Raw genomic sequence first — 288,358 nt, forward strand, 5'->3', positions numbered from 1 at the left:
CTTCCAATGGAAAATTCCATGGGTAACACACCTAACAATTTACTACCCACAAAAAGATTTTACTGAGTCCCCTTCCCAGTAGAATCCAGTCACATGATGTTCAACCAACTTCTGCTTCATGCTGTCATGAATTGTACCCCACATGTTGCCCAATGCTACCACCTGCTGATCAACTTTATGATGACTTGTGCTCAATATCACATGGCATTGATTCCAGTCAAACACATACACACACACACCCATGCATACACAAACACATATACATATACACACACATACCCACACACATACACACACATGTGCATACACAAACACACACACAATGTTTAATGCAATATATTTCTTTATTTGCCCTCAATTTTCTGCTCTTCTCTCCTGATTGCCTTATGTTGGAGTACAGCCCAATAGGTTCAATCTGATACTTCACTATCCATTCTTCTAGTGTAAGTCAACACTGCGAGGGCTGGATTTTCATTTAGAAAACTGCCCATTATAAAGACGATTATGAAGCAGTAAAAAGAGATAAATGTGTTGGTGTGGTTTCGTCCCCAAAAATGGTCACCAAAATTTTGGTTAAGAAAACCTGCTAGCTGCCATTACCATCTGATGTGAGTCCATGCCGCCATGTGGAAATAGGAGTGGGTGAGAATGCTTTCCCTGCAATTTACCTAGTGCCCCTATCCTGACCACTATACAAGTGGCAGCATGAGCAGCACAATGGTATCCCTGTGTCAGATATTACATAGAGGAGGCCATCTCTATTCAAATTACTGCAGATTTTCTAAACTTTCCCAATACAGAGGTTTTTGTTTTTTGCAGAGCTGGAGCTTCACAAAACTGTCATTTAAAGTGAATGTTGGATGAATTTAAATTTCGGACTGGGGAAATTGATTTTCTAATGGGAATCCCTCTCTTCCTGTGTTATGAAAGCAAGGAGAATAAGGAAATGGAAGAGGCTAGATTGGAGGAACTTGGAGTTGAAGCGTCAGAGAAGACATTTGTTTCCAACATGTTGATACCTACACAACATTTATAGAGCTGGAAGGACTTATATTTCTTATATTTTTACTTATAGTTCTCTGCCCATCAAAAGGCTATGCTTCCCCACAGATGCTGATGGGGAATATTGCCAGCTGTTGGCTGAAGACCTGCAGCCCATTTTTACAAGGAGCACAGCATTATCTATAACAGTGAAAGTGACCGCTGCCATTGTTTTGTTTTGCCGCTGGATCTTTCCAGGCAGCTTTGGATGACCTTTGTCAAGTTAGTCAGGCTGTAGCTCACTACTGTATAAAGAAGGTCACTGATGCTCCTTTCAAGTGGGCCTTGCAGTTCATTACCTTTTCAATGAAAACAAAAATACCGAGTAGTCCAATTCTATACACTGGCAGGGTTCCCACAGATGCAAGGAGTAATCAGCGGAATACTTGTGGCCTTGAAAGCCACATATGAAAACTCTCTCCCCCTCAATTTCATTAATAGGAAAGGGTTTGATTCTATCAGAGTGTGTGATGCCAATCACCTTATCCTGCATATTAATGCCTCTTACCATGAAATCTGTCATCAAGCTTTTATCATGTGTCAACCCACCATACCAGTCCTGATGACACAAAACCACGTATCATAAAACCTGCGACCTCTACCACCTAGAAGAACAAGGGCAGCAGGCACATGGGAACAACACCACCTGCACTTTCCCCTCCAAGTCACACACCATCCCGACTTGGAAATATATCGCCGTTCCTTCATCGTCGCTGAGTCAAAATCCTGGAACTCCCTTCCTAACAGCACTGTGGGAGAATCTTCACCACACGGACTGCAGCGGTTCAAGAAGGTGGCTCACCACCTTCTCAAGGGCAATTAGGGATGGGCAATAAATGCTGGCCTTGCCAGCGACACCCACATCCCATGAACGAATAAAAAAAAAATCAGGATGGTTGATTAGCGATGAGGGATATCCCCTGTTGATGACTCCAGTACTGCAACTGCGGACAGAAAGGGAGAACAATAAAATGACGCCCATGGGATTACAAGAGGCATGATAAGGCAGACCATTAGCAGTCTGAAGTCTTGTAACCGAACAAATCTGAAGGAGCCCTGCAGCACAGGCCAGCAAGAGTGTCCAGACAATTGCAGCTTGCTGCATAATGTTGCTATGCAGAAAGGATTACCCCTTCCTGAAACTGGAGAATTATGATACTAGGAGGGAGATGGCCTCCATCTCGACATCTAGGAGGAGGTTGCACAGAAGATGGAGAAAGAGATCAATCAGAAGGCAACCAGAGAAAGGATCCAACAGTTTATTGCCTTCAAGAAAAATAGAAGTTGTGAAGTCAAATACAAATTCATCCTTCATGGCTGTCCACCCCACCCACCACATTAAGATCAGCATTCCCCATGGCATCTGTACAGTATCTCAGCAATAAAAATCTCACATTCCACATTTCATTAACTCAGTCCATTAAGTTGTTTAAATCAGAAAAATGATCTCAGGGTGGGGAGGAGGGGGAATTCTAACCTAACGCACCTGGTGGGAAACTAACGGGATCAGATTGGCCTCCCATTTTATACCCACACGAGATTACTTTCCAAGTGATTCCAGTAATTTCACCTTATCACTGTGTCTATCCACCATGCCAGCCAACTTACATACCCTAGCTCCTATTTTCCTACTTCCACAAGGTGTTCCCTGAGTGATGTGAAGTTGAGAGGTGGGTGGCTGGGACGGTACCCCTGGAACCTTCAAGGACTAAGCTAACTCTCATCTCAGTGAAGCTGCTGTTCCTGAGGGATTCACTACCAGTTGCTATTCTCTTGCATTCTCAAGTAGCATCAAGCCCAGGTCTGAAGCTCCCTCATGTGCTAGCATTGGAGGGATCCTAAAGGATGTAGGCTGTTTGTTGCTCTCATGAGAGACAGCAACATCTGTTACTACTCTTTGCAGCCTGCTGATGCTGTCCACAGGCTAAGAGATACTACTGTTCAATGTGAGCACATATCGAATAGTACCAGGTAAGTGTGAAACTGTGAAACTGTCGTGTTAAGGCTGACCTTTAAGTTATCTATGGAAGCATTGGTAGCTGCCAGTCTGGAACCCAACAATGTCCTTAGTGCCTCCTCCTGGCATATTGTTACCACACATATCTCCTGGACTACCATACTCTGCAGGATGTTCTGCATGGCATGACAAATTTCATGCATTGATATGGGTAAGAAGCCATAGAGGATATGGTGCTGGACTAGCAACCAGAGGTGAGTTCAAATCCCACTATGGTAAGTTGTGAAATTTAAATTCAATAAAGCTGATAATTTGAGGTCTAACACCAGAAAATGATCATGAAAGATGCTTACTTGTTGCTGGTTTACGAATGTTCTTCAGGGAATGAAACCTGCCTCTCCTTACCTGGTCTAGCCTACATTTGACTCCAGTCCCACATTAGGTGGTCATATCTTGGCACTGTGAGGAATCAACAGAAGAAAAGACAAAAATAAAGTAGATAGAAGGCATTAATTGTGATTTTGAATTGGACACGTCTTCACACTGAGGACACTGTACATCGTGTTGTGTAGCACTACCAAGGTGCTAAATGGGATAGATTCAGAACAGATCTACCAGCTCAAAAATGGGCATCCATGAGGCACTGTGGGCCATCAGCAGCAGCAGAATTGTATTCCACCACAATCTGTAACCTCATGGCCTGGCATATCCCTCACTCTACCATTACCAACAAGCCAGGGGATCAACCCTGGTTCAATGAGGAGTGTAGAAGAGCATGCCAGGAGCAGCACCACCTAAACGTGAGGTGCCAACCTGGTGAAGCTACAACACAGGAATATATGCATGCTAAACAATGGAAGCAGCATGCTAAAGACAGAGCTAAGTGATTCCACAACCAACGGATCAGATCAAAGTCTGCAGTCCTGCCACATCTAGTCATGAATGGTGGTGAACAATTAAACAACTAACGGGAGGAGGAGGCTCCATGAACATCCCCATCCTCAATGATGGCAGAGTCCAGCACGTGAGAGCAAAAGACAAGGCTGAAGCGTTTGCAACCATCTTCAGCCAGAAATGCCAAGTGGATCATCCATTCGGGCTCCTCCCGAGATCCCCACCATCAGAGAAGCCAGTCTTCAGCCAATTTGATTCACTCCACGTGATATCAAGAAACGGTTGAGTGCACTGGATACAGCAAAGGCTATGGGCCCCGACAACATCCCGGCTGTAGTACTGAAGACTTGTGCTCCAGAACTAGCCGTGCCTCTAGCCAAGCTGTTCCAGTATAGCTACAACACTGGCATCTACCCAACAAAGTGGAAAATTGCCCAGGTATGTCCTGTCCACAAAAAGCAGGATAAATCCAATCCAGCCAATTACCACCCCATCAGTCTACTCTCAAACATCAACAAAGTGATGGAAGGTTTCGTCGACAGTGCTATCAAGCGGCACTTACTCACAAATAACCTGCTCACCGATGCTCAGTTTGGGTTCCGGCCAGGACCACTCGGCTCCAGACCTTATTACAGCCTTGGTCCAAACATGGACAAAAGAGCTGAATTCCAGAGGTGAGGTGAGAGTGACTGCCCTTGACATCAAGGCAGCATTTGACCGAGTGTAGCATCAAGGAGCTCCAATAAAATTGAAGTCAATGGGAATCAGGGGGAAAACTCTCCAGTGGCTGCAATCATGCCGAGCACAAAGGAAGATGGTAGTGGTTGTTGCTGCAGGAGTTCCTCAGGACAGTGCCCTAGGCCCAACCATCTTCAGCTGCTTCATTAATGACCTTCCCTCCATCACGAGGTCAGAAATGGGGATGTTCGCTGATGATTGCACAGTGTTCAGTTCCATTCGCAACCCCTCAGATAATGAAGCAGTCCCTGTCCCCGTGCAGCAAGACCTGGACAACATCCAGGCTTGGACTGATAAGTGGCAAGTAACATTCGTGTCAGACAAGTGCCAGGCAATGACCATCTCTAACGAGAGAGTCTAACCACCTCCCCTTGACGTTCAACGGCATTACCATCGCTGAATCCCCCACCATCAACATCCTGGGGGTCACCATTGACCAGAAACTTAACTGGACCAGCCACATATATACTGTGGCTACAAGAGCAGGTCAGAGGCTGGGTATTCTGCGGCGAGTGACTCTCCTCCTGACTCCCCAAAGCCTTTCCACCATCCAGGCACAAGTCAGGAGTGTGAGGGAATACTCTCCACTTGTCTGGATGAGTGGAGCTCATCTAGGACAAAGCAGCCCACTTGATTGGCACCCCAACAACCACATTAAACATTCACTCCCTCCACCTTTGGTGCACCGTGGCTGCAGTGTGTACCATCTACAAGATGCACTGCAGCAACTCGCCAAGGCTTCTTCAACAGCACCTCCCAAACCCGTGACCTCTACCACCTAGAAGGACAAGGGCAGCAGGTGCATGGGAACATCACCATCTGCACGTTCCCCTCCAAGTCACACACCATCCCGACTTGGAAATATATTGCTGTTCCTTCATTGTCACTGAGTCAAAATCGTGGAACTCCCTACGTAACAGCATTGTTGGAGTACCTTCACCACACAGACTGCAGCGGTTCAAGAATGTGGCTCACCACCACCTTATCAAGGGCAATTAGGGATGGGCAATAAATGCTGGCCTTGTCAGCGACGCCCACATCCCATGAATGAATTAGAAAAAACACTGGGGCTGTGGTAACTATTACATCGTCAAAAGTATATGATGAAACGTTTCAGAAAATTGCCCTATAAAAAAAAGTGTTTTGCTGAAAAGTTATTCTGGACGCCCATTGCCAGTCCTTGGGTAAACATCCAAGTAAGATATGAAAACCAGACAAAACAATTGTTTGCAATTGTAGTTAAGAGCAAGGGCCCTCATTGATCAGCCAAGATTGGTTTTGTAGCCTGAAGTTAAATTGTACTAGTATTAAGAAGATCACCACTCAAAGACCCATGGACATACTCTTGGAAGAGTATAAGTCTTTATTCAGTTTCAAATTCGGTAAAGGTTATCCAGGTACACTTAATGTGTGAGCCAAGCCAAAATTTTTTAAGCCCACATTTTTTAAACCTTATGCTCTAAAGGAAAGGATATCAGTGAATTAGATTGCATGGAGTGTGAGGGCATAATTGAGAAAATTGACTACAGCGACTGGGCAAGCCCGATCACCCTTTTGTAAAACCGGAACAGAATTCTTCGGAAATCATAACAAAACCATTACACTCAACTATTTACAAGTCCAAACCATGTGGAGGTTTCCTTGACCTTTGAGGGTATCTTTGAGTAGGATTGACAATGGATAGACTGGGACTAACAACAGGAACAGTAGATGGGAATTTCTCAGGATCGATTTCAACACTGTCAGGGTTCACAACTTTCTGTGGAGACTGTCGGTGAGTGTTCACACCAGGATCAGAAGCATGAACAACGTCCTGGGAACGAAAGTGAAAGCACTGAGATCAGTATAAAAGAAAGTTTTGATGATAGTGTTGTATGTGGCTTCAAAGAAGAGTAGTGGAAATTGCTCAATCCTGAGGGCAAAAAGCAATATGACTGGGAATTTCTCCTTGGTTTCCAGTTCATACTAGCCAGTATCCAGAAACCAGATGGTTTGCCAGCAATCAACGATGTTTTTCTTGACAAGATTAACCAGACTAAACTAATGACAAGACCTTCGGAACCTTAACCAATGCTGTCCAGGAGCCCAGACTTCACATCATCCTGTGCAGGTTTTGAAAGGCAGTCACAAAGTGAACGAGGAGTTCCTGATTATCTTGAAATATAAAAAACAGGAACTATTCCGAAGACTGAGAAGCATCCTGAATAAGCTCATATCACAGATATTTCAACAGTTAATCAAGCAGATTCAGGAGCTGTCAATTGATACTAAGGAAGTAGCTGTTACCACTTCTCAGAAGCTTCAGATGTTTTGCCTATTCCCATGTGTAATGAACCAACCACCTCCCAGGATGTTGTTCATGCTTCTGATTCTGGTGTGAACACTTACACACAGTCTCCGCAGAAAGTTGTGAATCCTGACAGTGTTGAAACCGAACCTGAGAAATTCCCATCTCATGCTCCTGTTGTTAGTCCCAGTTTATCCATTGTCAATCCTACTCAAGGATACCCTCAAAGGTCAAGGGAACCTCCAAATTGTTTGGGTTTGTAAATAGTTGAGTGTAATGGTTTTGTTATGGTTCTAGTGTTGGCATACCCCATCTTTCATGCCTACTGCCAGCAGGGTGCTACGATTCCTTTTTTTTAATCACGTTATATTAGTTGCTGAATTTCTTTATTTAATGTTTTTTAGTGGTTAAACAGGCTCAAACTTGCAGATCATTATTTTCACTTTGTAATTCTGAGGGGGGAAAAGTGCTATGTATGGTACTTGCATGTTGTTAATTAAACACTAATGGGAGTAAGCACATTGTATCAATTACACTGCTTTTGTATTTCTTTCATTATTTTTTGACTGAAAATTGTAGAGGGTCTTGGAAATAAAAAGCAGTTAGTTATTACACCAAAGGGAGTGTTTGTTTGGACATAGCAGGTGTTACGGGTATGAAGGGATATTTGAGACGTTAGGGTTAGAATATGTAATTCTCTGCCAGAAACAGAAACAGAAACAGAGGGCATAAATTTTTAAAAAGAGAATTTAGCTAATTGCTTGAAAAAGGGGAGTATTAAAGGGCATGGGGAATAACCAGAAGAGCCTGATTGGATGACATGGAGACAAAAGTGGTGAGATTGGTCTTGGGTAGTCGTGTAAAATGGACAATAACAAATCAGCAGCCCATTTTATACCCAGTAGAAAAGAAAATCGGGTGGGGGTGTAAAACAGGCTGCTGATTTGCTATAGTCTCGCTATTTTCTGTGGTCCCGCCCAAGATCAATTTCACCCTCAAACACAGGTGCAGACATGATGGGCCAAATGGCCTGTTTCTGTGCTGCAACATTCTATGATCTTCTTGAAGTGTCTGATGTAGTAACAGCACCACCTCTAATAACACTATTAAGTCCCAGAAGGATGTTACAGTTCTGCAGGCCTCACTTTTAGTCTCCTTTCCTGTGAATTCCCCTTGTCAATCTCCAGGCTTTTAAAACCAAATCTTGGTCTCATCTAATCACTACTTCTTGATTTATTTTGTCTTGTCTCCTACTGGTTTCGATCTTACTGGCGCCCATGGCTCTTCACCTACATTAGTCAATAACAAAAGTCCAATTTATACAATTATTTGCAACTTATAGTTGGCAACAACTCCCCCAGAGATATCCACAGGGTCCAGGTTAGACGCGGCCAGTGGGGGCGGTCGCTCCAACTGTCTGCCTCTCTTCCGCGGCATTCTCCGCGCCCGGGTGGCCCCGGAGAGGGAGCACGCGGGTGTCTGCCGGTACGCTTGAGGCTTTCCGCGACCGGTGGGCACCGCGGGGACTGGAGTGCATCCTGGATCGATATAATAAAACTATTATTTGACACTTTATTTTGGTTTTTATTAATTTGCTGCACATAAAACACACCTTCTTATAAAAGGGGGGGGGGGGCTAAAAAAAAGAAGAGGAAAAAAAAATCGGATGTCTTTAGGGCACTCCAGAGGGCAGTCAAGAGTCAACCTGGAAGAAGAGAAAAGATAAAAAAAAGAAGAACCCACCTCCCCACGTCAGACATGTTCCTTTAAGACGGTTTTCGAAGCAGGGCACGTACGGCGTTGTCGCTCAGCGGGGCGTGACGTCATGACGCGGAGGCACGCTGCGGCGGGCGGGCGGGCGGGCGGCGGTGTTGGTGGTGAAGACATGTTGGAAGTCCGTCAACGTCACGATGCTGTGGTTAAATCGAGCCAGGAAAGAAGCGAGGCGGCCGGAGATGCAGCCCGCGTTGGCGCTCGTGCTGGGGACGGGGAGATGTCGACCGAGTCGCTGACTGTTTTCCTGAAGTTGTTCGCGGCGGTTTTTTATGGAGTCAGTTCGTTTTTTATTGTGGTGGTGAACAAGAGCGTCCTGACGAGCTACAGGTGAAAGGGGAACGGCGACGGTGGGAGCGAGCGAACAAACGAGCTCCGGGGACGGTGACCCCCGGGGAGCGCGCCGTTAGTCTGTTTGCAGAAAAGCAGCAGCTCGCTCCCCCCCAGATAGACAGCGCTGCTTGCAAGAGAGAGAGAAAAAATTGCATCTGGTTCATTCGTCGTATTCTCTGTACTTAAAAATAAATTAAAGCTGCAACCGTTGCATATTTTCCTTATGATTTGGATTGCTAATTTGTTTCGTGAAAATTACATTTGAGATAATTTGCTTCAGACGATATTTGCCTTTCACCGTTTAGAAATTCTTGACCAGCAGATCATTTCGCAAAACGTTACTGTTAATCGTTTTTGATACAAATATTTATCTTGTGGGACGTTAGGTGTTTTATTTTCTTGTAAACGATTTAAGGTTTTACAGATTATTATTTTGGGGAAAACGCAGTTATTCAGTTTTTAAAATGTTCTTTTGTGTAAGTTATTTTTTAAATTGCTGTTTGATTAGAACCGTAGGGCAAAGTTGTTGTGGGGAGTGCTTCTCATAAAATGTTACAAGAGAAACCGTTATGGGTCCGAGGCGATCCGGTCGGTGTTTACATTTTCTGATTAACTTGCTCGTTTTGCAAATTTTGTGAAAGAGGAAAAAGTTGAACGATGGCTTTTTTTTTCTCTCTCACAACACTTGGTCAGACAGTTTCCAGTCCCGACTCGTATACCGTGTAAACATGTTAGAGATTGTAATTTGTAACCACTCCTTGATATCTTTCTAATTACATCTGCAGATTTCCTTCAATTATATTTGTGGGCCTTGGTCAGGTACAGTTACTTTCACATTTGAATTCTGCGTGTCAAAGCCTACTTGTAGTAACTTTTTAAATTTTTTTTTAAGTAAACGTATAAAAAGCAACATGTGGCCACTTTCTGAAACCGTTTCTTTCACTTGCAGATGTTGGCAACGGTGTCGCTGCTGTGGGTGGGTAAGGCATGCAGGGTGGTAAAGTTTCCCGTCCTAGACTACAGTATGCCTCGAAAGGCAAGTCCTATGTGTTCTTTGTTTGTTTTAATTGTATTAACTAGTCCCTTTTGCAGTGGAAATAACTTTAATCCTATGAGGTATTTATTTGTATGTTTTAAACAGGTGCTGACTTCAACAGTTATGTATTTTTGACAATTTGCATTGTGTTTGTAAACATAAAAAAGTATTTTGCAATTTTTTTGAAGACCTTTTTAATTCTTAGTCCTTGTCCATCAGGCATTACAAACTGAAGATTTTTTTCCATGTTATGGATTTTCAGAAGTTGCTTCATAACTAACTGCTGCTTTGATCCTGAATTGAATAATCAAAAGTATTTTATATATGGATTACAGCATTAATGCATTGTAGTCATTTCCTGGTTTTTCATATTAGTTGACAGATTTTGAGTTTTGTTTGACCAATCTATATTACAATTGTTCTTGAATGAGAATGTTGACTGTGTTGCCTTTTTATAAAGAAAAAATAAAATCCAGCCAAGATGTTAACAGATCCACGAGAGTGAACTTTCTGTACTTTTTGTGAGCTGGGTGAAAGTAGCCTCATCACTCTTGTTGCATCCCACCCCTTACTGAGAGGGTGGGGTGGGGGGGCACGGAATAGAGCAGACATCCAGTTGGCGGCTCTTTTATGGCAGACTTAAGAACGTGAATTCTCACATATCAAATCTATATCATGCCACCATACCACTGCATTAATTCAGCTGTTAATAATTATTGTAAAACTGGTTCTTGTCATGCTGACACTTTTTTTTTAAAAAAAACCTAATTTTTCATATAAATGGGCAGTGTAAAGGCTCCCTTGATTCATTGGGTGGTGCACTTGCTGAATGGTATATTACTGAACCATGTAAATCAGGAAGATCCTAGTTTTGATCCCTGGTTTGTGATCTCAGCAAGTGGTGACAATGGTGCTACAAATGACCTGAGGCTGGGCTAGGGATGGAGGAAAAAAATAGTCTAAGGTTTCTACTCATCTCTAACCAGTGATCTCCTTCAAAAGAATATTGGATGAGGTCAGGATCTGTTTTGACTGCAATACCTCTACAAGGAGTTGGAAAGGTTTGTCACCAGTGTGAGCTCATGTACCTTTTCCTGTGTGGCATTGCTGGATGCTTGTGAACAGCATGCTCATGTTGCCCATTTAGTTGTGTTTGGTGTGTGTGGGGGAGAAAGGATCCCTACTTCGTCAAGTATTAAAATCATAGGCTAGAAATTGCTCCCAAAATAATGGAGGAGTTCAACAGTGCTCTCCATTTTTAATGGCGAATTGAAGAAGCAAATTCTCGCATTTGCGCGTGTGCACGAAATCGTGAACTTGCTCCTGTTGGCTCGCCGGTGATTTGACCGCTTCCAATTAAAGGGCCATCGCTCGCTACAATCAGAGAAATCATTGATAAGTTATCTGCCCAGCTGGAAAGTAACTAATTACGCTACCAAACAGGTACATTTAAAAATATCAGGTCTCAACTAAGTTTTAAAAGCGAGGTTAGCTTTAATAACTGCCAAACAACTAAAAATTAAATTTTAAAAATGTGGAGTCTCACATTACTCATTTTAATAGTTTTTGGTCATTAAAAATAATTAAAAATTAAAGCTTTTTAAATTTTTCCCTTCTGTCTCTTTAATTCAATTGTTTCTTTGGCTTTTCATAAAAAAAATTTTATTTACAATGACATCCAGAGTACTAACTTTAGATGGATGAAGTCTGCTTACCTGCTTGAGCAATGCAGCCTGAATCTGTGGGCGTGACTCCCCTTCCTGGCAGATTTTGTGGGCGTGTCTTCTTACCTCTCAAACTGTTCCACATGTGTCAACTCAGACTGCTCAGAGGCTGGGTTGATGGCGCTAATTTTTTTTCAAAAAGTTCAAAATCATGCAATTGGACGCCACAGAACCTGCAGTATTTTTGTTACTTTAACTCGCAGGAGCTGAGGTGAGTGTTGTCACGCCGCTCCGCGCGATTTCTGGCCCAAAGATTGCAGTCAGATCAGTTGGTGAAAAAGTGCTGGTCCACATGTACATATCAATAATTTTTTTTGAGAACGATCTAATTAAAAATCTTGTCAGCATGCATCCATTTCATCTCACATTTGAAAGGTGTCATATCTGAAAGTGTGGCTTCAGAGGTGTTGCGCCTGAAAAGTGTCTCGCCCCCTAAGCACCTCCAAATCCATAGAGAAAAGATGATTTTTTTTAATGAAAAGCTAGGATGCTTTTGGGAAGGAGTACGGTAGAATAAACAAAGGACCTGCATCTTCAAAATACTGCAATTCTATACTATGGGTGATAGAGCAAATAAATATTTTATAATGAGAATAATAGATTTTGGCAGGGATGAACAGTTACTAGTATCTTAAGCAAATTTTGTAAAGTAGTAGAAAAATAGTATTGTAGATATGTATGCACAGCCTGTATCTCAGCATTAGTTAAAGATGTGTAGTACTTTTACCTTGACGCCATCATGATATATTGCTTCATTAAATTTCAGCATATCACCTATTACAGCAGTTTTACATAGAATTTATATTAAGGCCATAAAAAAGGCAAATCAAGCACTAGGGTTCATTTCTAGAGGAATAGAATTGAAAAGCAAAGAAGTTATTTTTTTTAGTTTTCAGCACACACCATGGGCCTCTGTGACCAGTGCACTACAGGCAGTAAACCAATTCATATAATTCCATGAGCAATGCCATGGGAGATTCTTCACTATATTAATTCTAATAATGCATAGGAAGGCTCCTTTATATTGGGATATAGTACAGCAGGGGTCCATTTTCATCAGTCACTTGCTGGTTTCTTGCTAACCAGGGTAATGGTGTGCTACATTAATATTCATTGTGAATCCTATATCATTTTCCAATGGTACCATAGTGGAGTATATTCATGGCTTTCTTTGGGGTAGGAAGTGTGTGTGTGTGTGTGTGTGTGTGTGTGTGAGAGACACTCCCTGGAATAATTGAACTTCCTGATGAATCCTGTCCAAATATTTTTTTTAAAAAGACATATTTGTTACTCAAAGGAAGTCAATACTATCATTGCAGGAATATGTTCTATTAGTATGCCACAACAGAAGTAATGTGCTATTTACTCAACAACTGCAGAAAAATACAGAAATTTGACCACTGAAAGGTCCCTGGGTTGAAAACCTGTTATATGTAGCAGGGAAAAGGAAGACAGATTTTTCACTTAATTGTGTGCTTGCCACAGGATAGTTCCCTCACAGGTCCTTCACTTACAGAAGTTGTTGATTTGGAAGAGGTGCTGGTATGCAGCGTTTATAAAACTCAGTCAAAGCTTAATATTATGAATTACACATTTACATTGGCTGCACGTCTATATGTCGGCCAGCTGCAGATTAAAGTGAACCTGTGGAACTGTTCTTTGATACGAATGAAAAGTTTTCAGTGGTAATCTAGAAAACTGAATTTGCTTGTTGCACATAGTTACCTATACGATTTGCTCATGTGTACCTGGTTTTAGTTCCTGATCTAAATTGGACCTGTGCAGCAAATATTTGAGAATATTTATTCTTTGGCTATCTTAGTCTTCTAGGAAATATTGACAAAACGGCTGCCAATTTTCTTTGAATTTCAGAAGTAAAATGGCTGCTTCTGTGATGAGTTTAAGAAGCCAAATTCAAAGTGTTGGGACTATACCGTGTCATCTTATGCTGAGCTAGTGTTGTTAACCCTTAATAAACCAGATAGGAATTGATGACCAGGTTTTTGATCAAATATCGTGTTTGGGGGGGGAAACTTTCAGTAGTTAACTTTCATTGTTTTGTTGCAGTTTTTACAAGGAGAGTGATGTTGGACAGTATTGTTACTATGTGCCTCAAATAAACTAGTGAGATGCTGTACGCTTAGTTACAAATGGTGGCTGTCAGCAAACATTTCCAAGAGCTGTGAGTGATTATCTTACTAGAATGTGATAATGCAAGTGAAATGTCACAGAGCTGATCTAGAGCACTGTGTGGAAGTTGTAGCCAAAGGGTACACATACGTATTTCAGTGGGTAGGTTACACAATGCAAATCCTAAAATGCCCTCATTTTTATGTTGGTGTAATATAAAATTTACCACCAATTTATTTATCTTTATAATTCAGGTAAAAACTTCATACAATGGAGGTTATTATGTTTAAAATCATTTTACTTAAAATGCATGTATGATTTTATAGTACTTAGACCATAAGAGAGAGGAGCAGGAGTAGGCCATTTAGCCCCTCGAGCCTGCTCTGCCATTCATTGAGATCATGGCTGATCTGATTTTTACCTCAACTCCACTTTCCTGCCTTTTCCCCATATCCTTTGACTCCCTTGCTGATCAAAAATTTGTCTAACTCAGCCTTGAATGTATTCAATTACTCAGCCTCCACAGCTTTTTGGGGTGAAGAATTCCAAAGATTCATGACCCTCTGGGAGAAGAAATTCCTCCTCATTTCCATCTTAAACGGGCGACCCCTTATTCTGAGACTATGCCCCCCTAGTTTTAGATTCCCCCATGAGGGATAACATCCTCTCAACATCTACCCTATCAAGTCTCCTCAGAATCTTGTATGTTTCAATAAGATCTCCTCTCATTCTTCTAAACTCCCATGAGTATAGACCCAACCTGTTCAATCTTTCCTCATAAAACAACCCTTCCATACCCGGAATCAACCTTGTGAACCTTCTCTGAACTGCCTCCAATGCAAGTATGTCCTTCCTTCAATGAGGGCACCAGAACTGTACGTAGTACTCTAGGTGTGGTCTAACCAGCACCCTGTACAGTTGTAGAATGACTTATTTAGATACAGCTGGACTGTTCCAGACCAAAAACCACGCTCTGTTTTTGCCAAGCCCACTTTTCTTGCCATTGAATTGGTTACTGGCTCCAGTACCCATATTGGCATGGGATCTCCAGTCAGATCTGGACACTTCACCATTTTGTTCTGACCCTGGAACCCATACTACCATTTCCTAAGCCTCCAGCTATAGCACTTGCGTCCATTGTATCGACTGTTTAACCTAAAGCTGGTTTTGCTGTAACTATTCATGCACCTGTTGCCTGCTTCTCCAGACCGAAGCTTCCTTTCCCTGTTGATTTTGCTTCTTGACTCTCGTTGTGGTTTTCCTTTACCTCTGCCTCTCTCACCCATACTCTAACCTCTGTTTTGCCTTGCCAGCTGCGATATGCTCTTCAGTCCCTTACTCCACTCACTGCTAGTCCCCTGCTGACCACCTCTTCTGTTGCCACTATAGGCTTGAGTTCATCGTGGATATGCCCATAGCTCTCTCCTGCACTACCCTAGACATTCCACATCCCGTGCACAACTATCATCACCCTTTAATGCCCTGGTCTGCAGCAAACCTTTACACTCTCCCATCCTGATCACTTCCCCTGGTATGGCTCCCTCAAGTCCAGTGGGTGCAGACATGAGCGTACCTGGCATGCAACTGGTTTTAGCCATCCATCACCAGATCAAGAGCATTAAGCCTCACTCTCCTCTGCCAAAATGCTCACTAGTCCAGGATCATCCTGGAGAGCAAAAAGAACCCTGGCACCTTTGCTCCACTACTAACTGTCTCCTTAAATCTCTTTTGCCTGCCCCCTCCACCATCGCCACCAACAAATGCAGAGCTCATGGACTTCTTTGTCACTAAGATTGAGACCATCTGTTCTGCTTCTTCCTCCCTCTCCTTGTCTGTTAGCTTCAGGCTTCCTCCTTCCCTTACTCTAAACTAACGACTTTGTCTAGTTTTACTCCTATCTCCCCGTATGTCCTCACTGAACTTGTCCATGAGACCCACTGCTGCTCCCTTGATCCCATTCCCACTAAACTGCTGACCATCCAACATCCCTTCCAGGTCCCCATGGTAGCTGACATTCTGAATGGTTCCCTCTCAGGTATTTGCTCCCTCACTTTGAAAGCCATCGTCAACACCCACTCTCGACCTCTGTCCTTGCAATCTACTGCCCTATCTCCAACCTCCCTTTCCTTTCCAAAGTCATTGAATATGTTGTGGCCTCCCATATCCATGCCCATCTTTCCTGAAACTCCATTGCTGAATGTCTCCAATCATGTTTCTATCCCTTCATGGCCTCACCCCTCTTTATCTCTGTAACCTCCTCCAGCTGTACAACCCCACTGCCCTGACTCTGGCCTTTTGTGTATCCTTTCCCTTCCTTCAACCCACTGGTGGCAGTGCCTTCAGCTGTCAAGGCCCCACGCTCTAAAATTTCCTTTCTAAACCCCTGCATCCCCCTACCTTAGTTTCCTCCTTTTAAGACCCTCCTTAAAACAAAGAAGTGGTTTTAAGCTTTTGGTCGCACCTCCTAATATCATCATCATGTCTGTTTGGTCTGTTACGCCTCTGAAGTGCCTTGGGATGTTTTTCTACATTAAATGTTCCATATAAATGCAAGTTGTTAAATGTTTAAGTGCATTGGTGTGTATAATTGATAGATGTTTTGTTTCTGTTGCAAGAGTGTGTCACAGTTGTACCTGATTTGTTGCTGTTTTGTGAATAATATTTGAGCCAACTATAACTGAACAATCTTAACTTCCTCAGCAATAGCAGTTAGCCTCTGATTGACAGGATGCTTATTTGGAGCACTTCCTCACAGGAAGTACATTTCGTACCTTAAAGTGACAGGACATCTTAAATGCAGCTCGATTTTGGCAGTAGAGAGCTTTCCTCAAGGCACTCCCTTTATATTGATCAGGAAAGCACTATTGCTAGACATACTTAGTTTTATGCATTACTGCTGCACCGTCTTTCGGATGAGATGTTAAACCAAGGCCTTGTTCACCCTCTCAAAGAAGAGGAGCAAGGGGTTCTCCCCGGTGTCCTGGCCAACATTTATCCCTCAACCAACATCACTAAAAACAGATTATCTGGTCATTATCACATTGCCATATGTGGGATCTTGCTGTGTGCAAATTGGCACTCTCGTTACCTACATTACAACAGTGATGACACTTAAAGTACTTCATTGGCTGCAAAGTGCTTTGAATGTCCTGAGGTCATAATAGGCGCTATAGAAATGCAAGTTCTTTTTCCTGTCATATCCTTCAACTTTTTGGGATCAATGTATTGGGAGATCCTAATTTAAGTGAAAGTGTGTATAAGATCAGTAGCTAGATCCAGTTTTATACATATTTATTTATAAATCAAGTGTCTGTCCCCAACTGTTTAGCTTGTTGCATTCAGTAGTAACTGTAGTAAATATTTTTCATGTCCTGAATCATTAGTAATTTTAAATGTGTTTTCAGGTAGGTTGCACTATTGCGTTATGAAGGTCTTGCAAGCATGTGAGGCTGCAATAATCTGTGCCTTCTCTAGGTCTCTTTACATCTGGAATGACTCCTGTAACATTTAAAATTATTTAACTCTTTTAGGTGTTTCCGCTACCTCTCTTGTACCTGGGGAATCAACTTACAGGACTGCTTGGCACTAAGAAACTGAAGTATGTTTGAATCCATTCTTTTGGGGAAAAAATGTTTGAACAATTTGGCTTTCTTTTTCTAAATTGATTTAATGTCCTTTTTTCAGTCTCCCAATGTTTACAGTCCTACGGAGGTTTTCCATTCTGTTTACAATGATAGCGGAAGGTATATTGCTCAAGTAAGTAACATCATAGTCTTAATTGCTTGTTCATTTAATATTTATTTCTGTTTGTTTCAAAACAATGTTTGTTCTCTACATTTAGCTGTCTCTCTTTTAAATGGGGGGGAAAAAGTGACTGAGGGTTGCTGTGACATCCATAAAGTAAATTATAATTACAATTTGTCATGGGAAACTTTGTGAAATCACTGAGCAGTTGCATCTTAAGATATGTTTCCCAAAAGTCAAGTCCAGCCAGGGCTGTGTGCCACTTCTATATTCCAGCCAGTCACATTTTGCAAACCAGCTTAGTTAATTGATGAGAGCAAGTAGCCAGTTTAACTCTACCGCATTGGGCAACGAAAAACTTTATCAAAAGAATATGTCTCCTACTTCAGTACTGGCTCCCACTGCAATCTCTTACATGATTTTCAAAAATCACATTATGAAAAAAATTACACTTGTCACAGTAAGTGTAAAACATTATGGAATGTTGTCATGGCAGATCATTAACCTTATTTATAACTTCCTGGATTAAAAACAGCTGCATTGTTGAGAGAATTCTGTCTGTCTGTCTCCCTCTCTCCCTCCCTCTGGGCAAGTAGCTATTATTTTCAGAACTCAGTTCCACCATAAATATAAACTGCAAATGCTGGAAATATGTATGGCTTCAGGTCTCCTCCTTCATCAGAAACCAGACAAATACCTTTTTCATCTGCGGTATGAATTGATTGTGTCGTGTTGTCTTTCTACAGTGCTTGCATGTTAGTCTTGTCCCTGATAAATATGTACTGCATATGCAGGAACCAAATTCTGTCAATGTTAAACGTAATTGTAGCCAAAAAGCAAATCTGTTTCTATATAAAGTGATTAAAATTACTGTAGTAGTCATAGTTCTATATCCATTTCAAAGTGCTTGTGTCCGAGTTATGGTTCATAGTATAGTTCTAGCCCGTGAGCTTCTGTTATCCATTTGTTGAACCTCTGGTCCACCATTTCCTATGTGCATTTATGTGCTTTCTTGTAGCATGTAACATTGAGAACTTGCTAAGGATGGCCAATGGTTTATTACTCTTTTCACGTTCCTTTAAATCGATTAGTCTGGAAGTTGTAACAGTTCATTCTGACCACTGTGTAGATTTCGCATCCACTCAGTTGACCCCTCTCTGAATATTGCTAAGGTCTGCCATCTACAGTAGGCCCACAAACAATGCAGTATTGTAAATAAACTAGGGTGGATTCTGCCCCTGTTGCTCACAGCTGTAACATTGATGGATTAGTCCTTGCCATGTGGAGGTACTTCTGCTGGAGCAGTAGATGCCTTTCTTCCATTCGTGACCATAGATGTTGAGCAGATAATGCATGAAGGGCATTATTGAGGCTACAAAACATTCAGAATGCAGCAATCTGTGGTTGACTCACACTGCACCAGACTAAATGGCCACATTCCAAAACTGGCAGATGTAGGCTTTGTACCATCTAAGGAAAGTTCTGTGGGCTGACTCCGTGCTTCTTTCCATAGAGGCTGAGCCTGCCTGATGTCCTGGTGACGATGTCATTGATGTGCTGTATCCAAGCATATTCCTCTGAAAAGTTATGCCCAGGAATTTCTGCTGGTCTTGATTTTGGTTTTGACAGCATCTCCAACGTCACATCCTGTTCCTTGTGCTTGCTTCCTTTTGAGAATAGCACACATTGATTTTCTGGGGTTCAGTACAATTTGGCATTGGTATGCCCATACCTCCATATCATTCAGGCATCTCTAGAGCTTCCCTGATGCTATTTATAAGCTCATAGAAGACACCCAATGACTGTCATCGTCAAACTTTGCAATGCCTAAACAAAAGACTGGGGCTTGCTCAAAGACATTAACTTAAAGAATGAATAGGAGTGGGCTGAGAACCAAGCCCTGGGGAACTCGTGTCAATGGGTAAAACCTGGTAGAAATTGCCATCCCCAATCTTAACATCAATTTTGCGCTTTGCCAAGAAATTCGATATCCATCAAATCGGCTTACTTGGGCTGGGGGTGGTATATCGTAACCCGTTGTGTCACACCTTGTCAAAAGCTTTTTCCATATCCATGCATACCACTAGTACTTGTTAAAGCCTTGTAGAATATGTTCTGACAGTCATAGCAAGTTGTCACTGGCGCTTCTTCCTCATAACATCTGCTTGCTTGAGTTGAAGAAATCAGTGCTCTTGAGGTGATGACTATCTTCACCTGCTTTTCCAGGCAGCTCAATAGGCTGACGGGCTGATAATTTCCCGAAGTCACTAGATTCTGCCTGGTTTGTGGACCATTGTGACCGCAGCTGATTTTCAGCATCTCTGGACGTAGCCCAGTACCAATGATTTGTGTCACTGCAATATTTTTGTCAGGTGCCTTTGGTGATGTTGTCTCTCCTGGGGCTTTGCATGCTCTTTTGCTGCAACCAGAATTCAGTGGCAATAATTGGCTGGACCAAGGTAGTCACATTTCTCTGTGGTGCATTATCTTCACCATTACTTGTAGGGGCTGTAGTCAGGGTTTGGTAGATGTAATAGTCAGCTTCCTTTTCCCAGCTACAGTTGAATTCCTGGTGATTTTGACTTGGTGATCTTTAAAGAACTTAGATTTCTTTTGAGTTTGTCTCTGTGCTGCAGCCCAAGATATGCATCCGTGGTATAATTTTGCCCAGGCTTTGCCCTGAGGATGTGATGCCAGAATCACTTGGGATCTTGCTTTCATTTAACCATTTCTGCAGAAAATATTCCACTCCTTCTTGTCTGCTTTAAGGAGTTGTCGGATGGCTGGCTGATGTTTTTGTTTCCCTGATCTGTGTTTTAATATAGTCCCTCCCGAGTGTCTTTTTTTAAGCAAATCATCCTGGTGATGTGTTTGGGTATCATAGCAGTCCTCTCACTAGGATTTTCTATTAATATGGCTGCTTCCTTTAGAGCATCAGTCAACTGCTTGGTGGCCAGCCCTAGATAATCAGATGGATGATGTTTTTTGTTATATGTAGCCTGAATATGGCCCAGTCAGCTCATTTGTAGTCCCAGCCTAGTACTCTGGGTGGCCTGAATCAGGGAGAGAGATTCAGTGTGAACAGGACTGGTAGCCCCTGCCCACATCTTCCCTGACCCTTAGTGGCACTCCTCGTTCCTGATGTACTTTGACTGCTGCAGACTCCAGTCCACAGGTAGCTCCAGAGATGTCAGTTTTGCTGTAGACCAGACTGTAATGTATGAGGAGGGCTATTCCGCCTCCTTTCCTATCTTATCTGTCTTGTCTGATCTAACAACATTGCAGTTCAGTAGGCTGAATTGGTCTTTGCTGGAGAGATGGGTCTCATGTACTGAGGCTATGTGGCCTTTGTTTTTCTGTAGAGTTCGGAGTCCCTGGATGATTCTCATGTTTACATGTAGTATGCTTATTCTCTTCACGGGACACTCGAGGTACTTTGTGTTTTTTGTGCTGTTGATTACAGACTTTTGAATTTTGCAGGCCGACAGAATTGGATAAGAATATTCCCTCCTTGGATTTAGGTCCTTTTTCGCCCAATAAGGGAGCAGCATTTACCAATCCTCTAAGTCCGAAAAACTTAAAAAGCTTAAACCAACACCATCACTGATTTCAGCTTCAGAAAGTGGACAGTAGTGGGGTGCGATGGCAATAAACAGAGTGGGCGGCAGTGGAGTGAAAATCCCTTGAGTTTAGAAAATTGGGTGATTTTAATTGAGGTGTTTAAAATTATTGAACGATTCAGTAGGGAAGATATAGAGAAACTATTTCCTCTGGTGGAAGAATCCAGAACAAGGGGGTACAATTTTAAAATTAGAGCTAGGCCATTCAGGAGTGAAGTCAGGAAGCATTTTTTTTAAACACAAAGGGTAGTGGAAACCTGGAAAACTCTTCCTCCAAAAGGCTGTGGATGCTGGGTCAATTGAAATTCTCAAGACTGAGAGCAACAGATTTTTATTAGGGATGGGCAATAAATGCTAGCCTTGCCAGCGAAGCCCGCATCCCATGAACGAATAAAAAAAAAAAAATCACCAGAAGTTTACTAGATATCAAGGCTAGTGAAGATAATTCTCTTGCATGGGGATTTGGAGCTCACCCATGGGAGTGATCGAAGATATGGGAGTAGAACAGTCAAGAATAAGGAGGGTAGAAAAGACTTCTTAAAAAAAAAAAGTACCTGGATCTTATTTTTTGAGTGCATTGATGATGAACAGCGCACAGATTTCGCAATTTTTGGAAATTGTTTTTTTGGGATGTATTTTTAAAAATGTTTGTGGCCTGCGTGGAGATTTAAAAAAAATGTTTTCTACAGGTGTAGGTTTCTTGTGAATCTTTTTTTTAATAGATTTCTGTGAATGATAAGTGTTGCAACGCTAAGTCAAGATAAGTGAACATGGCTAGGATCAGCTAGTTCAGTGGAGTGGTGATGGCCTTTTGGGGCAGCCCTTTGTAGCTTTAAAAGTGGAATCTTATCAATACGTAACCAAAAAAACTATAGCAGCATACTGTAAAGATTTACAGACGGGGATCCTGCTTTAGTGTTGGGCAATACTGTTGTACCCTTGTTTATAGACTGAATGGAGGTAAAACTATTGCCAAGACTGTGTTCCAGTTCATTGAAACTACTCTTTCAAAATGGTCTTTTAAGATCATTCTCTTCAACCATGCCTTTTCTCCCTCCTTGCACCCTCTTTCCTTTCTCCGTCCCATTCACTCATTCCGTCCTCCCATGAAGTGGTCGGAGTTGTCTGGTATTTTGGCTACATATACATAACCAAGTTATTGCCATTTAAATCTTGGATTATAGTTTTAATATGCTAAACTAATTTTATTTGAGAGAATCGCGTGCGTTTTAACTGTCATTTTGCAGCAATGGATTTCTGAAGAGTAGAAATGTTTCTGCCATTGCAGATCAGTGCATTATTGGTGACCAGCTTAAAAAGATTAATTATGGTTTATTGTTCCGTATCTGTTTTCCTTGCACCTATGCACCTATTTGTAAAGTGCCTTGGGCTGTTTTCTTGCTTTAAAGGTACTATGTAAATGCAAATAGCCATTCTTTTTTCCTCTCCTGATTGCAGAAAGATCTTCTCTCGATCTGTTCAGATGACTGTATTTGCAATGATCCTTGGTGCATTTATTGCTGCCAGGTAAGATTATGACTTATAGTATCATAGAATGTTACAGCATAGAAATAGGCTATTTTGGCCCATCAAGATTGAGTCAGTGTTTTACTCTGCATACGCTATTGAGTCTAATCCCACTTTCCTCACTTTCATACTTTAATATTCAATTTCAAATAACTATCAAATTCCCTTTTAAAAGAATTTATGGAATCTATTTAAACAATGATTTGTGGAAGAAAATTTGACATTAGAACCACGGCTCTAAAGAATTGTTTATTTTCGAAAGCTCCTGTTAATTCTTTTTAGGTCCTTAAATTTGGGTTTTCTTGTTACCATCTAATGGAAACAATCTCTCACTATCTACCTTATCATAAACCTTCATTATCTCAGGCCTCTGTCAGGTCACCCTTAATCATCTTGGCTCAGGTAAAAACAGCTCTAACTTCTAAAGTCTTCATAACCATAACCCTCCCATCAGATTGCCAAGTCTACAACAGAGGGTTGACTTGGTCCCAAACTTCCATTGAGAAATGTGACCTAATGGAGCCAGCTTGATCACAGAGAATTCCCCCCACACCTGCCGTGTGGAAGACAGGCGAAAGTTGATAGAAAACTGACACGTGCCTATTCCACGTGCATTCTGCTTTATCGTGAATTCTGCCCAATCTATTTAATCTCCTGTGTACAGGTTTTTGTTTCTCCTGTCCTTTTAACGAAAATAGAGCAAGACTCAAGATACCTATCTAACTTTGTATCTTACATTAGATTATTGACCAATTGTCTTCCTTGACATAATATTTCCATGATCTTAGCAACTAAGAAATAGATGCATTCCACACAGTTTGTGGCTTAACTACCTATTTCTATTAATCCTCAATTCTGTTCCTAGTCAGCTATCTGTCCAGCTTTACCTGTTTTAAAATAAGTGTCAGCAAACTGCTTTATCTGAGCAAGTGTGGAAAGAAAAGTTCTTTTCTGCTGAAATTTGAGGCTGCGGTGATAGTTGTAAGAAGTAGTTGCTTCAGTATGTTTTTGATTTTATATTTTTACTGAAATATGTAGATTTGAAAATTTAATTTAAACTTGCCACAAAATTGATAGATTTGTCAACTTGAGTTAGTGAAATCTCAATCTTTGATAGTGTCTCAAGATTCAGTTCTGCACACCTTTTTAGCTGCGGTATAAAGTGACTCATGAAACCAGGTTTCCATCAAAACATAAATCACGTTTGATTATATCATTCATCTGATAACTCGCATAAAATTCCTTAAACCTATTCTGGAATTTAGTCTGTCTCCTGCTTGCCCTGGATTTTCTTTGGTCTCCCAAATTCTTGTACCATTATTAAAAGCCAGTGCTCCTACTTTGGAATGGGTTTGTAACCATTAATGGATTTTAAAGAAAAAATTATCTTAAAATTTGTTCAATTAATAAAATATTTAGGTTATACAGTTTGTCTAATTTTCTTTAAAATAAACTGTATAACCACTGTGGGGAAATGAATAATGGTGAATTTTCTTGCCATCTCAAAAAAAAATTCCAAGAAAATGAAGTATTCCAGGTGTGTGCCCCATCCCAAAGCAGTGAAAATGATCAGCTGTGTAACTAATCAAAGTGCAGGTTTACACAATGGTTGGTAATAACTTCTATTATCTACAGTCCACTTTCAATTACTGCATAGGGCAGCCCCCCCCCCCCCCCCCCCCCCCAAAACAAAGAAAACACTCCAGGCAGTGCACCAACAGGAATCCCATTGTAATTCAATAAAGGAGTTTAAGTTCCAACAATAACTGCAGTAGTAGTTGAATAACAAATACCATTTGTGCAATTATTTAAGAAATAAAACTGGATGTGGTAGATAATTTCATTGGGGGTGTTAATTGGATTCATTGATTTTGTATTTGTTGCAACTGCTTTGATTTAAATACCTCTGCCAATTCATTTTATAGAGGGGGGGAAAAAGTACCATATGGTTTGTGTGACTCAAATGACTTAAAAAATTGAATTACTATGCATCTCACATACAGCTCCTAAATGGCTGGCTATGCTTGTAAGTAGCTTATTTACAGTCAGTGGCTAGTAATTACATGCAAGCACATTGTTTCAGGAAAATGAAGAAGCTAGTTCAGGAATATGGTTTACTTGAGGCAATTTGTGAATTAGATAAAATGCTATCATAAATAATGAATTTAACATAAAACTGGACAAGGACATGCTTGCTGATTTTTTTTTCCCCCCAATCCTCCCAACGCCCAGGGACCCCCGATGCTGAGTCTCCACCTCCTTTACATAGGTCTGGAATTTCTGGTACTTGCTGTAATGGAGGAAGGTGAGCAATGGAGTGCCTGCACCTGTAGTAGGAGTAGGCACCACATTTCCATATGAAAGAGGCGGGATGGGGTGTTGCACCATTTTATGAAGAATCAGCCTTTTATGGTCTTGGCTGTAGCCTCTCTACGATCAAAGGATTGGAGTGGAGCAGGCAACAGTCCTGCTCTTAAGTTCCTTCTCTTCCTTTTGGGGACATTAGGCCAGGATCAGCGTGTCCTTCTGTCTGTTGTTTTTAGACAACAGCCAGAAGGCCCTAACCGTGGCAGCCATTGCAGTCACTGTAGCACTCCAGCGGTCAACTTGCCTCCCCCACTTTCAGGCACTAGACCCTACTCTGGAACAGATGTATGTCCTGGGTACAATCAAGGCATGTAAATGACCCAGCTCTCCAAATTTGGGTGTATTGAGGCCAGCACAGACTCAGTACACTTTGATTGCGCTACACCTGTTCAGTGCATGAACAGAGGGGACCAGTAAAATTGGCCACAAAATTGCCAATATGTGTTTTTAAAATCAGTCACAAAGTGTTGACTTCGCTGTGAGTGCATGTATTTTTATTTAAGGTTAAAATTCCCTCTGATCTATTCTGGCTACATAGATGCTGAGAGGGTGGATGATGAACTTTTGATCCCTACCAAAAAAAAAATGCTATAGTTGAGTCAGCTGTGAGGAGGCACATTGGGGAGGAAACATTTTGTCCCCCTTCTTCCCCTGTAGGGACATAGATCAGAGGAATCGCACCTACATCTTTACCATTGTGGACCTCACATAACTCCTATTTAATTTTTAAAAAAATTAGCCCCATCCATTTTCTGTTGTTAAGAGGAACCTGAGGATTAGAATACTTATTAAAGGGTACCGAATGATGTAGAAAAATAGGTTGTGATCCAAGGTACTTTGAATTCAGGTTTCATATCATGAAACAAGCAGGCTTAATTTTGGGTTATAGTGAAGTTTGAGACGTTCCCTTTGAAGTAATAAAACTGTGAGTGCACTTGCATGCATACTTAAACTTTGTCCTGAGATGAATATTCTAAACACAGTAATAGTGGTTTGAGTGTATCCCTGTTTTAATATGCAAGCTGAAATGCATTTTCTTTCAGTTCTGACATGGCATTTGACTCATTTGGGTACGGATACATTCTTACAAATGATGTACTAACAGCTGCCAATGGAGCTTATGTAAAGCAGAAATTGGAGTCAAAAGTGAGTAGTCATGTTTTTAATTTATTTCAAAACCTAGTGTTGAAGACTTTTATCCTGGAATATTTAAAATCTTTAATATTCACTCCTATTCCCATGAAACTTCCACTTACAGAATTCTATAGTTCTGGGGTCTACACTGAAAGTACTTGTCCTGAGGTAGCTGTAATTAGATATGTTTTCCTTCTTGAATTTTGCTCTCCGTGCAGAGTTTAAAAGAACACAGACGACATGAATAAAATTCTACTGTTGATTGTGGGCAATAAGTGAAGTTTTTTCTTCCAGTTTTCTCTCCGGCCTCTTTTTAAGGATGCTGACTTCTGCTGGAGTGCAGTCACAGAAGTTGCAGCTTCCGTACAATGCTTCACCCATGTGACCATTCACGTGAGCCTAGATGGTGTGTTGGCAGGCTATTCGGGGGAGTGTTGGAAGTGAACCTGTTTGCCATGTTCACACATGCATATTTTCCAGTAAGAATTCCTGGCTAGGGTTGAAAATTAGGAAGCCCTGCTGATTTCCTCCCCTCCCCCCCCCCCCCCCCACTTCTCCAACCTGTGGGTAGTAAGGTTGAGTATCACATTGTCCTTGTTGGTATGCATCCCATATTTGTGTGTGTGTGTATATGGAACATGCTAGTTCTATAAATCTTACCACCGGTGTGCTGCTATCTGCCACGTGTGTCACCAGTTGATGGTGTGGATACATTTCTGATTTCCTTTCCTTTTGCTGATGTTATCAACCTTGCAGTAGTTATGCATTTCTCTATAGAGAGGAAAAAATAAGAGCTTCCCCTGACATTCTAGTTCACCTCCTTTGCTGGTATCAAAGGGCAGGTCAGTCATAATGGAATCAGGGGTAGGGTTGGAAAAGGTGAAGAGGAAAATTGAGAGAGTCTTAGTGTCAGGATCCATAGGCAGCAATTTCGGTCTTCATGTGGGCGGGCTGAGAGCTGTGCCTTCCCGGAGAGGTCAGCACGTGACCATCCCAGTTTTCAGATTGTTCCTCGTTAGCCAGATTGAGGCCTATAGAGGAGCTTGTGACATCGTGTGCTGCTGCAGGTTCTTGAAGGCTTGCAACAGCTTAAAAAGGACCTGGTTTTTTGTGGGCAAAAGAGAGAAGCAACACAGTGGAGCTGCAAGCATCTCGGGTTCCTGCAGATCCCTCAGGTTTTCAGATGCAGCTGTGGAAATGCTGGTAGAGCAAGTGAACATCAGAGAGGAGCTTCTATTCTCTCTTTCCCCCCCCCCCCCCCCCCACCCTGATGACCAGCACAGGAGAAGGTCCTGCCACTATGTAAACACTGACACTGATGGAAGAGATGACATAGCTTGAGGCCTGGCACAGCAGGGTGTGTTGGCATTTTCCCTTCCTTTTCTCTTTCTACTTAACCCTTTGTCACAGTCACACACTGAGCATGACAATCTGATCTGCTAGTGCTTACTCTCATGACTAGATCCTAAGCCTTGTCCCACTCTCCTTTTTCTAAGTCCATTAGACAACTCAGTAGCTGCAGTCAGACAGACTAATGAGGATAACCTTGAAGATAAAGCAGAGTCACTCGCTCTTACCCTGCCAAGCACCAGCACAGAAATTGGCATCTCGCATGAATTAATGAGTTAGAAGGGACTGCATTGTGGGGATTCACCGAACACGTGTGCAGCTGGCGAGGATGGCCCAGGAGAAAGCTAACTGGGGAGTCAGCTCATGTCCTTGCTCTGTGGAAGAGGACAGAGATGCAAACTTTCGGTGCTTCAGCCTGTTAAAGAATCTGTGTACTACCAATTGTTGAATGCTTTGGCCTGCCTGGCAAGCAGCTTCCAGTGCACCTTGGATGGTATGGTGGAGTCCACTACCAACTTGTGTGGGGTTCGTGTGCATGGCATGGATACTCTAGGCAACTATGGAGCATGTGGTCACTTCGATGGCTCCTGTGGCTGAGCTCCCCCTGCAGGAGTCTGTCACACCAGTAATAGCATCTCTCAGAAATGCTCATATTGGGCCAAGCAGGCTCTGGGTTCATCCATCTCTTCTGCCTTGGACAATCTGGGAGATCAAATGGATTGTGGCTTCAATTTAATCATAGATCTTCTACAGTTTGCTCTTCTGCAGGGCAGTAGTTGTGGAGACCTGGAGACCACTAGCAGGGGCAATCCTGCAATGGCAATGGTGACAACATATCTGGACCCTTGCTACCCCCTGAATCATTGCCCTCCCTGGTGCCAGAAAGCTAGCTAGGCCAGACTATCCTGCCCCTGAATTGCTGTCATCTGTGCTTGGGTCCTCTGGTCTAGCTCTTAGAGGTCACGGATCACGAGCATTTCATAGGCCCTTGAATGAGCCACAGCAGCCTTCACCTCCCACATTGCAGCCACTGGGGGCGCACCTCATAGATGCGCAAATTAGCACTTGAGAGGCACCAAGGGCTCATCATGGTAACACATAACGTGTGGGCATTGTGTAAGCCAGCAAGCTGATCCTTTTTGAAATCTTTGTGTGTGGAGAATGTTCCTGTAGTTCTGCTAATCTTGCAGTGTTAATTCATATGACTGTCAATTTTGGTCTTTGGACTGATGCTGTTTTTTTTTAAAAAAGAGTAGAACGACTGGGTGATATGTTGGACATGACTGTCAATGCAGGGATTGTTCAGCTAAAGTTCCCTTCAGTGAGCTGTTGCTGAACAGCTCTGGCTGTAGGCAACTATTGGACCCCTTTCGCTACCTTGCCATCTTCTATTTCATCACTGCCCACTCCTTCATAATGCTGAAGGTCCTCATCCATTGGTGACTCCATATATTGTCCCAGTTGCAGAGCAAAGTTATGAGCATGCAGAAAACCACTAACATACAGAATACTGTGGGCTGTATTGCAAGATGCCACCAATCCTGTTAAGGGATCAGAATAGCTACTTGTGGCCTCCAATGGTCTGCTCAATGACTTCTCTAGTTGATCCATGGATCTGATTGTAGCAGAGTTCAGCAGCTGAACGTGGGTTCCTAATAGCCAAATGTGCAGGGGCTAGCCTTTAATTTGATGTGCAGGGCAAAGAGTGGGGGAATGGACGATTGACACAATAGAAAAATATCATGGCAGCTGCTAGGAAAACAGGCACAGATGTGCATGCTGCACTGCTGGTCATCACACACAAGTTTTACATTAATAGAGTGGAAGCCTTTGTGATTGATGTCATGTGAAGGAGTCCACAGGGCAACTTAGGTGCAGTCAATGGACTCGGGGGAAGCCTGCAGAGTATCATTCAGTGTGAACACCAGAGCCCTATCCTGCTGCTTCCAGATGTCCATGGGGAAAGTGATGAATGTGGTTGCTATAACAATCAAAGCGTCTGTAGCCTCTTTAATGCAAGTCTGGACTGCAGACTGACATAATTGCTGATAACCCATGTGGCAGCCTGGTAGGAGCTGGAGGCACAGAAATTCAGTACTGCAGCAGACAATGCTGTACTAGCTGTAGCAGTTGGTAGCAGGCCTTCTTGCAGGAAGCAACACAACTCTGACAGCCTACCTAGAGAATCAAAGCCTCCTTGTGCACTGCTCCTTGTACACTGCTGCTCAAGACTGCAGATATGTTGTTCTGGGCCTATAAACTCTGGGAGGGTAAGCATTCCTCTGAGCATGCATCCTTTTACTTGCACACTCTCCAGCTGTTGCTGTTTTCTCCCTCCTCCTACCAGAGTGGGATTCATAGAAGGATCCCCATCAAAAAACGAGTGCCAGAAGCCCCCTGACAGTTCAGAACCTACAGTAGCAAGTACAAGCACTTTCAAATACTTTAACATCGAAAAACACACCAGGTACACAGCTTTATCTGTGAGTGCCATAGAATTTGAAATGGCCGCCTTAGGCTCTTGGGCGAGAGCAGGAAGTGGCATTAGTCAGGCGATGAGGATAGAAAATGTCATTGTAATGACATCATTTGAATTTATTCACGAGGGTGCTGCCTGTTCGAGGTTGAAACTCTGGCTGCCAGGATTAATGTCCCCCAGAAAATCTGACCAGTCTTAAAAGCAATGTTAAGTGGGTGGGACACACTGTTTTATTTTTTGTCTGCTACTTCCCTGTTTTTGAGTGATAGAGACTAAAATCACCCCATAGTGTTCAACTTTAAGACTCCTATCTATGAAATGAAACCCACTGAATGGAAGCTCTATGTTTGAAATGAAATACACTGGATTGAAGTTCTGTTGGCTGGGAGATGGTGACCTATATTGAAATCTCTTGCTTTATGAGGTATATAATAGGGGAAACTTGAAACGTGGGCTTTGTTCCTATAAATTGGGTAAAATGTTACAATAATTTTCAATTGTTGCAGTTTTTGGTATTTGTGAGATACTGAAGGCACATTTTATATATTAATAAAAACTTTTCCGTACCCTTGAGCAGTTTTTTTGTTTCTCCCAGGATACTTTTATCTTGGAACTAAGATCTTTGAGTTGTTTCAAAAAAGGTTTTGTACAGTGTGGTGGTTGTAGCAGCCCCTCCTTCATGTTCTTTGTGAAGGCCAGTGGATGAATCCTATCGAAATTGAATAAGACTTAAAATCAAGCTTGAAATTCTTTTTGAATAAATGTGCTGAACAGTGATTGAGGCTGTACAGATATCTTTCTGTAGAGGATAACTCTAATATAAATTCTAAATTATCTATTTAAAAACAAGGAGTTAATGTTGACCTTGTATAAGATCTTAATTAGGCAGCAGCAGGAGTACTGTTTCCAGTTGTGGGCACCCTCCCTTTCTCGCGCTCTCGTGACGTTGTGGACTTGGTCAGCAACCTCCTATTTAGTTTAATTTTACTGGAGGGTGGTCCTCAGCCCCAAATAGGGCTACCCTCCTTTGGCACCCCTGCAGCTGGACCAACAACTCTTAAGGGGAGTGTTGCAAACACTGTCTCCAATTGTAGCATTGTGATTTGTTATAGTTTCCTGTCCCCATCATAACTTAAATTTTTGGCTGGCTATATTGCCTTTAGTTGCTTCCTGGCTGGATTTTGTGGTTCTCTGCTGAGTGTACTGCTGGCCAAGCTCTCCGTGCCTGTTGCTTGTGTAAATTAAGGGAGAGGGGCTTCCATTGGGAAATTGGGGCCAGGCCAGCCAACTGTGCTGCAGGCGAGCCTGTGAATTGGGCTAGCACAACCCAATTGCCACAACTGGGTCTCGTGTGTAGTATTTCAGGATAAGTATTGTTTTTCACTTATGAGATGTTTAGCTATTCTTGATCAAAATTGTGTATGCGGAATATAGAATTCGAGTCCTTTTGGTCGTGTATGTTTTGCATTTTAAAAAAAAATTGATTGTAACCCAGTTCTAAAATGGTTTCCAGTGCTGAATTGAAAAACTGAAAAGGCTGCTCGGAGAGGGTTTGTCTGTATCAAAGGCCCCCAGAAAGAATTGAACATGTAGCCAAATTAAAGGTAGTCATTAAAGGAGAAGGTGATTTTTAAATGCTGATTTTTGTTATCAGCATCCCATATAGGGATGTTGTTTGCAACTGGTGTGCCAATGTTAGTATTTCAACATCTGAATTAATTGCTTGAAGGATGTAGCCCTCTTCCCCTGTAAATTTGTGGTTTATGGTTGATGTCATTATCACGAGCATAGTACCATTGTTGCTTTAATACTTGATATGATAAGTTTAATGGGAGACACCATCTTCAAAGAACATCCTTATTATTTAAGAACTTCATTTTAGTGCTGTTTGGTTTTCTGCTCTGTGTGCCATTAAGTCATACAGTGACACTTGCGTCCATACCAACAGAAACTGTCTTTCCAGGAGTTTGCTGAGAAGTTGGAACAACAACTAATCTTTTGAAACAGTTCATAAAATCATAGAAGTTTATTGTAAAGAAGGTGGCCATTTGGCCCATTGTGTCTGCCATTTAAAATTAATCACATTGCTCTACTTTGTCCCCATAGCCCTGCATCTTCCTCTGCTTCAAATGTTTGTTCTTCCTTTGATTGATGCAAGGGTCTCTGTCTGAACTACTCCCTGTGGCAAAACATTCCATGCTGTAACAACTTTACAGAAATTTTTCCTAATCTTTCTCCTCACTTTGTGATGATTTTAAATGGATGACCTCTTGCCATTAACTCCCTAAGCAGAGGAAATACGCTTTCCCAGTCACCCTATCAAAACCCTTCATAACTTTAAAACATTTGTTAAATCTCTTCTGCTCCACTGGAAATGGTCCCGTTACCTCAAATCTCTCTTCCTAACTATATAGTTCCTCATCTTTGGTATCTTCCTGGTGAAATGGGCATATACTCTTTGGAGTTTAGAAGAATGAGAGGTGTTCTCATTGAAATATAAGTTTCTGAGAGGGCTTGACAGGGTAGATGCTGAGAGGCTGATTCCCCTGGCTGGAGAGTCTAGACATAGGGCGAATAGTCTCAGGATAAGGGCCGGCCATTTAGGACTGAGCTGAGGAGAAATGTCTCAGCGGGTTGTGAGTCTTTGGCATTCTCTACTCCAGAGGGCTGTGGATGCTCAGTCATTGAGTATATTCAAGACTGAGATCGATAGATTTTTGGACTAAGGGGATCAAGGGATATGGGTATCGGGTGGGAAAGTGGAGTTGAGGTCGAAGATCAGCCATGATCTTATTGAATGGTGGTGCAGGCTTAAGGGGCCTTATTGCCTATTCCTCCTATTTCTTATGTTCTCATAGCATTAATATCCTTTTTGTAATGGGATACCCAATCTCCCACTCTCAACTGAGGCCTAACCTTCTGTCTTGGAGAAATTTATCATAACCTCTTCGCACTCTATGCACCTATTTATAAAACCCAACATCAGATTGGCATTTTTATGGCTTTATCTACCTGTACTTGCACTTTCATGCAGTTACTTATTTGCACCTCCTAGGTGTCTCCACATCTTTCCGTTGAGTTTGTGCTCCAATTCCTTGTTTTTCCAAAATGCATCACTCCGATTTCTATGTATTAACTTGCATCTGCCACCTGTTCGCTATATCCTCCTAAAGTCTCTTATAGTCCTCCTTGCTGTTTCTGAAATCCCCTGATTTTGTCATCAGCAGATTCTAATCTAGTGCGCCTATGCTCAAGTCCAAATCATCTTTATATATCCAGAATAAAAGTGCATCCGGCCCTGATTCTGGAATACATCACTTCCCATCCTTCTCCAATCGAGCAATACCCAATTACCTAACCCTTTTATTTCCCTTGTCCATCAACCAGCTTTCTACACATAAAAGGCCGGATTTTGCTGTGAGCGACGAATGAACGCAGCTTGCTGTTCGGTAGACTGGCCCTTACCCATAGACTTTTCATGGGTTTTTTTCACGGCAAGTTCCTCATCGGACGCTCAATCCAATGCAGCACCCTCTACAGGGCATCTGGGACCTGTGTAAACGGGCAAACTGTTATGTATCTCATTAACCAATCCGATTTAAGCATTGTTTATGAGCAGTGCAGTGTTAGAACCTCGAAGTGTAAGTTAGAGTAGAGAATTCAATGTCAAATCAGGTACAGAAAGTGAAATAGAGAGGGTAAGAAATAATGAATTAATAGACTGGGTAAAAGACAACGTTTTTTAAAAATGTTACTTTAAAAGTCCAACAACAATTAAAATCTGAAGGAATGAAACTCCACACTTTTAAAAGTTAATTTTCAGTGCCAGAGAGGTTGTTTGGCAGTAATTAAGACTTACCACGCTGTTAAAAGGGTGCTTAGACTGGAAACGACTTAACGTACCTTTTTTTGGCAAGATTAGTTTGTATCCATCAGGCCAGTGCAGGAACTTTGCCGTTCCATTCATTTGATGGGGAGCCTGCTGGCAAGATGTCGTTTTCGCGGAGCTTACAAAGGAGCGGCGCATCTGGTACAGCAACTTCCGGATTTGATTGCGCATTTGTAGTCGCCGGAAGCCACTGTCCAATTTGTACAGCAAAATCCGGCCTGTTATCGTTCCTCTTGTACACATACCTGAATTTTTATAACGTGCCTCCTTGGAGACATCGTATTGAATCCCCTCTGAAAATCCATATGCACTACAACGTCCTTATCTGAGGAAGGACGTCCTTGCCATGGAGGGAATGCAATGAATGTTTACCAGACTGATTCCTGGGATGGCAGGACGTATGAGGAGAGATTGGGTCGACTAGGCCTATATTCATTAGAGTTTAGAAGAATGAGAGGTGATCTCATCGAAACATATAAAATTCTAACAGGACTAGACAGACTAGATGCAGGGAGGATGTTCCCGATGGCTGGGGAGTCCAGAACCAGGGGTCACAGTCTCAGGATACGGGGTATGCCATTTAGAACCGAGCTGAGGAGAAATTTCTTCACTAAGGGTGGTGAACCTGTGGAATTCTCTACCACAGAAGGTAGTGGAGGCCAAGTCATTAGATGTATTCAAGAAGGCGATAGATATATTTCTTAATGCTGAAGGGATCAAGGGATATGGGGAAAAAGCGGGAACAGGGTACTGAGTTAGACGATCAGCCATGATCATTTTGAATGGTGGAGCAGTCCCAAAGGGCCAAATGGCCTACTCTTGCTCCTATTTTCTATGTTTCTATTCCCTTTACCTATACAGTCAGTCACTTTTAAAAAAAAAAAATCTCTTCAAATTTGTCAAATGTGACTTGCCTTTAATAAATCTATGCCGGCTGTCTTTGCATCTCTAATACTCTCTAATTTGATCTTGAGGTATGGATCTTGAGATTTCCCACAGCTGATGTTAGACTAACTGGTCTATAGTTACTCTGTTTATCTTTCTCTCCCTTCTACAGAGGTGTTACGTTAGCCAACCTCTGGTTCCTCGCCACAAGTTGCATGTCTGAAGATTGAAATACCTCCTCTCTGACTTCCTTCAACAGCCTAGGTGCTTACATCAGGGCCTGCTGACGTATCCACTCTGCATTTTAATTTTTAAGAGCCAATTCCTTTTCTACAGTTGTAGAAGCAGTTTTTCTATAATCACAACAATTATAGAATCACAACATTCTATAATTGTGAATATAGAATATGTCTATATTCACAATTTTGCAGTTTACAGATGATGGTGACACTAAATATTAAACTAAATGTTTAATATTGCCACCATACCTTCACATCTAGATTCTCTGCTTCTCTGTGGTCACACTCTGTTTACCTATTCTTTTATCTTTTTATATACATATAAAACCCCTAATTATTTCCTTTTTATATTATCTGCTCACCTTTTTCATATTCCCATTTTTAAAAATTCGTTTACGGGATGTGGGCGTCGCTGGCGAGGCCAGCATTTATTGCCCATCCCTAATTGCCCTCGAGAAGGTGGTGGTGAGGTTTTCTAATGTCTCGTCTCCCCACTACATTTTCTATATTCCTCGTGATTTTCTTATTAGCCGTAGTTTTATTGTGTCTCCATTTACATTTTGTTTTTGTCTCAATCTCAATCGCTCTATCTCTTCGCACATCTTCTTCATCTTTTGATAACACCTTTTTATCTTATAGGAATATATATATTCACTTTGTTTAATGATTCCCCACTGTTGACCCGTAGTCTTTTTTGCTAACTCTTCTGCCTAGATAATTTGGGCCACATCCCTTCACTGAACTTTGCCTTTTTACAGTGCAGCATCCTTTTATTCATCTCTCCATTACCCTTTTTCGATTTTTCACACTGAATCTAACTGGTTGCTATTTCAAAAGAAAAATACTGCGGATGCTGGAAATCTGAAATAAAAACAGAAAATGCTGGAAACACTCGGGTCAGGCAGCATCTGTGGGGAGAGAAACAGTTAACGTTTCAGGTCAGTGACCTTTCATCAAGGGTAGCTATTGCCCTTGGAATGTTTTGGCATAGGGAGCAGTTGAGATGGAGATCATTGCATCTTTTAAGAGGAATGTGGATAAATATATGAAGCAGAGGAAAATACTAGCTATAGGAAGAATACAAGGGAGTGGATTTAGTTTTGTAGTGCAATTGGGGTTAATTGTTAAACCTGTGCTACACTAACTCTGCACAGCAGGGAACAAAGATGCAGGTTTCAGTCTGTAGGATACTTTATCTGTTTCTGGAAACTAACTTATTTTTATACATAAAGAAAGAGGTGTTGGAGAGTCCCTGAATTGTAATATCAAGCATAATAAGGTTGACCAAAACCTTTTGAGTAACGGGTCACGAGTGAGTTGTCTTGCTCATGGAAATTAATCTTGTGACATTAACTATATTGCTTCATATTGCTAATCTTGCTGCCATGCGTCTACAGAGCAGCCTTGTAGTTCATTGAGAAGAGAGGGGCAATTTGCTCAAAATTATTTTTTATAAAAATATGTTGCACATTTACCCCTCAGACCCAGGTTTGAATTCAATCTAGACTCCTTTTCTCATGTCTGGACTGGAATCAGTTTTGACCAGTTTCAGCCTTACTGGTTGGGGTCCACAGCATTAGTTGATGGTTCTCACTTGCAAGTAATAAGGTTAACTGATGTGAGGAATTGTACTGGAAGTGTGTTTTTCTGAGGCTGGGCTCAAGATTTATTTGTGTACTCTCAGGTTTACACCAATGCAGCTTTGAAATACTGAAGCTCCTGGAAATACTCTTCTTGACTTTTTGTGGGACAGTACCTGACCTCTGCTCGACACTCCACCATGGCAGCATGACTGCAATCAAGAACTCCATGGGTGGGGATTCTGAGTGCAACAAGCTCTTCTGCTACTTCGAGCATAGTGTGTTGGTGCTTTTGTGTTCAAGTTGAAAGATGTTTGTGCTGAGCAATGGAACACTTTCTATTTTGAGCACCCACTGTCAGGTATAGAGCAGTTGGATGCAGAATAAAGGTCACACTCTTCTCTACCAACCGTGTGCTTTAGTGTGCCTTCTACTGCACATATGACATTTTTCAATTTTCCATATCAACCACACGAGTGAGATTGCCAAATGGTGCTGAATTAGAGTTTTTATGCTGCGGGTCCATACTTGAAAGGAATGAGACTGTTAAAACTCACTTAACGTAGGACAGAGAGTTTGAACCCAGTTCCTGGTGGTTGACGAGAAACCCTCGTCCCATACAATTCAAACTCGGGTCCCAGAAATGAAAGGCAATTGTGTAATCCACTGCACCATCCAGACCCCCAAAACCTGTGTTACATAATTATACTGATTACTCTGATTTCTTTGTAGGAGCTGGGTAAATATGGACTACTTTATTACAATGCCCTCTTTATGATTTTCCCTACTTTGGCTATTGCATATTTCACAGGAGAGTTGCAAAAGGTAAGCACTTGTCTTTTTAAAACCAAAAATTTGATGGAACATTGTTTTAACTTTCATGTTTTTTTAAAAGTAAAATTGTTAAACTCTTCTCAAACTGTGGGTTCCATCCTTTCTCTTTCTGCTACCACAGGTTACAAGCACTCTGGGATCCCCATTAATCTGCTACCTGATGCATTCTACCTTAACACCCCCCACCCCGGTCCATTCCTCGATGTATCCACTACCTGTCTACTTGTCATGGCTGCACCCTTGATGGTCCAGGCTCCTGTTTAAAGTTGCGTTGCCCTGGATGCAGACTCTCTTCCTTGCACTGTGGGCAGAAATTCTTGATCTTGTGATAATTTTTTGCCACGTCAGGAATTACTATCCACAGTGTGGCAGTGAGTCTGCTCCCAGAGCAGAACGGTGGCAGCAGATATTTCTCTAGTGCTGAGCGCAAGGGATCATTCCTAGAAGAGAGCCTTTGTTCCATACAAACTGAAATGTGATCTTGTAGGCATAATATCTGGTAATGTAGCATTGCCCAGGTTGAACAGAAAGCTCCTTGTTCTGTTAGTTTGCTTAAAATGGGAATGACACGTGCCTTTTTGGGTTCTTCTATTCAGTTAACCAAAGACTAGGCTCTGGCTTAGGCTATAAATCTACAAATCAAGTTTATTAAAAGTAAAAATTAGACATTATCAAAAGATCCACACACATTTTACTAGATGCAACATTTAAATTGCAACTCTTATGTTCACAAAATACTAAGACACAACATTTCAATAACACTCAATGCCGATTCTGAACCATTGTTTATAATGCAAAACGAATGAGATTTTGAGTCCACCCCATGGAACTGTCATATGCTCATCTCTACACAGGCCGCAGTACAGTAGAAGGGGAAGAACTGTTCATCTGGCCAAATGCTGCCAAAAATATCTCTGGGCATTGGGCTGTCATTCAATGCCATCAAAAGATCCCTCCCATTCCCCCCCCCAAATCCAGAATAGGTTGGCAGTTAGCTCTGTCTCAGCTTATAGCCTCTGTAAACTGCTTTCAAGCAATGATCACTTCCGGGCTTAAGTAAACATAAAAGGTTTTTGATGCTTGTATATTTTAGCAGCCATATGGTTGGGACTAGCTAGCTTTCAAAACAAATGACTTGAGACATCTAAAACTGCTTTTGAACTGCAGTCAGATAAGAGTGTGGATTCTTTACCAGTACAGAGAAACAGAGGTTCTGTCCTTTCAGGGAGTAGAAAAGGGGCTTCAGATCGAAACTAGTCAGGATCAGCAGCGAAGCAATGGGGAAAGGAGAGAGACACAACTGTGAACTGAGGGGAGTGGAAGGGAAGTGTGGCTTGAGGCAGGTGTTCCTCTGAATTGAATGGGTGAGGGAGGGCAAGTGTATTTCTGAACTTGGGGGGGGTGTGGGGGTCATGAGAGGAAGGTAAGAATGCCAACGTGAGTGGAATGGAGGAAAAGAGAGAGGTCGGGGGGAGGAAATGTTGTCTGTGTGAACTGAAGGGAGAAAAGAGTGAGTGCCTTTGTATACTGAAAGAGGGAGGGAGGAAGGAAAGGAAATAATACCTCAAATGAACAGAAAGGGCAAGATTGCCTCTGCACTGGAGGAAGAGAGAAAGCAAAGAATGCCTCTGAACAGAGGGTAGTGAGGGTGAAGGAAGAAAAAGCAAAGTGTGCATGTGTAGGGCAGAGAAGGAAGAGACATTCCTCTGAACAATGGGACAGAAGAAAGAGGTGCCTACTTGTGTGTGGGGAGAAGGAGAAAGGAAGTGCCTTAATGTAAGGTAGGGAAAGTAGAGTGCTCTGTGTGAACGGAGGGGGAAGAAGCAAGAAAAGAGTGCGTCTGTGTCAACTGGGGGCGGTGGCACGAGAAAAGAGAGAGTGCCTGTCTCTGAACTGGTGGGACGGGAGGGGGGAAACAAAAGGGTGCTTTTGTAAACTGGAGGAGGAGGTCAGCAGTGCCTCTGAACAGTGGATGATGAGAAAGATGTGGAGATGCCGGTGATGGACTGGGGTTGACAATTGTAAACAATTTTACAACACCAAGTTATAGTCCAGCAATTTTATTTGAAATTTTCCACAACATTCACCTGAGGAAGGAGGAAGCCTCCGAAAGCTTGTGAATTTCAAATAAAATTGCTGGACTATAACTTGGTGTTGTAAAATTGTTTACAATGATGAGAAAGAGAGAGAGTGTGCCTCTGAACTGGAGGGAGGAAAGAAAAGGATGCCTTTATGAACAGGAGTTGGGGTGGATGGTGATGGGTAGGGTGGGGTGGGGGGGGGGTGGTGAGGGAGTGAGGGATGCAAAATTGATGTAAATTCCAGATATTGTTTTCAGGTGGATTTTTTGACACCACACTTTCCTGTTTTTTGAATGAGTAAGGTGACTTTACCCAGCAAATGGCAATGCTGGCCTGTAATTTGCAACTGTAAGGAACTTGGGAGGATCCTAGTGTGACTGTTGCTTTTCCCCCTTCTTGTCCCAGTGGGAAAAGTAGCTGCACTGATCTATTTGTATAGAATTCCCACATCTCTGGTGTAGTTTCTGATCTCAACTATGTTAGTCTTAGTTGAGATAGTGATGGGGGCATTACAGTTGGCCCCAACTTCTGTGGACAAGTGACTGGTGAGGAGGTTGGAGAAGAATCATCCAGGGTGTCTGATCCTGATTGGTATCCAGCAGTTTCTAGTAAAAGTTACACTTGTAGATGTTCATGGTGAAAGAAGTGGGCTTGGCTGTGACCACCCAATTGGTCTCATGGTGTAGGGGAAAGAACTGCCATTTAGATGAAATACCAAAAGGCTGCAGCCACCTGTGAAGCTGCACTCTACTACGGGTCACAGGATACATAGGTCAGAACATTTGGGGGAGGGGGGAAATTTGTATCAAATTTTTGAGAACTAACTCTCATGCTGAACACTGTCTTGGAGTGGTAGGATGTAGGTTCGCATCTGCGAATTGTTGACCTCTTCTGAGTTGCTTGTTGGGCATTGGTGAGCGGAGCTAATGCACCCCCACCCCCCACCCCCCAGCCTTGTGAAAATTGAAGGAGACCTCCAAATGGTTTCAGAGCAGTATTAATGGAAGTGTAGAAGCAGATCGCCTTCCCATCCATGGCTGGGAATGGTGCAAGATGATCTAAGAATAGAAAATGCTTCAGTCTTGTACATAACAACAAAAATCTTAATTTTAAGAAATATTTAGAGGTAAAGAACATCTCTTAATTTTTGATTAGCACCATTAACAGTGGTATAGAATATTTTAAGGAAATATGACTGCCCTCAAAGGGTTAACAACTTCCAAAACTTTGACTCTAATTTCATTACTCAAACAGTGCAGCATCTTTGAAGAAAATGACTCAGTCGATTCATGACCTAATAGTATAACAGTCCACCGAGGATCTGGGGCACAATATAATTTGGCAATTGAGTGTCAGTACAAGTTTTAAAATCCAGGATCCGTTACATGTTTAAGGCTTTCTGAACACATTTGCCCTCAGTATTTAGTGTTGTCAGAGTTTCCCAGTCACGTTCTTTGCTTGCCAGCACTTCAGTTCAAATAAATGGGCATATTTCAAAGTGCTCTCTCCATTTGTGAGACCATGATAGAGAAAACTAGATGGTCTGACAGTGAAATACCCTCCGCTACATTCATGGACACTGACTAAAATTAACTTTTCTGTGAGAGGAGTGAAGTACATAATGGACTACAAAACGAGCCAATTACTGTAGCAGCTGGTAACTTCCTTCATAATCAGGTGGATGAAGAGAAACCGAACAACGGCACTTTAAAACATGCTCCTGTTAATATTAAAGTCCCAGGTACTGGAGAAACTGATGGGGAAGAGAGCATTTGGAATAATTACAATACAGGAGAGCAGCCATTTATTGTTTCCAGTGCCTTTGTTAGCACTCCAGTAGAACACTGGTCTTTATAAATTTTGTTTAGCAATGTGAATTGTAGCAAAATTGGATATTTGTGTATGTTGTGTTGATGAATTCATGTCCAGAGTTTGATACTTAATGTTGGTGATGTGAAAATATTTGGTTTCTTGTATCCTCGAGATTTATTGTACACAGCATAGAGCTTCTAGGATTTTTTTTAAACTGAATTTTTTTCCACAGTGCTTCAATGCCTTTTTAGTGAAGGGTTATTTCAAGGATTTTATGAGCTGCAAGGAGACTTAGGAAAAGGGAAGGCAAGAAAAGTATAGAGGGATTTTCACTCAAATAAATATTTCCCCCCTTCTCCCTAGGAATTCGAGGGAGAAGAGGAGGAGAGCGCCTGAAATTAGCTCAGTGTGATTTTGTGATTTTGTTTCCTCTGGATGAAATATAGTTGCAGGGTTATCTTTAAAAAAAATATTTAACTTGGATAGTACTTTAATTGTATCACTCTATCTTTAAAAAAAACTGTCAGAATATGGATGGGGTAATGTTTAGTATGTGAACACTGGGTCTTTTGTGAGAGGCCCCCTGCTTGTGGCTGTTCTAACAGTAGAGAGTTGTTGGAGTAATTACTCAGACCTGATGTCTGCCCAGTTGGAATTTCTTCAACACATGCATACCCTGTGGAAAAAAAAGAGGCCAGGGAGCTCGGAGTAGAATAGAACTTCTGTCTTAATATCTCAAGGGGTGGTTTAATTGAGCCTGCTCTTGGCAGGTACTCTAGCAAATCCTAGGGAAAGAGGGAGGAACAGGAGGGAGAAAATATTTTTGCAAATTTGTACTTTCAAAGGCCATGCTTTCAGAAGGACTTTTTTGTTATAGCATGGCATTGCTAACTGAAGTTCCTTTACCTTTTAGAAATTTACAACTGTTTCTAACATTAAATCTGCTCACTGATGAGATGTATTCAAAAACCCTCAAGATTTACCAGTGACTCGCCCATGGAAAGTTTAGTTGCATGATAGCCTGTTCCATGAAAATAATTCACTTATCCCAGTGTAGGACAACAAAAAGAAAAGTACCACCCTTTTTTGTTTTTGGTCATCACAAGACATCAGGTAGCTGCTTTACCTGTGTAGAAGAAAGTGCCTTTGTGTCTCCAATATTATCGATCTAGCACAAGCTGTCCAGTGAATTAGTCTGATGTCCAGCATGCCAAAAAAGAGTGGAAGTTTACTATATTTTATCATGATTCAACACATCATGCATTCCTGACCTCTCATCGTTCCAGGTGGTAGTGTGGAGGGTTTACATTCCATGTAGTGAGAAATGAAATTAACAAATGAGCTGCTCTGGAGCTGTCCGTTTTGCAGCTTCTGAAATTGACAGATTTGACAGGTGCTTGGGGGCGTGTTGCATGTCATCTTTCCCCACTAAAGCATGAGGAAAGGGTAATCTGGATAAAGGAAAATACAGGAGGTATTGAGGATAAGGGAATCAAATTGTATATGTGGCTTGAGGATAAGGGAATCAAATTGTATATGTGGCTTTCAGGGAGGGTGTAGATTTGTATTTGTCTGTTTCTTTAACCCCTTTTACGTTCTCCCTGGGGTAAGCCCATAACCTAAATGCAGGTTTTAAAGTTTCTTTCATACCATACAGAGATCCAATTCAAATCAATTAACCTCGAGATGTGGACAAAAAATAGATCCGTGTGTGTACACCAGTATTCTGTTCAATGTAATCAGCTCTGTAAAGTAACCTTTTATTTGTTGTAATTCAAGGACTAATAACCTAACACATGGTTCCTTCACCACCCTACCAAAAAAAAAAGCTGCTTTACTGTAGAATGAGTTTCACAATGTTCACTCAAAATATTTTCTTTTAAGAGTTACAAAGAGACCTAACTCTTTTTACTGCTAATTTTGTATCATAGGAGAGGAAAGATGCAGTCTTTGAACTTTTTAAAGAGGATATATATTTGAGTAACCTGCTTCTTGACGGAAGAATGGGGATCGTTGGTCTTCCTTTGATATCTCGCTGTCTGTGCGGCAACTTACTTGTACTGCTTAAATTTGAATACATTCAAGAAATTTTCTTCTCCACTTCATGACTATTAATAATATACCTATTATTTTGTTCTTTTTCTCTTTTTTCTGACTGTTTTCCTTTCTTCTCTCTCAAAACCATTAGCTACTTCTTGCTGGGGTGTGGTTGCCCTCCAGTACCTTACCCAAGTAGTCAGTATTTTCTGTGTGTTTTGCTAGTAAATGCCAGACTATTTAACTGCAGGTGACATTACTGCTGAGTCTGAACCTGTTTATATCCAATGTCCATTTGCACACTTTCATATTGGGGGTTGCAGGATAACTAACAGGAATAGTGGCCAGTTTTCCTTTTCCTAAACCAAGCGTCACTGTGGCTCATTCCTGCCTTCACCCTGGCTGACATCAGTTAGCTTACTGAATCACTAAAATATAAATTTTAATTTAGTCAAGCTATGAAATGGGCTGGAGCATTTAGAAAAATGTGACTGAGATATGTTGAACATACATACTTCACCTTTCACATTTTAAGAAAAGAGATTGTCAATTTGAACAAGTTTTTCTTTTCCAGGCAGTTGATTTTGAAGGCTGGTCAAATACAATGTTTGTGATGCAGTACCTGCTGTCCTGTGTAATGGGGTAAGTGCATCTTGTGTTTAAACTAATTGACAGTCCTAGTGTTGTATTGGGGGGGGGGGGGGGGGAGAAACATTCAGGGTTTATACTTCTGATGGCTGCAGAGTAACCCCTACTGGAAAAAGTATATTTGTGAACCTTGGGTGAGGACAAGATCAAGCTGTGCTGGGATGCCACCCATCATCAAATACAATGCTGAAGCTCATTATTTAGTCTTGCATGTGAACCATGACCATTTGGGTAATGTACAGGAGAGCAGCTGGCATTTGTAGAACTGTAACTGAGCACAAATAGTGTATTTGGACTTTTAAAAGCATTTGGACATCCTTCGTCACTCTCCTTGGTATTCTGTGGCACCCATTGCTCTCCCAGAACAGAACCCCAACTGTCTCGCCTTCCATTCCCGGCAAACATCTTGCACCTTGAGAATCAACTTCACTAATCTCACCCCATCCCGTTCGCCACTCCCACTACCCTGATCCCACTGGCAAATCGTAAATCCAGAAAGTTAGCTGCCTTGCAAATAAGGCCCTCACCATCCATAACTTACTGTAGATGAACGGTCAGCGTGTCCATTGACACCACTGTGTCTGCCAATGAGTTGGACGCGGGGTGGGACTTGTGGCCAAACAGTGTATTTTGCAACAAGCAAAGCAAACAAGGTCTATTTACAGTCTATTTAAAAAGAATCTCTACAAACTGCAACCAACAGAACTTGTGCGTAAAATCAGTTCCAGTCACTTACAGCAGTGTGGTCTCCAGGTGTGCTTGACGGGGGAATTACCCAATCACCTCCATTCTGGCAGGGAATAATGGTGTCACTATATGCAGCCATGAATGATTGACTTATTGGAATCATAGAGTTTTAGAAGTTTACATCAGATAAGGATGCCATTCAGCCCATCATTTCTGTGTTATCTCTTTGCTAGAGCAATCCAAAACTAATCTCACTGCTCCACACACTTCTTGCATCCCATGCTTCAAACCTCTATCCAATTTTTGCTGAAAAGATGCAATGGTCTCTGCCTCACTCACCCTCTGTGTAAAAACATTCCATGCTCCAACAACCCTCTGCCCAAAGAAATTTCACCTCACCTTGCTTCTTACCTTCAGTGACATTTAAATTGATGACACCTCGTCACTGACTCTCCAACTGGAGAAAATAAATATTTTCCTCTTTATTCCATAAAAACCTGAATTAAATCTCTCGTCCTTCTCTTCTCATGGAACAAGTCCCAGTGTTTCTGTTCTTGCCTCATAATTATGGTTTCCCATCCTTGGCATCATTCTGGCAAATGTATGCTTTTTGTGGTTTTAACATCCTTTGTCTAATGAGGCATCCTAAACATACCTATAGCCTAACCAATGTTTTGTACAAATTTGTCATTACTTCTTTACTCTTGTGCTCTATGTCTGTATTTATAAAAACTAAAATGCTGTTGGCCTTTTTATGGCTTTATCCACCTGCACTTTCAGGGAATTATACTTGAACACCTAGATCTAGCTGTTTTTCCTCCCAAAACATGGGAACAGGAGTAGGCCATTCAGCCCCTTGAGCCTGCTCCACCATTCAGTTAGATCATGGCTGATCTGCTCCTCAACTCCATTCACTTGCTGTAGCTCCTTATTCCTTGATAGCCTTACCTAGCAAAAATCTATCGATATTAGTCTTGAAAGCTCCAATTGTCCCAGCATCCACAGCCTTTTGGGGGAAAGAATTCCAGATTTCTACTACCCTTTGTGTGAAAAAGTGCTGCTTGATTTCCCTCCTAAATGGCCTGTCTCTCATTTTAAGGTTATGTCCCCTCGTTCCCCCACTAGAGGAAATAGTTTCACTGTGTCCTTTTGAACCCTTTGAACATTTTAGACACCTCGACCAGATCACCCCATAATCTTCTATACCCAAAGGAATGCAAGCTAAGTTTATGCAACCTGATATAATTTAACCCTCTAAGCCCTGGTTTCATTTCAGTGAATCTGCACTGCACCCCCTCTAAGGCCAATATATCCGTCCTGAGGTGCAGTGCCCAAAACTGAATGTAGTACTCCAGTCAGGGTCTGACCAAGGCTCTATACAACTGAAGTATATCCTCCTCCCCTTTGTAATCCAGCTCCCTTGAGATAAAGGCCAACATTCCATTAGCCTTTTTGATTGCTTCTTGTACCTGTTTACTAGCTTTAACATTATTACACTTCTCCATGTTAAATTTCATCTGCCCATTCCACTAATCTGTTTTTCTCCCTGAAATCTTTTATGGTCCTCACTATTTGCCACATCCCCCTGTGTATGTGTGTGTGTCATTTTCTATAAAAATGCAAACTGTTAATAGTCTCACTCAAAAGACTTATTACAGAAATGTGCAGAATATTAAAAAGTAAAGTGGTAGTGTTGATAAAGGATGGCTGCAGATTAGACAGCAGTAGGGGTAAATGGATCATTCTCTGATTGGCAAGATATTGCTAGTGGTGTGCCCAACTTCTAATGTCTGTGGGACCTGCCTTGACTCTGTACATAAATGAACTGGACATGGACAAAGAGAGAATAATATGCAACATTACTAAAAAGAAAGAACTTACATTTATATAGTGCCCTTCGCTACCGTAGGATGTCCCAAAGCACTTCGCAGCCAATTAAGTACTTTTGAAGTTTAGTCACTGTTGTAATGTAGCAAAACGTGGAAGCCAATTTGCACACAGTAAGCTCCCACAATCAGCAATAAGATAATGATCAGATAATCTGTTTCAGTGGTGTTGGCTGAGGGATTAATATTGGCCAGGACTCCCCTGCTCTTTGAATAATGCCATGGAATCTTTTACGTCTACCTGAGACGGCAAATGGGGTCTCTTAATGTCTCTTCTGAAAGGCGGCACCTCTGACAGTGCAGCACTCCCTTAAGGAAATCTGTGCTTTAATCTTGCCATCTTTTGGAGGTGATGTTAAACCTAGACCCTGTCTGACCCCTCGTGAATGTAAAAGATCCCATGGCACAATTCAAAGGTGAGCAAGCGAGTTCTTCCTGGTGTCCTGGCCAATATTTGTCCTTCATTCAGCATCACTAAAAAAACAGATTATCTGATCATTATCTCATTGTCATTTGCAGAACTTTGCTATATGTAAATTGTTTATCCTGTTTGCCTACATAACAGCAATGACTACACTATAAAAGTATGTCATTGGCTATGAAATGCTATGGGATGTCCTGAGGAGGTGAAAGGCACTGTATAAATAAAGTTTTTTCTTCTTTCTTTCTCCCTCCATGTTTGAGCATGTCATTCCAAGACCTCAAATTGCTTCTCCTTCCTGCTGCCACCAACAACAAACGTTTAATCACACAATCCCTCATCCTTATGTTATACAGCTCAAAATACTCTGTCCAGACAGAAACCAAATCTACAATTACACTATTGGATGTTTTTCACATAGAATGAAAATTTCACATGTCCACCAGTATACTTCAGTGAAATTCTAGTGACAGCATTAACTAGGGTTTTGGCTGTTAATTGAAGTAGTGCCATATGTATATTAAAAATTGGTGAAAGTGCCCAATTTTGTCCCCGACTCCTTCTGGGGTACAGTTCCATAAACACCAGTAGCCATCTTGCACCGTGCCTAAATGTTCATTCTTTGTGTTTGAGCCGAGGTAGCGGGGGCCAACAGTTTGCCCATAGGCTACCGTAGCCAGGTCTGCTCTTCTCATTAGACATGCACATTCAAACACCAGTCTTTGGATAACAATCAGGATTTGGGATGCTGACTTTCCAGCCAAACTCAGGGTACTGATGCCAGTTGCAGAGTTTTCCGCTGGTGAACTGGCTGACGTCTACAAATGGATCCTGGGACCTTTCTGATTTGTTTGGCACAGCTGCAAATCAGAGGATTAGAAAATTGGTGTCAAGTGATGCCATTTGAACTCAGAACACCATGCATTGGTTATCTGCCACTAAACATCTAGCTGTCTCACTTGGCTAGGTGAAAAGTCAGGTGATACAGGTAGCTGAGTGTCAGCTATTACTGTAAACAGATAAGCACCATATTCGGAAGCAGAAGTACAGTAAATGCTTTAAAATATTTTTAAATGCTCAGTTTTTCTGAATAAAACCATTAGTTTAGCACAGTTTTATGCAATATTTTAAATGTATATATCCCCAAACTTTGTACAGACTTGCTACAGAATCTATATTCTTAAGCCACGAGTTTAGGTGGGTTTACCAGAGAGTGGAGCAGCAGAATTCGAGGGGATCTGATTTAAAAATGGAGGAGGGTACACAGCCTAAGTTTTTTAAATAAAGCTTGGTTTGTAATGGGAAGGACTTACAAAATATGCGCTAATGCATGGTACCAGACAGTGCAGTTCCACCTGTAAACCCCAACCTTAGCTGTGCTACGGGGGGTTTACAGGTGGAACTGCACTGTCTGGTACCATGCATTAGCGCATATTTATATAGTGCCCTTCGCTACCGTAGGATGTCCCAAAGCACTTCGCAGCCAATTAAGTACTTTTGAAAGGGAAAATAGTTAATGGGCTGGTCTTGCTTAAATCATAATGATCAAGTCAGAAGCAGAAACAAATCAGCTGCAGACGGTGTGTGAAGGGAGGCAATAATTGGAGAGTTTCTACCCTCCGAGAAATTGTACTTGCCTAAATAAGCATGTCATCTCTAGTGTTTGTGTGAATAATTCAGCTGCCAACCCCCTTTCACTTCAGTGCTAGAGATACCTCACCTTAAAGGTGAGAAGTGTAGTTTCTAATGCAAAACTCCTCAATGCCTGGCAGGGATTGTTTGTTCTTCCTGAATTTAAAAACTGCTTTTCAGTATGGAGCAAATAATTTTTATCTAACTGTATTGAATGTGTAAAACCATCATACCTGTGAGTGCTAGTTGGAACATTTTCTAAGGAGTTTTTATTTGACCATTTCACTTTCTTTTTAATAGGTTTATTCTCATGTACTCTACAGTTCTGTGCACTCACTATAATTCTGCTCTTACTACCACAATCGTTGGCTGTATTAAGGTAAGATGGACAAACCCTTTTATTAAAGGAGCATTTTTTCTGCAGGGTTTGGCATGCCTTTTCAATCCCCCTTCTGAAGGCGGTGTCTCCGGTTAGGTAGGTTCCATAGCTGTTGGCTATCCTCCAGTAGCAAGTGGTCAATAATCATGTGTAAGCCTAAAGTGAGTGTTTTTGGTTCCTTGACATGGTGGGGGTAAGGTGTCCACAGCTGAGTCTATCCCTACCTACATGCTCAATTGGCACCAGAGGTCGCTTGATAGCGATCATGATTGCAAACTCAGGCTTATTATCTCTCTCTTCCTCCCAAGCCTTGAGGGCACTGAGGCCAATTATGTGGCATACCTTTTTATTGTATCACACGTTTTATCTAACGTTGTGTTTGCTAAACATGCTTCATGGAGGATGGGGAAGCACATTGTAGAAAATGCAGAAGTAGTGCAGAGAAAATTCTCCCATTTATACTTGAGCTACCTGAAATTTGTCTTATTCAGTTCCAGGTATTAACATTACTAATAAATATAATGAAAGATACAATAGGCTACTGGGTATGGTACTGGACTAGCAACCGTGAGTTTACATCTCACCATGGAATGTTGTGAAATTGAATTCACCAGAAAAATAACCATGAAAGGATTGTCTTTAAAAGCTCACTGATTCACTGATACCCTTTTAGGAGGGGGACCTGCCACCTCTACCCAGTCTGGCTGACATGTAACTTTGGTCCCACACTATATTAATACCATTGAAGTGATTGAGCAAGCCACCCAGTTGTAAGCAATTACTATGAAGTTCAGTAATAAGAAAATTAAGTGGACCTATGTAATGACCCAGGCATCGAATCAGGAAAAGACTGACTATCTCAGCCCAGTCGATCCTGCAAAGTCCTGATCACTAACATAAAATACAAGTGGGAGAACTGTTCCATAGGATAGAATAATCAAGTCAGAATCCTATCAGCCAATGTCTTCATTGTCCACCACCAAGAGTGGCACCGTGGTACCACCACTGACCGAGTTGGCCTGGTCCTGAAGGACATAGCTGGCAGGGTGGACCTGCATCAGGTTGTGAGGGAACCAGCACCAGGAAGTAACCTATTTAACCATGTCCTCACCAGCCAACCTGTCACAGACACTCATGTCCACAATAGCATTGGTAGAATTGACCACCACACAGTCTTTGTCTCCACTGAGGACGTCCTCTAAGTGTGACAGACTAAGGACAGATCTAGCGGCCCAAAACAGGGCAATGATGAGGCATTGAATTGTATACCACCGCAATCTGTAACCTCACGGCTGACACATCTCACTCGATCGCCATTGAGTCCGGAGACCAATCCTGGTTCAATGCAGAATTTGGGTGGGGTGGGGGGAGTGGCGGGAAGAGAGAGAGGGAGAGGTGCCAGAATAGCATCAGGCATAACTTAGATTGAGGTCTGAAGCTACTACATGTACTAAACACCAAAAGTAGCAAGTTATAGACAGCTACGTGGGCTGACAACCAATGGATCAGAGCAAAACTCAGTATTCCTACCACATCCAGCTGAGAATGGTAGTGGACAACCAGGCAGCTAATGGGAGGAGGAGACGGCTCCATGAACATCCCCATCCTGAACCATGGTGGACCCTCGCGCGTGAGTGCAAGACACAGCTGATGTTTGCCTGTCTTTAGCCAAAAGTGCTGAGTGGATGGTCCTATTTGGTCTCTTCTCGAGGTCCCCACCATCATAGATGCACACCTGAGAACAAACAAAACAAAAAATAAAGTGTTGGGTGGGGAGAGAAGAGAATGGGATTCAAATTTTTCAAGTGAAAGGAAACTGAATATAGAAGTGTTCATTGTGCAAAGAAGGGCAGGAGAGTATGAAGATACAATTTTTATCTCAAACACCAAACTTGAACAATATCTTTACACTTGGAAGCCATTAAAATATATGGGTTATACTTGTAAATTCTGATTCCACCGTAGCATTTAAGAAGGAATTTGATCCATTCTTGATTCCAAGTGTAAAGAGAGATCGGCTTGGAATAGGGCAAAATTAGAATAATTCGGGTGTGCAGGCGTCTGCAAAATGTGTAGTTTGCTGGTGGGTCAGTACGGAAATGTTCTGTCCAATGTGGCACTGAAATGTACAGACCAGGTTCCATCCTGTCCTCTGCACTAAATTAACTGATCTCAGTGAGGGAAATGATGAGGGCTCTACAATTGGCCTTTGTGTCCTCAAGTGAAAGAGGGCAAAAATCGACCTGGATTTTCGCCCTAATTTCTAACCATTGACTTTTGCTGGAAAGTGCACGTGTGTGGACAGGATGGAGCTATGATGTCCTTCTGTGCTAAAATGAATTTGAGGTGAGGTGCTGGAGGGCTGCTAGCACCTTTTTTGGTTTTGTACCCCAGCAGAAGTCACTTGCTTCAGGAGAGGAGAAAAATTAGAGGCTTATGTAGTACATCTTGCACTTAATAGCAAAAGTTTCAAAATATTGAATTGCTCTGGAACTTCCTTTTAGGTCTTAAAATTGTAGTAACTGGAGGACTTAAGACTTGTGTAATTTCTTGTAAAAATGCACTCCAGTGTACATGATTAAAGCCATTCTTTTCTAGCTACGCCTTAAATATAAATGTTTATTCAAAGCTAAGAACAGTGTGCGTTGTTTAATTCATTTTAATAGTAACACTTTTGTCCAAGTTTTTACTTTGGATACACAAGCTGTACTTTGAAAAATCTCCAGATTTAAAACATACAGGATGCGAGGGAAATGCTCATTGCATCTGTAGTGTATAGGAAAATTAGAAACATTGGTTTTAACGTTACTGTGGTTTATATAACAGTCTTTTCGAAAGTAAAAAGAGAGGAAATTGGTTAGAATTGTGAACGGTTTGTCATTTTGCAATATCACTTCATGTTGATTTTAAGTTTAGCAAAAAAAAACTGACTCTCCTTATGGCTGTTTGCTTACATTAAAAATGTAACCAGAACTCCACTTGCCTAAACGGAGTATGATGTGGAGCCGGCAGTATAGTGTCTTTTGAAATCCAGACTTTAACTGCATTGTAAATCTTCCTCTGACTGCATCAATTTAAATAGAATGCTGGACACTAAATATAATCCAAATTGTTTGTTATGGCTGGTCAACTACCCCTCTTGCTCCATTCTCTGCAAAAATTAACTGATGCAGCCTATTCCATCCCACATTTCTTTTTAAATATGTATTTATAGATGGAAATAAAATCTTTTCACCTCCCCTCAGAATATTTTGGTGACTTACATTGGAATGTTTCTTGGTGGAGATTATATATTTACGTGGACCAACTTCATCGGATTAAATATTAGGTGAGTGATTAGCTTCCTTATCGAGTTGAAAATGGGAAATATGAACAGCATTTTGCATGAGGCTTTTTCTCTATCATGCTGTTTTATAGTTCTGAATAACTAAATCTGTGACTGCATTGTAAGAAGGAACTAGCATTATTTATAGAGCCTTACCTCATCTTTCAAGCACTTTGTATGGTGAATTGCTCTATTTTTGATGTGAAGTCACTATTGCTACATGGGTGAATGCAGCAGCCATTTTGTACCCAATAAGGTACCACAAGTGGCAATGAGATTAATTACCAGTTAATCTATTTTAGCTGATGATGGTTGAGGAAGTAATTTGGCCAGGAACTCTTGGTTTAACATCTCTTCCATGAGTATTGTACTGAAGAATCAGTCTAGATTAAATGCTTAAGTCTTGGAGTGGGACTTGAATCCACAACCTTCTGATTCAGATGATGAGAATGCTAGCAGACTGACAATGGAGAGTATGTAGGGTGTATTGGCTATTGATCACTACTGGATACCATTTTCAGCCTGTCAAAAAGGTTGAGATTGCTATGCAATTTTTGCCCCATGAGGACATTAGAGGTTATTATGAAACCTGAACGAATGCAAGTCGAGCACTTGTTGACTTATCTTCATCCTAGATTGATAATCCACATCCTTGTATTTTTGCCTGATGCAGTTCTCGAGGTTGGGGTTATGAGAAGAGGATTTGAAGTATGTCATAGGCGGACTTGGTGTAAAGAAACTGGAATAATACCAAAAGAGCAACTCCAAATGCAAGGCTTCATCTGCAGTTTAAAATGAGTGCATCTTTGGGGTTCTGTTCTTTTCTTCCTCAGTTTGATCTACTTCTGGAATTCCTCTTCGTAATGTCTACCTCACTCTTGAATACTGCCATTTGTTTATGTTTAACTTGGCTTTGTTCCTTTTTCAGAGTCTATAAAAGGGTAAACAGGGCTGTCATGATTTTTAAAATGCGTTTTGTTTTGACAGCATTGCCGGAAGTTTGGTGTATTCCTATATCACGTTCACAGAGGAGCAGTCGACCAAGACATCAGGAAACAGCAACAGTGCGGACATCAAGGGGAAAATCTCCGTATGAGCAGGAAGGGACTTCAGGGAGTTTTAATTGATCAACTTGTTTTTTATGTGCTTTATTCATTTTAATTTCTTTAAAAAAGATTTGGAGTTGTAAATCCATAACTATATATCACCGAAATTGTAGGTGATATTTCAGCTTTGGTATCTTGATTTTTTTGGAAGACCAAAAACAAATGATTACAAAAGGGTCCTCTTTTACTAAAGCCACAGTGTAGCTGAAGGCACTGCATATCCCCTATGGTTACCCTTCGCTTCAGTCTCATTGCTTCAAAAAGCAATCCCAATCTGTTTCCCTACTCATTGGTATTTTAATCATTGTGTTTCAAAGTGTCTGTGTTTTGCCTCTTCCCACCCCTTTAACAGCGAAGGAACTGGTACAGTAACCAGGTGGTCTTACAGTTGGGTTACATGCTCGGCTTAAAATTAGAATGAATTTAAGTGCTAATGTGCGTAGCATATACCAATTGTAAGACTACTTAATTACTGTGCCATCTAGTAACTTCCTTCATTGTTGGTGAGCAGAGAAAGTCAGAGCGCCAACAGTTTAAAACATTCTTCTGATTAAAATTTGTGCTCTCGAGTTGAGAAACAGGGATGTCACTTGGAGCATCGGGTGCGAGGTCAGCTGTTTTGTGCACTGGCACTACCAAAATTTGACCTACTAATGGATCTCTTCAGTAGAATGGAGTTGTATTGTATTTGTAGGTAAATTGAATATTGATGGTCTGATACAGAAGGCCAGTATTTAAGAAACCTGTAGAAAGGGTGTGTGGGTTACTTTTTATGAAATTATGGCATTGAGCAGGAAGACCTTCTCTTCGACAGTTTCTAGCTTTCTAATTTATAGAAAATGAGTTTGGGGAGAAGGCAAAATGCTATATTCGGAGCAAGACTATAGTTAATGATGAAAATCTGCCATTTTGGCACAGCTTTTGCACACCTATTCAAGGAGTGCTTAGAAAGATCTTTACCTATGCAAAGAGCTCAATCCTACCACTACAGGTATCCCACTAATCATGAAGTTATAGATGGATTTTTCATGAGAATTGTTAAATGGATAGCCGCAATTCTTTTCAAAATCAATTTAATGGAATATTGAACTGCCTCTATAGAATTATTTCTGAAATGCAGTTAGTTCTGGCTTTGTTAAAGTTAATGCAATCAACTTAATGAAAGTTGCCTGACTGATGAGATGAGTGTTAAAACTTTGTGTCAGGGTATAAATTTGAATCAGTAACATGTTCAGTTTTCCAACTGTAACATTAACGTGTGGAGCATTAAACAAAGCCATTTTTAAAAGTGTTTATCAAGCTGTCTGAAGAATCCACTAAATTATTTGTAAAATTTGATGGTTACAAAACCCTAGATTTGATTTAAAAATTCTGGTAGTGCGGGTGAAAATCATTCAGTATCTTGATCCTTTCCAATCTCTTAACTTTTCAGGAAATATTTAGTATATTAAATGAAGACTTTCAAATTTAGAACTCCTTGGTCTGAATCTAGGTGTACCAGAATGTGCGATGATTGGTAATTGTTCTGTACTCCAACAGCTTGCTCGAAGATCTACAACAATGTGTTGTGATTATGATCACTCCGTTACTTTTTATAGTGTGTGTGTGTGTGTGTGTGTGTGTGTGTGTGTGTGTGTAATACACGCAGAAAGGAAAGCTAATATGTTTGAATTTGAGGACACTAGTAGACTTAGTGTGAGCACGCAATGCTTTAATGAGATTAAGTCTCTAAAATTTCAAGTTTCTGAAATACATTTTTTGGCAGAATAACAGAATTGTTCATCAAATGACATTTGCTGATGACTTTGTGAACATAATTAAGTGAATTAAATTGATAATAATGCACATTTACAGGTTAAGTAGGTCCTATGGACTTAAGAATCTGCACTGCCCAGACCTTTCGATGACTCTAGTTACAACGTGGCGGCATTTTGCTTTCGTGCAGCACTGAGTATGTTTAGGTAACAATGCAATAAAGCTCCGTGTATAACTTGCTGTAGTGCGTCAAGAAGCTATTTGTGTAGTCGCTGGTTTCAGAAATGCTGCTTTTAGTACTGGAAAAATTCAAATACTGGTGTTGGTGATCTGTAATCATGTTGTATAGTTCAATGTGTGTAATCACTGAAGTGCCTAGATATCAAATTAGAGCTGACTTATGAACCTTTTTTATGAATATTTGTGTATTTAACCCCTCAATCTAGATGCAAGTTTGGTTCTGATTTTGTAAAATCTAGATTTTTTTTTCTTGATGGACAAAAAGAAGCTCCCAAATGGTGCTCTTTTTTGCTATTTCCTGTTCTTAATGTGTATTAAGTAGTCTACTTTTTCTGCTTTCTAATGGTCCATTTTACACATTCTTTTCATTGTGATTGCAATTTGGTTGTCAGATATATTTTGTAACAAATACAGCTTTTTATGGTTCTGATTTACTAACTGCTTTAGTCTTTTGAGTACTTGAATATTCTGCATCCTGTAGCCTCTACAAGGAATATTATAAATACGGATGGAGTACAGAAATTCTGAATCCCACAATTTAAAATACAATATTTTGTAAATTTACATTGAAAATTTATTATTGTAATCCTCAAAAGGTTAATCTGAAAATTTGTGGTGGCAATAGATTTCTTTTTCATACATACATTTTGTGGGATGGGGGTCCATTTCATGTTCCCAAATGTGAAGATTTGGACAAAAAAGCTGCTGCCCTTGGGGAGAAGGGGAATGTGTATATCTCTTAAATGACAACATGCATCATAATGTAGCAATTAATTTTAAATCTGACTTGAGCAGTGACTGACTATAATTTTACTCTTATTAAGACAGTTATCTCAATCCAGTGGTGGTCATGAATTGTGGCTTTTTATAATAGGAAATAATACACTCAAAATGTGTGCAGGGATTGTAGTTTATCCTAAAATTGAATTGGTCTACACTTCAATAAAACTGTGAACCTTTCAGTTCAGTTCTGAGATGTAAGCTTCTGGTTCACCCAGAGAAATTATTTCATAGTTGTCATTTATACTATGTGAACTCTAGGATTGCAGTTAAAAACAAAAACCATATTATTTATATCATTGCTATTATTTATATATAGAACAAGCATCATTGCTCCTGCTGTCAACAGCCAAATGTGTATGAAAGGGAGCTGTAGGTCTGGATAAAGAATGTCTTTTTGGCCCATTTCACTTTTGAATAATACATACTCTTCCATTTTCCCCGTTGTAGCACATGATGTTTTAAACACAAGGTCACAAAATAGGTTTGGAAAATGAAAATTAAAGATGTCACTGTTACCAAATGGGTATTTGTGGAAATGAACAAATCTAGGGCATGAGAGGTTTAGGGTAAATCCCCAAGCTTGGTATATCTGGGAGTTTTCATTTTAACTTGCTGTAGACTCCTTAGGACCAGAAAATGTTGGAGGGAATTGCTTCAGTTTATTTTTCTTGATGCAGCTTTTAATATATTTGCAACATGTACTACTGATAACGTGCTGCCACCAGTTGTAAATAAATGCAAGTACAAAGTGTGCAATATAACTTCTTTATTCAGATTGACTGAAGGCTCTGAAATTAGCCAAGCACCCGACAATATTCATCCAAATTTTAATAATTTTATCTTGATTTTACACAGCAGACGATGGTTTACTTTTAGTATTCGCTTCCATATCCACAAGTTCTGTCTTTTTTAAAATCCTGCTTTTAATGCACTCCATTATCAAAATTCATCTTTCAGGATCCAGATCTTTAATAAGGGATTTCAGTCACTCTGTACTTTCAAGGTTTAAGTGAGCCAAGTAATGTAATCATGAATTTCCTGGAACGCTCCAGATACTGCTTGCTGTTTCAGGATTCTTCAATAATTAGTGGATCTATGTCAAAACAATCTACCCCATTAGTTTACGCAAGGTGTACAAGTTTTTAAAGGGACCCTGTGCACTAACACAGTAAGAACTCGTTGAAAATTACCTTGAATGTACAGCATAAAATGTTTATTTTAGGTCAATGTATTTTGTAACGCTAGCATTTAATTAAGGTATGCAGAGAGACTTTATAAAATGTTTCAGAATGTCATTCTTTTCTAATATGCTAAATGGTACAGAAACATAACTTTGTACAGTTTATCTAAAATGAGATTAAAGTGAATGTGAACGGCAGTGTTATGTGACAATGCAGCATTTCAAAAAATAATTTGTGCAGCATTTTGAAAAATAGTTTTGTGCAATCTTCACTTGAGGAATAACCAGTTGATGGATTTTGTAAAAAAATATGTATCTTTACCAAAATAAATTTCTTACAGCAAGTCTGACTACTGTCATGATTGCCTGAAAACAATTATGTTTATTCATTGCTAACTCATTTGGTAATTATGCATGCCAGTGTAAAATTAAGTCATACTAATCTCAATGAAGTTACAGGTGTTCATGGTGGTGTTGAGTTAACTGGTCTCAGCTGTGGTGGTAGATGGGGAGAGGGGTTAAAATTGCCCTTTGTGCCCTGGGTTAAGGTAGGAAAAATCATGCAGTGTTTCTGCCCTTGATCGTTGTCTGAAAATCTGCTGGCGGTCATGGCCTAGGCTTGGATATGAAGAACGGCCATCTGGATGAGGTTCAGGAGGGCTTTTAATGACTGTCAAACTGCACCCAGTCTGAATTCCTGCCTTTGGTGTAGATAAGGGAATGTATTAGTGCACCAGTTTTATGAAGGGGGAAATTAGGAGAAGGTGGCATTTACAGTTGACCTGCCTAGAGAAAGCCATGTGTTGGAAAAATGTTGCTTTTAGTGTCCAGTGATTTGTATTTAAAATAACTGATTTGTTAACATGTATAAAACCTAATCTTGCTGGAGTAAGTATAATTTCAAGTGTGTTTGGGCAGGATAGTGAACTCCAGAAGAACAATTTGATGGCTCATCACCACCACCACCACCACCTTGATATGGGCAGTAAATGTGGCCTTACCAGTGTCATCCACATCCTAAGAAATAAATTCCTCAGTGTTGCATCATGAAGGCAATTTTTGATCTTCATATAGAATGGGGACCAAAAATGGGAATAAATGTGCACTAAGCTCCATGTTTATTACGAATTGCAAATACCAATGATTCAGATGATTATACGCTACAGAAGTAGTTTTGATTTCTGAAATCTTTAAGATTACTGTGCTGTAATCACAGGTATCTTCTTATGCCATCGGTTCTCGAGCTGCAGTGTAAGAAAGCTGCAACTCCCAGTCTGTCACCATTTCCAACCTTTCTAGTCTGTTACTGCCTACGTAAGACTAGATTATTGCTTCCCTTAGCAACTCTTCTCTTTCGCACCAGGTTGGTTGAGCAATTCTGCAGTAGGAAATTAAAGTTCATTGGGATAGTAGGTGTCCACATAGTAGGCTCCCTTTCTTTATAAAACAATTTAAATTCTAAGAGCCATGAGGTTTAAAGTTAGTTTTTAAATGTGTGTATAGGCAGAAAGCAAGTGGGTCCAATCTGTATATAAAGATTGTTTCTTTCAGAGAAACAGGTTTTTTTTATTCCTTCATGGGATGTGGGCATCGCTGGCGAGGCCAGCATTTGTTGCCCATTCCTAATTGCCCTTGAGAAGGTGGTGGTGAGCCGCCGCCTTGAACTGCTGCAGTACGTGTGGTCACGGTTCTCCCACAGTGCTGTTAGGAAGGGAGTTCCAGGATTTTGACCCAGCGACGATGAAGGAACGGCGATATATTTCCAAGTCGGGATGGTGTGCGACTTGGAGGGGAACGTGCAGGTGGTGGTGTTCCCATGTGCCTGCTGCTCTTGTCCTTCTAGATGGTAGAGGTTGCGGGTTTGGGAGGTGCTGTCGAAGAAGCCTTGGCGAGTTGCTGCAGTGCAGCCTTTGGATGGTACACACTGAAGCTACTGTGCGCCGGTGGTGAAGGGAGTGAATATTTAGGGTGGTGGATGGGGTGCCAATCAAGCGGGCTGCTTTATCTTGGATGGTGTCGAGCTTCTTGAGTGTTGTTGGAGCTGCACTCATCCAAGCAAGTGGAGAGAGTATTCCATCACACTCCTGACTTGTGCCCTGTAGATGGTGGAAAGGCTTTGGGGAGTCAGGAGGTGAGTCACTCGCCACTGTAATGGGTAGCATTCCCTTTTTCTTGTGACCTTTTAATGAGTATTCTTCCAGAGCAGTGCTGCTTAAGGTTTAGGTATTATAATTTTTTAAAAAACTCTCAATAATGTGTTGAATAACCATGTGCATTTCAGGAAAATGAGTCGCTACCAGCTGTAACTTAATCATGGAATCATTCAGCACAGAGGCCATTCAGCCTAATGTGCTTGTGCCAGCTCTTTGAAAGTGTTATCTAATTAGTCCCATTCATCAGCTCTTTCCCCATAGCCCTGCATATTTTTCCTTTAAGTATATTTTAAGCGCCTTTGCTGATTCTAAGATTGTGTTCCTATGTAATCCAAGTGGTGACTGTTACAGGAAATACAGTGGGGAGAGCTAAAAATAGAAGAGCAAGAGGAGGGAAAGGGGAGAGAAAAAACTGGAGGGAGAATTTAAGCTTTTCAGACAGTTACTAATAACAGTATTTACAGCTGCTTGTGTGGAAGAAGCTGACTTTTTCAGGGTATAGCCCTGAGAGTTTCATACAGTAGTCTTTATTACTGAGAGGACCTACTCTGGTCTGGCAAAGCTGAAACTTTTGATTAATTCTTATCATCTGAATCACTCTGGAAAGCTACTTCCTTTTTAAATTTGGACAGTTTTTAGAGTAACCCGAGAGCTTCTCCCTCCCCCAGCCATCTAACGTAACAAGATCCCATACAAAGAAGGTGGCTATCTTTTGGCAAAGTTGCATTTTAAAATACAGCTCACCTGCAGTAAATCCCACTGTAATAGAAATACTCAATTTCAAGTCTTTCTAGAAATATAATGGCAGAATATTTCTTACTGATGTAAATTTTATAGCAGTACTATAGACCAAGGTAATGTTACAGGAAATACCGGGAAAGAACTTGCATTGCAAAGTGAGGTTTATTGAAGAATTAGTCTTTGGCAGTATAAGTGGTATGTTTTTCTTTTTATCGATCAGCTTTCTTAAAAAAAAATGAAGCTGCTTATACCAGCATCAGGCAGCCCTACACTTCAAAACCCCATCTGTGAAAGGCGAAGCTGCAGCCTGCAGGGCCGTATGACTCGTTCAATATTCCAGCCTGATTCCAATACAGGTAACCTCAGTCATACCCAAACAAAGCTTAGTCTCCAAAGTATGTGCTGTTTACTTATTTCTGAGAGCTGATCAGTCAATTATTTCTCTGGGCTAGGTGGCGCTGTTTTGCATTCAGTTTCTAGTTGTAAAAATCCAGACTCTCCAATACTTGCCATTCCTGTTTCTCACGCTTGCCCCCCAATTGTTGCTGCCCCCTGCCCAATTAACACTTCATGACCTGAAGTCCAACCCCAGTGAATAAAGTTTCATGCCATTATCGAGCAGATTTAAATTTCCTTCAGGGCTTCGAGTGCTTTTTAAAGGTTACAAGGTTTAGTTTGCATGCACAGAATCATAGAAATTTACAGCACAGGAGGAGGCCATTCAGCCCATGTCTGTGCCAGCCAAAAAGCCATCCAGCCTAAACCCACTTTCCAGCTCTTAGTCCGTAGCCTTGTAGGTTACGGCACTTCAAGTGCATATCCAAGTACCCTTTAAATGCAATAAGGGTTTCTGCCTCTATCACCCTTTCAGGTAGTGGCTGTGGCCTAACTAGTGTGTTGTACAGTTGTAGCATAACCTCTCTGCTCTTATATTCTATGCCTCAGCTTAATAAAGGAAAGTATCCTGTATGCCGCCTTAACCATCTTATCTATCTGTCCTGCTATCTGATGGAAATTGAGTCTGAAAATATCATTACACTAACAATACTCTTAATAAAAATGCAATGTGACTTATTCAAAAGGCATTAATCAGTAGCCTTGATAATATGCATTTAAGAACCTTTAAAGTCAGTTTTCATTGCCAATTTTAAAAATTCACTTTTTTCCCAGTGTTTTTCAGTTTTTACTTTTAATATCAAATAACATGAGAAAATCAGGGGAAAAATTAGAACCATGAAATCCCAGGTAAATTTGGAGAAAATCAGTTGTTTTGAACACCATCAAACATCAAAACAAGCAAAAAAAAAAAATTAAGATGGCTCAGTTAAGCCATTTTATCAGAGCATTACTGAGGTAGTGAGCTCCCTTGTTGCTTTAGTAGAAATATTAGGAATCATTTGGTGTTTCTTTTTGTTACCTATTTTCTGTGAACTTTTAAGCTGTAAATGGAAGATGGTTTCTCATAAAGCAGAAGGTAATTAGGAACTATATCTGATCTAGGTTAATCCAAGGAATCTTACAACACCAGGTTATAGTCCAACAGTTTTATTTGAAAATCACAAGCTTTCGGAGCTTTCCTCCTGACGAAGGAGAAAGCCTCCGAAAGCTTGTGATTTTCAAATAAAGCTGCTGGACTATAACCTGGTGTTGTAAGATTCCTTACATTTGTCCACGCCAGTTCATCACCGGCATCTCCACATCATAGGTTAATCCAGAGAGAGAACATTGCCTAAATAGTAGAGATCTCTTTCTAGACTGTAACGGGAGAGGGCAGAGGTTAGAACTTGTGTGGGCCACACCTACCAACAGGCAGAGAAATTGTATGATCAAAAAAAAGTGTTGGTGACATATTTTGCATGTGTGAGGTGGGAGTTAAGCCAGGTGAAGTTGAGTCACTTGGCATTACTGTTACCACTTCCTCTCTCCAGAAGCAGTGGTCCAATAATATGAGCTTTATTGATCTACAATCTGCCAATTGGATTTTAAAAAGGTTAATTGTTGAAATTCTATAACAATCATTGTTAAATTCTAAGCATATCAGTATTCAAAAATGATCATTTTTACAAACAAAATAATGCACCAGTTGTGGTAAAGCTCCTTGTATGTGAATATCAACTAAAATTAAGCAGTTGCTAACATGTGAAACTTTACCTGAAACATTCATTTGTTCATTCATCGGGTTCTTTTAAACATTATTTGAAAACTCATTCTGTTACACCAAGTACCCTTCCACTTGCACTGAGTTTCCTGCTCATGCATGTTCAGAAATTGTGTACATTGCACAGACTCAGACTGCAGTATCTCTCTTCAGCTGCTATAATAATCATGAGAAAATAACAAGTCTAAACTGGGGCTTTTGAGAAAACCTGAGGCCTTCAAATACAAACATTGCTGCTGAAAGACAATGTTCTAATTAAGTTTAACTGTGGACATACACAATATGCTTTCATATGTATTGGAAACAGAAAAAAATAAGTTCATTGAAAGCCTGAAGGGGAAATTCAAATATTGAAAGTATTGGTGCATTGCTCTGCCAGCCATACCTCCTCCCCGTCTGTCACCTTCCTACTATCATCAGTTCCCACTGATAGATTGCCATCTCCGTATACTGATACATTAGCTGTCAGACTCCGAGGAATGGGACTGGGGGCAGAGGGTGCCCAAGTGCATTGAGTGTTATGAGCAAATGCTAAGGCTGACCAGGCTCCTAAACTAATGACTCAGCATACTACACTATGATGATCCAAGTTCATTATTTGGTGAGAGAAGTGGGGTTGGAAATAGTGACCAAAGCATAGTTAGGTTTAATGTCAGAATTGAAAAAGATAATGAGTCAAAGACAAGGGTGCAGAACTGGGAAAAGATAAAGTTCAGCAAGATAAAAGATCTGTCTCAAGTTAACTAGGTAGAAAAGTTAGCAAATAGGTCCACTGATCAGAAATATTCAAATAGAAGATGGATAAAGTACAAATAAATATATTCTTATACAGTGAAAAGGGGGTGCATTAAAGAAGAGTTTTGTGAATAACGAGATTAAAACTAAACAAACTTAAAATGGAGGTATATGATAAAGTTAAGGTTAAATCATGAGGAATATAAAGTGTACTGGGGGGGGGGGGGGCAAAAAGGATGATTAGAAGGGCTAAAATAGAATATGAATGAGATAATATAAAAGGAGACAGTAAGCATTTTTGTAAGCATATAATGGTAAAAGAATAGTTAAAGAGGGTAAGACCACTTGGGTGAAGGCGTAAGCCTAATGGTGGAAGATGAAGGTTATGATGGAGATGTTAAATAAATATTTTGCATTTTTTTTTTACAAATGATGTGGAAGATGGATATGGAACACTTTTAAGAAATAATTGTAGAAAAGGTATAGTTTCTAAAAAAAAAGGCAGGATGCAAGGTGAATAAGCCTTAATGGTGAGCACCCTAGGCTCTTGAAATAAATCAGAGTGGAGATAGAAGAGAATCTGGATACACATTTTCAATCCTCAAATATGCAAATTATGCCATGGTGACAATATGAAGACATACAAACTCAGAGGTTCAGCAAAAATGAAGGTATTCCTTGATTATTGGAAAGTCTACAATGCACCATTACTGGTGGCCCACAATGTAAAGGTAAGGCCTTTTTCAGGGCAGTCATATGCTATTCAGGACATTCACAACAGGATGGGTGACTGAATGAAAGGTGAGAGCAAGGGAACTATCATTGCCTTACATGTTAGATCAGATGCTGTTCTCTACGGGCTGTTCCCTGGGATGCACACCAAGACACATATCAACTGCTGCTGGAAGACCATCAACTCGGTGAAGGAGGCCCTTTGGTCTGCCTGAAACCTGTTGGTCTTCCAGCTGAAGGAGCTGTCCATGACAGAGTGTTGCCAAGTGGCACACTCCAAGGTCCAGTAGTATGTGCTCCAGAATGCACTGAAGTGTGGTGTGGCCTATGCAAAGGCTCTATGTAAGGCCACCCCACTTCGTATTGTACAAAATGTATTAGATATGTACTGTATTTTGAATTGTAATAATGGGATCATGGTGGGTATGATCTGCATTGTATTGGTCTGAACTGCAATGCTTGAAATTGTGTCTTTTTACATTGAACTGTGTGTATCTTTAAATTTTATGAAAAAGTATATTTTGAAATTTAAAAAAAAAGTTGCACCAACATTATTATGGACAGTGGAAAACTATCAACTCTGGATCAAAGAATTTAAGAGTAAAAGTGCTAAAGTAGTGATCTTTGGCCTTTTATCTGTTAGTGTCATTGGAGAGGAGCAGGAGAATCATTGTGCACAGCTCCTCCAACCTTTCATTTAAGCCAAAGAAGCTCATCCACATGGACAACTGGGTGCAGGTAAGCTTTTCAGGGTGGATAGGACTCATTTGAATGGGTTGGGAGCAGAGAGGTTGGCCCAGAATGTCAAGGAGGCAATTGAGAGGTATTAACCTAATTGAAACTCAGATGTTTTAGTTGACTCTTGAGGACAAGAAGCTGGAGCAAAGCTGTTACCAATTATAAGATCTCAATGGATAAAACCATAGGAATCTGGATTATATACATGAAGGGATTTACAAGAAGTGAGTGCTATTTTTGTCTGGGTCAATAGAGTAGCCTTAGGCATAAGCTTAATGCTACTAGAATAAATATAACTACAAGTGCCCTTTCTTCAGGACAAATGATCCAATCAAATAAAAAATGCATGCATAGTGTTACATTTAGATTTGGTGAGGCAGACCGTGCCCTGCAGTGTCCACTGGTCGCAGAAGGTTTCGAGTGAACTGATAAAGACACCACGTGATCGCGTTCCAAGATCACCCGGACACGCACTAGACTTTGGAACGTAAGCAGCAAACAAACAATCCCTCAAAATGCTTTTATGTCAAAGCTAGGAGCATTAGAAATGAAATGTTAGGATTAAAGTCATATACAGCTATGGAAGAATTAGACATGGGGATTCATTTTCACCTTAACTACCTGGGCGGTTATTTGGCGGGGCAGATCGACCGTGGCCCAGCCGGCTCATTGTCAACCTGCCTGATTTTCATCCCATTGTTTTCAATCTTTCTCCTCTGCCAGGGCATCACACTGACTTTCCTGATCATCTGGCTGAATAGGTTAGCCTCTCTAAATTGCAAAATTATGGAGGAGACAATAGGTATAAAACATTTTCAAGACTTTCTCAGGGCTGTAGAGAACACCATTTGATTTGTCTTGATAACAGAATCTCTGTTTCAGTATACTTACTGCATGTTCCACCAGAATTTGGGTGAAGGCATGAACCTCATTTATACTATCTGTTGGCCACTGTTTGGTGGTTCCTCAATGGTGGTACTAACCAAGGCTCCATTGGGTAGCCGTTATACCGCAGCAGCCATCCATTCAATCTGCCTGCTCCATGAAATAGAGCTGGCTTAGTGGATATAGCACAAAGTGGAGGCACCGTGGCTGTTACCAGTGTTGCACAGTCATCTGTATTTCCCTGCATCACTACACTTCAAAAGTACTTTATAGCCAATGAAGCGCTTTGGGACATCCCGAGGTCGTGAAAGGTACTATATAATTGCAAGTCTGTTTTTATTTCCACCTTGGTGCATCTTAAATTGAGGTGCAAGTGAAAGGTCAAGCCTCAATGCAAAAAGTTTAATTGTTGAAATAAATGTAAAATATTAGTAAAGAATAAACTTATAACCAATAGGAATCTTGAGAAGGATAAACAAAATTCAAAGATTCATTTTTTTTATTGAAAAATATCACAGCTCAGTTTTTGCACAATTTCATTTTGTAACATGCATCTTCGACATGTTGTAGGCAAGTCTTATCAAAAATATCAAGAAAATGCAGCATATAATCAGGACTGTGACTCAGCAATACTGAGGGACAAAGTTTTATATTCAAGCTGAAATTTTTGCAGCAGTAATAGAATAGCATACAAAAAGCTTCATCAATCAATTACAGTCTTGTAAAAACTGTGACCCCGATAAACCTCATCACAGCTCCAGACAGTGTAAAACCACTACCTCTTAAATATTTTAAACATTCCATCATTTTAATAATTTAAAAAAAGTTGTACCAAAATGGAATGAGTCAGACATAATTAGATTCTTGGTATATTTATTATTTCTCTCCCCCTCCACGATAAAGCTTAGCAACTGTACAAATCAGGGAACTGTACAAGTTTTACAGAAAGAGGACTGCAAGGAAACTTGAGTACTTATTCAAAAAATTCCTTCCAAATTCTATGTAGAAATCTGGCAAAAATACAGAATGTATTCTGAGCCCAGACAGTCAGAAGAATTTTTACATATATATATTAATATATATATTTATATATATTAATATATAGATATATATATTTATATATAGATATATATTTAAAAAAGACATCACTGATGTCAATGACCAAATTTATACAAACCAACCCAATTATTAATCAGGTTTTTAAAAAAAAATGCCATAAGACCAAAACTGGGTTATTACAAGTTTGTTAGTTTTGCTGAGGATCCAATTCAACAGGCATTTGGTGTTGATGAGTCAGTCAGAACAGCTAAGTTCTCAGAGTCATCAGATTTCAGGTGCAGACTTACTTCTGAAATGCCTACACTGTTCTTTTCATTTCCAGAGTCACTATCGGTTTTTAATCTCTTAGCTGGTCTTTCACAACTTGATTCAGACTCGTCATTTTCATTCTGTGCATTTATCAGTTTGATGTCGCACAAACCATCATCTTTCTCACAGCCATTTGTGCTCATTTTTGCATGTCCAGAAACTGCAGAGTTATTGACAGGTCCATTGTAGTTCAATCCCTTGATTTCACCATAATCGTGCCACTGATCTGATGTTTCAGCTGGACCATTAGTATTTGTCCCTGCATCAGATACAACAAAAAGATTTCAATTGGCTCTTCATTCTATTACCTGCAAATATTTTTCAAAGAAAAACAAAAATTGTTTTAACATTAAACCTTATTCAAAATGTGTAATTTTTTTTAACAGAATAAACATGAAAGATTTAAAAGGGAAAAGCTGTGCCATGTATCCAACTAGTAGCATGAATATTTTGGCGGGCGGGCGGAGACCTGACACAGCACAGTCTTCCTACTTATAAAAAATATTCATAGGTATGCCAAATGTCCATGTTAGACATGAACAGTTCATGTTTGTCAGCCAAATCATTGCCCCATCTCCAAGCACCACTGCCAGTTCTTATCTCCTTGCATCCCTGCTACAATTGATGGTACTGTATACTGAGCAGGAATTCTCACTCAATGCACAGTGATATCAATCGCTGAAGAAGTAGGAGTGCAGAGCGGCAACTAAGGAAAAGAAGCAGTGGCAGTTGGGGACGGAGAGGTAAACTAGTAGCACTTGGACTGGGGACAGAGGCAAGCCAGTAGTACTTATTTTTGGGTGGGGTAGGTTAATAAAAAGTAGCCAGCAGCGCTTGGGTGGGGAAGAGAAGCCAACAGTATGTGGAAGGAGGGGGGAGAAGAGGAAATGGGGCGATGCCAACCGCAGTACAGGTGAAGGGAGAGAGAAGCTAGCAGCACTACTGGGGGTGAAAAAGGGAGAAGAAAAGCTCAGTGCAATGCTTTGGGGAATCTGGATCTAACTGAGTTGAAAACCTAAATGCCTTGAATCTTTAATCTTAAAAAAAAGGAAAAATCATCAAATGTAAAATGCAAATGTTGAAAATGAATGCATAATTTGTTAATATAAAAATTCAAGTCCCAGGCCCCTCTGAAAACATACTACCAATGTGGGGAGGGGGCAGTATGTGGAGGATTTCTGCCATTCTAAATGTGCTACAGGTTCAGATCAGTATGAATCTGCCCATATTTATTAGTTATTTCTGTTGTTACTGGGAGAAAGGAGTTTTAAACTATGAAAGAAAAATAATTAATTTCCCAAAATGGCAGAGTGTAGTTTTCAATAAAATTTCTTTCTAAAATGAAAACAAATACAATGTTCATTTTACATTCCCAAATATTAGAAAAAAGCACCACAATGTCAGAAATCAAACATTCCTGGGGAGAAAGCATGCTTGCTGACCCCCCCCACCACTCAAGAAAATAAATCTTGTGCATTCAATTACTGTATCCTCTAAAGCAATGTTGGCTTTAGATCCACAAATTAAGTTACAACCCCTTGTCCCATTGCATTTTAAGTGTAACCACCTGTTTTTACATGTCATCTAATTATACTCAGTTGTTTTTTTTTCATTTGTTAACTTTTGCTAGTTTTCTAGGTAGGCATGGATGAATTTTTGTTACCTTTATTAAAAACTTTAGACAATTGGGAGTTCGTTGAACAGAAAATGGTGTTGCTAGGCTTTTCTTCCCCCTTAAGTCTGCTTTTAATATTTCACGGGATTTTACTTATTTGACTTTAAGCAACATTGCTCTAGAATGCCAGAGGGAAATACTGTAAAATCCAATTTTTACAGTAAGTGAATTTTATTTGTAAATAATGTACTGGCCAGTAAACGTGCATTTAATATAATCGGTTTTTACTCAAACTAGTTGTGAGAAATTCCATGACACAGTCACTGTATAAAAGGTAAACAGAGACAGATCGAGCTTTATGTATAAATGAATTTATTACGTTGAATAAATGGAAATGTGAGGCTGGAGAAGGTCTAATATGGTCACCTAGCTCTGGTGTACCAGGCTTCAAAAGAATATGGTAACTAAGGCAGGGAGCCTGAAAACTCATCGGATGTGGATCATTAAACTTGGAAATGAGACTATCGGAGGAACAATGATGTGTTCAAATCTGTAAAATCAGTATGCATTATTTTGTCTCTACATGGAAGGTGATATGCATTCCAGGCATGAGACATTTTAGTCTGTTTTGGTGGGGGGAGGGGGCAGGGGGAAAAGAGAAAGAAAAGAAAGGGTGGGGGGGGGGGGGGGGGGGAGGGGAGGGAAAGAGAATGAGAGGGAGTGCTCGAGTATGTTCCAGACTTGGTAAAGGGACTGACTACATTCACTGGTGTGAGGAATAGACTACACTTTTAAAGTATCGGGCCCTTTAATGCTATCATTGTACATAATCTTACGCTGTTATACAACCTACTTGTTTCATTTCTAAATATGAATCTGGTTAATTAATTCATAATCTAAGCCTATCTTGGGCATGGTCTGTTGCTGAAACTGTCTTCTGGAGTGGGTTAGAGAACACAAAAGTGCAGTAGGCACTAGTGTTCTAGGATTGTGAGAGTCCTAAAGGGTAGACATTTTTGCAGGAGCAGAAAACCGCAGGGGTGCAGGTTCTGATCATAGGGGACACGAGGTTCACTTATGAGAAGTGTGGTAAGATGACTGTGAGAGGAAATGGCTCATTAAAGTAGCCTAAATTACATCACACTGATGAGACACCTGTCCCATCATACTAGTGGAAACCCAATAGACTATTCACCAAAAAAGTAGTCAGTTTTTTTTTTAAGTAACACTATCCACCATGTACCATAAGTTAGAGGATGCTGATCCTTAAGATTACACTGCAAAATACCACTAGGTGACCTTTCCCACACCATATGCTATAATGTCTGCCCCTCCACCAACTGATTGAAACCAAATTAGTGTTTTGCTAACTCAAAATAAAGAGTCATGATGTGGAGATGCCGGTGATGGACTGGGGTTGACAATTGTAAACAATTTTACAACACCAAGTTATAGTCCAGCAATTTTATTTTAAATTCACAAGCTTTCGGAGGCTTCCTCCTTCGTCAGGTGACATCGTTCACCTGACGAAGGAGGAAGCCTCCGAAAGCTTGTGAATTTAAAATAAAATTGCTGGACTATAACTTGGTGTTGTAAAATTGTTCAAAATAAAGAGAACATTGTTTGCCATTCAACGATATCTTACAATATTTTTTATAATTCAAATTTCACTTTATTTTGTTTACAGAACTTTAGGTTACTCACCTGATAAAAAACAAAGCCCCCAGGATTTACATCAAAAGAAAGCTCTACATACTTCCCTTAACCCTTAGAGATCCAGAGCAAAACAGCAAGAACCTTGGTATGCAGGAGCAGCAGCACATTCAGGCAAAGAAGGGCAGCACATTCACCGAATAAGCCATCTTTTATCTTCCTTTGTTCATTTACACACAATGGTAATTTTTTTTTAAAGCACTGCACTTTGAGGAAGAGTCAACTTGCAGGAGAGGCCTAAAAATGCTGTCAAATTGAATATAGGTGACACCAACGGCATGTAAAGAGCATTATTTAATGAAAGTTACAAGGTTCTGTTGAATTTTGAAGCAACAGCTTCTAATTACCAACTGATTATTACTTATGTTATGCATCAAGTTAGAACAGCCTCTAGTTATCACAGGAAAATAGGAACTGGCGTAGGCCATTAGCCCCTCGAGCCTGTTCCGCCATTCAATGAGATCATGGCTGATCTGTGACCTGCATATACCCGCCATAACCCCATATCCCTTAATACCTTTGGTTAACAAAAATCTATCAATCTCAGATTTAAAATTTTCAATTGAGCTAGCATCAACTGCTGTTTGTGGAAGAGAGTTCCAAACTTCTACCACCCTTTGTGTGTAGAAGTGTTTCCTAACTTTACTCCTGAAAGTTCCGCCTCTAATTTTTGGCTATGTCCCCTAGTCCTAGACTTCCCAACCAGCAGAAAGCGTTTCTCTCTATCTACCCTATCAGTTCCCCTTAACATCCTGAAAACTTCGATCAAATCACCCCGTAATCTTCTAAATTCCAGGAAACATAGCCCTAGTTTGTGTAATCTCTCCTTGTAATTTAACCCTCGGAGTCCAGGTATCATTCTAGTAAATCTACGCTGCATTCCCTCCAAGGCCGATATATCCTTCCTAAGGAACGGTGCTCAGAACTGAACACAGTGTAGTCTAACCAAAGCTTTATATAGCTGTAGCATAACTTCTACCCGCTTGTATTGTAGTCCTCTGAATATAAAGACCAGCATTCCATTAGTCTTTTTGATTATTTTCTGTACCTGTCCATGACATTTTAATGATTTATGTACATGAACCTCTAAGTCTCTTTGGACCGCCACTGTTTCGAGCTTTTCACCATTTAGAAAGTACTCTGATCTATCCTTTTTAGGTCCAAAGTGGATGACCTCACACTTGCCTACATTGAAATCCATTTGCCACAGTTTTGCCCATTCACTTAATCTATTAATATCTCTCTGTAATTTTATGTTTCCATCTACACTGCTTACAATGCTGCCTATCATTGTGTCATCGGCAAACTTGGATATGTAGGTCTCTATTTTTTTTTAAAAATTGTTCATGGGTGTGGGCATCGCTGGCGAGGCCAGCATTTATTGCCCATCCCTAATTGCCCTTCAGAAAGTGGTGGTGAGCTGCCTTCTTGAACCGCTGCAGTCAGTGTGGTGAAGGTTCTCCCACAGTGCTGTTAGGATGGGAGTTGACCCAGCGACGATGAAGGAACGGCGATATATTTCCAAGTCGGGATGGTGTGTGACTTGGAGGGGAACGTGCAGGTGGTGTTGTTCCCATCATCTATCCTGTCATCTAAGTTGTTAATAAATACAGTGAATAGTTGAGGCCCCAACACAGATTCCTATGGGATACCACTAGTCACATCCTGCCAATTTGAGTACCGGCCTATTATCCTTACTCTCCGCCTCCTTCCGCTCAGCCAATTTCCTAACCAGGTCAATAATTTGCCCTCAATTCCACGAGCTTCAACTTCAGCTAACAGTCTCATATGAGGGATTTTATTAAATGCCTTCTGGAAGTCCATATAAACAACATCCATAGACATTCCCCTGTCTACTACATTAGTCACCTCTTCAAAAAATTCATTCAGGTTCATCAGGCATGACCTACCCTTTACAAATCCATGCTGGCTCTCTCTGATAAGCTGAAAATGTTCAAGATGTTCAGTCCTCTATCCTTAATTATAGACTCTAGTAATTTCCCAACAACATGTTACCCTAACTGGTCTATAATTCCCTGGTTTCCCTCGCTCACCTTTCTTAAATTGCATCCATGTTGTTGACAGTTGGAAAATATAAACATTCTAATTACCAACAGCTGTCAAGCAGAGACATATGCACTGATTTTCCTTATTTTAATTTGAGTTCACCCACCCCAGCCCCCGAAAAAGAGATGAATTTTAAAACTCTTAATTTTCACATGTTTGTTTTGTTGATAATAATGAGAATGTTTACATTTTGTTATAACTATGAAGCAGGGAGGGACAGCGAGCGAGTGCATATGTGTGTGTCCAGGAATCCAATCAAAAAATACCAAAATCGATGTTTACACAGATCCCTTAGGAAGTCACAAATCAATGCTGCCAGGCACAGGACCCCCTTATCCAGTGCTGTCAGGCCTAAGCCTTCCACCTCACTTTACTACTGACAAACATCAGGAATCCATCAGTGAGCCAAAGCTCAAGTTTCTCACTCCACAGTGATGCTGCAGCCTCACAAGAGCTGAGAAGATAGAGCGCAATCTGAAAGATGTTTTCAAGATTATGAAGGGTTATGGAGATAAACAGTGAGAGATTGTTTCCACTGGCCAGCAAGATGGTAACGAGAGAGACACAAGAACATTAGAAATAGTAGCAGGAGTAAGCCATATGGCTCCTTGAGCCTGCTGCGCCATTCAATAAGATCATAGCTGATCTTCTACCTCAACTCCACATTCCTGCCCAATCCCCACATCCCTTGATTTTCAGCGTCCAAAAATCTAGCGATCTCAGTCTTGAATATACTCAACAACTGAGCATCCACAGCACTCTGGCGTAGAGAATTCCAAAGATTCACAACCCTGAGTGAAGAAATTTTTCCTCATCTCACTCCTAAATGGCCGACCCCTTATCTTGAGAATATGACCCCTAGTTCTAGACCCTCCAGCCAGGTGAAACAGCTTCTCAGCATCTATTCTGTCAAGCCCTCTCAGAATCTTATACGTTTCAATGAGATCACTCTCATTCCTCTAATCTCCGGAGAATATAGGCCCATTCTACTCAATCTCTCCTCAAAGGGCAACCCTCGCATCCCAGGAATCAATCTAATGAACCTTTGTTGCACCCCCTCTAAGGCAAGTATATCCTTCCTTAGGTAAGGAGACTAAACTGTACACAGTACTCCAGGTGTGGTTCACCAGAGCCCTATGTAATTGCAGCAAGACTTCCCTACTCTTGTACTCCAATTCCTTTAAAGGGTAGCATACTATTTGCTTTCCTAATTGCTTGCTGTACCTGCATGTTAACTTTCTGTGATCAGTGTACGAGGACATCCAAATCCCTCTGAATACCAACATTTCTTAGTCTCTTAACTTTTAACAAATATTCTGCTTTTCTATTCTTTCCACAAAGTGGATAATTTCACATTTCCCCACATCATACTCCATCTGCCACCTTCTCACCCACTCACTTAACCTGTCGATAACCCTTTGCAGCCTCTTTGCGTCCACCTCACCAATTGTGCGTTTCACATTATGATACCAATGTAGTGGAAACAATGTGATACACAATAATGAAGTTAACATTAGAATTATATTCGATATATTCAGGTAATTGGGCATCAGACTTGTGGTGGCTTGCTATAATACCAATATTATTCCTTGACTGATCATGTGATTGTAATAGGTGGGAACAATGTTGTTTTAAGTCTTAATAACAGTAAGAATATCTTGGTGCCACCAAGGCAATATACCTCCTGAAGATTACACCTTAGATCAAGGCACTAAGTACCATGAGCTGGGTATTTAATTTCTTTTGTTTACATCTGATATTTGGTGGAAGAGATCCTTAATATACGTACTCTCACAACAAACATCCAACAACTACCAAGAACATCAGTGTACTAGAGTTAAATCCCTGAAATCAAAAAAAGCTTTGTACTCAATTATGCATGCAGGCTGTTTGTTACGTTTAATTATTTCCAAAAGACTTCTGCCACATTCAACCAACTTCACACTGTAATCCTCCAAATCTTCAGACATTTCACTGTTTCTGGTCAAGTTATCAGGCATGATCTCGGGCATGAAAACAAACACAGATACATTCTAAGGTTGTTAGCAACTTATCCAAATTAGTAAGAGCACAATTAAAAGGAAGCTATAACCAAAGATAATGCTTCATTTATTAATTCTCCAGCATTGAGATAGACACACAAATGGAGTCCAGAAAGTGATCAAAGTAGCTAGAGACAAACAAAGCTGATATTAAGATGCAAGCTCAATAAAGGACAGCATTAGATATTGTCTCCTACTTAGCTACTATAGTATACTTGCTGAGGTTGTACTGTTGAAGAAGTATGGGTAACTAAAATAAGGTGAACTGACAAAATATTAATCCCTTTAAAAAGCCATGACTTTAAAACAGTGAAGGGAATAGACATATCCGATAGTTGTTTCAGATTGCAAAATGTTTTAAGATGACAGAAAATTAAGTTAGTAAAAGCAATTCATGGCAATTTCAAATCCTAATACACAAGCAGAAAGGGTTCAGCCTTAAACCAAGACAAGACAAAAAGTTAATGCACAACTCACCATTCATATTACTTCCTATTGCAGCAGTATCTTCCCTCTCTGTCTGGCTACTGCTGCTGGTAGAGGTGGTTGGAGGAGGTGAAGGTGCACAACTGGAAGCTGTGCTCTCAGTTTCATCCAGGAGACGGTCCATATAATCCCTAAAACCAATTTCAAAATTCTGTTATACAAAAGCTTGACTCATTCCACACCGGTTTCAACTTCAGACTGTATCCAGTAGAAATGTACATTTAAAAGAAACACATTTTTTCTGTGCCTGTTTTGCTTTTTCTGCCCCTTACAAAAAAAATTACATTTGCTCTCTGCAATATCTTTTCTTTATAATTAAATCAAAACTGAATTAGGATGATGCACTTGTTGGACTCAATGCTCCTCTAGGATTAAGTTCTGATCATGTACAAAATCTATCCTAATGGCTTTTAGTCTCCTCATACAATATCTTACCATGGGTATGCAATCAGAAATTATGAGAGTAACAACCAACTTTGATGGTTTTGAAAAATGTTCAGTTTAAAAAGTTACATTAGTGTTTATTATCACAGGTTGCTACCAATAATTTCACCTGCCATGTATCTGCCCATTTCACCAGTCTGTCTACGCCCTGCTGAAACCTGTTACTATCCTCCTCATTATTTACTATATTTCTAAGTTTCATGTCATCTGCAGACTTTGAAATTTTGTCCTGTAAACCCAAGTCCAGGTCATTAATATATATAAAAAAAAAACATAACTGGGCTTACTCTCCTGGAATTTTACTTTCCTATGCAAGCCTGTCCTTTACCACTCTGACTCCTTGTCAGTGTGAGAAAGGGAGTCGGAACAGTTTGGTTGCAGTACCACACCCCACTGGTGGATTATCCACTAAAGAGAGAGGAACTCTGAGGTTGATATTTCTTACACTGCTAGCCTCCACATTCAAACAAGGATATACAAAGTAAAAAGTGCTAAATGCCCTGACTCCTAGGCTTGCACTGATCAGGAGTCAGAGAGGAGAGCGAAACAGCAGACCAGTGCTAGACAATAATGTGGGAGGCTACCACACCATTTGTCCTGGGAAAATCAGGTCAATTTTAACAGCGCAGGTGCATCTGCAGAAGGAGCTTAGGAAACCAGGAGCAGGTGAGCAGAACTGAGTTGAGTAACAACATTCTGGCGACTAACTGGATTGCTCTTACAAAGAACAGTCATAGGCTCAATGAGGCAAATGGCCTCCTTCTGTGCTGTGACCATTCTATGAATAGTCAATATACTAAGATTCCACTTTGATACATCAAAGTAAAATTAAATACAATTGTTATGGGAACCAGGATCAGACCAAAACTTTGCTGTATTGAAGTTTGATACATCAAGCTTCCATTCTATGTAACCATAATCCACTGGTCCAATTTATTTATCAAAGCTTTATGCGCATGACTAGACCATGGGAGGGAAAAGGGATAATGGAGTTTAATATTGCACAATAGGATATATTGATACAATGGGAAAAGCCAGCAACACAGAACACATTCGCTAATACAATGTTAGAAAATAATACGACTATTTACTGCTAGTTCAAAAACACTTACGTAACACCTGGATGAAGATTGTATTTCTTTTTTCCGAATCTAGTCTGCTGTGCAAAAAAATCATAACGCTCAGACTTCTTCCACATGTAATAAAATGCTACACAATCCCCTACTGACCGTGTTCTCACCTGAAACGTGCACATTAATAGGAAACAAATATATCAGTGATAAAATATTTTAAAGACATTTTAACCACCTTAAAAATTTAAGTATATACATAATCAGAATTAACAAAGTTACTTCCTGTAGGACAATCTAAATGTTAATTTGCTCTGCTGATTGTTTTCGTCTTTTGCCACCAAAATGTTTTGTCATTGGGCCATTCCAATGATTAGCACATATAAATATCTTAAATCTATCTGTATCTTAAGCATCTTGCACATGTGTACTTTGTCCATAAGCTTTATTTCCTGTTGCCAACATTTAACATTGAAACTGCCTATATAAAAAATTATATTTAAACTTCCTATTTAAATAGCTTGGCTGCCATTTTTTCCCTCAGTATCTGAAATTTCTAATGTCCAAAACCAGGTTTTAAACAAAATAAAAACTTTGGAAAATTACCAATTTCACAATAACATGATTAAAATTACCTAATGAATTGTCTATGTATCTTCTAATGCAATTCTTGAATTTTTTGGTTCAAGGCCTCAGCCTGCCTCAAAAGCCTAGGCTTGAATTGGAAATATACACAAGGAAAAAGTTGCACGTAGTTTCTAACCACATTTACATATTCTGAGAATGTGCAGTTTTCAGGGTTTCCCAGATTTGAAGCAGCAGGGTGCATCCCCTCATCCATGAGAACTTGAGTTTCTTTGCTTTTTCCAAAATGGCGTTCAAACTATAGACTGAACTTATTTATTTCAGGCAGGTCTCATTTAAAATATTTTTTATTACAAAGAGCTCAGTTAGACAAACCCTCTTATTTCCTTTCCGTTAACAAAGATTGCTAAAATCTCTTTCACCAATGATTTTTGGGGGCAAAGGGATTTTCAAAATTTAAAAACTGGGAACTGTAAACAATGAACTTTTGAGCACTGAGATAATTTTTGTTTATGGAAATTTGTTTATATTATATAGGCTAAGTCGACAAAGTTATCAATAGTGCACTAATTTTTTAAACATTCGTTCATGGGATGGTGGGCGTCACTGGCAAGGCCAGCATTTATTGCCCATCCCTAATTGCCCTCGAGAAGGTGGTGGTGAGCTGCCTTCTTAAACCGCTGCAGTCCATGTGGTGAAGGTACTCCCACAGTGCTGTTAGGAAGGGAGTTACAGGATTTTGACCCAGTGACAATAAAGGAACGGCGATATATTTCCAAGTCGGGATGGTGCGTGACTTGGAGGGGAACGTGCAAGTGGTGTTGTTCCCATGTGCCTGCTGCCCTTGTCCTTCTAGGTGGTAGAGGTCGCGGGTTTGGGTGGTGCTGTCGAAGATGCCGTGGCGAGTTGCTGCAGTGCATCCTGTGGTTGGTACACACTGCAGTCACAGCGCGCCAGTGGTGAAGGGAGTGAATGTTTAGGGTGCCAATCAAGAGGGCTACAAGGCAGAACGCAAGATAAAAACCAATTGATAGAGAAAGTGGTGGTGGGTTGCTTGAGGGGCTGCCGGTGGATTCGGGAAGGGTTTGGGATATGATAGCCCAAAAGGGGTCGAGTGCAATTTGAGTCCCATTCTTCTGGCCCCTCTACTTCATAAGGCTGCTACAGCCTGCACCACCAATACTGCCAGATATCAGCAACCTCCAATTCTATCAGCCTCTGCCCTCCAAAACCCCATAGCCCCTTTCCCAGTCCAACCGGACTCCAGGATCCTCTGCCCTGGTACTCCCCTCCCACTCCTAGGACACCCGCTCAGTGCTCACAAACCCTTGGACCGCTTCCTGATCCCTGAGCTGTCTCACTTTCCCAAGATCGTTAAATTCCCCAATGCTCCCAGGACCAGCCTCAGTGTTCCTGGAACCTCCCTCTCTTGTGTTCCCAGAAATCTGGAACCTCCTTCCAGTGCCCAAGATGCTGAACCTCACCCCCCTTCTCAAAATACTAGTAGACACCGAGATCCCAGCCCAGTGCTGCTAGACCCCAGGCTCCATTCTCAATGCTCCCAGATGTCAGGACCAACCCCAATGCTGATAAGTGAGTGTGCCTTGTAGTATTACTTGGCATAAAACCCTTGTTCTTATTAAAAACTCTTGATTCACCATGAACAATGCCACATGAGATCTGCTATTACTTAACTAAAAACTCATTTTATAAATAACCAGCTATTGATAGATCAGTGAAGTGGGAGGCAAGGTCACAACTTTATTATACTGCATGAAAACAACTTATTTTCCGGTGCAAATAATTATGTAAAAATACTTTTTTAGTTATACATTTGGATGGGGGACTATTGCTGTTTACAGAGTACCCACAAAATTCCATCACAAAAACCTCTAATGGTCACTCTAGTTCTGCTGGCAATACCAGGAAATTTATATTCACCAATAAATTATATAACTATAGAGGGTCTGAAATTCATACCCATTTCATTTGCAGAACTACTCCAGTGGAATGACCAGTAGCAATATTGTAACTGCATATGCATAAGATTTGTGTACAGTTACTCTAAAATCACATTGGCAACCTTGTTTCTAACTGCGACTTTTTTTTATTCGTTCATGGGATGTGGGCGTCGCTGGCGAGGCCAGCATTTATTGCCCATCCCTAATTATCCTTGAGAAGGTGGTGGTGAGTCGCCTTCTTGAACCGCTGCAGTCCATATGGTGAAGATTCTCCCACAGTGCTGTTAGGGAGTTCCAGGATTTTGACCCAGCAATGACGAAGGAACGGAGATATATTTCCAAATCGGGATGGTGTGTGACTTGGAGGGGATCATGCAGGTGGTGCTGTTCCCATGTGCCTGCTGCCCTTGTCCTTCTAGGTGGTAGAGGTCGCAGGTTTGGGAGGTGCTGTCGAAGAAGCCTTGGCGAGTTGCTGCAGTGCATCCTGTGGATGGTACACACTGCAGCCATGGTGCACCGGTGGTGAATGTTTAGGGTGGTGGATGGGGTGCCAATCAAACGGGCTGCTTTGTCCTGGATGGTGTCGAGCTTCTCGAGTGTTGTTGGAGCTGCACTCATCCAGGCAAGTGGAGAGTATTCCATCACACTCCTGATTTGTGCCTTGTAGATGGTGGAAAGGCTTTAGGGAGTCAGGAGGTGAGTCACTCGCCACAGAATAGCCAGCCTCTGACCTGCTCTTGTAGCCACAGTATTTATATGGCTGGTCCAGTTAAGCTTCTGGTCAATGGTGACCCCCAGGTTGTTGATGGTGGGGGATTCGGTGATGGTAATGCCATTGAATGTCAAGGGGAGGTGGTTAGACTCTCTCTTGCTGGAGATGGTCATTGTCTGGCACGAATGTTACTTGCCACTTATCAGCCCAAGCCTGGATGTTGTCCAGGTCTTGCTGCATGCGGGCACGGACTGCTTCATTATCTGAGGGGTTGCGAATGGAACTGAACACTGTGCAATCATCAGCGAACATCCCCATTTCTGACCTTATGATGGAGGGAAGTTCATTGATGAAGCAGCTGAAGATGGTTGGGCCTAGGACACCACCCTGAGGAACTCCTGCAGCAATGTCCTGGGGCTGAGATGATTGGCCTCCAACAACCACTACCATCTTCCTTTGTGCTAGGTATGACTCCAGCCACTGGAGAGTTTTCCCCCTGATTCCCATTGACTTCAATTTTACTAGGGCTCCTTGGTGCCACACTTTTCCCCAATGCCACTTTGCTTCTAGAGGAAAACAGTGAAACCACCTTTCAAAGTGATCTTTGGTACCTACAGAACATGTTAGCTGCCTTATTATAGTATGAACTGGGGAATGAAAATTCACTTTGTTTTGCTAGTTTGCATTCCAAACACTAGCAACATTTTGCTAATTAAAATTTTCTAATGCATTCTGGTGAGTTCAGTTCAGGATTACAAGCATGGATTTATGATTTCATACCTTGTTAGCCTGGATCAGATGGAAATCTTTCCCATATGCCTTAAGTCCTTGTTCAAAATTCCTACATTCTTCTTCACTCCAAATTGAGAGTTCTTCTACAACAAATGAAAAACACATTAGCAAAATGATGCAGACTGCAACACAATTCATAAGCACAAAGCACATTTGTGCTGTTGCAAAGAATACAACTTGTGCTGGGTAATATTTGCAGCAATGCTGATTCAGCACTTGGCTGATTGACAACAAAAAACCCCATAAAGTTCTCAGCCAAAGGCATGGCTTTTTATTGACAGGCATTCCATCTAAGTTTTTTTTTTAAAAGTTATGAATTATGAGAACAAACTCCCTAGGTTATAGCAACTGGGGACCAGTGACCCATTTCCAGGCCTCCATAGCTTTTAGGTGACTGCAGGTGGCTCTCCCTCTGATTTTCTCTTTTGCCATTGGGGAACTTTCTTGGCTCTAAATAACAGCAAAGTACCCAATATCTGGAACTCGGTGATGTTTGACATTGTGGGTGAAGGCAGGGGAGAGGAATTCAAATCTGTAACTCGCTATTCTTGGTACTACTCCAATGCCTCGTCCCACTGTGCTGCCCACCTGTCCTGGTAAACAACATGCTGGCTAAAAATGGGTGGCTACTATTGAAGTAACAATGAGTTATGTTCCTTTAAAAGCTACAACAGATGGTCAAAGAGATCATGATTATTTATATGTGTATCAAATGTACAGTAGCATGAAAGTTTTTGATTGTTAAATATCCTACATCTAGTTAATGAAGAACTAGACAAAGTAATACTTCTTTGGATAAGGTAATACTTACTTGGAGGCTCCACTCCATTGTTAAAATGTTGACAATGGGATTTAAGTACACCCTACACACTAATCTTAATCTGTTTACAAGTAATTATTTTTAAATTAATACCGGCATGGCCATTTCAGTAGGTAGAGAACTCATTAAATTTAGAAAGGAAAGTATTCATAAGGATATACTACACATCATTTAGATAGCTTTTTGGCAACCAAAGGTATTAAGGGATATGGGCCAAAGGCAGGTATATGGAGTTAGATCACAGATCAGCCATGATCTTATCAAATGGCGGAGCAGGCACGAGGGGCTGAATGGCCTATTCCTGTTCCTATAAAAAAATTATTGCTGCAGTTACAGGAATAAAACCAGCAGCTAAAAGAAGTAGACCACATTTCTCAATTCAGCTTTGGGAAAACATGCATTCAACTAAAGCCAAGGAATGAACTGAACTTGGAAATAGGGGTAAATAACATTATGGAAACTAGGCTTGATTTTACAAATACAGAAATAAACCAGGAAAGAAACTATGCTGAAGACTTCACCTAACATCCTTCAAGTGGAGGAAACATAACTAAATATTTCTTCAGACTTTTTCTGACAAAATTTAACTCATGCACCTGAAAGACAATCTTGAGGCTAGCCTTTGGAGTAAAGATAGTTACTTTGGAAAAGTTAAGCAGCTGTAGTCTTTCTCCCCAGAAGCTGAACGAGAAGACAATTATGGACATTCAGAAGGGCATTAAAAACTGAAGGATAGAAGTAATCTGTCGAATTGTGCAGGAAGCTTAATATCTACCCAACTGATCTTAAATACAACTAAAAGAATTATTGCTGTCATCAGGTTTTATTTACTGTCTGGCTTTCAACTGCAAAGGAAACACCACCACCTAGTGGAAAATGAATTTGCTCTTACCTCTGGCTGCTTTCACATTAAATCTCAATCTTCGCAGTGCTTCCTCCGTATCAAAGTTGCACTTAACCAACTCATACAATGCCTGAAAAAGACAAAGGAATTCTCATATCTATGGATTTTTCTGCATTAATAACCAATCATGTTATTTTGTAAGATTTGATTTGATTATACAAGATATTTTGAAGGGTTCTCACCCAAAACAAAGTTTGGTTTGTAAAATTAGATTTATGGATAAAATTTTAAGTAACAATCTATGGTTAATGTTTATTATTACAGGTACTCACTCTTAGGAGCAAGTTTAATAAATACAATTTATCTTAGCCAGCTAATGATTATAAAACTTTTTTATGTGCCAGTGTTAATATTTTTGTCATTAGACTTGTTTAGCATATAAGAACCAATATACAATAGGAAAACTGCAGTTAAGCTAATAAACTTTGTTGTGCAACATGCTACTTGTGCAATAATCTTAATTATTCACCTCAAATAGCTATCAAGACTTCCACCCACCAATCGCAGGCACCTTAAGTGTTATTGTGACCAAATCTTTTTTTGTTCTGTTTGTTTAGTAGCTGTTCCTTTAAACTCAGTCAGAATGCACATGGAGTTTAGCAGCCAGTAAAAGCCAGAAATGTCACGCTGCATACATCCCGATACAGTCTTGTCGGTACAGACTTGAGGATGATTCAGATTTAAACAATGTGGTACGATTGGTAAATGTGATTAGAACTATTTGCTCGCGTGGAGGGTAAACGCAGACATGGAATGGTCGGGCCAAATAGCCTGCTTCCGTGTTGTAACTTTGATGTACTTCTATTTGACAGACAATTGCTTTCTGACAAACAATCTCAGTCCGGGGCGGGTGGTGGGGGAAGAGAAATAAAAGAGACACACTGTATCAGAGGGGAGATGGGGTTTCTGCAAACCATCCCAGCATTGGAGGGGGAAGCTGTCAGGCAATGTGAGGGGTGTACCCAGCTGCACAGGGAGAGGGCCAGGGTGCAAAGGGATGATTCCCAACTTAATTTGGGGTCATGGCACTTGATTAGCAGGCGGACTAGCAAACGAATGAATGCCACGAGAGGACAAGGACGTGGTTCTGGATCAATCAGTTATGATAATCAAGTGAAGCACTAATCTTATAGTAATTGCCACTCCAGGTACGTGTGAAAACTTAATAGATTTTTTCCAGATTGTCTGTCAGAGGAATTTTCAATGTATTTTGAAATGGAATGCTGTGATTCACCCAGAAATTTTAATATATTATATGACCTGCTTCAATCTTTTGAGAATTGTATTTGTTTGATATTTTAGACTTAAAACAAGCTCTGATGCAAAGTTCTTTTGCTTTCGAAGACCAAAGTGACATCTTATGAAGGCATATGTCTAGGAGCAAGAGGCAATTACGAAACAGTGTCTGCTGCTCGTTTCCCAGGAGTATTACTGAAAGCCTACCTAGATCTCAAGGCAACAATAGACACTCTCGAGGGTACATGGAGTTGAGACACACCCGTAAGAGTGATCCAAGATACGAGAACCAAAATAATCTAAGGCAAGGGGGTCAGAAAAGGTCCAAAAATATTAGCAGTTACGTAATTCAAAATGCTCTCTCCAGACACATCCCTAGTTTGGAAGAATCTAAAATCTATTACTGTACTGATGGGGTGTTTTTCACATTTCAAGTAGATTATGGTGTGAAAGTTTCACACACTATTACCCACTGCTGAAATCCTAGTGCCAACAACGAAGCACATTTACCTTCACATATAGGTACAGTACAAAGGAAACAAGACAAGGGGGGAATCTCACAAATTAATTAGTTTTGTATGAATTTGTATAGTTTTTACAATAGAAATCATCAATAGCTGCTAGCACATTTTACATTTCCTTTTAACTTACTATACTCACTTTATCTTGCTCCTGGAATTGTGCGAAGATTGTCAGGGATTGGTAACTAATCATGGGTACCTTTGTGGCCTTAACTGCTAGAAGTGCACACCAAAGAAATATTCATGCCAATATGCATTCCCCTCTGTCAACTGATAACTGCACACCTTAACTCAAGTCGGTGCATTGCCCAAAGACTAAGCCAAGATTGAGAACTCACCATTTTGGTCTGTGGAGGGGGGGGGGGGGGCGGGGGGGTGCGTGGGGGAATGTTTTAGTAACCAAGTGAAAAACACTTACACTTTCAATTAAAAATTAAAATGTTAAATTTTAAATAGGCAATACCACTATTAAAGGGGTGTTACGCAAGACTGCATACTGTAACTTTACCCAAGACAAGAGTTTATATTCTATATCTGCCCCTATCTCTTTATATGATTTCTGAGTGAATGGTCTGTTTTGACCAAATGTAATGTTATTTTCCCATGCTTATCTGAACAGGATCAAAGAATAAAGATATACTGTATAGTTTGAGCATTTCTTTTAAATTGAGCAATGATTTCTTAAGACATAACTTTGTAAAATTCTGACATCACTTGTAAATTGCTCCTGTTTAACATATAAAACAACCATTTTCCATTTCAATGTGCACGACAAACCTGCTCATTGTCTTTTATATGCGAGCCTTCTGGTATTGCATCCAATCCTTTCTCCTCACCCGTGCGCTTACTAGCATCACAAAGAAATTCCACCACTTTATTCTCAGGCAGAAAATCAGGATTCCACAACAACTGGTCTTCATTCTCATATACTAGACACAGATTTTTATAAGATCCATTAGTGCACAGCTTTATCTAAGCCACATACTTGTGTTCACTACGCACCTCAGTGGTTCTCAATTTTTTTGTTTTAAAAGGGGCACTATGTCTAGAAAAATGACAAATTTCAATAGCCAACTCACAAACATAATCCTTATGATTCACAAACTATCTTTATGTTATCTGAAGGAAACATTAGACAAATTAAAAGCAAACAATGAATAGTTTTACTTTTCCCTCCAATTTTTTTTCTCAAAGTGGCAACTCATGTTGGCATAGAATTCTTCAGGTGCTGGAAGAGCTATGGTAGCTCATCCAAGTGACCACTCTTCACATGCAAGCCTAGACAAAGAATGTCAGCAGGCTATTTGATGGAGGGGCTATCAGTGCCATGTCCAATCCCGTCCACACACTTGCAGTTTTCAGGAAGCTGGATAACAATCAGGAGCAGCAACCAATGCGGACTTCCTCCTGGCCCCAGGATACCAAGGCTTATTGTAGCACCCCACCACCAACCTGGCAGAGATCAGCTAACTCAGCACAAACCAGGGATCGAACCTGGAACCTTCTTGGTCACATGACCCAGTGTGTATACGCAATGAATACTGAGGTTTAAAACAAAGAAAGCTTCCAAGCAGTAGGATTAATTTTGGACTGCTCTAGTAAAAAGCCAGCATAGACATGATGGGCCAAATGGCCTTCTTTCCTGTAAACCTCTTTGATCATAGCTAGAAGGTTGGTATACTTAGCCTCAGTTTCTCAGTAACTAAGAAGTAGTAAAAATTTGGTCATGCTCTTGTTCCCAATTGCCAAAGATGACAGCTGGAATGCTCAGGTATGGACATTAGATGTGAACAGGACTGAACATGTGGGATGCACCCACAGTGGGAATAGCCTGCCACTACTCACTATCCAAGCTTGGGTGAAATATCCGAGGGCTGGTGACAGCTGTGGAATCATACCCCAGCAGGAGCCACTGTGAGAAGAGGCAGGCAAAAAAAAGATACTTGAATTTTTGGAAACGTGTACAATTCTATGCAAAGTTGGAGAAGGTCACTGTGGATTACCATCCAGAATGCACTATTAGCACCAAAGATTACTGCTGCACCTTCCACCCCTTCCCCACACACACCCTGACATAATGGTAGAAGATGGTTTCTCCACAACAAAGGGTTCAGAACAGTTGTCAGAGTACTAAAAACAAGGACATATAAGGTAGCCAAACTTAGTGGGAGGATAGAAGATTGGGAATTCTTCAAAAGACAGCAAAAAGTAACTAAAGGATTGATTAAGAAAGGGAAGTTAGATTATGAAAAGAAATTAGCAAAAAATATAAAAACAGATAGCAAGAGTTTCTATAGTTATATAAAAAGAAAAAGGGTGGCTAAGGCAAACATAGGTCCCTTAGAGGATGAGACCGGGAAATTAATGGTGGGAAACATGGAGATGGCAAAAATGCTGAACAAATATTTTGTTTCAGTCTTTACAGTAGAGGACACTAAGAATATCCCAACACTGGACAAACAGGGGACTCTCGGGGGGGAGGAGCTAAATACGATTAAAATCACTCAAGAGATGGTACTCAGTAAAATAATGGGACTCAAGGCGGATAAATCCCCTGGACCTGATGGCTTCCATCCTAGGGTCTTGAGGGAAGTGGCAGTAGGGATTGTGGATGCTTTGGTGATAGTTTTCCAAAATTCCCTGGACTCAGGAGAGGTCCCGGCAGATTGGAAAACTGCTAATGTAACACCGTTATTTAAAAAGGGTAGTAGGCAGAAGGCTGGAAATTATAGGCCAGTTAGCTTAACATCTGTGGTGGGTAAAATTTTGGAGTCTATTATTAAGGAGACAGTAACGGAACATTTAGATAAGCATAATTTAATAGGACAAAGTCAGCATGGCTTTATGAAGGGGAAGTCATGTCTGACAAATTTGCTTGAGTTCTTCGAGGATATAACGTATAGGGTGGATAAAGGGGAACCAGTGGACGTAGTGTATTTAGACTTCCAGAAGGCATTCGACAAGGTGCCACATAAAAGATTATTACTTAAGATAAAAAATCACGGGATTGGGGGTAATATTCTGGCATGGGTGGAAGATTGGTTATCAAACAGGAAGCAGAGAGTTGGGATAAATGGTTCATTTTCGGACTGGCAACCAGTAACCAGTGGTGTTCCACAGGGGTCGGTGCTGGGTCCCCAACTCTTTACAATCTATATTAACGATTTGGAGGAGGGGACCGAGTGCAACATATCAAAATTTGCAGATGATACAAAGATGGGAGGGAAAGTAGAGAGTGAGGAGGACATAAAAAACCTGCAAGGGGATATAGACAGGCTGGGTGAGTGGGCGGAGATTTGGCAGATGCAATATAATATTGGAAAATGTGAGGTTATGCACTTTGGCAGGAAAAATCAGAGAGCAAGTTATTTTCTTAATGGCGAGAGACTGGAAAGTACTGCAGTACAAAGGGATCTGGGGGTCCTAGTGCAAGAAAATCAAAAAGTTGGTATGCAGGTGCAGCAGGTGATCAAGAAAGCCAACGGAATGTTGGCTTTTATTGCTAGGGGGATAGAATATAAAAACAAGGAGGTATTGCTGCAGTTATATAAGGTATTGGTGAGACCGCACCTGGAATACTGCATACAGTTTTGGTCTCCATACTTAAGAAAAGACATACTTGCTCTCGAGGCAGTACAAAGAAGGTTCACTCGGTTAATCCCAGGGATGAGGGGGCGGACATATGAGGAGAGGTTGAGTAGATTGGGACTCTACTCATTGGAGTTCAGAAGAATGAGAGGCGATCTTATTGAAACATATAAGATTGTGAAGGGTCTTGATCGGGTGGATGCAGTAAGGATGTTCCCAAAGATGGGTGAAACTAGAACTAGGGGACATAATCTTAGAATAAGGGGCTGCTCTTTCAAAACTGAGATGAGGAGAAACTTCTTCACTCAGAGGGTGGCAGGTCTGTGGAATTTGCTGCCCCAGGAAGCTGTGGAAGCTACATCATTAGATAAATTTAAAACAGAAATAGACAGTTTCCTAGAAGTAAAGGGAATTAGGGGTTATGGGGAGCGGGCAGGAAATTGGACATGAAGCTGAGTTCGGATCGGTCAATGCCCTGTGGGTGGCGGAGAGGTCCCAGGGGCTATGTGGCCGGGTCCTGCTCCGACTTCTTGTGTTCTTTAGATTTGTGGTTGGGATCAGATCAGCCATGATCTTATTGAATGGCGGAGCAGGCTCGAGGGGCCGATTGGCCTACTCCTGCTCCAATTTCTTATGTTCTTATGTACTGTATTACTGCGTGAACAACACAATGGAAACAATTTCTGGGGGAAAAGTACATTTCTCCAAAAGGTTGGAGTTCATTTGAATAGGCTGGGGGCTAAAAAAGAACTAGCTCAGAATGTTGAAGTTCTATTGGGAAATATTTAATCTAGTTGGGAGAGGAATAACGTTGCTCATAATGAGTGTCGCTCCACCAGGATGGTGGAGGGAGGGCAACCAATAGTAATACCAAGAATTTAATGAATTTCAATTAGAGATTAAGATAGTTTACATAGTGTGAAATACAAAGGACATATACAAAATTCCTTGGAATGTTTTCATATCAATGCTAGAAGTAATAAATATCAATGCTGGAACTATAGGCATATTCTTCCATACAGAATTTAGATATAATTGGTATCCTGGAAACCCTGTTAGATAACAGTGATGGATCTGAAGTTCAGTTGAAAGGTCATCCACAATTACACAAAGATAGACTGCTTCATAAAAGGGGGGCAGGGGCAGTGTAGATTTATTTTAATTTATTAGTTTTGTATATGTTCTAAGGTTAGAAAGGCCTAAATATAAAAATGTTTGCAATCGAGAAGCCCATTTATAAACTGGAACACAATTCACATTGCTGAATCCAACAGAACAACTGTTCCCCTCACCCACCAGACTTACGTATACTTCATCTTAGAACAATTCGATTTTAAAAAACAGCATACCTTTTTCATTCTCTTTGTACTTATAAAAGCCAACAGGAACTTCTGCCTGGTATTGGGAGCCCACCATGATCTCCTGAAAAGCAAGACCAATCATCCTTATTATCAGTATTTAGAGACTGTAGTGTTATGCTAAACAATTCCTTTTAAGTTACTTTTATATTGCACTTACAAGGCTGGCAGTTGGTAAGATACAGTAAAACATGGGTCTTCCTGCCTGCTGGCTGTGGCAAATCTGACAATTTTACCTTGATATTGTCGCTGGCTGCAGGGGACCCATGAGTCAGAAGTAGGTGGCACTAGCACTACACTAAAACAATACAAAAGCACCTGCAATTAGCTCAGAGATTTTATGAGTCCTTAACAGAAAATTACACTAAACTCAGTTTATGTAACACCTATTAAATTTTACATTTAAGCTTATGTATCATTTAAGAAAGAGAGTGATAGCACATTCAACTTTGTTCTCTCAATACCAAAAGTCAAACATATAAATGTGCCTCAGAGATGGGGAAGAGGGTGAATAATACTGACCAACAAAAATGTTGCAAACTTATTGCAGACTACAGAAAGTATGACAAGGAACATTGCAAGTTACGAGTTGGACACAGGTTAATAAGGTCACTGGAGAAATGTCTTGGGACGTTTTACTACGTTAAAAGCGTTATACCAATGCAAGTTGTTGTTGTTTAATCAATCAATAATTTCCAAACTGTACAGTGCCCAAATTAATCTCACCGAGAGGATCATTTTAGAAAGCTGGAAAAAGAGGCGCAAACAGCAATATGGAGGAAAAGTTAGTTAAAAATGTACAACTTTTAAAGAAGTTGATCCTTTTAGATTTAGGAAACTTGCTCTACTCCAGGAATACAAAATATTCAAGACATTGAGCCAGCAGTGATTTAAGGAATGGCGATCGATGTCCAAGTCAGGACAGTGTGTGACTTGGAGATGTTGGTATTCCCATGACATTGTTGCTCTTGTCCTTTGCAGTGGTAGAGGTCACAGGGGAGGTAGGTGCTGTTGAAGTAACCTTGGTGAGTTGCTGCAGTGTATCCTGTAGATCGTACATACGGCAGCCACAGTGCACCAGTGTTGGAAGGGATGACTATTGATTCCAGTAGCATGGGATTCGATCAAGCGAAATATTTGGCCTGGATGGTGTCAAGCTTTGAGTGTTGTTGGAGAGCAGCCATCCAGATGAGTGGTGAATATTCCATCACACTCCTGACCTAAGCGACTTGGTGGAGCAGCTCTGTGGGGCCAGGTGACCTACTTGTTGCAGAGTAACCAGCCTCTGCCCTGCTCGTAGCCATTGTGTTGACATGGCTGATCCAGTTAAGCATCTTGCTTAAGCACCACCTCCATCAATCCCCAAGATGTTGATTGTGGGGATTGATGGTGGTGGTGCCAACGGACAGTGCAGCAGATAGCTGGGCTTTCTCTTGTTCAAAATGGCCATTATCAGGCACTTATGTGGCATGAATGTTACCTGCCACTCGTCAACCCAAGACTGGATGTTATCCATGTCTGTCACAGATTGGCATGGGCTGCATTATTGTCGGAGTTGTGAATGGAACTGAACACTGGAATCATCAGTGAATAGGCCCTCTCCTGAACTTATGGTGGAGGGAAAGTGATTGATGAAACAGCTGAAGATAGTTGGGTTATGGATGCTCCCCTGAAGCAATCTTGCAGCGATGTTCTGAGGCTCTTGACAACCATCTTCCTTTGTGTCAGGTATGACTCCAGCCATCGGTCGTTTTTTTATCTTCGACCAGGGCCATCAGTTTTGCAAGGGCTCCCTGGTGCCATACATTTATCAAATGCTGCCTTCATATCAAGGGTAACTACTATAACCTCTCCTCTGGCATTCAGCTTTTGTGTCCAAGTTTGGACCAAGACTATGATAAGGTCTGGAGCCAAGTGGCTCTGATAGAACCTGAACTGTGGTGTTAGTGAGCAGGTTATTGGCAAATAGGTGTTATCTGATGGCACTAATGACGACTGCTTCTATCATATTACTGGTGACTGGAAGGAGGCTGATAGGGCAGTAATTGGCCGGGTTAGGTTTATCCTGTTTTATATGGATTGGGCAATCTTCCACATTGTCGGATAGATACCAGTGTCATAGCTGTACAGGAGCAACTTGGCTATGGGAGTGGTTAGCTCTATGTACAGATCTTTAGCACTACAGCCAGGGTGTGGTCTGGGCCCATTGTTGTTGCTGTGTCCAGTGCATTGAGCCACTTCTTAATGTCACGTATAGTGAACAGAACTGGCTGGACGCTGGAATCTATAATGATGGGGATCTTAAGAGGAAGCTGAGTAAGACTGACTCCTCAATCATTAAAACATAACTTTGCAAAGAGTATTTAATTATCTTTTGATCAATTATTCCAGCATAAATCTATTTTTAAAGCTGAGAACACTCAAAGTGACATGCAAGATGTACCCAATGGATGTAGATCTCTGTATTTAACAGTGCCTGGGAGGGGGAAATTTGGTTTATCTGCTCTTGGAGGCAGTCCTGTGCTTTAGTAACTCTGGGGTATAGTCTTGGGCTTTGATAGCACTGGCGTGGGGAGGGTCCTGGAGTTTGACAATATGGCACTGGAGCTGGAATTTGCCTGCATGGGGGTCCTTTGATCTGGCATAACTGTAGAAGGTAAACCAGATGTTTGGTTCAACTGGGGGTTGAACATGAGGTTTGTTTGGTTCATTGGTGAATTCCTGCTATCAGGTGAGGGAAGGGGCCATGCAGAGGCCTGACGGCACTGAGTGTAAGGATCCCATGTACAATAGCACTGGTTTGTGACTTGCTAAGAAATCTCTGTAAACATTCAATTTGGATTTATGATTGTTTCTTGGACATGTATCTCTCTATCACAGCTAAGAAAATGTAAACATTTAAATTTCTAAGTATCAAAAGTACAGATGGTAGTTATAGCTTTCAAAATTTAACTCCTTTACTTTTTATTTAAAAACAAAAATTAAATGAGGAAAGACTGTGTGTGGGTGTGGGTGTGTGTGTGTGTGTGTGTGTTTGTGTTTTTTCTGACATCTATCTATTAGTAATTATATGGTTTATATTTTCTTAACTGTCAACGTAACACGTGATAATCAGATGAGATAATTGGAAGAAGTGGTTTGAGTTAATTTTTCCAAAAAAGTTGAATTTTGAAACAATTACAATAAGGAAAAACACAATGGGCCAGATTTTGCTGTAAAAATAACAGTGCAGCTAACAGTGCTCACCGTTACTTATGTGCAAATCGGAAAGCAACTTCTGGTGACCGTACACGCGCAGTTAAAAGCGGAAATCTGGAAGTTGTTCTGAGGTGCAAAGCTCCTCCAAAAGCTGCGTGAAATCGACATCTTGCCGGCTGGCTCCCTGTTCATGAATCGCGTCAAGTTCCTGTACTGACGTCACAGATACGGACTAAACTCCTCAACAAAAGTTAAGTCGTCATTTCAAGTCTAAGTACCCTTTTATAGGCGCGGTAATTCTTAATTACTGCCAAAAAACCCCTCTAGCACTGAAAGTTAACTTTTTCAAGTGTGATGTCCCATTCCTTCAGATTTTAATTATTGTTGGACATTAAAAAAAATTAAAATACATTTTAAAAAATGTTTTCTTTCTGTCTCTTAATTCAATCTTTCTCACCCTTTCTTTATTTTGCTTTCTGTACCTGATTTGACGTTGGATTCACTATTCTAAACTTACAATTCTTGGTTCTGACTGCGCTGTTATTTACAGTGCTTCAATCAGATTAGTTAAGGAGATACACAGCTGCTTGCCCTATTCACACATGTCCCAGATGCCCTGTAGAGGGCGCTGTGCTTTTTGGCTCTCTAATTTAGAGGAAGTTGCCGTGCAAAAGCTCATAGAAAGTCTATGAGCAAGTGCAAGTCTAATGAATGGCAGGCGCCATTCATTCGCCACTCATGGCAAACTCCGACTCCATATCTCTGGGCTTAATGAACTAACTGAAGGTTACAGGACACAAAAGCTGTGATCAATACTCTTTTTTTTCTTTCACACACAGCCTCTCTGTTTAAATAGAACATTAATAAGATTTTGAAATCTGACCACCTGATTTTCTTCAAATAATTATGAAAAATCTTTGAACAGAAACTGCTAGACTGTTCCATCAGTACAGCTAATTGAACTATATACATCCATCCTGGGAATTAAGGCACACTGCACATGCTCAGACTGCACAATCTAAATTCAGCTCTTAGAATCATAGCACTGGGCACAAATATTGAGCCCAAGTCTAGTGCTTGACAGCGGTTGACACTTCCAAGTATAAACTTTAACAAAGACATTAAAAGACACACTGGGAATTCAATGGATAAATTTAATCATGTTATTGTGAAATATGTATTTTTTGATTTAAAAAAATGTTTAAATCCTTATTTTGGTCATTAGAAATTAGAATTACTAAAAAAACAATGGCAGTTGAAAATATTTTAAGCAAATTATAGGAATCTGGTGGTCAGGTTGTGCAATCGAAGTGATATACTCTCACTATAAGAAAGCAGCTATTGTGTATGACCCAAGTTACTCCAGCGAAATGTGACCCCTTTAACGAACAATGAAAATGCCAACACAGCCCCACCTGCAGGAATAACAGGTACTTATGTGTTTTCAATGAAACGCATGTCCCACACAAGTTTAATATCTGACAGATAGATGTACTTTGGTACTGAAAGTAGGGTAAAGAATTTGAATTCACGTGAGGATGGAATCAGCTATATTGCAGAATTTGATCCTAATTAGAATTTAATGTGTAACTTTTTGGATTAGACACAAAATAAAGCTTTGTGGGGACAATGGAAGACCAATACACATCTCTACTACATTAGTGCAGTGGAGGCATCAAATGGAAACAAAGGAGTTATCACCATGCTGCTCCCATACGCATTTTAGCAGCCAGATCAGAACAGCATTAGTGGAGGCTAGAAAGAAAGTCAGCCACTTAGCCACAGTTGGTGCTTTGTACAAGAAAAGCAGAGAAGAAAATAATTCGGGGAATAAAAAATGTTTTGTGCCATCAGAAATATAGATCGGAATGAAGTGAAAAATCTTGAAACACAATGGTACCTTTTTCCAGTCTTCTGACGGCACATAATCTTCATCTTCTTCAGATTCTTCTTCCCCTTCATTGCCTATGAAGATTAACAGGTCAATTTTTTGCCCAGAGTTAAGTTATGGAATGTATAAAGAGATCTCATTTGTAGAAATAATTTAAAAGGGTTTCATTATGAGATGAGGAAATTATAACTTTTTAAAAATGTTTTTGAACAAGAATGCTTTTTTGAGAATACCAAGATCCTAAAGGACTACTTGCACAAAACTTGTACTTCTACCCTCTTGCCATGATCTCAAAATCTATAGAATGCATATCCTGTATTTTGCAATTTTAACTGCTAATAGATCAACACTGTACCATTTTAAATATAGGTACACCTCGTTCAGGATTACACTGCTTCCAATGAACACATCAAAGACTTATCCTGGTATGTCAACCTTTACAATTTTGACTCAATTGGCTAAAAAAACCTCAAAGGCTGATTTTTCAGTCAGAGACCAATCATTTTCCATATTGTGCTCATCTCCAATAAGTTTGGAATAAATGCAACTAAAATTAATAGGGAGAGAGAAAATGAAGAAAAAGGGAAGACAATGTGAATATTATTTAATTTTAATATTTTATGTCAATTTTTTATAATTAAATAATCTAGGGATGAAGACTTGTATCCCAAGCTCATATGAAATACATCTACGAGTGGATTATAGGTATGTATGTATGGCCGAGTTTTATTTGGGCCACTACTATATAGACAAATGGCAAAAATGACACACATGGAAATCCAAAACTAAGGACGGGCATCCCAAGTGGGCTTTTTTGTTTAAACAGAGGGTTTTTGTTTCAAAAACGCACGCACTGTCCCCTTATTTAGTCATGGAAAATTGATGCCAGCTGATCAGAAGACATCATTAGTATTCAAATAGTTATAAAAGGTGCAAGAGGACAATTAAAATGAAGAAGTACAAAACTATAAAGCTGCACTTTGGTCATATGAGCTGCAATAATAGAATGTTCAGAAATATAGGGAATAACTTGTTCATAGTGCAAGTTTGTCTACGTATTAACTCTGGTACAAACTCAAAGTTCTCTCAAATTAAGTTTAAAAAGCTGATAGCTAACCTGAATGTTACCAACAAGTCCATTTTCCAAAAGTACCCCCAACCCTGAGCAGAAAACATCTTCACTTGGGAGAAAATTCAGGGAGACTGAAATCCAAAATGGCAACACCAGCTAACTTGAACTTAATTTGACAGCAACTTTTGTACAAAAGTTAATTTATGTAGCCTGAGGTTTACTCTGCAGATAATATTTTAGTTTAATTAAGCCCTTTAGATAATTGTTTTTCAAAACAGTGAATGTTTTCAGCCTTTCTCTGTTGCATTGGTGGCTAATATCCAGTTCTTATTGTCCATATCACTTAAGTGAAGCCTGTTGCCATCAACTATTGGGCAAAAGCTATATTCTCACATGCTACCGATCTTTAGCCAGTTGTGTGAGAGGTGCGGCCAGAGTACATTACTCCATTATTAGAATCAATATCACCCATTCAACAATGACACTCCACATTCAACAACACTATTGCCTTCACAAATGGTAATAATGTCACTTATCTTGCACTTGAGGCAAAGAGTTTACTGCAACAGTTCTCAGCTGCGGCCAAATCTCTTTGTTACTCCAGCAATAATGGAGGCTGAAATAGCCGTTGAGAATACCTTTGATAAAGGGGGAAAGTGCTTAAGTTGGCTTTTCCACATACATGCACAAAAGAATATACCTATGTCTAAGTATTTACATCTGCGTGGACGGATCATCTCTTGTACATCTTGTGAGGTAATCAATGGTGCAAGGTCATCGTTAGAAGACTGAGTTTCATCTTCTTGTCCACATGAGTTCTTTGGTACTTCTTCCTATAGAAATCATAAAAGATACCTGAAACACAGCTCAGTCAATTCAACAAAGTCTGATGGAGAATAAAAAGTTAAAAATAAAAGTCTGAATCTATTAGTCAGTTGAAAATCTATATGAAAAATACCTTGGTAGGTTATACAAACAGGGGTGTGTCTTTTTTTTTAAAAAGGGGAGAAAGAAATACAAAGAGAAAATATAGACAGGGAATCAAGAGTTCCAAGGAACTACAACATGTTGTCATTACATCTTCAAAAATACAAAATACCGTCTGTCTGCTTATACTTTTTAATTCCCTTCAGTTGTATTCCTATATTCTTTCCTTGCCCTTTACAGTATGGATTCCCATTTTTCTGTTGCAACTTCTTGTTTTCATATTTTCCATATACATACACACACTTAGGAACAAGCAATGGTCATCATACTCAGGAAAACTGTCCTCTTTTCCAGAGATTAACTCTGTAACTATCTCGATCAGTGTCAGCATCAGTGGACTGAGGTAGGAGTATGTTGCAAACGTGTAAGTATGCAATCTTGATGATGGATAGGATATGGGTTTTGAAACTCAGCTCTAGTTGAACAGAATGGCGAGTCTGCACACAGCCAGAGCAATCAATCAGGGTGGGGGAATGGAGTCAGTGGCAGGAAGGCAGGATGTTTGCTGGGGTCCAAAAGCAATGGCATTGATTTTTCCAATGTTCATTTGGAGGAGATCCTGACTCATTCATGAGTTATGTCAGACAGGTAGTCTGATAGCACATATTTGGGGGTCAAGGCAAGTGCTGGAGGGGGCAAAGTTGGGTATCATCAACATACACATGAAAGCTGACCCTGTCAATGATGTTATAAAGGGGCAACATGTACATAAGGAAAAGAAAGGAGCCAAGGATGGATCTTTGGGGAAGTTCAGAGATAACCATGCAGGGGTAGGAAAAGAACCTGTTAGGCTAGGGCAGGTAGAAGTAGAGCTGGGCAAGAGCGGTCTCCGTGCTGGACCATGGGGGAGAGGTAATGGGGAAGGATCATGTGGTCGATACTGTTGAACACAATGGAGAAGTTGAGTAGGACAAGGCGGCATACCATAGTTGCAGCCATATAGTTGCTGACTGACCAGGGTGAACACTGAATTGAAGAAATTTGAATAAGCAGTTGTGTGAGAGGTGCGGCCAGAGTTAGGAGGTTACAGCACATTCAAGGGCCTTAGAGAGGAAAGCGAGATTAAAGACTGAGCATGAGTGGGAAAGGACAGACAAATCAAGGGGAGGCTTTTTGAGAAAGATGGGGCGATGACTAAAGTTTTAGAAGAGATATGGACATTGTCCAAGTAAAGGGCTAGGTCCTTTGCTTTTTGTGGTATGTATTAATGATTTGGACTTGAATGTGGGAGGCTTGATCAAGAAGTTTGCAGATGATACAAAAACTGGCTGTGTGGTTGATAGTGAGGAGGAAAGCTGTAGACTGCAGGAAGATATCAATGGACAGGTGGGCAGAAAAGTGGCAAATGGAATTCAATCTGGAGAAGTGTGAGGTAATGCATTTTGGGAGGGCAAACCAGGCTAGGGAGTACACAACAAATGGAGGATACGGAGAAGTGTAGAGGAACAAAGGGTCCTTAGAGTGCATGTCCACAGATCCCTGAAGGTAGCAGGACAGTAGATAAGGTGGTTAAAAAGGCATACGGGATACTTTCCTTTATTAGCTGAGGCACAGAATATAAGAGCCGGGAGGTTACGCTAGAACTGTATAAAAAATTGGTTAGGCCACAGCTTGAGTACTGCGTACAGTTAGGATCAACACATTACAGGAAAGATGTGATTGCACTAGAGGGTACAGAGGAAATTTATGAGGCTGTTGCCAGGGCTGGAAAATTTTAGCTATGAGAAAAGATTGGATAGGCTGGGGTTGTTTTCTTTGGAATAAAGGAGGCTGAGGGGAGATTTAATTGAAGTATATAAAATTATGACTGGACTAGATAGAGTGGATAGGGAGGACCTCTTTCCCTTAGCAGAGGGGTCAGTGACCAGGAGGCATATATTTAACATTATTGGTAGAAGGATTAGAGGGGAGCTGAGGAGAAATTTTTTCACCCAGAGGGTGGTGGGGGTCTAGGACTCACTGCCTGAAAGGGTGGTAGAGGCAGAAACCCTCAACTCATTTAAGAAGTACTTGGATGAGCACCTGAAGTGCCGTAACCTACAGGACTATGGACCGAGTGCTGGAAAGTGGGATTAAGCTGGATTTCTCTTTTCTGGCCGGCACGGACATGATGGGCTGAATGGCCTCCTTCTGTGCTGTAACTTTCTATAAAGGGAACTAATGGCAAACATTGGGGGGGGGGGGGTGAAAAAAGGAAAGGCAGTTGAGTGGCCAAGAGTTAGGTGGTAAGGGGATCATAGGAGCAGGAGTTGGGCCTAATGGAAGAGGTGAGCATGAAGAGGATGGGGAGCAAGCTGCAGAGTGAGCAGAGAGAGAGAGAGAGAGAGAGAGAGATCGCGAGCTCAGAGCAAGGATGAAAAAGGGGTACAGATGAACAGGAAAGGGAGGCACCAGATGAGGCAGCCATGCAGATGATCTCAATCTCAAGACAAAGAAATCCATGGGCTTTTTTGCACTGGATATTAGAAGGGAGAATGGAAGGGGATTTGAGGAGGCAGGAGGACATGGAAAAAATGAACTACGGATTGTCCTTACCCTATAGGATGATCTGGAGTATGAGAAGCATTTTGCTGTGGATATGGAGGCATGGTAATGATTTAAGTTGTTATGCCAGATCTAATGGTTGATGATGAGGCCAATTGTGCACCAAGTACAATTTAGTCAGTAGCCCCGAGTTCAGATAAGGTTATGAGTTCAAGAATGAGTTATTCAGGATGCCAGGGGAGAGTTTTTCCAGGGTGGAAGAAGCTAGGGAAATGTGGACGGTAAGGGAAATGAGGACGTGTTCAGAGATAGCAATATGACTGGAAAGGTAGTAGGGCCATGTGAAATAGCAAGGTGAAGGGATGGCCTTGGGAGAGTTTATTAGAAGGATGAGGTTGAGTAACGACAAGAAAGCAGGGAAATCAGAGACAAGGAAATTTAGGTTTCTCCAGAGGCAACCTAAATTCGGAAGAACAAAAATCTAGAATTGTATCTGTCTTCACAGTAGAAGACATAAAAAGCATACCAGAATTGGTGAGGAACCAAGGGTCTAATGAGAGTGAGGAACTTAAAGTAATTAATATCAGTAGAGAAAAAGTACTAGAGAAACTAATGGGACTAAAAGCCAATAAATCCCCTGGGCCTAATAGCCGACATCCAAGGGTTCTAAAAGATGTGGCTGCAGAGATAGTGGATGCATTGATTGTGATCTTCCAAAATTCCCTAGATTTTAGAATGGTACCAGCAGATTGGAAGGTAGCAATTGTAACACTACTATTCAAGAAAGGAGGGAGAGAGAAAACAGGGAACTACAGGCCAGTTAGCCTGACATCAGTCATTGGGAAAATGCTGGAATCCATTATTAAGGAAGTGGTAACAGGGCACTTAGAAGATCATAATACGATTAGGCAAAGTCAACATGGTTATATGAAAAGGAAATAAAGGGTAGATAAAGGAGAACCAGTGGATGTAGTATATTTGGATTTTAAAAAGTCATTCGATAAGGTGCCACATAAAAGGATGTTACACAAGATAAGGGCTCATGGGGTTGGGGTAACATATTAGCATGGATAGAGGATTGGTTAACGGATAGAAAACAGAGAGTGGGGATAAACAGGTCATTTTTAGGTTGGTAGGCTGTAACTAGTGGGGTGCTGCAAGGATCGGTGCTTGGGCCTTAGCTATTTACAATCTATATTAATGACTTAGACGAAGGGACCAAGCGTAATGTATCCAAGTTTGCTGACGATACAAAGCTAGGTGGGAAAGTAAGCTATGAGGAGGACACCAAAGAATCTGCAAAGGGATATAGACAGGTTAGGTGAGTGGGCAAGAAGGTGGCAGATGGAATAGACCATGGGGAAATGTGAGGTAGGAAGAATAGAAAAACAGAATATTTTTTAAATGGTGAGAAACTATCAAATTTTGGTGTTGAGAGAGATCTGGGTGTCCTCGTAAAAGAAACAAAAAAGTTAGCATGCAGGTACAGCAAGCAATTAGGAAAGCAAATGGCAAGGGGGTTGGAGTACAAGAGTAAGGAAGTCTTATTACAATTGTACAGGCTTTGGTGAGACCTTACCTAGAGTACTGCGTACAGTTTCAGTCTCCTTATCTAAGGAAGGATATACTTGCCTTAGAGGCGGTGCAATGAAGTTTCACTAGATTAATTCCAGGGATGAGAGGGTTGTCCTATGAAGAGAGTCTGAGTAGAATGGGCCTATACTCTCTGGAGTTTAGAAGAATGAGAGGTGATCTAATTGAAACATACAAGATTCTGAAGGGGCTTGACTGAGTAGATGCGGAGAGGCTGTTGCCTCTTGCTGGAATCTAGAACTAGGGGACAGAGTCACAGAGTAAGGGGTTGTGCATTCAAGACTGAGATGAGGAGGAATTCCTTCACGCAGAGGGTTGTGAATCTTTGGAATTCTCTACCCCAGAGGACTGTAGATGTTGAGTCGTTGAGTATATTCAAGGCTGAGATAGATAGATTTTTGGACTCTAGGGGAATCAAGGGATATGGGGATTGGGCAGGAAAGTGGAGTTGAGGTCGAAGATCAACCATGATTTGGCTGAATGGCGGAGCAGGCTCGAGGGGCCGCACGACCTACTACTGCTCCTATTTCTTATGTTCTTATATATTTATTGGTTTTTTTTTCACAGATCAGTTGGACATAGTGTAAAAATTTCATATACTTACCATTACACTTTACTGAAGCTCCAGTAATACTGGAACTGAGATTGCTTCAAAAAAATTCCCACCTCTATCTACAATTAGCTCTGGTAGATAATGCCTCCCCAACTTTTAACTAACCTGATTCAGATTTAAATCAGGCAGATCTTCTGCCTCTGGAACTTCACTACTTCCACTATTTTCCTCATTATCTCCTTCATCTCCATCGTCATCCTCCTCTGCTTCATCATCATCCTCCTCCTCATCCTCATCATCGTCGTCATCATCAATATCATCATCATCATCGTCGTCGTCGTCATCATCATCACCAGGGAATGGAACAGTCTTCCCATAACCATACAAATTTAATAAATCTTGGATTGGCATTTCACCTTCCTAAAAAAGAGCGAAACACATGAGAGCTATCCACTTAAAAGAAGTGGCTTTATTTTCAAAGAGGTTTCAACACGAAAAGCAACCAGTGAATTTTATCAACATGTTTCTCACAAGTCAATTCAACATCTGCTTACAGCTAGACTTGCAATAAGGTTCACTTTTCTTTTGTGAAGTTAACTCAACCGTGGGGGAAAATATACGTGAAATGGCTTAAAAGTAGAGTTTAATGACTGGTACAGTACTACGCCACACAGACAAGGTGGTCCCAGGTCCTATCACTGGACTATGAGTTAGCTGAGCTCAGCCAGGATAGTCGTAGAGGGTACAACAACTGACCTCAATGCTTTTGGACTAGGGGAAGTATTTTTTGCTCAGGGATTACGACCCAATGACCTGAGGTGTAAAATACACTTATGGACAATGAGTGAGGACAATATTGGGCTCAACTGTGATGTCCTTCCACAACTGAATAACCTGCCAATCAACATCTAGGCTCACACATGAACAACTTGGGCAAGGTACAAGAGGGATGCCAGCATCTTGCCAAGTGACCAGTGCTTTTAGTAAAGACAAGTGTTACAAATTTCAAATCTGCTCTCGCTATTCCTTGAGTTCAGTATGTCTACTCTGTCTCACAAGTAAATCCCATTTCCCAGGTGATCTTTACTGCCCAATATGTAGAAATACGATAGGGAGACCTGGGGTGGTACTTATGAAGCCCTGTGTTAAATTAACTGAAATAGCGCACGTGCCCTTCTCCAATCTTCCGAGAGCCTGATTAACACTATAATGAGACAAAGTCAGATGCAAATTTAAAAACTGGTTTGTTTTGCAATTGTTAAGTGACTGAACAGAGAAGCATTTGCAGTAATTCTTACTATACTTTCAACTTAATTCTGTATCACTCCTGTTAACAAATAAAATACACCATACTTACCCTATTAGCAGGCTAAATTTAATTTTTCTCAGCAAGGCCTGATCAGCTTTGCTCTTAAGCAAGACCTGCCACCTGTATGTCCCTTTCAGCATACCCTGTAGGACAAACTCCAGAACATGTGTTTTTGTCCTGTTGCCTATCTGAACAGGAAGCCAGCAGTTTGACCTCTAACTTTCTCCCTGTCTTAGGGTTAGCCAGTAAGGCCGTCAATTAAACCGATTACTGCCCCTGCCCAAGGTGGGGGCCCCCGAGAAACGACCTTCTGCCGTTTATCAAATGAATAAGACGATCCAGAACTAATAAGCCTCAATGGCTCACAGGAATTAAGCTATAAATGCATAATCACCCAATCTCTTGGCTGGGATCAGTTAATGGCATGTATGGTCTCAGGCTGCAGTGATATGCAAGTAGTACCACTCCACAAACTGGTTTGTCTGGCTTAGTGTACATCTTCCATCCCTTCTGGTCAGAGCAGTTAACCCATTGAGAGCAAAATTTAAAGGTAACCGTTTAATATAACTCATCCAAGATCCTTGCATGACAAAATAGGCAGAAAATTCAAAACATGATCAGGAGAAGTTAGGGGAAAAAAAAGTGGATACATGGTAAAAATGCAATAAACTTAGCATTTTGATAACTGTGGTTTGTGTAATAATTCATCTGCTCCAAAATCCAAAATTTGTCAGTATTTTAATACTTGCCTGGACCCTTTTATATATGCACATATTTCTGATATTTTAAAGCCTTTTGAAATTTAAAATTTAAAATTATACTTTCTTCAAATAATGGCAGATAACAAATTCTGAGGCATTCAAATGTACTATGGAAAAAATTGTGGCGTTGGCCTGATTAGGCAGCTGGGAACAGAACAGCAGAGATCATAGAAGCATCAAGAAAGTAGAAGTACTAAAAGGGCCAAGACCACAAGGTTGGGTATGCAAATTGAGTAGAACATTAAACTACCATAACTGTGGTTATTGGGTTGCATAGTGATGAAAGTCCTACATGAAATGAGTTTAGAGCAATGTCAACCCAGTTCTTATACACACAGGTTCACAATACAAACCTTCCAACAAATGACCATAAATCAGCAATCTCGCAAGAATTGCTGGTGTAGAAAATGGAAAAATTTCACACTGGTGTAGCTGGACGTTTTGAGGTTGTGGTCAAGGCACACAGTTGGGACAAAATAGAGTTTGTAATGTTACATGCAGACACTGGGTGCTTGACATTGAGTGGGGTGGGGGGAGGGAGGAGAAGAGGATTGTATTCTAATTACCAACACAAACATCCCCCACTTTCAGCACAAAAACAATTAAACAATTTTAAAAACTGTATTAAAATTAGTCCTAGCATAAAATGTTCAGCTAATGTCTATGGACATGGAAATGAGGACTTATATCCTGATTATAGAATATGTTTGGAACCAAGAGCTCATGGTCATTGTTGTTTTAGTCCTAGAAATAATTTGAATTTTACCTTTAGTCTTGTTTCTGGACCTTAGCTTTGAGTCTTAATTTATTAATGCAGTCATCCTTAGAATTTTAGTTCTAGCTTTAGTCTAGTTTTTAGTTCCCAAATTTAAATCATATTTGTTCTTAGTCTTGGAAAAAAATTATCAAAAATGTAGTTTGTGCTCCCTATATTTTTGTTAGCCCTTTCAGGATTCCCAACCCTCAAAAAATTAGAGTTCAAACAGTCCTAATTGTTGTTTCATTTCTCACACAACTTACAAGAAATAATAAACTAGTGCTCAAGTGAAAACCAAGAATTTTTTCTCTGCTTCAATTCTCAATATTTATTCCAAGAGTTATGGACTTCTTTTTGACATAGAAATCATTTTAGTTCTAATCTAGTTTGCCCCCTCTCCAATTTTTAAGTCTCTCTTTAGTTCTAATTTTAATTTAGCTGATGAAATGACAGTTATTCTGAGTGAACCAAAACACTGCTCAAATTTGTCAAAAGTGCATTTTACACGCCTCTGCTTGCTCTGAAAAGGCCGACAACTGGACAAAATTAATCTGGCTTAGTTGCAGCTCTGGAGGTATTCAGCTCTAACATAAATGCAGGTCAGTTTAACCCCCAATTCTCCCAGAATGCAGTGTACGATGAGCAATACTATTACGTGGGATGTGCATTTGAGAATGGTTTACAGCTGGCCTGAAGCATGAACTACCAGTTGGTGTGACCAGGTGCAGATATAATCAGCATTTCAACGTACAGCTATTGTATTCTTCAGTATTCTAAGTATGACAAATCACATTATTAGCAAACTATAGCCACCCTCTTAAAATTTTAAAAGAATCCTATGAAAAAGTTAAATATTGGCAACAGTAGCTAAAATATTATTGCTCATGAAAAAAAAATCTTTGTATTGGTTCCCACAAGGGATCTGGACTTTTAAACATCAGGTAGAATTAATTCTGCATTACATTCCACAAACATTATTTCCCAATATTAAATGCACTAGAAACCCTAAACTACATTAAAGTCCACTAATGGCACTACTTACATTAACCATGCTGCTGCGCTCATTCTATGCAAGTGATAAGACAACATCAGGGGCCAGAATATATCCTTTTCGGTATTCAAGAGTCAAACATCCAATGCATTGGTATTTGAAAAATGCTCCTGATCACTATCCAATAACTCCTGCTGTAAAGTACACGCATGAACGTCAGTTAAGGGCAGTGTTGTGTTCAACTAAAGTGCCCGTGGTCAAATAGCCTACCAATACTCACGCTCTAGGCTCACTTGGGCGAGATCCTGGAGGGCACCTGGCACCCATGGAACTGTCTCAGAATGAGTCACTGCTTTCCAGGGAGGAGAAAGGAGAGAAGGAAAAAAGGAACAAAATGGGAACTGTAGAAAATTTATTATGCTGCTCAGAAGTCTCGAGTAGTTAAGGCTCCCTGCTCTAAGGTTCCCAGCCTCAGTGTATTGGTAAACCAGGGGATCACAATAAACCATGACAATTAACAAATCTTTTAAGAGTGTGAGCATAGATACCATAGGTCTGTCAGGAGTCAAAGTCAGTGACTATAGTAGATTATGTATCTAGGACTGACTATAGTAGATTATATATCTAGGTATCCAGATGAGATAGCTCTCATGTCAATGGACACGAGACATCGTGGCCAATGCACTGTTAGAAATGTTCATGTGAGTTAGGTACCCAAAAACAATTTGATTGCGTTTCCATGCTAGTTTTATACCATAAACAGTTACATACTTGTGCAAAGAGTGTCAGGTAAAAGAATTTTGATTCCCCTTACCATCGGTATTCAAACAAGCTGGTACAGAAGTTTAATGGCACACAGCAAATACATGCAGGATATAAGCAAACAGGATTGGGATAAAAAAACCTGTCCCGTTATTTATTTATAAGGACGTGGTACAAGAATCAACAAGATTCTCACCAACTGAATTGCTTTACAGACACCATTAATATCAATCAAAGGGGCATTTTCAGGGAAAACCACTGACAAGGATAGAAGTGTAGTGGAGAATGTGCTCAAGTTGAGAGAGGACCTAAGTTAGCTGAGCACATACAGGAGAATTTGTGCAGAACCACAAGACTTGGTTTAACCACAATGCCAGGCATTCTACCAGGTAGGCTGGAGTGTGCTAATGTTGCTGCCAGTGAGACAAAACAAACTGCAGGCTTACTGGGCAGTTCTCTATGCAGTGATGGAGAAACGTAAGGTAAACCCTGTAGTTGAGATAGCTTAATCAGCCAAATGTGTGGGAAGACTATCACAGGAACAGGCTGAAATTTTCCCTCACCTCTGAGGAGATGGCACTGCGCCTCATGTCCACCAGGAGAACGGCGACATCGTAGATCTCTTGGCCGAGAGCATAATCTCAGGCTCTTGATGGGCAAGATTACACACCAGTTCATCTAATCCCTACACAGAATCAGCAAGCTGCAGAAATATTGTTATGCTTCCAGTCACTATTTTCTAGGAAGCTAGGATAAGCACAGCAGCTTAACCATGAGTTAAACACAGAAACATCTAGTCCATGCACCAATGTCACACAGCATAAGGGAACACATAGACAGAGAACTACAGACGATGATGTTAGTTTTGAGTGTAATAAGGCTGTTCCAGGGCCCCTGGGCATCACTTGTGTACTGGTCCTAAATGAAAAAGGCCACGTAGTTCTGTGCGGATCATCAGAAACTAAATGACCTGACAGAGTTGATGCATATCCTGTGGCATACACAAGGGATATCCTGGAGTAGCTAGGGTTGCTACATATAACAACTCTTGACCTGACAAGAGGCTAAGCGCTGGAGCCCAGTGGTGCAATTATTACCATGATACAGCACAGACGAAAGCCATTCAGCCCATCATGCCTATGCTGGATCTTTGGTACAGCGATCCAGTTAGTCCCATTCCCCTGCTCTTTCCCTATAGCCCCGTACATTTTTTCCCTTCTAGTATTTATCCAATTCCCTTTTGAAAGCGGTTATCAAATCTGCTTCCACCACCCTTACAGGCAGTGCATTCCAGATCATAACAACTCGCTGTGTTTAAAAAAAAGTTTCCTCATGTTGCCTCGGGTTCTTTTGCCAATCACCGTAAATCTTTCCCCTCTGGTCAGCGACCCTTCTGCCACTAGAAACAGTTTCTCCTTGTTTACTCTATCAAAACTGTTCATGATTTTGAACACCTCTATCAAATCTCCTCTTAACCTTCTCTGCTCTAAGGAGAACAACCCCAACTTCCCCAGTCTCTCCATATAACTGAAGTCTCTTATCCCTGATACCATTCTAGTAAATCTCTTCTTCACCCTAAGGCCTTGACATTGTTCCAGAAGTGTGGAACCCAGAACTGAACACAATACTCCAGCTGAGGCCTAACCAGTGTTTTATAAAGGTTTAGCATAACTTCCTTGCTTTTGTACTCTATGCCTCTATTAATAAAACCAAGGATCCCAAAAGACTTCTCAACTTGTCGTGCCACCTTCAAAGATTTGTGTACATACACCCCCAGGTCTCTCTGTTCTTGTACCCCCTTTAAAATTATATCATTTAGTTTATATTGTCTCTCATCTTCCTACCAAAATGTATCACTTCGCACTTCTCTGCGTTAAATTTCATCTGCCACGTGTCTGCCCATTTCTCCAGTCTGTCCATGTCCTCCTGAAATCTGTTACTGTCCTCCACATTGTTTACTACATTTCCGAGTTTTGTGTCATCTGCAAACTTTGAAATTATACCCTCCAAACCCAAGCCCAGGTCATTAATATATATCAAAAAGAGCAGTGGTATCCTTCCCTCCAGTTTGAAAAACAATCGTTCATCACTACTCTTTGGTTTCTATGCCTTAGCCAATTTTGTATCTACACTGTCACTGTCCCTTTAAACTGTGGCCTTTGATTTTGATAACAAGTCTATTATGTGGTACTTTATCAAATGCCTTTTGAAAGTCCATATACACAACATCAACTGCACCACCTTCATCAACCCTCTCCATTATTTCATTAAAGAACTCAAATCAAGTTAGTCAAATACGAATTGCCTTTAACAAATCCGTGCTGGCTTTCCTTTATTAACCCATATTTTTTCCAAGTGCCAATTAATTTTGTCCTGGATTATTGTCTCGAAGTTTCTCCACTACCGTCATTAAGCTAACTGGCTTGTAGTTGCCAGATTTATCCCTCTCCCCTTTTTTGAACAGGGATGTAACATTTACAGTCCTCCAACCCCACCCCCATAATCTAAGGAGGATTGGAAGATTGCGGCCAGAGCCTCCGCAATTTCCACCCTTACTTCTCTCACCAACCGAGGACGCATCCCATCCGGACCGGGTGATGGGTTGTATGAGGTTATGGCCACAACTTTTGGGATGAGAAATGCATCCGTGTTCGAATGGCTTTTTAAAATTAATTCTCGGTATGCAGGAGTCGCTGGCAAGGCTGACATTTATTGCCCAGCCCTAGTTGCCTGAGAAAGGCAACTTCTTGAACTGTTGCAGTCTGTGTAGCGAAGGTGCTCCCACAACGCTGTTAAGTAGGGAGTTCCAGGATTTTGACCCTGCAATGATGAAAGAACAGCAATATATGTCCAAGTCAGGATGGCGTGTGGCTTGGAGGGGAACTTGAAGGTGATGGTGTTCCCATGCACCTGCTGATGGATTCCGTCCCGATAGGAGCTATGGATTATGCTCTGGCATATGTAGATGATAGTTATCTTTATTCGGTCCTGGGATGAACATCCCTTCCATATCGCCAATATACTAACCTGCTAAAGCAAAGCAGGTGCAACTTTGCCAATGGATAGGCTATTGCTCCTGAGTCACCAAGCAGATGGGAAGAAACGGAGTCCTGACCAGGCAAAGGTAGACTTCACTGCATAATGGGCCCACCCAAGAAACTGCTATGGACAATCCTTGGCCTGGACAGCTAACATCACTAGTTCATCCATAACCATAACAATGGACAGGTGCAGGTTCATCCTCAACTATAGTGATAAATATACCATAATGGATTTGAACTGAAAGGCCAAGCTTCATCACATGGTCTGATCTGGTGAGGTGGAGAATGCATTTGTAAAACTGAAAAGCCTTTGTGTACATACCCACCAAGGTTATACCAGAGGCTTGTGGCCCACATGAATTCAGACAGGGCATTGACACCATTGAGTCAGATGGATGGTATGGGGAACAGTACCTGGCTGTCTATCAGAGCTACAAGCTACTATTGCAAGAAACTATATACCCAGCAATTGAAAAGGAATGTTTAAGGCTCATTTGGCCATTGCAAAAATTAAAAAATACAGAACATTTATTGTATTAGTTTGGTTAAATTTTACATGACAAAAACACATTTGTTGCAATGGAGCACTGCGTTGCAAGGGTAAAACATAGTCACCCAACATTGTTACAGAATGGAATTGCTGATGCGCATTCCTGTCAAAATTAAAACGCAGTCACAGTTCTCGTAAGTGATGTGTCAGCTGCACTCATGAGGAAGTTCTGTCTTGGTGAGGGGTAGAAGAGAAGGTGGGTAGAAGGGACTTAAGTGACAAAAAATAGGTTTTTGAAATGCCACATTCAAGATGGGGGTTACACATTTATTAAAAGCCAACACACTGGCTAGAGAGACAAAAGGCTTAAAGTAAGCCTTCGAAAGGGCAAAGCACTTAATTGCAAACCTGTTAAGTGTCGCTATCTCATGAAAATATTTCTTGATTACAGAATCATATGTTACAACTCAGAACAGGTCATTCAACCCATCAAAATCTTATGTTTTCCTCCACGAGTCATACAGTTCAATCACACTCTTCTGTGCGATTCCCCTACCCTTTATATTCCTCTTTGATAAGCAATTTCCTTTTAATTTAATTCCCTTTTAAAAGTATTTATGGACTTGTCTTCAACGATGATTTGTTACAGAGAATTCCATATTCTAACCTTACTTTTAATTCTTATGCTTACCTTAAATTTGTGCCCTCCTGTTGACCAATGGAAATGATCTATCATTATTTATCTGAGCATAAGCCTTAAGATCTCTATCAGGTCACCCATACCTTTCTCAGTTGCTGTGAAAAAAGCCCTAAATTCTCAACTCTCTCTTCATAACTGTAATCCCTCGTCTGTGGTATTATCTGATGAATCAAACGTTAAAACTTTCTATTGCATCATTCCAATAATGGGGTGCCCAAAATTGTATGCAATACTCCAACTCTGGCCGTACACAAGTTGAACATCACCTCCTTGCTTTTGTATTCTATGACTCTAGATACAAAAATCAAGGATTCAGTGTGCCTTTTTTATAGCCTGATCTACTTGTATTGCCACCATTAATAACCTGTGTATCTGCACAAAATCTCTCTGCTCCTCTACCCCATTTAAAATCTTACCATATAAAAAGTGCATTTCCTTACCAAACTTTTGTTTCCAAAATGTATAATTTTTACATTTATCTAAATTAAATTCTGTATGCCACTTATCTGTCTATCTTTCTAGCCTATACGTTAAAAACAGTGGATGTCCAAAGGGACCTAGGGGTACAGGTACATAGATCATTGAAGTGTCATGGAGGGAGTGCAGCATAGGCTTACTAGAATGATACCCGGACTTCAAGGGTTAAGTTACGAGGAGAGATTACGCAAATTGGAGTTGTATTCTCTAGAGTTTCGAAGGTTTAGGGGTGATCTGATCGAAGTTTATAAGATATTAAGGGGAACAGATAGGGTGGATAGAGAGAAACTATTTCCGCTGGTTGGGGATTCTAGGACTAGGGGGCACAGTCTAAAAATTAGAGCCAGACCTTTCAGGAGTGAGATTAGAAAACATTTCTACACACAAAGGGTGGTAGAAGTTTGGAACTCTCTCCTGCAAACGGCAATTGATACTAGCTCAATTGCTAAATTTAAATGTGAGATAGATAGCTTTTTGGCAACCAAAGGTATTAAGGGATATGGGCCAAAGGCGGGTATATGGAGTTAGAGCACAGATCAGCCATGATCTTATCAAATGGCGGAGCAGGCACGAATGGCCTACTCCTGTTCCTATGTATACTTCTCCTGCAGTCTTCACAGCTCTTATCACAATTTGGCATGCATCTAATTTTTCATCAGAAAATTTCAATATTGTTCCTTTGATTCTAAGTTCAGATTATTTATGTATGCATAGTAAATAAAGGCTGCCCAACTTAGCTCCTGATGAATACCACCCCTTTCCATTCCCTCTACTCCTACCCTCCAACCATTGCTCTGTTCCATGTGACCATATTCCTCTTAATTCAACCGGTCATTAATGATTGTTATCTACCAGACTATTAACTCATCACCTTGCTGGGCTTTTCGTCTTGTGAATCTATCAGACCAAAAGGGGATTCCTGGACATAAATGCTACAGAAGTGCCAGGCATTACTTGATCTGGCCATGAAGTGCAGGGACAGAACGTGGCTCTATTGGTATATTCCTACTTTAATCCTGCAAAGTCTGTATTCTGTTGGTCTGCTAAGGAATCAACTGCTACATCCATGGAAGTGGGTGCGTGGTGTCGGACCAAAAGTATCAATGAATTTAAATCACTGAACTTCATTTGTCAGGGGTGTAACTGGCAATAAGCAGCTAAAATGCTGGGAGCAAACAACCGGGACCATGGCATACATCTTGGGGCTCTCAAGTAGATACTTTGCTCTGGTCAAACTCAATCAAAACATTTCTGGGGTACATATCAACCAACAGTAAACCCAAGCAGGAGACAGCCATGGCTCAGTTGGTAGAACTCTTGCCTCTCAGTCAGAAGGTTATGGTTTTATGTCCCACTTGAGCACAAAATCCAGGCTGACACTTCAGTGCAGTACTGAGGGAACACGGCACTGTTGGAAGTGCGTCTTTCAGGTTGTTGTAAAAAATCCCGTGGCGCCATTTGAAGAAGAGCAGGGGAGTTCTCCTGGTGTCCTGGCCAACATTTAGCCCTCAACCAATATCACCAAAACAGATCATCTCATTGCTGTTTGTGGGACCTTGCTGTGCGCAAATTGGCTGCCATGTTTCCTATATTACAACAGTGACTACACTTCAATGCAAATTTTTAAATTATACTGTAGCAGCCAAAAGGCAAAATTACATCCTTACTTCCAACTGCTGTTTTCCTTCAGCACTTTAAAACTGATTGAAACAGAGACCATGTCAACAAGGAAAGGGAAATAAATGGAAAAGGGAACAGGGCAGGCACACAGGGTTAGGACTACTGCTCGTGTGGTGGATAAACATCAAGGTGGACTGGTTGGGCGGAATGGCCTGTTCTTGTGTTGTAATTTCTATGTAATTCCATGCATTGTGTAACAAAAGCTTTTCTTTTTTCATCAGTCCCTTAATAACTAATTTCTTATATATTCTGTATCTAATCCACAGATTTTGTAACCCAATGAAATTTCTTGCATAAACCTATGACATCACAAACCATTAATAATCTCATCAGATCATCACACACCAAGGACACTGAACATTAAGCACAGCTTGCATAAGCATCGACAGCCACTGTCAGTGTGAAACAGATCAACCAATCTCTTAAAGAACCATTTATTATGCCGTTTTGGACAGTTTGAATACCTCAATTACACTATTGGTTTGTAATCGCTGCCAGGAACCCATTATTCTTTATCTATGTACTTTATCCACTGTATTCCACATTCCCAATTCTAGTTAACACCTGATCCTCACTCCTTTAACTTATAATCTGTCCATTACCTTTATTTGTGTGATCAAGTAAATACAACTATTAAACAAAAAAAAATTAAGACTTTATTTAGATAGTTGGTAAACTGATCATTACTTTAATGGGGAAGGAATACGAATTATACACTTTCCCCACAAATATTCATTTGTTAGTTTTGATTCCTTTAATATTCTTTGTTGTAAACTCAGAAGTAGGTTTCCAATGATATCACAATAATGATATCTAATAAAGAGAACTGAGCGTGAAGCTTTCTTGCAACACTCTAAAATCATGGTAATTTTTTCTTGATCGTTTTAGAAGTGTTTCAATTTCTAATTTCAGCACGGCTTTAGTGCACTAGACAGGAAACCTTTACATTTGGTTTCCAGTTAAAAAAAATTATAGCAAATATTTAGAATTGCCCTTATTAAAAGGCACCAAGAGTAACAATAAGCAGTTACTTATATAGGAAAGTGAGATTTCCTACAATTTTCTTCCCTTTTAAAATGATTATGGAACTATTTAACTGAATTTACTGATGCGCACAATATGAAATCAGTAAACATTTATTTGCAAGAGAACAAGTGAATGATTTCAACCACGAGGAAACAAGACAGCAGTAACAGATGGTTTGAAACAATAGATAAACTGATCAAGCAAAAATTAATTCTCCAGTAAACAGTGTTATCGGGAGACATTTAAATTGTAGCTGGTCCGGGCTGGAAAGTCTACCAAAGGTCAATCTGGTCAATGTAACAAATAAACAAGGTAAATAAAAAAGTGGGTAGAATTACTGGGTTCTAAATTTTGAAACAAAAATATGTTCCACTAGTAATCTGTGATAGGGAAACTCAGCTAGATCTGGCACCTCAAGGCTGTATACTGTGGTAAGCGAAGTATAAGTATATCTTCACTTGTCTTATTATAAAAAAAATTTTTCCATTTTTCACAAATGTAGCATTAAGAGGGTAAGAATGCTGGAAAAAGATAATCAAATCTGCATTCTTACAAAATTAGAGCATTTAGCAGCATAAACCATATCTAATTTGGTTTTTAAATAAAAATTCTAAAATTATCACTTACCCTTTCAAGATCCTCAATTTCTGAGCTGAAATTGTTATCACCTTCCATCATTTCCTCCTCCTCAAGTGTGCGTTCATCATCAAAATCATGCACCAGCATATCAGCTGATGGATCAAAATCATGGTCCTCTGAGCCTGCTGAACCCCCTATAGAAGGCATTTTTTTTTTGCGGGGGGGGGGGGTAAAGAAAGAGCACATAATGTAATTTTTTAATATCTCAACAATTACATACTGCCTTTGATACAAGACTCTGCTTTTACAATATTATTTAATACAAATTTTATGGTTTTGCATTCCAACATTGATTTGGTTCTACAAGGCATAACAACTACACAACTCTGCCAGCACAATTAACTGACAGAATTTGCGATAGAGAATTCACCATCAGATTACATTTCAAAAGCAAAAAAAAATCTGCTTTTTGAAGTCTGCAGCTTTAGATTTACACAGAATCTCCCATTGTTATTTACATTAATGTGCTTGAAGATCTGTGCAGCTTCCAACACTACCTATTTCCACAACACATCGCAATGCAACTGGAAGTTTTACTATAAATACAGACCTTAAGGAAAGTTTACATTTACTGTACCTGGGCTCGAGCTTCCAACGGAAGGCTGTAAATTTAAAAAAAACTTTTTTAAAGATCCAAAATAAATTTTCTAGTGAAAACATTTCAAAAACAAATGCAAATTTTTCACATCAAAGGACTTAATTGATCTTTTAAGAGCTACAAAAAAACACGGTAAAACCTCCTTAAAGGTGAAATTGTTTTCACACTAATATTTTACTTGTATTCACAACCTCTCCCCCTCTCAAAATGATGTTTGGAAGCGATGATAAATATACAAAGGAAAAAGTTAGACGCCTGACTGCAATGTCACAGTTGGGAATGGTGGGGGGGGGGGGGGGGTTACTAGAAAAGTTTGTTTTATACGAAGCTGGAGACACTAACAGGCGGACTTTCTCATCAGACCTGGAGCGGAAGCTTAAGAAAAATTACTGAAACTTCAAAGTAAATTTGATAAATTCCGAAAAATTTTTTTATCGGAAATTCTTTTAGGAAAAACAGCTTTTAATTTTTTTTTAGGAAAGAAGAGAATTCTGTGAGGAAAAAAAAATTACCCTAAATAAGGCCTAGCGGATATGAAAGGAACTTCAACATGGGGGAAAAAGCGCGCCGCGAAGCCTGGCTCCGGCACAGCGCCCAATAATATTTCCACAACTTAATAATATTTAACCCAAAGGAAAAACGCACAAAAAGTTTATTACTTGAATGTCTCCTCTTTAAAATTGTATATTTTCCTTTTTAAAAACCACTTGATTTGAATTCAGAGATTAATGACGATAAAGTTTGAAAATAAATATTAAAAATAAGATTTTAAAATTAACTTTTTATTTTTTTTTGAAGAGATAAGTCTGTTGACGGGTCCGCCTTACCTCCGCCATTTTCTAATTTCGGGTCGGAGAGTGAGGTCATTTCTTGACCCGGATGTACTCCCGAGCCCGCCTCTCCCCAGCCCGCGAGGTAACGAATTCGCTGATTGGATGAGAATATAACTTGTCTCCTTTCCATGTAAAGTAATATCATCCGTTCACAGTTTACTTCTGTCGACTATTTGAAAATGTTTTTTTTTAGTCTGCTGGTTAAAACTATTTTTCAAATGCCAGCTGGAAGTTACAATAAGAATAAGTTGGTTTCGTTTGAATAGTGACCAATCAAGTCGAAGTTTCTTGCAAGTGTGGGCGGTGGAAGTGGGAGGAGCGTGGTAACTATGGTAACGGTAAACGCCCCGCCCTGACACCGGCACTGTCGCCTAGGAACGGACCAAGCGGCTCCGAGTGAGAGCTGCCGCGCCAGACCCAACAGTTAATCCGCCATCCTGTTGGAATCGTCGGAAAAATAACAATGAAGAAAATCAACCCCTCGATGACGTGAGTTTTATTAATTTTGTGGCACGTTTTATAAAGTGCTAAATTAAAGAGTGAGCCGTATTTCCTCCCGGCGCTTTGTTTCCAACCTCCTCTCCTGAGGACGGTCCCAAAGGCCTCTGCAGCCCTCTGGTATTCAGTGCATGTTCGGGGTCCCAGATCTACATTTCAACTCATTGAGGTTTGTTCTTAGTGATCCTAGGCCGAGAAGTGGGTCTGCTCATGGGCCTAGGCTGCAATTTATTTTTCTGAGCCACCTTGGGGGAACTACCACTGGGACACTGGGTTGACTTCCATAGCGTCGAGGCTAGCAAGATTCTGAACGTTTGTGCAGCTTCTCATTTCCCTTTATGCTCTCCGATGTCCCAGCAGGTGCACGAGCGATGATGCATAACTAGACACGTCCATCCCTTTAATATGGAAAAGAAGGAGTTGCTTTGATATTTATAATTAAGGGTGCAAAGGTTTCAGAATATATATTGACATTTCCCCATCAAGTGTCACTTTTGAATTCTGTTACTTAAAAATCATTGTTTTGTTTTATGCTGCACAGGTGAGATTTTGTGGATGGCATAAACAAGTGATTGTTTTGTCAAATTGCTTGACTAACTTTGTTGTGTAGTGCCTCATTTAGTTAAACTGCTTTGTATGGTGTCATAAAATCACTCTTGTAAGTGACTTACTGGTTGTGATATGTAGCTTTACTTTTTTCCTAAGGAAATAAATTAGCAGTGTACTACCAATGCAACAGCCTCCTTTTTTGAACTCCCATCCTCCTCTCTCCATAAACTCCAGCGTGTTCAAAATTCAGCTGCACCAAGTCCGGCTTGCCCCTTGTCCCTGTTCTTGCTAATCGACACAATACATTAAATTTAAACTCCCCTTCCTCATTTTGAAATCTCTCTGACCTTGCCCCACTCTGCCTTTGCAACCCACTCCAATCTTGCCTCTTCTTTCATATCTCATGGTTATCAGACAGTGTCCTTCTATGCATCCCATCTTCTCATTGCCCTACCAATGGTGGTAGCACCTTAGCTATTTTGATACTATTCTCTGGAACTGCCTCCCTAAACCTATCTGCCTCTCTACTTTTCTCTTGGCTTTGAAAAGCCTCCTTAATTTGGATTTGGGTACAAGGAACATAATCATGACATTTGTTGACAACACAAAAGTAGATTTGGCAAATAATGAGAAGGGCTGTAAAAGATTTCAGGGTGACAGACAGATAATGGAATGGGTAGTTGGTAGCAGATACCATTTAATGTGGAGAAGTGTGAAGTAATACATTTTGGGAAAAAAAAACAAGGAATGGAAGTATACACAATATAAAGATGTTGAAGGGTGTGGAGGAACAGAGATAATTAGGAGTTCATATACATAATTGCCTGGAAAGGTGATGAAGCCATAAAAAAGGCCAAAAGCATTTTGCTTTTTATAAATATAGGCATTAAATACAAGTGTAAAGAAGTAATAATAAATTTATACAAAACACTGGTTAGATCACAGTTAGAGTTGTGTGTGTAGCTTTGAGTGCCCCAAGGCCCCATACATTAAATCCATGAGAGCTTCAAGTATAAGTTCACGAAGATATTGCCAGGGACGGGAAATTAAAGTTATGTGGAGAGACTTGTGAGACAAGAACCATTTCCACTGGAGCAGAGACGGTTAAGAGAAGATTTAATGAAGGATTTTGATGGATGAATAAAGAAAGACTATTTCTTCTAGTTAGTGAGTCAGTGATGAAGGGTCATCATTACTACGAGAGTGAGGAGAGAGTTTCGGAAAATATTTTTTACACGTCGGATTGATGGAATGCTTTGCCATAGGGAGTGGTTGTATTGTATCCATTGAATCCTTTAAAGCAGAGATTCCCAATTTTTTTTGCTGAACTCCCCTTTGGAGATTCCTGTCTCATGTGTGCCTCCCTTTTTCTAAGAAACAATGGACGGAATTTTGGACTGCAGCAGGGGCGTAAAACAGGCTGTAGTGGATTGGCTGTTCGTTATACACCCACGCCGAAGATGAAAGTTCCACCCAGTATTTTTGCAAGGAACAAGAGGATTTTATTTTCTCTGCTAACATAATAATAACTTGCATTTATAGGAACATAGGAACAGGAATAGGCCATTCAGCCCCTCGTGCCTGCTCCGCCATTTGATAAGATCACGGCTGATCTGTGATCTAACTCCATATACCTGCCTTTGGCCCATATCTCTTTATACCTTTGGTTGCCAAAAAGCTATCTATCTCAGATTTAAATTTAACAATTGAGCTAGTATCAATTGCCATTTGCGGAAGAGAGTTCCAAACTTCTACCACCCTTTGTGTGTAGAAATGTTTTCTAATCTCACTCCTGAAAGGTCTGGCTCTAATTTTTAGACTGTGCCCCCTACTCTTAGAATCCCCAACCAGCGGAAATAGTTTCTCTCTATCCACCCTATCTGTTCCCCTTAATATCTTATAAACTTCGGTCGGATCACCCCTAAACCTTCTAAACTCTAGAGAATACAACCCCAATTTGTGTAATCTCTCCTCGTAACTTAACCCATGAAGTCCGGGTATCATTCTAGTAAGCCTACGCTGCACTCCCTCCAAGGCCAATATGTCCTTCCGAAGGTGCGGTGCCCAGAACTGCTCACAGTACTCCACCCTATATTTCTGCACCTGTTCATGACACCTCAATGATCTATGTACCTGAACCCCTAAGTCCCTTTGGACATCCACTGTTTATAACTTTTTACCATTTAGAAAGTACCCTGTTCTATCCTTTTTTGATCCAAAGTGGATGACCTCACATTTGCCTCACATTGAATTCCATTTGCCACAGTTTTGCCCATTCACCTAATCTATCAATTTCGCTTTGCAATTTTATGTTTTCATCTACACTGCTTACAATGCCACCAATCTTTGTGTCATCGGCAAACTTAGATATGAGACTTTCTATGCCTTCATCTAAGTCGTTAATAAATATTGTGAATAATTGAGGCCCCAAGACAGATCCCTGCAGGACTCCACTAGTCACATCCTGCCAATGTGAGTACCTACCCATTAGCCCTACTCTCTGTCGCCTTTCGCTCAGCCAACTTCCTAACCAAGTCCGTACTTTTCCCTCGATTCCATGGGCTTCTATCTTAGCTAACAGTCTCTTATGTGGGACTTTATCAAATGCCTTCTGGAAGTCCATATAAATAACATCCATTGACATTCCCCCGTCCACTACTTTAGTCACCTTTTCAAAAAATTCAGTCAGGTTTATCAGGCATGACCTACCTTTCACAAATCCATGCTGGCTCTCTCTGATTAACTGAAAATTCTCGAGGTGTTCAGTCACCTTATCCTTAATTATAGACTCCAGCATTTTCCCCATAACAGATGTTAGGCTAACTGGTCTATAATTCCCTGGTTTCCCTCTCTCTCCTTTCTTAAAAAGCAGAGTGACATGTGCAATTTTCCAATCTGGAGGGACAGTTCCTGAATCTAGAGAACTTTGAAAGATTATAGTTAGGGCATCTGCAATGTGCTCACCTACTTCCTTTAAAACCCTGGGATGGAAACCATCTGGTCCTGGGGATTTGTCACCTTTTTAGTGCTATTATTTTCTTCATTACTGTTGTTTTACTTATGTTAATTTTATTGAGTCCCTATCCTCGATTCAATATTAGTTTTCTTGGGATTTCCGGCATGCTATCCTCTTTTTCTACTGTAAATACTGACGCAAAGTAATTATTCAACATGTCCGCCATTTCCCCATTGTCAATGACAATATTCCCACTTTCAGTTTTTAAGGGGCCAACACTGCTCCTGACCACTCTCTTTTTCCTAATATAACTATAAAAGTTCTTCATATTGGTTTTGACATCCCTTGCAAGTTTCTTTTCATACACTCTTTTTGTAGCTCTTACTATCTGTTTTGTGACCCTTTGTTGATCTTTGTATCTTTCCCATTCACCAGGATATGTGCCATTTTTTGCCTTTTTGTGTGCCCTTTCCTTATGTCTTATACTGTCCCTTACCTCTTTAGTTGTCCATGGCTGTTTTTTTTGGCAAGTAGAGTTCTTGCCCCTCAGGGGTATAAACCGATTCTGTATCACGGTAAATGTTTCTTTAAACATTTCCCACTGATCATCAGTCGTTTTACCCATTAACAGATTTGCCCAGTTTACTGTGGACAGTCTCTGTCTCATCCCATTGAAGTCGAACTTACCCAAGTCTAGAATCTTAGCAGCTGATTCACTTTTTTCCCTTTCAAACACTACCTTGAACTCGATCATGTTATGATCGCTATTGCATAGATGTTCACACACAGTTAAGCTGTTAACTAAATCTGGTTCATTACTCATTACTAAATCTAGTATGGCTTGCCCCCTTGTTGCCTCTAGGACATACTGCTGTAGAAAACTATCCCGGACACACTCAAGAAATTCACTACCTATCTGACAGTTGCTAGTCTGCTTTTCCCAATCTATGTGAAGGTTAAAGTCCCCCATTAAGACCACTATGCCTTTGTTACACGCGTGTCTAATCTCTGCATTTATACAATCTAGCACTTCAGAGCTGCTGCCAGGTGTCCTATACACAACTCCCACTATAGTCTTAGATCTTTTCCTATTTCTCAATTCAACCCATAAGGTCTCTGTTGGCTGCTTACCCCTTATTATATCCTTCTTTATCATTGAAGTGATTTCATCTCTAATCACTAAGGCTACTCCTCCCCCTCTTCCATTTTCCCTATCCCTCCTGTAGACCTTATAACCTGGTATATTTAGTTCCCAATCCTGACCATCCTGCAGCCATGTCTCAGTAATAGCTATATGTCATACCCTCCAACTTCACACTTCACTACTCCTATGTTCTCTAGCCCAGTGCTCTGCCAGGTGGCATCTTTAAATACACTGATGTACTAATGTACCTGGCCCCTTTTCAGTCTGCTGCTTTCTTCTGCTATGCAATGTTTTGGCCTGCAAGCAGAATTGAAAGTTTAGAAGCATCAGTAGCACATATAGTGAGACTCAAGTGGCTATCTTGCAGTGCATCATGATCACAGGTACATGGACCATGCATCAAGATTCAGATGAAAGGATTTTTGGAGTATAGCCCTTTAAGGATGTGAGTGTGGAAAAATACTTTGCTGTCACAAAGTGTTTCCTAATACAGGCCGGGAAAGCATTGTAAGCATTCAGTGGACTGTAAGAAAGTGTGAGGGAGGGAAAACACTTTGTGGCATGTATTCTTTGCTCAACTCTTAGTATAAAGTTAATGTGGGTACTTGTACCTTGGCTGATCTGCTACGGTCTCTGAACATTTTCCTCAATTGCTGCCATGGTTAAAACAGCATTGACATACAGCATCACCTTCTCTTATGCACTCTGTAATTGGTGTCTTTGAATGCCAGAGCCACCCTCCTCTGCCGCACTTCCATCAACGGCATGGTGCTCTGCTAAGACTCTGCTCCGTTTTTCTGATAGTGCTGAAACTTCTTCCTCCAGAAATGCTCTCCCCATTCGACTGCAGCCCTAGGCCTTTAAAATCCTGCAGCAGCCCTGGATATTCTGCTCCCCAAATAACGTGCTCCTAATGACAGGCATATGCAATGCCAGGAACTTGCTATAAATATGTAAATAGACCTTACTGCAGAAGATTCTATGGGGTTAGAGTCCTCCAATGCAGCAGATACAAACCCCATAACACTCTGTTGCTGTTTATTCCTGGGAACATTGCGGAGAAGTCACCTTGAAATGTTGTCACTGAAGGATAATGTGTACTGTATGACATTTTTGCACTATGAAAAACAGCCAGTGGTACAATTCTAGATTTTGCCCTGCCAAAGTTGAGTTGCATCTGGAGAAAGTATTTTGAGCTATATACATTAGGATGTAGTACTGTCACTCTGGTGATAGAGGTGGGAACAAATGACAAATTAAGAGTATCACACAAGAAGTGTATCACACATTCAAGTAACTTGGCTTAAGTGATTTTTCATAAAGTATATATTGGTACCATAACACTGCAATTTGTTTGAATCTTTAATACCTTCTGTTGACTTGAAATTGTAGGTCATCCAAAATAGGAGGAAGCATAAAGAAATTTCCTACTTATACCAGCATGGGGAACTATAGTAGACACAGCCACAGAAGCTCTCGGAGTTTTATGGGATCATCTAGTCGCCAAAGGGTAAATGTGCAAGGAGATAAGGTCTTGGAGAAAGGTTATAGTGCTGGAGGAAAACACACTATACAGGTACAGTTTTATGCAAGAACAGCTCAAATTGTTAAAAATGTGAACATTGGGATTTGTGCTAAAAATTCTCCGTATGAACACCTTGTCAGTCTCAATTGTGCCATTATTGGAGGCACCACATGGATGCCGGGCATTTTCTTTCTCGCCTCCCCACTCTACCTTCATAGGAAAGGAGAAAAAATTTGGTCTTGGGCACTTCACATTGTTGGTTTCAAAGCAGTATTGATGAAGATCTGAGGAAACTCATTCATTTAATTGAAATTTTCAAGAGTGAGATTGATAAGAGTTTTGTTAGGTAAGGGTATCAAGAGAAATGAAGAAATGGCGGATAAATGGAGTTGAAGTACAGATCAGCCATGATCTAATAGAATGGCTGAACAGGCTCGAGGGGCTCAATACCTTATTTCTATTCCTGTGTTCCTGTGTTCCACCCTCGCTGCCTGAGATAATATATGGCTGGGAACACCCAAAATGTGGAAAGTTAAAAAAAAATCATCTTAAGTCTATCCAGGAAGCATGAAATGGTGATTGAGAATGGAAGAGTTCAGCGTGGATCCACTAGGTTGTGGCCACGGTTGAGGGGGTTACAGTTATAAAGAGAGACTTGAAAAGTTAGAGCTTTTTTCGCTGGAGTTGAGATGGTTAAGGAGGGACTTGATAGAGATCTTCAAGATTATGATGGGATAAATAGTGATAGTCGTTTCCACTGGTTGACGATGTGGTAACGATATGACACAAATTTAAAATAATAGCAAAAAGAATTAAAGCAGAAGTAAGAAAAAAACTTTACAGAGGGTGGTTAGGATATGGAATTCTTCGTCAAAAAATATTTTTTGTATCAGAGTCAATAAATTCTTTTAAAGGTAAATTAGATAGTTGCTTAAAGTGTATGGCGAGTGAGCAGATGAGTGGGATTAGACTCACATTGAGGTAAACAGCGGTGTAGAGTTGATGGCCTAGAAATTCGGCTGCGCAGTACCCATCTTTTGGGCGCCAACAGGCCAATAAACTCCCAATATGGCGGGCAGTAAGTGCACACATACTTCCGACTGGAAATGTGCTACCCGCCATATTGGATAAGGTAGATGCACTGGTGATAGGAGCGCACGCCGGCAGCATTTAAAGGCCAGAATAATTTATTTAAATTAAGGTCCTGCACGTCTTGCAGGACCCGATTATGATTTTTGAATGCCCCAGCACTTTGTTCGCCACATGCTGAACTCGCACAGCACCATGTGCGCTAACCGCAGGAAGGACACATACTTATCTGAATTTGGAGCGGGGTGGGGGAGCAGGAGTGCACCTTCTGATCCCACGTTTAAAAAAACGCAGGACGATTTTTCATTTCCTCCCCTCCGACACCAATCGGCCACCCCGGCCCGATCGTCCACCCTGGCCGGAAGCTCAATCGTCCACCCTTCCTCATTTATCTGAGGGCCAACTTCAATCTTTGATCTGTGATGAGTTAGATGATCTCAAAGGGGTGCTGTAATTGGCCACAATGCACCTGGACTTGACAGGTGAAAAAAAATCGACACAGTTCCACCTTCTGGAAGTGCATGTGTGGGTGTCAAGTGAGAACAAGATCAGACTTGGTTGTGATGATCCTTATGGTCAAATAGCTTCTCAATATTCACTGTCAAGAAGCCCAGTGAAGCATATCTCTGGGAGGAATCAATACCTCAGGAAAGAGGGAAGGGGACAAAATTGGGAAGTTTGTAAATTATAGTTGAATGATTTGAAATAAAATAACCTGGTTCTGCCTGGCCCACAAGGAAACCATTAAAAAAAATAGGATTGGGCTCATTTGCAATGCATTCTTCCCCATTGTTTGAATCGCATGCCAACATGAATGATCATGTGGGTGAGGTATTTGGAGGGTTGCTAGAACCTGTACCCCAGGAGAAGTCAGCACCTTCAAGAGAGGAGGGGAGAAAATTGGAAAAAAACAAGAAATAATGTTGAGCCCTACATTGGATCTCCATGTTACTGAATTTTTAGTTGATTTACTACTGTTATGACCTGTATATTACTGATCATGTTCAAATGATACTGGTGTATGTCTGTCATTTCCAGGTGTTGGACGAGAATGGGAAAGATGTGACTCCTCACCCTCTTATTCTCTTAGATCCTTCTTTACCACAAGCCAAGCAAAGTAAAATTTTCTCCTCTCAGGATTTATCATTTTCTGACTTTGCCCTCACTGCTACGATGTACCAGACGATTACTAACGCTAGTTTTGCTGGACCTTTTACCAGGTGACTTTCTCATTTTGCCTTAATACACATTTGTTGAATTTTTAAACATGGTTGTGCGGTGGGTTAGCACGCTACCCTTTAATCTCTGGGAGCCTGGGTTTGAATGCAGTGTTGACTGATGAAATAAGTTTCCTCTGTCTTTTGGCTATAAGGGCTTTTTGGGGCTGTCTTATTCCAAGGAAGCAAGAAACTGCCAGTAATTTGGCACGCATTGCCATGAGTCTCATTCCTGCGATTTAATAAATCACAGTAATGCAGCAGAGTCCTCTTATGAGGTTAGGATGAAAGGTGGTTTATTCTATTGAATTGTAACATGATCCAATATGCTATGAAAGGTGATATCTGTAAATGTATCTCTTAGTAACTGTTTTAGAGGCCCAGGAGCAGAGAGTTTAAGCACAACTGCCTCCTTGTGAAGTACATCTGGTACATTATAAATGGAGAGTATTGCCTACAATCCACTTTCCTCATTCATTTCATCTCAACTGGTGTACTCGCTATGACATTTTTTCACTCTAGCATCATTATGGACTCTCTGGGTGTAATTTTGACTTTGGCCGATAGTGTAAAACGGGTGATATTGGTTCAGCCGCCTGTTATACATCTCTCCCGATTTTCATTTCCGTTGAAATCACACTATCGCAAAGTCAAGATTACCCCCTCTGATTGACACTAAATGCTAAATTAATATCAGTTTTATAATGTAGGCCTGCATCCATTTGGAACTGGGGTAAAATTGCACTAGATTTAAGAGTTTCAACTAAACAATATTGACTGGTCTCCACTGGTACGTAGTGCCTTTGGCCGCATAGTACAGAACTACTCGTAATTTGGCACTAAATTGGCAGACTTACTCCAAAAGATCTCAAGGATGGAAACTAAAATCAGAAAATGCTGGAAAACACTCAGTGGAGAGAGAAACAGTGTTAACATTTCAGGTCCATGACCTGAAATGTTAACTAGAAAATGTTAGTTTTTAAGCAAGTGCAGAGCCAGGGAAAAGTAGGGGGGGGTGGGAAAGAACAAAGGGGAAGGTCTGTGATATGGTGGAGGGCAGGAGTAATTAAATGACAAATGGGATGATTGGTGCAAGGCAAAAGGGGGTGGTAATGGGACAAGAAAAGAAACAAAAGATCGGTCCAGAGGAGTTGTAAATGGTTACAATAGAATAGAATAGAAGAGGGGAGGGAAGCATTGAAAATTTGGCAGAGAGGAAAAGGCTCCCGTTGCCCTGGAACGTGGCAGAGAAAGGCAGGTAGACCCCAGGGTGTGGTCCACCCTGCTGGTTGTGTACCGATAGGAGATCCCCACCCCAAGCACCAGTAGGTGTGGACTGATGCTTGGGGTGGGGATCCCCTGTCGGTACACGGCCTTCCCCTTTGTTCTGTTTTTATTTCAGATTGCCAGCATCTGCAGTATTTTGCTTTTGTTTTATAGACTTTGCCTGTATGAGGTGGGAATTAAGGCCATTACTGCCACAGAAGAGTGAGCTATTTTACAATACTCAACCTGTGCTGTAGCTGACTTGGATGTGCTTGATAAGATTATATGGAGAGAGCTTTATTCTGAATCCAACTGTATTATACCTGATTTATGAGTGCTTGCCACTAATGTAGATTAGCAAAAGTGAAGAAATATTTCATTCTTCAGCAGTGACATCCAGGGCTGGATTTCCTTTGATCTGCCACCTGTTTTTGGGCAGCTTTGGGGTAATAACTTCATAAAATCAGGCAGTAATGGCTATTACCTTTGCTCCACCAGTTTAAAAACCTCAGAATTCTCCACCAGAAATGGCACTATTCCCCTTTAATGCCTACCTCGAGTTTTCCTTGCTATATTTAACGTGGTGAAGTGGGTGTGGCTAACCCTCCTGCTCCATTTTATCCAACTTCTGTCCCAAACATCACCCTATTTATTACCGTCACTATATAAGTACTAGTAGGAGCAACACAGTGATATCCCTGGGGCGGATACTGTATTGAGGAGGCCATTTGGAGTTTCTATCAAGACTTATACTACCCTGTTTAGTCAGCTCTGCAGAAACTACAGTTGGACTGGAAATATGGATTTCCCAAAGGGCAACCCTCTATTCCTATATTTTGAAGAGGAGGATGAAGATATGGAAAAAAACTGGATTAAAGGCAATTAGACTGATGCATCACAGAAGTTGTTTGTTCCCTACACGCAGGAACCAACTCAAAAGGGTTTACACTCCAAGAAAGTCTTACTTGGATTTCTCTGCACGTCACTGTCTCAGAAGGATGCACTCTTCCCAGAGGCTTTTGGGGAGATAGCCCCACAGCCCACTTGCACCAGGAGAACAACATTGCACTAATCAAAGTGACCACTATCTTGAATGTTTTTTGGCTACCAGGTCCTTCTAGGCAACATCTGGTGACCTTTGGCACATTAATTGGGCAGCAGCTCACTATGCATAAAGAAGGTGACTGAGCCTTGCTTCAGGTGGGCCACGCAATTCATAACGTTCCCAATGGAATCGGAGAAGCAAAGAAAGAGAACTGTCCGCTTTTACAGATTGACAGGGTTCCAAAGGATTGATTGATTGCATGTGGCACTCAAAAGCCCCACATGACAACCTCCACAATTTCATGAACAGGAAAGGCTTTCATTCGATAAATGTGCAATGCCAATCACCTTATCTTGCACATTGACGCACACTACCCAGGAAGCTATCATGACACTTTCACCATGCGACACACTACCATACCAGCAAGCATGGCTCAAAACCAGGATGGTTGATTAGGGCTTATAATTCCAGTAAGGATTCTGCAGTGTGAAGGAGGCTGATATAATGAGGCCCTTGTTAGTACAAGAAGTATGATAGAGCAGACTTTAGGCATTCTGAAATCTTGTTTTAGGTGCTTGGATAAATCTGGTGGAGCCCTGCAATACAGTCCAGAATCATAGTCGCTTGCTTTGTACTACATAGAATGGTTACAGCACAGAAGGAGGCCATTCGGCCCATCGAGCTTGTGCCAGCTCTTTGTAAGAGCAATTCAGTTAGTCCCATTTCCCCCGCTCTTTCCCCGTGGCCCTGCAAATATTTTCCCTTCAAATATTTATCCAATTCCTTTTTGAAAGCTGCAATTGAATCTGCTTCCACCACCCTTTCAGACAGCGTATTCTAGATTGTAACTACTCGCCTCATAAAAAGTTTTTCCTCGTGTCGCCTGTGGTTCTTTTGCCAATCACCTTAAATCTGTGTCCTCTGGTTCTTGACCCTATGGCCATTGGGAACAGTTTCTCTTTATTTACTTTATTTAAACCCTTCATGATTTTGAGCACTTCTATCAAATTTCCTCTTAACCTTCTCTGTTCTAAGGAGAACAATCCCAGCTTTTCCAGTCTATCCACGTAACTGAAGTCCCTCATTCTTGGTACCATTCTAGTAAATCTTTTCTGCACCATTTCTAATGCCTTCACATCCTTCCTAAAGTGCGATGCCCAGAATTGGACACAATACTCCAGCTGTGGCCGAACCAACGTTTTACAAAGGTTCAACATAACTTCCTTGATTTTGTACTCTATGCCTTTATTTATAAAGCCCAGGATCCCATATGCTTTTTCAAACACTTTCTCAACCTGTCCTGCCACCTTCAAAGATTTGTGCACATATACCCCCCAGGTGTCTCTGGTCCTGCATCCCCTTTAGAATTGTACCATTTAGTTTATATTGCCTCGCCTCATTCTTCCTGCCAAAATGTATCACTTCACACTTCTCTGCATTAAATTTCATCTGCCATGTGTCCGCCCATTCCACCATCCTGTCTATATCCTCTGGAAGTCTATTATTATCCTCCTCACCACTCACTACACTTCCAAGTTTTGTGTCATCTGCAAATTTTGAAATTGTGCCCTGTACAACCAAATCCAAGACATTAATATAAAAACATAAGAAATAGGAGCAGGAGTAGGCCAATCGGCCCCTCGAGCCTGCTCCGCCATTCAATAAGATCATGGCTGATCTGATCCTAACCTCAAATCAAAATTCATGTCCAATTTCCTGCCCGCTCCCCGTAACCCCTAATTCCCTTTACTTCTAGGAAACTGTCGATTTCTGTTTTAAATTTATTTAATGATGTAGCTTCCATAGCTTCCTGGGGCAGCAAATTCCACAGACCTACCACCCTCTGAGTGAAGAAGTTTCTCCTCATCTCAGTTTTGAAAGAGCAGCCCCTTATTCTAAGATTATGCCCCCTAGTTCTAGTTTCACCCATCCTTGGGAACATCCTTACCGTATGCACCCGATCAAGCCCCTTCACAATCTTATATGTTTCAATAAGATCGCCTCTCATTCTTCTGAACTCCAATGAGTAGAGTCCCAGTCTACTCAACCTCTCCTCATATGTCCACCCCCTCATCCCCGGGATTAACCGAGTGAACCTTCTCTGTACTGCCTCGAGAGCAAGTATGTCTTTTCCTATATATCAAAAAAAGCAATGGTCCTAGTACCGACCCCTGGGGAACACCACGGTATACCTTCCTCCAGTCCGAATAACAACCGTTCACCATTACTCTCTGTTTCCTGTCACTGAGCCACTTTCTTATCCATGCTGCCACTGCCCCTTTTATTCCATGAGCTTCAATTTTGCTGACCACCCCTATTATGTGGCACTTTATCAAATGCCTTTTGAAAGTACAAATGCACAATAAGACCATAAGACTATAAGAGATAGGAGCAGGAGTAGGCCATTCGGTCCCTCGAGCCTGCTCCACCATTTAATGAGATCGTGGCTGATCTGATTTTTACCTCAACTCCACTTTCCCGCCCTTTCCCCATATCATAGAGTCATAGAGTCATAGAAGTTTACAACATGGAAACAGGCCCTTCGGCCCAACATGTCCATGTCGCCCAGTTTATACCACTAAGCTAGTCCCAATTGCCTGCACTTGGCCCATATCCCTCTATACCCATCTTACCCATGTAACTGTCCAAATGCTTTTTAAAAGACAAAATTGTACCCGCCTCTACTACTGCCTCTGGCAGCTCGTTCCAGAGACTCACCACCCTTTGAGTGAAAAAATTGCCCCTCTGGACCCTTTTGTATCTCTCCCCTCTCACCTTAAATCTATGTCCCCTCGTTATTGACTCCCCTACCTTTGGGAAAAGATTTTGACTATCTACCTTATCTATGCCCCTCATTATTTTATAGACTTCTATAAGATCACCCCTTTACCTCCTACTCTCCAGGGAAAAAAGTCCCAGTCTATCTAACCTCTCCCTATAAGTCAAACCATCAAGTCCCGGTAGCATCCTAGTAAATCTTTTCTGCACTTTTTCTAGTTTAATAATATCCTTTCTATAATAGGGTGACCAGAACTGTACACAGTATTCCAAGTGTGGCCTTACTAATGTCTTGTACAACTTCAACAAGACATCCCAACTCCTGTATTCATTGTTCTGACCAATGAAACTAAGCATGCCGAATGCCTCCTTCACCACTCTATCCACCTGTGACTCCACTTTCAAGGAGCTATGAACCTGTACTCCTAGATCTCTTTGTTCTATAACTCTCCCCAACGCCCTACCATTAACGGAGTAGGTCCTGGCCCGATTCGATCGACCAAAATGCATCACCTCACATTTATCTAAATTAAACTCCATCTGCCATTCATCGGCCCACTGGCCCAATTTATCAAGATCCCGTTGCAATCCTAGATAACCTTCTTCACTGTCCACAATGCCACCAATCTTGGTGTCATCTGCAAACTTACTAACCATGCCTCCTAAATTCTCATCCAAATCATTAATATAAATAACAAATAACAGCGGACCCAGCACCGATCCCTGAGGCACACCGCTGGTCACAGGCCTCCAGTTTGAAAAACAACCCTCTACAACCACCCTCTGTCTTCTGTCGTCAAGCCAATTTTGTATCCAATTGGCTACCTCACCTTGGATCCCATGAGATTTAACCTTATGTAACAACCTACCATGCGGTACCTTGTCAAAGGCTTTGCTGAAGTCCATGTAGACCACGTCTACTGCACAGCCCTCATCTATCTTCTTGGTTACCCCTTCAAAAAACTCAATCAAATTCGTGAGACATGATTTTCCTCTCACAAAACCATGCTGACTGTTCCTAATCAGTCCCTGCTTCTCCAAATGCCTGTAGATCCTGTCTCTCAGAATACCCTCTAACAACTTACCCACTACAGATGTCAGGCTCACCGGTCTGTAGTTCCCAGGCTTTTCCCTGCCGCCCTTCTTAAACAAAGGCACAACATTTGCTACCCTCCAATCTTCAGGCACCTCACCTGTAGCGGTGGATGATTCAAATATCTCTGCTAGGGGACCCGCAATTTCCTCCCTAACCTCCCATAACGTCCTGGGATACATTTCATCAGGTCCCGGAGATTTATCTACCTTGATGCGCGTTAAGACTTCCAGCACCTCCCTCTCTGTAATATGTACACTCCTCAAGACATCACTATTTATTTCCCCAAGTTTCCTAACATCCATGCCTTTCTCAACCGTAAATACCGATGTGAAATATTCATTCAGGATCTCACCCATCTCTTGTGGTTCTGCACATAGATGACCTTGTTGATCCTTAAGAGGCCCTACTCTCTCCCTAGTTACTCTTTTGCCCTTTATGTATTTGTAGAAGCTCTTTGGATTCTCCTTTGCCTTATCTGCCAAAGCAATCTCATGTCCCTTTGACTCTCTTGCTGATCAAAAATTTGTCCAACTCAGTCTTGAATGTATTCAATGACTCAGCCTCCACAGCTTTTTGGGATAAAGAATTCCAAAGATATGTTGACCGGAGGTCACGGGTTACGGTTATTGGCTTAGTACAAAGAGGAGAAGAGTCAATTCTCTCTTAACTCTCAGTTTGCTTTATTCACGCTGTTAGATCATATACATATAGCTTATACGTCTGGTTAGATATAGACATGCAGTTTGCACCAGGTTATACAGTTTTATACCCAAACTAGGATCTAAACGCACACCCACTAGGTTTCTCTGACACTCCCTGAGTGGTCACAGAATATAAAGGATAATACCCGAAAAGGAGAGCTGACGCTGGCCAGGCGTTCCGTTCTCTCTCTCTCTCTCTCTCTCTCTCTCTCGCCGTTGTCTCTACGTCCCTGACATAGGTTCTTCCACTTCCGCGATGGTTGGTCTCCGGAGTCTTTGCTCTGGCTCCATGCCCCAGATTCTTCATTCTTATTCCGAATCTTATCTCTTCAAGCTGTGCTGTCTCTCTCCCTTTGGTTTAGGCTTGCTCGCCTAGCCTGTGTCTTCTCCTCATTGGCTCTGTCCCAAGGACTTAGGTAGCATTACCTCATTACTCCTTTTCTAAATAAGGACTTGTGTCTTATCACATCTCCTGTTGTCTTTCACAAAACTTAGCTAATTCAAACCGGTTCCAGCCAGCTCAGGCCAGCGACTGAACTCAGGTTACTTCAGTTCAAAAGTTGCTTTTGCCTGTGTGTCAGCAGCTGATGTCTCCGGTTACTGCAGCCCCTGGCCAACAGATTCACGACCCTCTGGGAGAAGAAATTCCTCCTCATTTCCGTCTTAAACAGGCGACCCCTTATTCTGAGACTATGCCCCCTAGTTTTAGATTCCCCCATGAGGGGTAACATCCTCTCAGCATCTATCCTATCGAGTCCCCTCAGAATCTTGTATGATTCAATAATATCTCCTCTCATTCTTCTAAACTCCAATGAGTATAGACCCAACCTGTTCAATCTTTCCTCATAAGACAACCCTTCCATACCCGGAATCAACCTTGTGAACCTTCTCTGAACTGCCTCCAATGCAAGTATGTTCTTCCTTCAATGAGGGCACCAGAACTGTACGCAGTACTCCAAGTGTGGTCTCACCAGCACCCTGTACAGTTGTAGCATGACTTCCCTGCTTTTATACTCCATTCCCCTAGAAATAAAGGCCAATATTCCATTTGCCTTCCGGATTACCTGCTGCACCTGTATGTTAACTTATTGTATTTCATGTACGAGGACACCCAGATCCCTCTATACCGCAGCATTTTGTAGTATTTCTCCCATTCAAATAATATTTTGCTTTTTTATTTTTCCTCCCAAAGTGGATGACTTCACATTTTCCCACATTATATTCCATCTGCCAAATTTTTGCTCATTTGCTGAACCTGTCAATAGCCCTTTGCAGACACTATGTGTCCTCATCGCAACCTGCTTTTCCACCTATCCTTGTATCATCAGCAAATTTGGCCACAAGATACTCTGTTCCTTCATCCAAGTCATTGATATATATTGTAAATAGTTGAGGCCCCAGCACTGATCCCTGTGGCACCCCACTAGTTACAGATTGCCATTTTGAAAATGACCCTTTTATCCTGACTCTTTGTTTTCTGTTAATTAGCCAATCCTCTATCCATGCCAGTATATTACTCCCAACAACATGAGCTTTTATCTTGTGCAGTAATCTTTTATGTGGCACCTTATTGAATGCCTTTTGGAAATCCAAATGTACTGCATCCATTGGTTCCCCTTTATCCACCCTGCCCATTACTTCCTCAAAGAATTTGTCAGACATGATTTCCCCTTCATAAAACCATGTTGACTCTCCTTGATTGTGTCATGAGTCTCCAAATGTCCTGCTACTACTTCCTTAATAATGGAGTCTAGCATTTTCCCAGTGACAGATGTTAGGCTAACTGGTCTATAGTTACCTGCTTTCTGTCTCACTCCCTTCTTGAATAGGGGTGTTACGTTTGCGGTTTTTCCGATCTGCTGGAACCTTTCCAGAATCTAGCGAATTCTGGAAGATTACAACCAATGTATCCACTATCTTTGTAGCCACTTCCTTTAAGACCCTCGGATGCAAGCCATCAGGTCCAGGGGACTTGTCAGCCTTTAGACCCATTAGTTTACCTAGTACTTTTTCTCCAGTGATAGTGATTGTTTTTAGTTCCTCCCTCCCCTTTGCCCCTTGATTTTCTTCTATTATTGGTATGTTATTAGTGTCTTCTACTGTGACGACAGATACAAAATATCTGTTCAATTCCTCTGCCATTTCCTTGTTTTCCATTATTATTTCCCCAGTCTCATCCTCTAAGGGACCAATGTTTACTTTAGCTATCCTCTTTCTTTTTATATACTTGTAGAAGCTTTTACTGTCAGTTTTTATATTTCTTGCTAGTTTACTCTCTCAATTTATTTTCTCCCACTTTACAACATCAACCGCATTGCCCCCATCAACCCTCTCTGTTACCTCATCAAAAAACTCAATCAATTTGGTCAAACACGATTTGCCTTTAACAAATCTGTGCTGACTTTCCTTTGTTAATCCTCCCTTGCCCAAGTGACTCTTACTTTTGACCCGGATTATCGTTTCTAATAGCTTCCCCACCATCGAGGTTAAACTGACTGGCCTGTAGTTGCCAGGTTTATCCTTGCACCTTTTTTTGAACATTTGCAATTCTCCAGTCCTCTGGCACCACCCCTGTATCTAAGGAGGATATGAAGGTTATGGCCAGCATCTCTGCAATTTCCACCCTTACTTCCCTCAGCAACCTAGGACGCATCCCATCCAGACCGGGTGACATATCTACTTTAAGTACAGCCAGTCTTTCTAGTACGTCCATCCAGTATCTCAACTACCTCCTCTTTTACTGTGGCTTTGGTAGCATCTTCTTCCTTGGTAAAGACAGATGCAAAGTACTCATTTAGTACCTCAGCCATGCCGTCTGCCTCCATGCGTGGATCTTCTTTTGGTCCCTAATCGGCCCCACCCCTTCTCTTGTTACCCGTTTACTATTTACTATTTATATGCCTATAGAAGACTTTTGGATTCCATTTTATGTTAGTAGCCAATCTATTCTCATACTCTTTGTCCCTCTTATTTCCTTTTTCTCTTATCCCCTGTCCTATCTATACTCAGTGTGGTTCTCACTTGTATTATCAACCTGACATCTGTCATACGTCCCTACATAACCTTAGAGGTTAGATTAGAGGAGGTGGTGACTCACCGGGCACAAGTGCGCAGGAACTAGGGTGGGAGGATAGGACGCCACAGGTGCCAGTTTGCCGAGGGTGAGGTCATATACTAGTTCTTCAGCAGAGGACTCGAATGCCGACTTCGATGGGACAGGCTACTGAAGAAGGCTAATGGGCTTGTTGCACTGGGCAGCTTGTGCGCAAGCTCTCCGGCAATGTCGTGGAGTGTGGAGGAGTCTACTTCCAACTTGGCGCAAGGCTTTACGCAGATCATGGAGCCCATTCTTTTCAATGTGGAATGAGTGGTCAGATTCATCGATAAAGCAGTGGAACCCACCATGATGGACCGTCTCATGACAAACCTGACTGCTTCCATTAGCAAACTGCTGCCATGGAAGCTCAGATGGCTGTCACCTTGGCTGTGGGGAGCCACTGTTAAAAGGGGCTTCCAGGGCATCACATCACTCCAGCACTCTCTTCAGCAGAGCACTAGGTGTGCTGAGCCGCTGCCCCAGGAGTGTGGCCTTGTCACGATGGGAGAGGAACTTGCTGTCCTCTCTCATGATGACAGCATGCTTGCTCCCCTGCCAGCCACTCCGCCAGTGCCCTTGCTGGTGCCGTTCAGCCAGCCGGCCCAGACTGCTGCAGCAAAGGCCGAGATGATGCAGTCTGCAGCAGAGTCCTCTAGGACCAGAGCTGCTCAAGGTAGTCCTTCAAGGCCATCTGGAATGTCCTCAATGGAAGCTCAGCAGCCTTCCCACCTCCCAAGGTATAGCCACTGGGGAAATATCTAATAGGAGCACTATAGTAGGGAAAGGAACATGCAAGACAGGCACTAAGAGAATGCACAAGGGTGAATGGTGATTTTTTTTCTATAAATGATATTATTTATTTGATAAATTTGTTTTTGGATCTGGATTTGGCTTTGGTATTTATCTTTGTGGTGAATTGAGGGCAAGATCAATAAGTGTGGAGTGAAAGAAGGCAATCTGATAGTGGCAGTAAGAAGAGAGATAAGGATTGTGGAACTGTTGGGGAATGGGAGGTTTGACATAAACCAGCTCATTGAGGAGCGGTTCAACTCTGAGAGCTCGGGCAGATAGGGGCTCTCTTGGCCGCTGCCTCTCCTCCTCCTCGTACTGCTCCTTCTCCTCAACTTGTTGATTCGCAGGTAGTGGTAAGAGCTGGCCCCTCATGATGGCAAAGTTGTGGAGCATGCAGCATATAACCACAAATCTGGATACCCGCTCAGAGGTGTACTGCAAAGCTCCTCCAGAACAGTCCAGGTAGCAGGAGCTTAGCTTGAGCATGCTGGTTGTTTGCTTGATGATGTTCTTGTGACATCGTGGATCTCACTGTAGGCCTGATCTGCAGCCTCTGCCCGTGTTCCTAACTGGAGTCATGTGCCATGCCCCGAGGCGATAACCTTTGTTGCCGAATAGCCAGCCTGTAACTTGGCAGATTGGTTGGAATAAAGGCTGTACAGAGTAATGGTGCAGAATGGAAGAGTCGTGACTGCTGCCAGGATAGCGGGCATGATGCTCTGCCTGTGGTTGCAAACCAATTGTATGTTGAGGGAATGGTATCCCTTTTGAATGATAAATATTTCAGGGTGTTGATGGGGAGCATTCAGGGCAATGTGCGTGCAGTCAAAGGCACCTTGCACCATGGGGAAGTCTGCCTTGCAGGCAAAACCTTGTTCTCTCGCGCCCTGCTACTCTCTGTCAATAGGGAAGGAGATGTAAGTATTACTCATGGCGTATAGAGCCTCGGTGACCTCCCTGATATATCGATGTATTGTGAACTGTGAGATGTTGCTGATGTCACCTACTACAGCCCAAAAGGAGCATGTGGCATAAACATTGAGGTTGACGGTGATCTTGACAGCCACAGGCAGTCCTGTCCACGCCCTGATGTGAGGTCGTAGTTGTGGCTGCAGCATGTGTCATAGCTCGGTAACAACCTCCTTGGTAAAGCAAAGGTGCCTCATACACTGCTCGTCAGCGAAGTTGACGTAGGAGAAGAGCTCCCTCAAGATCCTCTGTGGATATGGCCTCTTCCGAGTGCCTTCCTCCTCCTCCTGCCTTTTCTGGCAGCTTGTCCTGCTCTGTGGTGTCTTCCTTGCTGCTCCCAATCGTGCTGTATTCCAAGAGGCAGCCCTACCAGACCACCCATGTTTGGAGCTAGACAATTTGTGGGGCAAACAACAACAACATTGCAAAAGCAGCCAAATCTCTTTCTGTGCAGACAAAGTGAACCCTGAAGAGAGCTAGAACTCTGCCAGAAAAGTAGCCAGAAATAGTAAACCAGCAACTAACCTTAAGGTACTGTATGATCCTTTTAAATAGTGCTGGCGAGGGAGCGTGCATGCCAGGTAGCGTCATGTTGTGCTGAGCGAGGTCAGCACGTGGCGGGTGAATCGCTGGGGTGGTCCAAAATGGTGAGCGCGTCCTGCATGCAGCACACGACCCTTATCCGCATAATTTTTTTGCTGCTTTAAATCCTGCTGGCGTGCACTCCTGACACGAGTGCTACCTCCTGTACCAAAATGGCAGGTGGCGCACTTATGGTTGGAAGTGTGTGCTCGCTTACTGCCTTAGGGAAAGGGGCCTTAGGTGTCTGCGTAGTGTCTAAAAACTGGGCACTACGTTGCCCAATTTCTAAGCCTGTGTTTCCTGCTGTTCAAAAAGTGATGTTGCCCTTTAACTAGATGCAGCCGTCTCTATTTTCCTCCCTCATAGTGGTAGTAACCAAATGAAGAGTGGTATTACAGCTCCTAATCTGCTCTGCAAGGATAACGAGGGCGTTGGGAGGAAGGTCCACGGTGTTCACGGCAAAGTCATGCAGGCATGCAGTACCCTGCCAACAGGAGGAGAATCCAGCTACTAGTATCAGTATCACGCACTCCTAAGTCAACTACATTATGATTACATTTATAATAACACTTCCTTTCACTCTGTCTGGAAAATATGCCTCAGCCCCAACCTCAGAGGAGCACCACAATCACACCTGTGTGACATTTATCCATTTCTCACACCAGCTATCCTATCTGAGTGTTAGTGAATTGAATTCATCCCATCAGCCTAATCCAAGCATGTCTAAACTGTGGCCCCCAAGTCCTGATAATTCGGCCCTTGGAGCATAGGCAACTCAGTTCTTTTAATGTGTATGTTTGTTCTTTGCTGGTTTGTGCTTTCAGGACACAAAAATGACAAAAGCTTTGACTTCCTGGGTCTAACCCATTGCACCACCCATTGTCCATTGAAAATAATATTTTATTTTGTAGGTGATGTCAGGCTCGTAGGAAACATTTTGGAAATGGTACCGCCATGTTATGGACTGGACTTTTTTCCCTTTCAAACCAGTTGTCCTTCCTTGCCCCTCAGATGCCCAGTAACTATTTTTAATCTTTTTTTCTATTTACATTTTTTTCCCCTGGATTTCCTTTCCCTCATTCTTATTGTCCATGTAATATTCCATTATTCTTTAGGAATTTTAAAACGTTTCAATTCTATTTCAATTTAGTTACTTTCTAAATGTTTCTTTTAAATTTGGTTAGTTTGTTTGTTTGTGTTTTCCCCATTTTCTTTGCTATGCTTTATTATAAGAATCTGCTTTATAATTTTCATTTTCATCTTACCCCATGGTACAGATGAGCCTATTCAAGAGATAGGAGAGGTAAGTTTCGGGCAAAATGTGCTAGAGCCTGGGTATTTCCTAAGGGCCAATGTTTAACATTTGGCAGTTAAAATAAAAGCTCTCTCATAATCCATGTTCTAAATAAATATTTCTTTTCTCTACTACCCACCAGGTCCACTTTTGAAAGTGGCAGTGTCTCTCGATCAAGTCGTACTTTTTCCGATTCAATGGACGAAATTGTAGAGCCTGGTGTTCAACAAGATGTCACAAGTCTACAATGTAAGATTTATCGCCTTATATCATTGCTGAATACTCTGTACAATGTTATAGGTATAATATTTCGGTACTTGAATCAGTACCCAGGCAACTGGGAAGTGCTGATGCAGATGGAAGGACAAACATTCTTTGCCAATCTCAAGCCCATTAACTGCCCTGATACCAATTCAAAGAATTTATTATCATATTTAATCACCAGCTTTTTTTTTAACTGAGATGAAAAAATGTAATTAAAAATACACTACCCATACCAATTCCATCCCTGAGTGAGATTGGCGATAGTGCCAATTAATGCAAAATTAGAGCCAGTTTTGCAGTGAGCCTGCACCTACTTTGAATTGAGTTGAGAGTGCACAAAATGCAGACTCTTAAATGAAATTGATCAGTCTCACCTGGGACCGAGTGGCCTGGAGTCCATAATTTAGTACTTGACAATTTGACTTCTATGTCTCATCTACATGCTGCCCCTCGGCAACATCATCCAAAAACACACATCAGGTTCTGCATGAGCGCTGACGGCACCCAGCTCTACCTTACCGCCACCTCCCTTGACCCCACCACTGTCTCTGATTTGTCACACTGCATGTCTGACATCCAGTACTGCATGAGCAAAAATTTCTTCCAACATTTTTTTTTATTCGTTCATGGGATGTGGGCGTCGCTGGCGAGGCCGGCATTTATTGCTCATCCCTAATTCCCCTTGAGAAGGTGGTGGTGAGCCGCCTTCTTGAACGGCTGCAGTCCGTGTGGTGATGGTTCTCCCACAGTGCTGTTAGGAAGGGAGTTCCAGGATTTTGACCCAGCGACGATGAAGGAACGGCGATATATTTACAAGTCGGGACGGTGTGTGACTTGGAGGGGAACGTGCAGGTCGTGTTGTTCCCATGTGCCTGCTGCCCTTGTCCTTCTAGGTGGTAGAGGTCGCTGGTTTGGGAGGTGCTGTTGAAGAAGCCTTGGCGAGTTGCTGCAGTGCATCCTGTGGATGGTACACACTGCAGCCACAGTGTGCCGGTGGTGAAGGGAGTGAATGTTTAGGGTGGTGGATGGGTTGCCAATCAAGCGGGCTGCTTTGTCCTGGAAGGTGTTGAGCTTCTTGAGTGTTGTTGGAGCTGCACTCATCCAGGCAAGTGGAGAGTATTCCATCACACTCCTGACTTGTGCCTTGTAGATGGTGGAAAGGCTTTGGGGAGTCAGGAGGTGAGTCACTCGCCGCAGAATACCCAGCCTCTGACCTGCTCTTGGAGCCACAGTATTTATATGGCTGGTCCAGTTAAGTTTCTGGTCAATGGTGACCCCCAGGATGTTGATGGTGGGGGATTTGCCGATGGTAATGCCATTGAATGTCAAGGGGAGGTGGTTAGACTCTCTCTTGTTGGAGATGGTCATTGCCTGGCATTTGTCTGGCGCAAATGTTACTTGCCACTTATGAGCCCAAGCCTGGATGTTATCCAGGTCTTGCTGCATGCGGGCTCGGACTGCTTCATTATTTCAGGGGTTGCAAATGGGAGTGAACACTGTGCAATCATCAGCGATCATCCCCATTTCTGACCTTATGATGGAGGGAAGGTCATTGATGAAGCAGCTGAAGATGGTTGGGCCCTAGGACACTGCCGTGAGGAACTCCTGCATCAATGCCCTGGGGCTGAGATGATTGGCCTCCAACAACCCCTACCATCTTCCTTTGTGCTAGGTATGACTCCAGCCACTGGAGAGATTTCCCCCTGATTCCCATTGACTTCAGTTTTACTAGGGCTCCTTGGTGCCACACTCGGTCAAATGCTGCCTTAATGTCAAGGGCAGTCACTCTCACCTCACCTCTGGAATTCAGCTCTTTTGTCCATGTTTGGACCAAGGCTGTAATGAGGTCTGGAGCCGAGTGGTCCTGGCGGAACCCAAACTGAGCATCGGTGAGCAGGTTATTGGTGAGTAAGTGCCGCTTGATAGCACTGTCGACGACACCTTCCATCAATTTGCTGATGATTGAGAGTAGACTGATGAGGCGGTAATTGGCCAGATTGGATTTGTCCTGCTTTTTGTGGACAGGACATACCTGGGCAATTTTCCACATTGTCGGGTAGATGCCAGTGTTGTAGCTGTACTGAAACAGCTTGGCTAGAGGCACAGCTAGTTCTGGAGCACAAGACTTCAGCACTACAGCCGGGATGTTGTCGGGGCCCATAGCCTTTGCTGTATCCAGTGCACTCAGCCGTTTCTTGATATCACGTGGAGTGAATCGAATTGGCTGAAGACTGGCTTCTGTGATGGTGGGGATATCGGGAGGAGACCAAGATGGATCATCCACTCGGCACTTCTGGCTGAAGATGGTTGCAAACGCTTCAGCCTTGTCTTTTGCACTCACGTGCTGGACACCACCATCATTGAGGATGGGGATGTTTGCAGAGCCTCCTCCTTCCATTAATTGTTTACTTGTCCACCACCATTCACGACTGGATGTGGCAGGACTGCAGAGCTTTGATCTGACCTGTTGGTTGTGGCATCGCTTAGCTCTGTCTATAGCATGTTGCTTCCGCTGTTTAGCATGCATGTAGTCCTGAGTTGTAGCTTCACCAGGTTGGCACCTCATTTTTAGGTACGCCTGGTGCTGCTCCTGGCATGCTCTTCTACACTCCTCATTGAACCAGGGTTGATCCCCTGGCTTGTTGGTAATGGTAGAGTGAGGAATATGCCGGGCCATGAGGTTACAGATTGTGCTGGAATACAATTCTGCTGCTGCTGATGGCTCACACCGCCTCATGGATGCCCAGTTTTGAGCTGCTAGATCTGTTCTGAATCTATCCCATTTAGCACAGTGATAGTGCCACACAACTCGTTGGATGGTGTCCTCAGTGCGAAGACGGGACTTTGTCTCCACGAGGACCGTGCGATGGCCACTCATACCAATACTGTCATGGATAGATGCATTTGCGACAGGTAGATTGGTGAGGACGAGGTCAAGTAAGTTTTTCCCTCGTGTTGGTTCGCTCACCACCTGCCGCAGGCCCAGTCTAGCAGCTATGTCCTTCAGGACTCGGCCAGCTCGGTCAGTAGTGGTGCTACCGAGCCACTCTTGGTGATGGACATTGAAGTCCCCCACCCAGAGTACATTTTGTGCCCTTGGTACCCTCAGTGCTTCCTCCAAGTGGTGCTCAACATGGAGGAGGACTGATTCATCAGCTGAGGGAGGACGATAGGTGGTAATCAGCAGGAGGTTTCATTGCCCATGTTTGACCTGATGCCATGAGATTTCATGTGGTCCAGAGTCAATGTTGAGGACTCCCAGTGCCACTCCCTCCTGACTGTATAAATATTGGGAAGACCGAAGCCATTGTCTTTGGTCCTCGCCACAAACTCGGTTCCCTAGTCACGACTCCATTCTTCCTCCTAGCCACTGTCTGGGGCTGAACCAGGCCGTTCAGAACCTTGGCATCCTATTTGATCATGAGATGAGTTTCCGACCACATATCCACTTCACCACCAAGACTGCCTACTTCCACCTCCGTAACATCACTTGTCTTTGTCCCTGCCTCAGCTCATCTGCTGCTGAAACCCTCATCCATGCCTTTGATACCACTGGACTTGACTATTCCGATGTTCTCCTGGATAGTCTCCCATCTTCCACCCTCCATAAACCTGAGTTCATCCAAAACTCTGCTGCCCGTATCCTAGTCCCATTCTCCCATCACCCCTGTGCTCGCTGACCTGCATTGGTTCCCGGTCCGGGAATGCCTTGATTTTAAATTTCTCATCCTTGTTTTCAAATCCCTCCATGGCCTCGCCCCTTCCTATCTCAGTAACCTGCACCAGTGCTACAAACCTTCGAGATCTCTGCGCTCCTCCAATTCTTACCTCTTACGCATCCCCAATTTTAATTGCTCCACCGTTGGTGGCTGTGCCTTCAGCTGCCTAGACCCTAAGCTCTGGAATTCCCTCCCTAAACCTCTCCACCTCTCTACCTCTCTCTCCTCCTTTAAGACACTCCTTAAAACCTACCTCTTTGACCAAGCTTTTGGTCACCTGTCCTAATATCTCCTTATGTGGCTCGTTGTTAAATTTTGTTTGTTAACGCTCCTGCGATGTTTTGCTATGTTAGAGGCACTATATAAATGCAAATTTTTGTTGTAAGAAACCTCAAGGATGGATAAGGTGAAAAATTAAAATCTCACATTTTCATAATGGGAAGAGGGTGTCCCCCCAATGGAGGATTTAATATTATTTGAGCAGAGTAGAGGCAGCTTTAGCCTAATCAGTGTCACTTGCCAGCTTTTTATCAAGGGCCACAATACCACCTATGTCTGGTTTGAAGGCCACTTTCAGAAATGCTCCAACAAGTCTCATCACGGAGGAATGAGATGGAGATTTGCATTTGTGATTCCTAATTCAATGAGCTCCTGATTTCAATTGTACCATTGTAATCAGATGTTGAATGTAGGTCAAACCTTCCCTACACAAAGAGAAAATAAAGCTATAGGGTTGACAATTCTATTAAATTGCAACAATTTAATAGAATTCTTTTCACTTGTTGGATGGAAGCTTGGCTGACTTTACCTTCCCTTGCTTTTTTCTGAATCTCAACTCATTATCAATATTTCACATCTGGTTAGACTGTGAATGGAGACCCAGATGCACATTTAGTTGCATGTATGCAGCTGAGCAAGATGATGTGGAAATGGGCCACAAGTGGCAATGGCCACGGGCTGATGACTGACCCATTTTCAGATGGTTGTGTACTTCTTAAATCTGAATTCAAAGATACGCACTCTCCCGTGGGTATTTTATGTAAATTGGAAGCAGATTAACATTACCTAGTAATCAGTCCCCCTCAAAAATGTTCAATATTGGTACTGGAAGGGTATTCAAGAGAACTCTTAACAGTTTAATTTTTATTTATTGTTTTTTAATATGCCTCTTCTAAAGGCTGGAGTCTTGTCTTCAGTGTGAAAAGCATTTATCACTCAAATACATTCCACGATCTTTGCTGAGTTAGCTGATCGCAGCCAGGGCAACGGCAGAAATGCCTCAGTTGGCCACAATGTCCCTGGCTTAGAGAGTAGAAAAATCACAGAAACATAAAATTTTACAGCACAGAAAGAGGCCCTTCGGCCCTTTGCACCAGTGCCAGTTCTCTGAAAGAGCTATTAATTTATTCCCTTTCCCATGTATTTTAAATTTTTCTTTTCCATTTCCTATTTAAAAGCTATGGGCGGGTTCTGAGCTGGGGGGGGAGGGGGGAATTGCATGCATGAAACCTGGAAGTAACACGTTGGATTCTGCAATCTCAACTTGATTGAATAATGCATGATGCAATCTGAAGTCCACTGTTTAAAGGGCCAATGCAAAAATGGAATTTGGAGGAGCCAGGAGGCATTTACCATGGATTCACAAAGAGCAAGGCCAGCACTGATGCTCCCCTTGAAGTATTGCTAAGAGCAGTGAGGAGCAGGAGGGACATCATTTTCACAGTAATGGGAGGAAGAAACCTGCTTCTCTTACCAAGAAAGCATGGCTGGAGGTGAGTAGCAGGAGCATTGTGCCCATTCATGGATGCAGTGCAGGAGGCAATTTAATGACCTAACTAGGTTGGGAAAAGTGAGTACAGTTGCTGATTCATCTATATCCTGTGGTGTACAACACTCCCCTCTCCTCACATTGTCTTGCCAAGTGTACTCCATCACATCACTCCTCACACCCACTTAAGTTTCAGCAGCACCCATCCTTCACTTTACATGCACTTTCTCACCTCCCCATGTATCCATCCATTGCTTCCACTCACCCCAATCCTTATGTAATGTGATGCATCTCTCTGATAGTCACCCTCCGATGCATCTGTCAGATAGTCACCCTCACCCAATGCACTGCATCCATCGGGTGAATACGTGATCTTCAGTCACTCATACAGTTCTTTCGCCCCTTGTAGGAGAAGAGAGTGCAAAACGCAAGGGAGAGGGAGAGGACTGGAGGTGGCCTGCCACAAACTTTGCAGCTCACTGATGCAGATGAGGACACCATGGAGATAAGTGGCACATCTGCGTCCCTCTCAATCGGAGATGGGGAGACTAGGAACTCGCAGATGCCTGGTGACAGAATTTTAAAAATCTCTGACATACATGCTGACTTTATTTCATCAAAGGCTGAACTATGAGAAGCATGAATATGGTGATTGTCCAGATTGTTACTTTGCCAGGACTAATTTATATTGCTTTCTTTTGTCTTCCAGGGTCCTCACGCATGGAGCAAGAATCTGCGGAGATGCATGACTATGACTCCTCAGGACCTAGTTTCTTCTGAGGGTGCACCATCACAGGACATACAGCCGTGCTCCAGCGCAAATACTCGCACTTGGGTGGGTCCTGTTAGACAGTTAGTTGGGTTTTCACCTGGTGATTCACAATTCACAAGTGAGCACAAGCAGGGGTAGCTGTGGAGAGTCGGAGGGTGCACTTCTCTCAAGCTCTGCTCAGTTGGACACAGATGCTGAACCCCGGAGGCCATCGTTGAGAAAGCGAATGATAGAGGTACAGCAGAAACTTTGCAAGGTACTGGCAAATATGCCACGCACACTCTCCACAATAGCAGAGAGGATGGAGGAGTCCGACTCCAACAGGAGTGGTTTGTTGTCGCAGATAACTGCGAGAATGTCCGCCATGGAGAGAGTGGCTGCCTCCATGGAGCTTCAAGCACAGCTCTCAAATGAGTCTATGCAGGCCATGACCACGACCGTGCAGGAGATGTGTGCCACCTTAAACAAGATGACAGATACCTTATCCGTGGCCTTACAACGCGTCATTGATTTGTACCAAACTGCTCTCCAGCAGAGTGGTAGGAAAGATGTGGCGCTGCCCAGGGGAGGAATGATGGCGAAAAGGGACATGGAAGTGGGAACTCCACTCAAAGCGCTCCCACGTCTCATCCATTGCATCCCCCTCAACCAGTACCCAACATGCTGCCTTGCCTCCCAATGGCCAAGTCTGCCGCTGCACAGGTGCAGGTGGAGCAGTCGTTGGCGGGACCTTCAGGGGCTCTGAAACCTAGAGGTCATAGGCCAAAAGCATCTCAGCAGTTAGGGCATGGATCTGAGCAGCCTGTCTCTCCCTCTGCTGAAGCCACAGGGTATGCACTACGTAGAAGTGCCAGAAGCGTCAGTTAAAGCAATTGTAATTCACCTAGGGTTTGCACATGGGTGTTTGAAAAAACATTGTTGTGAAGTTTCCTTTTTTTATATTGGCACATAAAATTTATTGATTAGCTCTACTTCTACATCTTGCCTATTATTGCATCCCGAGTGCCAACCTGCCCTTTCATTTACTTTGTGATGAATGTCAATACATGACTGGACCCATTGGGCAGATGTGCAATGGGTGTATGCGTGGTTGAAGGACTGTTTTGTGCAAAATGGGGTGGGGTGTGGGTGGAGTGGGGGCGTTGGTGGTGGTGGGAGTGGGCTGGAGTATTTCAATTTTTATTTTTCTCAGTCTGACTGATGAAGTGAACCTTTGAGATATGAGGGCATCCCGGGCAGCAATGTATCCGGCTGGTCCGGCGATGGGTGCCCCATCTTCATATTGCTCGTCGTCCTCCTCCTCCTCCTCCTTTTCACTGTTCTCATCATCAGAAGATGATTGATGAGCGGCTTGGTTGTCCTCCACCTCTAATCCTCTCTGTCCTCTCTGCTGCGCAATGCTGTGCAGGATGCAGCAACCACTATGATTCTGGACGCCCTCGTTGGCGAGTACTGAAGGGCGCCTCCAGACCTATCTAGGTACATGAACTGCATCTTCAACGTGTCGATGGCTTGCTCGATGACACACATGGTGGTCATGTGGTTCTCATTGTAGCGCTCTTGTGCCTCGTTAGTGGGGTTCCTCACAAGTGTCATGAGCCAAGTTTGAAGGGGGTATCCCTTGTCTCCTATGAGCCAGCCCTTAAGTCTGCCTCCTGGTAGGAAGAGGTCTGGAATGTTGGACTGGCGCAGTATAAAAGCATCATGACAGTTCCCAGGGAATCTGGCACACACCTGCATGAACCTCTTCTTGTGGTTGCACACCAGCTGTGCATTGATGGAGTGAAATAGAATCATAGAAACATAGAATGGTTACAGCACTGAAGGAGGCCATTCGGCCCATCGAGCCTGAGCCGGCTCTTTGTAAGAGCAATCCAGTTAGTCCCATTCCCCTGCTCTTTCCCCATAGCCCTGCAAATTTTTCTCTTCAAATATTTGTCCAATTCCTTTTTGAAAGCCATGATTGAATCTGCATCCACCATACTTTTAGGCAGTGCCTTCCAGATCATAAATACTTGCTGTGTAAAAAAGTTTTTCCTCACGTTGCCTTTGGTTCTTTTCCCAATCACCTTAAATCTGTGTCCTCTGGTTATCGACCCTTCGGCCAATGCGAACAGTTTCTCTTTATTTACTTTATCTAAACCCGTCATGATTTTAAACACTTCTATTAAATCTCCTCTGAACTTTCTCTGCTCTAAAGAGAACAACCCCAGATTCTCCAGTCTATTCACGTAATTGAAATCTCTTATCCCTGGGACCATTCTAGTAAATCTTTTCTGCACCCTCTCTAAGGTTTTCATATCCTTCCGAAAGTGTGGTGCCCAGAATTGGACACAATACTCCAGTTGTGGCAGAACCAGTGTTTTATAAAGGTTCAACATAACTTCCTTGCTTTTGTACTCTATGCCTCTATTTATAAAGCCCTGTATGCTTTTTTAACCACTTTCTCAACCTGTCCTGCCACCTTCAAAAATTTGTGCACATATAACCCCAGGTCTCTCTGTTCCTACAACCCATTTAGAATTGTTCCATTTCGTTTATACTGCCTCTCCTCGTTCTTCCTGCCAAAATGTATTACTTCGCACTTCTCTGCATTAAATTTCACATGCCATGTGTACGCCTATTTTTTTTTATTTGTTCATGGGATGTGGGCGTCGCTGGCAAGGTCAGCATTTATTGTTGAGAAGTGGTGGTGAGCTGCCTTCTTGAACCGCTGCAGTCCGTGTGGTGAAAGTTATCCCACAGTGCTGTTAGGTAGGGAGTTCCAGGATTTTGACCCAGTGATGATGAAGGAACGGCGATATATTTCCAAGTCGGGATGGTGTGTGACTTGGAGGGGAACGTGCAGGTGGTGTTGTTCCCATGTGCCTGCTGCCCTGTCCTAGGTGGTAGAGGTCGCTGGTTTGGGAGGTGCTGTCGAAGAAGCCTTGGCGAGATGCTGCACTGCATCCTGTGGATGGTACACACTGCAGCCACGGTGCGCCGGTGGTGAAAGGAGTGAATGTTTAGATGGTGGATGGGGTGCAATCAAGCAGGCTGCTTTGTCCCGGATGGTGTTGAGCTTCTTGAATGTTGTTGGAGCTGCACTCATCCAGGCAAGTGGAGAGTATTCCATCACAACCCTGGCTTGTGCCTTGTAGATGGTGGAAACGCTTTGGGGAGTCAGGAGGTGAGTCACTCGCCACAGAATAGCCAGCCTCTGACCTGCTCTTGTAGCCACAGTATTTATGTGGCTGGTCCAGTTTAAGTTTCTGGTCAATGGTGACCCCCAGGATGTTGATGGTGGGGGATTTGCGATGGTAATGCCATTGAATGTCAAGGGGAGGTGGTGATTCCATCAGCCTGTCTATGTCCTCTTGAAGTCTATTACTATCCTCCTCACTGTTTACTACACTTCCAAGTTTTGTGTCATCTGCAAATTTTGAAATTGTGCCCTGTACATCCAAGCCCAAGTCATTAATATAGACCAAAAAAAAGCAATGGTCCTAGTATCGACCCCTGGGGAACACCACTGTATTCCTTCCTTCAGTCCGAAAAACAACCGTTCACCACTACTCTCTGTTTCCTGTCACTTAGCCAATTTCATATCCATGCTGCCATTGCTCCTTTTATTCCATGGACTTCAATTTTGCTGATAAGCCTATTATGTGGCACTTCATCAAACGTGTTTTGAAAGTCCATATACACAACATCAACCACATTACCCCCATCAACCCTCTCTGTTACCTCATCAAAAAACTCAATCAAGTTAGTTAAACACGATTTGCCTTTAACAAATCTGTGCTGGCTTTCCTTTATTAATCCACACTTGTCCAAGTGACTATTAATTTTGTCCCAGATTATCGTTTTGAAAAGTTTTCCCAGCACAGAGGTTAAACTGTCTGGCCTGTAGTTACCAGGTTTATCTTTACACCCTTTTTTGAACAAGGGTGTAACATTTGCAATTCTCCGGTCTTCTGGCACCATCCCCCTATCTAAGGCGGATTGGAAGATTATGGCCAGTTGAAATCCCTTGCAGTTGATGAAAACTCCTGGTTCATGTGGTAGTCCTTGGATTGCCACATGTGTGCAATTGATGGTGCCCTGCACCTGTGGGAAGCCAGCCAGAGAGGCGAAACTGACTGGCCTCTCATTCTCGCTGATGTCGTCGTGGGGTAAGTTGACATAAGTGGATGCCCTGACAAACAACCCATCCGTTATCTGCCTTATACGCTTATGTGCAGCTGACTGAGAGACCCTGGAGATGTCACTGGAAGGAGCCAGAGGCAAATTAATTGAGGGCAGGGGTGACTTTGACAGCGATGGGCAATGCGTGGCCATGAGGTCTAGCAGGGACCAGTGCGTAGGCACTGCTCTTCAGATAGGTCAGGGAAGCTCAGCCTCTGTCTGGAGACCCTCTCATGTGGGTGGTGCCTCCTGCGAACTCAGCCCTTCTGTTGCTCTCCTCTCTGCTGTTCTCCAGATAGGTGTTGTGCATCTCTCTCTCGTGCACCTGCAGGTCCCATCACAACATGATGTCACTGCCGTGGATGGTCATTTTCCTCCTCCTCTGATGTCCTATCGAATACATCCATTGTGCCCCGCATCCTGATGATGTCCGTTTGAAAGCCCCCAAACCTCTGAAAAACAAGAACTCCCTACCAAAAGTTTGCCAGAGGGAACTGAGTCAACAGCTTTTGTTCACGTCAGGCATTCATAACTTTAAAGACACCCATGGACTGCGGCTCAATCTCGCCTCCGTTTCACTGGCGAGTTTCCCAAGCCCTTGCAAACTCGTGCTGGGGGCATTAAATTTAAATGCCTATTGAATTCAATTTAAAATTGCCTCATTAACATCTGCTAATCATCTAAATGGCTGTGACAATTACTGACCCACCTGTCCTAATGATCAACCCGCCTCCAGCAAGTAGGTTACTCGCATGCAACCAAACACAGCGGTTAAACCCGGAAATGGGCAAGTTGGAGCCAGGTTGCGGTCATGCTTCAAATTTCTATAATTTTTACTTCCCACCCGCCCCCAACCCACCCGTACTTAGGGATTAAAATTCCCCCCATGGTTTCTGCTTCCATCATTGTTTCTGGTAGGGCATTTCCTGTCCTAACAACCCCCTGCATAAGAAAATTTCTCCTGACCATTCCCTTTATTTCTTTGTTATTGATCTTAAATGTATGCGCTCTAGTTTCCAACCAGTGGAAACAGTTTTTCCTATTGATTTATCAAAACCCTTCATAATTTTGAACACATCTATCAACCTTAGATCCTAATCCTGATTATTATCCAGTGTCCTCTCATATCATACTTATGGTTTCAGATGTCCAAGTCCGACGAGAGGATGTACGAGAGCAGCTGAATGAGGATGACCTTAATAAGATTGTAGATGTGTACCTGACAGAGACTGAAACATTTTCCCTTCTGGATCTTCCTGTTGAAATAATTTCAGTGGATTCAGGGGAAGCAGAAGCCATCAAGTAAGTCTTTCTTTTTTTATTAAACATATTTTATTATAATCATCCTACCAAGTGGCTTGATTAATATAGCATTTATGTATCATAGAAGAATCATAGAAGTTACAACATGGAAACAGGCCCTTCGGCCCAACATGTCCATGTCACCCAGTTTATACCACTAAGCTAGTCCCAATTGCCTGCACTTGGCCCATATCCCTCGATACCCATCTTACCCATGTAACTGTCCAAATGCTTTTTAAAAGACAAAATTGTACCCGCCTCTACTACTGCCTCTGGCAGCTCGTTCCAGACACTCACCACCCTTTGAGTGAAAAAATTGCCCCTCTGGACCCTTTTGTATCTCTCCCCTCTCACCTTAAATCTGTGCCCCCTCGTTATAGACTCCCCTACCTTTGGGAAAAGATTTTGACTATCTACCTTATCTATGCCCCTCATTATTTTATAGACTTCTATAAGATCACCCCTTAACCTCCTACTCTCAAGGGAAAAAAGTCCCAGTCTGTCTAACCTCTCCCTGTAAGTCAAACCATCAAGTCCCGGTAGCATCCTAGTAAATCTTTTCTGCACTCTTTCTAGTTTAATAATATCCTTTCTATAATAGGGTGACCAGAACTGTACACAGTACTCCAAGTGTGGCCTCACCAATGCCCTGTACAACTTCAACAAGTCATCCCAACTCCTGCATTCAATGTTCTGACCAATGAAACTAAGCATGCTGAATGCCTTCTTCACCACCCTATCCACCTGTGACTCCACTTTCAAGGAGCTATGAATCTGTACTCCCAGATCTCTTTGTTCTATAACTCTCCCCAACGCCCTACCATTAACGGAGTAGGTCCTGGCCCGATTCGATCTACCAAAATGCATCACCTCACATTTATCTAAATTAAACTCCATCTGCCATTCATCGGCCCACTGGCCCAATTTATCAAGATCCCGTTGCAATCCCAGATAACCTTCTTCACTGTCCACAATGCCACCAATCTTGGTGTCATCTGCAAACTTACTAACCATGCCTCCTAAATTCTCATCCAAATCATTAATATAAATAACAAATAACAGCGGACCCAGCACCGATCCCTGAGGCACACCGCTGGACACAGGCATCCAGTTTGAAAAACAACCCTCTACAACCACCCTCTGTCTTCTGTCGTCAAGCCAATTTTGTATCCATTTGGCTACCTCACCTTGGATCCCATGAGATTTAACCTTATGTAACAACCTACCATGCGGTACCTTGTCAAATGCTTTGCTGAAGTCCATGTAGACCACGTCTACTGCACAGCCCTCATCTATCTTCTTGGTTACCCCTTCAAAAAACTCAATCAAATTCGTGAGACATGATTTTCCTCTCACAAAACCATGCTGACTGTTCCTAATTAGTCCCTGCCTCTCCAAATGCCTGTAGATCCTGTCCCTCAGAATACCCTCTAACAACTTACCCACTACAGATGTCAGGCTCACTGGTCTGTAGTTCCCAGGCTTTTCCCTGCCGCCCTTCTTAAACAAAGGCACAACATTTGCTACCCTCCAATCTTCAGGCACCTCACCTGTAGCGGTGGATGATTCAAATATCTCTGCTAGGGGACCCGCAATTTCCTCCCTAACCTCCCATAACGTCCTGGGATACATTTCATCAGGTCCCGGAGATTTATCTACCTTGATGCGCGTTAAGACTTCCAGCACCTCCCTCTCTGTAATATGTACACTCCTCAAGACATCACTATTTATTTCCCCAAGTTCCCTCCGACCAGGCGTGTTGCAGCCAGCAGCCTGTGGCAGGTGCCAAGGTGCACTCCACGGGGAGAGCCCTCACCCACGCAGGAGGCCACCGCGTCACATAGGGCAACCCCTGCCCTCCACCACCCCCCGCCAAGCCAGAGGACAGACCGACACGAAACCGCAGCCCCAGTCCGAGGAACCACACACCTACCCTGCACAACCCCTCAGACCAACACCTGCCAGTTGGGTGGTGTGTGGAGACCCTCGGAGGACGAAGCGCATGACCACTTCCACTGGAGGCAGTTTTTCAAAGTAGTGTAGCTGCTTGACTTCAAAATTTTCCTATTTATACTGCAGAGCAATTCCAGGGTTGGTGAAAAATTGCATTTGCAACTTTATGATTTTGGCCGAACCTTCCTTATGTGGGTTTAGCCCACCTGCAGCTAGTACAAAATGGTAACCATGGCATCCAGCACTGCTGGTGATAACCATTTGCATTTACTGCGAGCAGCATTTTGCCTCTGCATCTCCAGAGACCATGTTCTTTGTCTCCATATATATATTTATATATACACAAATATGTATTAGCTCATTTATGTTTTACAGTGTCTTCAAAAGCAGAACTGTATTTAAAAATAGGTGATAAAGACAAATGAAAATTCAAAATGTCAGTGCTGGAGTTTGTTACTACAGGTAAAAAAAATTGTTCGGGTGCTTTTTTAAAAGTAGCATATATTTATAATATTTTACATGTTCCCAGTAGAAATAGAGGGGGGAATTTTAACCCCCAAGAACGGGTGGGTTGGGGGTGGATGTGAGGGCAAAATGACAGAAGTTGGAAGCGGGACCGCATCCCGGCTTCAATGCGCCTCTTTCGGGTTTAATCTAGGCGTGTTTGGTTGCGCTCCGCAACCGAAACCCAGAAGTCCGGTCCCGACTTAAAGCTGATGTGCCGATTGTTAAACGGTCTGCACGGGTCTGCACGGCTTCTGAAGGACGCCATTGAAATGGAGGTGAAATGCAGCAGAAGCTCATTTGGACCGTTAAATCTGTGATTGAGACATCTCAATAAAAGGCCAGGTATTGCAGCTGGTGTCTCATTTCTCTCGGGCAATCGTTTGGTTGAGAGTTCTTTGTGTTTAGACAAAAACTTCTTTGTTGAGACTGAGAATTCTTGAGTTCAGACATACTAACATTTTGGAGCCCCTCAAGCTGACAAGATCAGAATGGGGGGGGGCGCAATGGATCTATTCTACAGTACACCTGAGGAGGAGGAAAATCACCATCCAGAGTGGGCATGTCAGGTGCACAAGACAGAGGTGCCCAACAAGGATCCGAAGAACAGCAGAGAGGACACCAACACATGGGCCGAGGTCACAGGAGGCACTATCCACGTGAGAGGGTGTACAGGCAGAGGCTGAGCTTCCTGGACCTCTCTGAGGAGCAGTGCCTACACAGGCTCAGGTTGAGTTGGAAAGTGGTCACAGATATGTGCAGTCTCCTTCAGGAAGAGCTGCTCCCTGCTGGACCTGGTGGCCGCGCATTGCCCGTCGCACTGAAAGTAACCGCAGCCCTGAATTTCTTTGCCTCTGGTTCCTTCATTATGACATTCCAAAATAAAGATTGGTGACATACTCATGCTACCTGGCAAAATCATCACCATGACCACCAACACCCCCCCCCCCCCCCCCCCAACAAAAAAGTCCTTCAGCCACGCATTTACCCATTGCACAGCTGGCCAATGAGTGTTGCCATGTATTGGCACTGATCATGAAGCAAATGAAAGGTCCACTTGAAAGTCTGGAATCAATAATGTAGATGACTTGAAAGTGGTGACAATGAATACATTTTATGTGCCAACATAAAAAGAAATATAAATTGCAACATAATACTTCTTCAAACACCCTTGTGCATACTCTTGGTGAACTAGAATTGCTTAAACTTATGCTTTTTACCACTTCTACATGGTGCACCCCCGTAGCTTCAGCAGAGGTAGGAGCAGGCTGCTCAGATCCCTGTCCTGACTGCTGAGACGCTTTTGGCTTACTACCTCTGGGCTTTGGAGTCCGTGAGAGCCCCGTCAAAGACTGCTCCACCTGCACCCGTGCAGTGACAGAGGGGGGAGCAACAGGTGATACGTGGGAGCGCTTTGAGTGGAGTTCCCACTTCCATGTCCCCTTTCGCCATCGTCCCTCTCCCGGGCCACATCACTCTTACAACTCTTCTGGACAGCAGCTTGATGAGGATCAGTGATACGTTGTAAAGCCACTGATAAGATATCTTTCATCCTGTTGAAGGAAGCAGACATCTCCTGAATGGCCGTGTTCATGGCCTGCATAGACTCATTTGTGAGCCATGCTTGAAGCTCAATGGAGATGCCAACTCTCCAGTGCAGACATTCTAGCACTTACCTGCGATATCTCTCCACTAATGCTGGAGTTGGACTCATCCATCCTCTCAGCTATTATGGAGAGTGTACCTAGCACATTTTCCAGTACCTCGCAAAGGTGCAAATGTACATTAATCATTCTCCTCAACAACTGCCCCCAGGAGTTCAGCATCTGTGTTCAGCTGAGCAGAGCTTGGAGAAGAGTGCGCCCTCTGATGCAGACTCTCCACAGCTGCTCCTGCCACCAGTATCTGCTCGTGCTCACTTGTGACTTGTGAATCACCAGGTGACAACCCAACAGCCTGTCTAACAGGAGCCACTGAAGTACGAGTATCTGCGCTGGTGCATGGCTGCATATCCTGTGATGGTGCACCCTCAGAAGGAATTATGTCCTCTGAGGAATTGACATCATGCACATCAGCAGAATCTTCTTGTAGGCGTGAAGGCCCTGGAAGACAAAAGAAAGCGAAATGATACCCGGACTTAGAATGATACCCGGACTTCAAGGGTTAAGTTATGAGGAGAGATTACACAAATTGGGGTTGTATTCTCTAGAGTTTCGAAGGTTAAGGGGTGATCTGATCGAAGTTTATAAGATATTAAGGGGAACAGATAGGGTGGATAGAGAGAAACTATTTCCGCTGGTTGGGGATTCTAGGAGTAGGGGGGCACAGTCTAAAAATTAGAGCCAGACCTTTCAGGAGCGAGATTAGAAAACATTTCTACACACAAAGGGTTGTAGAAGTTTGGAACTCTCTTCCGCAAACGGCAATTGATACTAGCTCAATTGCTAAATTTAAATGTGAGATAGATAGCTTTTTGGCAACCAAGGGTATTAAGGGATATGGGCCAAAGGCAGGTATATGGAGTTAGATCACAGATCAGCCACGATCTTATCAAATGGTGGAGCAGGCACGAGGGGCTGAATGGCCTACTCCTGTTCCTATGTTCCTATGACTTAGTCTTGGTACAATAACAAACTTGCCAATCTCCATACTCAGGCTTCTCATGCTTCAGGCATCGATTAAATAAAGTCAGCATCTTTGTGAAAAATGTGTTACATTCTATCACCAGCCATCTGTGAGCTCCCCAGTCTCTCCATCTCTGATTGAGAGGTCTGCAGATGTGCCACTTATCTCCATTGGCTCCTCCACTTCAGTTAATTTCACAATCTGTGGAGGTCACCGCCAGTCCTCGCCCTCTCTTTTGCATTTTGCGCTCCCTTCTCCTACAAGGGGCAACAAAACATACCTGTGAGTGACTGAAGGTGCCATATTCACCCAATGGATGCAGTGCATTGGATGCGGATGACTATCATACAGATGCATCAGAGGTTAACAGTCACACAGATGCATCACATTGCATAAGGATTGGGGTGAGTGACAGTGTTGGGTTCATAAATGGGGAGTCAATCATCAGCAAAGTGATGGAAGGTGTCGTCGACAGTGCTATCAAGCGGCACTTACTCACCAATAACCTGCTCACCGATGCTCAGTTTGGGTTCCGCCAGGTCCACTTGGCTCCAGACCTCATTACAGCCTTGGTCCAAACATGGACAAAAGAGCTGAATTCCAGAGGTGAGGTGAGAGTGACTGCCCTTGACATCAAGGCAGCATTTGACCGAGTGTGGCACCAAGGAGCCGTAGTAAAATTGAAGTCAATGGGAATCTGTGGAAAACTCTCCAGTGGCTGGAGTCATACCTAGCACAAAGGAAGATGGTAGTGGTTGTTGGAGGCCAATTGTCTCAGCCCCAGGATATTGCTGCAGGGGTTCCTCAAGGCAGTGTTCTAGGCCCAACCATCTTCAGCTGCTTCATCAATGACCTCCCCTCCATCATAAGGTCAGAAATGGGGATGTTCGCAGATGATTGCACAGTATTCAGTTCCATTCGCAACCCCTCAAATAATGAAGCAGTCCGAGCCCGTATGCAGCAAGACCTGGACAACATCCAGGATTGGGCTGATAAGTGGCAAGTAACATTTGCGCCAGACAAGTGCCAGGCAATGACCATCTCCAACAAGAGAGAGTCTGACCACCTCCCCTTGACATTCAACGGCATTACCATCGCCGAACCCCCCCACCCTGAACATCCTGGGCGTCACCATTGACCAGAAACTTAACTGGACCAGCCATATAAATACTGTGGCTACAAGAGCAGGTCAGAGGCTGGGTATTCTGCGGCGAGTGACTCACCTCCTGACTCCCCAAAGCCTTTCCACCATCTACAAGGCACAAGTCAGGAGTGTGATGGAATACTCTCCACTTGCCTGGATGAATGCAGCTCCAACAACACTCAAGAAGCTCGACACCATCCAGGACAAAGCAGCCCACTTGATTGGCACCCCGTCCACCACCCTAAACATTCACTGCCTTCACCACTGGCGGACAGTGGCTGCAGTGTGTCCCATCCACAGGAGGCACTGCAGCAACTCGCCAAGGCTTCTTCAACAGCACCTCCCAAACCCGCGACCTCTACGTTCCTTCATCGTCGCTGGGTCAAAATCCTGGAACTCCCTTCCTAACAGCACTGTGGGAGAACCGTCACCACACAGACTGCAGCGGTTCAAGAAGGCGGCTCACCACCACCTTCTCAAGGGCAATTAGGGATGGACAATGAATGCCGGCCTTGCCAGCGATGCCCACATCCCATGAACGAATAATTTTAAAAAATAGAAAGTGAAGGATGGTTGCTGGTGATACTTAAGTGGGTGTGAGGAGTCTTGTGATGGAGTGCGCTTGCCAAGACAGAGTGATGAAGGAGGGGAGGGATGTTGTACACAACAGGATGTGCATGAATATGCAAATGTACTCACTTTTCCAGATCTGCTCAGGTCATTGAATCGCTTCCTGCACTGCAGCCAAGAACTGAGCACCGTGCTCCTGCTTGTTACCTCTTGTGCTATCTCCAGCCAAGCCTTTCTGGTGACAGAGCCTGGTTTCTTCCTGCCATCCCTTAGAAAAATAACCTCCCTCCTTGCTCTCATTGCAGCTAATAGCACACTTATGGGGGCATCACTAAATTTAGGCACTGCCTTTGCTTTCCTGGACCCCATTTCTCCTTTCTCCTTCAAAATCCATTGTTGAACTGGCCCTTTAAATAATGTCATTCTGATCGCACCATCCGGGTGCACAGTACACCCGCTGGGCAGCTTGGAGACGTGAAACCCGGAAGCAAAGTGAATAACCTCACATTTCCCTACACTATACTCCATCTGCCACCTTCTTGTCCATTCACTTAACCTGTCAATATCCCTTTGCAGACTCTTTGTGTCCTCCTCGCAGCTTACTTTCCCACCTAGCTTTGCATCATCAGCAAACTTGGATACATTACACTCGGTCCCTTCATCTAAGTCATTAATATAGGTTATAACTTGATGAGGCCCAAGCACCGATCCTTGCGGCACTCCACTAGTTACAACCTGCCAACCTGAAAATTACCCGTTTATCCCTACTCTCTGTTTTCTGACCGTTAACCAATCCTCTATCTGTGCTAATGCATTACGCCCAACCTCACGAGCCCTTATCTTGTTAACAACCTTTTATGTGGCACCTTATCGAATGACTTTTGAAAATCCAAATATACTGGTTCCCCTTTATCTACCCTGCTAGTTACATTCTCAGAAAACTCTAGATTTGTGAAACACAATTTCCCTTTCATAAAACCATGTTGACTCTGCTTAACCATATTATGATTTTCTAAGTGCCCTGTTACCATTTTCTTAATAATGGATTCCAGCATTTTCCCAACGATTGATGTCAGGCTAACTGGCCTGTAGTTCCCTGTTTTTTTCTCTCACTACTTTCTTGAATAGCAGTGTTGCATTTGCAACCTTCCAATCCACTAGGACTGTTCTAGAATCTAAGGAATTTTGGAAGATCATAATCGATGCATTCACTCTGTTGCGAAGAAGAGTAGTAAGCCTGAGGATTGGGAGAGTTTTAGAAACCAGCAAAGAATGACCAAAAAATTGATAAAAAGGGAGAAAATAGAATGTGAAAGTAATCTAGCAAGAAATATAAAAATGGATTGTAAGAGCTTCCACTCGTATGTAAAAAGTAAGAGAGTAGCAAAAGTAAATGTTGGTCCCTTAGAGGCTGAGACAGCAGAAATTATAATGGGGAATAAGGAAATGGCAGAGATGTTAAACAAATAATTTATATCTGTCTTCACAGTAGAAGACACAGAAAGCATACCGGAAATAGTGGGGAACCAAGAGTCTCCTCTTTTAGAACCCTTGGATGTAGACCATCAGGTCCAGGGGATTTATTGGCTTTTAGTCCCATTAGTTTCTCTAGTACTTTTTCTCTACTGATATTAATTACTTTAAGTTCCTCACTTTCATTAGACCCTTGGTTCCCCACTATTTCTGGTATGCTTTTTGTGTCTTCTACTGTCAAGACAGATACAAAATATTTGTTTAACATCTCTGCCATTTCCTTATTCCCCATCATAATTTCTGCTGTCTCAGCCTCTAAGGGACCAACATTTTCTTTTGCTACTCTCTTCCTTTTTGCATACTTGTAGAAGCTCTTAAAATCCATTTTTATATTTCTTGCTAGATTACTTTCATATTCTATTTTCTCCCTTTTTATCAATTTTTTGGTCATTCTTTGCTGGTTTCTAAAACTCTCCCAATCCTCAGGCTTACTATTCTTCTTCGCAACATTATAGGCCTCTTCTTTTAATCTAATCCTATCCTTAACTCCTTTAGTTGGCCACGGATGAATCACTTTTCCCGTGGAGTTTTTATTTCTCAATGGAATGTATATTCATTGAGAATGTTGAAATATTTTTTTAAATGTTGGCTTTTGCTTACCTACTGTCATACCCTTTAATCTAATTTCCCAATCTACCTTTGCCAACTCACCCCTCATACCTATGTAATTGGCTTTATTTAAATTTAGGACTCTAGTTTCTGACTTAAGTATGTCACTCTCAAACTCAATCATATTATGATTACTCTTCCCCAGGGGATCTTTTATTGTGAGATTACTAATTAACCCTGACTCATTACACAGTACAAGATCTAAAATAGCCTGTTCCCTGGTTGGTTCCATGACGTATTGTCCTAGGAAACTGTCTCAAATGCAGTCCATGAACTCGTCCTCTGGACTACCTTTGCCAATTTGATTTGTCTAGTCTACATGTAGGTTAAAGTCCCCCACGATTAAGAACATAAGAACATAAGAAATAGGAGCAGGAGTAGGCCAATCAGCCCCTCGAGCCTGCTCCGCCATTCAATAAGATCATGGCTGATCTGATCCTAACCTCAAATCTAAATTCATGTCCAATTTCCTGCCCGCTCCCCGTAACCCCTAATTCCCTTTACTTCTAGGAAACTGTCTATTTCTGTTTTAAATTTATTTAATGATGTAGCTTCCACAGCTTCCTGGGGCAGCAAATTCCACAGACCTACTACCCTCTGAGTGAAGAAGTTTCTCCTCATCTCAGTTTTGAAAGAGCAGCCCCTTATTCTAAGATTATGCCCCCTAGTTCTAGTTTCACCCATCCTTACCGCATCCACCTGATCAAGCCCCTTCACAATCTTATATGTTTCAATAAGATCGCCTCTCATTCTTCTGAACTCCAATGAGTAGAGTCCCAATCTACTCAACCTCTCCTCATATGTCCACCCCCTCATCCCCGGGATTAACCGAGTGCACCTTCTTTGTACTGCCTCGAGAGCAAGTATGTCTTTTCTTAAGTATGGAGACCAAAACTGTATGCAGTTATTACCTTTGCATTACCTTTGTCACAAGCTCCTATTATTTCTTGATTAACTCTGTCCAACAGTATAGCTGCTAGTAGGGGGCCTATAAACTACTCCCATCAGTGTTTTCTGCCCCTTGTTATTTCTTATTTCCACCCATATTGATTCTACTTCCTGATCTTCTGAGCCAAGATCCTTTCTCACCACTGTCCTTATGTCATCCTTTATTATCAGGGCTACACCCCTTCCTTTTCCAGTCTGCCTGTCTTTTCGGAACATCAAGAATCTTGGAATATTTAGCTCCAACCTTGGTCACCTTGCAACCATGTCTCTGTAATGGCTATTAGGTCAAACCCATTTATCTCTATTTGTGCAACTAATTCATCTATCTTATTACGAATGCTCCGTGCATTCAGATAAAGAGCCTTTAATTTTAACTTTTTACCATATATCCCTGCTTTGACCTTACTTGCTGATGCACTATTACTGTTAAACTCCCTGTCCCACACTGCTTATCTTTACCCAAATCACTACACGGCCCTTTTGCCTTGACTTTTCTCATTAGATTTCTAGATTTCCCCTCACCTGACCCCTCCCTCCTCCTTTTTAGTTTAAAACCCTATCTACAGCCTTAGTTATTCGATTTGCTAGGGCACTGGTCCCAGCCCAGTTTAAGTGGAGCCTGTCCCAATGGAACAGCTCCCTCTTTCCCCAGTACTGGTGCCAGTGCCCCAAGAATCGAAACCCCTGTCTCCCACACCACTCTGAAGTTAGTCAGTCAAAGTAAAGGAACTTGGATTCAGGCTTGAATGGATTTTTGTCTAGCATTTACTGTGTGACTTGGGCCAGGTACTACTTTGCCTGCAGAATTTGGATTGACAAGCCAAAATGATTGTGAGAACTGGCATAGAGTGGCAGACTCTCTCGCTACAGGTGATGGTCTACAAGGCATCTCTGTGGAGGAGTTGACAGACAGCTCTATGCCCAAGCAGAGATGTATTGCAGGAGCCATTTATAGCTCTTCAGTTCTTATGGGCCTATTGAGATAAAGTGGCAAGCCTGGGGATTCTACGAGGATAGACAATCAAAGGTATTAAGGGATATGGGCCAAAGGCGGGTATATGGAGTTAGATCACAGATCAGCCATGATCTTATCAAATGGCAGAGCAGGCATGAGGGGCTGAATGGCCTACTCCTGTTCCTATGTTCCTAGTCCTAATGTTTGTATTGCAGATGTTAGTTCAGGTTCAGTATTATTAGGAGAGCTAATGAAGTGTTGTATATTTTTGTGACTGAGGAAGAAGTGTAAGTTAAAAGATCTGGAATAAAATGAAATCTGCCATACTGATTTCTAGCTACTGTTTAATTTTTATTTTCAAAAATCCCAATTTGTAGTTTATAGCCTAAACTGCACATTTTTATAGTATTTATTCTTCTGCTATATGATGGCCAGGAGATTGTGAGAGGGTTTATGCAAATTCCAGTGAGTAAATTTACAGTAATGAGGGTGTTTAACTCCTGGGCAATACTAGATTACAAGACATTGCATGTAGAAAATTGCATTTTGGTTCGTAAGAATTAAGAACGTGCTTACAGCGTGATTTTTGGCATTGAACGCAAGAGAAATATCTGTTGAAGCCTAAAAGACCTAACTGTCTCAATTCTGTACTCCCTTTAAATCTTAAGTCCATTCACAACTTGAAAATTATTCCCATATCTGTGAAAGCTCTTCTAACATCTATCTCACATTCCTGAAGAGGGTACATGAATAAGCTTGTTATTTTATAGGTAATCCATCTCTCACTTCCAGCTTCCAACTTCTCACTGTCCCTAGCAACCTTTATTGATCTTCCCTATTTTATCAATACAACTATGGTCATTGCACCTCTTAACTTTCCTCTCTCACTCCTTCTAAGTTCAAACTTCTTATCATTCTTGCTCTTTCTCCTCCGTACATGTTCACTATGTTGAAATCAAGACTTGTCACTAACTAATTTTTGCTTTCCCAGGATCTCAAAACTATGGAAGTGCTTACTTCCTCAGTTTTTCCTTCCTCTTTTATAATCAATCCTGTTCTGTGGTGAGGTAGGCAATCTCAATGAGGGCAGCAGTAGGGACAGAATACATGAAAAACCTTGTTTTCTGAGAGGCAATTCCTCCTTGGATAGGTGCAACATCAGCCGGGATTCCCACTCCTGATTACTAACTGGAAAATGCACATATGTGTCAGTTGAATGAGGAAACATAAGAAATAGGAGCAGGAGTAGGCCATACGGCCCCTTGAGCTTGCTCCACCATTCAATAAGTTCATAGCTGATCTTCTACCTCAACTCCACTTTCCCACCCTATCCCTATATCCCTTGATTCCCTTAATGTCCAAAAATCTATCAATCTCAGTCTAGAATATACTCAATGACTGAGCATCTACAGTCCTCTGGGGTAGAGAATTCCAAAGATTCACAACCCTCTGAGTGAAGAAATCTTTCCTCATCTCAGTCCCAAATGGCCGATCCCTTATCTTGAGACTATGACTCCTAGCTCTAGACCCTCCAGCCAGGGGAAGCAGCCTCTCAGCATCTACCGTGTCAAGCCCTTTAAGAATTTTGTTTTTTTCAATGAGATCACCTCTCCTTTTTCTAAACTCCAGAGAATATAGGACCATTCTACTCAATCTCTCCTCATAGGAGAACCCTCTCATCCCAGGAATCAATCTAGTGAACCTTCGTTGTACCCCCTCTAAGGCAAGTATATCCTTCCTTAGGTAAGGAGACCAAAACTGTACACAGTACTTCAGGTGTGGTCTCACCAGAGCCCTCAGGAGAGGATCAAGTTTGGCAATGAAGTTCACATGGTCAAATAGCCTGTCAACACCCACTCCCTAGGCTCACATATGAGAGTGGCCACTTCGATAAGGTACATGAGAGCAGCTGGCATTCATGAAATTAAACCGTAGTAACTTTAGGAGAGAAAGGGAAAATGCCAGTTACTTCCTGTCTTTCTCTCTGTCCCCCCTTTCCCCCACCCCCAAACATTTGTAGCTGTAAGTTATTCACATGAACTATGAACTTTGGCATTTTTTTTATTTTTAAGGAAAAGAAACCAGCTGTATATTGAACTCTGCAAAGAGCGAGTTGGCAATGATCGCTACATTGAAAGGATGGCGCAGACATTCGGTGGAGCACAAAAATCCAAAGAGGTCCAGTGTGACAAAATTAACACAAAAGATGCAGGTAAACTGTTGAACAATCTGAATAAAGTTATTTTTATATTAAGAAAACTAGTTGAATAGCCGTGATACATAGTGCAGGACATCACCAAGTTTGAGGAGAGTAGGAGAGAAGATGAGATAAATTAAGCCAAACTTAGTGTTTTAAAAGTCCGTACTTAAAGTGACCGCCTGTTAGGTCACAACCAACAAAGTAAGTTTTTAAGATATACTTCGTTGAATGTGGAGCTGGGAGGAGCAGGAGTGCTTCTCCCAACCCCGCATTCAAAGAACGTGGGCCGCTGCCGGATACCGATTTCTGCTACCTCCCCCCGCCGGCCGCCACCATATCCCGTTCCCTGTCGCACCCCCTTCACCACCACCCCTCCCCCACTTACGTAAGGGCGGCTGCAATAGCAGCAGCCGCCTGATTTTGCATCACGCTTCGCCAGTGAGCTGCCTACTGCTCTTCACAGCTCGCTGGCTGCATGGAAATGAGGATTGAGGCTTAATATCGGGGGCATCTCTGGCCTCACCATTCAGGCGCAGGGTTTGTTCCCTGCACTCCCCTGTATGCCCAGCACCCCCAAATTTCTAGGCCATTCAAACATAAGCATAATGTGTTGTAATAAAAGGTTGAAAGAGATTTGGGGGAACATGGGACTTACAAATTTGTGTTTCTGGCTCAGAGATTAACAAAGCTAGAAGCACATATTAGGAATTCAGGTACAGAGGTCCTTACGCCCCACTGAATTCAATGTGTGAGAAATCCTGTTGAGTCCACAGAGCTCCGCACTTGAATTCCTGATTTGTGCCCCCAGAACACGAAGCTGTGCTGAAAGTGCAAATTCGTAAAATCTACCTTTAAATTTTTCACTGGGGAACCATAAAGGGCGAGAATGTATACTTGTTAGTACTCTGATGTCCAAACATACAATATACTGTATTTAAAGATCATTCTTGATCATAATATTCAGTGACCTTTGTTGGGTATCAGGCAGCCTGGTGATACTCACTGTCTAGGCTCACACATTGCCCACATGTACATCTGTGGAACCATACTCTAGCACCTTCAGGAGAGGAGGGGGGGAATTGTCCAGTAAAATGACATTCAGCTTATTGATAATTCTTTGTAACCGAGTTTTACATTTTCAGCTGGAGTTTATTTTTAAGCTGGCTTTTTAAGGGTCTCAAGGGTATTTTGAGAGTGAGATAGTAACAAATTCTTCTATTTTCAGCTTGCGAACAGTTTGTGACAAATCCCTTAGGACAGATTGAATTTGTTGAAGGGCATTTGTCAGTTGTCTGTAGGTACATCCCCTTGCTTTATGGAACTCCTTTGTTATAATTATACAACACACTACTATCATCTACACTACTGGAGATCTTTCAGGTTGTACAACATGACACTTTCCAGACCTGTCCAGATTGTGGAATCATTGTTTTGGCCTGCCTATTATGTGCCTATGTGTATCCTTGTGGAGGCATTTGCATCATTTATTATATTTTCTTTCTAATGCAGCGTATGGATCCTGAAGTAGTGTCACCAGACACAGCTTGAGATGGTATTCCTGCCCGGATTCAACCTTCTAGAGTAGAAATGCCATGAAATAATTGTGGAACTTGTACATTAGCTTAGAATAAATGCATTGTGGCAGCTTGCAGGGTGCTTGGCACCCAATTGCACATTGTAGTCCTGAAAAAGCCAGTGGTGCAGTAGTTCAAGGAAGTTGTAACTTTTACTGCCATTAGCAGAATAGTCCCAGTCATGGACAAAATTTGGAGGTTTGATTTTTTTTGAGATGGCAAAGTTCCGAGACTGTCTCTCTGTAAAACGTAAGTGGCAAAGACAAAGCTTTGCTGGACATGCCCAAGTAACTGTGGCATTGTCTGCACACTTGGATAAGAGCAGGTATGCTGAGCCTTTGTCCAATGCAGATGCACATGTCTCTGCTCATATTTGTAGAACAATGTTGTCCAATACATTAGACACTAGCCACATGTGGTTAATTGGGAATCCAGATGTGGCTAATTACATTTTTGATTAGTAAATCAAAAATGAGTAATAGACACTGTCATTGGGCATGTGATCTCAATACTCATATTCGCACGGCACATGCATGTGTGCTTTAACCTGTTTTGATCATTGTGTGTGCTTTACTTCCTTGAGTACTGCTTATTGGTTATCCCTCGCAGAGAGCAAGAGGAATTCCTAAAGTAATGCCCATCCTATGCAGGGGGGGCTGTTTCCAGTCAGAGGGCAACTCCCCCGAATGGTAAGAGCTGACAAAAAAGGGAAAAATCAGCTATAAACTGCAAAATGGGCTAAAAAGAATTAAACCCACAAAAAGGCAATAAAAAGTAAACAAAAAAAGCCCAAACAATTACTTACATGCCTCATATGGTTCACTCTAATAAGCTACCTTGGAGCTGAAATTCCACATAAGTTCCATCAGTCATCCGCCGTTAACCAGGGAAATGGTCATCCCCGTCTTTTCTCTGGGATCTATGGAGAGAGATCTATGGAACCCCTGCTTAATTTCAGCTCCCTTGTTTCCTGCAATTGAATTACATAAATTTTTATTATTACTATCAGCTTCCATTCATTCCCCAGATCCAGAGAAACTACACACAGTATGAGCTATAGTATTCCCTTTCCTAACTTGATTAAATACCTCCCAGTGGCACTTTCTACATTCAGAGCCAATCTTTCAGCACTCAACCGATTCAAATGAACACCATCCCTCCTGAAAAACTTACCCTCCCCAGAAAATATTTCAATACAGAGGCAAATGACAAATTTGGACTAACAAAAGAAAATCAAGCCAAATATAGAAAATATACAGGGAAAGCAAAACTGGTTAGAAAGGTGAAGAGGAAGTATGAAGACTGGCAGTTATGAAAAGTAAAAGTATAGTTAAAGAAAGCGTGAAAAAGGAAATGTTTTAGAGGATGAAGGAATGACAGTGATACCAAATGAATACTTTGCCTCAGTTTTCACAGAAGAGTGTGGTAATGGGAATGAAAAGGTACAAGAAGAGGAGGTGGAACAATTAGATAGGATAATTATAAATGAGGAAGTAATACTGAAAAAAAATTGGTAAAACTCAAAGTGGAAAAGGCACCATCCCCAACGACATCCTAAAATGTTCAAGGAAGTCAGGGAGCAAATGGCAAAGCCTCAGACCACAAACTTTCAAACATCCTTGGATATGGAAATTGTGCCAGAGGACTGGGGAGTTGCCAATGTAACATCTCTATTCAAAAAGGGTTAAGGCAGGCAACTATAGACCAATCAGTCTAATATTGGTAATGGGTAAGCTTCTTGGGGCCATAATATGGGATAAAATTAATATTCACCTAGAAAGACATTGTAAAAGGCAAGTCATGTGTGACAAATTTATTAGAGTTTTTTGAGGAAATAAAAGTGTATTGATAACGGAAATGCAGTGGATGTTGTATATATGAATTTTCAAAAGGCATTTGATAAGTTGGTACATAGGAGGCTTGTTGATAAAATTAAGGTACATGATATTACAGGGAGCATGGCATCACAGATAGGAAGTAAGTTAATGAACGGAAAATGGAGAGTAATGGTTAATAGATGTTTTTTGGACTGGAGCGATATAAACAGTGATGCCCTCAAGGGTGAGTGTTGGGACTACTGCTGTTCTGAATATATACAAATGATCTAGAGTTGGATATAGCGGTTGCAATATTAAAATTTGCAGATAAATCAAAAACAGCGAGCATGATTAACTGTGAAGAGGACTTAAAGCAACTTCAGGAAGACATAGACAAATTAGGTTTTATAAATAGGGGTATAGGGTACAAAAATAAAGAGGTAATACTAAACTATACAAATCATCGATTAGGCCGCATTTTAATATTGTGTCCCATTGTGGGCACCTTACTTTTAAGCAATAAAGAAGATGCAGAAGAGACTCACTAAGATAATACCATGGATGAGAGGCTTAGTTATGAGAAGAGACTAGAGAAATTAGGTCTCTTTTCATCATAACAAAGAAGGTTAAGAGGAGATCTGATAGTAGTATTCAAAATGAGAGGTTTCGATAAGATAAATCGGAATAAACTATTTCCACTGGTCAGTGAATCAGTAACTAGAGGGCATAAGCTTAAGATCACCACCGAAAGAAGGGCATAAGCTTAAGATCACCACCGAAAGAACGAAGACAAAGGTTTGGATAATTGATTTTTTTGCAGAAGGTTATTAGGATCTAGAATGCCCTACCAGTGATGGAAGCAAAATTTATATATTAAAATCCCTGGGTAGGTCACCGCATTCCATTTCAAAATACATTGAAAACTCCTGCGTCACCTGATCTCTATGGAAAAATGCATTATAAAATTGTCCACATGTACTTGCAATAGGTGATGCTGTGATGGGGGTTTCCATTGCAATTAAGTGTTATGTTTCTGCTCTATTTCTGAACTAACATTGCATGACTGCCTCCTTTTATCTATATCTAATCCAGTGATGTAATTGTTTGAGCAGAATAAGCCCAGTAAGTGCCAAAAATCAGGAGCAACCAGGGATTTATTAGAAAGCTTTTTTGTTGTTAAAATTGTAAATTTTCAGCCGTCGGACTATCCTATTGCACATCCATAACATCTCTTGCTGACCTGCTCACAAGCATCCCATTGATACTTACCTCAGAAGTTTCTCTTCAGCAAAGCCAAAGCATCTCCCCAGTCTGTTTTGCGGCCACCATTTTAAAAAAAATTTGTTCATGGGATGTGGGCGTCGCTGGCAAGGCCAGCTTTATTGCCCATCCCTAATTGCCCTTGAGAAGGTGGTGGTGAGCTGTCTTCTTGAACCGCTGCAGTCCGTGTGGTGAAGGTTCTCCCACAGTGCTGTTAGGAAGGGAGTTCCAGGATTTTGACCCAGCGACGATGAAGGAACGGCGATATATTTCCAAGTCGGGATGGTGTGTGACTTGGAGGGGAACGTGCAGGTGGTGGTGTTCCCATGTGTCTGCTGCCCTTGTCCTTCTAGATGGTAGAGGTCGCGTGTTTGGGAGGTGCTGTCGAAGAAGCCTTGGCGAGTTGCTGCAGTGCATCCTGTGGATGGTGCACGCTGCAGCCACAGTGCGCCGGTGATGAAGGGAGTGAATGTTTAGGATGGTGGATGGGTTGCCAATCAAGCGGGCTGCTTTGTCCTGGATGGTGTCAAGCTTCTTGAGTATTGTTGGAGCTGCACTCATCCAGGCAAGTGGAGAGTATTCCATCACACTCCTGACTTGTGCCTTGTAGATGCCTTTGTCATTCTCACCATCTGCTGCAGCTGGAATTTAGCTGTCAGTACTGAAATTGCCTGCCCCCCGCAGCGTCATAGAGCCCTTAGTGATATTGCATTGGTGATCTGTCTGGGCCCACCGTTCTGGCTCCTCACCCTGAAGACCGCACACTCGGTGCTCTGTTGAAAGATCTTCTCCTGTCACCACAGTATAGCGGTCTGGCTTCCCACCAAACAGACAGAAATCTGATGACCTTTTGCTTGCCCTGGCATCCCCTATATAAGTCCTTTTTGCTCACTCCTTGAGGTAAGTTAACCTTTAAAATACCTCAAAGAAAGAAGGCATGCCAGGAAAATTAGTAGGCCACAGACCAGTCTGCAGCCTTTGGCACACCTACTTGCTTATATTCCAAGACAACTGTCTCAGCTTCCTCCAGGTCAGCAGAACAGAGGTTTACATTTGCAGCAAGGACAGCTATAGCAAACTTGCAACAGGGATGACATTGGCAGTAGTTGGCAAGATTACCATTGCCTACAGTTGCTATGCCTATGGCTCATTCCCAGCTGGCACTACAATGCCAGGTATTATGCGACCCACATAAGCATCAGAAAGGTGTATTAGTCAGCAATAGGCAGCACTTTAATTTCCTGCCCCATTGAACACGATAACACATCACCAGGTAATTACAGTTGACAAAGGTCTTTCAGCCCATCTTAGTTCATCCATCCAAAGAGATCCTAATATCTCCATCACCCTATCTCTGTAACCTCCTCCAGCCCTACAACCCTCCGAGATCTCTGCGCACCTCCATTTCTGGCCTTTTGCGCACCCTGATTTTCATCGCTCCACCATGCCTTCAGCTGCCTAGGCTCTAAGCTCTGGAATTCCCTTCCTAAATCTCTCCGCCTTCTCACCTTCCTCTCTTCCTCTAAGACGCTCCTTAAAACCACTTCTTTGACTAAGCTTTTGGTCACCTGACCTAATATCTCCTTATGTGGCTGTCTGTCAAATTTTATTTGATAATCGCTCCTGTGAATCGCCTTGGGACGTTTTACTACGCTGAATAAATACAAGTTGTTGTCGATGTTGCAGTTTGGAAACCTATGGATATAGAGAAAATATTTCCACTTGTGGGGGAGTCCAAAACTAGAGGTCATAAATATAAAATAGTTGCTAATAAATCCAGTTGGGAATTCAGGAGAAAGTGCTTTACGCAAAGAGTGGTAAGAATGTGGAACATGCTACCACAAGGAGTAGTTGAGGCAAATAGCATAGATGCATTTAAGGGGAAGCTAGATAGGCACATGAGGGAGAAAGGAATAGAAGGATATGCAGATAGGGTTAGATGAAGTAGGGAGGGAGGAGGCTCGTGTGGAGCATGAACACTAGCATAGACCAGTTGGGCCGAAAGTCTTGTTTCCGTGCTGTAGTTACGATGTAACTCGATGCCTGATCATTTACATAAATGGGGTGTGGTACAATTTTTAATCGACAGAGTTTTTATAGAACACCTTATCAGGTCTTCAGGTTGTCTCTAAGTGCTTCACATCCAATGAATCACTTGGCCTATTATGCATCTCCAATTTTCTTCGCCCCACCGTTGGCGACTATACCTTCAGGTCTTAAGCTCTGCAATTCCCTCCCTAAACATCTCCACCTCTCTCTCCTCCTTTAGAACACTCCTTAAAATCTAACTCTTTGACAAAGATTTTAGTTATCTGTCCTAATATGTCCTTATGTGGCTCGGTGTCAAATTTTGTCTGATAAAGCTCCTGTGAAGCGCCTTGGGACTTTTTACTATGTAAAAGGTGTTGTTGTTCTAAGTTCTTCACTGACCACTGGGAGTGTGTAGATACATTTTTTTTTCTTAATCCCCACACCCCTGCCGAAGGAGTCCACCTGGCCCACCAGCACCGAGCCCCATCCGCTGATAGTTCGGTGAGCAGCAGGGAGCATTCTATTCCCCCCCCCCCACCCAACGTCTCCATTTCCCCTCCCCTCCTTCTCCCTCCTCTACCCCTCCCTATTCCCCGTTTCCCCTCCCTCTCCCATATCTCCCATTATGCATCCCTGATTTTCCACCTCCTCCTCCTTCCCCCTCCATCACCTTGATCCAGTTATATCCCTGCCCTCTAACCCTGCTTAACCTGAATACTGCACTTGGTCTTAATGCCATTGATGATTGACTCAGAGATTTTAAAAGGGAAGTCCAACCATGGCATGTTGTGATACTGAATTCAATAATACTGCTAATTTGTGGACGAGCACCAGAAGATGATCATGAAAGCAGTTGTTGTGTCATAAAAACACAACTGGTTCACAAAACGGGGTGGGAGCGCAGTTAAAATAGGCTGAATACTTACCACCCTGTTACCGCGCAATTCCTGCCCGCTGCCATTTTAACCTCGCACTCTTTTTTTTATGTTGCTGAGGTGCCAGCCAGCTGCAGGCAGTTTTCTTTTCAAGGCTGGGCCCCTGGGATCAGCATCTCTGTCTTGTTCAGGAGAGCTAGGAGATGACCTTGCCCTCCAGTGATTTGTCTCCTGGGCTGTCCTTGGCACCACTATCTGCTCTTGCTCACGTGCCGGTTGATTCACCATGTGCAGACCCCTCTAACTTACTGTCTAACGAATCTTTGTGCTGGTGCTTGGGAGGGATGAGGCATTTGACGGTGTTTCCTCATGAGGATTAACTTCTTCAGAAGTATTTTCAGGAAGGTCTTACTGCTGAAAAGGACCTAGAGGAAAGAGAAAAGGGACAAGAATTCGCATGGCACTGACCAGCTAGACAGTAGCAGGCTTGAGGCTTCACAATGAAGCTTGAAGTTGTTAAGCTGGCTGAATGTGCGACTTTTTTTTAAGGTACACGAAGGGGTACAAGTAATAGTCAGACCCTGCTCAGATAAGCCACAAGCCTCATCATCTCCAATATGCATCGCTGTTGAAGGGCCAATGATTTCCAGAGCTTCCTGCTCCATCTGGATGGGGGCCATGATGCTGGGTGGTCCTCCCTTGGCCTTACTCCTCTCCTTTATGTTGTGCGCCATTTCCTGCTGCAGGAAGAAAGGGTGAGATTTATTGAGTGGCTTTTGAAAAGGAAAGTGCATATGCGTGGGGCTTCTGCATGTAGTGCATATCCTGTGAGGGAGTAGAAGCAAGATGCAAGCAGGATGGGGAGGTTTTGAATGGAAAGCTGTAGCTAGGTGTTGAGAGAGATAGAGAAATAAAGAGCTGTATGTACCCTTGCTGTCCTTGTCAGGTCATTGAAGTGTTTTCTACATTGAATGCAGATGCTGGAAATGATGTTCCTGGAACTGACCATCTCTTCCACCTCTCTCCAAGCCTGGTGTATGTATGTCTCGGGAATCTTCTTCCCACTCATGGGAAACAGAACATCCCTCATCTCCTCCACTAAGACCTCCAGGGAGATGTCAGAGAATTTGGGTGCAATCTTCCTTCGTTCACAAAATGAATCTGCTGCAAATGAATGCAACCTCCTTTTAAGAGGTACATTCACGATTTAAATAGGCTTCTGGAGTAACATTGGAAGTTCCGCCCAGAAAGTGGGCAGGCTGCTCGTTCCCAATGTGATTGGGTGGGCAGTCACTAGCTAGATGCAAATGAGGCCCAGGAGTGAAAATAATCTGGGCTTCAAACTGATGCTGTTGGATGGGTTTGTCGCTCAGCCCACAACCCTCCCCCCACCCCGACTGAAACTCGCTCCCAGCTAAAATACCATCCCCCACCCCCCTATTATTTGTGCTGGAGGCCGAAAACTCTTTCCCCAGTTAGAAAAACTAATTGAAGTATCCAAATAACAGTCAGATAAACTATTACTGCTTGTTCTTTTTACTTTCTAGGTGTTATGGCAACAACATGGGACATGTATGATAGCTTTAAAGAAGAGGAATTGCACGAAGAGGCTTCCTTCGATCACCTAAATCAGCAAAAGGATTTGTCACAGGCACAAATTAATTTCAACAAAACTGTCCTTCAAACTTTATCAGCTCTAAGTTCAATAGGGTTAGGTACGTATGTAATATGAAAATGCCTACTGAAGAGAGACCATTTAAAAACGACACCAAAACTGTTTCTAAAAGGGACAATCAGCAAACTGAATTACAAACTTATGATGATGACAGTGTAGCTGGGGCAGTTTGTTTACATCTGAACCATGATATGAGATTATTTTCATTATAATCACTCCCAGTCACCCACCGTTTAGTTTCTATAATATACTACACCATTTTTTAAATTTAGGATTTAATTATTTAAAAACACACACAAAGATAAGGGAACCTATGAGCTACTGTTATACCGTTTTCCTGTCAATGCAAATGACTTTTGGATATGCATCAATCCAAAACAAATAGTTCAACTGGGGACTGAGATTGGCAATCTGACTGGATTGTAGGGAAAGCAAGAGGTAGTCACACACCATAGTCTGGTACTCCCGATCGTCTGCTGTAACTTTGGCCGAAGATTGACGAAATCCCTAAAGAAATGGCTTATCTCCGGTTTTCCGCCGATCTTCCACTGAAATTATGGTGGGAGATCTGGGAACCCCTGCAGAAATTCTACCCCTTCAACTTAATTTTGAATCTTTATAATGTTAGCAGAGAGCCAGTGATCCTATCAACTTTCTCCAACATTTAACCAGCCTTTGGTAGCCGGTAAGTGGAGCTCTGTGCATATGTTGTTAAAACCAGCACGAACAGACAGAAGCAATGGTTCGTGTTTTCAGTTATCTGTTGAACTGGGGAGTAAAGAATAGGAAAGAAAGAGGGGAGAACATTTTGTCTGAAGCAGGTCTCATACACTTTTGTTTATAATGAAAGAAATTAAGTCTGACCTGTTGCCTGTAAAATTCAATAAGCAAATGGGCACCTGTGGTTTTATAGCATATCTCATTATTACTACATTATGTGAATATAATCTGTGGCCGATTACTGGAAAATTGGGCCTGAATTTGCTGGAAACTTGCGCCTTAGTAATGCGCATTAACGGCGTATGCCATTATTAATACGAAAAAGTTCCTGGAAATAATGGAGTAAGTGAGTTATGCCATTACTTGCATTGCGCCATAATTTTCTGGGACATTTGTGCCGCTCCGCCGATAGCCTCACCTAAGCTGACAAAGGTTTTTTATCGTCGCTCAGCCCACCATTACAGTCAATGGCGATTGCTAATCTGCTGGATTGACGCCATTATTTGTGGCGCTGCCAGTTAGACTGAAAAATAATGACGTGGGTGACCTGGTATTGATGTGATTTATGGCCCTCACATGACTCAGCCTGGGAGGTCACAAAGGGACCATTAGAGCTGTGGAGCCTCACCCCAGCAGTCTGGAAAATGTTCTTAAGAGTTTTGTTTTCCAATTCTCTCAATTTTGACTGTCTTTTGTTGCCAGTTTTGCCATCCAGTGTCTTGTTAGTGTCTGAAGGCAATTAGTTTCAGGACCCCCACCACTTTCTACACATTAGGAAGGTGAAAGCATTGTAATGGGCATTCCCCTGTTATTGATTATTATGGACAACCTGGAGGAGGGGCATAGGGAGCAGGCGCATCGCTTGAGGCACCGTGGCCGGAGACTGAACTGATCTCGCTACTAAATTTTCATTTAGGTTTTTTTTAAGACAATTGTGTATTGAGGAAGATTAAAAATTATACTATGACATTTACAAATCTGCTGTAATTACAGAAAGTCGATCCACCTCTTCGGCGGAGTCGGAAAGTATTGTCACTGTCCAAGGGACTGAAGAATTAGACCGTGACCCAGAAGAACTCCTGAAAAATGAGAAACTAAAGCAAGATTTGTTCATTATGGAACGTGTCATTATGGAGAATATTTTCCAGCCTAAACTTGCTGCTTATCGACAACTACCAATATTACCTGGTAATTTATGACTGTTTAAGGACCATAAAAGCATAGAAATTTACAACAAGGAAAGAGACCATTCACCTCAACATGTCTGCCAGCTCTTTGCTCAAGCAATCCAAAACTAATCCCACAATCCTGCTCTGTTTCCTAGCTCTGTTTCATCCTCTGCTTCAAATGTTTTTCTACTCTTCCCTTGAAAGATGCAATGGTCTCTATCTTAAATACTTCCTGTGGCAAAGCATTCCATGTTCAAACAATTTTTTTCACAATTAATTTTCTTCTATCCTCTCTCCTCACTCTCTTAATGACAATTTTAAATTGATGACCCCCCGTTCTATTAAATTCCATTAAACCTCTGTTAAATCTCTTCTTAGCTACTATGCTCCAGTGAAATTAGCAGCCTGGAGCTTCCTCCGCATTTGCAATCTGCATGCAAATGAATTACATAGTTTAAACGATCGCAGAATTTTGTGCATAAGTGACTTACACCCAGAGTTAAAATTGGGGCTATATTTCAATTGTTAAAAAGTAGCTCAGGCACGTATCTTATAACGCATGAAGATAAGGAATAACTGTAGACATTTCTTAAACTTGTAGCTAATATAAGCACCTTCCCACTGAACGAGAGTTTGTGTGCTAGCTTTCAATATATAACAACAACTTGCATTTATATAGGGCCTTTAATGTAGTAAAACGTCCCAAGGCGCTTCATAGGAGCCTCATCAGACAAAATTTGACACCGAGCCACATAAAGAGATATTAGGTCGCTTGGCCACTCTGGGGCTTACCATGGTAGCAGGCTGCTGGGTGCTCCATTACAGAGTTTGTGCACTGTGATGTGCTCACACAGTGGCTGGTGTATTTTAAGGAGCGTCTTAAAGGAGGAGAGTGAGGTAGAGAGGCGGAGAGATTTAGGGAGAGAATTCCAGAGCTTAGAGCCTAGGCAGCTGAAGGCATGACCGCCAATGCTGGAGCGATTAAAATTGGGGTTGTGCAAGAGGCCAGAATTGGTGGAGCGCAGAGATCTCGGATGGTTGTAGGGCTGAAAGAGATTAAGGAGCAGCGAGGTCGTGGAGGGATTTGATTAAATGCCAATAATCACAGTCGTTCCAATAAATTTGAAACCAAGAAATTAATGGCTTTAGCTTGGTATTCTACTCACTCCTGCTTATTCTAATCTTGTCCCTAATTACTATAAATGAAAATTATTTTTCTTCTGCTCCTTCCACTGCCCAATTTTATTTGGTTAGCTGAAGTTGAGTCCAAAGTACAATTTTTCACCCTGTCAAGGGATTTATTTTCCTTCGTGTGTAAAGTTGAAGAAAATTTATTTTATTAACCTGTCAGAAGATTGGCAATTTTTGATGCTTTTTTTTCAACTCTGCCTGTATAGATAAAATAACTTAAGGTGTTTTTTTAATCCATCTAGTGTAAATGGAGTGAATTTAGCATCAATAAAAACACCTCATATGATGGAAGAACCCCATAATAGGTTTTGTAATATATACGTTATTAATATCCTCGTTGTTCTTTACTGAACTGTTGTGTGTTTAATAGTGTAGTGGTGAAATGAACAGCATGAAAAGATTTTAATTGTTTAAGCCTGTAAACAAAGGAGAAAAAATATCTTTTACTTCAGTTCTAACTGTATAAAAGAAATTGAACTGTTTCTTCCATAAATTTCACTCTGGGGCTTACCATGGTAGCAGGCTGCTGGGTGCTCCATTACAGAGTTTGTGCACTGTGATGTGCTCACACAGTGGCTGGTGTATTGAAAGTGGAAGCACAGTAGAGGGCCATAGAACATAGTAGTCAAACTAATTGATTTGTATTATCATAACAATGGCCTTCAAGAAATTACATTGTAACAAAAATTTAAAAACTAGTAGAAAATTGGAACGGCTGTATTGGGCATGTCTCTAAAAGCATCATATGGTGCATCACATAATTTGAGGAGTGAAAAGAAGTAGGTTTCAAAAGTAGAGCTCCCAAAAATTGTTAATTAAGAAAGGAAATAAGAAAATGTTGGGAATCATCTTAATGAAGCATCTTAAACTAGGTTAATGTTTCAGGTTCGATCCTTTATCAGAACTGCTCTGATGAAGGGTTCCATCTGAGATGCTGCGTGACCTTCTATGCATTTCCAGCATTTTTTAAAATTCAGGTTTCGAGCATTCACATTTATTTCTTTTTATTTCCTCATTAGGAAGCGTCTACTGTATCCTAACATTTAACTCTTGGTATTACCTAGATCCAAATGAAAATCCTAACGCTGAGGAAGAGTTGATAGACAGCATAATGTTGTTGGATATCATGAGTCCAAGATTGCAGCCACTCTGGTCTTTTACCTGTAGTCTTACCAAGGGACGCAACGTTAGTTGCATGGTCTGGAACAAACACAACGTGGTGAGCAAAGTTAAGGGGACAGCAAAACAAATCATTATTAACTTTAACTAATACAGCAACAGTGTTAAAAGGATACTACAGTTGTGTTAAAATGATAACCTAGAAATTTGATTGATCGTGCCAGAAAACTGGCTGCAGGGGGAGGGACACGCACTGCACGCGCCTATTTACGTAGGTGCAGGGAACTTGTGAAATTGGTGCTGGTAGCTCGTTATAATGAGTCAGTCGTGCAGATAGCACTACTCGCGCTGCTTATTGGCTGCGCGCCTTTTGTGGGGGGGCGGGAAATTGCGGTCTCTGATGCCACTTAAAGGCAGCCTACACCTCTTAAAAGGGAGGTGCACTGTGGCTGCTGACAGGAGGGAATGCTTGTGAAGAGAGAAACAGAAATACCTGTAGGACAGGTCTCTGGGTACTCGGACACTGCTTTGGAGGCCCTGGACCAGACGGTAGAGGAGGGAGATCCTGATCCTGATCCCCAGGGGGGCCAAAATGCCCTCCAGCCAACACCCCCATCATTGAGGGGGTCAATTCAAGGAGCTTAGCTCTGAATGTAGTTGCAAAGCTGAAAGAAGGTTAATGACCTGAGCAGTAAGAATCCTACCTCTCATCTCAACTACTCTCTCCTCACACCTGCAGCTCCACCAAGCACAACACTTCCTTCCCCCACTTCCCTTCACTCTCCTACATTCACAGCACCACACTTCACTCCACCTCTTTCTCCTCCTAATTAGACACTGTACCTCCTACTCTCACCAATATTGCAACCCTTACTTCCTCATATCTTGTACACAACATCTGCACTTTCAACTATGATGGGCACATTCTCAAAACATGGAGGAGTCTGGCTCCAACATGTGTCAGGGTTTTGCGCAGAACATGGAGACCATTCTGTCAAGCATGGAGCAAGTGATTAGCTCCATGAACATGTCGGGGGGCCCACCATATATAGCTCTGGTGACATCCCTGACAGCTTCCATGGCAGGTCACACTGCTGCCACGAAAGCTCAAACTGCTGCTATCTTGGGTCTGGAGTCTAGTATTGACAAGGGCTTCCAGAGCATCAGCCCACCATGGCCAAATGAAGTGTCCTCAATTGAAGCTCAACACCGTTCCACCGTCCAAGCTCGTAGAAGCACTATGATAGGTAATCGAGCACACAAGACAGGCACTAGAGGGTTGCACAAGGGTGATTCTTAATTATTCCAGTTGACTGTTATTCAGATCTGGTGAGTTATTGAAGTAAAATTTCTGTAGTCAGTTGAGAGCAAGACCCATAAGGCTGGACTGAAGAAAAACAATCAGGTGTTGGCAGTGAGGACAATGGTGATAAGGATTGCAGAACTTTTACTGTATTGGGAATGGGAGGGATGGTTAAAGTGAAGCAATCTTGGATGAATTGCTGTCTGAGAGCTCTTGTATCTAGGGACACTAGTGGTCGATGCTGCTCCTCTGCATCCTCTTCATGCTGCTCTTCTTCCTCCTCCACTTCCTGCTGCCCAGGTGGTGGCAAGGGCTGGTCTCTCAGTATAACAAAGTTACGTAGCATGCAGCGCACAACCACTGATCTGGAAACCCAGTCAGGGGTGTATTGCAGAGCTCTTACCGAATGGTCCGTGCAGTGGAAGTAGAAAGTTAATACAAGTGTGATCAGCAATAGATAAAAGCAGAGCTTGACTGCGTTGCTAAAGTGATATTTCATAAAATAGTGGAGAATACATCAAAGTAATCTGAAAAGATCAAATCCCTGTTAAGTAACTCCATTCATTTATAAAAAATGAGTTAGCTGGTATTTGTGTTGTAAGAGTTGTACTTTTAACTGTGAAACAGAATATGAGTTGTGATATAGAGATTTTTTGCCAATGCATTATCAAACTGCAGGTTAGTGGACTGAATCTCTAGTAAATTGACAGTTAATAGATAGGTGTTGAGGTTTTAGTTCAGTAACTTTACTTATTCATAAAGTTAATTTTGAGGATAACTTCGTTATAGATATATATTATGATGAGAATAAATTATTTTTGTTATGTCGGCATACAGGACCTACTGGCTGTGGGTTATGGGCAATTTGGATATAAGGAACAGAAAGGAGGACTGATTTGCTGTTGGTCGCTGAAAAATCCTATGGTAAGTTGAACAAGAGTATAATTAGAATTTGCAGCTAATTGTTAAACCGCAATTGAAACTCCATTGAATGCAAAATTTTAGTTGGGCCTAGAATTTCCTCAAAATGACTTGCACCATTGTTAGACCTTTAAAAAGAACTGTTGCATCCACCATTAATTACTTGTTAATGCAGGTGTTGGGTGTAAAATCGGTGTACAGCTACAGCAAGCAGCTGAACTGCTTGGAAAGCACAGTGCAGCCTTAAAATATAGTTCAACTTGCACTCTTCAGCAACAGACTGGGGACATGTGAGAGCAACAGTGCTTGGCTCTTTCACTACAGGTCTTAGCGATATTTTTATTACACTTGTACAGAAATATGACCACTCAAGCATTATCTGTACCCAAAGCCAGCAGGGCCTGCTATCAAGCCAGAGAAGAACGCACAACTTCAACCAGTCAGACCTCCAAACCTTCTTGGATGTGGCAGCCACATGTCACTCAGAATGATCATTTATGCCACCTGGAGGGAAGTGGCACTGGCACTGACTGCCAACTTCCTCACCCCTAGGACTGCAGAACAATGGCGTCAAAAGTTCCACATCCTTTACAGAGCGGCCAAGGTAACACACTGCACATCTCTCCCTTCCTTGTCAACCCTGGGCACTAGCACTCTCTTCACCCTCTTAAAACAACACTTCTACAACTAACTATGGCTACCCAGCTCCCCTCACAGCAATTACATATATGCACAGCCCTAAAACCTTTTCCTCCACTTTAGCAGCCTCATAATCCCCTTATCCCTTACTTCACCTCTCCCATGCCACTTGGCACACTCTCCTCAACTGCTAGCTTTACCCTCATTCACTATCTTCTGGCAGGACAAATTGGCATGCAATGCCCGTCACAAGCAGACCACTGAACCCACCTTTGAACCCTTCACCCTAGATTATTACAGTGTCTCCCTGGCATCTCTGTGAAGCAACACACAGCCACAACCTTTCACCCACTTCTTTGTCTCCCTAATCCCAAGGGAGTGATGCTCACCCATTCTTAGCATTTACCCTCCTTTCCTGCAGATCCATCACAGCAACAAGCAATGCAGGAGGAGGAAGATGATGATGGTAGTGAAAAGGATGTCTAGGACCAAGCCACCCAAGAGGTGCAGCTTCATGACACCGCTGTCTATCAGGACAGCAGCACATGTCAGGCCTCCAGCCATCTCCCTCATAGTACTACACCAGTGAAACATGGGAGGCAACAAACCTCAGTCCCATGAGCCTTCTGTACAGCACGAGCAGCCAACCAGCTCTGGTGATTCTGGCCCTCAGGTGGCACCCAGACGAAGCATGAGAATGGTATTCTCCCTACCCCTGAAAAGTCTCAATGGTGGGTTGGGGATGGGAGAGTAGGGGGTTCTGAAAACCTGTCATTGGTCCGACCCTTTGAGAAGCAGCCGGAAGCAACTGAAGGTATCTGTGGTTAGAATGGCAAAAAAACTGCTTAGAAATTATTTCCTACCTTCAAAAATGTAAATATCTCCAACCTCTTCTGTTTCAAGAACCCCTTGTTTCTGCCTTGAACAGCTGATTGTGTTACTACTATGCCTCACTGAACAGTGTCTAACTCACCCCAAGTGCAGCAGCAGTCCACCTACAAGAAACTCAGGTCTTTTGCTATTGGCTCTCATTCTTACATAAGAACTTAAGAAATAGGAGCAGGAGTAGGCCATATAGCCCCTCGAGCCTGCTCCGCCATTCAATAAAAGCATGGCTGATCATCCACTTCAACTCCACTTTCCTGCCCTATCACCATATCCCTTGATTCCCTTAGTGTCCTAAATTCTATCGATCTCAGTCTTGAATATACTCAACGACTGAGCATCCACAGCCCTTTGGGGTAGATAATTCCAAAGATTCACAACCCTCTGATTGAAGAAATTCTTCCTCATCTTGGTTCTAAATGGCTGAGCCCTTATCTTGAGACTATGACCCCTAGTTCTAGACTTTCCAGCCAAGGGAAACAGCCTCTCAGCATCTACCATGTGTAGAAACTTTTTGGGTCTTTCCCGGAGATTCGTGGACCTGGACAATAGTTCAGACAAAGAAAGCCACCCTGATGCGGTAGTTTTGTGAATCAAAGTGATTCTTTATTTAATGAGTCAAAAAGACCACATAGCAAGCATGAAGCAATTCAATCAATCAATACGTGGACTACTCTACCTGATAATACAATTGGTGGATCGCAATGTACTTATCTAATGATTTAAAAAGGAGCACATAAGCAGGCATGAAGCAAAGTGTGCAAGTGGCATAACCAACCTTATGCATCAAAGCAGTTGTCTAGGTCTGGAAGTGGGATGTTGATTGCTGTGGTAACAGGTGATGTGTTGAATAATCTGTCGGGTGCTATGTCTATGTTCTTTGTCTCATCAGAGTTCCAGTTCAGTAGTAGAGTGTTGAAGTTTTGTATCTTCTCATCAAGGTTTGTTTTGTTGTCAAAATGCAGAAGTAAAGTCTTCTTGTCAAAGTCCAAAAGCAAAGGCTTTTTGTCAAAATTCAAAAGTACAGTCTGTTGGTTGAAGTGCAAAAGTAAAGTCTTCTTGTCAAAGTTCAAAAGCACACTGTCGGCACTTATGCCACAATAATTGTTCAACTGTTGCTCCTACAAATGTTGACTGTTGAAGCTTCTTCCAGCTTCTCCGATGTTGTCTCTTGTTTTGACTGCTACGATGTCTTGTCTTTATATGCTTCTGAGCAAATAGGTATGAACCAAGTTACAAGAAGGCCCAATTTGTCCATAGCATTAAGATGGGTAGCTGGTTGGACCACTCATGGACCGTATGAACCCCTTATATCCTCCTCTCTACGTGAAGCCAGGTGTCCTCTTATCTTTGTCCACAACAACTGCGAAGGACATTGAAGACCTTCTGAAAGCTTCTTCTTACCAGTTGTTATTGAAAGTTGCAGCCTGTTAACAGTGTCTGTACCGTATTGCTCCTGCAGTGTTAAACTGATGTCCAACTGTCCAATTTAAATGGTCTGCACTTTGCTGTTTTGCAATTGTGCATTCATACTGTAATCTCCAGGGAAATTAACCCTTGCTTTCAAATGTACTGTCAATGTACTATCCAAGTGAATGTCCAATTCCTTAAAGGGACTGGATAACCCTTTATGTTGAATCATCCAGTAGTTCAAAAGAATAAAATGGGATTTGAGCCAATGTCCAAAATCCTTATACCTGTCAAGCCCTCTAAGAATTTTATACATTTCAATGTGATCACCTCTCATTCCTCTAAACTCCAGAGAACATAGGCCCATTCTACTCAATCTCTCCTCATAGGACAACCCTCTCATCCCAGGAATCAATCTAGTGAACCTTCGTTTTATTCCCTCTAAGATAAGTATATCCTTCCTTAGGTAAGGAGACCAAAACTGTACATAGTACTCCAGGTGTGGTCTCACCAGAGCCCTATAAATTGCAGCAAGACTTCATTACTCTTATACTCCAACCCCCTTGCCTTCCTAATTGCTTGCTGTACCTGAATGTTAAATTTCTGTGATTCGTGTACAAGGACACCCAAATCCCCCTGAATATCAACATTTCTTAGTCTCTCACCTTTTAAAAAATATTCTGCTTTTCTATTCTTCCTACCGAAGTGGATAATTTCACATTTCTCCACATTATACTCCATCTGCCACCGTCTCGCCCATTCACTTTATGTAGTTAAATGAGACTAGTGGTGATTTGGTGGGCAGATTGCTGGCAAGCTGGAGAAGCAGGAGAAAACTTGGGGGAAACCATTTAAACATGGACGGCGTGCAGGACTAGACAGATTAGATGCAGGGAGGATGTTCCCAATGGCTGGGGAGTCCAGAACCAGGAGTCACAGTCTCAGGATACAGGGTATGCCATTTAGAACCGAGATGAGGAGAAATTTCTTCACTCAGAGGGTGGTGAACCTGTGGAATTCTCTACCACAGAAGGCAGTGGAGGCCAAGTCATTAGATGTATTCAAGAAGGTGATAGATATATTTCTTAATGCTAAAGGGATCACGGGATATGGGGAAAAAGCGGGAACAGGGTACTGAGTTCGACGATCAGCCATGATCATTTTGAATGGCGGAGCAGGCCCGAAGGCCTACTCTTGCTCCTATTTTCCATGTTTCCATGACTTCCACCTGACTTTCCTTGCAGAAAAAATTTCCTAAGCCTTACCATCACAGTAAGCGAAACTCACCTCCTTAATGTTTATGTTAAAACACTGATAAAACATCATGGATACCTGCTCCTTGTAGCTATTCTTGCACACCTTTTCATATCAGATCCTCTCTTTGCACTAGTGCATTATCCACCATTGCCACCGATGCCGAAAGAAAAACTGACTTTTCCTTTTTTGTGTTATAGTTCAGGCTGCCCCCAGCACTTGCCCTCATGTTTATTTCAAGATGCCAGTTTCTATAAACAGAACCGAGGCTGTTATGAACTAAAACTTGTGACTTTATGGCTGCCATGTCTAGGATTACCATGAAACTGAGAATATGTGGGCTGCCCACCAAGTTTTCCAGTTACTTTTGCAGGCAGAGGTAACATCATCAGATCAATGCATACAGGCTAAAACCACTTGACCAGATTTATTTATGAGAAATAATACATAGACATAGAAAAATACTAAACCATCCTATACATAAAGATGGTAGAACTGGAATCAGTTTGCAAAGTGTTTATATTCCCTTTTACAACAGTGCTTCTAAAGTCTTAAGAAACAAGCAACAGGATCTTTGATGAAATAGTCAGGTTTGTCTCTTTTCTAGACCTTCAAGATGAGATGCAGCTTGTGACAGTGCAAGTTCCAGTTCACCCAAGGGGTCTAGAAGATTTTACCAGAACTGAAAATTAGCAGTTAGCCCTGTGGTTTTATGTAAAGGGATTTCTTTCATGTTACAATCACTGTACTTGCAGTAAACAAACTGATATTTTTACATCTGAAAGGTGAGGTGCTAATGGTTAGATTTGCAGCTTCATCCATATATTTCCTCCCAGACTGGATTTCACATTTTATAATGGATTTTCCTAATGGCTTAGTATGCAGAGAGAATATATTTGTCTACATCACTGCCCGTCAACCCACAAACTTGCCCCCAAGTTGTCAAAGAGATTGCAGACAATTCTTTTATCAGCGATCTGTTTTCCTGCAGCACGATTGCCTGCCATTTTTAAATTTAGTGATAGTCTCTACTTTAGGCCTAGTTTAAAAAAGCCATATGAAATAGTCAGAAATTTATCACATTTTCAGTCTAACATTCATTACTGTATGAAAATCCTACCAAGTATGAAACAAATAAGTATTAGCTCTTTATTTTTCAGTTCTGGAATCATCTACACACCTATATTGATCCTCCTTCATTTGCCCTTCTTCACACATCATGGGCATTTCCAGGAGCCAGTACAATCATTTCTATTTGTTTAACTCTTTAAGAATGAGCAATTGCATCCAATGATTTCCTTTTTTCCAAACCCCACATAGTGGGGTAGATCTTGACTTTCTGCAATAGTGTAAAACATGTGATAGCAAGTCGGCAGCCTGTTTTACACCTCTCCTGATTTTTATTTCCATCGATTTCCATTTCATTGGAAGAACAATCTTTTCATTAAGAATGTGACTTAATAGATATAATTCTACTTTCTACCCTCAAAAATGTATCTTTGTATTTATACTAGTGGCCTGAGCGCATCTATAACTGTGAAAGTGGAGTTACTGCACTGGAGTTCTCTGCAGATACCCCCAATCTGCTGGCAGTGGGCCACTATGATGGAACTGTAGCAGTCTACAACATACGCAACCCTGAAGATGGGCTAATTCTGGACAGTAGGTGAGATCTTGGTCATCATTTTGGTACAGTACAAGCCATCTTACGTGCACTTCTTCCTGCATCCTCACTGTTGAAATCGAGACTAACCACACAATCACCTACTCTAACTCATTCTTTCCCAGAACCTCAAAACTGTGGATCTTCTTATATCCCTCAGTCTTCGCTTCCTCGCACAATCTACAGGTTTCCAATACCCAAGCCTGGCATCACCAAATCATTACTTCTTAATTTATCTTCTCTTCTCACCTACCCTTTTCAACCTTGGTCATGTCCTTCATTTTGGACCTTCACCCTTCACCTAGGTTTCTCAACCTAAAAAATGTCCAAGTTCCCATTTGGCATGAACATTGATATTAGTAGGAATAAAAGACATTTTAATGTATTTTGTTAATGAATATGGTAAGCTGGCTAAGTTTACAATGCAATATAATATAGGAAATATTTTAAATATCTGACACAGATATTAATTTATTACTGCAACCAAATGAATCATATTTAAAACAGGATTGTATAAATTTTGAATTTATAGGTGAACACCTGTAACAAGGCTATCATCAGTATATTTACAACATCAGTGCATTCAACATTAATTTGTTTGATAACTTAATATTTTATTCATTTAATACTTTGATTATTCATTATTTTGTGATCATCATTTTATTCTCCTCATTTTATAAGAAATTATAGAGGCACTTTAGAGTTCACTACATTTTCTCTGATGCAAGATGTTTACGAGTACCTGGGGTAGGAACAGGAAAATCCGGCAAGGCTCCTACCGCTTATCACTATCCAATACCCCTATTAAAACATATGAAACACGAAAATGACAGGCAGGAAAAGACCAGCTGGTCCATCAAGCCTGCCGCACACACATCAGCATCGTGACTAGACAATTCCTACCCCCCAGAAACCTCTCCTGGGAGAGGCAAAGAAACAGAAAAAGAAATCAAAGGGAAAAAAAGGGGAGAAAATCAAACATATGATGGACCAGTTGGTCCATCATATTAACTACAACTTTTTGGCTGCGGGATTGAAGCCAATTCCTAATCCAACATATCAGATTCTTACTGATACCACAAGATTCTATCTTGTGAAGTAACCCAATGTGAGGTACATTATCAAAGGCTTTTTGAAAGTCCAGGTGGACAACGTCTACTGGATTTCTCTCATCCACTGCCCAAGCGACTTTCTCAATCAAATTTGTAAGGCACGATCTATTTTTCTGGAAGTCGTGTTGTGTATTTCTAATGGCCCCTTCCCTTTCCCAGTGATCATAAAGGGCATCTCTTACGATCCTTTCTAGCAGCTTCCCAATAATGGATCTCAGGCTGATAGGCCTGTAGTTCCCTGGGTCTAATTTGTCCCCTTTTTTGAATATATGAACTACATGAGCCAGCCTAATCTATCAGTAGGTATGCAATCCACCCCTTTCATTATTTTATGTACCACTATTGGGTCGCCTCTAAGTCTACGCTGTTCTAAAGTAAATAAATGTAAGGAATCTTACAACACCAGGTTATAGTCCAACAAATTTATTTTAAAATCACAAGCTTTCGGAGATTATCCCCTTCGTCAGATGAATGAGTGAAAAGGTTCTCAAATCGTATATCTTATACTATGTTGGGACAGCATCACACCAATCAAAAGGTGTCGTTGTTATTCAAACAGGCCAGTCACGGAGAACAGCACGTCCCAGTACACTGGATATACATTGTGTCGATTACACAGGCAGGCAGAAAGAAACTCAAAATGGCAGAGAGAGAGAGAGAGAGAGAATATTAAAAAACATATAATTTTTTCCCCCTTTTTGCTGGTGGGGTTACGTGTAGCGTGACATGAACCCAAGATCCCGGTTGAGGCCGTCCTCATGGGTGCGGAACTTGGCTATCAACTTCTGCTCGACGATTTTGCGTTGTCGTGTGTCTCGAAGGCCGCCTTGGAGAACGCTTACCCGAAGATCGGTGGCTGAATGTCCTTGACTGCTAAAGTGTTCCCCGACTGGGAGGGAACCCTCCTGTCTGGTGATTGTTGCGCGGTGTCCGTTCATCCGTTGTCGCAGTGTCTGCATGGTCTCGCCAATGTACCATGCTCCGGGGCATCCTTTCCTGCAACGTATGAGGTAGACAACGTTGGCCGAGTCACAGGAGTATGAACCATGTACCTGGTGGGTGGTGTCCTCTCGTGTGATGGTGGTATCCGTGTCGATGATCTGGCATGTCTTGCAGAGGTTGCCGTGGCAGGGTTGTGTGGTGTCGTGGACGCTGTTCTCCTGAAAACTGGGTAACTTGCTGCGAACGATGGTCTGTTTGAGGTTGGGTGGCTGTTTAAAGGCGAGCAGTGGAGGCGTGGGGATGGCCTTAGCGAGATGTTCGTCGTCATCGATGACATGTTGAAGGCTGCGGAGAACATGGTGTAGTTTCTCCGCTCCAGGGAAGTACTGGACGACGAAGGGTACTCTGTTGGTTGCGTCCCGTGTTAGTCTTCTGAGGAGGTCTATGCGATTCTTCGCTGTGGCCCGTCGGAACTGTCGATCGACAAGTCGAGCGTCATATCCCGTTCTTACGAGGGCGTCTTTCAGCGTCTGTAGGTGTCCATCGCGTTCCTCCTCGTCTGAGCAGATCCTGTGAATTCGTAGGGCCTGTCCATAGGGGATGGCCTCTTTGACGTGGTTGGGGTGGAAGCTGGAAAAGTGGAGCATCGTGAGGTTGTCCGTGGGCTTGCGGTAGAGTGAGGTGCTGAGGTGCCCGTCTTTGATGGAGATTTGTGTGTCCAAGAAAGAAACCGATTCCTGAGGAGTAGTCCATGGTGAGTTTGATGGTGGGATGGAACTTGTTGATGTTATCGTGTAGTCTCTTCAGTGGTTCTTCGCCGTGGGTCCATAGGAAGAAAATGTCGTCGATGTATCTGGTGTATAGCGTTGGTTGGAGGTCCTGTGCAGTGAAGAAGTCCTGCTCGAACTTGTGCATGAAAATGTTGGCGTATTGGGGTGCGAATTTGGTCCCCATGGCTGTTCCGTGTGTTTGGGTAAAGAACTGGTTATCGAAGGTGAAGACATTGTGATCCAGGATGAAGCGGATGAGTTGTAGGATGGCGTCTGGAGATTGGCTGTTGTTGGTGTTGAGTACTGAGGCTGTTGCAGCGATGCCGTCATCGTGGGGGATACTGGATACTGGTGTAGAGTGCCGAGACGTCCATCGTGGTGAGAAGTGTTCCTGGTTCAACTGGTCCGTGGGTGCTGAGTTTTTGTAGGAAGTCTGTAGTGTCGCGACAGAAGCTGGGGGTTCCCTGTACGATGGGTTTCAGGATGCCCTCGACGTATCCAGAGAGGTTCTCACACAGGGTTCCGTTGCCTGATACGATAGGACGTCCGGGTGTGTTGGCTTTGTGTATCTTTGGGAGGCAGTAGAAGTCTCCCACGCGGGGAGTACGTGGGATGAGAGTGCGTAGGATGCTTTGAAGGTCTGGATCGAAGGTCTTGATCAGTTTGTTGAGCTGGTGGGTGTGTTCTTTGGTCGGATCTGCGGGTAACTGTCTGTAGTGTTCCTGGTTGTCCAGTTGTCGGTATGCTTCTTTGCAATAGTCCGTTCTGTTCTGTATGACAATGGCTCCTCCTTTGTCCGCTGGTTTGATGACGATGTTTCGGTTGGTCTTGAGAGCGTTGATGGCGTTGCGTTGTGCTCGGGTGACATTCTGGACTGTCTTCTGAGTGCGCCTGATGAATCTGGCATTGACGCATTTCCTGACAGCTTGGGCATACATGTCAAGCTGAGGGTAGCGACCCTCCGGAGGAGTCCAGTTTGACTCTTTCCTCTTCGGTTGCTGTACCGTGGATCCCTCTGTCTGCTGTTCTGGATCATTGATTGTCTCATTGGGTTCGCTGTTGAAATCTTGGGGTTTGTGGTAGAATTCCCGGAGCCTCATTCTCCTGACGACTTCCTCTGTGTCCGCCGCGAGACCGATGCGGTCCATTTTGGTGGTGGGGCAGAAATTGAGCCCGCAGCTGAGAACCTCGATTTTGTCTGGTCGGACAAATTGATGATAGACTTCCCTGTGGTTGTAACCGTGGTACCGGGGGAGGCTTGGTTGATGCTGGTGGTGATGCCGAGTTTCTCAAGCTTCCTGCTCTTGGTTTTCATGTAGGCAGTGTAGTTCCGTTGCCTCGTCTGTTTGGCGGTATATCGTAGCTGGTCTGCTGTGTCCGTTGCCTCGTCTGTTTGGCGGTATATCGTAGCTGGTCTGCTGTGTCCGTTGCCTCGTCTGTTTGGCGGTATATCGTAGCTGGTCTGCTGTGGGAAAAAAATTATAAGTTTTTTAATATTCTCTCTCTCTCTCTCTCTCTGCCATTTTGAGTTTCTTTCTGCCTGCCTGTGTAATCGACACAATGTATATCCAGTGTACTGGGACGTGCTGTTCTCCGTGACTGGCCTGTTTGAATAACAACGACACCTTTTGATTGGTGTGATGCTGTCCCAACATAGTATAAGATATGCGATTTGAGAACCTTTTCACTCATTCATCTGACGAAGGGGATAATCTCCGAAAGCTTGTGATTTTAAAATAAATTTGTTGGACTATAACCTGGTGTTGTAAGATTCCTTACATTTGTCCACCCCAGTCCATCACCGGCATCTCCACATCATGGCTAAAGTAAATAGACCCAGCTCTTTAACCCTATCTGAGTAATTAAGGTTCTTTAAGCTGAGAATCCTTTGAACCTTTTCCAAGGCCACTATATCACCCGCTGTGTGAGGGGACCAAAGCTGGACACAGTACTCTAGATGCAGTCTAATCAAGGATCTTCATAAGGACAGAATGATGTTCATTGACTTGTATTGAATGTTCCTATTAATACAACCCAATATCCTGTTGGCTTTGGCTCTGGCTTCTTTACATTGGTCGTGAACCTTGTGTGATGTGTTCACAATGACACTTAGATCCTTTCCTCTCAACCGCTTTCCTGTAAATGGTAAGTATATTCTGCATTGATCCTGCCTACATGCATTTTTAACACTTCTTTTAACCATTGGGACGTACATAGCTTCATAATTGCTTTAGAATGGTTTTGAAGACAACCCATTTATGCTCAGTATTTATTTTTCAATCTAAGAGTTGTTCAGTCCACTTTTGCCAAATCTTCAGTCATTTTTTTCAAAATTAGCCCTCTTATAATCAGGAACCAGCATTAGATTATCTGCAGCAAAATGTACATATATGTTTAGATGTCAAGTAAGAGAGAACCAAGTTAAATTGTGTTGTCCTTCATAGTTGACTACTGCTTACGTTCATTTTCCAAGCTCATAAGCAAAGAATGTCCTTTGGGTGAGGTTTTATTTAATTGCATTTTGATTCCAGACTGAAAATATAGACGAGACTGATTTCCTGCTGAAATGTCTGATTTAATGTTTTCAGATAGATGCTGTTGCAAGGCTTCAAAATGACAGCTTTTAATTTGAGAATTTGCAATATGCCCTCTTTAACCATTTGCAGTAATGATCTGAATAAGCACATTGGCCCAGTCTGGCAGCTGAAGTGGACCGAACAGGACAGAAATTCCAAAGGGGATGAAAAGGAGGGGACCTTGATCTCCATAGCTGCTGATGGCAGGGTTGCCAAATGGAATCTTGGGAAAGGACTGGAATCATCAGGTTAGTCTAGAATCCAACTGGATATTGTCAGTGGCAGCTTGAGGCAAGTAACAGCAGTTTAATTTGCCATATTTAAGCAACCACCAAAGTACATCTGAATGGTGACTTGGTGGTTCAGCCGGTTAGATACTGGTCTTTCCCTTATAGGTTCAAAACCTATATTCCCTAAGAACATACCATTTGTTATATCATATTATAGTTTCTTTTTATTTATATGAAAGTACCATCTTTGGCTGAGTATGGAGGCAAGTTTTTCCCTCAGTTCTGCCCTGTACTCAGTAGATGTGCAAAATTGTGAGCTACTTCCCTAATTGTTCAGTGGGGAAAGACACTAGTCTTTGTGATACTAAGCCATATAGAATCATAGAATGGTTACAGAACAGAAAGAGACCATTCAGCACATCGAGCCCATGGCGGCTCTTTGTAAGAGCAATCCAGTAAATCCCATTTCCCCCGCTCTTTCCTTGTAGCCCTGCAAATTTTTTCCCTTCAAGTATTTATCCAATTCCTTTTTGAAAGCCATGATTGAATCTGCTTCCACTACCCTTTCAGGCAGTGCATTCCAGATCATAACTATTCGCTGTGTAAAAATGTTACCTTTGGCTCTTTTGCCAATCACCTTAAATCTGTATCCTCTGGTTCTCGACCCTTTCGCCAATGGGAACAGTTTCTCTTTATTTATTTTATCTAAACCCTTCATGATTTTGAACACTTCTATCAAATCTCCTCTTAACCGTCCTTGCTCTAAGGAGAACAACCTTGGACCAGGAATGTCTCTGGTTGGATTTTCAGTTTGTTCTGAGTTAGCTGATCTCGGTAAGCGTGGTGATGGGGCGTGCCACAATTGGCCTCAGCACTCCTAGGCTGATGAGGGGAAAATTAGCCTCCACTCCTAATCATTATCCAGCAACGCTTACAGGAAAGTGCACTGTTTCGAGCTTTTCACCATTTAGAAAGTAATCTGATCTATTCTTTTTAGGTCCAAAGTGGATGACTTCACACTTGCCTACATTGAAATCCATTTGCCATAGTTTTGCCCATTCACTTAATCCATTAATATCGCTCTGTAATTTTATGCTTCCATCTGCACTGCTTACAATGCTGCCTATCTTTGTGTCATCGGCAGACTTGGATATGGAGCTCTCTATCCCATCATCTTGGTTGTTAATAAATACAGTGAATAGTTGAGGCCCCAACATAGATCTCTGCGGGACACCACCAGTCACATCCTGCCAATATGAGTACCTGCCCATTATCCCTACTCTCCTGTCCCTCACTGATTTACTATCAATTTTCCTTCCTTCCCTCAATTCTGTAGCATTGCGGTCGAGCTAAGAATTAGGAACTCCAATTAATAGAACCCATTTTCCGCCACTCTATGGTTATCCATAATTCTCTTTAAGGCTGGAATTATTCTGCATTCTGTTCAAACTTGTGTGAGATGACTATTTATAGGGGGCCTCATATCTCACAGTTCTCATGTGCTTGCTTGTCTCATGAGTTATATTAACATTAGAACATAAGAAATAGGAGCAGGAGTAGGCCATACGGCCCCTTGAGCCTGCTCTGCCATTCAATATCATGACTGATCTTCGACCTCAACTCCATTTTCCTGCCCATCCCCATATCCCCTGATTCCCCTAGAGTCCAAAAATCTATCGATCTCAGTCTTGAATATGCCCAGCGACTCAGCATCCACAACCGTCTGAGGTAGAGAATTCCAAATACTCACGACCCTCTGAGTGAAGAAATTGCTCCTCATCTCAGTCCTAAATGTCCGGCCGCTTATCGTGAGATTATGCCCCCTACTTCTAGATTTTCCAGCCAGGGGAAACAACCTCACCGCATCTACCCTGTCAAGCCCTCTTAGAATCTTATATGTTTCAATAAGATCGCCTCTCATTCTTCTAAACTCCAGAGAGTATAGGCCTAATCTACTCAATCTTTCCTCAGAGGACAACCCTCTCTTCCCAGGAATCAATCTAGTGAACTTTCATTGCACCGCCTCTAAGGCAAGTATATCCTTCCTTAGGTAAGGAGACCAAAACTGCACACTCCACTCCAGGTGTGGACTCACCAAGCCCTGTATAATTGCAGCAAGACTTCCTTACTCTTGTACTCCAACCCCCTTGCAATAAAGGCCAACATACCATTTGCCTTCCTAATTGCTTGCTGTACCTAACTTTCCGTGTTTCGTGTACAAGGACACCTAAATCCCTCTGAACATCAACATTTAATAGTTTCTCACCATTTAAAAAAATATTCTGTTTTTCTATTTTTTTCCTACCAAAGCAAATAACCTCACATTTCCCCACATTATAAGAACATTAGAACATAAAAAATAGGAGTAGGAGTAGGCTGTACAGCCCCTTGAGCTTGCTCCGCCATTCAATACAATCATGGCTGATCTTGAACCTCAACTCTACTTTCCTGCCCGATCCCCGTATCCCTTGATTTCCCTAGAGTCCAAAAATCTATCTATCTCAGCCTTGAACATGGTCAACGACTCAGCATCCACAGCCCCCTGAGGTGGGGAACTCTAAAGATTGCATCCGCAAATATTAAAAGAAGTTAGGGAGCAGATAGCAGAGGCAACATTACATATATATAATAATTCACTAGAAAAGGGAAAAGTGCTAGAGGACTGGCGGACAGCTAATGCGATTCCTATATTTAAAAAGGGAGACAAACAAGTCCAGGGAACAATAGACCAGTTATCTTAATGTCGGTGGTAGGAAAGATAATGGAATCTTTACTCAAAGATGTAATAGAAAGACATGTAGAGAACAAAAATATAATAAAGAATAATCAGCATGGATTTCAGAAGGGAAAGTCATGCTTGACCAACCTTACTGAATTTTTTGCAGAAGTAACCGAAAGTGTAGATAAGGGTAACATAGTATATGTAATATATTTGGATTTTCAAAAGGCCTTTTTGTAGACTCATGGCTAAAGCCAGAACATGTGGAATCACAGGACAGTAGCAGAACGGATAGCAAGCTGGCTATGAAACAGAAAACAGAGAGTAGGGGTTAAGGGTAGCTACTCAGACCGACAAAAGGTGGGAAGTAGTGTTCAACAGGGTTTGGTGCTGGGACCATTGTTGTTCACAATTTACATTAACGATTTGGATTTGGGAATCGGAAGTACAATTTCAAAATTTGTGGATGACACCGAATTGGAGGGTGTAGTTAATACAAAGGAGGATTGTGTCAAAATGCAAGAGGACATTAATAAACTTGCAGAATGGGCATGTAACTGGCAAATGAATTTCAATATAGAAAAGTGTGAGTTGGTGCATTTTGGTAGGAAGAATAAGAAGGCTACATATTGCTTGGATAATAAAAGTCTAAACGGGATAGAGGAGCAAAGGGACCCAGGGGTACAGATACACAAAACACTAAAAGCAGGGACGCAGGTAAATAAGACCATAAAAAAGACAAATCAAGCACTAGAATTGAAAAGCAAAGAAGTTATGTTAAACTTGTATAGAACCTTTGTTAAACCATACTAGGAGTATTGTCCACAGTTCTGATCTCCATATTATAGAAAGGATATAGAGGCATTGGAGAAGGTGCAAAAAAGATTCACAAGGATGACATTAGAACTGAGAGGATATCCTTATCAGAAAAGGCTGAACAGGCTGGGGCTCTTTTCTCTAGAAAAGAGAAGGCTGAGGAGTGACCTGATAGAGATCTTTAAGATAATGGTAGGGTTTGATAGGGTAGACGTATAGAAAATGTTTTCACTCGTGGGGGAGTCCAAAACTAGAGGCCATAAATATAAAATAGTCGCTAATAAATCCAAAAGGGAATTTAGGAGAAACTTCTTTACCCAAAGAGTGGTAAGAATGTGGAACGCGCTACTAGTTGAGGCAAATGGCATAGATGCACTTAAGGGGAAGCTAGATAAGCACATGGGGGTGAAAGGAATAGAAGGGTATCCTGATAGGGTTAGATGAAGTAGGGAGGGAGGAGGCTTGTGTGGAGCATAAATGCCGACCTAGACCAGTTGGGCCGAATGGCCTGTTTTTGTGCTGTAGTTTTGATGTAACTCGATGAATGCATTTTTAAAGTGGAATAGCGGAAGTCCTGCCCAGTGCCCAACGCTCTACTTGAACCTAGAGGTGGAGATGCCGGTGATGGACTGGGGTGGACAAATGTAAGGAATCTTACAACACCAGGTTATAGTCCAACAAATTTATTTTAAAATCACAAGCTTTCGGAGATTATCCCCCTTCGTCAGGTGAATGAGTGAAAGGTTCTCAAATCGCATATCTTATATTAGGCTGGGACACCATCACACCAATCAAAAGGTGTCGTTGGTGTTCAGACAGATTAGCCACGGAGAACAATACGTCCCAGTACACTGAATATACATTGTGTCAAATTAAACAGACAGAGAGAAAGAGACCCAAATGGCAGAGAGAGAGAGAATATTAAAAACAGATAACTTTTTTTCCCCTTGCTGGTGGGGTTACGTGTAGCGTGACATGAACCCAAGATCCCGGTTGAGGTCGTCCTCTTGGGTGCGGAACTTGTCTATCAATTTCTGCTCGACGATTTTGCGTTGTCGTGTGTCTCGAAGGCCGCCTTGGAGAACGCTTACCCGAAGATCGGTGGCTGAATGTCCTTCGGGTAATTGATAGCCAAGTTCCGCACCCATGAGGACGGCCTCAACTGGGATCTTGGGTTCATGTCACGCTACACGTAACCCCACCAGCAAGGGGAAAAAAAGTTATCTGTTTTTAATATTCTCTCTCTCTCTCTCTCTCTCTCTGCCATTTGGGTCTCTTTCTCTCTGTCTGTTTAATTTGACACAATGTATATTCAGTGTACTGGGACGTATTGTTCTCCGTGGCTAATCTGTCTGAACACCAACGACACCTTTTGATTAGTGTGATGGTGTCCCAGCCTAATATAAGATATGCGATTTGAGAACCTTTCACTCATTCACCTGACGAAGGGGATAATCTCCGAAAGCTTGTGATTTTAAAATAAATTTGTTGGACTATAACCTGGTGTTGTAAGATTCCTTACATTTGAACCTAGAGGGATTGATCTTTCAGAGCCACAGGTAGCACCATTTAAAGGGGCACTCACCTTCAGGCAATGAGATCATAGGGATCTGTGTGCCATTGTCCTGTCTGGATTTCCAGGAGAGTTTTCAGCTTGCAGATAGCTTCTTTTTCATATTTTTTTGCCTTACTCACCCTGAATAAGCTCTCATAGCTTATCATGCATGCCAATATTGCCACTTTGATTTGGATGGAGGAAGAGGAGCAGCAGCAGCAGCCTCAGCAACCACTGGAGGACCTCTTAGAAAACAGCAGGTGAGGTGGGCTGCTAATAGGAGGCCATATCCAGCCACAGGGTCTATAGGCCAAGAGTCACATTTCTGGATCGATCTGAGGAGCACTGCAACAGAAGGCTGCGCTTCTGCAGGCAGGCTGTCACAGATCTTTGCAGCCTCCTGAAGCAAGACCTGCTGCCTGCTGGACCAGGTGGCCATGCACTGCCAGTGGCTGTCAAAGTCACAACCGCCCTTATCTTTTTTGCCAAAGGCTCCTTCCAGGCTACCATAGGGGACATCACCCAGTCTGCAGTGCACAGCTGCATCAAGTAGGCTACCAATGCCCGCTTTGCCAGGGCCAAGCGGTACATCACATTCCCAATTGACGCCAGCAGTCAACATAAGAATGCTCAGGGATTTGCAGCAGTGGCTGCCTTCCCTCGTGTCCAGGGCCTCATTGACTGCACACTTGTTGCCATCAGGGCACCAGAAGAACAGCCAGCATTCTTCGTAAATGGGAAGGACTCTCAGTCAATTAATGTTCAGCTTGTCTCCGATCACCAAAACAGGATAGAATCATGGAATCATACAACACAGAAGAAGGCCATTCGGCTCATCGTGCCTATCCTGGCACTTTGAAAGAACTATCCAATTAGTCCCACTCCTCTGCGCTTTCCCTGTAGCCTTGCCAATGATTCCTTTTCAAGTATTTATCCAATTCTCTTTTGAAAGTTACTATTGAATCTGCTTCTATCATCCTTTCAAGCAGTACACTCCAGATCATAACAACTTGCTGTGTTAAAAAAAAATTCTCCTCATCTCCCCTCTGGTTCTTTTGCTAATTACCTTAAATCATCGAACGGTTACAGCACGGAAGGAGGCCATTTGGCCCAGCGAGTCCGTGCCAGCTCTCTGCAAGAGCAATCCAGCTAGTCCCACTCCCCCGCCCTATCCCCGTATCCTTGCAATTTTTTTCCCTTCAAGTACTTATCCAATTCCCTTTTGAAAGCCACGATTGAATCTGCCTCCACCACCCCCTCAGGCAGTGCATTCCAGATCACAACCACTCACTGTGTAAAAAAAAGTTTTTTCTCATGTTGCCTTTGGTTCTTTTGCCAATCACCTTAAATCTATTTCCTCTGGTTCTTGACCCTTCTGCCAATGGGAACAGTTTCTCTCTATCTACTCTGTTCAGACCCTTCATAATTTTGAATACCTCCATCAAATCTCCTCTCAACCTTCTCTGCTTTAAGGAGCACAACCCCAATTTTTCCAGTCTATGCACGTATCTGAAGTCCCTCGTCCCTGGAATCATTCTAGTAAATCTCTTCTGCACCCTCTCTAAGGCCTTCACATCTTTCCTAAAGTGCAGTGCCCAGAACTGAACATAATATTCCAGTTGTGGCCAAACCAGTGTTTTATAAAGATTTGTCATAAACTCCTTGCTTTTGTACTCTATGCCTCTATTTATAAAGCCCAGGATCCCGTATGCTTTCTTAATCATTTTCTCAACCTGTCCTGCCACCATCAACGATTTGTGCACATATACCCCCAGATCTCTCTGTTCCTGCGCCCCTTTTAGAATTGTACCCTTTAGTTTATATTGCCTCTCCTTGTTCTTCCTACCGAAGTGTAGCACTTTACACTTTTCTGTGTTGAATTTCATCTGCCACGTGTCCGCCCATTCCACCAGCCTGTCTATGTCCTCTTGACGTCCATCACTATCCTCCTCACTGTTCACTACCCTTCCAAGTTTTATGTCATCTGCAAATTTTGAAATTGTGCCCTGTACACCCAAGTCCAAGTCATTTATATCAAAACAACTCTAGTACCAACCCTGGGGAGCACCACTGTATACCTCCCTCCAGTCCGAAAAACAACCGTTCACCACTACTCTCTGTTTCCTATTACCTAGCCAATTTTGTATCCATGCTGCCACTGCCCCCTTTATTCCATGGACTTCAACTTTGATGACAAGCCTATTATGCAGCACATTATCAAACGCCTTTTAGAAGTACATATACACCACATCAACCGCATTGCCCTTATCGAACCTCTCTGTTACCTCATCACTACTAAATCTGTGTCCTCTGGTTACCGACCCTCCTGCCAGTGGAAATAGTTTCCCCCTATGTACTCTATCAAAACCCCTCAAAATTTTACCTCTAGTAAATCTCCCCTTAACTTTCTCTGCTCTTAAGAGAACAGTGCCAGCTTCTCTAGTCTCTCCACATAACTGAAGTCCCTCATACCCAGTACCATTCTAGTAAATTTCCTCTGCATCCTCTCCAAGGCCTTGACAACCTTCCTAAAGTGTAGGGCCCAGAATTGGACACAACACTCGTGCTGAGGCTTAACCAGTGATTTATAAAGGTTTAGCATAACTTCCTTGCTTTTGTACTCTATGCCTCTATTTATAAAGCCAATGATCCCATATGCTTTTTTTAACAGCCTTATCAACTTGTCCTGCCACCTTCAAAGATTTGTGAACATATACCCCCATTTGTGTACGAAAACCCCCAAGTAATGCAAGTTTGTGCCAGGTTCCCAGGCAGCTGTCATGACGCTTTCAGGCAGCACATTCCTGAATACCCTGTGACATTCAACCATCCCCCCCCCAACAACAGAGGTATAATCAATGCGATGGGACTACCAGGATCATTACTGAGCACATTAAAGGGCTCCTCAAACAAAAGTTCAGGTGCTTTGACAGGTCTGGGGGATCCCTACAATATTCCCCAGAGAGTCTCCTGCATTATAGTGGTGTGCTGCATCTGGCCCAACCTTGACATCCAGACAGGGCTGCATTTGGAGGAGGCACAGCAGCAGCCACAGTCCTCAGTAGACGAAGAAGACCTGGGTGAAGCCGAGAAAGGAGCAGAAGATGAACGGCCACCATAACACCTTGCAGCCAGTGATGCCAGGGGTGAGTTAATTGCACAGCAATTCTGATGATTTGCTCATCTCCCTGCCCTGAAAAGTTACACAAAGCCCCTCTGCATTAACCTTGTTACTTCCTTCATTACTCCCTTCACCATTAATCCAACTTTTGTACCAATGACATACAATGCAGACTCAGAAGCTGTTGTGACAGACACTGTGGATGAAAGTGCTAAATGTGATCAAGGTGATCAATTTAATTCCAAAACCAATAATTGCCTTGAATTTATTTCTCACCCGAGCGTCATCCCACAATGTCTTTCTTAAAAGAAGGTTTACTCACTCCTATGAGGTGCTCCCCTAGTGGCTTCAGCAAAGATGGTGGAAGGCTGCTGTTGCTCATGCTGGGACCCTTGAGTTGCCCGTGGCTGGTGACTTCTGGGAGCATAAGCCTGTGAGGGTTTGGCTGCATACTGTTGCAACTCTGCTGCTGTCGGGGCAGTCTGGCCCAGCTGACTTTCTGGCACCATGGTGGTTATTGGTTGAGAGGGTGGTAATGGAGCAGACATGCTGACATCCTGAGAGAGGGAAACAAGTGCCACTCCCACAACATCACTTCCACTTCAATGGGGCTGAGGCTCATCGCTCCCACTGATCTGCGGGAGGACTTTAGGAGATCAATGATGCCTTGAAAGCTCCTATCAATTTCCAAGGTGGTGCCCCAGAGTCTAGATAGCAGCTGTTTGAGCTTCTACCAAAGCTGCAAAAGCTGGTAACCGGAGCCTGTTGTGACAGACGCTGCCTGACTGGCTGAGCGTTTCCAGCATTTTCTGTTTTTATTTCCTGTTGTGAAAGCCCAACTGCAGCGTCTGTGGAGATGGCCACACTTAGGTAGACTGCAGAGTGCTGATGCCATGTGAGATGACACCACACAGGCTGGAAGTGGATCCTTCAGCATGGCCTTCCAATACATTGTATAACTGCTTGAGTGAGGCAAGTGGTTTTCTTTTCAAGGCTGTGTCCCCGAAGTCAGCATCTGTGTCCTCCTCAGCAGAATTGGGAGATGTCTTTGCCCTCTGGTGACCCGTCTCCTGGGTTGTCCCTGGAACCTGCTCCTTCTCACTCATGCTGGGTGAAAATCATCATGTTCTGACCCTGCTAACTCACTGTCTAACCCACCCGGAGTGACAGTCTCTGTGCTGGTGCTTTGGAGGGATGGAGCGTGTGACAGTACATCCTCAGAATGATTACCCTGCTCCGAGGTGCCTTCTGCAGGAAGCTCTTGTTACTGAGAAAGACCTAAAGGAAAGAGAAAAGGGGCATGGGTTAGCATGGCACTGACAGGCTAGACTGTATCTGTTTTCAGAATGCAGTTTGAAGTTCTCGAGATGGCTGAATGTATGATTTCTTGAGGTGAATGATGGATGCAAGTAATAGGCAGATACCCTGCTCAAATAAACTGCCAGCCTCACCTTCCCCATTGCTCATGGCTCTTGCTGGATACTAATCTCCAGGGCTTCCCGTTCCATCGACGTAAGTGCCATGATGTTGGGTTATTCCCCCAGTGTTGCTCAGTCCAAATGGGTGGATTGCCTGTTTTCCGGCAGCCCGCCAATCATATTCAAATGAGGCTAGGCCTCACACTGCTGACATCGGGCGTGTTTGGCCTAAACTAAGCTATCATTCAGAGTTACCGAAACTGGGCAGTTTTTAAATTTGCAAATTATCCAAGTCTGGCACAATCTAAACCATTTTGATTATTTTAAAGGCCCAGATTCATCCCAAATGGGCTTGATAGCTTAGTGGTTTTTTGAAGTGATACTGAGCTATAGTAACCAGGAGTGTCCCAGGTTTGATTTGTGCTCAGTTGGTTGATCTCAATTGAGATCGTGGTGGCTTTAGTTGATTGTGAAAAAATCTGCTCGGGTTTCTGCTCCTGATCACAATCCAGTGATTCCTGCTGGAATTTAACCAAGTGTGGAAGTTGGATCAGGTTGAGCTGTGATTCCACAATCAAATAACCCACAGACATTCATTGTCAAGGCTCATACATGAAGAATGGCTACTTTCATGAGGTAATGGAGGGTTACCAATTCTCTAGAAATTGTACTCCACTGTGCGTCACTTCTTTCAGAAATTCCTTGTGAAACAACTGACTCTGGTACATTTCATCCTGAAATCCAAGAGGTTTGATAATTTAATGTTGTTTTTCATTCTACAGATTTAATGAGGATAAAACGAACAGGAATGCATACATCCAAGAAAGAGACAAATGACAAAGAAAAGAAGAGTGAGGCATCCATTTCTCGCCAAGCACCAGGAATGTGTTTTGCCTTCCACCCGAAGGTACGTTTAATGAATTCCACATTTCTGTTGCCAATTGCCCTGAACTATTCTTTTTGGTTGCTCAAGGAGCTGTTTTAGTTGTTGCAATGCATGACTGCAAATTATGAATTTTCAGTATCCTATGTCCCTTGGATATTAGCCACAATTCCTGTTCCTTATCACTATTCATTGAATCCTGCTGCAAATTGAGTGTGTGTGTGTAGACATTGGGTGAGAACAGGAATGGGTTCAGCTGTGATACTTTTCAAGGTGGAATAGCCAGCCAGCATTCACTATCAAGGCATACAGATGAATGGCCACTTGGCTGATATGGTAGAACTGCCAGTGTCTGTAGTACGGTATCCCAATATTAGTTAGTGCCTTCAGAAAAGGAGTGGAAAAATTCATGGGGGCTGTGTCTATGAACAACAGAACATTAAAAAAAAGAAAATAAATATATACCTGTTTTGTATAATGTGTCCCCTAGTTTACTGTTTGTATTATTTGTGGCTAATTTCTTTTCACCAAGAAGTCTTTACATAACAACGCATAGGGGCCGAATTTCTTTTCAGGTTACACTAGGAAACTAACATACCCTGGGCTGATGGGGGCAGATGTTGGAGTGGTCCCCGCCCTTTTCCACCCATCAAAATTTGCATTTGAAGCAGGAACAGGCACATAATACGCCCACTCACATATGGGCAGCTTAGTATGATGCCATACAAATGCGAGAAATAGTGGTACGATGCATTTCCCGGCAATTACGCTGTAGCAATGCTGGGCACAAGAGACACCTGTGCATCTCTGGCATGCAGCATTATTAAGGGCCTCAGAAGAGGTTTAAATTTTAAATGTCTAGTTTCTCTACAGCAATCGATTGCAGAGCAATGGACAACTGGGAAATGGACAACTTCAAAACTTGGCAACATATTTCATTTTTAAATCTTCAACTGGCACTGCCAGCCAACCTACACTGTGGCGAGGCACTGCAGTGATTTTATTTTCTCCATCTGAGGTGGGTACCTCAGCTATGCTGCAACTGGCAAGGACGCCCACCCAAAATATAGAAATTACCCTGACGGCAGTGTTAGTTAGTTAGTTATATTTATATGAATTCATTCAATGATGGTAAGACAATACGCTCACAAGTAAAGTTTTGCTTATTCAAAGTTTAATCCACCAAATAAGGTGAAGTATTTGCAAATAATGCTAACTTGTTTAGGAGTAATTAAGCCTATTCAGTATACAGTTCTTGAGCTCAATCTTTCTGGGTTGAATCCAAATTCTCATTACAATTCGTTGGTTTATATACCTTTCTTGACTATAAATCACTAATCTAATAAGGCAAGCAACTACTTCACTGAACTATATATTACTATTGATTGACATGGACAAAGATGACTCAATCGTTCAATCAACTTTGTTTTATCAACTTATGATAAAGATGCAGATGTTTATACCAAGTGCTTTTGTATTGAGAGAGAACCTTTCTGTCTATGATACACTGGCCTAGAAATTCTGAGACACAGCTAATATTCCCCGCCCTGCCACGCTACAACCCCCTCCCCGCCACCGCTACCTCCCCTCCCGCCAACAATCACCCACCCCTCAGCCAACGGTCGCTCCCCAGCCTGAGGCCTGATCACCCACCCTTCCTCTCCTACCTGAGGGCCATTGCGATACCAACAGTGGCCTGATCTTCAGTGACGATTCGCCAGCAGCTCTGCGCAGCTCACCGTCTCCATTGAAATGAGGCCCGTGGCCGAACATCAGGGGCATCTCAGACCTTACCATTCAGGTGCAGGGATTGTAACCTGCACATCCAAATATATATGCCTTCGCCTTTCACTGTGTGCTGAAGCTGCATTTTAACCCTTTCTTTTCCATGGCACCTAACACCAGGAAGTGAGATGAGGTCAGGGGTGCAACGAATGGACAGGCAGAGTTCCTGACCCAATATACTTATAGTAGCAGAGTGGGACCAGGAGAAATTTGGGGATGTGGCCACTAGTCACTCAGTCATAAATGACAGAATGATGTGATGACTAATATTTTTAGTGTTTTATTTTTTAAATCCCCCCTTTAAAAAAAATGATCTTATTAGTAGCACGGTGGTGCTGAGCATTATCATGCTATCGCTCACAGGCACTGTTCCATTCAGTTCACAGTCTGGAATACGTCAAGGCCGCAAGAGGTGCTGTGTCATCTTCCAGCATGAGGAAGGAGAAATCGGAGGGGAGAGTTATGTCTGTATGGTTCCTGGCACCTCCTTATTGCTGGTTGCAGGGGATATTGTTTACAGCATAAAGAGGAGATATTGGGTCTAGTGAACAAAGATTGAAAGAGACTCCAAGATGCTCTCGTGAAACACCTAGTAGTCAGTTTCTGAGTGCATTGTCTAAGCACTGGGCGCAGGATGCACAAAATCTTGGTCACAGTTGATGTCTGGTGTTGAGAAATCAGGGAAGAGGAGAGGAAAATAACTAAAAAAAAAGGTAATAACAGCAAGTTACATTTATATAGCATCCTTAATGTAAAAGACTTCCTAAGATGTGTCACAATAGGTCAACGAAAACGGATGTCAAGCCAGGAAGGAAGAGATTTGGAAGGATGACTGGTAGCTCAGACAAAGAGATGGGTTTTTAGGAGGTTTTTAGAGGGGAAAAGAGATTCAGAGGCAGAGAAGTTTGGGATGGGAATACCAAAGCGTAGGACTGAGGCAACTGAAGGCTCTGCCACTATTAGTGAGTCAGAGGGACAGAGCATTTGGGAGGTGATAAAGGGCTGGCAGGAATTGCAGAGATTGGGTGGAATAAGCCATGGTGAGATTTATACATGATAGCAAGGATTTTGAATTGAATGCATTGGGGGATATGGATCCAGTGTAGGTCAATAAGGAGGTGGTGATGATGAGAGGTAATAGGAATGCCACAGTATGGCAGAGTTTTGGACAACTTGGAGTTTATGCAGGGTGGAGAATGGAAGGAAAGCATCAGAATAGCCGAGTCTGGAGGTGACAGAGGTAGGGATGGAGGCAGACGTTGTTGTGGAGGTGGAAGTAAGTAGTCTCTACTAATGTTAATTCCACTCCAGGACACTTTCAGCTTCAGCAGCTCCTCAAAGCTGACACTTGGGGAACTAAATTCTTCTGTGCTTTACAGCTAATGCATATGCTAAATGTGTGTAAATCTGGGGAGTAATCTGGTTTAACACAAATTAACATGAAAGGTCTTTGACCTGAAACGTTAACTCTGTTTCTTTCTCCACAGATGCTGCCTCACGCTAAGCTTTTCCAGCATTTTCTGTTTTTATTTCAGATTTCCAGCATCTGCAGTATTTTGCTTTTAACACATAAACTTGCTGTTAGACTCATGTTTGTTTTAAAAGAGCTTGATACTGATCAAAGGTAAATGCAAATTTGCTCATGTTTCCTTTCAAGCCTGCACTTTGTTAATAATACTCCCAATGATGATGGTCTCAAGATAATGCTGTTGGCAGAGGTTCAGCACAGTGCAGAGCAGGAGACATTTTATGAAGGGATTTCAATCCCCACAGCACCAAAGGTGCACCGGCAAATCTCATTTTACTAGACATGTTTGAGGAGGAGCAACAAAATAGGGCTAGGGAAGTCTGAGTAAATTGAAGAAAAAGCACCAGAATACACAGCATATCTACTGCAGTTAACAGAACTAACTTAGTCTCACTGAGGAGTACTGTGTGAGGAGACTATGAGGGGAAATTCAACTCATGGCCATCTGTTTTGCACCTCACAAAGGAAGCCGTAGATAAATTATGTCATCTCCTGGAACTAGATCTGCACCAATGAGCAACATCAGTGCTGCGCTACCAATAATGGTAAAAGTCACAGTGACACAACTTTTTTTCAAATATCTGTGAGGGATCTAAGATCTATCCAGTTTCAATTTATTAGACATTCGGTATTATATCTTTCCATTTAATTTGGTGCTGTGCCTAGCATGGTAACTATTTAAAATGGCTTATGTTGACCACTTAATTGTACAAACTAGAAGTATGTTCCTCCCCTCCAGCTTGTACATTACTCATCCTGTGTACAATTTCCCAGCCAATGACCTCCATTATGGCTTGTCCTGAAGGGGGTAAGAGGTTTCAATTACTTCTTGCCACCTTTGTTCCTTCTGTGACAGAAGCCTTTTTCTTCAAGAGGAATATGATTTTAATGGGTGGATATATTGTGCACTGTATTTTAGACAGAAACATAGTTTATGGCCTTCTGCTTAGCTCACCTGAATGCAAAGTACATTGGCCACAGAATGTTTGGAAGCTGATTGAGTGTCTTTGATTTGTCAGCTGCATGTGTACATACTGACAGTCTTCAGTCTTTCTCACTTGCATCTTTCTAAGTTAGCTTTTTTGGGCCTTTTTACTAATTCTCAACCATTTTCATTATTACCCTTTATGTTGCAATTGCATAGGTTACTGGATCAATTTGGGTTAAGTGTACATGGCTACTTAAGGCAACATTCGGGAATCGGAAGTACAATTTCAAAATTTGCGGACAACACCAAATTGGGGGGTGCGGTTAACACAAAGGGAGAATGCGTCAAAATGCAAGAAGACATTAATAAACTTTCAGAATGGGTGTGTAATTGGCAAATGAATTTCAGTATAGGTAAGTGTGAGGTGGTGCATTTTGGTAGGAAGAATAAGGAAGCCACATACTGCTTGGATAATAAGAGTCTAAATGGGGTAGAGGAGCAAAGGGATCTCGGGGTACAGATACACAAATCACTAAAAGTAGCGACACAGGTTAATAAGGCCATAAAAAAGGCAAACCAAGCACTGGGGTTCATTTCTAAAGGGATAGAATTAAGTTAAACTTGGAGTTTAATACTTGGAGTACTGTGCTCAGTTCTGGTCTCCATATTATAAAAAGGATATAGAGGCATTGGAGAAGGTGCAAAAAAGATTCACAAGGATGATACCAGAACTGAGAGGATATACTTATCAGAAAAGGCTGAATAGGCTGGGGCTCTTTTCTCTAGAAAAGAGAAGACTGAGGGGTGACCTGATAGAGGTCTTTAAGATTATGAAAGGGTTTGATAGGATAGACATAGAGAAAATGTTTCCACTTGTGGGGAAGTCCAAAACTAGAGGTCATAAATATAAATCGAATAGGGAATTCAGGCGAAATTTCTTTATCCAAAGAGTGGTAAGAATGTGGAATGTGCTACCACAAGGAGTAGTTTTTTTTTATTCGTTCATGCGATGTGGGCGTCGCTGGCGAGGCCAGCATTTATTGCCCATCCCCAATTGCCCTTGAGAAGGCGGTGGTGAGACGCCTTCTTGAACCGCTGCAGTCCGTGTGGTGAAGGTTCTCCCGCAGTGCTGTTAGGAAGGGAGTTCCAGGATATTGACCCAGCGACGATGAAGGAACGGCGGCATATTTCCAAGTCGGGATAGTGTGTGACTTGGAGGGGAACATGCAGGTGGTGTTGTTCCCATGTGCCTGCTGCTCTAGTCCTTCTAGGTGGCAGAGGTCATGGGTTTGGGAGGTGCTGTGGATGGTACACACTGCAGCCACTGTGCGCCGGTGGTGAAGGGAGTGAATGTTTAGGGTGGTGGATGGGGTGCCAATCAAGCGGGCTGCTTTGTCCTGGATGGTGTCGAGCTTCTTAAGTGTTGTTGGAGCTGCACTCATCCAGGCAAGTGGAGAATATTCCATCACACTCCTGACTTGTGCCTTGTAGATGGTGGAAAGGCTTTGGGGAGTCAGGAAGTGAGTCAGTCGCCGCAGAATACCCAGCCTCTGACCTGCTCTTGTAGCCACAGTATTTATATGGCTGGTCCAGTTAAGTTTCTGGTCAATGGTGACCCCCAGGATGTTGATGGTGGGGGATTCGGCGATGGTAATGCCGTTGAATGTCAAGGGGAGGTGGTTAGACTCTCTCTTGTTGGAGATGGTCATTGCCTGGCACCTGTCTGGCGCGAATGTTACTTGCCACTTATGAGCCCAAGCCTGGATGTTATCCAGGTCTTGCTGCATGCGGGCTTGGACTGCTTCATTATTTGAGGGGTTGCGAATGGAACTGAACACTGTGCAATCATCAACGAACATCCCCATTTCTGACCTTATGATGGAGGGAAGGTCATTGATGAAGGACATTGCCCTGAGGAACTCCTGCAGCAATGTCCTGGGGCTGAGATGGTTGGCCTCCAACAACCACTACCATCTTCCTTTGTGCTAGGTATGACTCCAGCCACTGGAGAGTTTTCCCCCTGATTCCCATTGACTTCAGTTTTACTAGGGCTCCTTGGTGCCACACTCGGTCAAATGCTGCCTTGATGTCAAGGGCAGTCACTCTCACCTCACCTCTGGAATTCAGCTCTTTTGTCCATGTTTGGACCAAGGCTGTAATGAGGTCTGGAGCCGAGTGGTCCTGGCCGGAACCCATACTGAGCATCGGTGAGCAGGTTATTGGTGAGTAAGGACCGCTTGATAGCACTGTCGACGACACCTTCCATCACTTTGCTGATGATTGAGAGTAGACTGATGGGGCGGTAATTGGCCGGATTGGATTTGTCCTGCTTTTTGTGGACAGGACATACCTGGGCAATTTACCACATTGTCGGGTCGATGCCAGTGTTGTAGCTGTACTGGAACAGCTTGGCTAGAGGCGCAGCTAGTTCTGGAGCACAAGTCTTCAGCCAGGATGTTGTCAGGGCCCATAGCCTTTGCTGTATCCAGTGCACTCAGCCGTTTCTTGTTATCACATGGAGTGAATCGAATTGGCTGAAGACTGGCTTCTGTGATGGTGGGGATATCGGGAGGAGGCCGAGATGGATCATCCACTCAGCACTTCTGGCTGAAGATGGTTGCAAACGCTTCAGCCTTGTCTTTTGCACTCACGTGCTGGACTCCGCCATCATTGAGGATGGGGATGTTTACAGAGCCTCCTCCTCCCGTTAGTTGTTTAATTGTCCACCACCATTCACGACTGGATGTGTCAGGACTGCAAAGCTTTGATCTGACCCATTGGTTGTGGAATTGCTTAGCTCTGTCTATAGCATGCTGCTTCCACTGTTTAGCATGCATGTAGTCCTGAGTTGTAGCTTCACCAGGTTGGCATCTCATTTTTAGGTATGCCTGGTGCTGCTCCTGGCATGCTCTTCTACACTCCTCATTGAACCAGGGTTGATCCCCTGGCTTGTTGGTAGTGGTAGAGTGAGGAATATGCTGGGCATGAGGTTACAGATTGTGCTGGAATACAATTCTGCTGCTGCTGATGGCCCACAGCACCTCATGGATGCCCAGTTTTGAGCTGCTAGATCTGTTCTGAATCTATCCCATTTAGCACGGTGATAGTGCCACACAACACGTTGGATGGTATCCTCAGTGCGAAGTCGGGACTTCGTCTCCACGAGGACTGTGCGGTGGTCACTCCTACCAATACTGTCATAGACAGATGCATTTGCGACAGCTAGATTGGTGAGGACGAGGTCAAGTAAGTTTTTCCCTCGTGTTGGTTCGCTCACCACCTGCCACAGGCCCAGTCTGGCAGCTATGTCCTTCAGGACTCGGCCAGCTCGGTCAGTAGTGGTGCTACCGAGCCACTCTTGGTGATGGACATTGAAGTCCCCCACCCAGAGTACATTCTGTGCCTTTGCCTCCCTCAATGCTTCCTCCAAGAGGTGTTCAACATGGAGGAGGACTGATTCATCAGCTGAGGGAGGGAAGTAGGTGGTAATCAGCAGGAGGTTTCCTTGCCCATGTTTGACATGATGCCATGAGATTTCATGGGGTCCAGAGTCAATGTTGAAGACACCCAGGGCCACTCCCTCCTGACTGTATATCACTGTACCGCCACCTCTGGTCAGTCTGTCCTGCCGGTGGGACAGGACATACCCAGGGATGGTGATGGAAGAGTCTGGGACGTTGGCTGAAAGGTATGATTCTGTGAGTATGGCTAAGTCAGGCTGTTGCTTGACTAGTCTGTGGGACAGCTCTCCCAATTTTGGCACAAGTCCCCAGATGTTCCCCAGAGGAGGACTTTGCAGGGTCAACTGGGCTTGGTTTGCCTTTGTCGTGTCCGGTGCCTAGTGGTCCGATGCCGGGTGGTCTGTCCGGTTTTATTCTTATTATGACTTTTTTTTAGCGAGATTGTACAACTGAGTGGCTTGGCCTTTTCAGAGGGCAGTTAAGAATCAACCACATTGCTGTGGGTCTGGAGTCACATATAGGCCAGACTGGGTAAGGACGGCAGGTTTCCTTCCCTAAATGGGTTTTTACAATCCGGTAGTTTCATGGCCACCATTACTGATACTAGTATTCTTATTCCAGATTTTATTTAATTAATTGAATTTGAATTCCCCTGCTGCCGTGGCGGGATTTGAACTCATGATTCCGGATTATTAGTCCAGGCCTCTGGATTATTAGTTCCAGTAACATAACCACTATGCTACCGTACCCGAATCAAATAGCATAGATGCATTTAAAGGAAAGCTAGATAAGCACACGAGGGAGAAAGGAATAGAAGGGTTTGAAGTAGGGAGGGAGGAAGCTAATGTGGAGCATAAACGCCAGCATAAACCAGTTGGACCGAAAGGCATGTTTCTGTGCTGTAGACTCGGTGTAACTCGATGTAACAATGTAAATTGCTTTGATTGACAATCTCCATACATGGATGCCTCCGTTATTTCAAGGTAATTTTCTTTACTCATCTTTCACTTTTCTGAGGTCACTTTTATGCAGATAGCTCTCAACCTTTCCTGAGTACATGGCTCCCTCCCCTGGTCATGGACATACAATGGCCATGCATGCCTCCTGCTTAATCCTCTGGTTATTGGTGGCTTGCCTTTCTGCACTGCACAGAACATTCTTCCATGTCTTGACACTATTAATTATAACCAGCAAATCTTCAGCTGGAAATCAAGGCTTGTGCTGTCTGCATTGTCACTCCATTTCACTACAAAATCACACATTCCATAGCTGAAGGGGTCCACAATTTTTATGGGTTAAGTAGCTATTTAACTAAATCAGGTGCATTTTTGCAAGTACTTTTGAATTGGCCACTCAGTGCACTCTGACGCACACAAATTTCCAGAAAGTGCACAGAGGAAAGCTGGACATGCCTGACGGTATAGTAAAAATAGGGCAAATAATTTAATACCCATTAAATGCACTGAGGAATCTCATCCTTTGCAGTTTTAAGCAACGTTACTCAAGATATTAACAAAAATAGATAGTTATAAGGTTTTTTTTTGTTTTTTAAGTGTAGTCTTTTTCTTTTTAAGATATTTTCCCCTTTCCTTTTGCTGGAGTCTTCCTGTGCCAACTGTATAGAACTTATGTAGAAGTTTGGTTAGACCACATTTGGAGTATTGTGCACAGTTCTGGTTTCCATATTATAAAATGGATATAGAGGTACTGGAGAAGGTGCAAAAAAGATTCACAACGATGATACCAGAACGGAGAGGATATACTTATCAGGAAAGACTGAATAGACTTGGGGCTCTTTGCTTTAGGGTAGACGTAAAGAAAATGTTTCCACATGTGGGGGAGTCCAAAACTAGAGGTCATAAATATAAAATAGTCTCCAATAAATCCAATATGGAATTCAGGAGAAACTTCTTTACCCAAAGGGTGGTAAGAATGTGGAACGCGCTACCACAAGAAGTAGTGGAGTGAATAGCATAGATACATTTAAGGAGAAGTTAGATAAGGAGAAAGGAATAGAAGGATATGTTGATGGGGTTAGATGAAGTAGGATTGGAGAAGGTGTGGAGCATAAACACTGGCACAGACCAGTTGGGCTGAATGGCCTGTTTCTGTGCTGTAGGCTCTATGGGGGGGAATTTTAACCCTCCCCCCAACCCAGGACGGGTGGGATAGTGGCCGGGGGGATTAAATTTGTTAAATATGGGAAATCCGACCCCAACCTGCTCCAAACGCGCCTGGTTCCGGTTTAACCGGGGCGGGTTAGGGGTTGGGCGAGTAACCCGCTCTTGAGAGGCGGGTCGGTATTTATAATATGTTAATGAGGCTCCGTGCCTCAGATTTTATCAGCCATTTGGATTTAACACCACCAGCACGGGTTTCCCGGGGCTCAGGAAAACTGATGGCTAATGGGAGTCGAGAACTGCTGGATCCAGCAGTTAAGTGCTTTTCCAGCACTGCTTCTGCACCAGGAGGAGCAGGAGTGCTTCCCCCGGCTCCTTAAGCAAACCTGCCGCGATCTTCAAACCCCCCGGCGATCCGATCTCTCCAGCCTTCAAGATCCAATCTCGCCCCCCTCACCGCGATCTTCAGACCCCAACGCGATCCGATCTCTCCCCCCTGGGATCTTCAGTCACCCCCCCTCCCCCCCCCTCCCCACCACCGTGATCCGATCTCTCCCCTCGGGATCTTCAGACCCCCCCCCCCCCAACGATCCGATCTCTCCTTCCCTTCCGGTCCGCTGCTGCAGCTTTGTACAGCAGGCTTTCCCATCCAGCAGCCAGCCAGCCTCTCAATCTGGCTGACTGCCGGGCAGGAAGTAAAATAACTCTAATGATGTCCTGTTGTTAATTCGGCAGGACCTCGGCCTTCCCCGTATTTCCGGGGGCCAGGCGCCCCTGCTCCTTCCCCGCCTCCCCATAAATATTGGAGCCTAACTAATTATAGAATCATAGAATGGTTACAGCCCAGAAGGAGGCCATTCAGCCCATCGAGCCTGTGCCAACTCTTTGTAAGAGCAATCCAGTTAGTCCCATTCCCCCACTCTTTCCCCGTAGCTCTGCAAATTTTTTCTCCTCAAGTATTTATCCAGTTGCTTTTTGAACACCATAACTGAATCTGCTTCCACCACCCTTTCAGGCAGCGCATTCCAGATCATAACCACTCACCGTGTAAAAAAAGTTTTTTCTCATGTCGCCTTTGGTTCTTTTGCCAATCACCTTAAATCTGTGTCCTCTGGTTCTCCACCCTTCCGGCAATGGGAACAGTTTCTCTTTATTAATTTTATCTAATCCCTTCATGATTTTGAACACTTCCATCAAATCTCCTCTCAGCCTTCTCTGCTCTAAGGAAAAAAACGCAGCTTCTCCAGTCTATCCACATAACTGAAGTCCCTCATCCCTGAAACCATTCCAGTAAATCTTTTCTGCACCCTCTCTAAGACCTTCACATCCTTCCTAAAGAGCGGTGCCCAGAATTGGACACAATACTCCAGCTGTGGCCAAACAAGTGTTTTATAAAGGTTCAATATAACTTCCTTGCTTTTGAACTCTATGGGCTCGATATTACCAGGGCTGCGGGTTCGCGGCGGGGAGGGGGGCGATTGGGCGCGTGGGTAATGCGCCCGGTGAAATCAGTCTGCCCTGCGCGCGATCGCAGCCTAATTGGATCCACTTACCTGGTCTTCCGGGTTCCCCGCTGCTGAGCTGCGCATCGGGCGGACTGTGCATGCACAGTAAACTCGGTCAGCTGGAGGAGCTCTATTTAAAGGGGCAGTCCTCCACTGTCTGATGCTGCAAGAAATAGGAAAAATTACAGCATGGAGCAGCCCAGGGGGAAGGCTGCTCCCAGGTTTAATGATGCCTCGCTCCAGGTATCATTGGATGGGGTGAGGAGGAGGAGGGGGAGGACAGAGATCTTCCCCCCCGGCGAGCGGGAGGAAGCCGCCTGCCTCTGCCACCAAGAAGGCCTGGCTCAAGGTGGCAGAGGAGGTCACCTGCACCACCAACCTATCGCGCACCTGCAAGGAGTGTTTCTCCCAGTACGGGAAACAGTCCCAGTTGTTTGTAAAATCCCACCCCTCCTAATATAACAGATCAATCAGGTCTGTAAACGACCTGAAATAGCAAGATAAATATTGTTAAGTGGCACCCCGCCGGCTTTAATTGCCTGCGGGAGTCCCACATGCAGGGGCTGCGTGCGCACGTCGGTGCGTCTGTGGGGAACCCGGAAGTCTGCGGGTTGGAGCCGGGCTCCCAACCCGCTCTGGGATTCCCCGATTTTCAGAGCCCCCCCCGCCAGGAACGTATCCGATAGAGGGTGCTAATATCGGGCCCTATGCCTCTATTTATAAAGCCCGGGATCCCGGATGCTTTTTTAACCGCTTTCTTAACCTGTCCTGCCACCTTCAAAGATTTATGCACATATACCCCCAGATCTCTCTGTTCCTACGCCCCTTTTAGAATTGTACCCTTTAGTTTATATTGCCTCTCCTCATTCTTCCTACAGAAATGTATCACTACACACTTCTCTGCATTAAATTTCATCTGCCATGTGTCTGCCCATTCTATCTGCCTATGTACTCTAGAAGTCTACTACTATCCACCTCCACTGTTTGCTACACTTCCAAGTTTTGTGTCATCTGCAAATTTTGGAATTGTGCGCTGTCACCCAAGTCCAAGTCATTAATATATATCAAAAAAAGCAATGGGTTGTACCCACCCCTAGGGAATGCCACTGTATACTTCCTCCAGTCCGAAAAGCAACCGTTCACCACTACTCTCTGTTTTCTGTCACTTAGCCAATTTCGTATCCATGCTGCCATTGCCCTTTTTATTCCATGAGCTTCAATTTTGCTGACAAACCTATTATGTGGCACTTTATCAAACTCCTTTTGAAAGTCTATATACACTACATCAACTGCATTGCCCTCATCAACCCTCTCTGTTACCTCATAAAAAAACTCAATCAAGTTAGTTAAACACGATTTGCCTTTAACAAATCTGTGCTGGCTTTCCTTTATTAATCTACACTTGTCCAAGTGACTATTAATTTTGTCCCGGATTATCGTTTCTAAAAGCTTCCCCACCACCGAGGTTATACTGACTGGCCTGTAGTTGCCGGGTTTATCCTTACACCCTTTTTTGAACAAGGGTGTAACATTTGCAATTCTCCAGTCCTCGGGCACCACCCCCATATCTAATTCTACGTAATTGAAAGTGCAGGCTTAGGGGTGAATCTTCTTACTCTAGATTATTTTGGTTGCTGTATCTTAAGATCACTGTCATGGGTGAGTCCCAACTCTCCATACCTCTTGTCTTGAGTTCTAGGTAAGCTTTCACTGATTTGCCTAAGGAAAAGGATCAACAAGTCCTGTTTGGCAATTGCTATTAGGTACTGGACTATCATGCCGTCATAAGATCTCAATTTAGTCTTGAAGCAGTGGAACATCACATCAGATGTTATTTTTAGTTTAAGATATTGTGTGAATTTATTAAGTAAACAATGAGAAAACAAATAATCCAACAGTGACAAAATAATTATATATTTACAAGAGAAAGTCTTTTTAACACAAACTAATAAAAGAGATGCAATCTATTACTAAGCTTTTCATTTATAAATGTAGTTCTTTTCTTACAATCTTTTTTTGACTACGGGAATTTGCTAGTCTGCATTATCTTTTCCTGTGAAGTTTCCAATTGTTCAACTGATAACTATACTTAACAAACAGATTCAGCTACTTTTATATCCTTTCACTGGTTGCCATGGCTTATTTGGATTTTTCATAATTGATTGTCGGAACGAAAATAATTTGCTGTCAGGCATGTAACTGAACAAATCATACTGTCTGTTTTGCTCAAAGTTAGTTTGGTTGCTTTCCTGAAACTTACAGAAGCACTTTGAACTGGCCTTGCAACATAGGTACTTTTAAAATGAGCTTGCTACAGGGATCTGAACTGCAGTTGTTTTTTTTTAATTGCTACATACAGTAACCAGATTTAAACCTCAGGCATCTGCTATAGATTTCCCACAGACTAAGAATTGGGAACTTAGCCTGGGTTGGATTGCAAGTGTGAATCCACAACTTATCTGTATGGTTCCATTGTACTGTGCCAGCACCCCACCAGAGAACTGTGATCCGATCCTCTTTTCTCTCCCCTCCTCTTCTCCCGCTCATCCTATATCAGTCCCCCTGCCCCCATCACTTTCTCCCTCTTCACCCTCCCTCTCTCATCTCTTCCTTTCCTCCTTCACTCCCCGCCCTCTCCTTCCTCCCCATCCATCTCTGTCCCTTCCCCTCCTACACCCTGGTTCATTTATCTCCCTGCCTTCTGACCCTGCTTGACCTGAAAAGTGACCTTGTCCTTAACTTCCCATGTTCAGTGCCACGGGAGATCAGCTAGTAATTTTATAAACCTCTAGAGACAAAGGCTAGGATTCTCCTCCACAATCCTGCCTGATTTCTGGTGGGGTGACAGTGGAAATTGAGGTAAAATTCAGGTGGTGAGGCCTTCCGCTGCCTCACCGCCCCAACCGGGATTTGCCTGCCCCCACCCTCTATGGGACCACCTCTGGCCGCTCTTTCCCTGTGTACTGGTGAAAATGTCAATGGGGGGGTGGGCCGTGTCCCAAAAGGATTTCTCTCCCATCTTTCCTACTTACCGCTGCTTCCAGGATCACTACGTGGAAGGTAGCATTGGCCTCAGGAGGCAGTGGTAAAGGCCCCAGTTTCCTCTAATGAAGGGAGAGAGCCTTGTAGTGGCCTCCTTACCCTTCAATTTGGGCCCAGCGCTTATCTAGTGAAGGCCTCCTTCAGTGGGTGTCTTGATGCCATCGTCAGGGCACTTCTGGCCCTTTAAGGTTCCTTACCACCTCTTCTGGTGCTGCAGCAGTATCCCTGCTGCAGTACTGCTGCCATTTTATGCCCTCGCACTAGCAGGCTCCCTCTTGGCGGTGGGAATCCTGGCTGGAGCTCAATGGAAAATGGGTTGGTTGGGGTGGATTCAGAGGGGCAGGAGGAAGTCTCATTCCGCTGGAACTCTGCGCTGAAGAGGAGATTCCCGGCCCAAATTTCCTCGTGGCTTTCTCTGCACCACTGGAAATTGTTCCACTATCTCAAGTTTCTCCTTATAACTATAATTTCTCATCCCCCTCATATCAGGTGAATTTATGGCTTTATTGTCCTCTCTTTAAGTCTATCCTGGTACAATCTATCCTTCATACAGTCTATCCCGTTGTACACCACTGCTCAAAGTCCAGTCTGTCCCATTCTACACCACTGCTCAAGGTCCAGTCTGTCCCGTTCTACACTATTGCTCCTCTTCAAGTCTGTCCCATTCTACACCACCCCTCAAGGTCCAGTCTATCCCATTCTACGCTACTGCTCAAGGTCCAGTCTATCCCATTCTACACTACCGCTCAAGGTCCAGTCTGTCCCATTCTACACCACCGCTCAAGGTCCAGTCTGTCCCATTCTACACCACCGCTCAAGGTCCAGTCTGTCCCATTCTACACCACCGCTCAAGGTCCAGTCTGTCCCATTCTACACCACCGCTCAAGGTCCAGTCTGTCCCATTCTACACCACCGCTCAAGGTCCAGTCTGTCCCATTCTACACCACTGCTCAAGGTCCAGTCTGTCCCATTCTACACCACCGCTCAAGGTCCAGTCTGTCCCATTCTACACCACCGCTCAAGGTCCAGTCTGTCCCATTCTACACCACCGCTCAAGGTCCAGTCTGTCCCATTCTACACCAATGCTCAAGGTCCAGTCTGTCCCATTCTACACCATTGCTCCTCGTCCAGTCTGTCCCATACCACACCACTGCTCAAGGTCCAGTCTGTCCCATTCTACATTGTTCCTTTTCCAGTCTGCAACATTGTGCCTCATGTTATCCCACACCATTGCACCTGGCCGATTCTGCCCTATTCTACTCTGCAGCTCCAGGCAGAAGTGGTGTTTAACTTGTGGGAACCGCATGCAAAGGTTTGGTTTTGGAGCTCCTACACTTTACGGGACAATGATATTAAATTCCACCTACTTAATCTGGCATATTTGCAGTAGGTAACATGAAAATAGTTGACAAAATGATATGCGATAAATAACACAATATTAAATGACATCAAATGATTGTAAAGACCTTGAAACACCACTGTTATTTCACTATATCAGCCCTATGACAACTCAGAAACGAGCTTTTTGTACTTTAGCTGCAGAAAAGTCTTGTATAATATCTGAGTAGTCCAGCTTCTGACAAATTTCAAGTTCAATCAACATCTGTCAGGCTATTTAGACGCTCTTGTGAAATAATTGACCTTAAATAGTTGCTTATCAATTTCAAGGACTTACACAACACCAGGTTATAGTCCAACAGTTTTATTTTAAATCACAAGCTTTCGGAGCTTTGCTCCTTTGTCAGGTGAGTAACGAAGGAGGTAAGCTCCGAAAGCTTGTGATTTAAAATAGAACTGTTGGACTATAACCTGGTGTTGTGTAAGTCCTTACATTTGTCCACCCCAGTCCATCACCGGCATCTCCACATCTTATCAATTTCAGTTAGGAACAGCTTCTTTCGCCTGTTGGAACTGCCACAGGCAACGTCAACATTAATCTGAACACAATACAGAGATGTTGGTCTTCATAATCTCAGTGATGTAACAGGAACACCGATGAAGTTGTACTATTTGAGGTATTGATATGGTGGGTGTCAGGACTGGGTCAGATGGAATGAGGGACGGGAGGGATAGTTGAGAAGAATCTCTCCTCAATAATTTGTTGCCTTGCAGCTCACAGTACTGCTGGGCCGTACTCTTTCACTGCATCCGTCGATTCCTCGTCCTCTGCTTTATCTTCCTGCTCCACTTCTTCCTCCTCAAGCAGCTCCAAGGCAACTCCCCTTTGTATAGCAAGATTGTGGAACATGCAGCAAATGATTATGAATCTTGACACTCGCTCTGGGCTATACTGAAGGACTCCTTCTGAGCTGTCCAGACAATGGAACTGTTGTTTCAGGATGCCAATGATTTGCTCAATCAGATCCCTTGTTGCTGCATAGCTCTCATTATATCGGCGCTCTGCGTCTGTGCCCGGATACCTGACATGATTCATGAGCCAGTTGGTATGGGGATATCCCTTGTCCCCTAGCAGCCAGCCTGCCAATGAATGGTCTGGGTAAAGCAGAGCAGGTTATTGAGGACTGGCACAATATGAAAGCGTCATGACTATTGCCAGGAAACCGGGCACAGACCTGCATGACTCGCTGCCTGTGGTCACAAACAAGTTGAACATTAAGCGAATGGAAGCCCTTTCTGTTGAGAAACAGTGCTGGTTCATGGAGAGTACGCAGGGCTACATGCGTGCAGTCTGTGATGCCCTGCATCTGCATTCTTCCTGGCTGTCTTTGTGATGTAGCATTCTGGAAGAGAATTTCTTTGCCGTTTTGAATGTATTTCTAGTGCATAATTGTGACAATTACATTTCGTGGCAGGAAAATCAGGCAGAAGCTGCTCCCCTATCGAGTTCCCTCATGTTTCTTGGCTCTTCCCACAATCCGCCCACCGAGTCCTGAGTGTCCTCATTTACTTATACTATAATGAGGGCCGGTGACAATGCAGCTCTGAGTTTCCTACTTTTACAAAAGCAAAAAGCACTCAGTAATTTAGACTGAAAATTATATGGTGCAGCTGTTCCCATGATCAGCTGAGACAGGCAGAAATGAGGGGGTTAGCTTTGACTTTGGGTGATGGTATAAAATGGGTGATATCAATTCAGCCACCCGTTATACATCTCTCCTGATTTTCATTTCCATTGACTTCATCCATTGAAATTCAGCTGTCCCTGACCTCCTCAGGTAAGAAAATCATGTCTACTGATGGCTTCTTAGTGACAAAGCCTACTACCTGATCCCATGGATAATAATCCCACTAAGAGTGGCCTGAATAGCACTAGAGGAGTGCTACAAGATTGGGGTCTTAAAGACACGCTTTCACTGCCTGGACAGGTCAGAAGAGCCTTTGCAGTATGCTGCAGACCGTGTGTCACGCATAGTTGTAGCCTGCTGTATCCTTCACAACTTTTCCATACAAAAAGGCTGGTCTTTGACATTACTGGGAAGGAGAGCATCACGCTGGCCTGCAATCAGAGGTGAAGTATCAGCCTGCTAAAGTTGGGAAAAGGGTTTTAGGATTGTGCATGTAAGTAATTTTTGCACTCCATTAGATTACGCCTGTTTTACGCCAATCAGTACTCCAATGGATATGCAAATGAGCTGACCCAGGAAACCCTTGTGTAAATACCTCTCCAGAGCACAGGCGGTACAAACCTTTGTCCATTGGTGCAAAAAAGGTGCAACTTATCGTTTGGAAATTCACTCTCTCTGTTTCTATATACAAATGTAAACAATTTTACAACACCAAGTTATAGTCCAGCAATTTTATTTTAAATTCACAAGCTTTCGGAGGCTTCCTCCTTCGTCAGGTGAACGATGTGAAAATGAAATCCTCGAGATGAAATCGCATTTATAATTCACAGAACAATGCTTGGTGAGTACAGACAGTTTTTTCAACTGCCCGTTGCCAAGGCAATCAGTGTGCAGACAGACAGGTGTTACCTGCCAGGTCTCACAGAATATACAAATCACCAAAAAAAAACAACAAACAAAAAAAAACAGAGATAGAGAGGTAGAAACATAGAAAAGACAGCAACTGACCCGTTATATTAAAAACAGATAACATTTGTTCGCTGGTGGGGTAACGTGTAGCGTGACATGAACCCAAGATCCCGGTTGAGGCCGTCCTCATGGGTGCGGAACTTGGCTATCAATTTCTGCTCGACGATTTTGCGTTGTCGTGTGTCTCGAAGGCCGCCTTGGAGTACGCTTACCCGAAGGTCGGTGGATGAATGTCCATGACTGCTGAAGTGTTCCCCGACTGGGAGGGAACCCTCCTGTTTGGCGATTGTTGCGCGGTGTCCGTTCATCCGTTGTCGCAGCGTCTGCATGGTCTCGCCAATGTACCATGCTCTGGGGCATCCTTTCCTACAACGTATGAGGTAGACAACGTTGGCCGAGTCACAGGAGTATGAACCATGCACCTGGTGGGTGGTGTCCTCTCGTGTGATGGTGGTATCTGTGTCGATGATCTGGCATGTCTTGCAGAGGTTACCGTGGCAGGGTTGTGTGGTGTCGTGGACGCTGTTCTCTTGAAAGCTAGGTAATTTGCTGCGAACGATGGTCTGTTTGAGGTTGGGTGGCTGTTTAAAGGCGAGTAGTGGAGGTGTGGGGATGGCCATAGCGAGGTGTTTGTCCTCATTGATGACATGTTGAAGGCTGCGGAGAACATGGCGTAGTTTCTCCGCTCCGGGGAAGTACTGGACGACAAAGGGTACTCTGTTGGTTGCGTCCCGTGTTAGTCTCCTGAGGAGGTCTATGCGATTTTTTGCTGTGGCCCGTCGGAACTGTCGATCGATGAGTCGAGCGTCATATCCCGTTCTTACTAGGGCGTCTTTCAGCGTCTGTAGGTGTCCATCGCGTTCCTCCTCGTCTGAGCAGACCCTGTGTATTCGCAGGGCCTGTCCATAGGGGATGGCCTCTTTGACGTGGTTAGGGTGGAAGCTGGAAAAGTGGAGCATCGTGAGGTTGTCCGTGGGCTTGCGGTAGAGTGAGGTGCTGAGGTGCCCGTCTTTGGTGGAGATTCGTGTGTCCAAGAAAGAAACTGATTCTGAGGAGTAGTCCATGGTGAGCTTGATGGTGGGATGGAACTTGTTGATGTTATCGTATAGTCTCTTTAGTGATTCCTTGCCGTGGGTCCATAGAAAGAAAATGTCGTCGATGTATCTGGTGTATAGTGTTGGTTGGAGGTCTTGTGCAGTGAAGAAGTCCTGCTCGAACTTGTGCATGAAAATGTTGGCGTATTGGGGTGCGAATTTGGTCCCCATGGCTGTTCCGTGTGTTTGGGTAAAGAACTGGTTATCGAAGGTGAAGACATTGTGATCCAGGATGAAGCGGATGAGTTGTAGGATGGCTTCCGGAGATTGGCTGTTGTTGGTGTTGAGTATTGATGCTGTCGCAGCGATGCCGTCATCGTGGGGGATACTGGTGTAGAGTGCCGAGACGTCCATCGTGGTGAGAAGTGTTCCTGGTTCAACTGGTCCGTGGGTACTGAGTTTTTGTAGGAAGTCTGTAGTGTCGCGACAGAAGCTGGGGGTTCCCTGTACGATGGGTTTCAGGATGCCTTTGATGTATCCAGAGAGGTTCTCACACAGGGTTCCGTTGCCTGATACGATAGGACGTCCGGGTGTGTTGGCTTTGTGTATCTTTGGGAGGCACAGGTATTTACTCAACCTGTACACAAGATGGCTCTGTTCTAGCAATCTACATTTCAGTTAGCAGTTTCAGTGTAGCAATTCATCTTGCTAGTCCTTACTCAAAGGTGAAGATCTTTGGCTCCATTCTTATAATAATGAGCCTGTCTATACTTACACTGCACTTTTTTAGCTACAGTGTGAAGTTTTTTGTAAATGCTATACTCATTAAGGGATTAGTGCTCTGGCACTCACAGGTCAGGTATAGCAAAGCTGCCCTTTACTCTGTACCGACAATGTGCCTTGGTCGCAACTGCAGAAGACCACTCCTAGAATCTGAACTTTAAATGTGTATCAGTCATCAAAATGAATCTGGCAATACAGTGCTGCATTGTATTATCAACGTGCAGTGCCATTAAGTGGTGTGCTATGAGATTAGGGTCTGTTTTACATAATCTTTTGGGTTATGCTCTTGTATGTAATCTGAGTGTTTTATATTTAGAGGTGTAACCCAGGGTGTAACAATGGCACCCCATATGATCTGAACTGGATATTGTGTCTTTCACACCTACGCTCCTCCAATCTTTTCAAAGGTGAACTGAGAAACACTTGGTAAGATGAGACCAGCTACGAATTGTTAACCTGCTTATTTCATAGATAGCAAGTGAACATACAGTCATAGCAAATTCCATTTAACTCAATCTCACTTCTCTCCTCAAAACAATAATGAAAATAATAAGCCTTGCACCCTGGCCCTTTCATGGGCTGACTTATTTGTTTTTCGCGAGACCTTTCTTTCAGACTGCAAAAACTGACCGCCTGGATTTTTAGCTTCCGGTTCTAGGTTTCAGGCCTATACAATGCAGTCACTTGCTAAAAACATGTCTGCCCTTTCGGAAGGATAAGAAGAAAGGAAAAGGTGGTGGGGTAGCTCTGTTAATAAAGGATGAAATTAGTACAATAGTGAGAAATGATCTTAGCTCAGAAGATCAAGATGTCGAATCAATTTGGGTGGAGGTAAGAAATAGCAAGGGTAAGAAATCACTGGTAGGAATGGCCTATAGGCTCCCTAACAGTAGCCACACTGTAGGGCAAAATATAAATCAAAAAATAATGGGGGCTTGTAAAAAAGGTAATGCAATAATCATGGGCAATTTTAATTTTCATATAGATTGGACAAATCAAATTGGCAAAAGTAGACCTGAGGATGAATTCATAGAGTGTATTCGGACTGTTTCTTAGAACAGTATATTGTGGAACCAACCAGGGAACAGGCCATTTTAGACCTGGTAATGGGTAATGAGACAGGATTAATTAATCACCTCAAAGTAAAGGATCCCTTAGGAAACAGTGATCATAATATGACAGAATTTCGCATCCAGTTTGAGAGTGAGGATCATGGATCTAAAACTACTGTATTAAACCTAAATAAGGGCCATTACAATGGTATGAGGACAAAGTTGGCTAAAGAGGACTGGGAAAACAGATTAGAAGATATGACAGTCAATAAGCAGTGGCAGACATTTAAAAAGATATTTTATGGCTCTCAACAAAAATATATCTCAGTAAGGAGGAAAGACTCCTCGAGGAGGGTGTACCAACCATGGCTAACTAAGGAAGTTTAGGATGATATCAAGTAAAAAGAAAAGGCATACAACGTGGCAAAGATTAATGGTAAGCAAGAAGATTGGGAAAACTTTAGAAATCAGCAAAGGAGGACCAAAAAATAATAAAGAGGGAGAAAATAGATTATGAGAGTAAACTAGCAAGAAATATAAAAACCGACAGTAAGAGCTTTTACAAGTATATAAAACGGAAGAGAGTAGCTAAAGTAAGTATAGGTCCTGGTGCAGAAAATAATCAGTAAGGCTAATGGAATGCTGGCCTTTATATCTAGAGGACTAGAGTACAAGGGGGCAGAAGTTATGCTGCAGCTATACAAAACCCTGGTTAGACCGCACCTGGAGTACTGTGAGCAGTTCTGGGCACTGCACCTTCGGAAGGACATATTGGCCTTGGAGGGAGTGCAGCATAGGTTTACTAGAATGATACCCGGACTTCAAGGGTTAAGTTATGAGGAGAGATTACACAAATTGGGGTTGTATTCTCTAGAGTTTCGAAGATTAAGGGGTGATCTGATCAAAGTTTATAAGATATTAAGGGGAACAGATAGAGTGGATAGAGAGAAACTATTTCTGCTGATTGGGGATTCTAGGAGTAGGGGGCACAGTCTAAAAATTAGAGCCAGACCTTTCAGGAGTGAGATTAGAAAACATTTCTACACACAAAGGGTGGTAGAAGTTTGGAACTCTCTTCCGCAAACGGCAATTGTTACTAGCTCAATTGCTAAATTTAAATGTGAGATAGATAGCTTTTTGGCAACCAAAGGTATTAAGGGATATGAGCCAAAGGCAGGTATATGGAGTTAGATCACAGATCAGCCATGATCTTATCAAATGACGGAGCAGGCACGAGGGGCTGAATGGCCTACTCCTGTTCCTATGTTCCTATGTCCCTTGGAGGATGAGACTGGGGAAATAATAATGGAAAACAAGGAAATGGCAGAAGCATTGAACAGATATTTTGTATCTATTTTCACAGTAGAAGACAGTACAAGCATACCAATAATAGTAGATAATCAAGGACAATGGGGAGGGAGGATCTAAAAACAATCACTATCACTAGTGAAAAAGTACTAGGCAAACTAATGGGTCTGCAGGCTGACAAGTCCCCTGGACCCGATGGCTTGCATCTGAGGGTCTTAAAAGAAGTGACTACAGAAATAGTGGATGCATTGGTTGTAATCTTCCAAAATTCACTAGATTCTGGAAAGTCCCAGCGGATTGGAAAACCGCAAATTTAACGCCCCATTCATGAAAGGAGAGAGGCAGAAAGCAGGTAACTATAGGCCAATTAGCCTAACATCTGTCATTGGGAAAATGCTAGAATTGATTGTTAAGGAAGTAGTAGCAGGATATTTTGAGACTCAAAATAAAATCAAGGAGAGTCCACATGGTTTTATGAAAGGGAAATCGTGTTTGACAAATTTATTAGAGTTCTTTGAGGATGTAACGAGCAGGGTGAATAAAGAGGAACCAGCAGATGTAGTGTATTTGGATTTCCAAAAGGCATTCGATAAGGTACCACATAAAAGATTACTGCACAAGGTAAGAGCTCATGGTGTTGGGGGTAATATATCAGCATGGAGAGAGGATTGGCTAACTACCAGAAAACAGAGAGTCGGGATAAAGGGGTCATTTTCAGGATGGCAATCTGTAACTACTGGGGATCAGTGCTGGTGCCTCAACTATTTACAATCTATATCAACGACTTGGATGAAGGAAACAAGTGTACTGTGGCCAAATTTGCTGATGATACAAAGTTAGGTGGAAAAGTAAGTTGTAAGGAGGACACAAAGTGTCTGCAAAGGGATATAGATAGGTTAAGTGAGTGAGCAAAAATTTGGCAGATGGAATATAATGTGGGAAAATGTGAAGTCATCCACTTTGGTCGGAAGAATAAAAAAGCAAAATGTTATATAAATGGAGAAAGACCACAGAAGCTGTGGTAGAGAGGGATTAGGGTGTCCTCATACATGAAACACAAAAACTTAGCATACAGGTGCAGCAGATAATTGGGAAGACAAATGGAATATTGACCTTTATTTCAAGGGGGGTGGAGTATAAAAGCAGGGAAGTCTTGCTACAACTGTACAGGGTGCTGGTGAGACCACATCTAGAGTACTGAGTACAGATTTGGTCCCCTTATTTAAGGAAGGATATACTTGCATCGGAGGTGGTTCAGAGAAGGTTCACTAGGTTGATTCCGAGTCTGGAAGGGTTTTCTTATGAGGAAAGATTGAGCAGGTTGGGCCTATACTCACTGGAGTTTAGAAGAATGAGAGGAGATCTTATTGAAACATATAAGGTTCTGAGGGGGCTTGACAGGGTAAGTGCTGAGAGGATGTTTCCCCTTATAGGGGAATCTAGAACTAGGGGGCATAGTCTCAGAATAAGAGGTCGCCCATTTAAGACGGAGATAAGGAGAAATTTCTTCTCTGAGGATTATGAACCTTTGGAATTCTTTGCCCCAAAGAGCGGTGGAGGCTGAGTCATTGAACATATTCAAGGCTGAGTTAGATAAATTTTTGATCAGCAAGGGAGTCAAAGGATATGGGGAACAGGCGGGAAAGTGGATTTGAGGCCAGAATCAGATCAGCCATGATCTCATTGAATGGCGGAGCAGGCTGGAAGGTCCAAATGTCCTACTCCTGCTCCTATCCCTTATGTTCTTATGTTCCTTTTTAACTCTTGATTCTGGTCCCAGGAAGCAGAGGGGTTGTGTCTCTGACACCTTCCTGTGCAGGATTTGCCAGCAGGCTTGTCAACCAAGCCAATTACCCTCTATCCCAGGAGTATATTCTTCACAGACACCTGATGCCATACCCACATGAAAAGAATCGACCTCATCAAAATGGGTATGAATATTTGTTTGGCCAACTGATGAGATGATGAGTTGCTTAATGTCCCAGGTCATCCTGCCTAATGGGCTTAGAATGAAACAGTAGATCCTCATTATATCAGTTTGAAATAGGCTGTGAATTGTGACATCTCTGAAATTAGCTCATCTGGCTTTAATAAACATTTCCCAGTGCCTTTTAGCCTGTGACCTTCCTTTTTAAACCTGTGTAAATTTGCTTAGTTTTAAACATAACCTGTGAACATAACTCATTCCCATGAGGAAAAAAAGGATCAAAAGTACCACAATTGGCAAGTAGAATACAGGTTCAATTCCCTCTCCTCTCCCCCTATACAGGATGGATTCCCTATCTCACCATGTCACATGGGGAAGTCCTGAACAGAGGCTATGTGCCTCCTTGCAAAGGAGAGTGCCATTCCAAGGTTGCTACGCCTGCTTCTTGACAACTTGGTAGAGGCCTGATGACAGCATGCTGCCTGCCCATCCTCTCAGATATAGATGTTGCATGACCATTAGAGAAAGTCTAAGGATAAATAACCTCAACATCAGCGTTAAAGAATTTTTGACCCATGCTAGCCCAGTTTTGCTAGTTTAGTTATCCAATTTATATCTCTGTAAATTGTAATCCACTTCATTATGTAGCCCTTGAACTTGATGCTCTGATTTGTGGCAGGAAACTAATATTTACCTGGCTGGCACAGAAGAGGGTTATATTCATAAGTGTTCATGCTCCTATAATGAACAATTCCTAGAAACCTACGGAGTCCACCAGGTATGTGACAATGGAAATACAAAATTCAACTTAGCTCTAACAATGATTCAGTTAGTAAATGTACAGCTTATGTGGAACCGAATAATACAAATCAGGACGGTCCCAGATCCGCTGTCTGTGCTAACTCAACAATGGTGGCAGGAGGGCTGCCACCATTGGCCTCTAATTTCCTTTATGGACCTTCCAGACTTTAGCTCTCTTTTCTCATTTATTCGCAGGATGTGGGCAATTGTGGCAAGGCTGCATTTATTGCCCATCACTAGTTGCCAAGAAGATGGTGCTAGTAGTATCCCCTAGTAGTCCTCCATATTTTTATTGCAATCCTATGTTTTCTGCTCAAACTTCATTTTATGTCCCTCCTAACAAAGTTACTTTCATCCTGTTGTTCGTATCTGATACTATAGACTAAAAATGACTGTTGACGATATGAAGAAACCAGACAGGTGGGCAGTTAAAATGCCACGGGTTACATAGCTGCCGGAAAGCTGCCTGGATCCCACCATTTCCGATTTTAATGGATGCTTCTTGACAGGCGGCTAAGCTAATGGAGTCCTAATTCACATATGTTCATTGGGGTCTGACGACGTCACGGGCCCCGACAGCGATTTTTAACTTTGGCCCGGGCGTGGAGGTTGTGCTCCTCTGTGCCCCAAAAGAAAGGTTTAGGTCACTCCTGCCCCAGACTCACCCCCCACCACGAGACCCTCCTGGTACCACCTTCGCCACATTTACCTGAGTGCCGGCGGGTGGCTAAAGGCTGCCTTATATTCCGGAGGCAAACATCCACTTCTCACCCACCTCTAGCCCAGAAGAGGCATGAAGTGCACTGGCGCCATGTCACTGAGGCCCGACGGTTAAAATCACTGTGCCTCATACTGCTGCGGGAGAGCGGGAAACTAACTGAAACCATCGGTTTCCCAATGGAAACAAGCTGGCAGTTAAAATCCTCCCCCCCCCCCCCCCCACCAATGTATTTGTTTGACCTTTCTCTATTGATGCCCCCGTTAAAAAGGATGGAGAAATGTCATTAAGTGGTCATTCGTTAATTTTGCCAGCAGTCGTGTTTCTTGAGATACCTTCATTCTATTGTTAATACTGCATGCGGTATGTGGTCATGTGGTCTATGTCAATTTGGAATTCTAGGCAAATGAGAATGATGTCCAGATTTTGATTCAAAATGGAACAGCAGCAAATGAAATGTAATAGCCCTGAAATTCTGTGGGGGTTCTACCAGCCTCCCACCGTATCTCCCACAGAGACTGGCAGAAACCCCAGGGAAATTGTGTGAATGGATGTTTTCAGCTGCTTTTCAGCAGAGTTTACCTGGTCTCCCACCAGAGATACAGAGGGAGACTGATAGAATCCCTTTGGAATTTCAAGGCCAATATGTTTTTTTCTGAGACCAAAGCACCTTTAATTGCCAGATTGACATTTTGAGTTTTACAGTAACTGCATTGAAAAGTAGATTGCTTACTCAGTAATTACCACAGCCATTTCCGATTGACCTGTCTAGGCAGAACTAGCTACTTAGAACACTGTAGTTAATGATGCTAAAAGCTACAATGCACACAGATTATATAATAAACGATGAGTACAACAACAATCAAAAAATTATATGGCTCATTGGGTAAATGCTGCTCTGCTCTAGCACTGGGACATATAGATTGGGAGGGTCTCCGGTTCAGTGCTTGATCTGTGATAAGTTAGCTGAGCTCAGCCAGGGAATATTACAGTTGTCCTTAGCATTACTAGACAAGGGAGGAAAAAAAATGGCCAGGGCTAATGTCCTGATTGTCGTCCAGTAATGCCTACCTAACAGGTCTCTGTAGACATCAGGCAAGGATGGGATTGGGCTGAGCTGCGGTGCCCTCACAGTCAAATAACCTGCTGACACTCGCTGTCTAGGCTAACACATGACTTTACCCCAGTAGGTGTTACTATCTCCAGGAATGGAGGGACAAGAAGAGAAAAGTCAAGTTTTAAAGATTACAGTTTCTGCATTCCCTCAATTCTTCTTAAATTCACTCTGCTGTTTGTCACCAATTGAGAGAATAGGTAACAGGGCTTGTGCACACTTCTACTAGGAGCTCAAATGCAGAAAGACCTGAATACTGATACATTAGGAAGAACTCACCAGGACTCATGAAATCATAGAGCTGTTAATAACTGTTAGTAGAAACCTGTGAGGTCATTTCAGTAAATGAAATATGACCTATTTGCGTGAGAAACCTGCGTGAAGGGCCACAGCCTATAGTGCTGGACAACACCTAAGCTGAAAACAGTAATGGAGAGGAGTAGATAGTTAGGTAACACCAAAATTGGATTTTAAAAGTCTTTAAATTATAGAAGGAAGAGAAAACTGAGGGAGGTGAGGAGCTCCACAGTTTTGAGATGCTGGAAACAAATCAGTTAGAGTTGAAAACGATGCACTGAGTCTTGACTTCAACACAGGGAGAATGGAGGAAGAAGGAAGAGTGAATAGGGCTACATATTCTTAGCTTAAGAGGAAAAAGAGAAGAATGTTCAGCAGAGTAGTCACCATCATCATGTCAAATGTAATAACTATTCTTCATGACGACTACACACTGTATCTATTATGTTTCATTTCAAGGGCCCAGTGTATAAAGTAACATGGTCACCATTTTCTTTGGATACTTTTCTGAGCTGCTCTGCTGACTGGTCCATTCATGTATGGAGTCAGGAAATACTGAAACCAGTTCTCCGCTTTTCTTCCACTATCACGAAGGCTGTGCACGACATCATGTGGTCACCAAAGTCCGCCACTATGTTTGGAGCAGTGAATGAGGACAGAGTGGAAATCTGGGACCTTGGTGTTAGCATGTTAGTATTTCCCTTGCCTTTTCAAATCTTACACATTGAGAGTTGCTGTTAACCTTGGATAGATACATTTCCCAATGGCCCAGTTGGTAAAGGCACCACCTGGTATCGTTACTAAGACATTCAGACCAGAAGGTCTTGGTTTTGACTTTTAGTCTGTGCTGTGTTAGCTAAGCTCAACCAAGAAAGCAGTTGCAATACTACATTTGGCCTTAGCTGCCTGGTGACTGGGGAAGGGGGGGGGGGGTGCGGAGCTGGTGGAAATCAGCCAGAGTTCCCATTTCTGATCAATATCATGATTTCTATCCAGTGAGCCCTGTTGGAAAGTGGACTGCATGGACATCAAGTGATAACAGGGATTGGCTATGATGCCTATCACTGTCAAAGACCCTGTTAATAGTCACTGTCTAGAGTCACACATGAAGGGTAGATGCTTGGGTGAGGTACTGGAGCACTGCTGGCATCTGTGGAACCATATCCTAGCAAAACTTCAGGAGAGGAGGTGAGAAATTGGAGAAAAAACAACCTTAAGCATTGTACAATTTTGGTGAGTTCCCAACTGCACCAAAGGGAGCCTGCCACAGGAGGGGGGAACAGGGAGGAAAGTTGTTTTTGCTGCAGGACTCTGGTGCCGGAGCAGCTTAAAGGGGCCTGTTACCACCTGGTCATCAAGAGGTATGGAGGCTACTGGCCAAATCTATCAGTGGAGGAAAGTATATTGATCACCCTGTGATCTACGGCACTCACTGGGGAGGCACCCTTGGAATTTAAAATCTATTCTCCAGCCCTAACATTGGTGGATGCCAATAAAATGCTGGCATGAGTAGCATCCGGCATCACTACGGCAGTAATTGGAGCCAATCGTGATTAGTGGATAGTGATAAAAGGCTTGGAATTCCGGGGTCCATGCTCTGCTGGCAGAAGTGCAAGAGAGCAGCACTCCCAACTGTCTGGAGACAAAGAGGCGGAGCCTGTTCCAAATCGGGATGGGCAGCTCACATCTGTATGGTGTAACAGAGGCACGCACACTGACTCCCAACTGGGAAATTGGACTGGGCCATGCTGTGATTTCCTGAGAATGAAAGAACTTGCATTTATATAATGTCTTTTATGTTCTCAGGACATCCTAAAGTCCTTGACAGCTGTTCAATTATTCTGAAGTTTAGTCACTGTTGTTATGTAGGCAAATACAGTAGCAAGGTCCAACACATGTATATGTAGCTTTAAAGGTTGGTAAATCGCACATAAAGTGTGGCTCACCATCTGGTTTGAGATTTGTGAAGGATTGGACAGAAACTCCACTGACTTTCATTCTCCATTATTCACCTTGGTCTGAATAGTGGGATAGAGATCAGTGATTACAAATCCATGAAATCCATTTGTGATCAAATTTAATTTTTAAAAATTAGATTGCAGAATTCATATTGCATACATTTCAGAGTCCATTCCTTTGTAGTAAGCACAAAGTTACAAGAACAAATAACCAAAATATTCATTCTTTTGCTCATTTTGCTAATACATCCTTTGGCAGATTGGATCCTGTTGTTATCTGCCCAGCCAACGAAGGGTTAAGTCTGTCTACCTTACTTTTTGCTAAAAACACGGACTGCATGCTCATCGGTGACAACAGTGGACAGGTCATCGTATACGAGCTCCATAATATGCCCGAGCATCATGACTCCGTAAGTTACATTTTGGAGACAGTACCTTACAGCATCTTATGAATTTCTCTCTTCTCACTGTAATGTCAAATAATGATAGTGCCTTTATCTTGTACATTAATAACTTTGTTTATCTTGGATAGTCAGTGTTTCTTATGGATTTGGTGTGCCAAATTTCTGGGACCAATGTTGATTTTCCACATAAATGTTCCCACATATATACATACAATAGTCAAATTTATCAACAGTAGACAAATTCAAGCTGAGATTTTCAGTTGCGAGTTATACACCCGAGACGTACTCTCACAGCAAAACATAATTCTGGGTAAAAGTAGCAATCTGAATTGTCACATGGGTACAAGGAATAAGTGTCATTAATATAAGGGGCAATTCTGCACTCTTGCACTCACACTTAGGAACGGCACTTGACAGAAGAGTGAGTCACTCCAACCTGCACTCCCTTTGCATGCGGCTTCCTCGCTGGGAGCACGAGATAACAGAATTACTACTATAGTCTTTCCTTTTTCTTATTTTGTTTTTCCCTCTTCAGCATGGAGCAACACAAAGATCTAGGAGTGCAAAGGCCTGATTTTAACTTGGGGCAGGAATCATGGGTGCGGGGGCCAAAGCGGGTGATGAACCATCTGCGAGCCCCCACCGGAGCGCGAGGCCCGGAAGATTTTAACTCCTGAGTTTCATTTGCCCGACTCTGACTCCTGCCCGAAACCGGCGGGAATGATGTCCATCACCGCGGGCTGTCCATCACTGCTGTAATCACGTGGGGAGCTCGCAACTGAGATTCAAATAAGGCCCGACTGCCAAAATGGTTCGGACCTCAGACTAATGATGTTGTGTGAGCGTTTGCCCTACCCACCGCTTGCCCGAAAATTGCCTGGACTGGAGTTAAAATCTACCTTATTTCAACTTCCTCAAGAAGGTTGGTCAGGAGGATATTCCCCTTCTGAATCCATGTTGGTTGTTGTTCACTGTGTTATCATGCATGTAATCCTTATTTACCCCAATGATTTTGCCCAGTATTGAAGTATGACTAGTCTGTAGTTTCCTGTGTATGTTTGTTACAGTTTTTGAAAATGGACACTCTGTTCGCCTGTTTTCAACCTATTGGACCTCCCCAGTGTTCATCGACTCTCTAATAATAACTATCAATGCCTGACATCTCTTCCCTTGTCCCTTTCTTAGTAATCTGGGATAAATACCATCCACCTTTGGGGATTTTTTAGTTTTGAGCCTTTATACTTTAGCCTGAAGTCTAGGACTTAAATCTCATTTATATCACATGGTGACTTGTTTTCTCTTCCATTCACAGATGTCTCTGCTAAATAGCATCATTACGAGCACATTGGCCAGCCAGCTGATCAGCGATGCTCACAAAGATTCAACGGATGAGCCCATAATTAATATTTGTGATATAATTGAGTGATTTTTTAAAATTTAAGATAAAACCGAAGAGGACCTTACAATTGTTAAATTCATAATTTTGAACGTTACTGCATATATTAAATAATATTGTAAATAAATTGACTGTAATTTTTGAAGCGTTTTCATAATATACTAAATTGCTGGTTATATTCTCGAAGACTATTATGTAGCACTTTTTCAGCTCGATTTTACTCTATAATGATTGTAATCTGTTCTTTTTCATATCATATAAACAGGTTAAAAAGTTCCTATGTTAACTTATGCCTTGAAGAATATATCAGACAGCCATTATTAACGTACAAAGCACCCATGCACAAAGCAATCTGTTATGAGCAGTTTACACTGCCTTTACAACCAAATTCAAACCTTCCTAGGAGAATATTTATTTTATTCTGTGAAGATTCATCCAATTCACAATTTATAGTGGGCCAACAATAGCTTGTTCAAGTCACAGGAAACGTCTGTAGTTTACATTGATGCAGCTACTAGCTATTTAAATCAATGAAACAATCTGATCTAGGATGAAAATCCCTTTTGGTCTCTTGAACAGCAGCTACCATCTAAACTGCAACAAAACAATTAAACTTCATGATAAACACAGAAAAATACTTCTAGGAACTTCCATAAAACTGGTTATTTCAAACCCATTCACAGCCTTTGCCAAGGTAGAAGGGGCCAGGAATTAAGAGGTGTCAGGCAAAAAGTGAAGGGAAAGGAAACCCCATGTGTAGACTTGAGTCCATGCTGGCTGCTGAAGTGGAGCTAGTGCTACGTGAAGTGTTTGCAAGGAAGAATGCCTTCTGTGACACTCTAAAGCACCTTCGCCGAAGATCATATTGCAGCATGCCTGATTGAGGGGGAGACAGGCATGAGGCCACAGCTGACCAGTACCGTCGCAGGCTGTGTCAGCCCTATTACAGGCAGCACGACAGCAGCAGGCATCCTTACAGAAATGGCAGAGCTGTGCATATGGCTTTCTTAACTCAGACTGTGTGAAAACAGCTCCCCACAGTTGTTACCAAATATGTGTGACAATGCCTGCAAATATGGTTAGTGGCATCTTGCAAGGTGCAACTGATGATCAGACTGGCATGGCCTTCGTTCAAACAATACCACGCTATAATTGGGGTGCATCTGAAGGATCAGCCAGCAGACCAGTTAGTCAGGCCTTCACCTAAGTCTGTGCCATCAGGCCTGCTGTTACAACTTGCCTTTAAAGTTTGAGCCTCCATATGCACCAATTATTTGCCAAAATGAGGTAGGTTCAATTTTGTTTGCGGATACAGATGTATAGTTTGATATTGGCAGTTGGTGTAGAGTGCCTCTCAAGCAGCCTGACCTCAAGCATCCAGGACAAAGCAGCCTGCTTGATTGGCACCCCATCCACCACCCTAAATATTCACTCACTTCACCACCGGTGCATTGTGGCTACAGTGTGTACCATCCACAGGATGCACTGCAGCAACTCGCCAAGGCTTCTTCGACAGCATCTCCCAAACCCACAACCTCAACCACCTAGAAGAACAAGAGCAGCAGGCACATGGGAACAACACCACCTGCACGTTCCCCTCCAAGTCACACACCATCCAGACTTGGAAATATATCGCCGTTCCTTCATCGTTGCTGGGTCAAAATCCTGGAACTCCCTTTCTAACAGCACTGGGAGAACCTTCACCACACGGACTGCAGTGGTTCAAGAAGGCGGCTCACCACCACCTTCTCAAGTGCAATTAGGAATGGGCAATAAATACTGGCCTCGCCAGCAACGCCCACATCCCATGAATGAATAAAAAACAACCTGCCTGACATCCCTTTGCCGGTCCTCCCCTACTTTTCCAAACATCTCAGATTCCAATTGGGAAACTCATTGGCGCCAGAAATTGTGCTAGGGCCAAAAATTTAAATCAATAGTTGCTGCAACGTCTCATCAGAAAATACCATTAAAAAACAGAAAACAGCCAGAACTGTCCTGAATGAATCTTATTACTAAGCCCTTTAAACTTACTTCCATATACACATTAAGGCAATCGTGGACATTGATTTATAATCGGTGTGATTTAAAACCAATGTCGAATTGGTGCAAAGACTAGAAACATATATGATGTGGAGATGCCGGTGATGGACTGGGGTTGACAATTGTAAACAATTTTACAACACCAAGTTATAGTCCAGTGAATTTAAAATAAAATTGCTGGACTATAACTTGGTGGTGTAAAATTGTTTACAACTAGAAACATATATGGCAGACATTATTATGTAACCCCCATTTCATTTGCTTATTATAGTGAACTCTCCATACCGGAAAGTGGGGAGGGGGATTTGGAAGCTGAACGTGAGACTTAACCCCGGAGAACACCGAGGAACTAAGGAGGGATTACACAGGTTGGAGGACTGTGAAACCCTTCTTTGACTCCACGGTACAGTTGTGGGAAGCGATCGAGACCAACATCAAGAGGTTCTTCATCCTCAAAGGTGTTCAGAAGGCGAGAGAGAGACAGAAGGAATTGTCCCAGCTCCCGTCGATGTGGGTTAATGTCGGGGAAGAACTCAGAGAGGTGAAGGGCCAGCAAGCCTTGCTCTTTACCTCCGAGGCCTCAAAGATCATATTCCAGTCGAGAGTCTGCTCCACGGAGCAGGACGAGAAGTGTTTGCGCTTCTTTTTCCAGAAGGTGCACAGAGAGACCTCTGTGATCATCATCCTGAAGGAGGTAGATGGCTTAGTGCCATCTTCACAGGCCAAAATAATGAGCAAATCCTTTTATGCCGGGCTGTATGATGCGAAGCCCACAGACAGCAGGGCCGCCCAGTCCTTTCTGTCCTATATCATGGAGGTCTTAGAAGACAGTGAGCGGAAAGCATGGATTGGCCGCTGACTTTGGACGAGCTGACAAAGGTCGTCTGGTCCTTCGAGAAGAGTAGAACTCCCGGAAGCAATGGCTTACTGGTTGAGTTGTACTTGTCTCTATGGGACTGGATAAGCCCAGACCTGCTGGAAGTGTATGAGGGGATGCTTCTGGCAGGCAGCATGTCAGAGTCCACGATGAAAGGCATCATCACCCTCATCTGCAAGCAGAAGGGAGAAGAGGGAAGAAATCAGAAATTGTCAACCCATTTCCTTGCTAAACGTTGACTACAAGATTCTGTCCAAGGTCATCGCCAACAGGCTCAAGTCTGCTCTGGAGCTGGTGATCCACCCCGATCAGACCTGTGCTGTACCCGGCAGGAAGATAGCCTTGCACTGCTCAGGCATAAGATCGCCTACCTGCAGGACGGGGGCGGGGGGGTGGACACCTGCCTCATCAGCTTGGACCAGGAGAAGGCCTTCGACAGAATATCCCACACATACATGATAGATGTGCTCTCCAAAATGAGATGTGGGGAGGGAATCCGCAATTGGATCCAACAGCTTTACTCAGACATCTATAGCATAGTCCTAACCAATGGGTAGGCGTCGGAGAGCTTTATGATCAAATCTGGAGTCAGGCAGGGCTGTCCTCTCGCTGCGGTCTTGTTCGTGTAGTTATCGAGCCGTTTGCCGCGTCCGTCAGGAAGCACACAGATATCAGGGGTGTGGCGATCCCAGGCAGCGGAGGATCTCAGGTTAAGGCCTCCCTGTACATGGATAACATCACCGTCTTTTGCTCCGATCAGCAGTCGGTCCTCAGACTGATGGGCATCTGCGCCCAGTTCGAGCTGGCCTCGGGGGCCAGAGTGAGCCGAAGTAAGAGTGAGGCCATGTTCTTTGGCAGGTGGGAGTCCCGATCCTTTGCCCCCTTCACCATCAGGTCCAATTACATGAAGGTCCTAGGGATCTGGATCAAGGGGCCCCAGGCCTGCACCAAGAACTGGGAGGAGTGGATCGCCAAGACCTAACAGGAACTTGGTATGTGGTGGGGGGGGGAGTGCCCCCCTCCATGGCCGGCAGGACCCTGGTGATAAGGTGTGAAGTGCTCGAGGTATTGCTCTACGTGGCCCAGGTCTGGCCCATTCCCCGCCGCTCTGCCGTCACAATCACCCGAGCCATCTTCCACTTCGTCTGGAGGTCCAAGCTGGACCACGTCCGCAGGCACACCATGTACAAGCCCCTAGACAAAGGGGGGAGGTGCATCCCCAATGCCGCCCTGATTCTGATGACCACCTTTGTGTGTGGCTGCTTCAGGATGTGTGTGGAGCGCCAGTATGCAAACACCAAATGTGCTGAGTTTCTTCCAGCTGGACTGTACCCCACCACCTGTCCCAGGTGGAGAAGTTCCTGACAAGGAACTCTTTCGACCACAGGGCTGCCAGACAGTGGTCGGCACAGAACGTTCTGGGGGTCCTGCAGGGAAAGGAGAGGGTGGACCCGATTGGGCAGTTCCCCAACTAGACGGTCAAAGCCATTTGACTGAATGTCTTGTCACTGGACCTGACCAACAGGCACCAGGTGTAGCTTGGATGGTGGTAAGAAGGGCCCTCGCAGTGCAGTCTTTCCTGTACGCGCGGCATCACAGTGCCACCGCGAGCTGCCCTATAGGCTGTAGCGGGGATGAGACCGTCGTCCATCTCCTGCTGGCCTGCCCTTACGTGCAGAAGGTGTAGAAAGAGATGCGTTGATATCTGTCCCGGTTCATCCCCAACAGCTCGGTAACACAGGATGCTGTGCTCTACAGGCTGTTCCACGGGACCCACACCAAGACAGATAACAACTGCGGCTGGAAGACCATCAACTCGGTGAAGGATGCCCTTTGGTTCGCCTGAAACCTGCTGGTCTTCCAGCTGAAGGAGCTGTCCACGACTGAGTGCTTCTGACAGGCACACACCAAAGTCCAGGAGTACACGCTGCGGGACACACAGAAGCAAGGTGCAGCCTATGCAAAAGCTCTATGGGGAAAGGCCACTGTGTGGGGCTATCCAACCCTTGTATTGTTCACCGTGTATTATAAGATATGTACTGTGTTTGAATTGTAATATTGGGATCATATTGTGCATGATCTGTATTGTGTTGTTTTGAATTGTTTTGTTTTGGCATTGTGATATTTACTTTGAACTGTGTGTATCCCGTGTGTAACTGAGGCAGAAAAGTACGGCAATTAAAGCCAGAGCTCCCTGGATGACAAAAGAGATAGTGAGTAAGATGAAACGGAAAGAAAGGGTGTATGATAGATGTCAGGCTGATAACACAAGTGAGAACCAGGCAGAATATAGACAGTTTAGAGGGGAAGTGAAAAAGGACATAAGGGGGGGCAAAGAAAGGGTATGAGAATAGACCAGCAGCCAACATAAAAGGGAATCCAAAAGTCTGCTACAGGCATGTAAACTGTAAACGGGTAGTAAGAGGAGAGTGGGGCCAATTAGGGATCATAAAGGAGATCTACTCATGGAGGCAGAGGGGATGGCCGAGGTACTAAATGAGTACTTTGCATCTGTCTTTACCAAGGAGGAAGACGCTGCCACAGTCTCAGTAAAGGAAGATATAGTTGAGATTCTGGATGGGCTAAAAATTGATAAAGAAGAGGTACTAGAAAGGCTAGATGTACTTAAAGTAGGTAAGTCAGGAAGTCCAGGTGGGATGCATCCTAGGTTGCTGAGGGAAGTAAGGGTGGAAATTGCGGACGTACTGGCCATAATCTTCCAAACATCTTTAAATACGGGGATGGTGCCAGAGGACTGGAGAATTGCAAATGTTACACCCTTGTTCAAAAAGGATGTAAGAATAAACCCAGCAACCATCGGCCAGTCAGTTTAACCTCAGTGGTGGGGAAACTTTTAGAAACGATAATCCAGGACAGAATTAGCAGTCACTTGGATGAGTGTGGATTGATTAGGGAAAGCCAGCACAGATTTGTTAAAGGCAAATCACGTTTAACTAACCTGATAGAGTTTTTTGATGAGGTAACAGAGAGGGTAGATGAGGGCAATGCAGTTGATATGATGTACATGGACTTTCAAAAGGCGTTTGATAAAGTACCGCGTGGTAGGCTTATCATCAAGATTACGGCTCATGGAATAAAGCGGGGAGTAGCAACATGGATACAGAATTGGCTAAGGGGCAGGAAACAGAGAGTAGTGGTGAACGGTTGTTTTTTAGAGTCATAGAGTCATAGAGTTATACAGCACGGATAGAGGCCCTTCGGCCCATCGTGTCCGCGCCGGCCATCAAGCCCTGTCTAATCTAATCCCATATTCCAGCATTTGGTCCATAGCCTTGTATGCTATGGCATTTCAAGTGCTCATCCAAATGCTTCTTGAATGTTGTGAGGGTTCCTGCCTCCACAACCCTTTCAGGCAGTGAGTTCCAGACTCCAACCACCCTCTGGGTGAAAAAGTTCTTTCTCAAATCCCCTCTAAACCTCCCGCCTTTTACCTTGAATCTATGCCCCCTTGTTATAGAACCCTCAACGAAGGGAAAAAGCTCCTTAGTATCCATCCTATCTGTGCCCCTCATAATTTTGTACACCTCAATCATGTCCCCCCTCAGCCTCCTCTGCTCCAAGGAAAACAAACCCAATCTTCCCAGTCTCTCATCATAGCTGAAGCGCTCCAGCCCTGGTAACATCCTGGTGAATCTCCTCTGCACCCTCTCCAAAGCGATCACATCCTTCCTGTAGTGTGGCGACCAGAACTGCACACAGTACTCCAGCTGTGGCCTAACCAGTGTTTTATACAGCTCCATCATAACCTCCTTGCTCTTATATTCTATGCCTCGGCTAATAAAGGCAAGTATCCCATATGCCTACTTTACCACCTTATCTACCTGTTCCACCGCCTTCAGGGATCTGTGAACTTGCACACCAAGATCCCTCTGACCCTCTGTCTTGCCTAGGGTCCTCCCATTCATTGTGTATTCCCTTGCCTTGTTAGTCCCTCCAAAGTGCATCACCTCGCACTTTTCCGGGTTAAATTCCATTTGCCACTGTTCCACCCATCTGACCAACCCATCTATATCGTCCTGCAGACTGAGGCTATCCTCTTCGCTATTTACCACCCTACCAATTTTTGTATCATCAGCGAACTTACTGATCATACCTTTTACATTCATATCCAAGTCGTTAATGTAGACCACAAACAGCAAGGGACCCAGCACCGATCCCTGTGGTACCCCACTGGCCACAGGCTTCCAGTCACAAAAACAACCTTCGACCATCACCCTCTGCCTTCTGCCACTAAGCCAGTTTTGTATCCAAAGTGCCAAGGCACCCTGGATTCCATGGGCTCGTACCTTCTTGACCAGTCTCCTGTGCGGGACTTTATCGAAGGCCTTACTGAAATCCATGTATACCACATCCACTGCGTTACCCTCATCCACACGCCGAGTCACCCCCTCAAAAAATTCAATCAAATTAGTCAGACATGATCTTCCCTTGACAAAGCCATGTTGACTATCCCTGATTAATCCTTGCTTCTCCAAGTGGAGACTAATTTTGTCCTTCAGGATTTTTTCCAATAATTTTCCTACCACTGATGTTAGGCTCACTGGCCTGTAGTTCCCCGGTTTTTCCCTACTCCCCTTCTTGAATAATGGTACTACATTAGCGGTTCTCCAGTCCTCTGGCACATCCCCTGTGGCCAGAGAGGTTCTGAATATATGTGTTAGAGCCCCCGCAATCTCCTCCTTTGCCTCACACAGTAGCCTGGGATACATTTCGTCCGGGCCTGGGGATTTATCCATTTTTAGGCCTGCTAAAACCGCCAATACCTCCTCCCGCTCGATGTTAATATGTTCGAGTATGTCACAGTCCCCCTGCCGTATTTCTATGTCTACATCGTCCTTCTCCATAGTGAAAACAGATGCAAAAAATTCATTTAGAACCCCTCCTACATCTGCCGGCTCCACACACAGATTGCCATTTTTGTCCCTAATGGGCCCTATTTTTTCCCTAGTCATCCTCTTACCCTTAATATACTTATAAAACATCTTAGGATTTTCCTTTATTTTGCTCGCCAGTGTTATTTCATGGCCCCTCCTTGATCTCCTAATTTCTTTTTTAAGTATCCCCCTGCACTTTTTGTACTCCTCTAGGGCTTCCTCCGTCTTTAGCCTTTTGTATCTGCCAAAGCCCTCCTTTTTTTCCTAATCCATTCTCGTATATCCCCTGACATCCAAGGTTCCTTGGAGTTCTTGGAACCACCCTTGACCTTTACGGGAACATGTTGCCATTGTATGGTCTCAATCTCCCTTCTGAAAGACTCCCATTGCTCCGATGCGGATTTTCCTACAAGCAGCCGATCCCAGTCCATTTTGGCCAGATCCTGCCTTATCCTATTAAAATCGGCCTTCCCCCAATTTAGAACCTTTATTTCCGGCCCCTCCCTGTCCTTTTCCATGACCACCTTAAATCTCACCGAATTATGGTCACTGTCACCAAAGTGCTCACCTACTAGCACTTCTTCCACTTGGCCGGCCACACTCCCCAGAATTTGGTCCAGTACCGCCCCCTCTCTTGTAGGACTTTCTACATGCTGGCTCAAAAAGCTCTCCTGGATGCACGTTAAGAATTTTGTACCCTCTAAGCCTTTTACACTCTGAGTATCCCAGTTAATATTGGGGAAGTTGAAATCCCCCACTATTATTACCCTATTATTTGCACAATTTTCTGAGATTTCCCTACATATCTGTTCCTCTATCTCCCCCTGACTGTTTGGGGGCCTATAGTACACTCCCATCAAAGTGCTTGCCCCCTTTTTGTTTTTAAGCTCCACCCATATGGCCTCATTTGAGGAATCTGCTAATATATCATCCCTCCTTATGGCAGTAATTGATTCTTTAATTAATATTGCGACCCCCCCTCCTCTTATACCTCCCCCTCTGTCTCGCCTGAAGATTCTGTACCCCGGAATATTGAGCTGCCAGTCTTGCCCCTCCCTCAACCATGTCTCTGTGACAGCAACAATATCATACTCCCATGTGTTTATCAACACCTTCAGTTCATCCACCTTATTCGCAAGACTCCTTGCATTAAAATAGATGCCATCCAGCCTTGCCCTTACATATTTGCCCTGTCTTCCAAGCTGACTTGTTTTTTTCTCTATATTTGGCTGCACATCACCCCCTATTGTAGCTCCACTCTGTATCCCATCCCCCTGCCAAGTTAGTTTAAACCCCCCCCAACAGTGCTAGCAAACCTCCCCGCAAGGATATTTGTCCCGCTCTGGTTCAGGTGCAACCCGTCCGACTTGTACAAGTCCCACCTTCCCCAGAAGCAGGCCCAGTGATCCAGGAAATTGAAACCCTCCCTCCTGCACCAACTCTTTAGCCACGCATTCATCTGTTCTATCCTCCTATTTCTATACTCACTAGCCCGTGGCACTGGGAGTAATCCAGAGATTACAACCTTTGAGGTCTTGCTCTTTAATCTGCTACCTAGCTCCCTAAATTCTTGATACAGGACCTCATCTCCCTTCCTACCTATGTCGTTGGACCCAATGTGGGCCACGACCTCTGCCTGCTCACCCTCCCCCTTGAGAATGCCCTGTAGCCGCTCAGTGACATCCATGACCCTGGCACCAGGGAGGCAACAAACCATCCTGGAGTCACGTTTACGGCCACAGAAATGCCTGTCTGTTCCCCTTACGATAGAATCCCCTACCACTATCGCTCTTCCACTCTTTTTCCTCCCAGCCTGTGCAGCAGAGCTACCCCTGGTGCCAGGAAGTTGGCTGCTGCTGCCTTCCCCTGATAAGTCATCCCCCCTCAACAATATCCAAAGCGGTATATTTGTTTGAGAGAGGGACGGCCACAGGGGACCCCTGCACTGCCTGCCTGCTCCTCTTACTCTGCCTGGTGGTCACCCAATTACTTCCTGCCTGTACAACCTTTACCTGCGGTGTGACCACCTCACTAATCGTGCTATCCACGACGTTCTCAGCATCGCAAATGCTCCATAATGAATCCATCCGCAGCTCCAGTGCCGCAATGCGGTTTGTCAGTAGCTGCAGCTGGATACATTTCCCGCACACATGGTCGTCAGGGACACCGGAAGGGTCCCTGATTTCCCACATAGAGCAGGAAGAGCATAACACGGGGCTGGGCTGTCCTGACATGACTTACCCTTTAACTAATTAATTCAAATTAAATGAATCCCACCAATTTCACTTCAATTAAAAGGTATACTCAAGGGCCCTTGCTGAACAGCAATCCCCCACTACACAACAGAGACCCGAGAATACACAAACTCTAACCTTAGACAAATTCAGCAGGAAAATACTCACCAGCCAATCACTTACCTCATCCTTGGTGACGTCCCACTTAGATTACTTTTTGCTTCTTATTTATCTTAGGTCCAGGAGTTAAGTCCCTGAAAACAAAATATAAAAACGAACCTACCCTTTAAATTCCCTCTACCTCCCAAAAGGTTAGAGGAGGTGGGAGGGTGGGAGTCACTACTCGTGTAGTGTCTCGGGTTTAGCAACCGCTCCACCTATATACGGGTACCAATGAATTGGCCCCGCCCCCTGCCTTTGAAAAAGCCCGCGAAGCTCCTTCCCCGCTGGGGAAAAAGACTCACGTAGGTGAGTTTAATTACTCACCTCAGGCCTCCGCTGCTCCCTTTATCGACTCGCCGCCGCTCCCGCCGCTCCAACCAGGTCCGCTCCTCCTTCCCCGCTGCCGACCGCTCTGTGGGAGAGAGAAAGAAAGGCTCCTCCTCCGCCGCTGTTGATGCTGTGGACTGGAGGGAGGTGTTCAGTGGTGTTCCCCAGGGGTCGGTGCTGGGACCACTGCTTTTCTTGATACGTATTAATGACTTGTACTTGGGTGTACAGGGCACAATTTCCAAATTTGCAGATGACACAAAACTTGGAAGGGTAGTGAACAGTGAGGAGGATAGTGCTAGACTTCAAGACGATATAGACAGGCTGATGGCATGGGCGGACACATGGCAGATAAAATTTAACACAGAAAAATGCGAAGTGATACATTTTGGTAGGAAGAATGAGGAGAGGCAATATAAACTAGAGGGCACAACTCTAAAAGGGGTACAGAAACGGAGCGATGTGGAGATATATGTGAACAAATCATTGAAGGTGGCAGGGCAGGTTGAGAAAGTGGTTAAAAAAGCATATGGGATCCTGGGCTTTATAAATAGAGCCATAGAGTACAAAAGTATGGAAGTTATGATGAACCTTTGTAAAACACTGGTTCGACCACAACTGGAGTATTGTGTCCAGTTCTGGGCACCGCACTATAGGAAAGATGTGAAGACCTTAGAGAGGGTGCAGAAGAGATTTACTAGAGTGATTCCAGGGTTGAGGGACTTTAGTTATGTGGATAGACTGGAGAAGCTGGGATTGTTCTCCTTGGAATAGAGACGGTTGCAAGGAGATTTGATAGAGGTATTCAAAATCATGAACGCTCTAGACAGAATAAATAGAGAGAAACTGCTCCCCATTGGCGGAAGGGTCAAGAACCAGAGGACATAGATTTAAGGTGATTGGCAAAAGAACCAAAGGTGACATGAGGAAAAACTTTTTCCACAGCGAGTGGTTGGGATGTGGAATGCACTGCCAAAGAGGGTGATGGAGGCAGATTCAATCATGGCTTTCAAAAGGGAACTGGATAAGTACTTGAAAGGAAAAAAATTGCAGGGCCAAGGGGATAGGGTGGGGGGAGTGAGACTAGCTGAATTGCTCTTGCATAGAGCCGGCGCGGACTGGATGGGCCTAATGACGTCCTTCCGTGCTCTAACCTTTCTATGATTCTATCCTTAAATTTTATGAAATAAAGTATATTTTGAAATATAAAATAAACTTCCTATAATATTCCAATGATATGGGAGTTACATAATACTGTTTAGGGTGAAAGCTTCCTCCACCCACCTCCGAACTTCCAGAAGTGCATATCATGTGCAAAAGAGACAGAGACCCAGCATTGTAGGTCAACAACGCCTGATACACTTTCAATCTTTACACTAGATGTTCTACTTAGGTTCAGCAGCATCGACCAGTCCTGTAAGTGGACCTCATATCCGATATGATCTGGAGTGTGTCTTTATCTGCCCAGTATTTAGATAATAATAGTGTGACCCAGAGACTGAACAGAGAACCCTTACAATCTAGATCAGCTTACTTGAATACATCACGTCCAACCACACAATTCTCCTCATCTTCGGGAAGTGGACTGAATGTATACAGTGTCAGACCAAACTCAGGCTATAAACCAACAATTTATTTAATATGGAGCAGATAAATCAACAATATTCAGTACAATACTGTGTGTGCTGCAGTAGTTACAAACTTGATTATTCTCCTTGATATATATCAAAACAATCACAAAGCGTCTTGCTGAGCTATCTTCCAATGTACATTGAAGTTTGAAAATGGATGTTCACTTTTTACCTTTCTTCAGTAACATAATAAGTCGAGGATAATGGATACCTCTAAATGAATTACTAGGCAGTAATCAAATCCCTAGCGGTGTCACCATCCAATAACTAAGGACAGTTAGGTCATGGTGTCCCAGTGAATGGAGGATTGCAATATTCAGGATAATGGGCTAGAATTTACCATCAAAATAACAGTGAGCTTAAGGTGCTCAGTGTTAATTATATGCAAATCGGACAGCAACTTCCGGCAAGGGCAGATGTGCAGTTAAACGCGAAAATCCAGAAGTTGCTATCCGAGATGCACCGTCCCTCCATCAACTTCGCGAAAATGGCATCTCACTGTCTGACTCATCATTCAAATACATTGAACAGCATGAAGTCCCTGTACCTACGTGGTAGTTACGGACTAAACTCACATGAAATGTTAGGACTTGTGTGAGGTGACGCAAGGAGCCTGTCTTGCCGACATTTAAAGTTAACGCATATTTAATTAAGCCTGGATTCAGACGGAGGGAGCTTTTTAGCTGTCAGAGACTTGTAGAAAACATCTGTGAGAGCCAGGTGTCACATAAAGAGCTGCCTGAGATGGGGCCGGCAGTGCCAAGAATCTGGGTCTTTGACGCTGGTTGGCAGAGTTACAGTAGCAGGCTACGAGGCTGCTTTCCTATCTCTCCGGTCCTAAGGCTGACTGTGTTCGTTCCGCAACTAGTGCTAGACTGGGCGTAGGGGCACCAAATGATACCAGAACGAAATTGGTCGGACACTGGGAAGCCAAATGGCGGCCCCCAAAACCTAACGAGGTCGGTCAATTTAAAATGCGGGGAACAATGCTGTCGTCTGCAGCTGCTCAGCACGGCTTGTCTGGCTTTGCTATTTCCGATATAGCAGTTCCCCACTACTGGTCTGTTTTGGTCGGAAGCTTAAATCTCTGGTGTGCCTAGTCCGATTTCCTCTGGGCATAGCTCGTTCGAAAGAGCTGAGGCAAGCTCGACGAACGTTATGCGGAAAGTCCCAAACGAACAAGGAAGACCAGAGATTCAGTGCCCCCACAGCCTGGCTGGAGTTCGCGGCTCCCGTTTCCTGGGAATAACTTCGGAAAGGACCATCGGATTTGCTCGCAGTAAATGACAGGTAAAAGGGTTGGCTAATACACGTCAGGCAATATTGATGAGCCTGGGCTGTGACTTTGTTCAGTTTCCTGCTGACAGCAACTTGCCGTGCAAAACCTCATGGAAAGTCTATGGTAAGTGCAACTCTAACAAACGGCGGGTGCCGTTCATTTGCCGCTTACAGTAAATTCCAGCCCATTATTACTATAACTTTAACAATGTTTAAAACTCATCTCCCGGTTCAGGCACAAATGGTTGCTAAAGGAAAATAAATTAAGTGCAGAAGCATGGGGTAAAGGATGCAAAGTACAAAACTTATAGCCTCTGCTTCATCTCTATTTACTTTTGACTTTAAAATATGCATCTCAAGAGACATCATCATAATATCACTGTATTTTTATGGCACAAGTAGCAATCAGTTTGAATTTTTAAATATTTGTTTGCCTGATGTGGGCAACGTAAGGCCACGTTTATTGCCCATCCCTAATTGCCCTGAAACGGTGGTGGTGGGCCTTCTCCTTGATCGACTGCAGTCCGTGTGGTGGTGGTGCTCCCACAATTGCTGTCAGGTAAAGAGTTCCAGAATAGTGACCCAGTGACAGTAAAGGAATGGCAATTTAAGTCTAAATCAGAATGCTGCGTGATTTGGAGGGGAACTTGGAGGTGATAGTGTTCCCACAACATTGCTGCTTTTGTCTTTCTTAGTGGTAGAGGTCATGGGGAAAGACAAGTTGTCAAAGTAACCTTGGTGAATTGCTGTTCTGCATCCTGCAGCTCATCATCCTGCAAATCAATCATCATCCTGCAGGTCATCATCCTGCAGATCAATCATCATCCTGCAGGTCATCATCCTGCAGATCAATCATCATCCTGCAGCTCATCATCCTGCAAATCAATCATCATCCTGCAAATCATCATCCTGCAGCTCATCATCCTGCAGATCAATCATCATCCTGCAGATCATCATCCTTCAAATCAATCATCATCCTGCAAATCATTATCCTGCAGATCAATCATTATCCTGCAGATCAATCATCATCCTGCAAATCAATCATCATCCTGCAGATCAATCATCATCCTGCAGATCAATCATCATCCTGCAGATCAATCATCAACCTGCAGATCATCATCCTTCAAATCAATCATCATCCTGCAAATCATTATCCTGCAGATCAATCATCATCCGGCAAATCATCATCCTGTAGATCAATCATCATCCTGCAAATCAATCATCATCCTGCAAATCATCATCCTGCAAATCAATCATCATCCTGCAAATCATCATCCTGTAGATCAATCATCATCCTGCAAATCAATCATCATCCTGCAAATCATCATCCTGTAGATCAATCATCATCCTGCAAATCAATCATCATCCTGCAAATCATCATCCTTCAAATCAATCATCATCCTGCAAATCATCATCCTGTAGATCAATCATCATCCTGCAAATCATCATCCTGCAGATCATCATCCTGCAGATCAATCATCATCCTGCAAATCAATCATTCTGCAGATCAATCATCATCCTGCAGATCAATCATCATCCTGCAGATCATCATACTGCAAATCATCATCCTGCAGATCAATCATCATCCTGCACATTATCATCCTGCAGATCAATCATCATTCTGCAAATCATCATCCTGTAGATCAATCATCATCCTGCAGATCATTATCCTGCAGATCAATCATCATCCTGCAAATCATCATCCTGTAGATCAATCATCATCCTGCAGATCAATCATCATCCTGCAAATCATCATCCTGCAGATCAATCATTCTGCAGATCAATCATCATCCTGCAAATCATCATACTGCAAATCATCATCCTGCAGATCAATCATCATCCTGCACATCAATCATCATCCTGCAGATCATCATCCTGCAGATCAATCATCATCCCGCAGATCAATCATCATCCTGTAGATCATCATCCTGTAGATCAATCATCATCCTGCAGATCAATCATCATCCTGCAAATCATCATCCTGCAGATCAATCATTCTGCAGATCAATCATCATCCTGCAGATCAATCACCATCCTGTAGATCATCATACTGCAAATCATCATCCTGCAGATCAATCATCATCCTGCACATCAATCATCAAACTGCAGATCATCATCCTGCAGATCAATCATCATCCCGCAGATCAATCATCATCCTGCAAATCATCATCCTGCAGATCAATCATCATCCTGCAGATCAATCATCATCCTGCAAATCATCATCCTGCAGATCAATCATTCTGCAGATCAATCATCATCCTTTAGATCATCATACTGCAAATCATCATCCTGCAGATCAATCATCATCCTGCACATCAATCATCATCCTGCAGATCATCATCCTGCAGATCAATCATCATCCCGCAGATCAATCATCATCCTGCAGATCATCATCCTGCTGATCAATCATCATCCTGCAGATCATCATCCTGCAGATCAATCATCATCCTGCAGATCAATCATCATCCTGCAGATCATCATCCTGCGGATCATCCATCATCCTGCAGATCAATCATCATCCTGCAAATCATCATCCTGCTGATCAATCATCATCCTGCAAATCATCATCCTGCACATCAATCATAATCCTGCAAATCATCATCCTGCAGATCAATCATCATCCTGCAGATCAATCATCATCCTGCAGATCAATCATCATCCTGCAGATCATCATCCTGCAGATCAATCATCATCCTGCAGATCAATCATCATCCTGCAGATCAATCATCATCCTGCAAATCATCATCCTGCTGATCAATCATCATCCTGCAAATCATCATCCTGCAGATCAATCATCCTGCAGATCAATCATCATCCTGCGGAAGAATCATCATCCTGCGGATCAATCATCATCCTGCGGATCAATCATCATCCTGCAGATCATCATACTGCAAATCATCATCCTGCAGATCAATCATCATCCTGCACATCATCATCCTGCAGATCAATCATCATCCTGCAAATCATCATGCTGTAGATCAATCATCATCCTGCAGATCATTATCCTGCAGATCAATCATCATCCTGCAAATCATCATCCTGCAGATCAATCATCATCCTGCAAATCATCATCCTGCAGATCAATCATTCTGCAGATCAATCATCATCCTGCAGATCAAGCATCATCCTGCAAATCATCATCCTGCAGATCAATCATTCTGCAGATCAATCATCATCCTGCAGATCAATCATCATCCTGCAGATCATCATACTGCAAATCATCATCCTGCAGATCATCATACTGCAAATCATCATCCTGCAGATCAATCATCATCCTGCAGATCATCATACTGCAAATCATCATCCTGCAGATCAATCATCATCCTGCACATCAATCATCATCCTGCAGATCATCATCCTGCAGATCAATCAACATCCCGCAGATCAATCATCATCCTGCAGATCATCATCCTGTAGATCAATCATCATCCTGCAGATCAATCATCATCCTGCAAATCATCATCCTGCAGATCAATCATTCTGCAGATCAATCATCATCCTGCAGATCATCATACTGCAAATCATCATCCTGCAGATCAATCATCATCCTGCACATCAATCATTATCCTGCAGATCATCATCCTGCAGATCAATCATCATCCCGCAGATCAATCATCATCCTGCAGATCATCATGCTGCTGATTAATCATCATCCTGCAGATCATCATCCTGCAGATCAATCATCATCCTGCAGATCAATCATCATCCTGCAGATCATCATCCTGCGGATCATCCATCATCCTGCGGATCAATCATCATCCTGCACATCAATCATCATCCTGCAGATCATCATCCTGCAGATCAATCATCATCCCGCAGATCAATCATCATCCTGCACATCATCATCCTGCAGATCAATCATCATCCTGCAAATCATCATCCCGTAGATCAATCATCATCCTGCAGATCATCATCCTGCAGATCAATCATCATCCTGCAAATCATCATCCTGCAGATCAATCATTCTGCAGATCAATCATCATCCTGCAGATCAATCATCATCCTGCAGATCATCATACTGCAAATCACCATCCTGCAGATCAATCATCATCCTGCAGATCATCATACTGCAAATCAATCATCATCCCGCAGATCAATCATCGTCCTGCAAATCATCATCCTGCTGATCAATCATCATCCTGCAAATCATCATCCTGCAGATCAATCATCATCCTGCAGATCAATCATCATCCTGCAGATCATCATCCTGCGGATCATCCATCATCCTGCGGATCAATCATCATCCTGCAAATCATCATCCTGCTGATCAATCATCATCCTGCAAATCATCATCCTGCACATCAATCATCATCCTGCAAATCATCATCCTGTAGATCAATCATCATCCTGCACATCAATCATCATCCTGCAGATCATCATCCTGCAGATCAATCATCATCCCGCAGATCAATCATCATCCTGCAGATCATCATCCTGCTGATCAATCATCATCCTGCAGATCATCATCCTGCAGATCAATCATCATCCTGCAGATCAATCATCATCCTGCAGATCATCATCCTGCGGATCATCCATCATCCTGCAGATCAATCATCATCCTGCAAATCATCATCCTGCTGATCAATCATCATCCTGCAAATCATCATCCTGCACATCAATCATAATCCTGCAAATCATCATCCTGCAGATCAATCATCATCCTGCAGATCAATCATCATCCTGCAGATCAATCATCATCCTGCAGATCATCATCCTGCAGATCAATCATCATCCTGCAGATCAATCATCATCCTGCAGATCAATCATCATCCTGCAAATCATCATCCTGCTGATCAATCATCATCCTGCAAATCATCATCCTGCAGATCAATCATCCTGCAGATCAATCATCATCCTGCGGAAGAATCATCATCCTGCGGATCAATCATCATCCTGCGGATCAATCATCATCCTGCAGATCATCATACTGCAAATCATCATCCTGCAGATCAATCATCATCCTGCACATCATCATCCTGCAGATCAATCATCATCCTGCAAATCATCATCCTGTAGATCAATCATCATCCTGCAGATCATTATCCTGCAGATCAATCATCATCCTGCAAATCATCATCCTGCAGATCAATCATCATCCTGCAAATCATCATCCTGCAGATCAATCATTCTGCAGATCAATCATCATCCTGCAGATCAATCATCATCCTGCAAATCATCATCCTGCAGATCAATCATTCTGCAGATCAATCATCATCCTGCAGATCAATCATCATCCTGCAGATCATCATACTGCAAATCATCATCCTGCAGATCATCATACTGCAAATCATCATCCTGCAGATCAATCATCATCCTGCAGATCATCATACTGCAAATCATCATCCTGCAGATCAATCATCATCCTGCACATCAATCATCATCCTGCAGATCATCATCCTGCAGATCAATCAACATCCCGCAGATCAATCATCATCCTGCAGATCATCATCCTGTAGATCAATCATCATCCTGCAGATCAATCATCATCCTGCAAATCATCATCCTGAAGATCAATCATTCTGCAGATCAATCATCATCCTGCAGATCATCATACTGCAAATCATCATCCTGCAGATCAATCATCATCCTGCACATCAATCATTATCCTGCAGATCATCATCCTGCAGATCAATCATCATCCCGCAGATCAATCATCATCCTGCAGATCATCATGCTGCTGATTAATCATCATCCTGCAGATCATCATCCTGCAGATCAATCATCATCCTGCAGATCAATCATCATCCTGCAGATCATCATCCTGCGGATCATCCATCATCCTGCGGATCAATCATCATCCTGCACATCAATCATCATCCTGCAGATCATCATCCTGCAGATCAATCATCATCCCGCAGATCAATCATCATCCTGCACATCATCATCCTGCAGATCAATCATCATCCTGCAAATCATCATCCCGTAGATCAATCATCATCCTGCAGATCATCATCCTGCAGATCAATCATCATCCTGCAAATCATCATCCTGCAGATCAATCATTCTGCAGATCAATCATCATCCTGCAGATCAATCATCATCCTGCAGATCATCATACTGCAAATCACCATCCTGCAGATCAATCATCATCCTGCAGATCATCATACTGCAAATCAATCATCATCCCGCAGATCAATCATCGTCCTGCAAATCATCATCCTGCTGATCAATCATCATCCTGCAAATCATCATCCTGCAGATCAATCATCATCCTGCAGATCAATCATCATCCTGCAGATCATCATCCTGCGGATCATCCATCATCCTGCGGATCAATCATCATCCTGCAAATCATCATCCTGCTGATCAATCATCATCCTGCAAATCATCATCCTGCACATCAATCATCATCCTGCAAATCATCATCCTGCAGATCAATCATCATCCTGCAGATCAATCATCATCCTGCAGATCAGCATCCTGCAGATCAATCATCATCCTGCAGATCATCATCCTGCAGATCAATCATCATCCTGCTGATCAATCATCATCCTGCAAATCATCATCCTGCAGATCATCATCCTGCAGATCAATCATCCTGCAGATCAATCATCATCCTGCGGATCAATCATCATCCTGCGGATCAATCATCATCCTGCAGATCATCATCCTGCAAATCATCATCCTGCAGATCATCATCCTGCAGATCAATCATCCTGCAGATCATCATCCTGCAGATCAATCACCATCCTGCAAATCATCATCCTGCAGATCATCATCCTGCAGATCAATCATCATCCTGCAGTTCATCATCCTGGAGATCAATCATCATCCTGCAGATCATCATCCTGCAGATCAATCACCATCCTGCAAATCATCATCCTGCAGATCAATCATCATCCTGCGGATCAATCATCATCCTGGAGATCATCATCCTGCAAATCATCATCCTGCAGATCATCATCCTGCAAATCATCATCCTGTAGATCAATCATCATCCTGCAGATCATTATCCTGCAGATCAATCATCATCCTGCAAATCATCATCCTGCAGATCAATCATCATCCTGCAAATCATCATCCTGCAGATCAATCATTCTGCAGATCAATCATCATCCTGCAGATCAATCATCTACCTGCAGATCATCATACTGCAAATCATCATCCTGCAGATCAATCATCATCCTGCAGATCATCATACTGCAAATCATCATCCTGCAGATCAATCATCATCCTGCACATCAATCATCATCCTGCAGATCATCATCCTGCAGATCAATCATCATCCCGCAAATCATCATCCTGCAGATCAATCATCATCCTGCAGATCAATCATCATCCTGCAAATCATCATCCTGTAGATCAATCATCATCCTGCAGATCATTATCCTGCAGATCAATCATCATCCTGCAAATCATCATCCTGCAGATCAATCATCATCCTGCAAATCATCATCCTGCAGATCAATCATCATCCTGCAGATCAATCATCATCCTGCAGATCATCATCCTGCAGATCATCCATCATCCTTCGGATCAATCATCATCCTGCAAATCATCATCCTGCTGATCAATCATCATCCTGCAAATCATCATCCTGCACATCAATCATCATCCTGCAAATCATCATCCTGCAGATCAATCATCATCCTGCAGATCAATCATCATCCTGCAGATCAGCATCCTGCAGATCAATCATCATCCTGCAGATCATCATCCTGCAGATCAATCATCATCCTGCTGATCAATCATCATCCTGCAAATCATCATCCTGCAGATCATCATCCTGCAGATCAATCATCCTGCAGATCAATCATCATCCTGCAGATCAATCATCATCCTGCGGATCAATCATCATCCTGCTGATCAATCATCATCCTGCAGATCATCATCCTGCAAATCATCATCCTGCAGATCATCATCCTGCAGATCAATCATCCTGCAGATCATCATCCTGCAGATCAATCACCATCCTGCAAATCATCATCCTGCAGATCATCATCCTGCAGATCAATCATCATCCTGCAGTTCATCTTCCTGTAGATCAATCATCATCCTGCAGATCATCATCCTGCAGATCAATCACCATCCTGCAAATCATCATCCTGCAGATCAATCATCATCCTGCGGATCAATCATCATCCTGGAGATCATCATCCTGCAAATCATCATCCTGCAGATCATCATCCTGCAGATCAATCATCCTGCAGATCATCATCCTGCAGATCAATCACCATCCTGCAAATCATCATACTGCAAATCATCATCCTGCAGATCAATCATCATCCTGCACATCAATCATTATCCTGCAGATCATCATCCTGCAGATCAATCATCATCCCGCAGATCAATCATCATCCTGCAGATCATCATGCTGCTGATTAATCATCATCCTGCAGATCATCATCCTGCAGATCAATCATCATCCTGCAGATCAATCATCATCCTGCAGATCATCATCCTGCGGATCATCCATCATCCTGCGGATCAATCATCATCCTGCACATCAATCATCATCCTGCAGATCATCATCCTGCAGATCAATCATCATCCCGCAGATCAATCATCATCCTGCACATCATCATCCTGCAGATCAATCATCATCCTGCAAATCATCATCCCGTAGATCAATCATCATCCTGCAGATCATCATCCTGCAGATCAATCATCATCCTGCAAATCATCATCCTGCAGATCAATCATTCTGCAGATCAATCATCATCCTGCAGATCAATCATCATCCTGCAGATCATCATACTGCAAATCACCATCCTGCAGATCAATCATCATCCTGCAGATCATCATACTGCAAATCAATCATCATCCCGCAGATCAATCATCGTCCTGCAAATCATCATCCTGCTGATCAATCATCATCCTGCAAATCATCATCCTGCAGATCAATCATCATCCTGCAGATCAATCATCATCCTGCAGATCATCATCCTGCGGATCATCCATCATCCTGCGGATCAATCATCATCCTGCAAATCATCATCCTGCTGATCAATCATCATCCTGCAAATCATCATCCTGCACATCAATCATCATCCTGCAAATCATCATCCTGCAGATCAATCATCATCCTGCAGATCAATCATCATCCTGCAGATCAGCATCCTGCAGATCAATCATCATCCTGCAGATCATCATCCTGCAGATCAATCATCATCCTGCTGATCAATCATCATCCTGCAAATCATCATCCTGCAGATCATCATCCTGCAGATCAATCATCCTGCAGATCAATCATCATCCTGCGGATCAATCATCATCCTGCGGATCAATCATCATCCTGCAGATCATCATCCTGCAAATCATCATCCTGCAGATCATCATCCTGCAGATCAATCATCCTGCAGATCATCATCCTGCAGATCAATCACCATCCTGCAAATCATCATCCTGCAGATCATCATCCTGCAGATCAATCATCATCCTGCAGTTCATCATCCTGGAGATCAATCATCATCCTGCAGATCATCATCCTGCAGATCAATCACCATCCTGCAAATCATCATCCTGCAGATCAATCATCATCCTGCGGATCAATCATCATCCTGGAGATCATCATCCTGCAAATCATCATCCTGCAGATCATCATCCTGCAAATCATCATCCTGTAGATCAATCATCATCCTGCAGATCATTATCCTGCAGATCAATCATCATCCTGCAAATCATCATCCTGCAGATCAATCATCATCCTGCAAATCATCATCCTGCAGATCAATCATTCTGCAGATCAATCATCATCCTGCAGATCAATCATCTACCTGCAGATCATCATACTGCAAATCATCATCCTGCAGATCAATCATCATCCTGCAGATCATCATACTGCAAATCATCATCCTGCAGATCAATCATCATCCTGCACATCAATCATCATCCTGCAGATCATCATCCTGCAGATCAATCATCATCCCGCAGATCAATCATCATCCTGCAGATCATCATCCTGCTGATCAATCATCATCCTGCAAATCATCATCCTGCAGATCAATCATCATCCTGCAGATCAATCATCATCCTGCAGATCATCATCCTGCAGATCATCCATCATCCTTCGGATCAATCATCATCCTGCAAATCATCATCCTGCTGATCAATCATCATCCTGCAAATCATCATCCTGCACATCAATCATCATCCTGCAAATCATCATCCTGCAGATCAATCATCATCCTGCAGATCAATCATCATCCTGCAGATCAGCATCCTGCAGATCAATCATCATCCTGCAGATCATCATCCTGCAGATCAATCATCATCCTGCTGATCAATCATCATCCTGCAAATCATCATCCTGCAGATCATCATCCTGCAGATCAATCATCCTGCAGATCAATCATCATCCTGCGGATCAATCATCATCCTGCGGATCAATCATCATCCTGCTGATCAATCATCATCCTGCAGATCATCATCCTGCAAATCATCATCCTGCAGATCATCATCCTGCAGATCAATCATCCTGCAGATCATCATCCTGCAGATCAATCACCATCCTGCAAATCATCATCCTGCAGATCATCATCCTGCAGATCAATCATCATCCTGCAGTTCATCATCCTGTAGATCAATCATCATCCTGCAGATCATCATCCTGCAGATCAATCACCATCCTGCAAATCATCATCCTGCAGATCAATCATCATCCTGCGGATCAATCATCATCCTGGAGATCATCATCCTGCAAATCATCATCCTGCAGATCATCATCCTGCAGATCAATCATCCTGCAGATCATCATCCTGCAGATCAATCACCATCCTGCAAATCATCATCCTGCAGATCATCATCCTGCAGATCAATCATCATCCTGCAGATCATCATCCTGCAGATCAATCACCATCCTGCAAATCATCATCCTGCAGATCAATCATCATCCTGCGGATCAATCATCATCCTGGAGATCATCATCCTGCAAATCATCATCCTGCAGATCATCATCCTGCAGATCAATCATCATCCTGGAGATCATCAACCTGCAGATCATCATCCTGCAGATCATCATCCTGCAGATCAATCATCATCCTGCAGATCATCATCCTGCAAATCATAATCCTGCAGATCATCATCCTGCAGATCAATCATCAACCTGCAGATCATCATCCTGCAGATCATCATCCTGCAGATCAATCACCATCCTGCAGATCATCATCCTGCAGATCAATCATCATCCTGCAGATCAATCATCATCCTGCAGATCATCATCCTGCAGATCATCATCCTGCAGATCAATCATCATCCTGCAAATCATCATTTTTTTTTACTCGTTCATGGGATGTGGGTGTCGCTGGCGAGGCCAGCATTTATTGCCCATCCCTAATTGCCCTTAAGAAGTTGGTGGTGAGCCGCCTTCTTGAACCGCTGCAGTCCATGCGGTGAAGGTTCTCCCACAGTGCTGTTAGGAAGGGAATTCCAGGATTTTGACCCAGCGACAATGAAGGAACGGCGATATATTTCCAAGTCGGGATGGTGTGTGACTTGGAGGGGAATGTGCAGGTGGTGTTGTTCCAATGTGCCTGCTGTTCTTGTCCTTCTAGGTGGTAGAGGTCGCAGGTTTGGAAGGTGCTGACGAAGAAGTGGAGAGTATTCCATCACACTCCTGACTTGTGCCTTGTAGATGGTGGAAAGGCTTTGGGGAGTCAGGAGGTCAGTCACTCGCCACAGAATACCCAGCCTCTGACCTGCTCTTGTAGCCACAGTATTTATATGGCTGGTCCAGTTAAGTTTCTGGTCAATGGTGACCCCCAGGATGTTGATGGTGGGGGGTTCGGCGATGGTAATGCCGTTGAATGTCGAAGGGAAGTGGTTAGATTCTCTCTTGTTGGAGATGGTCATTGCCTGGCACTTGTCTGGCGCGAATGTTACTTGCCACTTATCAGCCCAAGCCTGGAAGTTGTCCAGATCTTGCTGCATGCGGGCTCTGACTGCTTCATTATTTGAGGGGTTGCGAATGGAACTGAAAACTGTGCAATCATCAGCGATCATCCCCATTTCTGACCTTATGATGGAGGGAAGGTCATTGATGAAGCAGCTGAAGATGGTTGGGCCTAGGACACTGCCCTGAGGAACTCCTGCAGCAATGCCCTGGGGCTGAGCTGATTGGCCTCCAACAACCACTACCATCTTCCTTTGTGCTAGGTATGACTCCAGCCACTGGAGAGTATTCCCCCTGATTCCCATTGACTTCAATTTTACTACGGCTCCTTGGTGCCACACTCAGTCAAATGCTGCCTTGATGTCAAGGGCAGTCACTCTCACCTCACCTCTGGAATTCAGCTCTTTTGTCCATGTTTGGACCAAGGCTGTAATGAGGTCTGGAGCCGAGTGGTCCTGGCGGAACCCAAACTGAGCATCGGTGAGCAGGTTATTGGTGAGTAAGTGCCGCTTGATAGCACTGTCGACGACAACTTCCATCACTTTGCTGATGATTGAGAGTAGACTGATGGGGCGGTAATTGGCCGGATTGGATTTGTCCTGCTTTTTGTGGACAGGACATACCTGGGCAATTTTCCACATTGTCGGGTAGATGCCAGTGTTGTAGCTGTACTGGAACATCTTGGCTAGAGGCGCAGCTAGTTCTGGAGCACAAGTCTTCAGCACTACAGCCGGGATGTTGTCGGGGCCCATAGCCTTTGCTGTATCCAGTGCACTCAGCCGTTTCTTGATATCATGTGGAGTGAATTGAATTGGCTGAAGACTGGCTTCAGTGATGATGGGGATATCGGGAGGAGGCCGAGATGGATCATCCACTCGACACTTCTGGCTGAAGATGGTTGCAAACGCTTCAGCCTTGTCACGTGCTGGACTCCGCCATCATTGAGGATGGGGATGTTTGCAGAGCCTCCTCCTCCCGTTGGTTGTTTAATTGTCCACCACCATTCACGACTGAATGTGGCAGGACTGCAGAGCTTTGATCTGCTCCTTTGGTTGTGGAATCGCTTAGCTCTGTCTATATCATGTTGCTTCCACTGTTTAGCATGCAGGTAGTCCTGAGTTGTAGCTTCACCAGGTTGGCACCTCATTTTTAGGTACGCCTGGTGCTGCTCCTGGCATGCTCTTCTACACTCCTCATTGAACCAGGGTTGATCCCCTGGCTTGTTGGTAATGGTAGAGTGAGGAATATGCCGGGCCATGAGGTTACAGATTGTGCTGGAATACAATTCTGCTGCTGATGGCCCACAGCGCCTCATGGATGCCCAGTTTTGAGCTGCTAGATCTGTTCTGAATCTATCCCATTTAGCACGGTGGTAGTGCCACACAACACATTGGATGGTGTCTTCAGTGCGAAGACGGGACTTCGTCTCCACGAGGACTGTGCGGTGGTCACTCCTACCAATACTGTCATGGACAGATGCATCTGTGACAGGTAGATTGGTGAGGACAAGGTCAAGTAAGTTTTTCCCTCGTGTTGGTTCGCTCACCACCTGCCGCAGGCCCAGTCTGGCAGCTATGTCCTTCAGGACTCGGCCAGCTTGGTCAGTAGTGGTGCTACCGAGCCACTCTTGGTGATGGACATTGAAGTCCCCCACCCAGAGTACATTCTGTGCCTTTGCTACCCTCAGTGCTTCCTCCAAGTGGTGTTCAACATGGAGGAGGACTGATTCATCAGCTGGGAGGGCGGTAGGTGGTAATCAGCAGGAGGTTTCCTTGCCCATGTTTGACCTGATGCCATGAGATTTCATGGGGTCCAGAGTCAATGTTGAGGACTCCCAGGGCCACTCCCTCCTGACTGTATATCACTGTACCGCCACCTCTGGTGGGTCTGTCCTGCCGGTGGGACAGGACATACCCAGGGATGGTGATGGAAGAGTCTGGCTGAAAGGTATGATTCTGTGAGTATGGCTATGTCAGGCTGTTGCTTGACTAGTCTGTGGGACAGCTCTCCCAATTTTGGCACAAGTCCCCAGATGTTAGTGAGGAGGACTTTGCAGGGTCAACTGGGCTTGGTTCACCTGCAGATCAATCATCATCCTGCAGATCATCATCCTGCAGATCATCATCCTGCAGATAAATTATCATCCTGCAAATCATCATCCTGCAGATCATCATCCTGCAGATCATCATCCTGCAGATCATCATCCTGCAGATCATCATACTGCAAATCATCATCCTGCAGATCAATCATCATCCTGCAGATCATCATACTGCAAATCATCATCCTGCAGATCAATCATCATCCTGCACATCAATCATCATCCTGCAGATCATCATCCTGCAGATCAATCACCATCCCGCAGATCAATCATCATCCTGCAGATCATCATCCTGCTGATCAATCATCATCCTGCAAATCATCATCCTGCAGATCAATCATCATCCTGCAGATCAATCATCATCCTGCAGATCATCATCCTGCGGATCATCCATCATCCTGCGGATCAATCATCATCCTGCAAATCATCATCCTGCTGATCAATCATCATCCTGCAAATCATCATCCTGCACATCAATCATCATCCTGCAAATCATCATCCTGCAGATCAATCATCATCCTGCAGATCAATCATCATCCTGCAGATCAGCATCCTGCAGATCAATCATCATCCTGCAGATCATCATCCTGCAGATCAATCATCATCCTGCTGATCAATCATCATCCTGCAAATCATCATCCTGCAGATCATCATCCTGCAGATCAATCATCCTGCAGATCAATCATCATCCTGCGGATCAATCATCATCCTGCGGATCAATCATCATCCTGCGGATCAATCATCATCCTGCTGATCAATCATCATCCTGCAGATCATCATCCTGCAAATCATCATCCTGCAGATCATCATCCTGCAGATCAATCATCCTGCAGATCATCATCCTGCAGATCAATCACCATCCTGCAAATCATCATCCTGCAGATCATCATCCTGCAGATCAATCATCATCCTGCAGTTCATCATCCTGCAGATCAATCATCATCCTGCAGATCATCATCCTGCAGATCAATCACCATCCTGCAAATCATCATCCTGCAGATCAATCATCATCCTGCGGATCAATCATCATCCTGGAGATCATCATCCTGCAAATCATCATCCTGCAGATCATCATCCTGCAGATCATCATCCTGCAGATCAATCATCCTGCAGATCATCATCCTGCAGATCAATCACCATCCTGCAAATCATCATCCTGCAGATCATCATCCTGCAGATCAATCATCATTCTGCAGATCATCATCCTGCAGATCAATCACCATCCTGCAAATCATCATCCTGCAGATCAATCATCATCCTGCGGATCAATCATCATCCTGGAGATCATCATCCTGCAAATCATCATCCTGCAGATCATCATCCTGCAGATCAATCATCATCCTGGAGATCATCAACCTGCAGATCATCATCCTGCAGATCATCATCCTGCAGATCAATCATCATCCTGCAGATCATCATCCTGCAAATCATAATCCTGCAGATCATCATCCTGCAGATCAATCATCAACCTGCAGATCATCATCCTGCAGATCATCATCCTGCAGATCAATCACCATCCTGCAGATCATCATCCTGCAGATCAATCATCATCCTGCAGATCAATCATCATCCTGCAGATCATCATCCTGCAGATCATCATCCTGCAGATCAATCATCATCCTGCAAATCATCATTTTTTTTTACTCGTTCATGGGATGTGGGTGTCGCTGGCGAGGCCAGCATTTATTGCCCATCCCTAATTGCCCTTAAGAAGTTGGTGGTGAGCCGCCTTCTTGAACCGCTGCAGTCCATGCGGTGAAGGTTCTCCCACAGTGCTGTTAGGAAGGGAATTCCAGGATTTTGACCCAGCGACAATGAAGGAACGGCGATATATTTCCAAGTCGGGATGGTGTGTGACTTGGAGGGGAATGTGCAGGTGGTGTTGTTCCCATGTGCCTGCTGTTCTTGTCCTTCTAGGTGGTAGAGGTCGCAGGTTTGGAAGGTGCTGACGAAGAAGTGGAGAGTATTCCATCACACTCCTGACTTGTGCCTTGTAGATGGTGGAAAGGCTTTGGGGAGTCAGGAGGTCAGTCACTCGCCACAGAATACCCAGCCTCTGACCTGCTCTTGTAGCCACAGTATTTATATGGCTGGTCCAGTTAAGTTTCTGGTCAATGGTGACCCCCAGGATGTTGATGGTGGGGGGTTCGGCGATGGTAATGCCGTTGAATGTCGAAGGGAAGTGGTTAGATTCTCTCTTGTTGGAGATGGTCATTGCCTGGCACTTGTCTGGCGCGAATGTTACTTGCCACTTATCAGCCCAAGCCTGGAAGTTGTCCAGATCTTGCTGCATGCGGGCTCTGACTGCTTCATTATTTGAGGGGTTGCGAATGGAACTGAAAACTGTGCAATCATCAGCGATCATCCCCATTTCTGACCTTATGATGGAGGGAAGGTCATTGATGAAGCAGCTGAAGATGGTTGGGCCTAGGACACTGCCCTGAGGAACTCCTGCAGCAATGCCCTGGGGCTGAGCTGATTGGCCTCCAACAACCACTACCATCTTCCTTTGTGCTAGGTATGACTCCAGCCACTGGAGAGTATTCCCCCTGATTCCCATTGACTTCAATTTTACTACGGCTCCTTGGTGCCACACTCAGTCAAATGCTGCCTTGATGTCAAGGGCAGTCACTCTCACCTCACCTCTGGAATTCAGCTCTTTTGTCCATGTTTGGACCAAGGCTGTAATGAGGTCTGGAGCCGAGTGGTCCTGGCGGAACCCAAACTGAGCATCGGTGAGCAGGTTATTGGTGAGTAAGTGCCGCTTGATAGCACTGTCGACGACAACTTCCATCACTTTGCTGATGATTGAGAGTAGACTGATGGGGCGGTAATTGGCCGGATTGGATTTGTCCTGCTTTTTGTGGACAGGACATACCTGGGCAATTTTCCACATTGTCGGGTAGATGCCAGTGTTGTAGCTGTACTGGAACATCTTGGCTAGAGGCGCAGCTAGTTCTGGAGCACAAGTCTTCAGCACTACAGCCGGGATGTTGTCGGGGCCCATAGCCTTTGCTGTATCCAGTGCACTCAGCCGTTTCTTGATATCATGTGGAGTGAATTGAATTGGCTGAAGACTGGCTTCAGTGATGATGGGGATATCGGGAGGAGGCCGAGATGGATCATCCACTCGACACTTCTGGCTGAAGATGGTTGCAAACGCTTCAGCCTTGTCTTTTGCACTCACGTGCTGGACTCCGCCATCATTGAGGATGGGGATGTTTGCAGAGCCTCCTCCTCCCGTTGGTTGTTTAATTGTCCACCACCATTCACGACTGAATGTGGCAGGACTGCAGAGCTTTGATCTGCTCCTTTGGTTGTGGAATCGCTTAGCTCTGTCTATATCATGTTGCTTCCGCTGTTTAGCATGCAGGTAGTCCTGAGTTGTAGCTTCACCAGGTTGGCACCTCATTTTTAGGTACGCCTGGTGCTGCTCCTGGCATGCTCTTCTACACTCCTCATTGAACCAGGGTTGATCCCCTGGCTTGTTGGTAATGGTAGAGTAAGGAATATGCCGGGCCATGAGGTTACAGATTGTGCTGGAATACAATTCTGCTGCTGATGGCCCACAGCGCCTCATGGATGCCCAGTTTTGAGCTGCTAGATCTGTTCTGAATCTATCCCATTTAGCACGGTGGTAGTGCCACACAACACATTGGATGGTGTCTTCAGTGCGAAGACGGGACTTCGTCTCCACGAGGACTGTGCGGTGGTCACTCCTACCAATACTGTCATGGACAGATGCATCTGTGACAGGTAGATTGGTGAGGACAAGGTCAAGTAAGTTTTTCCCTCGTGTTGGTTCGCTCACCACCTGCCGCAGGCCCAGTCTGGCAGCTATGTCCTTCAGGACTCGGCCAGCTTGGTCAGTAGTGGTGCTACCGAGCCACTCTTGGTGATGGACATTGAAGTCCCCCACCCAGAGTACATTCTGTGCCTTTGCTACCCTCAGTGCTTCCTCCAAGTGGTGTTCAACATGGAGGAGGACTGATTCATCAGCTGGGAGGGCGGTAGGTGGTAATCAGCAGGAGGTTTCCTTGCCCATGTTTGACCTGATGCCATGAGATTTCATGGGGTCCAGAGTCAATGTTGAGGACTCCCAGGGCCACTCCCTCCTGACTGTATATCACTGTACCGCCACCTCTGGTGGGTCTGTCCTGCCGGTGGGACAGGACATACCCAGGGATGGTGATGGAAGAGTCTGGCTGAAAGGTATGATTCTGTGAGTATGGCTATGTCAGGCTGTTGCTTGACTAGTCTGTGGGACAGCTCTCCCAATTTTGGCACAAGTCCCCAGATGTTAGTGAGGAGGACTTTGCAGGGTCAACTGGGCTTGGTTCACCTGCAGATCAATCATCATCCTGCAGATCATCATCCTGCAGATCATCATCCTGCAGATAAATTATCATCCTGCAAATCATCATCCTGCAGATCATCATCCTGCAGATCATCATCCTGCAGATCAATCATCATCCTGCAGATCAATCATCATCCTGCGGATCAATCATCATCCTGCGGATCAATCATCATCCTGCAAATCATCATCCTGCAAATCATCATCCTACAAATCATCATCCTACAGATCATCATCCTACAGATCATGATCCTGCAGATCAATCATCATCCTGCAGATCATCATCCTGCAGATCATCATCCTGCAGATCAATCATCATCCTGCAAATCATCATCCTGCAGATCATCATCCTGCAAATCATCATCCTGCAGATCATCATCCTGCAAATCATCATCCTACACATTATCCTGCTGCCACAGTGCACGGTGGTGGAGGGGGTGGACATTGAATCCAGTGGCAGGGACACCAATCAAGTGAACTGCTCTCTCCTGTATGGTATTGAGCTTCTGAGTGTTGTGGCTGCATCCATCCAGACGATTGGTGAACATTCCATCACATTCCTGACTTTAGCCTTGTAGTTGGTGGATAGGCTTTGAGGGATCAGGAAATGAGCCAGCTGTCAGAGTACCTAGCCTCTGCCCTGTGCTTGTAACCATGGCGTTGATATCGCTGGTTCAGTTCAGCTTCTGGTCAATGGTTACCCCAGAGATGTTGATGGTCGGGGATTCAGCGATGGTTTTGCTATTGAAGGTCAGGGGAGATGGTCATGATTTGGCACGTAGGTGGTTGGCATGGGCTGCTTATATAAGAAGTTGTGAATGGAACTGAATACTGTGGAATCATCAGGTGAAAGCCCCACTCCTGATCATATGATGCAGGATCAGTCCTTGCGAAAGCAGTTGAAAATGGTTGGGCTAAGAAGGCTTCCCTGAGACACTGCTGCAGTGATGTCCTGGGGCTGTAATGATTGGCCTCCATCAACCACTACCATCTTCCTTTGCCTCTTTTCCCTTTGATCCCCATTGACCAGTTTTACTAGGCGAATGCTGCCTCAATGCCGAGGGCAGCAACTCTCACCTCTCTTCTGTCATTCAGCTTTTGTGTCCATATCTGGATCAAGGCTTTGATGAGTTCGGGATCCAAGTGGTTCTGGCAGAACCTGAACTGAGCGGTAAGCAGGTTATTAGTGAGGTGTTGCTTGATATTACATTGATGGCTCCTACCATCAATTTACTGATGATTGGGAGGAGGCTGATAGGGCGGTAATTGGCTGGGTTCAGGGGGAACGGAATATGCGGGGTGGGGGGGGTGGAATTTTTAGCAGTAGAGAAATCAAAAAAGACAAAGAGGGTGGGGCATTATTCAGGACACAATTACAGAATTGGAAAGAAAGGATATTAATGTTGATGGTCTGATTGCATCTCTAGATTGAATTCAAAAATAATAAGAGCCATGCAACCAGAAGGGCATCCAGTATAGATTACCTAATAGTGACAAGGATACAAAAGAATAGATTTGTAGACAACTCAAAAAGTAATCAGGTGCATTAATAGTGACTTTAACCCAAGGTAGGGCACTCTCTCCTGTCGTTATGCCTCCTTTCATTTTTCTCCTCTTGGGTACTCTACCTCCCTAAATCCCTACCCCATCCCTTCAGCACTCCTTGACCTTCCTACTCTCCTGCCGCCATCTCAGGCTTGACTCCCTCTCGGATAAGCCTACAGCTTCCCTTTGTGCCTCTCTTGGCATCCTCTGAAGGGGCCCATCGAAGCACTCGTTGCTGCTTCCTTTCGAGCAGCAACCCCAACTGCCTCATCCTACTCTCTCACCAACTTTCCCGCCCAGTGCGACCGCGGGGAACTAATCTCACCAATCTCCTTCCCGTCCCACTCAACCCTCCCAGCGCCGACCCTGTGGACTCTGCCAGTGGATCAGCTATCACCGCCTCTCTCCGCATCTCCCTCCAGAATATTCGTTCACTTGTGAACAAGGCCCTTGCCATCCATGAGCTTATTGTGGATGATTGCATTGACATCATGGCCTTGACAGAAACCTGGCTGATGGGTGATGATACCTTCCCCCTTAATGAAGCATCCCACTCCTGGCTATATCTTCCACCACTTGCCCCGCCCAGACCGCCGCGATGGTGGTGAGGCCCTTATCACCAAATCACACCATGGTCTGTCCCCCTATTCATCTGGCACCTTCTCCTCCTTTGAGCATCTCACCTTGTTTCACCCCTCTCACCTCTCCTTTAAAATCCTCGTTCTCTACCGCCCACCCAAGTACCACACCAAGTTTCTCACCAAGATATCTTCACTGTTTTCCTCCCTCAGCCTCTGCACTAATTGACTTCTCATCGTCGGTGATTTCAACCTCCATGTCAACTCATCATGCTCTCTCTCCTCTGAATTCACTGCCCTCCTATCCTTCCTTAATCTCTCTCTCCATATAAACTCCCCTACCCATATTCATGGCCACCCCCTCAACCTTGCCATCTCATGTCGCCTCTCTACTCCCATCGAGTCAATCACAGATAAGGCCAACTTTGATCACTTCCTTGAATGCCTCTCCACCCACAACCTCTTTCCCCTCCCAATCCCACTTCCTTCTGTGTCCGCCTTTGAAAAAAACTCTCCCCCAAGTCACTTACAACTGCAATTTCAAATTGGCCCTCCATTCACCATGACATTTCTGCAGCTACCGATTTGCTCAATCACACCGAAACCTCCACCTTTGATGCCCTTGTCCCCATTAAAACCATTACTCTTTCTCACCCTAGTCGCTCCCTTGGTATGGCCCTCATCTCTGCACCCTTAAGTCCAAGGGACACAGACTTGATCATTTATGGCAGTCAACTGGTTTACCCATTTGTCGCCAGATCTGGCTGGACCACATAAAGCACTATCGGTTCCTGCTCTCCTCTGCCAAAACTGCTCACTATTCCAGGATCATCCTGGAATGCAAAGATAACCCCGGCTTCTCTTCTCCACTACAAACAGTCTTCATAAACCCCTCTCCCCTGCCCCCTCCAGCCTCACCTCCAACAACAAGTGCAAGGAGCTGACACTAATATTGAGACCATCTGTTCAGCTGCCTCTGTCGCTTCCCTCCCTTCCCCTAGCCCGCCAAACCAAACTTCCCCTAACGCTCCCCCCTGCCCTAGCCCTGAACTCACATCTTTCCCTATTTTCTCTCCTATTCCCCTCATGCCCTCTCCGAGATCATCTTGTCCACGAGACCCACCTCCTGCTCCCTCGACCCTATTCCCACTAAACTGCTGACCACCCAACTTCCCTTCCTGGCCCCCATGCTAGTTGATAATGTTAACGGTTCCCTCTCCTCAGGTACTGGCCCCCTCCCCTTCAAATCTGCTGTCATCACCCCCTCCTCAAAAAACCCACCCTTGACCCCTCTGTACTTGCAAACTACTGCCCCAGCTGTTACCTCCCAAATCCTTGCCTGTCTTTCTAGCAACTCATTGTGTGAATCCCTCCAATCAGGTTTCCGCCCCTGCCACGGTACTGAAAAGGCCCTTATCAAAGTCACCAATGACATCTTATGTGACTGTGACCATGGTAAACTATCCCTCCTCAATATGGTTGATCATACCATCTTCCTCCAAAACCTCTCCTTCATCGTCCAGCTGGGTGGGACTGCGCTCGTCTGATTCCATTCTTATCTATCCAGTTGTAGCCAGAGATTCAACTGCAATGGCTTCTCTTCCCGCTCCCCGGCATTACCTCTGAAGTCCGCCAAGGATCTATACTTCTCATCGATATGCTGCCCCTCAACAACATTATCCAAAAACACGTTAGATTCTACATGTACGCTGACGACACCCAGCTCTACCTCACTATCACCTCACTCGATTCCTCCACTGTCTCTCATTTGTCACATTGCTTGTTCGACTGGATGAGCAAAAATTTCCTCCAACTAAATATTTGGAAGATTGAAGCCTTGTCTTTGGTCACCGCTGCAAACTCCATTCCTTAGCCACCAACTCCATCCTCTCCCTGGCCACTGACTGAGGTTGAACCAGACCATTTGCAACCTTGATGTCCTATTTGACCCTGAGATGAGCTTCCGGCCACATATCTGCTCCATCACCAAGACTGCCTACTTCCCACTTCGTAACATCACCTGTCTGCACCCCTGCCTCAGCTCATCCGATGCTGAAACCCTCATCCATGCCTTTGTTAACTCTAGACTTGACTATTCCAATGCTCTCCTGGCCGTCCTCCCATCTTCCACCCTCCATAAACTTGTGTTCATTCAAAACTCTGCTTCCCATATCCTAACTTGTGCCAAGTCCCGTTCTTCCATCACCCCTATGTTTGCTAACCTACATTGGCTCCCAGTCAGGGAATGCCTCGATTTTAAAATTTTCATCCTTGTTTTCAAATCCCTCCATGGCCTCGCCCCTCCCCTATCTCTGTAACCTCCTCCAGCCCTTCAACCCTCTGAGATCTCTGCGCTCCTCCAATTCTTGCCCCTTCCGCATCCCCTATTTTAATCGCTTCACCATTGGTGGCCGTTCCTTCAGCTGCTTAGGCCCTAAGCTCTGGAATTCCCCGCCTAAACCTCTCTGCCTCTCTACCTTTCTCTCCTACTTTAAGACGCTCCTTAAAACCTACCTCTTTGACTGAGCTTTTGGTTATCTGTCCTAATGTCTTCTTATGTGGCTCGTGTGAAATTTTGTTTGATAACGCTCCTATGAAGCGCCTTGGGATGTTTTACTATGTTAAAGGTGCTATATAAATGCAAGTTGTTGTTGTTGTTGAGGTAAGATGTGATAACACCAAAGATGGTGGTCAAAATGGGGAAGGGCTTGTGGAATGCATTCAGGACTGTTTCCTAAGTCAGTACCTCATAAGCCAAACAAGAAAAATAAGAAATAGTTCTGGGCAATGAACTGGGACAAATATGTGACCTGAAGGTAAGAGAACATTTAGAGACCAGTGATCACAACACAATGTTATTAGAATAAATACATTAAAAAATCCCCTCTACCCTCCCCTCACCTGATCTTTGGGGCGGAGAGCTGACGGTAACGGGTCCCACCCCCACTGTGCTTCGTCCCAGGTACGCCACTGGCCCCAAGGAAATTTGAGCCTCCTGTCTTTAGCCAAAGTACTTTCTAACGTGGGTAACTGGATTGTGACTTGGATTCTCCTCCTTAACTTATGGACACATTCACTTGTGAGGTGAACTGTAGCATCCCGACTGCCACCCTGGCTGAGATCAGATAATACTAAACAATTTTACAACACCAAGTTATAGTCCAGCAATTTTATTTTAAATTCACAAGCTTTCGGAGATTTTCTCCTTCCTCAGGTAAATGTTTCAAGATCTCCTCTTCGAGATCTTGAAACATTTACCTGAGGAAGGAGAAAATCTCCGAAAGCTTGTGAATTTAAAATAAAATTGCTGGACTATAACTTGGTGTTGTAAAATTGTTTACAATTGTCAACCCCAGTCCATCACCGGCATCTCCACATCAGATAATACAGCACAGATTCTAGATTGAATCTGGTGCTTTGCTGATCTGCATAGTTCAATGTCACAGTGAGTAGCTTACTTAACAAAATAACCATGATAGAGCACGATCCACTTCTGTTATATTGAGTAAAGTTAAGCACAGTTCCACATCAGTGAGGATAAAATATATGATCAGTTTTATGATTAGAATCTGAAGGTTTATGTGAATAGAGCTAGAGTGTCACCAGCTTTTAATTCTTTTTTTATTAGATTATAGAATCTATTTTAAATAATGTATTTTCCTTTAGAGAATAATGGTTAGCAATAGTAATGGGCTCAATTTTGAAATGGTGGCGGGTTGGCAGCTGGGGTGGGGGGGGGTGGATGGTGCGCGTGGTAAACCCCAAATAAAAAGAACGCACCTTTTCCAACACGATCGCGATGTAAATGATTAAAGTTCTTTCCGGGTTTCGCACCCGGCAACCAGCCTGATTGACAAGGGCTGCCAACAGGAGCTGCAATGCCGAGGGGGAAAGAGAGAGAAAGAGAGAAAGAGAGACGTCATCCGGCACTGGAACAGAGAGTGGAGGATGCTGAAGATCGGAGGGGGCGGAGAGAGTGGAAGATCGGGGAGGGGAGATTGGAAGATTGGGGGGAGAGGGGAAGTTCGGGGAGGGGAGAGGGGAAGATCGGGGAGAGAGGGGAAGTTTGGGGAGGGGAGAGGGGAAGATCGGGGAGGGGAGAGTGGAAGATCGGGGAGGGGAGAGTGGAAGATCGGGGGGAGAGGGGAAGTTTGGGGAGGGGAGAGGGGAAGATCAGGGGAGGAGAATGGAAGATCGGGGAGGGGAGAGTGGAAGATCGGGGAGGGGAGAGTGGAAGATCGGGGGGAGAGAGTGGAAGATCGGGGGAAGAGGGGAAGTTTGGGGAGGGGAGGGGGAAGATCAGGGGAGGAGAATGGAAGATCGGGGAGGGGAGAGTGGAAGATCGGGGGGAGAGAGTGGAAGATCGGGGGGAGAGGGGAAGTTTGGGGAGGGGAGAGGGGAAGATCAGGGGAGGAGAATGGAAGATCGGGGAGGGGAGAGTGGAAGATCGGGGGGAGAGAGTGGAAGATCGGGGGGAGAGGGGAAGTTTGGGGAGGGGAGAGGGGAAGATCGGGGGAGGAGAATGGAAGATCGGGGAGGGGAGAGTGGAAGATCAGGCGGGAGAGGGGAAGATCGGGGGGAGAGGGACATCGGTGGGGGGGGAGAGAGACATCGGAGAGGGACATCGGGGGGGAGAGGGACATCGCAGAGGGACATAGGTGGGGGGAGAGGGACATCGGAGAGGGACATCAGGGGGAGAGGGGAACATTGGAGAGGGACATCAGGGGAGAGGGGGACATCGGAGAGGGAGACATTGGACATCGGAGTAGGGTGGAATGGTAGGTTTATTTTGTTTTTTAAACTTTGTGCAATGGTTTTTTATTTAATTTATTTAGTTTATTTTTGCCTGATCCGACCCTTTCACCAGGCGTGAATCGGAAGCTGTGGGAAAGCCACCCAGGTAAGTTTAAAATCGTTTCAACGATCTACTACGTCAGAAATAAAGTACCTTAAGTACCTCACTGAGGTACATTTGGTTCTTTAACTATCATCCTGCCGACTTTAATTGCCAGTGAGACTCCCAGATTCATGAAGCAGGCGTGCACACATGTGCGTCTGTGGGGAACTCGGAAGTCGGCGGGTTGGAGCCGGTTTCCGAACCCGCTCGGGATTTTCACCATTTTCACAGCCCCCCCCCCGCCCCCCCCCACCAACGCACCCGCAATTTGTTTTTAAAATTGAGCCCAATAAGTCTGTAATCTATTTGAGGGTTTCAGGTGACAAAGTAAATATTTTGAATGCCACCTGAAACTTGTGATTACATTACCCTCCGTAAATCATTTACCTCTATATATTATTCCTCTAATATATACTGGATATTTGTCTTTGTTATTTTACCTTTATTTAGCTATACTCCAGTGATTAAGAGATGAGTGAGTTGTTTTAAATTGTTAGTTATAATTTAAAATATAAAAGAAATTGTTGATAATCTTCTATTCTGGATTAAAAGTTTTTTTGTTATTAATAAATATTTAATGATGGGCTGATGCTAGTTGAGCATATTTAATTTTTTTTCTGTGTGTTTTTAAAGGTACAGATTAAATTGTTTTATTTCTTCCCTTTTTTGGTCCCTTGTGTGAAAGTAACAGAGCAGTGGAGAGTGACGTTAATAGAAATGTATTAAAGGGACAGTCCAACATGGTAATTATAAATTGTGCTAAATGGAGACGTCCTGTGGCTCCTGAGGAAAATGCACTGTGCGTATTGGTACTGAACCATTCAGACCTGAAAGACTATATATTCAATCCCTGGGCTGTGCTGAGTTAACTGGTCTCTACCTATGTGGACTGGGGATATTATACTTGATTTCAGTATTCCTAGGCTAAGGAGGGGAAAATCAGCCAGGGTTCCTGCTCCTGATTGCTTTCCAGTTACCCCTTATGGGGATTTGAGTAAAGATAGAATTAAGTTCAACTGTAATGTAAACAAGGGAAAGGAAGGGAGAGACATCCCTGATATTCATGCATCTCCATGAGGCCAGTTTAGATTGCCATTTACTAGGAGTGGATTGCTCACCCACCCTCTCAACTATGGCAGTCCTTGATAAGGGTGGCCCAACTGGGGAAAATAAATGCAGAATAGGGACTTCTACAATATATTTCCTTTCCTCTCTACAATGTTGTGTCACAATAATGAAACTGTCTAGAGAGGAAGCAATTGTGCCATGAACTCCACCATCACTACTAACGAGTAAACTATGATTGCAGAAAGAGTAATGGTCAGAAGATAAAAGGATAGGATCTACTTTGTAACGGCTGCAAATAGATGGAAATGATCCCTTGCATCCACAACTGGACTGTAATGTGAAGATTGCTCCTAGATGGTGTCAAAGTCTCACTGCAGCCATCTGTACCTGCTCATCTAACCTGCATGGTTGCAACTAGGCTCATTAAGTGTGTCAGGCTCAACATGGTATAGTCAACATCACACAAAACCCATTATGCTTTTGCAGTGATGCTGTACTCCTGCTAAAGCAGCAGATTGAAAAAATCAATTTTGTACTGTGGTAAAAATTAAGAATGTTTGTTCCTGATGGATTATATTATTGACTTCTGTCTTGTTGGTCACAGTATACACGGAGTTAAAACTAGATTCATTTACAGAAAATGGCCCAGTATGGCTGATATACATATCAGGATAGAGAAATACTGTATCATTCAATAAAGCCTTGATATATGAATACTTAGCACTTGGAAATGTCCCACAGATCATCCAAAGGGTTTTTAGAACAGATTAATCTGATTCCCAGAAAGGGAAACAAGCCACTCAATTCAGTAACAAGTATCCTATGATAATGTTTACCGGATATGTTTGATTAGCAGCTCTAATTGAGTTTGAGAGGTACTTTTGGAAAAAAACATTCTTTGGGTCTTATATATATCTTCAAAGGATTTTGGGGGTATATTTGGGGTTGACTTCCTCCAAGCTGTGAATCATTCAAAAGTTATCAGTGATATGGGCAGGCCAAAGATGTTGTGGCAGGTCAGCATGTAAAAGGTTCACTTTTACAGTGTTAGTACCAGAGACGTGACTTTATTGCTTTCTATATGCTGAGGAGCTATACTTAAATGTATAATTACTATAAATCTATTATACATTCATTTATCTGTTTACTGTTTGTCGAGTAGTTTTTCACTTAATTCACAATCTGATTTTATGCTTCCACCTTTCTGAAGTTCAGGAAAGCACACGATTGCACGTGACACATCCACTAAGCTGAACGACAGTGTCAAGGGTTATCTGTTCAACCTGCAGGTTTGCTACATTTACTGGATATTGGGCAAGTAAAGATTCACTCCAGATCATAGAGAATAGTCTGTGACACAAACTACTTTGTGTGACAGAGGATCCAAGGAAAATATCTGGTGTAAGAACCCAAAAATGTACAGTACAGATGGAGACAGTGCTTTTCAGTGTGCTCAGTGAGAGCGAAACATTTGCAGACTCAAATCCAAAGGCTGCAGGCCTCAGTGTACATGCCTAATGATCCCAGGTACACCTCTCCCCGTCAGGGCCAAAACATATTACTCCAAGTTCATCCTGGTGAGCAAAAGGATCCCAACCTCCTCTACTCCACCTCAAACTCTTCCAACCCCATCATCCTCAACTTTGATCACCAACGCAAGGACCTTATGGTCTTTTTTGTCTCTGAAATTGAGGCTAACCGCTAAGCTATCTTTACTCTTTCTGGCCCCACAGTTTAACTTCCATCCCAGTCCCCATCCTACATTCTGTAGTTTCTCTTCTACCTCTCCCGGTTCTCATCAAAGTTAATTCTTTGATGAGATCCACCATCTACTCTCAGAATCCCCTCCCAACTCAGCTTTTCACCAGTCAACCACCATATCTCAGCTTGTTGACGTCAAACTGTGGTCTTTCCTCTAGCATTGTTTCCCTGCAAATCACCCCGATAGAATTTGGCTGCACAAAAGGAAAGGTTATCAAGCCAGCTCTTGTGGTAGACCGTTAGGACAGTCTTACGCTACGTTCAATTTAGTCTGCAGCCCATGGATTGGAGGCCATGAAGGAGGTTATTATGCTGGGGCAATAGTGGGGTGGAGGCCAGGGGAGTAATTTCAAATCCCAAGAACGGGTGGGTTGGGGGTGGATCGGCAGTAAAAATAGTGAATTTTTGGAGCAGGACCACATTCCGGCTCCAACACCCTCACTTCCGGGTTTGACCCAGACAAGTTTGGATGCACGCACAACAGACACCCAGAAGTCCAGCCCCCACTTAAAACCGGCGGGCCGATCTTTAAAGGGGCAATGTACTTCATTGTGATAGTTGAGGTTCTTATTGTGTATTACAAAAGTAAAACAACTTCAACCTTACCTGTTTGGGTTTCCCATTGTTTCTGATTCACATCAGGTGAAAGCAGATGGGCTGGGTCGGATCCACGAGGTGAGTACCTTTATTGCACTGCTTTTGGGCCCGGAGGAGCTGCAGAGCTTCTCCCAGGTAAACAAGCTCACCGGACGCGACATGACCCTGCGATTGGCCGATCCACCACCCCACAATGCTGGACCCCCCCAACGCTGGACCCCGCTGCCCCCCGATGGTGGCCACCCCCCCCACCTCCGACTCTTCACCCGACCTCCGATCTCTGCAACCTCTTCGACCGACCTCTGATCTCTTCCCGGCATCAGCCTCCACCACCCCCCCACCCACCCCAAACAATGTCCTCCATGGCCCATGCTCCCATCCTCCCTCTTCTCCAATCTTTGGCCTTCCCGCCCGACAGTCAACTAGTCTGTCAATCAGGCTGGCTGTCGGGCGCGAAGCCCAGAAGTAAAATTTATTGACCTCATTAAGGTCACGATTGCAGTTTGTGACCCACCAACTTAACTTTCGGGTCTTGTGTCCGATTATCATCCCCCCCACCCCCCGCTCCCTTCCTGCCTCAATGCTAAAATCATGCCCCGTCTGTGTCTTTTGATGTTTGACGGCATCAAAGATGAAGGCAAGGCAGTTATTATTACATGAGTTGTGTAATAACTTAAATAATTCTGACAGATATGAATTCAAGAAAAACCCCAGGGATTAAAATTAAAAATACAGATGACGGAAATATTTAATATAAAGAGGAAATGCTGCTGGATGGTCACATCTGAAATGTTAATTTCTTTCTTTCTTTCAAATGCTGATTGACCTCTGCGTATTTCCAGCATTTCTTTTGTTTTTTAAGTAACTACTGACCTTGTTCAATATATGATGGAGAAGCCACTTACAGTTTCTTTGTATCAAACTGAACAAACAGATGTTAGATTAATGCAGCATGTTCCAATACTGGCAGAATTGTCACCTAAAGTGAAGCTTTCACCTTATGCAGCAGTTTAGTAATTACATCTTTCAGCAAGAATGCAAACATTGTTCAAACTGTATCGTTATCATTTGGAGACAATTTTAAACTGTGCTGAGACATTTATACAGGATAGTAAAATGAAATGACAGATCTACAGCTATAGAATGCCTAGATTACATAGCAACATAAAACAGTAAGTGGATAATGACAGGCCCAGTGGTTTTATTATTGATTTTTACTGACTATGATCTGCTCTTTTACTTTGTCTTTAGTATCTCTAGTATTTCTGTGCTGGTTACAGCCAATGTGTTATCAGTATGTGCAATGCTTCATCGTTTGTCAATAGCTAAAAGCACCTTATTCCAAATGTCAGAAACTACCTTGAAGAGTGGCCAATTATTCTGCAATTTTGGCAGGTGATTTAAAAGATGATCAAAGCTGACTGGCACATTGCTGCATGTTTAATTTTTACTAACGTACATTGCAAGTTTAATTTAGAGATCCTCGCAAGTTTTCACCATGAACCAAAAGTACAATGTACTGTAGGTCTTAAGTTAATTACTAAGAGCTCCATGATGGTTTAGCTGGTGGATTTTCTGCCCAATGTAAAATGTAGTCCAAGAAGGTCCTAGGTTTGATCCCCAGTCTGCGTGGTTAGCTGTAAGGGTGTTAAAATTGGCCTTATCGACCCTGGGCTACAGAAGGAAAATATCAGTCAGTCTTTCCACTCCCGATTGTTATCCAGTGACCACCCACCACCCCCCACCCCACCCCTGTTGGAAATCAAAACCAAACACCTCCCAGCCCCCTAGAGCAGAAGAAAAAAATCTTTAGGATCAATAGTTCAATTAAACAGTTCTATTTTAATAGGGACCTTACGTTTGCCATATGGAAGCTGGGATAACTCCACCTTCTCTTGGAGAACAAGAACATGAAAGGGATCAGTGCTGAATTCTATCTCAGCAAACATTCCACAGCCAGGACATGATGGAAGCCCAGAGGGATATGGAGCAGCAGTCTGTCAAGAACACATGTGAATAGGATGTAAGCTGAAAATTGCTCCTGGGCCATATTATAAGTATCACTGTAATTCGTACATTGTGAATTTTACTACGAGATACTGAAATAGTACCGAGGGTGCTCTATCTGTAATGTTTATCTGGCTATATCTCTGCAGATCAACAACATATTGAAAATAGTTCATGTATTTTGTGAACACATCAAGCGGTGTTAGTTGTCTCAAGAGAAAAAAACATGGCTGGAAACTTTACAAAACATCCAAACCTAATGAACAATATATTAATGGAACATACTAGGAAGTTGGATCAAAACTGCTCAAGCTTTGGTCTGGTTTAGAAAGTCACTCACTAGATTAAAGCCTTACAATTTACCTGTCACTTTTTGTAATCATTTAGGCATCGTCCAGTGAAAGAGGTGTGTTGTGTTAAATTCATGCCAGTTGCTTCCAGTATGTTTTCAGTATGCCCATTCTGCAAATACTGTGTGATAATATTTAGCACTAGGAGCAGTCGGATAGTACTGTTAGTATGTTAGCATGTTTTTCTGGTCCCATCCTTGTGCACGGTTCACATACATGTACTCTTTCACTTGAGTCACTGGTTAGCAATCAGAAGCAGGAACCCGAGTTTGAATTTTTCTGGAACCCTGATTTCTTCCTTTCCCGAGCTTTATCCCACTTGCCACCTGGCCTGAGATCAGCTAACTCAGTGCACACCAGGATTGAAGTTAGCACTTTCCTGATGTGCCTGGCTCAGTTGCACACTGGGCAGCGGATTTACTAAATGAGCCAGTTCGGAGCACATAAGATTTTGAGAGTGTATATTTAATGAATGTGGTATTCATGAAATTAATTGCAAGTCAGTGCGTTAAAGTGTTTTTTAACCTTTCATTTGAATGTTATATAATGTCAAATTAAAAGACCAGTTTACAAGGCTTAATATCAAATTAATGAGTTCATATTATTACTAGATCTCAAAATTAATGCACAAGCAAATACCAGCAGTGACTCATTTTCCATTTGAAATATTACAGCAAGAACTGTTAACATTCATGGTGTTAATTTTAAAGATCTTCACTATAATGAAAGCTATTTTTAAAAATTATCATTTTTTTTGGCTGCTCTGCTTTGTTCTTAATTTGACACATTAATTTTCTTCACTTGTGACTAACTGTTGTGATTACATGTTATTTATTGTTAGTGCAATCAAAGCCCAATCTTTGTCAGTAAGGAGGGACAAATGTGCATACGAACAATGGTCAATCAAAGCAGTAAAAAATAGATCAGTTAACTTTACATATGAAGAAGCAACCAGCAAAGTTGTTTTTTTCTTCTCTTAAGGTTACTCCTAAGGTTTTCTCCTTTACCCTTGCTGTCACGCTGGTCTCAGGTACCTCACCCAAGTGACGATTCTTCACGTGTAAACCTAAACAGTTAGTGTTGCCAGATTATTCTAGCAGGAGTTAACCACGGTCGAGTCCGATCCTGTGCTCATCTGATATCTAAACATGAGCATTTTTCAGTACGGGAAAAACAGAAAGGCAGAGTATTATTTAAATGGTGATAGATTTTGGCCTTCATTGCAAGAGGATTTGAGTACAGGAGCAAGGATGTTTTACTGCAGTTATACAGGTCCTTGGTGAGACTATGCCTGGAGTATTATGTGCAGTTTTGGTCTCCTTACCTAAGAAAGGATATACTTGCCATAGAGGGAGTGCAGCAAAGGTTCACCAGACTGATTCCTGGGATGGCAGGACTGTCGTATGAGGAGAGATTGGGTCGACTCAGCCTGTATTCACTCGAGTTTTGAAGAATGAGAGGGGATCTCATTGAAACATATAAAATTCTGACAGGGCTGGACAGACTGGATGTAGGGAGGATGTTTCCCCTAGCTGGGGGGTCCAGTGCGAGGGGGTCACAGTCTCAGGATATGGGGTAGGACATTTAGGACTGAGATGAGAAGAAATTTCTTCACTCAGAGGGTGGTGAAACTGTGGAATTCTCTACCACAGAAGGCTGTGGAGGTCAAGTCACTGAATATATTTAAGAAGGAGCTAGATAGATTTCTAGACACAAAAGGCATCAAGGGGTATGGGGAGAGAGCGGGAATATGTTATTGAGATAGAGGATCAGCCATGATCATATTGAAAGGCGGAGCAGGCTTGAAGGGCCGAATGGCCTACTCCTGCTCCTATTTTCTATGTTTCTATGATTGGATAGTGATTAAGAGCTGGGCCTTTGGCTGATTTCTTTCTCTCTCTTTCACGCTCTCTTGCCTGGAATATTGAGGCCAACAGAAATGCTACCACCATCGTCCCTAGCTAAGACCAGCTAACTCAACACATCCTATAGATTAAGCCTGAGACTTTCTTGAATTGTATGGCTCAGTACAACACCACTCTGTGCATTTATCCACTGAGCCATCAATAATGTTGTCTTCTAAAATATTTTTTAATAAAGGTATTTACCCTTCAACAAGAGGAGTACACTCCTGTATTTTCTCCTTATTTTTAGTTCTAAATTGCTGGTTCACACACTGAGATAGCCTGCTTCCACACCTCCATCACTCCCCTTTTTTAGCCAGCCAATAGAAGGATGTAGCAGCAACCTGCTGTGGACATCCTTCTCCCTCTCCCATCAAAGAGAGATGTCACAGTCTCTGCCTGGTACCTCGTTGTATGGTGGAGCTCAGATCGTGGACTGAACAAAGTGGAGGTATCAAGCCTGAATTGTCCCTCTTTGTGTGCTAGGTGTTGGTATTCCAGGATCCAGTGCAGATCTGACATCTCTTTAAAATCACCTTTATATCTGTCAAAATGTCCCAGAATATCAGTAACTTCTAGTTACTTCTAGCCATGATTTAAACAATTAAAATTATTGTTTAGGCTCCCTCAATGGCACAGTGCTAAGTGGGATTCATCCACATAGACTACGTTTCAATCGCTTGTATCTGCCAAGTTAGGACCTTAGCCATGGAAGCAGTTGGGGTGCTACAATTGTTCTCAGCAGACCCAAGATAGAAAGCTAGGGTGGGGTTCTTTCTCCTCTACTAGAGGTGCGCATGTATGGATGTCAGACAAGGACAAAATTGAACTGCTTTGCCAGCCCATGTGGTTGAAAAGTACAGTGATACCTATTGGTAGGCTCCCATGGGCAGAATGTTAATTTGAGCTAGATACCAAAGGGTATCTGTGGAACAGGTACTTTCAGGAGAGGAAGGGAAAGTATAAAAATTGAAGGGGAAATTTGAAGGAAAAAACAATGTATTCTGCAATATTTTTGAATTCTTAATTTAGTTTCAGTTATTCAATCAGGGAACCAAGGAACAAGGAGAGTTGGTTGCTTCTTTAAGAGATTTTTCAGGTAGGAACACATTCCATCAAGATAATGGGCTCGATTTTAGGAGGGAGGCGGGTTGGCAGCGGGGGGGTCGACTGGCGCGTGGGTAACGCTCCCAGTGAATTCGAGGTGCTCCGCACGCGATCGCAGCCTAATTGAAGGCACTTACCTTGGCAACCGGGTTTCCCGTCCTAGACCTGCGCAGCGGGCGCACTGCGCACCCGCATCACAGGCTGTCAGCAGGAGGAGCCCTATTTAAAGGGGCAGTCCTCCAATGCTCCTTCTGCAGCAAAGAACCAATTTAGGAGCATGGAGCAGGCCAGAGGCAAGGCTGCTCCAAGGTTTTCTGACTCATCACTCCAGGTGCTGCTCGATGGGGTGAGGAGGAGGAGGGAAATCTTTTTCCCATCGGATGGGAGGAAGTGCCCTCCCTCCACCACCAAGAAGGCCTGGCTGAAGGTGGCCGAGGAGGTCACCAGCAGTAGCAATGTGTGCTGAACCTGGGTCCAGTGCAGGAAGAGATTTAATGACCTAACCAGGTCAGCCAAAGTGAGTATGCTTACGCATTCTCGCACACTCCGTCTTCCACATCACATCCACCACCACACAACCCCTTCTGCACTGCCACCACAACGCTCTCGCATCACTCCTCACATCCACTCAACCATCATCCTCACCTTGTCTGCACGTTCTCACCGCCCCATCCCCATTCGAACACTACCACGCAACCCAATCCTCATAAAATATCATGGCTATGTTGCACACGCACCCTCCCGTGCATCTCCCTCACGCTCAACCCCACCCACACCAATGCATGCAGCGGCTCACCATGCAACCATCACTCAATCACGCCTCTGTGTTTTGCCTTGATAGGAGAAGAGACGCCAGAATGCCCAGGAGAGGGCAAGGACCAGAGGGGGCGCGCCACACCAGGCGAAGCAGCAGGCACTCAAAATAAGCCAGACCCTGGAGTGCCTGTCCATGGTGGATGCCGGGACTGGGATTGCACAAGTGGCTGGTGACAGAAATCTAACACTCATGATAGCAAATGATCTTAGCATCACTTGGCATCTGCAGCACCTCAACATCTGCCCACATGCTTAATATTGCTTTCTGTTCTCTTACAGGGCCATCTGCTACCGCCGTGACTGTGGAGGGCAATTCCTCAGAGGACCTGCCGGCCTCTGAGGGTCCAGCATCACATCTGAGCCATGCATCCACCAGCGCAGATACACACACCTCGGTGGGTCCCCGTCCTCACTTAGTTGGGCTTGCACATGGTGAGTCACCACGCACATGTGAGCACGAGCAGACCCTGGTGGCAGGGGCAGCCGTGGAGAGTCCGCGACGGTCGGAGCACTCTTCTCCAGGCTCTGCTCAGCTGGACCCAGATGCTGAACTCTAGGGGCCAGCCGTGAAAAGGAGAATCATCGAGGGCCAGCAGCACATTGCCATGGTACTGGAACAGTTGCCCCGCACACTCTCCACAATCGCGCAGAGGATGGAGGAGTCCAGCTCCTGCATGAGTGGAATACTGTCACACAGACATGAAGGCATCTCTGAGATAGTGTCACAGGTAGGTGCGGGAATGTCTGCAATGAAGGAAAGGCTAGCCTCCATCGAGCGTCAAGCACGGCTCAACAATGAGTCCATTCAGGCCCTGACAACGACCATTCGGATTCAGGGTGAGCAACATTCTGCCGCCTTAAACAGGCTGACAGATACCTTACAACTGGCCTGCCAAGGCTTCACACAGGTCCTCTAAACTGTCGTCCAGCAGGGTGGAAGGAGTGATGTGGGCCTGGGCCAGGAGAGAGATGATGGTGAAAGGGAACATGGAAGTGGGGACGCCACTCAAAGCGCTCCCACGTCTCACCCGTTGCCCCCCTCTCAACCAGTACCCGCAATGCTGCCCCCTCTCCAGGTGGCTGAGTCTGGCCCTGCACAGGTGCAGATGGAGCAGTCTTTGGAGGGGCCCTCATGGGCACCAAAACCCAGAGGGCGTCCGCGCAAAGCATCTCATCGATCAGAGCATGGACAAGAGCAACCTGCCACTACCTCTGCTGAAGCCACAGGGGCAGCACCACGTAGGGGTTCCCGTAAACGTAAGGCGAAGGATTTGTGAGCACAAAGGGGATGCACAGGGTTGAAAGACGAAATGTCATGTTTTTCATTTATTTTCCTTTGTTTTGCAAAAAATCATAAAAATTGTTATCACCACTACTGCCACGTCTTTGAAAATCTTGTCTGGTTTGCACAATAATGCCCTTTCCTGAGGATCACAATGAAGACCCACACCTGATGACACCCATTGTGTCACTGCAGAGTGGGTGTAGGTGTATTTGCAGGGCTCTTTTGTGAAACGACTGAGAGACGTCGGCGATGTCCCCGGTGGCACCCTGAAAGGATGCAGAGGGGAGGTTGTTGAGGGCAGTGGTGACTTTGTCAATGACAGGTAAGAAGATGGTGCTCGGGCCAGCTGGGAGCAGCTCGGCATGAAGGAGGCTGTAGATGTCTATGACTACATGTCGAGTGACTCTGAGTCTCTGTGTGCACTGCTGCTCAGAGAGGTCCAGGAAGCTGAGCCTCGGTCTGTAGACCCTATGGCGAGGGTAGTGCCTTCTGCGACGCATCTCTCTCTGCGGTTGCTCTCCCTCCTGCTGTGCAGGTGGATGTGTCACAGCACTGTGTTGTGGAGCTCCATGTGTCAGAGGTGGACGGCATGGCCAGAGAGGCTGGTGATGCTGTTCGTCCTCCGAGGAGGTCATGACTGCAGCTACGGCGGCCCCCATCCGGAAGATGTACATCTGAGGGTGTCCACAAGGTAGGCAAATGTGTCTGCACACCAGGGTTGAGGTTGCAAGGTTGTGAATTTTATTGTTAGGAGGAGGGTGGTGGAGGCCAAACTTTGTCCCAAGTGTCAGAGTGGCCTCCTGCAATGAGTGAGGGTCTTCCCCCCCACCTGTCAAATGGACCTTTGCAGCTGCCACAGGCTGAAGGCTGCAACACGTCCATTTCAACTGGGAGTGTTTCCCCCAGTATGGGAAACAGTCTCAGTTGAGTTGAAAATCCCACCCCTCCTAAAATATCAGGTCAATCAGGCCTGTTAACGACCTGAAGTATCTACTTAATTGGTTTAAGTGGCATCCTGCCGGATTTAATTGCCGGCGGGAGTCCCACATGTGGGGGCTGCGCGCGCATGTCAGCGCATCACTGGGGAACCCAGAAGTGGGCGGGTTGGGGCCAGGCTCCAGACCCGTCCCGGGAACCCCCGATTTTCGGAGACTCCCTGCCACGAACCTGCTGGCTCGGAGGTCCGAAAATCGAGCCCAATATGTTTGTTCTCTTCACCCTACACTGCTTCACCCACACTTGAATCAAATTCAATTCTCTTTCAGCTGCCATCGGAATCAACTGCAAAATATTCTGGACCAATATGTGCGCTAAGTGAACATTTTAAAAATACTGTGGATTTGTGTTTACTGAAAGTAAATTTGGAACATTTTCAAATGTTTTCTCAGGGCTTCTATAACATTACCTGCCTGCTTGTGCAAAATGAAGAAAATCTTTTCCAATTGAAGACATTCTTGATAAGTATCACTGGCAGTCTTTGCTGAACCATAACTTGATGTGTTATTTGGTGAGGTTTTTTCAGAAAAAGCATTAAAAACATGCTCCAGAAACTCAAAATATAATTGAACCATAATTAAACACAAACCTTGATTTAACAGCAATCATAGTATCATAAGGTTTAGAATAGCTATGGAAAAGGACAGGGACCACTCTAAAGTAAAAATATTCAATTGGAGGAGAGCCAATTTCAGTGGAATGAGAACGGATCTGGACCGGGTAAATGGGAATCAAAGATTGACAGGCAAAAGTGTAATTGAATAATGGGCGGCCTTTAAGGAGCAGATGGTTCAGGTGCAGTCTAGGCACATCCCCACACGGGAGAAAGGTAGGGCAACTAAAGCCAGAGCTCCCTAGATGACAAAAGAGATAGAGGGTAAGATGAAGTTGAAAAAAGGGGCGTATGACAGATGTCAGGTTGATAATACAAGTGAGAACCAGGCTGAATACAGAAAGTTCAGAGGAGAAGCGAAAAAAGAAATAAGAGGGTCAAAGAGAGAGTATGAGAATAGACTGGTGGCAAAAATAAAAGGGAATCCAAAAGTCTCTATAGGCATGTAAACAGTAAAAGGGTAGTAACTGGAGGGGTGGGGCCGATTAGGGACCATAAAGGAGATCTACTCATGGAGACAGATGGCATGGCTGAGGTACAAAATGAGTACTTTGCATCTGTCTTTACCAAGGAAGAAGATACTGCCAGAGTCTCAGTAAAGGAAGATGTAGTTGAGATACTGGATGGGCTAAAATTGATAAAGAGGAGGTACTAGAAAGGATAGCTGTACTTTAAGTAGATAAGTCGCCCGGTCCAGATGGGATACATCCTAGGATGCTGAGGGAAGTAAGGTGGAAATTGCTGGCCATAATCTTCCAAACATCCTTAGATACGGTGGTGGTGCCAGAGGACTGGAGAATTGTAAATGTTACACCCTTGTTCAAAAAAGGGTGTAAGGATAAACCCAGCAACTACAGGCCAGTCAGTTTAACCTCGGTGATGGGGAAACTTTTAGAAACGATAATCCAGGTCAGAATTAGCAGTCACTTGGACAAGTGTGGATTGATTAGGGGAAGCTAGCACGGATTTGTTAAAGGCAAATCGTGTTTAACTAACTTGATAGAGTTTTTTGATGAGGTAACAGAGAGGATAGATGAGGGCAAAGTGTTCGATGAGGTGTATATGGACTTTCATAGGGGGTTGGTAAAGTGCCGCATAATAGGCTTGTCATCAAGATTGAAGCCCATAGAATAAAAAGCGCAGTAGCAGCATGGATACAAAATTGGCTAAGTAACAGGAAGCAGAGAGTAGTGGTGAATGGTTGTTTTTCGGACTGAAGGGAGGTGTACAGTGGTGTTCCCCAGGGGTCGGTACTAGGACCATTGCTTTTCTTGATATATATTAATGACTTGGACTTGGGTGTACAGGACACAATTTCAAAATTTGCAGATGACACAAAATTTGGAAGTGTAGTGAACAGTGGAGGAGGATAGTAATAGACTTCAAGAGGATATAGACAGGTTGGTGGAATGGGCGTACATGTGGCAGATGAAATTTAACGCAGGAAAATGCAAAGTGATACATTTTGGTAGGAAAAATGAGGAGGGGCAATATAAACTAGAGGGCACAACTCTAAAAGGGCACAGGAACAGAGAGATCTGTGGGTATATGTGCACACATCGTTGAAGGTGGCAGGGCAGGTTGAGAATGTGGTTAAAAAGTATACGGAATCCTGGGCTTTATAAATAGAGCCATAGAGTACAAAAGCAAGGAAGTCATGATGAACTTTTATAAAACAGTGGTTCGACCACAACTGGAGTATTGTGTCCAGTTCTGCGCACCGCACTTTAGGCAAGATGTGAAGGCCTTAGAGAGGATGCAGAAAAGATTTACTAGAATGATTCCAGGGATGACAGACTTTAGTTACGTGGATAGACTGTGAAGCTGGGGTTGTTCTCCTAGGAACAGAGAAGGTTGCGAGGAGATTTGATGGAGGTTTTCAAAATCATGAAGGGTCTAGACAGAATAGATAGAGAGAAACCGTTCCCATTGGCAGACGGGTCAAGAACCAGAGGACATAGATTTAAGGTGAATGACAAAAGAACCAAAGGTGACATGAGGATAATCACAACAATGACCTCTTCATTCAGGAACTTGCCAAGTCTTTTCTTAAAGGACTGTAGTATACCTAATCTTAACACATCCACCAGTAACCTCTTCCAGAGGGAGACAATCCTTGGAGAAAAAAATACCTCCTGCCAGATAACCTGACTTCTTGTTTGAGTTTTATCGGCATGTCCTCTAGACTTGAATGGTTATGATCTGGAATGCACCCCCTGGGGGTGGTGGGGGGGGTGGTGGTGGTGGCGACAGATTCAATCATGATTTTGAAAAGGGAGCTGGATAAGTACTTGAAAGGAAAAAATTTGCAGGGTTACGGGGATAGGGCGGGGGAGTGGGATTGGCTGGTCTGCTCTTGCATAGAGCCAGCATGGACTCGATGGGCCGAATGGCCTCCTTCCGTGCTGTAACCTTTCTATGAGTCTATGATTCTAACACATACCTTCTGGACAAAAGAAAATGGCTGACACTAAAGACAAGAAATCCATGCATCCTACCGGTTTCTCTGTGAGTAGTGTCAGAGCTGCTATGAAACAAATTGGTGAGGAAAGATGAGCAGAAGGCTCTAGTCCCAACTCCTTAAGACCACCTGCCACTGGATCATTTGCTAAATCTGATAACTGCACCTCAAAGTGGTAGGAAAGTATTGTATTGGAGAGGTACCAGAGAGATCAACTAGTCACCAAAGGGGACAAGTGTAGGGGAAGGTGGGACAGCTAATAACAAATATTCAACTGTTCATCTATTGGTGGTCTGATAGGGGGCAGCAAAGTGGGGAGGGTGGTAAAACAGACAAATTTATCAAGAATATCAGTGATTGTTTCTTGACTCAGCATGTTAGTGAGAAAAGAACATACTGGATCCATTATTCAGTAGTGAGCTTAAGATAATTTGTAATCTTGGTGTGGGTATACATCTGGCCAATAGTGATTATTGCATAAATAAATTTAAACGAATGAGGCAGCATAAATAAAGGGATAACTACAGGGGGAAAATGACTGATGTTTTTAAAATTATGAAGAATTGTATGCAATAGATTTGGGTAAGAGATTTGAAATGGATAGTAATAGTAAGTCTAGAGGACATGCCTATAAAACTCAAACAAGGAGTCAGGTTATCTGGCAGGAGGTATTTTTTTCTCCGAGGATTGTCTCCCTCTGGAAGAGGTTACTGGTGGATGTGTTAAGATTGGGTATACTACAGTCCTTTAAGAAAAGACTTGGCAAGTTCCTGAATGAAGAGGTCATTGTTGTATAATAGGGATGTGTGTTAGGGTTAGAGTTAGATAATTTCACCTACTAATGTGTCATGGGCAGCATGGTCTCCTGGAACTTGCTTGATTGCCTTATCAAGTTGGAGGAGTTTCCTAGAGTTTATCCTGAAATCCTAAGTTTTTTTTGCCTTCCTTTCGGTTAGCATTAGTGGAGTTTGAGTTGGGAGGCACACAGGTTGAGGTGAGCATTGATGAATCTGAATTTCTCACCCTTCTTTTTACATGTTCATATGTTTGTAAGTGAGTACCATGCAGGACATAGGATATTAAACAAGGGGGCCAAACAATTCCCTCCCACTTCAAAGGAGCTGTCATATTACCAAGAAAGAACTGATGTCATTAAGAGTATTTCATGGTTCCAAACAAAGGGATTCTAATTTGGACCTCTAGAACTTGAAAACATCCAAGTAAGATGAGAAAGGACCAATTTCTAGTGGCTGCTGTGCCTGAATGCATTGGTTGCGGACTTCACCAAAAGGTCTCCTAATCCTAAAGGCGAAGGGCAGGCAAGTGCCTAGTCCATTTCTGGCATTCCGATGGCATCTGCACTGCTGATTTTGGGAAAAAATTTAAATCCAATCTTTGGGGTTCTAGGTCCCAATTCTGCCCTCTCTCTCTCTCCCCCCGCCCCCTCTGCCTTAGTGAGGCCAGTTGTCCCCTTTAAGAGGCTGGTACATTTCATCTCGTGGGGCTTACTGGCTTCTAAACTTATGTCAGGTGCCATGGAGGTTAAGGAACCAGGAGGTCCCTGTCCCTGGCCCCGGCCCTCGCCTCGCTGTCTCTCACACAGGGACCATGCTTGGGGCAGGTGAGGTTCTATTCCCAGGGCCTTTTTTGTTATAATGGGCGTGCACCGAAATAGCTGAGCATTTCTGGAGTCTCCGTGTATCTGGCTTGATTTTAACATAAAATTTGTTTTTAATATATTGACTTTATTTATATAGTAGAGGTTAGACAAAGGTTTAGGCAAAAATGCTTCACATTTCCCATTCTACTTTGTATATGTAGAAAGTGTCCACTTTAAAATCTAAAAAATGCTTTGGGTGTTCAGTGTTAATGCAATGATATTTTTAAAGATGTTAATAATTAATGATTCAAGTTTTATGACTAACAAAGAAAATGTAATACCAAAGTGAGATGAATTTCCTTGCTTGATGAAAGTTATTGCTATTTGTGCATGAAGGATTTATTTTTTTATCCAAAGCAACAGTAATGTGTGAAAGCTAATAATTTGTGTAAAATTATAGATATTAATGAGGGGCAGAAAAGCGATTAAGCAAAAATAATCTTTTGTTGATAATGGCTACTATTCCATTCGATCAGGTGATTTTTAAAAATGTTGCAATAGCACATTTGATTTGTGACTTTGGAATTTAAATGAGTTGTAAGCTGTGTATATATGTAATGGCATTAGTAAGACAGACAGAGTTTGATCTTCAAAATATTTCCTGCATTTAGTCCTGAGATGAGTGACACTTTTTGACATCCATTCAGTACTCTTTCGTGCTGATTGAATTTTCATGTGGTCAAACTTTCTGATTTTATAAGATATTAATGATAATAATTAGGGCTCTTCTAATGGCCTGATGGGTAACTGCACAGCATGGTTATGATACTGAGCCATGCAAACTAGAATGATCCTGGATTTGATCCCTGATCCGTGCCGTTAGTAATCTCAGCTAGAGCATTGGTGAAGACACAATAATTAACCTAGGGAGAGGAACAATTCAGTCAGCAGTCTCATTCCTGGTCATTATTTTATGATCACTACTGGAAAATGCAAGTGTGTGAAATTGGGGAAGGGCAGGACTAGGCTTGTCTGTGATGCCCCACTGTTACGTAGCCTGCGCACACTCACTCTCCAGGTTCACATGTAAAGAATGGACACTTGGCAACTTGGATTAGTGCCTTCAGGGAAGGAAGATAAAATTAGGTTAACTTTAAATAGGTGAAAAAAATCTGTTGATTGGATGTTTCATAGTTTCATCTGGTATTTTTCATTATAATAGAAATCTATTCTTTTATTTATATTTGTTAAATGTCTCCATTTAAGCATATATTTTGATACTTGGGTTTTCCTAGCATCGAGGGAATGCTCTGCATTAGTTTTATAGTGCTCTTTATTTCCCTTTCTTATACTGTCCACATTCTTCATCACATTATTCTTCATTGCTTTTAGCTGTATTACAGCACTCTTTTTCTCTAGGGCTCTTTATTTTATTTATCTCCATTCATTTTTCTCTTTATTTAGTGATCATCATTCCTCTATCTTTATTTACCAGACTTCTGTCCTTTTTGTCTTTATTTGGTACTCCTGATTCCTATTTAGTTCACTTCATTCCTTTTTCTCTTAGTGCTCTCATTCTCTAGCATTTTTCATTTCTCTTTTTATTTTGCACTTTTCATTCCTCTACCTTGCTATTTATCACTCTTCATTCCCTTCTTGCTATTTAGTGCTCCTCAATCCCTTTTCTCTTTATTAAGTATTTTTCATTGCTTTCTCACTATTTACCACTCTTAATTCCCTTTCTCATTCCACCACCGGTTGACGCTTTTTCCTGTAACCCCATTCCCCCAGATCCTTTTCAAATACTATT

At 43.0% G+C, this 288,358-nt stretch overlaps 3 protein-coding genes across 9 annotated transcripts; 2 read left to right on the forward strand and 1 right to left on the reverse strand.

Annotated features, from left to right (window-relative positions):
• Positions 1-8,780: 8,780 nt before the first annotated feature.
• slc35d1a (solute carrier family 35 member D1a) lies at positions 8,781-57,877 on the forward strand. Of its 2 annotated transcripts, XM_067990362.1 has the most exons (12): positions 8,781-9,020; positions 9,809-9,842; positions 9,973-10,059; positions 17,444-17,511; positions 17,598-17,669; positions 22,736-22,804; positions 26,215-26,317; positions 37,460-37,552; positions 44,066-44,133; positions 49,066-49,144; positions 52,390-52,472; positions 53,457-57,877. In XM_067990362.1, exons 1-12 carry the CDS (start codon positions 8,803-8,805, stop codon positions 53,563-53,565), a joined length of 1,083 nt encoding a protein of 360 aa, XP_067846463.1. In that variant the 5' UTR covers positions 8,781-8,802; the 3' UTR covers positions 53,566-57,877. The 2 variants fall into 2 exon arrangements, with proteins under 2 accessions (XP_067846463.1, XP_067846464.1); XM_067990363.1 differs by lacking the exon at positions 52,390-52,472.
• An 8,279-nt stretch (positions 57,878-66,156) lies between these two features.
• On the reverse strand, positions 66,157-114,837 carry LOC137325364 (mesoderm induction early response protein 1-like). The gene is given in 14 exon segments (XM_067990375.1): positions 66,157-66,961; positions 66,963-67,302; positions 74,958-75,097; positions 76,523-76,650; positions 80,519-80,613; positions 82,243-82,324; positions 84,789-84,940; positions 88,949-89,021; positions 94,056-94,120; positions 95,819-95,951; positions 100,901-101,155; positions 113,357-113,502; positions 113,946-113,970; positions 114,794-114,837. Coding segments are annotated over 14 exon segments (1,683 nt in total). The 5' UTR covers positions 114,803-114,837; the 3' UTR covers positions 66,157-66,921.
• Positions 114,838-115,047: 210 nt separating this feature from the next.
• dnai4 (dynein axonemal intermediate chain 4) lies at positions 115,048-231,480 on the forward strand. 6 transcript variants are annotated; one of them, XM_067990370.1, is made up of 18 exons: positions 115,052-115,288; positions 121,339-121,522; positions 123,599-123,780; positions 137,540-137,646; positions 149,233-149,389; positions 162,303-162,442; positions 171,535-171,702; positions 173,376-173,570; positions 175,807-175,961; positions 178,002-178,088; positions 178,477-178,689; positions 183,788-183,939; positions 189,427-189,584; positions 199,978-200,102; positions 225,226-225,324; positions 228,071-228,165; positions 229,694-229,844; positions 231,151-231,480. In XM_067990370.1, exons 1-18 carry the CDS (start codon positions 115,263-115,265, stop codon positions 231,262-231,264), a joined length of 2,508 nt encoding a protein of 835 aa, XP_067846471.1. In that variant the 5' UTR covers positions 115,052-115,262; the 3' UTR covers positions 231,265-231,480. The 6 variants fall into 6 exon arrangements, with proteins under 6 accessions (XP_067846475.1, XP_067846471.1, XP_067846470.1 ...); XM_067990368.1 differs by having other exon boundaries at positions 115,054-115,288; positions 227,936-228,165; positions 231,151-231,478; XM_067990369.1 differs by lacking the exon at positions 225,226-225,324 and having other exon boundaries at positions 227,936-228,165.
• The last annotated feature ends 56,878 nt before the right edge of the window (positions 231,481-288,358 follow it).

The sequence above is a fragment of the Heptranchias perlo genome, chromosome 9, assembly GCF_035084215.1.
Source record: "Heptranchias perlo isolate sHepPer1 chromosome 9, sHepPer1.hap1, whole genome shotgun sequence".
In the NCBI taxonomy this organism is placed as follows: domain Eukaryota; kingdom Metazoa; phylum Chordata; class Chondrichthyes; order Hexanchiformes; family Hexanchidae; genus Heptranchias; species Heptranchias perlo.

Excerpts from the sequence above, each read along its gene's own strand:
- dnai4 (XM_067990368.1), top strand. The coding sequence starts at position 115,263 with ATGAAGAAAATCAACCCCTCGATGAC. Across the intron at positions 175,962-178,001 it reads TCTGGAACAAACACAACGTG|GACCTACTGGCTGTGGGTTA; the intron begins GTGAGCAAAGTT and ends GTCGGCATACAG. Across the intron at positions 189,585-199,977 it reads GAAAGGACTGGAATCATCAG|ATTTAATGAGGATAAAACGA; the intron begins GTTAGTCTAGAA and ends TTCATTCTACAG.
- slc35d1a (XM_067990362.1), top strand. The coding sequence starts at position 8,803 with ATGTTGGAAGTCCGTCAACGTCACGATGCTGTGGTTAAATCGAGCCAG. Across the intron at positions 44,134-49,065 it reads CTGCTGTCCTGTGTAATGGG|GTTTATTCTCATGTACTCTA; the intron begins GTAAGTGCATCT and ends TCTTTTTAATAG. Across the intron at positions 52,473-53,456 it reads TTCATCGGATTAAATATTAG|CATTGCCGGAAGTTTGGTGT; the intron begins GTGAGTGATTAG and ends TTGTTTTGACAG.